Consider the following 288,358-nt stretch of genomic DNA (forward strand, 5'->3'; position numbering starts at 1 on the left):
TAGATCATTTATTTGTTGACTGTTTATTTTTTTGATGAATGTGCTCAGTGCAATAAACTTTCCTCTTAGAACTGCCTTCATGGTGCCCCAGAGATTTTGATATGCTGTATCAGTGTTCTCATTTACTTCTAAGAATTTTTAAAATTTCATCCTTGATTTCTTCTACTATCCACTCATCATTCAATAGTGTGTTATTTAGTGGCATAAGATATGATCTATTTTAGAGAAGGAGCTATGTGCTGCTGAAAGAAAGTATATTTGTACATTGATGAATAAAATATTCTAAATATGTCTGTTAAGTCTAAGTTATTGATTGTATTATTTAGTTCCATAGTTTCTTTATTTAGTTTTTGTTTGGATGATCATCTATCCAGTAGTGAGAGAGGTGTGTTAAAGGAATCCAATATTATTGTGTTGTGGTCTATTTGACTCTTTTTTTTCTTCTCTATTTGATTCTTGAAATTGAGAAGGATTTGTTTGATGCACATACATGCTCCATTGTTTGGGAAATAAATATTTGTAATTGTTATGTCTTGCTTATGTATACTTCCCTTAAGAAGTATGAAATGTCTTTTTTTTGTCTCTCCTGATTAACTTTGGTTTGAAGTCTACTTTATCTGAGATGATAATGGAAACCCTTGCTTGTTTTTGCAATCCGTATGAGTGATAAGTTTTTCCCCATCTATTTACCTTCCGCCTTTTGCCCATGAGATGAGTCTCTTGAAGACCGAATATTGTTGGGTTTTTCTTTTTAATCCAATCTGCCATTCTGTGTCTTTTGATTGATGAGTTTAGGCTGTTAACATTCAAGTTTATTGTTGAAATAAGATTTATATTCCCTGTCATTTTGATTTATTTCTGGCTTTTAATTTTACTTAGTTTCTTCTTTGGTTAAATATTCTTTTAGTGTAGATCCTCCCTTCACTGGTTTTCACTCTTTTTTTTTTCACTTCATCCTCATGGAATATTTTGTTGAGAATGTTCTGTAGTGTAGGCTTTCTAGTTGTGAATTCTTTTAATTTTTGTTTATCATGGAAGGTTTTAATTTCATCTTCAAATCTGAAACTAAATTTTGCTGGATATAAAATTCTTGGTTGGCATCTGTTTTCTTTCAGAACTTGAAATATATTATTCCAGGAACTCCTACTTTTGAGGGTCTGGGTTGAGAAATCAGTTGAGATCCAAATTGCTTTCCCCCTATATGTAACTGGATTTTTTTCTCTCATGGCCTTTAAGATTTTATCTTTATTCTCTGTTAGTCATTATCATTATAATATGTCTTGGTGTGGGTCTGCTGTAATTTTGTATACCTGGGGTCCTGTAAGCCTCTTGTATGTGAGTTTCCATTCCATTCTTTAGGTTTGGGAAATTTTCTGCTATTATATCATTGAAAAGATTGTGCATTCCTTTGGTTTGTATCTCGGTTCCTTCATGTATTCTGATAACTCTTAAATTTGGTCTTTTCAGTTTATACCATAATTCTTGGATGTTCTGTTCATGGTTTCTTACCATATTCTCTGCATGGTCAACTCTACTTTCCAAGATTATATATTTTGTTCTTCATTGCCTGAGGTTCTGTCTTCCAAGTGGTCTAGTTTGTTGGTGATGCTTTCTATTGAATTTATAATTTGTTTTACTGATTCCTTCATTTTGAGGATTTCTGCTTGTTTTATTTCTAATCTCTAACTCTTTATTGAAGTGATCTTTCACTTTCTGTATTTTTTCTTTGATTTCACTTCTTATACTATCCTTTACTTCACAGATCAATTGAACTAAGTACATTCTGAACTCCTTCTTGGACATTTCTTCTACTGTGTTATCAGTGGCTTCTGTCATTGAGGCATCTTGGTTTGTTTGGGACATTTTACTCCCTTTGTTTTTTCATGTTGTTTGTGTGTTTTTCCATGTAGAAGTATGGCTCTAAGGCAACGAAAACTCTACCCTGTAGACTTATAGTGTCCCTGAAGGTTTCTAGCACTTCGCCTTTAATGGTGTGACCAATATCAACAGCACCCAGTATGAACAATATATAGCCTTAAACCTAATAGCTCCCACTAAGGCATCTACTGCTTTCTCACATTAAAACAAAATGATGAGTTCAATATCTAACTACAGTATAAACAGAAAATTTGCTAAAACAATTTACAATTTCAAGTTATGAGTGAGAGAACAGAAGTAGTGTAGTATGTGATGTTCACGGAACAAGAGAAGCTAGAAGCAAAAATTCACAGGAAGAATAGAAGAGGAACCAACAGAGATTGGCTGTTGGTTGGAGAAAATTGAAAAAAAATCCAAGAAAACAGAGAAGTGAAAAGAATAGGAACAAAGAGAAAAAATTAAAGACATAAGAATACAACAAAAATGCAAAACGCCATTCAGATATCATTGTCCTCCACACACTGATGCATAAAAACCACCCTGTTCCAAATATGGTAGATACGTTATTGAATAGAAAAACAAAATAAAATAAAATAAATCTTGATGGAAAGTCGAACTGTCTCCATCAGTGTTCAAAAGTTTCTCAGCCCTGTCTCTGACGTCTCTCAGGATCACCAGCCCCAGATCAGCCCTGGCAGACCCAGTCCCTGTCCCATCCATCCAGACTTCAGATACCTCAGGCTCATCCATGCTGTAGTCCCATGATCTCAATGCTGCTCCTACTTGCAGAAAGACACCACCAGGGATACCCTCTTGCAAAGGAGCAGCCCTGAGATGCAGCAGCAAGACAAAGGCCACCAGCATTCCCAGCAGGAGGATCCCAGGTGCCTCCAAACCTGCAGGCACCCCCATACTGGATCTGCAGGTCCTGGCCGAAGTCCCCAGACAGAGGCTTTTGTGGTGATAAACATGCTAGCATCTGGGCCCCAGGCCGTGGCTGGTGTCCCAAAATGGCTGTGGTCATGTGCAACCAAACGTGGAGTCTCCCCCAAAGCAGACCTCTAGGCAGTGGTAGCAGTGGTAGAGGTGGTGGTTGGTGGCAGCAGGCAGCGGGTCAGCAGCTGTTGTAGTGAAACAATGTCAGCAGTGGCTTCAGTGGTAGCTGGGGCAGTGTCACCAGGGGATCTACAGGGAGCAGCACAGCAACAGTTACATGGGGGAGGGGGCAGGGCAGCCGTGTCTTCAGTGGCAGCAGCAGGTGGCTGCAGCCGCATGGGCAGCAGCATCCAGAAAGAAGACCTCCAGGTGACATGTGGAAGGTAGCAGTGATATCAGAGGCAGCAGCAATGGTGACAGCGGTGTAGGCAGCCACAGATTGGAGAAGAGACCTCCTGGCATCAGTGGCCAGGACCTCAGAGGTAGAGTCGGGAAGAGCAGTGGTTGTGCCCAGAGAAAAGACCTCCGGTGGCGTCTGTAATAATGTTGTCTTCACTTCTTATATATATATTTTTTTGATGCACATTGATGTTTGTTTCTCTAATGTATGCACACAGGACTGAAAATTCTGGATAACTCAATATGCATATATTCAAATTTAGTAGATAATCCCAAATAGTTTTCCGAGGCATTATACTGTACCAATTGCACTTCCAACTCAGCGTATGAGTTTCAGTTGCTCTACATCTCCACTCACACTTAATAATAATATTAACTTGAAACGTTTTTGCTTATTGCTGTAGTGTTATATCATTGTAGCTATAATTTATCATGTCTTTGTAACTAAGGTTTAAAGGACATGTATATTTCTTCTTTTCTATTTCTTTTTTGTACTGGTTCAGTACCAGTATTTTCCCCATTTTCTATTGGAATGTCTGCTTTTTCTTACTTAGTTGAAGAAGATATATATATATATATATATATATATATATATATATATATATATATGATATGAGTTCTTCATCAGTAATATGTGGCATTTTTGATGAACAGAATTTTTTAATTTTAATCTAGTCAAAATTTGTCAGTGCTCTTTTTAGTAGTTCATTTCTCACTGTTTAAGAAAACTCTGAGGTCATAGAGATATTCTCCCATTTTATCTTCTGAAAGCTATACAGCTTTGTCTTTCACATTAAGGTCTTGAATACACCTAGAATCAATTTCTGTTAACCTGTCTGTATAGTTCTTTCCCCATGGCTTTGCAGTGCTGCTTCTATCACATATCAAGTGTTTGTATAATGCAGTTTTCTTTCTGGACTCTATTGTATTGGTTTATTTGTTGATATATGTACAATCAATATAGTTTTAAATATTTAAAATTGTACATATATAACAAGTTTTTGTACATATATAACAAGTTTTCCCATATTTTTATTGGTACACTATAATTATACATAATGGTAAGATCCATTGTTACATATTTGTACATGCACACAACATAATTTGGTCAATATCATTCCCTGCTATTTCTCTTTCCTTTCCCTCCCCCCTCTCCCTGGTCCTTTTCCTCCACTCTATTAATCTCCCTTTGATTTTCATGAGATTCCCCCCCTACCACTTTTTTTTTTTCCTTTTTCTTCTCTAGTTTCCACATAAGAGAAAACATATAACCCCTGATTTTCTGAGTTTGGCTTATTTTGCCCAATATAGCATTCTCAAGTTCCCTTCGTTGTCCTGCAAAAGGTTTACTTTCATTCTTCTTTATGACTGCATAAAACTCCATTGTGTATCTATACCACATTTTCTTTATCAATTCATCCATTGACAGACACCCAGACTGGTTTCATAGTTTGGCTATTGTGAATTGTGCTGTTATAAACATAGCTATGCATGTATCACTGCAGTGTGATGACTTTAATTCTTTTGGGTAAACACTGAGGAGTGTATAGCTGGGTGGTTTGGTGGTACCATTCCTAGTCTTTCAAGGAAACTCAATACTGATTTATATAGTAGTTATACTAATTTACAGTCCCACCAACAGTGTATACATGTTCCTTTTTCTCCACATTCTCTCCCACATTTATTATCATTTGTTTTCTTGAAGGCTGCCATTCCGATTGGAGTGAGATGAAATCTCAATGGGGTTTCTAATTTATATTTCCCTAATTGCTAATGATGTTAAACATTTTTTTTCATATATCTGTTGGCCATTTGTATTTCTCCTTTTCAGAAGTGTCTGTTTAATTTAACATTCTCCCATTTGTTACTTGAGTTTTTTTGAGTTCTTCACTTAGTCTATGACCTTTTTTTTTTTTTTTGAGAGAGAGAGAGAGAGAGAGAGAGAGAGAGAGAATTTTTTATTTTTTTCGGCGGACACAGCATCTTTGTTTGTATGTGGTGCTGAGGATCAAACCCCGGGCCCCACGCGGACACAGCATCTTTGTTTGTATGTGGTGCTGAGGATCAAACCCCGGGCCCCACGCATGCCAGGTGAGTGCGCTACCGCTTGAGCCACATCCCCAGCCCCTTTCATGTAGTCTAGATACTAATCCTCTATCAGAAGAGTAGCTATCAAACATTTTCTCCCATTTTGTAGGTTCTTTATTCACATTCTGGTTTTCTTTGCTGTGCAGAAGCTTTTTAATTTCACGCCATCCCATTCATTAACTCTTGGCCATTATTTCCTGAGCTTCAAGAGTCTTATTGAGAAAGTTATTGCCTGTGCCTATATGCTGGAACGTCAACCCTGTGTTTCCTTCTAGGAGTTGCATAGCTTCTGGTCTAATTCCTAGGTCTTTGATCCATTTTGAGTTGATTTTTGTAAAGAGTAAGAGTTGAGTCTGGTCTCATTCTACATGTGGATAACCTGTTCTCCAAGCACCATTTGTTTCAAAGACTGTCTTTTCTTCAGTGTATGTTTTATGCACCTTTGTGAAAGATCAGATATGACTGTATCTGTGTGAGTGTATCTCTTTGTCTTCATCCTGTTATCTTTGATCTCTGTGTCTGTTTTATGCCAGTAAAAGGCAGTTTTTTGTTACTATAGCTCGGTCGGTACTCTAATTTAGAGTCAGGTATTGTGATGCCTCCAGCATTGCTTTTTTGGATTAAAATTGCCTTGGCTATTCTGGGTCTTTTATTCTTCTGAATAAATTTTAGGACTTTTTTTTTGAAGAATGTCATTGGTCTTTTGATGGGGCTTACATTGAATCTGTAAGTTTCTTTTGGTAACAAGACCATTAAAAAAACAACAACAACAACAACAACAAAACATTGTTTCTGCCTATCCAAGAACATGGGAGGTCTTTCCATCTTCTTGTGTCTTCTTCAACTTCTTTCCTCAGTGTTCTGTAGTTTTCATTATTGAGGTCTTTCAGCTCTTCGGTAAGGTTTATTTCTAGGTATATATTTTTAGGGTATTGTGAATGGGATTGTTTTCCTGAATTCATTTTCAGCAGATTCATTATTGGCATATAGGAAAGCTATTTAATTTTTGTATGTCAATTTTGTAAACTGCTTTTTTGGTATTTGTTAATTAGCTCTAGTCATCCTCTGGTGGAGTTTTTGGATCTTCTACAATCAAGGACCATATTATCAGCAAATAGTGGTAATTTGACTTATTCCTTTTCTATTTTTATCCCTTTTGTTGTGCTCTTGCTTGATTGCTCTGACTAGAATTTCTAGTAATATGCTGAACAGGAATGGTGAGAGTAGATATTTTTGTCTTGTTCTGGGTTTTAAAAGAAATGCTTTCAGTTTTTCCCACTCACTATCATGTTGGGTTTGTCATATATAACCTTAATGATATTGTGGAACGTCCTTTCTATCCCTGGTTTCTTCAGTGTTTTTATCATGAATGGGTGCTGAATTTTGTTAAAGGTTTTCTCTGCATCTATTCAGATGACTATGTGATTTTTTCCCCTTAATTCTATTTGTGTGATCAATTACATTTATTGATTTGTGTATGTTAAACCATCCTTGCATCTCTGGAATAAAACCACATTGGTCATGATGTATAATCTTATTAATATGTTGTTGAATGTGATTTGCTAATGTATTTTTGCATCTGAGTTCATCAGGAATATTTTCTGTAGTGTGTCCTTGTCTGGTTTTGATATCAAGGTGATACTGACTTCACAGAATGAATTTGAAAGTGTTTCATCACTTTACATTTCATAGAATAATTTGACAATCACTGGTGTTAGTTATTCTTTGAAAGGCTGGTGGAATTCAGCTGAAAATCCATCTGGTCTTGGTCTTTCCCTTGTTAAGGGGGTTTTATTACTGCTTTTATCATATTGCCAGTTGTTGATCTGTTTAGGTTTTCTATGTCCTCTTGATTAAATTTTGGCAGGTCATGTTTCCAGAAATGTATCCATTTTTTCTAGGTTTTCCAACTTATTGGAGTATCAGTTTTTAAAATAGTTCCTTGGCCTGGGGATGTGGCTCAAGTGGTAGTGCGCTCGCCTGGCATGAGTCGGGCACTGGGTTCAATCCTTAGCACCACATAAAAATAAAATAAAGATGTTGTGTCCACTGAAAACTAAAAAAAAAAAAATTAAAAAATTCTCTGTCTCTCTCTCTCTGTCTCTCTCTCTCTCTCTCTCTCTCTCTCTATATATATATATATATATATTTATTTATATATAAAATAGTTTCTAATATTTCTCTGGATTTCTGTGATGTCTATAGTGATTTCTTTTTCAATTCTAATTTTATTAATTTGGGTCTTCATAATGTTTCTTTTGGTTAGTTTGGCTAAGGGTTCATTGATCTTGTTTATCTTTACAAAGAACAAACTCTGCATTTCATTGATCCATTACACTTGTCTTTTTAAAAATTCTCTATTTCATTGATTTTTGGCTCTGATCTTAATTATTCCTTTCCTTCTACTGGATTTGTAATTGGTTTGTTCTTTTTTTTTTTCCCCAAGGGTCATGAGATGCATATTTAGATTGCTTATTTGGGTTCTGTTCAGTTTTATTATGTAGGCACTCAGCTCTAAATTTTCCTCTTAGAACCATCTTTTTGGTGTCCTAGAGGTTCTGGTACATTGAATGGTTATTCCTATTTAAATCTAAGAAATAAGAGTTTCAAAATTTCTCCTCTATTTTTTTCTATTATCCATTTATCATTCAAAAATTTATTATTTAACCTCCATGTGTTTAATTTCTGTAGTTTTTTTCATGTGTATTGACTTCTCATTCCATTCCATTATGACTGGAAAAGCTGCAGTGAATCATGTTTTTTTTTTTTTTGTATTTGATAAGAGTTGCTTTGTAGCCTAAAATGTGTTCTATTTTGTAAAAAGTTCATGAGCAGCTGAGAAGAAAGTGAATTTGGCTATTGATGGATGAAATATTTTATAGATGTCTGTTAAGTCCATTTGATTTTTATTTTTTAGGTCTGAAGACTCTTTATGAGTTTATGTCTAGATGACCTATCTTTTGATAAGAGAGGTATGTTGAGATAACCCAGTATTATTGTGATGGGGTCTATCTAAGTCTTTAAGTCAAGTAGTGTCTGTTCATTTAACAGCAATTGGGGGGGTATAAATATTTGCTATCATTATATCTTCTTGTGGAATTGTTCCTCTTACCAGTAAGAAGTGACTTCCCTTGTATATTATGATAAATTTTGATTTTAAGTCTTCTTTGTCAAATATGCTTGTTTGCAGGCTCCATTTGCACGATATACCAATTTCTATCCTTTCACTTTTTCCTGTAGCTATCTTTGCTTGTAAGGTGAGTATCTTACAAACAAATAAACAAACAAACAAAACTATAACAGGTTTTGGGGTCTTATTTTTTAAGCCATTCTGCCATCCTATGTTTTCTTCAGTCAGAGAGTTGAGACCATTTACACTCAACTTCAGTATACAGAGCTGTTTATGTTTACTCAATTTATTTCTAATGTTTAATTTGGTCCTATTTCTCATTTGTTTAGTTACTTTTTAAATTAAATTTGTCCTTTTGAAAGCTCTGTGGTTTGTTTTTGGTTTCTTCTGCGTGTAGCATTAAAATATTTTCTGTAGTGCCTGCTTAGTAGTCATGCATTCTTTAAGTTTCTTGAAAGTTTTTTACTTCGTCTTTGATTCTGAAAGGTAGTTTTGCTGAATATAGAAATCTTGGTTGGCAGTTATTTTCTTTCAGAGCTTGGAATACATCATTCCAAGCCCTCCTGGCTTTTAGAGTGTTTGCTAAGAAATTGAACATGATTCTGATTGGCTTGCCTCTAAATGTGATCAGATGTTTTTCTCTTGAGGTTTTTAAAATTTCTATCCTTTTCCTTTTTCTTTTTTGGTACCAAGGATTGAATCTAGAGGCACTTAACCATTGAGCCACATACTCAGCCCATTTTATGTTTTATTTTGAGACAGGATCTCACTAAGTTGTTTAAGGGCCTCACTAAGATGCTGAGGCTGGCTTTAAACTTGCAATCCTCCTTTCTCAGCCTCCTGAGCTGCTGAGATTACAGGTGTGCAGTGCCATGTCTGGCTCTATCCTTTTTCTGTATGTTAGTCATTAAAACAATTTTTTTGTAGTTTTAGATGGACAGCATGCCTTTATTTTATTTGTTTATTTATTTATTTATTTTTTATGTGGTGCTAAGGATCAAACCCAGTGCCTCACACATGCTAGGCAAGCACTCTGCCACTGAGCTACAGCCCCAGCTCTGTATATTAGGCATTTTAATTATAATGTCATGGAGAGGTTCTCTTTTGAACTTGTCTATTTGAGATTTTGAATGTCTCTTATATTTGGATATCCATCTCATTTTCAAGGTTTGGAAAATTTTCTGTTATCATTCCCCTGAAGAGATTTTTCATGTCATTAGCCTGTATCTCACAACCCTCATTGATACCATTGATTCTTTATTATTAATTAATTAATTATTTTTAACTAGTTATATATGACAGCAGAATGCATTTTGATTAATTGTACACAATTGCAGCACAATTTATCATTTCTCTGGTTGTACACAATGTAGTGTCGCATCATATGTGCAGTCATACATGTACCTAGGGAAATAATGTCCACTTCATTCCACCATCTTTCCTGCCCCCATGACCCTCCCTCTCCTTTGCCCAATCAAATTTCCTCCATTTCCCCCATCCCCCCATTATGGATCAGCATGCACTTATCAAAGAGAACATTCGGCTTTCCTTTTTTGAGATTGGCTTACTTCACTCTGCATGATATTCTCCAACTCCATCATTTACCTGAAAATGTCATAATTTTATTCTTTTTTAATGCTGAGTAATATTCCATTGTGTATATATCACAGTTTCTTTATCCATTCATCTATTGAAGGTCATCTAGGTTGCTTCCACAGTTCAGCTATTGTGAATTGAGCTGCTGTAAACATTGACTTGGCTGTGTCACTATAGTATGCTGATTTTTAAGTCCTCTGGGTATAGACTGAGGAGTGGGATAGCAGGGTAAAATGGTGGTTCCATTCTAAGTTTTCTAAGGAATCTCCATACTGCTTTCCAGAATGGTTATACCAATTTGCAGTCTCACCAGCAATGTATGAGTGTGCCTTTCCCTCCACATCCTTGACAACATTTATTGTTGTCTGTATTTTGATAACTGCCATTATGACTGGCATGAGATGAAATCTTAGAATAGTTTTGATTTGCATTTTTTTAATTACTAGAGATGTTGAACATATTTTCATATATTTGTTGATTGAATGTATATCTTTTTCTGAGAAATGTCTGTTCAGCTGCTTAGCCCATTTATTGATTGATAATGTTTGTTTTTTTGTTGTTAAGTTTTTTGTGTTCTTTATATATCCTGGAGATTAATTCTCTATCTGATGTGGATGTGGCAAAAATTTGTTCCCAAAATGTAGGCTCTCTCTTCACCTCATTGGTTTTTTTCTTTTACTGAGAAGAGGCTTTTTAGTTTGAGTTCATCCCATTTATTAATTCTTGATTTTATTTCTTGAGCCTTAGGAGTATTGTTAAGGAAGTTGGGGCCTAATCTAACATGATTAAGATTTGTGCCTATATTTTCCTTTATTAGGCACAAGGTCTCTGGTCTAATTCTTAGGTCTTTGATCCACTTTGAGTTGAGTTTTGAGCATGGTGAGAGATAGGGATTTATTTTCATTTTGCTGCATATTAATTTCTAGTTCTCCCAGCACCATTTTGTTGAAGAGGCTGTCTTTTCTCCAATGTATGATTTTGGCACCTTTGTCTAGTATGAGATAACTGTATTTATGGTGCTAGGCTACTCCCCAGGGACCAAGTAAATTTAATACCTAGAACTTCCACCAGGTGGTGCTGCAAGACTGCCTAGTGGAGGTTAAGAACCACAGGGAAACAAGGAGTCTATATGGGTGAATTTTCGTTTAAAAGAAGTCTAAGGGAGAGGAAGAAGGAAAAAAAAATGTGGCATTCATTTGCAATTGAGCAGTAGTGTGAAACAGCCTATGATGTTTCATTTAGACATTTAAATGTCTAAAACTGAAACAGTTCCATTAAATAGCAACTCATTCCTCCTTCCCCAGCTCTTGGCAACCACATTCTGTTTTCTCTTCTATGAATTTGTGGCCACCCAAACTGGAAACTCTTAAAGGGGCTAAGATACAACTGTGATTTCATGTTAGTTTTATTTTGCCACAATTAGAAAAAAGAATTTTAGACTGAAGTTACCTGAAAAAATAGTACAATGAGCACTTACACGTTCTGCACTTAGATTCACCAATTATTTTGCTTCATCTGCCCCAAATATTTATTTATGTTTAGAAAATGCTGGAAAGTAAGTTGTAGACACCATGACACTTCCACTTGACAGCTTCCAGCCAGTATCTCCTAAAAATACAAAGGATCTTCTACATGACATTATATTCAAGAAATATACTGGCATATGTATAATAAAATAGTAATATTACCACATCTATAATCTATATTCAGAATTTCCCAATTATTCCAATAATGACCCTTATACTTTGGGGCAGACCAGTTTTATCTAGCTAAGATGGCCATCCCAAGATGGCCGCGTGAGGGGAGGGGGCTAGAGTGGAGGGGCCCTGGCTTGCACTCAGAGTGTAGGGATTGCAGGGAGGACCTCCCGGGGGGGGCTGATGCATGCGTTAACAGGATCACTCTGGGAGCCCATTGAGCACAGGCCTAAGGGTGCAAGGATGAAATCTGGGGAACATTAGGAAACTATGGCAAAAATCCAGGGGATAGATGGTGGTGGCTAGCACAGCAGAGGTGGGGAGGCAGTCAGATACCAGATGGGTTTTAAACTTAGAGCTAATATAGGAGTTGTTGTTGGTTTGATTATGTGTGGGGGGGGGAGGGAAGGAAAGTGATATGGAATATGGAGCCCAGGGTGTCTCCAAGACTTTTGGGCTGAGCAAGTGGAAGCTTGGAGTTGACAGGTCATGAGATAGGCAAGACTGGAAAAAGCAGGTTAGTCTTAACTCATTTAATCCTCACAACAACCTCAGGAGGTAGGCATGATCATTACCCACACTTTACTGATGAGGGAAATGAAGCACAAAGAGATTAAGTAACTCGCTTGAAACCACATGGCTAGTAAGTGGCAGAGTTGGGATTAAACCCAGGTCATCTGGTTCTCTTAACCACTGTGTAGTTTGCCTCTTGGATATTTAGCTCTTTATAAGGAACTATGTAGAAACTATTCTTTTTCTTCTTTTCCTTTCCTCCCTCCCTCCTTTCCCTCTCTCCCTCCCTCCCTCCTTTCTCTCTCCCTCCTTTCCCTCTCTCCCTCCCTCCCTCCTTTCCCTCCCTCCCTCCTTTCCCTCTCTCCCTCCTTTCCCTCTTTCCCTCCCCCTTTTTTCCCTCCCCCTCTCCTTTCCCTCCCTCCCTTTTCCTCCTTCCCTCCTTTCCTTCCCTCCCTTTCCCTCCCCCCTCCTTTCCCTCCCTCCCACCTTTCCCTCCCCACTCCTTTCTTTCCCTCCCTCCTTTTCCTCCCTCCCTCCCTTTTTCCCTCCCCCTTCCTTGCTTCCTTCCTTCTATCCTTTTCCCTCTTTCCATTCTTAACCTTTGCACACAAGGTCCAGTATGAGCCTTATGCCAAGAACACAGTTTTCACAGCCCTCTAAGGAAACCTGCTTTCTCCTGTGGTGGTCATCCTCAGGCTTCATCTTCATTCCTGTCCATTTTTCACTTTGACATTCTCCCTTGGCAATCCTATCCTCACTGGGGGATCACCTATAGCTATCCACCCCTAAATTCCCATTTATATTCCAGAGTCTGACCTCTGGATACCCATCCCCAAAGCTTATTATGCATCTTCACTTGGGTGCGCTGTGAGCATGTCTAAGGTAACAGTCCAGCGGCTGAGTCTAGCAGCTCTTCGCCCTACACCTTCCTGTTCTGAAAATACAGACGTGATTATATTTTCCTACAGCCCACAGTTCTCTAATGGTGCTCTTCTATAAAATTCCTTATTTTGGCTCAGGCCTCTCACTCCTCTTTGCTGGGCATTATCCATACAGAATTCCTTGTAGTTTCTACACTTAGGGTCTTCCACTTCTGGGTCCATTGCATGCTGTTAGCCGTAGCTAAAAGGAGAGATAAGGGCATTAAGGGCATGACTTACTTATGCTTTTCTTCCCACATCCCATAACTAGGTTAGATATCCCCACCATGTGCTCTGTGGTATGGGTGATGGGCAACAGGACAAGAGGCAAGGGGGAGAGATTTGGGAAAGATAGGGCCCTGGTCACAAGGAGAAGCTACTGTGTAGAACCTTGGTGGGAACCCAGGGAATCTGGGTTCTAAGATAACCTAAGACGGGCCCCCAACATCTCATCCACCATTGGCCACCCTTAGCCTAAGAAACAACGTGCAAATTGGGAAGCTGTTTTACTTTTATGTCTTCCATAAATAGGTTAGTTTCTTTTTTAAACAGAGTCTGGGCCAAGAGGATCAATTCCATTGGCCCTTGAAAGTGGCCCACAAAAGCAACGTTAGCTTTCTCCTAGAACCTGCTCCTTTAGAGAAAACAAACTGGAATACAGAAGCCTCCATCCTGACTGGCAGGGATGTTGGGTGAGAGGACAGGAATTGCTTGCTCTGCCATTGACTTATGTGTAGCCCCAATAATTCACTCCTACTCCCCTAGGAGTCCTTCATTCACCTGTAAAATGGGTATAATGATTTTTACCTACCTCAGAGATGTGTTGGGACCTATAATTAATGTTGGTTAAAGTACTTTGAGAGGCACAGATGAAAGGCCTTGTATAAATGCACATCGTTATTAAGATCACTAGTATTTTTCTTTAAACACACCAGGAGACTGCCCTTTTGACTTAAGTCCCCCATCAGACGAGATTTTACAGCCTCCAGGCTGACCACACGAGAAACCTTTAAAGACATGGAAATCTGCTGCTGTCCTAAAAGTGATTTAATCTCTGTTATCCACCTCTTTTGTTCCTCCTTACACCTACCAAATTATCTGACTTGAAAAGTGTCTGTTTTTATATACTATGGATAATCTGTTTAATCCAAATCATGGTGTGAAGGAAAGGGAGAAACTTGCTCTTCATCTTTAATCAACAAACCCTTGCTTTTTCCAGACATGGAGAAATCCAAGACATCAATGTACCACTGAGGAATCAATTTCCTAAGGTGGGATCAGAGGGACTCATTTTGGGGTAGAGCTAAGTCCCTGTTGGACCTGGGGCCTTGGTTCCTGAGAAGAGACCTGCTTTGGGTTCCCACCCAGACCTCTCTGCTTCATCTGCTGAGCATGGTGTTTAGTGCTGGCTGTGAACCGGCTGCCTGGCTTCCTGGTGGGGCCTTTCAGAAGGATAAGTTGGCCTGGGCAGCCCAGCCTGGATGTTTATTCTCACTCGTTTCTTTTTAGCTGCACAGCTTTGGGCAGGTTACACACCACTCTGTGCTCCCCGAGGACTATACATATCCCTTATAAAATTGTGAGAGGAGTTAAAACAGAAAAGTTGCCCAACACACAGTAGGTACATTTTCTTTTCTCTTCCCCTCAGTGGACTGGAAGAAAGCTGAATCTACTTTTGTAAAGCAGCTGGATGAGGGTCCAGAATGTCTGGTCACAAGACAGAATTCCAGGAGGGGCTGCATCCTTATTGCTGTTGCCTCTGTGCAGAAATGTGACTATGGACAGAGAAGTGGGGCAGATCCTACATCCACAACCCAGTAACACAGTGGGGAGAACCTAAAGTGCTCCTGTAGTGGCCTGCAGACCTCCAGTTCCAGAACCTTCCAATTAACTGTGGCAATGTTCATAACAGTAATAGAAATTAAAGTTATAGAGAAGTCTGGGAGGGGTGAGGACCATTAATGTGTTTTGAAATTGTTTGAAGTTATCTTTTGAGCATTTATAAATGCTTTTTTACTATTTAACAGACTCGTAGGTGCCTGGAGTTTATGTGCATGTATTATTAGTCTATGTATAAATAGACTCCATTCTCTGTCTATGAAGACACATCACAGTGGTGTTAGCTAGATTTATATCCTAATACACTATTCAAAGGGACTCACTTTGTTTCTCTTTTCCTTGATCAGAATGTGCCCTGGAGTATGGGGTTCAGTTCTGGTAATCATACTGTGAGGGGATATGGACAAAGTCAGAGTGGAGTTGATGCTTAACTGGTAAAAGGTATCTCAGAGCCGAGGCTTTGAGAAGGAAGACTTGAGGAGGATGCCATCATTGTCCTCATGAATCTGAAGGTAAAGTAAAAGATTAGGCTGATGGGGCTAGGGTTGTAGCTCAGTGGCAGAACGCTCGTCTAGCATATGTGAGGCTCTGCGTTCAATCCTCAGCACCACACACACAAAAAAAAGTAAATAAAATAAAGGCATTGTGTCCACCTACACCTAAAAATATATATATATATATATAAAAGATTAAGCTGAGGAACCAAATCATGAGGCTGTAGAGAGATGTAGAGAGAGAGGTCTTGGTTCATTAGAAGGAAGGGTTGCCTGACACAGAGTGGGGTGGATTTGGGGATGGATTTCTACCACCTAATGTCTGTCCAATCAAATGACAGGGACTGTGATCAGGGGATCTGAGCATTGGGAATGTCTGTTGATTAAATAGTAGGACTCTTTTAACTCTACAAAATCATGATTCATGATTCTGGAATTTGTTTAAATTAACAAGCCATATATAGGACGTATGGCAGCTTCCTACTAATCAGAATATTTGCCTAATGGGACAGTCTTTGGCACTATTTATCATATAAAGCTTACTGTACTTGTTTAAGTTCTGAGAATGTAGGCTTCTGCTGTGTGATAAATACTGCTAAATGTGTAAGCACAGCTTTGGCACTAAGCAAATCTTCCAGGCCCCAAGACAGGGAAATGGGCCATTGGTGCAAACTCTTCTTGGCAATTCTGAAATCCCATTGATCATCTGGGTCAGTATAACTGGGAGTCGCTGAAATATATGGATCAAATTACTTGGTTCAATGATGCTGGCAGCACATCTCTGAGGGGGGTTACAGGCCCTTGGGAAAATGCTCTGAAGCAAGTACACTTAGGAAACCACATTTTCAGTGGAGGCCCATGGGTAGATACAGATACTCACATCCACCTTGGTATAATGTGGGGTCTTATCAGCCGTCAGGGTCAAGATACAAGCAGCTCAGAACCTAAAAGAAAGGTTCCACTCCAGGCAACATGGTAGTTAGGGATGTGACTCTGCAGCCAAATTCCTCAGTATACAACTTGACTTCTTTACATCCCAGTTTCCTGATCTGTGAAATGAATAACATTAGGTACTTAGTCTCTGGGATTGTTTTGAGGGTTAAAAGAATGACTAGAGGTTGTTCCGTTGTCTTAGTACAACCTTAAGCTATTTTGACTTTGGGAGGGTAAATACTTAAAGTTAGAAACAATTGTGATTTAAAATTGATGTGTAATAACTGTGATTTACTCTTTGGAAAACTGGTCTTCTGAGAAACCAGGCCTGAAATCTCAGAGGGAATGTGTTCAGAGATTCGAGAAAGGAGAAAAGAATGTTGGTGGCCCAGGAGTTTCTCTCCTGCAGCATCTGTTGGGCTTCTTCTCTCTTAAGCCAGTGGTCCTCAAGCCTGAGCCCACATTTGAGTCTCCTGGAGGATTTATTAAAACCAGACTGCGGGGCCCCACCAAGGTCATCTGATTCAGTAGGGTTGGGGAGGCCCTGAATTTACTCTTCCAACAAGATTCCAGGCAATGTGGATGTCACTGGTGTGGGGACTACACTTTGAGAAATGGTTTTGGGGGACTGTTGGAAAAGCTGGGCTTCCACTGACCCTGTCTTCCCTGGTGGGGAGAAGATCAGAAGGCCAGGCTGAGGCAGGCTCTTCTGTACACGTGGGCAGGCTGTGGGTGAGTGACACCAAAGAGACTCCTCAGGGCGTGAAACACACACATTGGAGGCTGAGGAGCAGCAAGCAACCCCTGAGACCAGGAGGTGGACCAAGCAGGGAAAATAGTGACCATTTAGGGCAAGTTGAAGAAACACATTCATAGGGCATGTTTAATGATGGCTAATTTTATGAGTCAGCTTGGCTAGGCTATTAACCCAGATGTTTTTTTCAAACATTGTTATAGATGCTTTTGTGAAGGTCTTTTTTTTTTTTTTAAAGATGAGGTTAATAATATTTAAAACAGAAGACTTTCTGTAAGGATGATCATTCTCCATAATGTGAATGAGTCACCTCTAATCAGCCAACTCCCCTGGAAGAAGAGGGAATTCTGCCAGCAGACTACCTCAGACTCCAACTGCAACTCTTCCCAGGACTCAGGCCTGCTGGCCTATCTCATCAAGTTGTGGACACAAGACACCTCCACAGTTGCCCTAGTCAATTCCTTACTGTAAATCTGCTATATATAAACATCCTTTTGATTCTACTTCTCTAATATAACACTCGTCAGGATGTGGCCAATGGCATGTTAGCAATATACATTTATTTTCTTATTATTGTAAAAACTGATAATGGTTTTCTTCTAATAGATAGTCTTTTTATTTTTTTTCTTTGGAATATTTAGTACTTTCAGCTTCAAGGAGACCTGTAAGAAGTCATAAGCATACTCACAACAGTGCTAGAAGGCAATGGGTGGGTGATATTCCCATCTTCAATCTGGTAGGACTGAGGTTGTGACACGTTCCAAGATGTTGATAGAAACCTGACTCGAGACTCCCTGACACTCAAAACTGTGTCTTCTATCAGAATTTCTTCCTGAAGAAATCTACAGTTGGGGAATGAATATTATTTTATTAACATTAACAGCTCCCATATCTCCCCTACCTCCCTATAAAATTATTTTCATGAATAATGAAGTTCTTCCACCAACTCAGGTAGATAGGAGATTATTCCCTCTGTATCATAGGTAAGACCCAGAGAAGCTGATTCTTACTCAAGGTAGCACAACTGGGAAATGAGAGTTGAGATTTGAACTCATTCGCTCCAAATCCCATGCCTGTACCACTGCACCCCTAATGCCTTATATGGGTCTACTGAGGATCTACTGGAGAATAAGAGTTTTGAAGCCAGTGGTTCAGATTTTGAGCACTATTGGATCCTAAGCATCTTATGTAAAAAGACCTGGATTGGCTTGTTTACTTCTCCAGCTTGTGGGTGCTCTGATACCCAAGGGGCACTCAGTAAGTATTTGTTGAATAAATGAATGAAAAGTTTGGGGCCGGGTTGTGGGTAAGTGGTAAGAGTGCTTGCCTAGCATGTGTGGGGCACTGGGTTCAATCCCCAGCATCACATAAAAAAAAATAAAGTTATTGTGTCCATCTACAACTGAAACACACACACACACACACACACACACACACACACAAATGAATGGAATGTAGACTGCTTTGGGAATTTCTGGAGAAATACATAAAAAAATAGTTTCCTTTAGTCGTTTAAAAAGTTGTTAATATCACTTTAGTGCTCCAAGAATGAGGGGAACCCCAGAGGCATCTACTGAGGAAAGGTGCAGTCCACAAGGATGTATGTTAACTGGCTCTAGGAATTTTTATGCAGGCTATTTCGATCCTCCTCTGGCCCATCTACACGCTTTAACCCAAGTAGTCTCAAACTGAATACCAGTTTTTAAAAGGCTGAGGACATTTATTGGGGGTACGAACAAAGGAGAAATTGGCTACTCTATTTGCCCAACCTGGTCTGTGGGTAGAAGACTCTCCTGGGCTTTTTGTGCTTCTCTTTAGATTGGATGTGGTTTATGGGGGACTCAGTTAGTGGCCTTTCCTGGACAGTGTTTCAGTTGGATACACTGCTATGTTTTATCTACCAGGAAAGCTGGAGAAAGAGCTATGAGCTGTCATGCCAACAGGATGGGATGATTTCTACAATAGGGCAGTGTGATCGGCTTACACTATTCATATGCTTCCTCCAGAAGCTTCCTTCAGAGCAGAATCAAATCTGGTCTCATCCACTTCCCACCTTGTTTCCTTAGAATCTAGAGGGTTATCTTATGGCCTTATTCCTTCCTAAGACCCAGGTTGTGCAGGAAAGGAAACCTATCTGATATGGGTTCAAACATATTTTCTCACTAGGCAGAGTGACTTCAATAAAATTAATCAGTGATATATCTTAATTAATGATATATTTTAAATTAACAAATGCTTTTTATTGAGGTAAAGTATACAAAAATGTATTATTTTAATATCCCCCTACTTTTTAAAAAATGGGGATTGAATCCAGGGGTGCTCTTACACTGACCTACATCCCCAGCCCTTTTACTTTTTATTCTGAGACAGGATCTTGCTAAGTTGTCCAGTCTGGCCTTGAACTTTCAATCTTCCTGCCTCAGTTTCCTGAGTCTGATATTGCAGGAATTATAATGTTATTACATTACTGCATCCATCCATTTTAACCAATTCAAGCATATAACTCAGTGGCATTAATTACATTTATGATGCTGTGCAACCATCATCACTGTCCACCTTCAGAACCTTTTAATCACCCCAAACTGAAACTCTGTACCCATTAAAAAAATAACTCCTTATTGCTTCCTCCCCCTAGTCCTTAGTAACCACTATTATATTTTCTGTATATAGAAATGTCTATTCAAATCCTTTGCATATTTTAAAATTGAATTATTTTTCTTTTGGTTGTTGTCTTGTAAGAGTTAAAGAATATTGCATTTGGTTTCTGGATACAAATTCCTTATCAGACATATGGTTTGCAATTTTTTTTTTTGCATCCCATGAATTTCATCACAATGTCCTTTGAAGCACAAAAGTTTTACATTTTGATAAAGTCCAATTTACCTATTTTTTCTTTTTCTTTTTTTTTTTTGTGTGTGTGTATTTGGTGTCTTATCTAAGAAAATTGTTGCCTAACCTTAGGTTACAAAAATTTAATTACATTTTCTTCTAAAAGTTTCTAGCTTTAGCTTTAAATTTAAGTCTGTAATCCATTCAGACTTATTTATTTATTTATTTTTGGTACCAGGAATTGAACTCAAGGGCACTCAATCACTGAGCCACATCCCCAGCCCTATTTTATATTTTATTTAGAGACAGTGTCTCACTGAATTGCTTAGCACCTCACTTTTGCTGAAGCTATCAACTCGTGATCCTCCTGTCTCAGCTTCAAGAGCCGCTGGGATTATAGTTGTGTGTCAGTGCCTGGGCAGGCTTATTTTTATATATGGTGTGAGGTAGGGTTCCAACTTTATTCTTTTGCATGTGGCTATTCAGTTTTCCCAGACCATTTATTGAAAAGAATATTCTTTCCTCATCAAATTATATGGGTATTGTTGAAAATCAATTGACTATAAATGTAAGAGGACTATATATGTAAAATGACTCTATTTGGATTCTCAATTTTATGCCATGTATTTATATTTCTATTCTAATGTCAGCAGCATAGTGTCTTGATTATTACAATTTCATAGTAAGTTTTGAAAGTGTGAATCTTCCATCTTATTTTTCCATTTTGAAATTATTTTGGCAGTTCTGAGTTCCTTGCATTTCCACATGAATTTTAGGACCGGAGAGAGTTTCACTGGATCTGTAAATCAATTTGGGTAGTAGTGCCATATTAACAATATTAAGACTTTCAATCCATGAGTATGGGATGTCATTTTATTTTTTTAGGCTTTTAATTTCTTTTTTTCAATTTCTTTTTTATTGTTTAGTATATTATAGGTATATATAATAGTGGGATTCTTTTTGACATTCATAAATGCATGTAACATAGTTTTCTCTATTTCAATCCCCAGTACTATCCCTTCTCTCCCCTCCTCCCTCTCCCTGATCCCCTTCTTCTAATCTACTGTTTATTTATTTTTAAATTAGTGCCTTATAGTTATATACAAAATTGGATTCCATTATTATGTATTTATACGTACACATAGGATAATTTGGTCAACTTCATTCCTCATGTTCTTCCCCCTTTCCTCCCTTTCTCCTTTCCTCTTGGTACTCCATTTCTACACTGCTGATTTCCCTTCTATTTATGTGAAATCCTCCCCTTTTATTCCCTTTTTTTTTCTTTCTAGATTCTGCATCTGAGAGAAAATATTTGACCCTGGACTTTCTGAATCTGGCTTATTTCACTTAGCATGATTTCTTCATTCCCATTCATTTACCAGCAAATTACATAATTTCATTCTAAGAAGAAATATTGGAGTAGAATTCCATTGTGTATACATACCACATTTTGTTTATCCATTTGTCTATTGTTAGGAACCTAGGTTGGTTCCATAACTTGGCTATTGTGGATTGTGCTGCTACAGATACTGGTATGCACATATCCCTGTAGCATGCTGATTTTAGTTCTTTCGATAAATACCAAGGAGAGGGGTATGTTAATTCCATCCTTTGTTTCTTGAGGGGTTTCCATACTGTTTTCTTAAGTGGTTGTGTCAATTTTCAGTCCCATCAAAAATGTGTAAGTATACCTCATTCCCCACATTTATGCTACCAATTATCATTATGTGTATTCTTTATGATTGCCATTATAACTGGGGTCTGATGAAATCTCAGTGTAGTTTTGATTTACATTTCCCTGATTTCTAGGAATGTTGAGCATTTTTCATATATTTGTTGGCCAATATCTCTTTAGCTCTTTTGTCCATTAATTAAATGGATTATTAGTTTTGGGAGTGTTAAGTTTTTTTTGAGTTCTTTATGTATTCTGGTTCTTAATCCCATGTTAGAGGGTAGCTGGCAAATATTTTCTCCAATTCTGCAGGCTCTATCTTCATGATCTTAATTATTTCCATTGATGTTTAGAGGCTTTTTAATCTGATGCCATCCCACTTATTGATTCTGGATTTTAATTCTTGAGCTTTAGGAATCTTTTTAAGGAACTCAGTGCCTAATTAGAACATATTGGAGTGTTGTTCCCATGTTTTCTTTTAGCAGTTTCACGATTTCTGGTCTAATTTCTAGGACTTTGATCCATTTTGAGTTGATTTTTGTGCAAGGTGAGAGGTAGAGATCTAGTTTCATTCTTCTACATATGTACATCCAGTTTTTCTAGCACCATTTGTTAAAAAGGATGTACTTTTTTCCAACATATACTTTTGGCACCTTTGCCAAGGATCAGATGACTTTATTTGTGTGGATTTATCTCTGAGACTTCTTGTCTATTTCATTCATCTTCACGTTTGTTTTTATGCCAGTACCATTCTGTTTTTTTTTAGTATATCTCTGTAGTATAATTTGAAGTCAGTTATTATAAAGCCTCCAGCATCACTTTTTTTTTTTTAACTTAGAATCGCTTTGGCTCTTCTGGGTCTTTTATTCCTCCATATGAATTTTAGAACTGCTTTTCCCCCCTAGTACTGTAAAGAATATCATTGGCATTTTGATGGGAATTGCATTGAATCTGTGGATTGCTCTTAGTAATATGGCCATTTTGATGATATTAATTCTACTTATTCAGGAACATGGTAGGTCTTTCTATCTAAGGATTTCTTCAATTTCTTTCTTCAGTGTATTAAAATATTTTTGTAGAGGTCTTTCATCTCCTTAGTTGGACTTATTCCTAAGAATTTTTTTTTTTTACTTTTGAGGTTATTATGAATGGAATAGTTTTTTTTTAATTTATTTCTAGGCAGATTCACTATTGGAATGTAAGAAAGCTATTAATATTTTTTGTTCATTGTTGATCTTGAATCCTGATACTTTGCTAAATTTAAACAACTCTAGAAGTCTTCTGGTGAAATTTTTTTGGGTCTTCTAGGTATAGAATCATGTCCTGAGCAGACAGAGTTAGTTTGACTTATTCTTTTCCTATTTGTATCTCCTTAATTTATTTTTCTTGCCTGATTGCTCTGACTAGAGTTTCAAGAACTATATTGAATAAGAATGGTGAAAGTTAGGCTTTTAATTTCTTTTAACAATGTTTAGCAGTTCTCTTATACTTAGTCAAATTTATTCCTAAGTGTTTTATTCTTTTTAATGATATTGTGAATAAAATTGTTTTCTTATTTTTGATTGTTCATGCTAGTGTATAGAAATGTAGCTGACTTTTGCTTATTGATCTTGTATCCTGGGATATCACTGAATTCAATTTCTAGTTCTGATTGTTCATTAGTAGATTCCTTAGAATTCTCAATATACAAAACCATGCCATCTGGAAGTTATTTATTTGCTTTTTTTTTTTTTTTTTTGACTAATTGCCTTGGCTAGAACACCTAGTATTAAGTTGAATAAAAGAGGTGAACATGGCTATTCCTGTTCCTGACCTAAGGAGAAAGCATTCAATCCTTTACTGTTAAATATGTTTTTTTTTTTTTTTTTTTTGTAAATGGTCTTTATCAGGTTGAAGAAATTTTTCCTTTTTATAAATTGGTGCATTATACCTCTTTTTCTGGCTGGAAACATGGAGGGTGCCAAAGGGAAGAAAAAGAAGGTTCCTGCTGTGCCATAAACTCTTAAGAAAAAGCAAAGGAATTATGCAGAGTTGAAGGTAAAGTGCCTGAGGAAGAAGTTTGCCCAAAAGATGCTTTGAAAGGCAAGGAAGAAGTTAATCTATGAAAAAGCCAAGCATTACCACAAGGAATATAGGCAAATGTACAGAACAGAGATTCGATGGCTAGAATGGCAAGAAAACCTGGCAACTTCTATGTACCTGCAGAACCCAAATTGGCAATTGTTATCAGGATCAGAGGTAACAATGGTGTGAGCCCAAAGGTTCGTAAGGTGTTACAACTTCTTCACCTTTGCCAGATCTTCAATAGCACCTTTGTTAAGCTCAACAAGGCTTCAATTAACATGCTGAGGATCGTGGAACCTTACATTGCACAGGGGTACCCAAACCTGAAATCAGGGAATGAACTAATCTACAAGCGTGGATATGGCAAAAGCAACAAGAAACTAATTGCCTTGACAGATAAAGCTTTGATTGCTCGATCTCTTGGTAAATATGGCATCATCTGCATGGAAGATCTGATTCATGAGATCTACACTGTTGGAAAACGCTTCAAAGAAGCAAATAACTTCCTGTGGCCTTTCAAATTATCTTCTACAAGAGGTGGAATGAAGAAAAAGACCACCTATTTTGTAGAAGGTGGAGATGCTGGCAACAGGGAAGACCAGATCAACAGGCTTATTAGAAGGATGAACTAAGGTATCTACTGTGGTATTTTTGTAATCTGGTCAGTTAATAAAACAGTACCTGCTCTCAAAAAAAATTGGTGCATTATAATCATATATAGGAATTTTTTGTTACATATTCATACATGCACACCACTATAATAATATAATTTGGTCAATATCATTCCCCAGTACCTCCCCTTTCCTTCCCTGCCTCCTTCCTCTGGTGCCTTCCTCTACTCTACTAGTATCTCTTCTATTTTCATGAGATCTACTCCCTTCTACTCCCTACTACTCCCCTATTTCTTTCCTCTATAGATTCCATATATGAGATAAAAATATGACCCGTGACTTTCTGAGTTTGACTTATTTTGCTTAACATAATATTCTCAATTTCCATCCATTTTCTTGCAAATGACATAATTTCACTGTTCTTTATGGCTGAATAAAACTACATTGTATATATACATTTTCTTTATTCTTTCATCTATTGATGGATGTCTAGGCTCTTTCCTGAGGAAGATCCTTCTATTCTTAGTTCATGAAATATTTTATCACTGGAATGTGTTGGATTTTGTCAAATACTTTTTATCTATTTGAGATGATCATGATTTTTCCCATTTATTTTATTAATATGGTTTATTGCCATGATTGGTCTTTGGATGTTAAGCCAATCCTGTACTCCTGGGATAAGCCTTATGTGACCTTGGTGTGTAATCCTTTTCATGTGTCTCTAGATTTGATCTGCTATAGTTGCATCTCACAACTGCTGTGGCTGTCATATCTCTGATCTTGAACACTGATGAATGGCAAAGGTTAACCTATATGCTAAATACCACTTAACTGGATTACTCAGGAGATCCTGAGAGCTTGATAAGATCAACCACTAAAAGAGGCACAGGGCCTGTTGTTGCTATTTCTATTCTAGTATGTGGAAGAAGCATGCTGATGAGTTGAATTTGAGTTTAGTGAGCTGATGTACAAGATCTCCTATGACGTCTTATTTTTAAATGTGTTATAGTTTGGCACCAGACTACCTATCCTGACTTTTTGCCTAGAATTTATGGCCTTTATTTGCCATTGTAGCCATGCCATTCAGATCTCAAGCCCAAGCTATGGGAGCATTCTGTAATGTGGACAATTTGGAGAAGGGCCTAGATCAAGGTAGATATTTACCCATTTCAGACTCTGTTTCCCTACTTGGTCCTGGTGCTTGTTGTGTTTGCTTGTTAAACACTACAAATGATCGCTACAAAAGACTCTGAAACCCAAAGGATGAAAGTTATTATAGTCAGATGCTGATGGCATATTAAAGACTCCAATTATAGTCCAGAGACCCAAATATGCCTGCAGTAAAGGAAAATTAGTCAGAAAGTTGTCTTGGAGCAAAATGCCAGATGTAATCACAGGAGAAAGGTAGCTTTAGGTTTGGAACCAAATCAAACTGAGTGAGTCCTCTGAGTTTATGACTTTCTTCACTAAGCAATATCATTATATATTAATGTTATTTGCTAGACAAAGGCAGGATGATAAAAATCCTGAGTTTATGGGTCTAAAGCCTGTCACCCTAGCCTAGACACCTCTTTACTTCTCATGGATTGTCTGCAAGGCTGGTTTTAGGCCGCAGGCTTAATCCATCATCCTTTATACACTTTAAAGATAGTTTCATATTCTGGTGTAAAGTGGTGTTTTGAATATATTTCTCCTCTCAACTATCAGCTGATCCTGCTCTTGTGGTGCCCTTGGGAAATTTACTTTAATTGAATATTGAATCTCTGTTTCCTTCTCTGTAAAATTGAACTTCCCTTCCTGTGTTTTTATGATAATTAAATGAACATCTGCAAGGCATTTAGCAAGGAGTTGGGCATACAGGAGGTGCCTAGTAAAAGTTATTGCTTCCTTTTCTTCCTTCAGGTAAGGCAAGAATATGCTCTGCAGCTACAAACCCAGAAAAGAGTTAACAGTGTGTGGTGGCTTAGAGATCACAGCCATGAAACCAGGTAAAGCTGTGCTGTAGAGTTAAGAGTATGAACTCTGGAACCAGAAAGCCTGGGAGTTAGTCCTGGCTGTGCCATTTTCTGGCCATATGGCTTAACGGATCAGGCCATCCAACCTCTCTGATCCTCATTTTAATGAAAGAAATGATAACAGTGTTTCAGGAAGAGGCACTTTACTTGCTGTTCCTTTAGTTCTTATATAAAAGGTTCCTGATTCCTGCCTGGGCTGTCCTAATCTCCAATCTTTTGCCTTCCCCACTTTTATGTTGCTCTTATGCTCCTTGCACTCCTCTTTGGGGCTAACTGGGCCACAGCCAGGTTGGGATGGTAACTGCAAGCCCCCTCAGATGTGCACAGTTATCCATTCTGTACACAGGGTGTGTACCTGTGTATAATTTGGGTCAGTCACACCTCCAATGAGTCTGGGCTTGGCACACCTTGGTAAATGGCTTTATCTTTGAGTCTTTATTTCCTTGTCTGCAAAAGGGCCTAATGATACCTCACACTTGCTTCATGGAGTTGTGGTGAACTTAAATATCTGTTAATATTTATTAAATACTTAACCTGTGCATTATGTTAAATACTTCACAGGAGTTTCCTCATTGAATTCTTACAACTCTGTGTGATTGATGCTACTATTATTATTTTACAGACGAGGAAACTGAGGTTTCAAGGGTAATTAATCTTGTCCAAGGTCACATAGTTATTATACGACAAAGATAGATCTATGCCCACAATTTTTTTACAAAAAATTGCAGTGCTGGGAATTGAATCCAGAGCCTCAAAACATACTAGGCAAGCATTCTACCACTAATCTACATTCCCAGCACACCAACCACATCTTTCTGACCGCAGCAGTAATTTAGGAAATGCAATGAGATGACGTGGATAAGCACTGATGATGGCAGGCACTCATGATAAGATATCAACCTCAGAGGGTAGTGAGATTGATATTTCAATACTTCTTAAGTTTTGGGACATGACCAAATGTCTTGAGGATGGAAATCAGATACCCTGGCTTTAATCCCTTCCACTCTTTCTTGCTGAGCCAACTCTCCTAGTGATCATCTTTTATCCTTGGAAAATCACCAAGGGAGAAGTCCACTTTGTAGCCTTATAGATGTATACTCATAAAGAACATACCTGGCTATTTCCCTAAGGGTTGAATAAAAGAAGTAAATGAGTAAATAAAATGACTACTTAATCAGACCCTACTGGAAAGAAGTTATGGAGCAAGGTTGGATTGGAAGATAGAGGTAAAGGGTCTGGGGATGTGGCTCAAGCGGTAGCTAGCATGTTCGCCTGGCATGCGCTCGGCACTGGGTTCGATCCTCAGCACCACATACAAATAAAGATGTTGTGTCCGCCGAAAACTAAAAAATAAATATTAAAAAATTCTCTCTCTCTCTAATATATATAATTAGCACCTATTCCAAAAAATATTTTAAAAAAGGAAGATAGAGGTAACGACCATTTTATGGCCAAAGTTGGGATTTCCACTCACTGTCTATGGAATGGGGTTGGGTCTAATGAGTGTTTGTGAAAGATCTTTGAAATCTCTGAGATGAAAGGCTATACTCTGTTTCTCAAGGAGCTTTGCTTGTTCTCATTGATCTGTTTGACTGAAATTGGGGATGGAGGGCCATGAAATAATTCATGCACATTAAAGATAAATTATATCCCTTTGTATCCTCCCCACCTAACTCAGTTTAATGGAGCAATATAAATGTCTGTTTTCATTGACAGAAGTAGGGGTTTGACATGATTTCCCTTCTTGGGTCTGGTTTTCTTCATTCAAACAATCCCGTCTTGTGCCTCTTGTGTTTATTAGATATGCAGTTATGAGGTGCCATGCATATTTATGTGGGGAGTGGTAGAGAGATGGAGGAGTGAAAGAGAGATGAAAGGTACACTCTTTTTTTTCTTCTTTTGCATGCCAATCAAAGTATATACTGGCCAATGCACAAGTGTTCATAGCATTGGGGATATGTGTGTATTTAGGGGGTTAGTATGTAAAATAGTGAGGGGGATACACCACACACATACATACACACACACACACACACACCACAGTCTAATCTGAAAACCAATTATAGCAAAAACAAAATTCCCAACTCTAAGGAAATTAGAATTTTACTGTTACAGTAAAAGTTTTTTTTTACAGTAAAAGTTTTCCATGTAAAATGAATCAAAATGCATTCTGCTGTCATATATACCTAATTAAAATTAATAAATAAAATTTTAAAAAAGCTTTCCTGATGGGTCTGTGAAGCTGAGATTGGTTTTGGGCTAGAGTTGTAGTCTTAGGAAACCAGTTGTGGAAATTGTCACTGTATCTCTGAAGGCATTTGTAGAGTCTTCTGTGCACCTCTCAGAAAGTCATGGCACTTACTCATCCAAGATAAGTTTCCGATTAGACTGTGGTGTGTGTGTGTGTGTGTGTGTGTCTGTGTGTGTGTCCCCTCACTATTTGCATTGGCTGAGAATTATCCTTCTGATAGAAAGGATCTTGTGTGTGTTCCAGGTTATTATTTCTGTAAGTCCTCATATTTTATTGTTAAGAGCCCTGATCATCAGTGAGGCTCTCTACTGTCCTTAGTTTGCCTTTTAGGTTTCAGGCAGCCCCAGCATTCTCTCCATCTTATGTCAGATAAGACGCTATCTGTGTTCAGTCAAGTGAGGTAGCTGAGCTGGTTGAGTGTAATGATGTGGGCTACAGGTGATTTGTTTGCCTGTTGTGGGGAGAGTATAGAATAATTTTTGAGTTTTCCCCAGAAGGACTGCGCCACCAGCCAATATGATAAGCTAATATATGCAGAGGACATTCTGTTGTGGATTTTGAATGGGAAGGTTTGGTGTACGTACTGACTCAGCTGCATATATGACTATTTGTAAACTCACAATCTCTCTGAGCTTTGCTCTTTTTACTTCATTGTTGAGAGCCACAGCCAAAGGGGCCCTAGCAAACTTCCAGCTGCCAGCAAACTTCCAGCTGCCTGCTGATGATTGGCTCACAGCGGCCCCAGCAACATCTAGCTGATTGGCTCCTCTGCGGTGATGTTCATTGGACTGTTTCCCTGCCCTTTCAGACCACGGAGCTGCTCATTGGGGGACTTCTTTGGCTCCGCCCATGCGACCCAGCCAATCAGTCTCAAGAGCAGGAGGATTGTGGGAGGTGGTGAGGCTTGGGGGGGGGGTGAGAGGCTTGTGGGAAGCCCATGGTGGCAGTTGGGCTCTGAGGGTTTTTTCCTGAGGAGCTGTTTTGTTTGGCGTTTGTAGTTCTAAAAATAAAGTTAGTTTCTTTTGACAAGTGGCTCCTGAATTGTGCCCAGCCAGACTGCGGCACTTCATGATATGAGTATATTAATTTCTCCCTAGTTTTTCCACAAGTTGTTCTGACGATTCATGAGAAAGTGCATGTGAATGGTAAGAGGCTATATAGAGTAAGGGATTTATGAATACTGTTGTGAGAGGGCTAGAAGTCAGACCAACATGCCCAACTAATGTCTGCATTTTAGTTAGGTTTGTTTTGGAGAAGAAAGTCTTTCCTTCATTGTCTTATTCAGAGGAATAGGTTACTCTCAACCACATAACTAAGAATCCTAGAATAACAGGTGGCATACAGTAGGCACTCAAATATTAGCTGATTGGATGACAGAATTATTGGGTGTGTGATGGAATGTGATAAGTAGACACCTGCTGTGTATTATGGTGGGGCACAATAGTTACTGGGTTTATAAGCACACCTATAGGTATAGGAATTCTGATGTGGAAAAGAATAAATAAAGGAGTGTTTATGTTGCTCAAAGGAAAATTTTAGAAAATACTGATTATGTGTTACTGACCAAAAACTCAGTATCATCTCTAGTAATTTCAAAGTAACCAACTATGTCAATCACTAAATTATTTTCTTCCAGCTTCAAATCAGTCTTTCTATACTTGGCCCTGGGACTCTACAATGCCATCACCTTACTCCTTTGCCAGCTGCTCCCTGGTAGTCTCTGCCAGAAGGTGGTGCTACAGGAAGGCTGGAAGCTTCCTGGGCCTTCCAGCATTACCTCAGCAATGCGTCTCCACCTTGTCAGGGTAAGCGCATTCTGGTAGTAGCAGGTGATTCCAATGAGCAGTTTTTGCTTTATTTGCAGAATCAGTCAAATGCAACACTTCTCTCTGCCTAACCTGGGCCATCAGCTATAGTGCTCAGTATCTCTTAGAGGTGCTTCTCCTCAGAGGATCCTAGCTACACTGAATTTGTCCTCCAGGCTGGTAGGTTTTAGCAATTTCAACCTCTTTCTTTTATTTTCCAAGTTCTAGGGGTAGGAACTGAGTTTTTCACTTGTTATCTCTTTGATACCTTAGAGTTTTCTTTTTTTTTTCTTTTCAGCTCTTCCAAACCTAGTTAGCCATTCTTTGTATTAAGTTTTCTCTGTTAAAATAACTGGAGACTTCTGTGTTATAGTCTGGCATGTAAAGAGCTTAAAAATTGCCACTCCATCCTAACAAGTGAAAAAACAGAACAAACTGAAAGATCAATATCTATTCTTAGCTTCGTAAGAAAAGTGAGGTCACTAGGAAAACTGTGCCCCACAAAATGGAGAGATGGAAAGGCAAATATAGAGAATCACAATGTACAGAGCAGAAACCTCCAGTGAATCATCACCAAAGAAAGAAAACATGAATTGTAATTGACAAATTGCTGGATTTAAAGTGGACAAGACTGAGAAATTTAACATTCCAGGAAACAGTTTTATGGGGTCCCACACCTTTGAGAATTCCATCTCTTGGCATTCTACTCACAGTGAAAATGAAAGAAAAACCTCCTTGTGTTTCCATCAGGAGGACAAGGAAGGGACCCTTTTGAAATACACAAGAACATTCTGTTCTTCTTACAAGTTCTGCCTGAGGAGAAACTATTTAACTGGGGTTTTGTCAAAGCCTAATTGACCTGAGAGAAGGGAAACACACAACTCTAGTCCACTCTAGAAACCTGTTCCACCTAAGTAGAGGGGGAACTGAGAAGCACACGTGAGGGTCACAATCCAGAGGCACAGGCTCATTTAAGGACTAAGACCCAATCATAGGACTATAGTACACTTCCTCTTCCCCACTTCTCCACACCACATTACTATTAAAGGCTTAGTTACAACACTTCCTTTTACCCAGAACATCATGTCTGGTGATCAAGAGAAAATTACAAGGCAAACTAAAAGGCAAAACACACACTTTGAAGTGAAAGAAGCATCAAAACTAGACTTAGCTATGGCAGGGATGTTGGAATTAGTCAGCCTTCCTTATTTGTAGGTTGCATATCTGTGGATTCAACCAATTGCAGATCAAAACTACTTTAAAAAATTTATATGTGCTGAACATGAACAGACTTTTTTTCTTGGCATTATTCTCTATACAATATATTATAACAACCAATTTACATAGCATTTAAATTGTATCATTATAAGTAAAAAATATCATTATAAGTAATTTAGAGATAATTTGAGGTATATGGGGGAATATATGTAGGTTATGTGCAAATATCAAATGCTAAAAATATCATTTTATGTAAGGAACTGAGAACGAATGGATTTTGGTATCTACATTGTGTATTTCCTCGAACCAATACTCCGTAGATATTGAGAGATGATAGTACATATATACATATATATTCACACATACATAACGTATATTTTTTGTAGGCTTATGTACAAGTAAAATTAGACAGCAATGAAACAAGGGATGGGAGGGAGTAATTAGGTTTATTTTGCTACCATAAGCTATTATACTACCTTGAAACAGTATAGGGTTACTTGAAAACAGATTTGGATTCATTGCAAATATATATTAGAAACTCTAGGGGCACTACTTTAAAAAGTAAAGAAAGAAATATAATTAATATGCCAAGAAAGAACAGAAAGTGGAATTATATGTGCCCTATTAATACTGTAGAAGGCATAAAAAAGGAAGGAAAAAAGGAACAAAGAAGAAGAGCAATAAATAGAAAAGAGTAAGAAATTAGGTAGATATTATAGTTTGGATAAGAGGTGTTCCCCCATAGCTCCCATTAAGGTAGGAATACTCAGAAGACTAGCTCCTTAACAGCCCAGGAGAAAATCTAGATGACATTGGGTATGACAGTGGCTTCTAAATGGAACACAAATAGCATGATCAGTAAAAGAAAGAATTGGTAAGAAGGATTTCATTAAGGTTTAAAACTTCTGTTCAGTGAAAGACAATGTGAGTGAAAATAAAAGCTACAGATCATGAGAAAATATTTGCAAAAGGTTTTGGATAAAGATCTTTTATCTGGAATACAAAGATCTCTTAAAACTCAATAATAAGAAAAATATGAAATAAACTGATTAAAAATGGGCCAAAGACTGTAACTTGCACCTCATTAAAGAAGATATATAGATGTTAATAAACATGTGAAAAGATGTTCCACTCACATCATCAGGAAAATACAAATTAAACCAACAATGAGATGCCACTATCCACATATTTGAGTGACCCAAATCCAGAACACTTATCTTATCAACTGCAGGTGAAGATGTGGAGCAGGAGGAATTCTTGTTCATTACTTGTGGGAGTGCAAAATGGCACAGCCTCTTTGGAAGACAGTTTGGTAGTTTTTTTTAACAAACCTCAGCATACTCTTTCTATATAGTCCAACAGTCACATTCTTTGGCTTGCCCAAAGGAGTTGAAAACTTATGTCCACATAAAAACCCACACATGGATATTTATAGTAGCTCTGTTCTTAATTTCCAAAAACTTAGGAGAACCAAAATAAAGTATGGTACATCTAGACTAAGGAATACTATATATAGCTAAAAAGACATAAACTACTAAACCATGAGAAGACATGCAGAAAACTTAAATTCACATTACTAAGTGAAATAAGCCAATTTGAAAAGGCTATACACAGTATGACATTTCAGAAAAGGCAAAATTGTGGAGATGGTAAAGATCTCAGTGGTTGCCAGGAGTTAAGGGAGAGGAACAAATAGGTGGAACACAGGAGATTTTAAGGACAATGAAATTAATGTAATGGTCATCTAATGTACACATGCCACTATACATTTATCTAAATTCATAAAATGCACAATACTGAGAGTGAAGTATAAAACTCTGTGCTCTGAGTGATACTGATGTGTCAATGTCCATTTGTCAGTTATAACAAATGGAGCACTCTGGTGGGGGTAGCTGTTAAAGGGGTAGGAGGAGATATGGGAAACCTCTGTACCTTCCACTCAATTTTGCTGTGAACTTAAAATTGCTCTAAAAATACTAATTAAAAAAAAACTAGTGTGGTAGCTGGTGAGGTGGACTTCACTCTGGCTAATACTCTGAGTATTATAAAATCCCAAGGGTTCTAATAAGTAGTTGGCAGCTTCTCTCTGGGCAATTGCCTAACTAGAAGAAAGGTAATGTTTGCATAGAACAGTTTGATATTTGAACGAGTGCTGCCTGTTACAGAATATCTGAAGAAGTTTCCTCATGGGTAAGATGCAGATCTTTCGGTGGAGGATGGAATTACAAATATCTACTTCCAAATCTTTAGAATTATTTCTCTATGACTTTAAAAAAATTTAAGTGATGCTGGGAATTGATCCTAGGGCCCAGAACATGCTAAGCAAGGTTTTACCACTGAGTTGTATCTCCAGCCCCTCTCCAGAATTTTTAATATCAAAGGCTAGAAGAGAATTTTAAGTTTCTCTTAGTTCAATATTTTCATTTTGTGGGTAAAGAAACCAAAGACCAGAGAGATTATATCTGCTTTGAGTTCATACAATTAATTAAAGCTATTGTCAAGACTAAAACTCATGTTTCTTGATACTTGTTCCTGAAAGTACTATAATTTAGTTATAAATTCACCATGCCTGTGCACAGGCTGATTTCAAAAGAGATAGGTTTCAAACACAATTTTATCTTCTGGTGGCATGGGCCAAGGGAGGGTGGTTGGACTTTCTTGGATTGGTAGGCATAGAATAAGACTCTTCAGGACTGCATTGTGACATGTACTTTGTATTTTCCTAGAAATTTCATATTCTAGATACTGCTGAGAAATGACATATAACCACATGGAGAATATAAAAGTTGACATTGGCTTTTTACCTTCTAAATGCTGAAGTTGCTTAAACCCCAGACCTTGAACATTTTCTTCCTTTAGCAACACTCTCCAGGTGAGTTCATCTAATCATGACTAAATTCATTCTATAGTCCAGATTTGTATCTTTAATCCTGACATTTATTCTATGTCAGACAGATGTAACCAACTGCCTATGTATCATCTTTCCATGGATACAATAGGAAGCTCAGACTTAATGCATCAAAATCTAACTTTTCATGATTCTCTCAATCTCTAAGCCTGCTTTTCCTTCAGCGTTCACCATCCCTATAAATAGTGCCATGATTTATACAGCTGCTCATGCAAAGATGCCTTGGGACAATCTTTTCTATTTCCTCCATTTCTCACATCTAATTGATTTGCAAATCCATGAAGTATATCCAGGATCTAACTTCTTCTCACTTCCATCACTTCACCTGACTCTTATGTGGACTAGTTAGTAGTCTCCTTGTTTTGGCCTTTTATTTCAACTCTTGCCATTCTTCATTCTATTCTCCATTTAAGAGCTATACTGGACTTTAAAAACTATAACTAGAAGCACACATGAGGAGCCCTAATATTGCCTCAGATTGCTGCCTGAACTATAATGCTGGGAGGGAGCATCCAAACAGTCTTGGTAGCTAAGGAGAGATTGAAGTTTGGGGAGGCCAAGGCATCTGAAATTTGCAAGGCAGAGTAATGGGAGGAAGAAACAAACCACACAGAGAAATAAATCACACAATAGTCCCCTGGATTCTGTTGTTAAATGCTGAACTATGCATGCACAGAGTAAAACTTCAAGAGGCTAAGTGAAGAATAACTGGAAAGTCTTAGAAATGGAAAAATTCTCAGAGCTTACACAGAAAGCTGGAAGATGTTTGTGTTCTCATCAGCCAATAATGGGCAAGTTCTATTGAATTCCTGGGGAATTCAGTAAAGACTTCAAAAGGGTAATGACTTAGTTCTAGGGCCATACTAACCCTAGAGTAAAGACTACTTTAAAATATTACCACTAAAACTTAAAAACTAGACCCCAAAGAAGCAAGCTGAATTTCAAATAACTTTCCTTCCTAATAAGAAAAAATGGAACACCTTTTATAGAATGAAATTCATTATTTAATGTGAAATTGGCAATGTCTAGCTTCCAAACAAAAATTCTAGACATTAAAAGAAATATAAAAATGTGACATATAGCTGTTTAAGAGTCTTTGAATTTTTTTATGGTCTCAGACTAGAACTCTAAACAGATGTCTGCATAACACTTCTATTGATTTTGTATCTATTCAAAACTTACCTTCTTAATTAAAGTCTTAGAAATTAGACCAGAAATCTTGCAACTGCTAGAGGAAAAGATAGGGTCGATACTTCATTATACAGGTGCAGGCACCCACTTCAATAACAAGACCCCTAAAACTTAAGGAATAAAACCAAGAAACAATAAATGGTGCTAGCAAATTAAAAAGTTTCTGAATAACAAAGGAAATGATTAAAAGGGTGAAGAGAGAGATTAATATCAAGAACATATAAAGAACTTAAACTCAATGCCCCCAGCCAAAAACATCCAGTCAATAAACAGACAAAAGAACTAAATAGAAATTTCTCTAAAGAAGAAACACAAATGGCCAACAAATATATGAAACAATGTTCAACATCTCTAACAATCAGAGAAATTCAAATGAAAACTATACTAAGATTCCATCTTACTCTAGTCAGCATTGGCAATTATAAAGAACACAAATAATAATAAATGGTGGTAAAGATGTGGGAAAAAGGTCAACTCATGCATTATTGGTGGGACTGTAAATTAATACAGCCACTCTGGAAAGCAGTGTGTAGAGTCCTCAAAAAACTAGCAATAGAACCACCATTTGAACCAACCATCCCACTCTTTAATATTTATCCGAAAGATCTAAAATAAGCATATTATAGTGATATAGCCACTTTAATGTTTAAGCAGCACAATTCACAAGAGCCAAATCATGGAATTAATCCAGATGCCCATTAATAGATGAATGGATCAAGAAAATGTGGTATATATACACACACAATGAAGTTTTACTCCATCATAAAGAAGAATGAAATAATGGCATTTGTTGGTAAGTGAATAGAAATGGAGAAAATCATGGTAAGTGAAATAAGCCAAGCTCAGGAAATCAACAGTCAATTTTTTTTCTCATGTGGAAGCTAGAGCAAAATAAGGGAATGGTTGGGGGAAGGGTTCAGATATAAAAAATATAGGGTTGGGCTGGGGATGTGGCTCAAGAGGTAGCGCGCTCGCCTGGCATGCGTGCGGCCCGGGTTCGATCCTCAGCACCACATACAAACAAAGATGTTGTGTCCGCCAATAACTAATAAATAAATAAATATTTTAAAAAAATAAATAAAAAATATAGGGAAGATTAGTGGAGTGGAAAAAGGAGAATGAGAGGGAGGGAGGAGGGAAGGGAAAGGAGAGAAAATATGAAATGAGTCTAGCATGTTGTCTATATACAAAAAGGTACCAAAGGGAATTTCACCTTTATGTATATGTAGAAATTAATCATCAAAAATAAATAAATAAAGGACTTAAGGGAAGAGTAGTTGAATAGAGGAGGAATAGAGGAGGAAAAATGAGGGGAGGAAAAGGTGTGTCAATGGAGATTGAAATCAAAATTCCTTGCATGTATGATTTTGTCAAACTCAAATATTAAGTATAGTTATAGGTCTAATTTAAAAAACTTACCTCTTTAGGGAAGGCTTTTTTATATATAAAATTGTCACTATCTGTCAATCTCCATTCCTTCAGGCTGTTATTTTTTATTCATAGCATTTAGTCATTAGATTATATGGCTTTTTGATATATCATTGTCTTGATATGTTATATGCATGATATACACTTAAAAATACTTATTAAATAATTGAATGAGTGAATATAGTAAAATATTTTAGTTCCCTTTGGGTAAAGCTAAACATAGTTAACTAAATATTCAGTAAATGCCATCAGCATGATACATAGAGTCAGGCATCAATAATGCATGTATATTTGATTATGGTCCATAAGATTATAAAGGAGCTGAAAAATTCCTATCACCTGGTAATTTCAGAGCCATAATAACATCACAGCACTGCACATTACTTAAATGTTTGGAGTGATGCTAGTGTAAACACACCTACTATGCTGCCAGTTGTATAAAGTATAGCATATACAATTAAGTATGGTGCATAATACTTGATAATGATAATAAACAACTGTTACTGGTTCATGTATTTGCCATACTTTTATTGTTATTTTAGAGTATACTCCTTCTACTTATTAAAAAAAATTAATTGTACTACAGCCCCACATCCTTCAGGAGGTGTTCCAGAAGAAGGCATTGTTGTAGTAGGTAACAGCCCCATGCATGCCATTGCCTAAACCTTCCAGTGGGACAGAGGTGAAAATGGAACACAATGATATTGATGATCCTGACCCAGTGTAGGCCCAGGTTAGTGTCTGTGCTTGTGCCTTATTATTATTAATATTTTTAACAAAGCAGTTTAAAAATTAATAAAAAGCTACCAGAAGGGTCATTGAAGAAGGATATAAAAATATTTTTGTATAGCTGTACAATGTGTTTGTATTTCAAGCTAAATATTATTTCAAAGAAATTAAAAAGTTAAAAAATTACCTTATAAAGTTTATGTAGTAAGATCAGTTTATTATTGAAGAAAGAATACTTTTAAAAATTTGGAGCAGCCTCAGTGTTCAGTGTTTGTAGTGTAGTAGTGCACAGTCTGTCCCTGGCTTACTCACTACTCACTCAGTGACTCACCTAAAGCAACTTTTAGTCCCGTAGGTTCCATTCATGGTAAGTGAATGGAATTTTTTTAAATGTTATACCTGTATAGGTACTTACTACATTTTTATATTTAAACATGGATAGAAATACAAATATTATCATTATATTATAATTTCTATCAGAAATCAGTGAAGTATTATACAGGTTTGTAGTCTAGGAACAATAGGCCATACTATATATGGATAGTCTCTATCAGAAAAATATGTCCGTGTGGCAAGCCTAAGTCGGGCCTCCTAGAGATTGAGTATCTCCTTCTGAAAATTTGAAATCCCAAATGCTCTAAAATCCAAAACTTTTTGAGCACTGACAAACAGAAGATTCTATATCTGACCTCATGTGATGGGTTTCAGTCAAAATGCAGGCGAGTAAAATATTTGATAAAAGTTTTCTCTATGATATGTGTGCAAGGTGTATATGAAAAACATGAATTTTGTGTTTAGATTTTTGGCTCCATTCTCAAGACATCTCTGTGTGAATATGGATGCAAATACTCCAAAGTCCAAAACATATCTGAAATCTGAAATACTTCTAGTCCCAGGCATTCAGCTCAACCTGATATACCTCACATTTGTGTGAGTAAATGGCTTGTGTAACTGTGGGCTGTAAGATAATGTAACTCAACATCCAGACATTAGGATCTTATATGGGTCTTAGGCTTATCCTAAAATTGTGGGAAATGTAGCAAGCCCTTACTTCTGGGCTTTCTTCCTTTCTTTTTTTTTTCATTTTTTTCTCTCTCTTTTTAAAAAACAATGCATTTTTAAATTTTTTGTTATGTGGTGCTGAGGATCGAACCCAGGTCCTGCCTGTGCTAGATGAGTGCTCTACTGCTGAGCCACAATCCTAGCCCTCATTTTCTCTTTTTAGTATATTTGTTCCTTTTAGGTATACATGAGAGTAGAATGTATTTTTAATCTAGCAAATCCCTTCCTCCTTGCAGTCTACTGATATCCTGAACTTTGGTAAATCTCTGTAGGAATCAGAGAGTGCACTGTCCACTTGCATCATTACATACTCTTGAATGCAGGGTGTGTGTGTGTGTGTGTGTGTGTGTGTGTGTGTGTGTGTACATATGTGTGCCAGTTCTTTGTTAAGATCTCTCAAATCTTCCCATTTCTCTCCAATTTGATGGAGAGAGACTGCCCTAGTCTAGATTATCTTCTCTAGCCTGAGCAACTGCGTACTCCTGTAACTCTGCTTCTATCTTTACTCTTGCTCCTTACAATTAATTCTTGGTTATCCAGCTAGTCTGAGCAAAACCAACCATTTCATTCCTGCCTTACAACCGTTCTGTCCTCAGAATGAAGTCTAAAGTCCTTCACACCACATAGCATGGGATAGCATTGCATTATGTGTATTGTCTGAATTACAAGTTTGCTGAAGTGTTGGAAAACTTGAGGAAAGTCATCCCCTCTGAGTCCAGGTTGTCACTGTCTGTGGTCCATGAACCTGGCCTTGCTCCTGTGGCTAAACTCATCAGTCTAGAAGGAAGTAGCCAGGCCAACAATGACAGCACAAGACACCAAGTGCCATCAGAGAGTCACCCCTGGGCGTGCTGTAGGAAATGAACAGAAGGATGCTTGACTCTGCTTGGAGTGGCAGGGTGAGGCAGGAGGAAGTGATGCTTATGTTGAATCTTCAGGGAGGAGCAGAAGTTTTGCAGGAGTCAGTATGAGAAAGGACACTCTGGATTGAGCAAACGGCATGGAGCTGGCATGGAGATGACACATGATAAGTGGTTTTATGTGTCACACACGTGAATCTGGAAATGTTCTGAGTATAGCAGGAAACCCTTGGAGGATTTTAGAACCAGATTTGTGGGCTGAAAGATCACTTTGGCCACAGTGTGTGGGACAGACAGCTTTAGAGGAGTACTGGAGGCAGGAATCTAGTTAAGGGGCTATGGCAACAGTCCAAGAATGAGGTGACGAGGGACAGAAATAAAACTACTATCTAATATTGAGTCTGAACTTAGTATATTCTAGCCACAGAGTAGTTTCTCACATTTTATTTCGTTTTGTCCTAATAACTTGCTACAAAGTGGAAAAACTGAGACAGTCGGCTGAAGGCCACACAATAGGCAGTGAAGCTGAGACTGAAATCCATGTGGTTGCCCCAGAGCTTGCACTTTTACAGTCGAGATCATATAGTCCTTTAGATTGTGAAGTAATTGTGAGATGAGACCCCCATTACCTTCCCAGAACAGTCTGGCTCAGAGTCTGAAGTTTGGCTTGTGGAAGGGTCATCAGAGGCCAGCTCTGCTTCCCCTGAGCACAGAGGATGTGAGTCAGGCCATCAGAGCTGGGGCTTGACTAGTTTGTGTTTCCTCTGACTTCTGCTTGCTTTGCTTCTTCCTCATCACACAATGCTGTTGGATATAAATTATGAGAGTTTTTGTGGCAGGCTGGTGCCAGCATGATGCCTGACACACACACACTCTTCATATTGGAAGACATTTTCCCTGTGAGCTGAGTTCTGGGAACATGCTATTTATCAGAAAGTCCTGAAAATCCCAGAATTCAGAGATATTACCAGTATTATTAAAGCAAAGTAGATGTCTTTGTTTTCTGTAGAGTTAAATGAGAAGGAAATGAATTCTCATTACTCACCTGCTCCCACAAAATGGTGGGCTTTGAAGGACAAAATGACAAAGGCGCTCATTTTACATTTTCCAGATGATTTCTACCTATAAAAAAAAGCTGTTGAACTTTAAAATCAGACATATTCATTGCGTATTAGGGGTGACTATTTTATTTTATTAGTCAGCTTTCTATTACTGTAACAAAATACCTGAAACAGACAACTTATAAAGGGAAAAGTTTATGTTAGCTCATGGTTTTGAAGGTTTCAGTCCATGATCATCTGGCCTCATTGCTTTTAGAGGCCTGTGGAACAATAGATAGCACATAGCACATCATGGAAGAGAGGGTGTAGTAGAGCAAGGAGAGAGAGAGAGAGAGAGAGAAAGAGAGAGAGAGAGAGAGAGAGAGAGAGAGAGAGAGAGAGAGAGAAAGATCCCACAATTCTTTTTGAGGACACACCTCCAGAGACTTGAAACCTCCCACTAGATCCCACCTCCTAACGGTCCCACCATCTCCCACCTCTCAGGCTGCCAACTACACCTTTAACACAAGGACACATGCGCAATGTGGTTTCAGGGGACATTCTGAAAGATCTAAACTATAGCATTTATTACACACACTAGTCCAAGGTAGACCCATTTCTGCTCCTCTGGTAGCTGGATGAGGCAGAAGGAAAGCAAACAGGTAATCTTGCTCCTTGAGAATTCCTTAAAGTGACTGAAAAAGCTTCTGCAGATCTGGTGTCCATATGACCAGCTCACAGGTCTCTTTGAGGGGACAACATTCACAGGCCCTACCTACTGGAAACTGCTGAACTCTGTGTTTTAGAGCTTAGATGTGGCTGGGGATTGAACCCAGGGCCTCATGCATGCAAGGCAAGCACTCTACCCACTGAGCTATTCCCCCAACCCCCAACCCATAGGTCTTGGAAGACTCTCTTCTGCATGTTTTTAGATCTTTGATCAAAGCTATGTTTTTTTGAGAGGTTTTCCTGACTTCTGAACACAAACACAACATTCCGTGGCACTGCCCTTGCCTGTTCTCTCTCACACATTCTCCCTGATTGGTTTTGTCTGTGACACTTTCTAGTACCTAGTAATACATTATTTATCATCCATGTCTCTGTACTAAAATAAAATGCCTGATTTTGTTTACTGCTTTGTGCCCAGTATCTAGATCTGCTGTTGTCATATAGCAGATGCTCAATAAATATTTATGGAATGATTGAATAAACTCTTAGCCCAATTTTAATCTCCAACAGTCTAATGCTTATTTGAAGTTTATGCTGATTCTCAAAATGCAAACTCAAAATACTCTAATTTCATTCATCCCTTTTGTTCATATCTTGTGGATTGCTACACATTTACAAAGTAAATGGCAGAATTTCTTTGATTTTGAGAATCATTTCTATTGTCCAATGCTTCTGACATTGGAATACAAAATATGTATCCTTTCCTTTCAACTTCCTTTTAAAAATTTCTATTATTGTTTCCACTGTAAGGATGTTTCCTTTTTTTTTTAAAAAAAGTTTTTGTTCTAATTAGTTATATATAACAGTAGTGTAATTTCTCATTCTTCTGATTGTATATGATGTAGAATCATACCAGTCATGTAGTCATTTATATACACAGGGTAATAAAGTCTAATTCATTCTACTATCCTTCCTATCTCCATACCCCCTTCCCTCTCTTCACTCCTCTCTACCTAATCCATAGTAACTCTATTCTTCCCTAGCCCCCATCCTTAATTTGAATTAGCATCCACATATCAGAGATAACATTCAGCTTTTGTTTTTTTGGGATTGCCTTATTTCACTTAGCATGATAGTCTCCAACTCCATCCATTTGCTGACAAATGCCATGATTTCATTCTTCTTTAAGGCTGAGTAATATTCCATTGTGTTTATATACTACATTTTATTTATCCATTCATCTGTTGAAGGGCACTTAGGTTAGTTTCATAGTTTAGCTACAGTGAATTGAGCTGCTATAAACATTGGTGTGGCTGTGTCACTGTAGTATGCTATTTTAAATCCTTTGGGTATAAACCAAGGAGTAGGATAACTGGGTCAAATGGTGGTTCCATTCCAAGTTTTCTGAGAGATCTCCATAGTGCTTTTCATAATGATTGTGCTAATTTGCAGTCTCACCAGCAATGTATGATTTCCCCCTACATCCTTTCCAACATTTATTGTTGCCTGTTTTCTTGATAATTGCCATTCTGATTGGAATAAGATGAAATCTTTGCATAGTTTTGATTTGCATTCTCTAGTTGCTAGAGATGTTGAATATTACATGCACCTCAGGTAGAACACTAATCTTCAAGATATATAAATAACTCAAAAACTTTAACATCAAAACAATAGCTCAAGAAATACAATTTACCAACAAATATATGAAAAAGTGTTCCCTTCTTAATAATCCAAGCAAGTCCTTAGAATTGTCTGATCATAGAAAATGTGCCCTAACAATACAGAAGAGGGCAAAGTGACTGCTAATATCATTGTTCAAGGGCACTTTGGCCTCAGAGTTCAGCTTTGCTGGTGTGATGGTTGATCCATCCCAAGTTCATCAGTGGAAGAGAGGCTCTCCTTACAGGCTTGCCTATCATTACACCACTACCGCAATCACCAGGTCCCTTTACCATGCCCTGACACCTCTTCCTCCCTTTGCTCCTGCTGTTCCCTCTGCATGGGACAGCCTTTTTGTCCAGCTCAATGCCCCCTTCTCTGGAGACCTCCCTGACTGCTCTAGCTCACATGTGGTGTCCTCTTGTTCTTTTCTCTGCACTGATCTTATTGCTTCAATTCAGCTATAAGTAGAGAGATTCTGTGGAAGGAACCCTTTGATTTGGAGTCAAAAGGTTAGCTCTGACCCTCATATCTGCTTCACCTTGGACAGCTATCTCTGACCCTTAGTTTCCTCCTCAGTAAAATGGTAGCAAGCATTGGTATTTGGGTCATGTGACAAGACCAAAGGTCAGATGTAGGAAAAGAACTTTGGAAATGATTCAAAGATACAAACATCCCAGACGATGACATCATCATCATCATCTTCATCATCTTCATCATCATCATCATCATCATGTGTGTTATGTTACCTCTAGGACTTACTAGGAACTTCATATAAATCCCAGCTAATGGCTGGTGGCTAATGACAGTACATTTAATCAAAATAAAATCCTGCTTAGAATTAGCTTTGCTCCCTTTTGGGAACGCCCACATTGGGTCAGGGTGATCCAAAAAAAGGAAGAGAAAGAGGAGACTGACTTTTTAAAAATTATTTATTTATTTTTTAGATTTAGGTGGACACAATATCTTTATTTTTCATTTATGTAGTGCTGAGGATTGAACCCAATGCCTCATGCATGCTGGGCAAGTGCTCTACCACTGAGTCCCAGCCCCAGCCCCGAGGAGACTGACTTTTTAAAGAGCTATGTGTTCAGCTTGGATAATCACATTTCTTGGTCCTCTCTGCAGGCTTGAACATTCACTGATTCATTCTTTCATTTACTCATCCAGTGAACAAACATTTATTGAGAACCTATTTTGCCCTGGGTATTGTAGGTACAGAGATGAATAAGGTAATAGAGCTAGGTTAAAACTGCTGGCGTGTGAACAATGAGACGGGTACAGTGATTAAGATCTATCTGGGGAATGGAGAGGCACATGGCTCAAACCTGGGAGTTACTAATTATTCCCAGAGCATCATTTGGTGGGGCAGGAGGAAGAAGATACAGTGGCATGTGAACGTACATGGCAGGGTAAGGAAGTGTCCACTAGACTATAGCACTGTGTTCTGAACCCATGTCTTCAGGCACTTCAGGGCTGAACTGCGGGACTATCAGGGGTCAGATGCATGGGACATGTCTCCATGATGTCAGGTAATTTTTTTCTAGACCCCTTTCAGTATACACCCTTGAAGGAAGAGGAGAGATCAATGTCCCTTGCATAAAGAGCCCTGTGTTTTTCCGCTGTGTGTTACTACTTCAGCCATCTGTGAGTTAGTCAAGATACAGGAAAGCTGGTTGGGTCTCTCTCCAGAGCTAGGCTCTTTCTCCAATTCTGGATGATTTTAGGTTTCCTAGACTGCTGCTTGGGTAGGTTGGGAAGCTTAAAGTCTGCTAGGGAAACCTGTTCTTTCTTTTCTTTTTAAATCAACTTTAAATTTAGAATTGTGGAAAAGTTTCAAAGATAGGATAGAGAGTTTCCATACACCCCTCACTCAGTTGCCCCATTGTGAACATCTGGCATTACCATGTCCATTTGTCACAGCTAAGAAATCAGTTTTAGTACATTTCTGTTAATTAAATTTTATATTTTATTGGAATTTTACTGATTTTCCTACTAATGTCCTTTTCTAGTTCAGGATCCCATCCAGGGATGGGATTAATTTTCATTCTGCTTAGTCCACCAAGCGGCCTGCACAATTGTTTCATTAATGAGGTTCTTGGCATAAAAGTTAGCTAGAAGAGATCGAAATAAAACACACAGACTCAGTTACCTTATTTCTATTGCCAGGTCCGAGATGGCTCCCCTCTCTGTTTCCCTCCTCTAACCGCCCAGCAGGGCAGCAAGGATTACTCAGGGCTAGCAGGAGAGAGAGAGAGTGAGCACATCAGGGAGTAGCCTTTTATTGGGGAACAAGAGGTTCAGGGGAGAATTCCATCCAATGAAGGTTGAGGGGGGACTTCACTCCAAGGTCAGGGCCAGTGATTGGGCCCCTGGGGTCAGTGGTCAGTCACACCCCCACACGGATGGGTTCTCTCATCAGGAGAGGGCTGGGAAAGCTCCGACACAGCCAGAACACCTCAGACCCTTAACGGGAGCCGCCCAGTCACGTATCAGAATGGCTTCTCACAGCTTAGGTTCCTTTTGACTATGACACTTTCTTGGATTTTCCTTGATTTTAATGACTTTGACAGTTTTGAGGAGCACTGCTCAGATACTTTGTAGAATGTCCCTCAGCTTGGGATTGTCTGATGTTCTTCCCATAGTCACCTGGACTTATGGGGTTGGGGGTGCCAGTCCATTTTTGAAGTACCCCTTGTGTCCCTTTTTTTCAGGGCTGAATGCCATCAACATGATTTACTGCTGATGATGTTCATCTTCATCACCTGACCCAGTGGTGTTTTCTAGTGACCCTCCCCACTTCCCATATTCTACTCTTCAGAAGTAAGTCATTAAACACAGTCCATACTAAAGGTGGAGTGGAGAGATTAAGCTCCATTTCTTAGAGAGGGAGTTATATCTCTAAATTATTTTTACAACCCCCTGCCCAATTTACTTATTTATTCATTAATTCATTTCCTTGTATTAGTATGAACTCATGCATTTTTATCTTATACTTGGGTATAATAAAGTATCACATTATTTATCTTGTTGCTCCATTTGTTGCGACTGGCCGTTGCGAGCTCTTCCAGGTTGGCTCCTGCATTCTTTTAGCTTGTTGTTACTCTTTTGTGTTTTGAGTACTTTTATACTTTCTTGCACAATGAGATGTCCACTCTCATTTTTGCATTTTCCATCCCCATCTACAAAGATCTGTTATTTACTTCGACAATACTCCAAGCACCCAAGGTGTGGAGTTTTCTTTTTTCCTCCCCATTTTGACCAATTTTCTGACAGCACCTGAGCATTTTACCATTCAATTTAATTCTGGTGCTGCATGGGGTTAGAGTATCTTAAGGGTTCAGCCTCTGAAGATAACCCCCACTTCAGATAAGGATCCCAAGTCTAGGCCTCCCATATTTCTAACTATAAATCAAGGGTTTCCACTACCCTGTCCTTAGTGATAAGTTGCTAACGTGGCTCACAGAACTCAAGGAGAACTGTTTACTTACTGTTATCAGTTTATTACAAGAGGTACAACTCAGAAACAGCAAGCCAGATGAGAGGCATAGGGTGAGACACAGAGGTGGGATGTGGAGCATCCATGCTATTTCTAGGATGCCACTCTCTTGCATCTGTCTGTGTTCACCAACTCAGAAACCCTCTGAACCTTGTCCTTTGTGGTTTTTATGGAGGCTCTATTATGTGAACATGATTGAACAGATCATTTGTTACTGGTGATTAACTCAATCAAAAGCCCCTACCCCTACCCTAAATGAAGGGGGGTGAGAACTGAAAATGTCAACCCTTTAATCCCATGGTTGGTCCCTCTGACAACCAGTCCCCATTGTAAAGCTGTCTAGAGGTCCACTGAGAGTCACTTCATTAGCATAAACTCTGAAAGGGGCTTATGATGAATAAGAAGAAATGTTTTTATCACCCTGTCACTCAGGAGATCCCAAGGGTTTTAGAAGCTCTTGTGTCAGGAGTCAGAATCAAACCAAACATTATAACAAAAGGTACTCTTCTTACCCCATCACTCAGGTAACTAAAAAATTTTTAGGAGCTCCGTGCCAAGAACAAGCATGAAGGCCAAATGTGTATTTCTTCTTGTATTACAATGTTGCACCATCTCTAGAATGAGCCATTTGTTCAAGGAACTCTGGTGACTTTTATTAGAGAATGGCATTGGAAACCATGACCTTGGCATGAGGTGTATTCATTACTACTGGGTGTCACCACTTCCAGCTTTCTTAGCACATAGAACTAAAATATATGTATCTAGGTATAATCCATGCATATGTACATACTTCTGTATACATTTACATACTTCTATCCATCTATATATTAAGCTAAATGTGAATTTTAACTAATGTTTCTGACTAATCTATTGCCACATGGACTCATTCTAACCCTCCCTCTTTTTGATCTGCAACTTCACACATGCCTGGCTCCCACCATCCACCATTTGGACCCTGTATATGTGCATAGCAACTCACAATTCTTAAATTTGTACCCCTTGTAAGAAACAACTTTAGAATACAATGTTTATGTGTAATTATTTTTCTCAAGCCTATGATTGCCAACTTTTCTAAATTTTCAAAGTTAAACATCATTTTCCAAACTTTCTAAGCTACTTAGGTTAGCTTTGTTTGTTTTTCCTATTCCCTATACAACATTCACCTCTTTTAAAATTATTTTCTGTCAACTTGACTTGGGAGAAGTACTGTATGTGGGTTTGTCAATGAACCTTTGAACCATGAAGCTTCTCTAAAATTCATCAGGACTGCAGGAGCATTTCCCCAGACATGGCACTCAAATGAGTCTTAGATGGTTTTGGCAAAATGACAAAATCATTTATTTCACATGTATTTATAATTATGAATGTTATCCTTACATATTCTGGAAAACATAGAAATTACTATACTATAGTACAGTGTCAAGAAGAAGATGGAAATTACTATACTATAGTACAGTGTCAAGAAGAAGATGGGAAGAATATATAAACTCACCACGGAGAAACATCAAAAACAATTAAAAATGTCTAGATTATGAGCGGAGAAAAAAATATCCGTCAACTCTGGCTTGGAAAATGTGTGGCTTCTCTTGAGAGGGCGTGGAATTTAGGAAGATGAGGTATGCTTACAGACCCAGAGGTTAAAGTGAAAACCTGCCACCTCCCCATCGCTGTCCCCCCATCCAGATGGGTGCACATTGGGCTTTTCCCTCCTCTCAGCCTTTTCTTTCAGAACTGAGCACCCCCCGACCTTCTCTAGGTGCTTCTGCTATGCACGTGGTAGGAACTCAGGAAGGACTTGTATAGTCGATGAAGCACTCCCCAGTCAGCTTTGAGAGTCAGCCGTTCCTGCTTGTCTTCAGAGACCTCTTTTCTATTTGGCAACACCACTTTTTATTGATTTTATCATGAATTGGTTTCACGTTTAAAACGTTGGTGTGCTCTTGCCGCCCTCCAGAGCCCTTTGTGGAGTGCCATAACAGAACCCTGCCAGCGTTTATGAGCTGGGACCCTGCCCAAGGGCGTCTCCATGTCCCCTCCACACGTTTTATTGGCTTGTGCTTTGCCCTCAACAATGAGTTCCTTTTACTCACCCAAAGAAAAACCACAAGAGAAAACTTGTCCAGAAAGCAGAAAACCTTTCTCCTCCCTTGTTTCAAACCCATCACTTTATAAAGAGGGTTTTAAAAAAATCTTTACTGGTGAATTATAATTATACATAATAGTAGGCTTCATTATGATGTATTCATGCCTGTAGATAGCAATAATTTTGTCTAATTCATTTCCTAGTATCACCCCTTCCTCCCCTCCTCTGTCCCCCTGATCCCTGATCCTATGTTATATTGGTATCCCTTCTATTTTCATGGAATCCCCTCCCTCTTCCCCCCCCCCAAAGATGGTATTTAAATGAGAAAAAGTTCACAGAAATTTATTCTCTGGATTTTTTTTAATGGTAATGGGGATTGAACCCAGGGGTGCTTAATAACTGAGCCACATCCCAAGCCTTTTAAAACAATTTTTTTATTTTGAGACAGGGTCTTGCCAAGTTGCTTAGGGCCTCACTAAGTTGCTGAGGCTGGCTTTGAACTTTCAATCCTCCTGCCTCAGCCTCCATGGCTGCTGGGATTACAGGCATGCGCCACCGTGCCCTACTAGATGTTTTGTGTCTTCCCAGGGAACAGTGTTTGGTTCATACAAAGTCATTCTATTTGGTGGGCTTCCTCTCCTAAGCCAGGTTTTCTCCTTGGAGAGAAAAGCCCCACAATACTGTTAGTGCTGACTGGGACAATCTCAGGTAAGCATAGTAGGGCACATTACAGGATGCTGGGTTCATCTCTTGGCAGTTTCGTGTCTGGCTTCATGTAGGTAGAAGAAGCAGCCTGGTTGGCAGGGCTGTGGGGTACTTGTGGTTCAGTGGGTTACCCTGTTTGGATGAACAGGTTTTTTCTGTGCAAGGCAGAGGTTGCCCAGAGGCTAAGGGTGGAAGTTCTGTGTATTAACTTCCTGTGGCTACTGTAACAACTACCACCAACTAGATGGCTTAAAACAAGAGGTGTCTATTTTCTCCTAGTTCTAGAAGCTGGAAGTCTGATATCAAGACGTTGGCCAGTTCCAGGGCTCAGAGGGGAAATGTGCTCCTGGTCTCTGAAGGTTGCTAACAATCTGGCCTTCATTGGGCTGTGGCAGCATAACTTCAGTCTCTGTCACTGTTTTCACATGACTCTCTTTGTGTGTGTCTCTTCTCCTCTGCTTATAAGCACACTAGTCATATTTGATTTAGGCTTACCCCAATCCAGTATGACCTCATTTTATATGATACCATCTTTTAAGATCCTAATCCAAATAAGATCACATATTGAGGGTCTGGCGGAACTTTAGAGGACAGTATTCAACTTTGTATATGTTGCATCAACCTGAAAGCGAAGGTGACTTTAAAAAATTTGTAAGTGGATCTGTGCACTTGTCAAGTTGTGTCCTTTGCTTCTCTAATTTGAACAAATGGGCTAGCAGGGGCCCAGATAATTGCTACGGAGGCTGTAAGCTATGTGAGCTCCATTAGTTTACAAGTTTCCCTGGCTAATGCCTCTTTGGGAATTGCTGTAACTTCTACCCATCGTTGGAGTTCTTAAAAATGTTTGTTTCAGTAACAGTAAATGATTACTGAATAGGTCCTTTTAATTCCAGCTAGAGAGGTGATTACTCCCTATTTCATCCCATGATTCTCTACTGGTGGTTTAGAAATGTCTGTTGGATTTTCACAGGTTAGATGTGGTATGGTCTACTTCATCTCTGTGAGTCATGCAATATTTGTGCTCCATGGATCATAAGCCCCATTAAAAATTGTTCCAGGGGAGAACAAGGTTTTGTGGTCAACTAACACTTGGGAATTATGTATTTGCTATGCTCTTCCTAAAGATTAGCAATTTACACTGACTTTATAAAAAGTTACAACAAGTTCTGTAGTAAAGAGACCTATTAAACTTTGTTTTAATTCAAGGTATGTCAAATTATTTTGACTACAGATCATCCTCAATTTTTTTTGTAAATGAATAAAATCTATTACAATCCATGAGAATAGTATCTAAGCAAAATCTTCAAGAATTATGCAAGAGTGGTCAAGAATATAAATGTTGTAATCAGGTTCAAGTCCAAAACTTTAATTTTTTTACTTAAAAAAAGAATTTTTTAAAAAAGTTGTTGATTCATTTTTTTATATGCAGTGCTAAGAATCAAACCCAGTTCCTCACATATATGAGGTGCTACACCATGGGTGCTACTCTCTCCAGGGTGTCATTCCTGAAAAGGTAGGTGTAGTTTTCACTGCCAGTGTCACAGAAAGGGCTGCTGAGCAACCTGATGAAGAGATGACCACACAGTACATGGCCCCTATAGTTCCATATAGGGTCAGGATTACAGAGAACAGCATCTGCAATGGAACAGAATCAGAAATTCAGTGCACAATTGTGAGGGAAGTGATGGAAAATCTGCTTTTTAGGATGCATCCATCCTCTGAGATTCCTGGTAAATTTGATGAAGATCCAAATCTTCCCTGTAGATGCTAGACCAGGTCAATGACTGTTGAGAGCCACAGCCAAAGTGGCCCCAGCAAACTTCCAGCTGATTGGCTCACAGTGGCCCCAGCAAACTTCCAGCTGATTGGCTCACAATGGCCCCAGCAAACTTCCAGCTGATTGGCTCCTCTGCGGTGATGCTCATTGGGCTGTTTCCCCACTCTTTCAGACCACGGAGCTGCTCATTGGGGGACTCTTTTGGCTCCACCCACGTGACCCAGCCAATCGGCCTCAAGAGCGGGAGGAGTTGGGGGTTGAGAGGCTCCCCGGAAGCTGGTGGTGGCAGTTGGGCTCTGAGGGAATTCCTGAAGAGCTCCTGGTGCAGCTTGTGTGTTCTAAAAATAAAGTTCGTTTCTGCTTGACAAGTGGCTAGTGAATTATGCCCAGCCAGACTGCTGCAAATGACCCCATTTTTCTTCTCAAGTGCACAAAAAGGGGATACTGGGAATGAGAAGCCCTCTGTTCATTTCTCTGCCTCAGTTTCAATTTTAAAGAATTAAATCATCTGCTGTGCAGCTGTGAGCAGGAATGAGGCTTGTCTACCTTCAGATGAGTGTCTATACTGCTTGGTATGCAGCATTCTGCCAGTGCCCTCATCTGCACTCATGGTGGATGACAGCCATTGATCTCAGCCACCTTCCCCACCAAGCCTGACAGGGCCTCTTGGTCCTCAGAACACAGTGACTGATCAATTGATTTTGGCACTCTTAAGAAGCCTACTTGCCAACCTGGTGGTGGGCAGTTAGTAAATGATTATTGCATAATCAGGTGAGTAAATGAATAATCATTTTCTAATGCCTGAGTCAGTGACCAGCATGGGGCCTTGTGCTGCATACAAGCATCATAAATGCTTGTTGAGTGGATTGGCAAGTGAGTATAAGGCAGGGTCATGGGAGGCTGGGACCCAGCCTGTGGTACATCAGGGAATTGGGCCAAGTGAGGGGCTTGTTTGCTTCGAAGCATGAGCTTTTATTCCTGACACATCCACACTGTCTTTTTTAACCCCAGGGAGGGATGGGGGAGTGGAATGGAACAACTTGGGGAGCTCTTTAAGGACAGTCGGGATACATTGCATGCCAGGTCCCTGGGGAGGCTGTGGCTGGTGACTGCAAGGGTTGGGACAGGGACTTTTGGAGCAGGACAATCTTTGGCTATTTGAATTTTTTTCAGTGCTTAAGCAGAAGAAAGAGGTGTATGAACTAGAAGCATATGAACAGTGGACAGCTAACTGTAGTTAGGGACTCTGGTAAGCAGTTTAGTACATGGGAAAGAGCACAGTCCTGGGTCTCCCGACTAGGCTGCATCCCAGCCCCGCAAGTCATGCATCAGCATGTTTTAGGAGTGGAGTCTGTCAGGCACCATGGAGAGCCCACAAGGCACATGGAGATAAGACGAGAGCCCACAAGGCACATGGAGATAAGACGAGAGACTCACTCTGAAGAACGGAGTTTTGCAACCTGCTGGGGTTGGGTGAATCCCCCTCAATGTGCTTCCTAGCTCTAAAATCACAGCTATGTAAATTTGGGCAGCCACTCAGCAGGATTTTTCCCTTTCTTATTTGTCAAATAAGAATAAGTTTGTAGTTTATGGTGACATTGTCACAAGATTCTTCCAGTAGTGCTGAGTGGGAGAAGATAGTGGTATGTATGACAGGGCTGGGGTGAAAAGAAGAAATGAATGCCTTTCATAATGGATGAACTTATTGAGTGTTAGCCTTTTGTTCTCCAAAGGGGCCACTGTGAGAGGGCTTCTGTGGATCTGCTTTTGATGGTACAAGCTCCAACCTTCCCTCTTATTTGAATACCTTTCTGTGATGTGTCACCCATTGGTATTGGGGAAACATGAAAGCAAAGGGAGGGGAGCCCTACACCTTTCCAGACAGAAACACAAGTGCCACTACCTCAGCAGCCGGCCTACCATATCATGGGTATTGTGACAGCAATGTCTCTGGGCTTTAGAAGGAGAGTATGAGAAGTGCTAGGAAATAGTCCTTCAGAAGGGAGAGCACACAGATGAGAAAATGGACCCTTTTGGAGGTGGGTCAGGTGGGGCCTATAGTCCTGGGGACTCCATGGATCCACCCCACATCTGTGAGTGCAGGGCACCTCTCCTCTTCTCTGCAGCATGAGAGCTGGCACCACAACCTGTACCAAGACAAGGCTCTTGTAATGAAGGCAATATTAGTTTTTGGAAACAAAGTTTTGATTTTGTCTCTTGTCTCTTCCTATTTAAAAGTTTTAAGCCATTCCTCATTGCCTGTAGGACAAAACTCAGGTCCTGGACCTGCTACACATGCCCTTCATGTCCTGGTCTTGCTTGTAGTCAGAGCCTCCCTTCCCCTCCTTAGTCAGGACTGCTCTACTCTCAAGCTTATCATTGCCCAGGACTTTCCTGCCTCTGGACCTTGAATCTGCCCTTCATCTTTTGTCACTAGGCAAAATAACTCAAAGGGTCAGTTCAGATGTTATCCACTGTGCTGGAATGAAAAACTATTCCCCTTCCAAGATATACTTGCCTCCTGAGGTCCAAACCTCTGAATTTACATTTTATGGCAAGAGGGGATTACGTTAAAGATCTTGCTTGGATTGGATTATCTGGTAGGGCCCTAAATGTAATCACTGTCCTTACAAGAAAGATGCTGTGGGAAGGTGAGGGACACACATGAAGACAAGCCCATGCAAAGATGGAGGCAGGCAGTGAAGGAATGCCGATAGTTACTCAGTGCCAGGAGAGGTTAGGAAAAGATACTGGAGCTTGCATAGGAAGTGTGGCCCTTTGGCCACCTTGAATTTGGACTTCTGGTCTCCAGAATTATGAGGCAATAAATTTCCAATGTTTTAAGCCACCAAATTTATGGTAATGTATTACAGTAGTCCTAAGAAACTGATTGATCTCCTCTTTGTAGCTTTCAGTGATCCCCAATGAATTGTTCTCATCCTGCACTTATTTTTCTACCCTGAGCACACAACATTCTCCATTGCTCTTCTGGGCTCCAAGTTCTGGGGCCCAACACAGAAACTTCTAGCAGTGTGGGTCAGAAGGAACAGCTTGATAAAGCTATAAGCCCAAACCAAGAAATTGCTACACAATGATTGAACTTAACTTTATGAAAAAAATCACTCAGAGATGGTTGGTAAGTATATTACACATAGGGGGAATCCCCTTTACTCCCTAAGGTGATCAAGATGCGTCCCAGGGAATGTAGGATTGGTGTGTGATGGATGCTAATGATGGCCATTATCTACTCAGATATGTTCTTCCCCTCAGTAGTCTGAGGCAGGGGTGTAAACTCAGATGACTTTATAGGCTAGGTAGATAAAGGAGGACTATCTGCCCTGGTATAACCTTTAGGGAGTAGTGAAGACTATGGGAACTTGGAGGTACACAACCTACTAATGGCATTCTGTTCACTGTAAAGCAAAACAGACATTGCGCCAAGCAAACTCAACCAACTCTCTGCTGGTTCTCAAACTCTATGGAGTCTTACTGCAGATTGGGTGGGAATTACATGACATCTGGTGAAAGGAGAACCACAGTTCTAGGATTAGGCAATGTGAGTCTTCTGGGCTGGGGGAAGAGTATGCTGGGTTTTCCTTGGCATAGTATTGTCTTTGGTGCAGGTGGGTGCACCTGATCATCACAACTGTATGACTCTAGATATAAATATTGTTCAGCCTGATTCCCTTACAGCTGCCATTGCATGAACACTAACCACACACCAATATGGTACAAGTCATTCTCTATGCGATTTCAGACAATGCTCATCATAACCCAAGGTGCTGACCATTGTCAATATCTCCATTTTACAGAAGGGAAAACTAGGATTTAGAGAGGTGAAGTGCTTTACCTAAGATCTCCCAGTTGGCATGCTGTGGAGTGTAGCTTTCAACCTAGCTCTGTCTGGCTCCCTTTAGCTTGCGTGCCACTTCCTATAAAGACAGAGAAGGGAGGGCTGGGTTTGTTTTGCCCCTCTTTCTGGCAAGAATATTTCTATTTGAGATAAATAAATGTATATTTGGTTTGTCAGTCAAGTTTTGGTGGGCTTAGTGTCATCCAAGGTCCCTGAGAAATTTTACATTATTCCCAGACAAAATTCAGGTCCTGATCTGCGATGCTGCACATTAGATCATGGTCAGAACTAACCCAACCACGGCATGGCCCATCTGAGCTGCCACCATCTGTCTTGGACTTCTATTAGGCTTCAACAGATGAAGAGTACAAGACCTCCTCCGATCCCTTGCTATGTCATAAACTAGCTCTAGGCCATAACCTGACCCTATTGACTTACATCTAACTGAGCCTTTTTTAGGTCTCAGTTTTAAATCTCTCAATAAAGGATTAAAATATATAATATTGCAGATTCTTTCTGGTTCAAGCAGTCTGTTCCAAGAGTCATATACAGCATATATATATATATATATATATATATATATATATATTTTTTTCACTCTGGGTGAGTTTGCTGTGTGGGAGGGCTGAGAAGGTGAGAGAGGAGGGGAAGAGAGTCTTTAGGGACTGAGAATCCACTCTTTCCTTTTCTCTTGCTTGTCTTCTTGTCACATGGCTGAGATCATAAGCCCAGAGAAGAAGATTGGGAGGATGCTGAAAACTGTGTATGATAAGAGTGAAAGTCTGTGGGGGACAAACAAGAGCTGTTGGAACCATTTGGAAGAGATGGATGCTAATGATTTCTCCAAGCCCAGCTTGGGGCTTTGTTTGGTGCTAATAGCATGCTGGGATCCAAGGTGAGATGTCCAGAATGAAGCAATGATCTCAGGACAGGACTGACAAGGCTTCATGCCAACTGGTCACACTGCTCTACTGCTTATGAAGTTCTGGTGACTATTATTTCTGTCTCTGACCTCATTTCCTGTCAATTCTCCCAAACATTTTCCACACAGCCTGGCTACACAGGTTTCTTTACTGTCTTGGAGTCATCAAATATGTTGCCAACTCAGGACCTTAAAAACACACCATTCTCTCTGTTGGAAGTATTCTTCCCTAAATATCAACATGGCTCATTCTTTCACATTATGTAAGTGGCTGTTCAAACACTGCCTTCTCAGATAGCATTTGACTACCTGCCTCTTCCCTTACTCTATTTTTGTTCTTCATAGTACTCACACCTGATGTGACAAGGTACAATGGCTCATCTATGGTCTTGCTCTTTCCCACTAGAATGTATGTCCAGTGAGAGAAGGAATTTTGTCTGTTTTGTTCACTGCTGAGTCCCCTTAGTCAGGAAGAGTACTTGCACATAGTACATGCTCAATACTCGAGGGTTGAACTCCTCAAGGATAAGAACCCGACTCAGCGATGTGGCACACGGCTTTGCTGCAATCTGTGTTTCAGTACCATTCCCTACCTCTTCTTCACATGAGTAGCTCCTGCTCCAGCCATACCCAGCTACAGGTTTTCCCTGAGCACATCTTACTCTGGATGCTCCTGTGCCTTTGCAGAGCTGCTTCCTCTTCCTGAACACCCTCCTTCCTTCTCTGCTCAGTGAACTCCTACCAGTTCTATATGTTCCAGCTCAAATACCTTCTTATCTGGGTTTGCCTCTCTTGGCTTCTGAAGGTAAAGCCAATCCTTTCCTCTTCTGCAGCCCCTGGGCCTCTGCTGCATCAGGAACACTTCCAACTGGGCTAGGATTATTTGTGTGTCTGTCCTTTGGTCTAAAGGAGCATAGATACCTCTGATAAGTTAGGCATACCTCCACCTATTGCAGTCCTTCCATCCCAAATCAGACCCACACTTAAGTTGGGTCTTAAGTTGTCTTCCCTGATGGATTTGCTGAATTTGCAGATAATATTGATGGAAAAGAACCATTGGTTATATATTTAAAAAAAAGTTGTTGCTCTTGTTCTCAGTCTATAGGGTACCCATTTCAATTTATTGCAATTCTGGTTTGGCTTGTGGCTCCAGAAAAATAGCATTGGCATTGGCTAGGCTGAGATATCCACCTTGCTGATGTCACAAGCTGCCATCCAAAAATAATAGAGGGAGGCTACAGGGGACTTCCCTACTGAGATGATGTCCTACTGGACATGTCCCTACACACCATGGTTGTGACTGATGAAGAGCTCACCCCCAGTGACTGTCCACCCAGACGGGAGGAGTTGGGAGTGGTGGCTCAAGTCTCATCTGAAAGCAGAGCAGTGTCTGGAGCTGCCTTCTCATGCACCACTATGCCCTGTCTCTCTGAGTCATGGATATGCAACAGGGCTTCTGCTGACATGTGCTTCTCATGCATCAGATGGTGGAGAAATGGAGAGAGAACAGGGTTTGGAGTCAGAAAGGCAGTGGAGTCCCAGTTCTGCCCTGAAATGCCTATGTGACCATGGTCAAATGACTTAACTTGCCTGGACCTCACTGCTACACTCAAAAGATAGAGGTAATGACACCTACCACACAAATATGGGGAACAAATGAAATAATATGTGTGTGAAGATATAATACATTATAAATATTTGTGCAAATATTCATTATTATTAATACTACTCACAACAACTTTATATCTTACATCTTTTTTTTTTAAATCAGGGATTAAACACAGGGGTGCTTAACCACTGAGCAACATCCCCAATCCTTTTTTTTTTTTAAATTTTGAAACAACATCTTACTAAATTGCTTAGGGCCTTGCTAAGTTGCTGAGGCTGGCTTTGAACTCACGATCCTCTGTGATCCTGAGCCACTGGGATGATAGGTGTGTGCCACTGCACCCAACTTTTATTTCTTATATCCTTAAATAGTGGTAAGCAGGGAACTGATACTAAATATTGGAGCTGATGTATGTTATATTGTTTTTGGAGCATTACCCCTGGCTTTTGAAATCTTGCTCAGGCCTTCCTTAAGTCAACCCACTGCCCTTTCTTCCTTCATTTAGAGTTGGACTCTGTGGGATGGATGTCACACCTTGCCCCCAGCACCATGCCTCCATTCACTCCTCAGTGCAGCCTGGGGCCATTCCCCCAGGACCCATCCAGTTGGGACACTGGGCATCTTGCTGTGCATTGGAAGCTTTTAAAGCCCCAGTTTCTGTCCCTCCCCTCTTACAACCAACATTACAATTCCTCACTCTCTCTTGAAGCCTGCTTTTTCAGGTTTTGTTGCATGGAGCTCTGGGCTCTTTCTTTCTGGCTCTGGCTTATCTCCTGCCTCCCTCAGCCCTTTTTATTTTTTGAAATAGGGCTCACTAAGTTGCTGAGACTGGCCTTGAACTTATGATCCTTCTATCTCAGCCTCCTGAGTGACTGGGATTACAGTGTGCTGCCATGCCCGGCAGAGACTCCCTTACTTTTTGACCATCATCCCCCAACCTCCTCCCAGGGTTCCCTGCTCAGACAACAGTTTCATTTAGTGTGTTCATTGATGAGGCTTGGGACCAGTGGCAGCAAGAAGGAGTGGGCAGTAATGGTGACAAGGAGGAAGTGAACTTTCAGTCTTTGGGTCACTGTGGTTGTGATTGCTAATGTGGAGTACATCTGCATGTTGTATGTGGGCATGGTTTTGCCAACAGAATCTCTGAATTTTTTCTCAGTCTTAACTGGAGATCTTTCCTCGATCAGTGTCCTTTATCAAACTGTCACCATTTGTTCAGTAAATCATAGGCACCTGCTAATGCAAAGCTACTGTGCTAGGTGCTTTCACTGTGTTATTTTACTCCTCCTGATTGCAGTTTGTCTATGTAATAGAAACAACCACACGGCTTACCTACTAGTAACAATTATTTTTTAAGAGGTTATTAGTTATTTGGTCCCCTAAGCCCTTGACAGGTCTAAATAGTCTTTGATGGGGAGGCAAGAGCCCCTCAGCTAGTCTGTGCTCCCCTTCTGCTTGAGGATTCTGCCCTGTCTTCCTGCAGCTTCTCCTTCCCTGGAAGTAATTTTGAAGAAGCACAGAGCCAGCTATCAATATGGGGACTTTTTTCATCCTGGTACATTAGAGTGTGAACACATCAGATTGCCTGCCCTTTGAATAAGGCTTATATTTGGTGGCTTTGAACCTGATGCCCACAACTAAGACCCTGTGATCTGTTCTTTGGTGACTGATGGGCCAAATATCTCTTTGTACTATTTGATGGCTCCCCTCAAGAGCTCACAGTTTATAAGGATCAAAAAGAATGGAAATTTCCTCCAAAGAGTAGCGTTAACACCCTTCCCCAAGAACCTACCAGGAGAGATGGAGAAATCTCACTCTCCATTTGTAAAACATGGACAGAGGTAACAAGACAAAATTTCAAACAGGTCATTTACATAGGTGTTTTATACATAGATACATATACATAAGACGATTTACATTTTTAATCAAATTTTCTGATCTATAGGAAGAGATTTCAAATATGTTTAATATAGAATCCAGTGAGTATATTATTCTTTTACAGAAGAGAAATATGAGCTTATAATGAATAGATGGAATATATGGAGCTTTAACCCAACTGTGTATTTTTTTGCACTAAATTAGGAGTATTACACATGCACATGTTCATCTGCTATCATGTTTATATATGTTGGCATGTGAAACATAAGGCACATCCACAAATTTTCAACTCGTTAGAACATCATGGGGGACAATGTGCTCGTCAGGTTTGCCCCTGCCTGACTTCAGTGATCCAGGTCCTTTGTGTCCAAATACCGATCTCAATATGTGGAGGGACCTTAGAGTGGTAACAGTTAGCTGATAGAATTATTAGCACAAACACCAACATATGCAGAGCTTTACCTGAGTTCTACAGAGGTCTCTCACATTTCCAGTTCCACCTCTCTCAAGAAGTGGAACAAATGCATAGTCAGGGAAATGGTTTCACTGGAGTCCAGTCTATTTTTCTTCTTTCAGGACTTCTTGATACTCTTCTACATTTTCCATGCTGTGCATGTTTTATGTGCCAAATGATATATCTTTGGATAGTACAGCTTTGCTCTGCCAATTACTAGCTGTATGATTTTGGATGTTACTACACTTCTCTGAGCCACAGTTTCCTTATCTCTAAAATGGGAATCATAATAATGTCAGGATTACCTCATAACTCATAGGACGGTGGTGAGGATGAAGGCTTCCCTTCCTGATACACATAAATTGTGTTTATCAACAGAAAGGTGCTAGTCACAAAGCATGGGGTGCAGATAAATGCTCAATAAATGCTACTACCCACTTATATCATGCTTGGTAGTGCTGACGACTAAGTCCTTAATAGTGCTTTCTGAGGAATGGTTTACGATCATCCATAGCATTGACAAGGGTTGACAAGGGGGCTGGCTTTCCCCAGTGTGCCCTGAATACTGCTGGAGCCTGACCATGGCTCTAGGAAGGTAGCTCTTTAATCAGAGTGATTGGCATCATGATAGCATTCACTGCTGTTGTGGAAGGAATGTTAAAGCTTTATGGACAGAGAAGAAACTTCCTGGTTAAGATTCAAACAGAAAATGCCTACTGCACCATCTAGAGCCATGAATACCAGCACAGATCTCAAGAAACATACTAAATACCTGCTTCCTCCTTACTTGAGACAACTTAGGGGGCATTTCTATGCCTCTTGTATAGGGTCAGTTTGGGGTGGTGGAATTTAGGTTGAGCATGAACTCTGAAACTGTGGACGGGTGATTTTGCATCTCGGGTTGGCCACTTAGTTGCTATGTGATCAGGATTAGTTAGCCTATCTGGGTCTCAGTTTTCTCATCTGTAAAATGAGGATGATAATAATATCTACAGGGTTATTGTGAGAATTAAGTGAGATTACATATGTGAAGCAATTAAAACCATGCCTGACACAAACACTATAGGATATTAAGATTAAACATCCATAATAAGTTCTCCGAGGGGTGGTGTTTTATGCTTTTAGAATTCAGTGAGCACTCCCTGTTAGAGCATTGAGAAGGAATAGTGAATATGTGCAAGTGATGTATTCATTGCCTTGAGTTTGTAATTCCTTTTCTGCCTCCCTTGCAGGAAGGCACAGCCATGGGATTAAATTCTGGCCTGGAGGATGCAGGCTGATGTGATGTATGCTCCCTCCAGGCCAGACCCATAGCAGTTCCTTACATGTGATTCTTCACCCTCCTCTTTTTTTCCCCTTGTCTGCCATCTAGGAGAACCACAGAAGTTCTCAGCTCTATCCTTGGTCCTACCTTTCAAACAGAATCACTCTAGTTCATAAGCCTTTCTAAGGTGTGTGGGTGGACTCATGACATTCACATTGGTTCCTCCTCTGCAGGCATTTAGAGTTAAGCTCTTGGAATGAGGATACAGCTCAGTTGATAGAATGCTTGTCTTTCATGCACAAGGCCCAAGGTTTGAATCCCCTGCACCAAAAGAAAAAAAAAAAAGGAGTTTAGTTCTTTCCCTGCTGATTGCCGCCCACATTTCCATTTGCTTTCCATCTTCCCTAAATGTATTTATATCATTATAATCTGTGATCTCATCTCCTCTTCTTTTATCTTTAAAAATTATTTTCTGCATTTTCAGAGGGAGTTTCCAGGAAGCAGCTGAGACAAAAATGTACAGTTCTTCATGTTTAAACAGCAGTCCTCTTGGATCATTTTCAGAACCAGTGCTGGAGATGCAACACTTCAGAAATAGCAACTTTTCTTTTATTAGTTACTCTTGGATTTTTAAAACAATAAAGTGGCAGGTTATTTTATTTTGATAAAACTATTGCTCAGAAAATATTACATTGTGAATGTGACATTATGATTTAATCTTCTTTTTAAAAGAAAGGTTTTCTAAGGAAATGGTTTGGAGCCTACCACATTTATCAGATATTTTTCATTATTGCAATTCTGTATCCAAATTGCATGGCCCATGTTGGCAGAAGAGCAGAGATTATAAAACCAAGACCCACAGCTGCAAGATACAAAATTAGTTTTTCCATCAGTTCCACAGGTTAAACTCCAGTTTGCCTTTTCCCAAACTGGTAGGGAATTTAGAAAAGGAGACAACATTTTCAAACAGGAAAGTAAATCTTATTTCTTTCCCATGATTAGTAATAATTTCCAACACAACCAAGGTTTCTAGAAGAAATTCAACCCAATTCCATTGCTATTTCTTTATTGAATCCTTCAAGTCCAAGTGTCTGAAAGCAGATGTGATGATGAGAGTGACCTGAAAGTTGCTCATCTGCACTGATTCCAGTGAGAATGACCTTTCTCACTGCTCTGATACGATTTCACTTCATCCTGGGTTACTAACCAACCACTTCCTCTAGAAGCAAACCAGACTGCAAGTGATTTATTTGAGTTCTTGAGAAATGTTAATTTCAGCAAAACTTCTAATTTGAGAAGGATTTACAGATTGCAGTTCCTTTAGTCCTGTTCTTCCTGTGACACTATCTGGTACATTATCTTTAGGATTATCAACAGTAGCAGCAGCAAGAATCTTAGAGAATTATTCAGAAGGTATTCCACAGCGATTTTTCTGTTCATTTCTGTTTCTTTCTTTCTTTTATTTTTTTTTATTAAAGCTAATTGGTAAGGCCTTATCTTTACTCATGAACACTACATTAAGACTGTTGATTGTTTCACCTAAAGGAATATGATGATCAGTAAGGATTGCAATCATCATGGAATTGACGCCTCCGGAAAATAGGATTGCAACATTTGTTTTCCAAGTTTTCGAAACTTCACTTGGTGCCAGGTTTTTGTTTCCAGGTAAATACAAGACACATCTCATGACTGCAAGACATCAATGAACTACTGAACTACCTTTTTCATGTAACCATCTCTAAGGAAGACCTGGGGGCTGGGGTTGTGGCTCAGTGGTAGAGCACTCGCCTAGCATGTGCGCACCCTGGGTTTGATCCTCAGCACCACACAAAAAGAAACAAAGGTATTGTGTCCAACTACAACTAAAAAATAAATATTAAAAAAAGAAAGACCTAGAATGTCTCTTTTGAAGGTGGTATGCTGGAAAAGCTTCTGCAGGGTTTCCGATGGAGCTTGTGGCAACATCATATCTAAAGGAACAATAAGTTTCTCCAGATAGAGTTTGACTTCATTGTACTCCTTCTAACACAAATGTTGGTAAGTTGCTAACATTTGAGTCAGACTATTAACACATTATTCAGTAGCATTCTCCTTAGAAACACATTTCCAAAGATGCAGTTATCTTTTTCAAAGATCCAATTATCTCACTCTTCAGTATATATCTGAAGGACTTAAAAGCAGGATACTACAGTGACATAGCCACAGCAATATTTATAGCAGCTCAATTCACAGTAGCTAAGCTATGGAGCCAATCTAGGTACCCTTCAATAGATGAATGGATAAAGAAATGTGATATATATACACAATGGAATTATTACTTAGCCAGTAAGAAGAAGATATTATGACATTTGCTGGTAAGTGGATGGACACTGAGACTCTCATGCTAAGTGAAATAAGCCAATCCCTCCAAAAACAAAGGTTGAATGTTTTCTCTGATATTTGAAAGCTAACACACAATTAGGGGTGGGGGAGAATAGAAGTCCATTAGAGTAGACAAAGGAGAATAAAGGGAAGGGAGTGGAGAGGAAAAGGACAGACAGTGGAATGAATCTTACATAACTTTCCTATGTTCATGTACACCACAGTGAATCTCACCATCATGTGCATCCACAAGAAGCTAATAAACAAAATCAACTATGGGAAACTAGCAGAAAGATAATAGAGGAAAGGGAGCAGAAGGAGGGGGAAGAGAACAGGAAGGAGTGGTATTTGGGTCTGAATTAGAATAAGATTATATTTCATGCTTGTATAATTCTGTCCAAGTGGATTCTATTATTATGCATAACTAAAAGAACTGATAAAAAAGAATGTATGGTAAAAAGAAGAAAGACACTAGAATCAGTAAAATGTGTGCAAATTTGTCATTTAGATGGGCAAACTAACCCACGTACCCTCTCTGACCTCAATTTTATCATCTGTAAAATGGGAGTAATCATGGTTATCTTGATGATTACTGTGACAATAAATGATACAAGGAAAGAAGGTAAAGCAATTATTATGGTGCCTGATGCACAGTCTTTACTCAATAAGCAGTAGTTTCTGTTAAGTAATTATTTTTGCTAATCCCAGTGACTCAGAAGGCTAAGGCAGGAAGATCACAAGTTCAGTGCCAGCCTCAGCAACTTGGTGAGGCTCTGAGAAACTTAGTGAGAACTTGACTCAAAATAAAAAATAAAGAAGGCTAGGAATGTGGCTCAGTGTTTGAGTGCCCCTGGGTTCAATCCTTGGTACCAAATAAATAAACAAATAACAACAACTACAATAATTTACTTTTGCTTCTTTTTAAAGATCAGTAAAGACAAATTTAGAGTGAATTTGACATTTTTAAGTCTAGTACTCCTGAGTAAAAGAAGATACCATGACTGAGAGGCCACATCCCATTCAAGTCCTTGATTTCTGGGTGATTGAGACCATAAGAGGGAGCCTAGGTCTTAGAGAACAAAGAACTCTGGAAAGGTGACGAGAATGTCTGACAAGCTCAGCAGAGCAAATATTTTACTAATTTTACTAATACGGAAATATTATGCCCAAGAGGCCACCACATTTCTATTTCCAGAGGGCTCATGGACAAATCCATTACCTCATAAGGGTTCTTATGAAGCAATTAGTCAAGTTTACTATCATTTGCTTTCGCTGTTATATAAGTATTTATGATGATTTGGTAGTATTAATTATAACTAATAAAATATTTACTATTAATGACTTATTAGTAATCATATCTATCAACCATCTGTTTTTAGGAGAGCAGAGAGACATGTGTAACAAGGCTATGTAGAGTTGATAAGAGGGGACCCTGAGCCATCCTGTTAGATCTGTGGGAGGGTGGTGGCTGGCTCCAGCACTCAGCAGGAACTCTGCATGGATGGGATCTGCTTCATTTGCTTAGTCAGTCTGGTCTTGAGTGAGGAGTTTGGATCTTTACACTTATATGAATGAGTAGAGCAGATTAGTAGAGGGAGGGCACAGAAAATCTGGGGAAGTCTAAAGCTTTCAGGATGGGTGCAGCACACAGAAAACACTGCACTGTGCTCTCACATGTGCCTCCTATTGTTCTTCCAGAAAAAAAGGAACTAGGGGCCCATTTCTTTTGATGTGTGGAGAAGGTAGGTTGTAGTGATGACATGCATTAATCCCTGTGATTTCTTTTGATCTGGCCCAGACTTCTAGTTGGAGGCCAGTCAGGGAGTGTTCCTCCTTGGTTCTCAAGCTGAGTCATAGCACTGGCCGTCTGTCTCCTGCTTTCTCCATGGGCTCCAAGAGGGCTGAGACATAACACTCTCCCTGCCTGGGAAATCCAAGGCCTCATGGATTTTTGCTGTCTGGGGTCAACTTGTTGCTCTACTCCTTCACAGTCAGGTTGGCTGCAATTCCATCTGGATCCGTTCAAGATGTAACTTTATGGTGCTAGAAGCAGTTCATGTGCAAAAATGTAAATATTTTTAGCAAAAAAATTGTAAAAAAATACTGAAAAATATTGAAAGATGGGCAGGAGATTTGGGGAGCAATAGACACACTCTGGGTGCCATTGTTAAAGGTAAGGAATGCAAGAGGAAGAAAGGGAAGTTGGAAAAAGACCCATTCAAGCCCTTGCTCACCGTGCTTTCTCCTAAAATCTCATTTTACTCTCTTCTCTGTGTCTACCTTCCACCGCACATACTGACAAATGACAGTAATTATATTGTTCCTTGTATTCTCCCTGGCATTGAGTATAGAACTGAAAATTGACAGGGGGCTTTATAAAAACTGTCTGATCTATTAATGAATGTGTAAGAATCCGCCCACGTTGACTATGCTTTTTTTCCCTCATGCCCACTATCCTTACCCATTGACTTTCTCCCTTCTCCCATGGCTCTTCCCCTGGCCCTGGATCACTCAGCTAAGACGGGGGAAAAGATGATGCCATTAATTAAGTCCACTCAGAAAGAATCCTCTTTATGACTTACAAAACAAACCAGGTTAAATCTCCTAGAATTTGCTCTTCCTCTCCTGGTCTCAAGTGCTCTGGGAGCAGCAGCTTACTGTGCCTACGTGGCCAAGTTCAAAAACCACACCGTGCACAACCAGTCCTGAAAATGGTTCAGAGATGGCATCAAGAGACCCTGATCACAAAGTAATGAATCTTTTAATAGGGTAGACTGCAAGTTCCTGAGAAATATGCATTTTTCTAAGAGGCACAACAAGAAGGGCCTAAAACAGATGCAGGCAAACAACAAGGCCACGAGTGCACATGCTGAGGCTATCAAGGCCTTCGTACAGCCTCAGGAGGTAAAGCCCAACGTGCCAAAGGGTGCCAGCTGCCGGCTGGATCTCCTTGCCTTCCTTGCTCACCCCAAGCTTGGGAAGTGTGATCATGCCCACATGGCTAAGGGTGGCAGGCTCTGCCATCCAAAGGCCAAAGCCCAAGCCCAATCTCAAGGCAAGACGCAGGCTGCAACTCCAGCTCCAGTATTGGCTCCAGCTCTGGCTCCTGCTCCTGCTCCCAAAGGTGCCCAGGACCTTGTAAAGGCTTCACAGCAAAAGCCTCTGTCTACAAATGTGAGGACAGAGGGACAGGTGTGGCCCCCGGGCTCCTATCTGAACGGCACTGGTGTCCTCCTGTGCTGTTTGAACAAATAAATTTGAGGCAAGAAAAAAAAATCTCCCAGACTCCCTTACAAGGGTCCTGAGGCCCCGTAGTTATCCCCTTAATTTTGAGTGATAGAACCAACCTAGCAGGCTGGTTATGAGAGCCCTTTTCCCTCAGTCTTCCCATATGCATAATGGGGTTAATGGTACCTGTCTCCTGCCTTCCCCATAGGAACACGGTGAAATAATGTTGTAACGTGCTTTGCAGTCTTCAGATGAAAGCTACCATATAAATACCAACTGTTATTAGAGGCCCTTGACCTACAGAAGACCATGGAAACTTCATGCTTGTGGTGTTCACAGCAAGATGGATAAAAAAAACCAACTCAGGTTGTGCCCAAGGACTCCTTGTGGCTGGGGCCTAGCAGCAGCTCATGAAAATTAGGATCTGTACATGAAATAAGAGCCTAAAGGAAATTTGGCAGTGGGCCCAGAGGAATCTTCAGAATCTTTAAAAACAAATTTATAAAATAACTTACCCTGCTAATAAGTCAATGGTACAGAGCTTTCTCAGTGAGGGACTGTGGTTTCTGACGTCATCCTATCCTCATTCCTATCCTTTTCCCCAGGGAAGCTGCTTTTCATATTTTTTATTGTTTCTTTTGATGTTAATTCTCATGTCTCTAAATAAAATGTTTATGCTTTTGGTTTTTGATGGATCCATTTTAGATATTAGCTATTTGATTTCTGCATTGATCGATTTATTTACTACTCTACCTCCTTATTCTCTCTACTTTTCAATTTAATTACATTTCTCTTTCATTTATTAGCTTCCTTTGAAGTGTTGCACCATAAACTTACCACTTTCTTTTTTTCTTTCTTTCTTTTTATTTTGTACTGGGGATTGAGTTCAGGGGCACTCAAACATCCCCAGCCCCCCCCTTTTTTTGGTATTTTATTTAGATACAGGGTCTCATTGAGTTGCTTAGTGCTTTGCTGTTGTTGAGGGCTGACTTTGAACTTGTGATCCTTCTGTCTCAGCCTCCTGAGCCCCTGGGATTACAGGTGTGTGCCACCATGCTTGGCTGCCACTTTATTTCTTCTTAAACAATAGACATTATTTTTTGACTACCCACCTTGCCAGATGGGAACATGTGTATCTCTACGCTCGCTCCCATCTCTCCTTCCCACCTTTCACCTCTTGACTGACGTCATTTGAACTTCTATATTGCCAAGATTGATAATATTTACATTCTGTTCCGAAATCTTAATTCTATTCTTTACTTTGTCTGTGGGGTTAATCTAAGAGCCAAAGATCATTTTAACTTTTTAAGACAGAGCTCAATTTTTCACTATGATTACATTTTCTCTCTTGCAGGGCCTTTTAAAAATTATGTTCTTTTAAAATATACATGGCAATAGAATGTATTTTGATATATCACACATACATGGGGTATAACTTCCCATTCTTGTGGTTGTACATGATGAGGAGTTATGTTTGTTTTTATTACATTCTTAACTCACATTTGAAGACTTGGTCCACAAAGGCATTCTGTTAAATGTCCTTCCCTGACATAGCCATTGTTCTAGAACTTCCTCACTGCTTCAGGATTTTAGGGTTTTGTATCTTCCTTGTTTTGGGGCTTTCTCCTTCATTTTGCTGAACTTCCAAAAAAATGTGAGTTTTTTACACTTGGACATGTTTTTGTTCTGTGTTCAACTTACATGATAGTTTGGGTAGAGAATTCATAATTGAACATATTTCTCCCCTTAGACTGATGATTCTAGTGTCTTTTAGCATTCAGTGTTGCTGGCAGGAAGACTTGTGAGAGTATGATCGGTTCCTTTGTGGGTGATCAGTTTTTTTTTTCTTCTCCTCTTTAAAATACTTTAGGTCTTTTCATTTTCCTTATTTTTTGAAACTTCACAACCATGTATCTAGGAAGACTGTTTTATTGTGCTGCAGGCTTAGTAGGCCCTTTCAGTTTAGAAATGCCTATCTTTGATCTCTAGCAAATTTTTTTTCATTTAAGTTCTTTGATAATTTTCTTTCCTTTGTGTTTCTGAACTCTCCTTTTAACTCTTACTGGTTATTATGGGCTGAATTGTGTCCTTGAAAAATTCATTTGTTGGATCCCAAACTCCTGATACCCCAGAATGGATGGTATTTGGAAGTAGGGCCTTTAATGTGGCAACTAGGTTAAAATCAGGCTGTTAGGGTGGGACTTAATCCAATCTGGGAGGAAATTTATACTCATAGAAATGCCAAGTATATACATATAGAAAAATGACCCTGAGGATGTAGCAAGAAGATAGTCTTTGGTAAGCCAAGGAGGGTGGCCTCAAGAGAAACCAAACCTACTAACAGCTTGACTTTGGAATTCCAGAACTCTAAGAAAATACATTTATACTGCTTAAGCCACCCAGTCTGTAGTTATTTTGTTATGGCAATCTTAAAAAAAATTTGCCACACTGGTCAAGTTCAAGTGTTAAATATACAAATAAATAAACTCAGATTGATTCCTTTTAATAATGAAAACTTATTGGCCCACAGAACTAATAAATCAAGGGTGGAAGGGCCAGCTTTGGCCATTGCTAATTTTAGGGAGCCAAGCAACATCACTGGGTTGATCTTTCTTTTGGTCTTCTGTTTTGTCATTATTCATAGGCTCTAGGATGGGGTCATGTGCTCTGATGTTTAAGTCCAGTGGTAATGAATCCTTACTTCTTTTTCTATAGCTGCATTTTTAAAAAAGTCTTCTTTTTTTTTCATTGTTCCCATTTGAGGCATATGTTCTTAGCCAATGACTGAGATAGAAATGTACTCTGATGATCTTGTTTGATATCATATACTCCCATTTTGAGCTGGGAGTGGAGACAACACCATCCAAACTCCACAGAGTAAGAATGGGCAAGGGATGATTGTTTCACAAGAGAATAAATACCAGAGAGCTAAATAACATCAAAGGTTATCATGCTAGGTTAAAATGTGAGTTTTGATTTTAAATGCATATAGTAATAGGAGCATAGTTTCATTAAATTAAAACAATTCTAGGAGTTTAATAGTGAGAGAATGGTGCTGGATGGAATAAATTTAATTAAATTAGTATTTAGTGATCATCTACTGTTTAGTTTAAAGGTAAGTGAGTATGAGGACAGAGCATATTAAAAAAAAAAAGACTTCAGTGAATATGTGTATGGTCAGTGATTGTTACAGTTTCCATGTGTGACCAACTGGATCATCATATATGGCACTAGCCCATGACCACCACTACCTTTGTAATGGGGTAGGGAGTTAAGGCCCAACTTATTATTATTATTATTATTATTATTATTATTTGGGTTTGAACCAAGGGCCTCATGCTTGTGCTTTACTAGTGAGGCCTCAACTTATTCAGTCTATACCCCAGTGATCCATGAGAGCAATCTGGGAAGATAAATATTATTTTAATAAGCTTATTCTTGCAAGTTGTCATAATGTTAAATTTTTGTTTTATTCTAATCCTTCTGTAACTAGTGGGCATGCCCATGGACCTTTTTTTTTGGTCAATGACCTTCAAACTGATGTCAGGATAGAGAAAGTGGGACACTTTCTTGCTAGGAAGCCTCATAAGACTTAAGATTCTAATAACCTTTGTAACTATCCTCAAGAACTCCATTTCTTGGCTTGGTTCCAGGTTCTGCCACTTACTCACTGGGTGACCTTTGGTCTGCAATCTCATAGCTCGTTGCCTCAGTTTCTCCATTTGAAAACAAGTTTCAACAAGACCTGTTTTTTTCCTCTGTGATGTTGTGATATATAATTAGAGTTTTACTTTTCTTCCTCTCCTAAATTTGCTTCTTCCTACAAGCTATTCTCACTGTTGACTGATCTCAGGTGGAAGGGAGATGGTAATAATAATTAATAATAATAATAATAATAATAATAATCTATCAACAATAATAGTAGCTTATATTTATTGAGTACTTTTTGCATATTAAGAACCCTGCTAATACAACATTTTGTGGCAAGTGGTTTCACTGCATTATCTCCATTTAAAATATTGGGAAATTGAGGCATAGAGAGGCTTATCTGAGTCTGTGCTGCTCTGACCTTAACTATTGTACATTGCCATCTTACTAAATGGCATTAAGTCAAAGGACTCGTGGATCAACACCCTCCTGCTAATCAGCATGTTCAAATTTAGTGGACAGAAAACTAGGACTACTTGGGGAATTTGGAAAGAAACTTTATGGTCATGGGGCCCAACACTCAGTTCACAGTGAGGAAATTGAAGGAAAGAGATTGAGTAACTTACTCAAGCTTATACATATCAGGACTCCCTGTCAACAATTATTTCAAAATGCCTTTTATAGTCAATAGAGCTCATACATTAATTGTTTATTAGCAAAGGGTTTTGCTTCTCTAATATGGGTTTTCAGTCACAAATAGAAATATTGCAAGTACTTCTTTTTGATACGGGTACTTTCCATTTCAAGAGCTGAAGCCTGCTTTTCATATCAGTATCTGTCATCCATCTCTTAATCAAATTTGCTAGTGTGAACATGGGCTTCTCATTGTTCTTCCAGAGTATATGTGGATGATGTCATCTGATACCAACAATGTCATCCGATATAGGAACTTTGTCATGATCTCCTCTGCTTTTTCTTTAAACATCATGTTGTTTTTCTGAACTTTTGGACCAGTTTATAAACTGTTGGAAGTATTTGATTGATTATTTTTGCTATGAGGAATACAAATTTAAATCATGCCTGTATAGATTTTTTTATCTTCTTCAATGATTAATAAATTTCTTTAAAACCAAGGTCACTGCATTTTGAATATGGAACAAGAGCATGGAAAGCCTTTGTATTTGAAAAGTTTCATAACAGACAGTGCACCAGGTACTGGAGTTGGGTGAATTGCCTTGCCAGGAGGTTGACTTCTCAGATAGCAATGATGGGATTTCATATCCATTACTTCTTCTTTCACCTCTTGTGGAAAGTCATCACATTCAGAGACTCACCCATGAACCATAGCCTATATTTATACTAGCATCTTTTCCATCATTTATATTTATGACTGTATTTGAATAATAACTTTTGTTATTATTTTAATCATGACTTTTATAATTCTGTGAGCCACATTTGAGGCTTTTTAAAAAAATATGAACTTTTTTATTGTGGAAACTATAACATAAAATTTACCATCTCCATCACATTTCAGTGTTACAGTTCAGACATGTCAAGTTCATTGACATTGTTCTGAAACTGATCTTAGACCTTTTTCATTTTGCAAATGTAAAATTTTATATCCATTAAATAATGACTTTCCTTTTGTCCTTAGCTCCGTCCCTGGTAGCCACCATTCTACCTTCCATCTCTATGGATTTGATGACACTGGAGACCTCAGATAATCATACAGCATTTGTCTTTTATATTTGAGGTCTTGATCCAATTTTAAAATCATGAATATGATATCATAATTAAAGTAAGCTAATTTGGCAAATATTAACTGTAGCATGCAAATTATGTACAATACTTTATCTGTGATAACTACTTTCTGTTGAACTAATTAAATCCTGGTTAGAACAGGTCAATAGTCCTTGTAGAGGATGAACAATCTTGAAAAATCTTTTATTGGAAATGTTATGAGGTTTCTATGACAATAATAATCAATCCTTCATTCACCAAACTTCAAAATAAAAAAAAACAAATAAATAAAATCCATTGCTTTCCTCTTCAAATGACCAAATCATCTTCAGTCAACTTGACAGAGTGCTGTCTGATACCTGTGTCTGGAGGGACCCACTTTAAGACACTGTGAGTGAGGGGTTTGTTCTGGAAAGTTCTAATTTTCTTCTGGGAATTCAATCATACATTTTTTGCATTTATAATTTTTTATTAGCTCTAATTAGTTCTAGATGACAATAAGATGTATTTGGACACATCATACATAAATGGGATATAACTTCTCATTCTTCTAGTTGTACATGATGTAGGATTACAGTAATGAAATTATGGCATTTTCCAGTAAATGGATGGAGCTGGAAAATATCTTGCCAAGCGAAATAAGCCGATCCCAAAGAACCAAAGGCTGAATGTTTTCTCTGATATGCAGATGCTAATTCACAATGGAGGGTGGAAGTCTAAGGAGGAATAGAAATGCTTTGGATCAACCATGTGTTCATACACCTCAAACATCCTGGGGTTTTTCACAATGTCATTTTAATTTGTCTCAGAGAGAAGTTTTATTCCTGTGTTTTTATTTCCTTTAAATCTGTGACTAATATATAGGTGCAGGTGGGAGATTCAAGTAAAAACTGTAATAATCCCGAAACTGCACATAGTACTAAACCCTGTATACCATGCCTATATTCTTCCTGTGAAAAAACAAAAACCAAATCAAAACAAACATAATCCAAACTAGTTTCACTTAAAAAATTCTGAATATTGATTACTAATTCTGTTAAATCATAACCTTTCACTATTCATCTTCTTCATTTTCTGTGTGATAGAATAGGACATATGCATACAGTATTTCGGCTGCATATCACATTACAATGGTTTACTCAAAGAAAAACACCTGTATTATTATTTGAGGTGCAATTTGAATTAGCTTCTTTATTTTATAGACTAACTTTTTCCCCCCACTGGGGGTTTAATCCAGGGGTGCTTTACTACTGTAGAGTTATATCCCCAGTCCTTTTTATTTTTATGTTTTATTTTGAAACAGAGTGTCACTAGGTTGCTGAGGGCCTTGCTAAATTACTGAGACTGACCTTGAACTTGCAATTCTCCTGTCTCAGCCTCCTGAATAGCCAGGATTACAGGCATGTGTCAGTATGCCTGGATAGGGAATACAATTTTTTTAAAAAAATTTGGTACCAGGGGTTGAATCCAGGGTTGCTTAACCACTGAGCCAATCCCCATCCCTTTTTTGTATTTTATTTTGAAATGGGGTATTGCTAAGTTGCTTAGGGCCTGCTAAATTGCTGAGGCTGGCTTTGAACTTGAGATCCTCCTGCTTCAGCCTCCTGAGACACTGGGATTACAGGCATGGAAGGCCTGGCTTGAAATACCTTTTATACATGAAAGAATTACTGATAGTCAAAGTATAATTATGCTGACTTTGAGACATAGCAGGCATTTTATTTAAAATGATCAAAGTAAGTTTGTTACTTCAAGAAAAACAAGAGTAATTTTTTTCACCGATGGTAAAATTCACTTTGTAATGAAAATTGAAATTTTGGAAAACTGATAGTGATCATCATGAGTTTCACAACTTTATAAAATTTAAAAGACTTTTACAATGAGATTAGTTATATTAGTAAATGTGTATTTTTTAAATTTTTTTAAGAGAGAGAGAGAGAGAGAGAGAAAGAGAGAGAGAGAATTTTTTAATATTTATTTTTCAGTTTTCGGCGGACACAACATCTTTGTTTGTATGTGGTGCTGAGGATCGAACCCGGGCAGCACGCATGCCAGGCGAGCGCGCTACATCCCCAGCCACATCCCCAGCCCCTAAATGTGTATTTTTGATATCACATGGACTATGTCAAAATTTAGAACATCATCATAACTTATTGAACCAATGTTTTCCAAGTGATTAAACATGTATGGGTAAAAGATTCATTCAAAGTTAAGCTAGATTAGTGGATATGAAAAGTTCAATAATACAGTTTCAGATTCTACACTGAAATTAACCTTTAAGAAATTATCCCTTCCCCAGTTTTGATTGTCAAAGAATATCCAAAATTCTCTAGAGATTAGAATAGTGATTACCAATGACTGGGGGAGATAGCCAGGGTTATGCTATTCAATAGGTTTAGTTTCAGTTATGCAAGATGAATAAGTTCTAGAGATCTACTCTCCAAATTATGCCTGTAGTTAGCAATATTGAATTGTGCACCTAAAAATTTAAGAGGGTACATCTCAAGTGTTCTTACTCTAATACAAAAGAAACTTAAGAAAAATAGAAAACACAGGAATTGGTGTGGATTTACTTTATATACAACCAGAGGTATGAAAAATTGTGCCCTATATGTGTAATAAGAATTGTAATACATTCTGCTATCATATATAAATAAAAATAAAAAAGAGATAAACTATTATCCAAGTAAAAAAAAAGAAAATAAAAAATTTTACAAGAGTGGAATTATTTGAGAGGCAATTGAAACACTTCATGACATATTTTCTTCTTTTTTTTCAAATGAAAACATATAGCTGGTGAGGTGGTACACATGTGTAATCCCAGATGCTTAGGTTGAGACAAGTGGATCACAAGCTTGAGGCCAGCCTTGGCAATTTAGTGAGATCCTATCTCAAAAAATATAAATTTAAAAGGACCGGAGGTGTAGGTGATAGAGTGCCCCTGGGTTCACTCTTCAGTACAAGAGGGGTGGGGAAGGCATGTCACAATGAAGTGTTTTTATGTACAGTATTTCTAATATCAAATGTGTATGGGTTGTTTTTTTTTTTGTCACACATTAAAAACCAGTTCTCCAACTTTTGGACCCTAGCTGGGTGTCCTACAATTCAAGTCAGTTCTGACATTAACTGACTAGAGTTAGTGCCAGACTCCTCAAGTTTAATGACTTAATCCCACAAAACAACCCTCACTTTAGATTCTAGTTACAAGTATTGGGTGCCCAAGTTATCAAATTTCAAGTTGGTTATAATTTTGGGGTTCCCATAATCCCCTTCTCAAGTTTGACAAGTGTTTGGCATGACTCACAAAACTCAGGAAAGCATTTTGCTATGGTTACTGGCTTATTATAAAAGATACAACTCATAAATAGCCAGATGGAAGAGGGCAAGGGCTGGGTAAAGTCTGGACACACCACCTCCCAGCACCATGATGTGTTCACCAATTTGAAAGTTCTCCAGCCCTCTTTGAGGGTTTTTAAAGGAGGTTTCACTATGTCCATAATCATTGGCGATTGGTGATCAACTCAATCTCGGTCTCTTTCTGGTGTGGGATTGGAAGCTTCAACCCTCTAACCATGCCTTAGTCTTTCTATGACCAGCTTCCATCCTGAAGCTCCCCAGGGCCCCAGTTACCAGTCATGTCATTGACATATAAAAGACGTTCATTACTCTGAAGATTCCAAGGATCTTAGGAGCTGTGTGTTAGGGACTAGGAACAAAGACCAAATATATATTTTCTATTGTCCTATACGAAAAAATGGAATTCATTCATTATCTATCACATTAGACATTAAAGAGACTTATACAAATACAAAATACTACTCATTAATTTTGTTTAGAAATTATAGTCATTTTCATTAAACATATGCTATTATATTAGCATGTATGAGTTTATGATTTTTATTTTCAATGGATTTTAAATGTCTCAGTTTTAATTTTAATAGAATAATAGTAATAGATTAAAACTGCATAAACAAAAACGCTTTAGGGTCATCAGTACTTTTTAAGAGTGTAAAGGGGTTTTGAGACCAAATTGTTGGACATCCTTGCTTTCAGGGATGGTTCTTATGCCTAGGGAGTGGGCTTCCTACTGTTTCAGGTGGATGCTCAAGGTGTTAACTAGATACTATGGAGGTCACCACTGAGATCACTGGTAGGACACTGAATATTCTACTTACTCCAAATTGCTTGACTTCCGATCTACCTGTTCCTTTCTCAGACTGATCAAACGGCTCTCTGGTAAGCCTTGTGAAGCGTTGCTCTGCACACACCCTCTTCAAAGCATGATAACTCGTGAGTTGGATTCAGAACAGTCCTGTCTTCAGTCAACTTCTATGCACTAGAGTTTGTTTTGTAGTGGGGCTTCACAGTTAGTCCCAGGAGGTGTCCTGGATGTTCAGAAAACTTTCTGGTGCTAAGTTGCCTGATATCAGGAAATAACCCAGGAAAGCAGGCACTTGAGGCTTGGTGTCTTTGTTCATGAGGCCTCCTTACCCCCAAGAATTCTTTATTTTTCTTATTAATATGCTTATCAAACTGTATGTGATAAGGGATGGTTTTTATTCATTTTTAAAATTCTCCACTAGACTATGAGATCCAGGAGGGTGGGGTCATATCAAGTTCCCTCTGTCATTAGCACAGAACCTGCCATATTGTTAGGACTTTTTAGTCTCTTTTTGACTAAATGAAGAAAAAAAAAGAAAAAGTGTGTGTGTGTGTGTGTGTGTGTGTGTGTGTGTGTGTGTATTAGAGGTTGAGAGAAATGTTTTTGGACTGAAATTTATAAGGAAACTTGTTCTAAAACCATATTAGCTCAGCATATCCATTAAAAAGAAGATGAACACAGAAATTCCAGTGGTGAAGACTGATGTTCTGAGAGTGCTAATGGCATCTAGTGAAGGCTTGCTTGGACATGGAGAAATGCTAAGTCATCTTTTAGAAAGAATGCTGACAGCCCTGCCTATATAAATAGCTGCTTTAAAAACAAGAGACCTTTATTGTAAAATGCTTTTAGGTAAATGAATCCTTTGATGAAGGTGTGTCCTTTCCACAAACGACATGGAAGATGGCATGCCAGATGTGGTCTCACACCACATGAAAAACATCGGGAGGGAGAAGTATCAATATATGAACACCCTATTCTCATCTCTACGTCTCTTTCATGAGGGTTTATTATAGTATTGCCTGCTCGTTCACAAGCATTTATGAAGCACAGCAGAGGTGTTGTTGGGAGACATAAAATACTGAGCAGGCTCAGCCCCTCTTCCATGGGAGCTGGTTGGATAGTGGGCACTCAAGTCCTGGGCCCAGACCAGCTTACACAGAATTATGGCTCTACAGTGAGCATCGATGAGGGCAGAATCCCATGGCAGGGACTGAAAGCTCAAGTCATTTGGGTTCTGGGAGGCAGGGCTGATATTACTGTGGAAATATTTCTGGAAGAGCTGGATGTGGCTATGTAACTTGAAGAGGTAGATGCTGTGACTAGAGAAAAGAAATCACAGGACTCAAGGAAAGGAGTGTTGGGGACAGGAATAAAAATATAAAAGCACCCAAGTGGAACTGACCAAACATTTGTGTGATTAGAACATGGGCGGGATGGTAGAAGACAGAAAAGAGAATGGCTGAGGTGTGGGTTGTTGACAGGTAGGGGCTGCATGGGCCAAGATAGGGTTGGGAGTCCTGACTACAGACTGGGAAGGTTAGACTGGATAGGACAGGTGCCTGGAAGGTACTAAGTGGAAAACTGCTATATGAAAAATAGAGTTTAAGAAGGGTCTTGAGAAGGGATAGAGAAAAGCTTGGAGTCTCTGGAGTTAAACAACAACTTGGAAGTTATAGTCACTGTAGGGCAGTACTGCCTTTTAATAGAAATAGAGTGCAAGCCCACATATTTAAAAAGTAAAAAAAAAAATGTAAAATTGATTTAAATAATGTATCATTATATCCCAATTTTATCCCAATTTATACAAGTATGATAAACATTCAACCCACATATAAATTATTAATAAAACACTTAACAGGTTTTTCATACTAAGTTTTTAATTCCAGTGTGTCATTACACTTATGGCACATCTTAATTTGAATGTTAAATTTTCATTAGAAATACTTGATCTATATTTAGATTTTATAAAATTTTCATTTAAAAATATATTCACATACTCAATCCAAACATACTTAAATGTTTTACAATAACTGAATTGAATATTAGTTATTAATATCAGTTGTTAAGTTAAATTAATTAAAATTCAGAAATTAATTTTCTACACTGTACTAGCCATATTTTAAGCGTTCCATAGCTTATGGAGCTAGCAGCTACCACATTGGACAACTCAGGTGTAGAAAGAAGCTTGTCCTGGTGCTGTAGCCGGAAATAAGAGCATGAGTGGAGGAAGTTTTCAATTAGAATTGTATTTATCTCGACACACTGAAGAGCGGAGTTTCTTCGCATGGCCTGGATGGGGAGGGATTAGGTAACCATTGAAGGTATGGGCCAGTTGAAAATAAAAGCTAGAAAGATAATATAAAGAAATAATCAGAAAAGACCAGGAATATATTAAAAGTGAGGGCATGACGGGTGGAAGAAACCTGATGGGTTTGATCCTAACAAAGGGAAAAGCTTGCAAATGCTTTATTTATGGTGGAAAACACCAGAGGGCTTCAGTAAGGAGCTTCTTCAAGAAAACAGGATAAGAGTGGGGAAAATAAGTTGTTTGGGGTTTGGCAGGTTACGCCTATCTCCAGGCTGCTGCATTTCAACCCAAGCCTGTGAGGGAAGGCAGGGCACCAGCGTGATCTGGGAAATTTCACCCAGTAGTTCCCAGAAAAGCAGCTTCCCTGCCTAATGATGGCTCCAACAAAATCCCTAGCTCATACACGGCTCCCAACAGAAGAGGGAGTAAGTTTTTCCTTTGCACAGAGAGAAAGAGAAAGAATAAAGGAGAATAAAGATTTGTCTTTTTATATCTAAAAAGGTTACTTCATAAGTTCCATGAGACAAGGGGAAGGTTCTGCTCCTTTTAATTTTTTTTTTAAATCCTTACCCAGCATGGTGCCTGATAGGTGGTGTTTATAGTTAGGTACTAACTGAGCTGAGGAAATTATGTCGACTCAACTCTTGAATTATTTTTTTCCAATTTTTATTGGTGAATTGTAATTTTACATAGTAGTAGGATTTACTGTATTCAATATAACGATATAATTTGGTTGTTCCCTTTTCCCTCCTTCCTCCCTCTCCCTGGTCTATTTCTTCTATTCTAATGGTCTCTCTTCTATTTTATTATTATTATTTTTATTTGTTCTTATTAGTTATACAAGATAGTAGAATGTTTTTTGTATATATATATATATATATATATATATAGAGAGAGAGAGAGAGAGAGAGAGAGAATAACTTCTCATTCTTCTGGTTGTACATGATGTAGAATTACATTGGTCGTGTAATCATATATGCATGTAGGATAGTAATGTCAGATTCATTCTTTGCTATTCCTACCCCTCCCTTCCCTTCATTCCCCTTTGCTAATCCAAAGTATTTCTCTTCTCTCACCACCCTCCAACCCTTTTGTAAGTTAGCATTTCATATCAGAGAAAACATTTGGCCTTTGGTTTTGGGGGATGGTTTATTTCACTTAGCATGATAGACTCAAGTTCCATCCATTTACCAGCAAATGTCATAATTTCATTCTTCTTTAAAGCTGAGTGATATCACATTGTGTATGTATACCACAGTTTCTTTATTCATTCATCTGTTGAAGTCACCAAGTATTATTGTGTTGTGATCTACTTGATTCTTGAAATCGAGGATTTGTTTGATGAACATAGATGCTCCATTGTTTGGGGCATAAATATTTATGATTATGCCTTGTTGACATATAATTCCCTTAAACAGTATGCAATGTCCCCTTCTGATTAACTTTGGCTTGAAGTTCACTTATCTGATATGAGGATAGAAACCCCTGCTTGTTTACTTGATCCATGTGAGTGGAGATGTTTTTTCCCATCCTTTCACCTTCAGTTTGTGGGTGTCTTTGCCTATGAGGTGAATCTTTTGGAGAAAGCAAAAGATTCCAAGTGGCTTGGTGTGGGTCTGTTGTAATTTTGTATATTTAGGGTCCAGTAAGTCTCCCCTATTTGATTTTCTATTTCATTCTTTAGGTTTGGGAATTTTTCTGATATTATTTAATTGAAAAGATTGTACATTCCTTTGGTTTGTATTTCCATGCCTTCATCTATCCCAATAAATTTTATTTTCAAAATTATATAATTGTCTTCATTGTCTGAAACTCTCTCTTTCAAGTGGTCTAGTCTGTTGGTGATGCTTTCCATTGAATTTTAAATTTGAAGATTTCTAATTGATTTCTTTTCAGAATCTCTATTTCTTTATTGAAGTTATCTTTCCCCTCCTGAATTTTATCTTGGTTTTACTCCTTGCATTTACCTCATGAATTAGTTTAACTGTGTACATTCTAACCTTTTTCTTTTACATTTTTTCCTCTGTGGTGTCAATGGATTTTACTATTGGTTTGTGTGGGGTGATTTGTTCCCTTGTTTTTTCATGTTGTTTGTGTGTCTACCCATCTAGTGGTGTGGATCTGAGACAGTACAGTTTTTACCCTGTAGACTTATAGTGTCCCTGGAGGTTTCCATTACTTCACCATTAAGGAGGAGACAAATAATGACAGTGACCAATGCAGACAGTACACCACCTTAAACCAAATAGCTCCTACTAAGATGTCAACTGTTTTGTCACAATAAACAAAAATAATGTATTCAGTTATTGCTTACAATAAAAATAGTAAGTTTGCAAAAGGGCTTACAATTTCAGATGCTGGACAAAGTGAGAGGAGAAATAGTATATGATGTGATGTTTTTGAGGAAGGAGGAGAGAGAATCAATGTAAAAAATTAAAGGAAGAGTGAAAGACGGAATAATAGAGCTTGGCTGTTATCAGGAGATAAGAGAAACAACCAAGGGAAACAGATAAGTTAGAGAAAATGTATACATAAAGTAAAATTAAAAAAACATTAAAAATAGAAAGAAAAAAGTAAAAATAAAAGAATATAAAACAAAACTGAAATATACTATTAGGATTCTCAGTCCTCAATAAACTTATGCATGAAAAATAATTGGTTTCAAAAAATGATAGAAATGTGAGTTAAGAAAGAAAAAGAAAAGAAAAAAATCTCAGTGAAAAATTGAACAATTGTTACCATTAGAGTTCAAAAATTTCTCAGCTTCCCTTCTCAGCAGTTAGTTGGAAATTGTCTGGTGTATGATCCTAGTTCCAACCTCAGGGTGCATTGCTAGGTTGAGAGGGTTAATCCTGGAGGTAGAACTCCTGGAGGTGGGGCTCAGTTTTAGGTAAGCTCCAGTCTCTTTGCTGAATGCCAATTGGTCTGGAGATTTTAAGTCAGCATATCTCCAGGACCCAGCAATTGTCTGTCCACACTGGAAGACTGCACCCCAGGACTCTCCTTTGGATTCCACTTATGTGGTGTAGGAGACAATTCTTAGCCCACTACATCGCCTGTGGACCCCACCCCTATCTTTGATTCAGTCTCCAAACTCAGTCTGACTTGTCACTGCCCTTTTGTATTCCCAGTCAGGTGCTTCTCTCTCAGCTGGTCCTGAAAGCAGCTGGATTAGAAGGGGAGGAGAAAGCCAGAGGGGTTTCCATGATCAGCATTACCCTGGGTAAAACCTCTGCCCATGCTTGTTTGATTTTCTTCTAGTCACTTAGGCACACTCTCTGTCATGCAGCATGTGTTTCCCTGAACTTGTTTTTTGAGCCAGACTTGGCTCTGTCAGAAATCAACTCTCCACACTTCAGCTGCAAAATGGTTCCTTCCATTGTCCACAACACACAGCAGCAGGAGATGGTGGCTTCTTTCCTATACAAGGATATTGTGCAGTGCAGCTTATTGTTTATCCAGGCAGTGACTCTCATCTCTAAACTCTCCATGCCCTACACACCTCAGTCCTCCTTAGAAGGGGGTTCCTTTAATTCCCTTATTGCTTTACTGCTTTCATGGAGGGACCAATCTGGCTTGTGCCTCCAGCAGCTTCTGTGGCTATGGCGCTAAGGATTTCTTCCTTATTATATTCAATCTCCTAAGTTCCTCATCTGTTTTAATGTTTACAGCATTAAATTCCAGTAAAGTTTCCCCAATTCTTGTTCATTCACCCATCTTGCCAAAAAGCTGCCTGTCTGCTTTTGTTGGTTTCACAACGGAACCTCCATGGAAGGGACCTCTCTGTTCTTCTGTCTTCCTCGCTGGCCCAGTCTCCCTTCTATTTTCATGAGATTCCCACTCTGCACCCCCCCTTTTTCTCTCTAGCTTCCACATATGAGAGAAAACATGTAATGCTTGATGAGTATGGCTTTGTTGCTTAACATAGTGGTCTCGAATTCCATACATTTCCCTGTAAATGACATAATTTTATTCTTTTCTAATGGCTTAACAACTCTCGAGTGCTTCAGGGATTTTTCAGAGCACAGTGATTTGTCTGCACTTACAAAACCACGTCTACCTTATAGTCATCACCAGCCTCTAATCATACTGAGGACATGGAAGTATATCTGAGTTCAGACCTTTCAGGTCTCAGAGAACATGGAGCAGAGGTTCAGAAAAGCAGGCTGAACTGAGGTGGGTATTCCCAGTTTTCTTCTTGTGGCCCTTCGTTCCCTCCTACCCTGTTTCTTCCTTGTGTTATGACTAATCTTTGCAATGAATGTGGAAGATTGCTCCACAACTTTATAAAACTGAGATGTCAGATCTCATCCAATTACTTCTTCAGAAAGCCTTGGCTCCTGCTCTGTGAGAGGACAATGATGGGATCAGGACCCTTCAGAAGGTTCCTCTGTCTTCTCAGTGACTACAGAGTGTGAGAAAGTGTCCTTTACATTAATGCCAGGCTATTACAATCACTGTTGCATCCAATTAAATGACTGTACTACCTGTGGTCTGCTGTTGGAATTCACTGAGTGGTTTTCAAAGAAACCGTCAGGGTAAATATTATACTTTTTTGAGACTTTAAGTACAGTTTCTGATTTACAGAATAAACAGGTAGTTTTAGTACACATCTCTCCCACTCCATCACCCCTAGCACAGTTTCCCGCTCTTAACATCTTGCATTAGTGTGACACATTTGTTAAAAATGATAAGCCAACCTTAGCACATTATTATGAAAGTCCATAGTTTTCATTTGGGTTCACTTTTTGTGTCACATAGTTCTATGAGTTGTGACAAATGCATGATGATATGTTTCCACCTTTATAGTTTCATACGGAATAGTCTCACCACTTTAAAATCCCCTGCACTTAACTTATTCAAGAAATTGAAAGGATGAAAATATTCCATGACATGAAAATTACATGAAATTCAATTTATAGTGTCCACAGATAAAATTTTATTGGGACACAGTCAGCTCCTCTCTTTACACCTTGTCTACGGATGATTTCACTCTACAAAAGAATTGAGTATTGTCACCAGAACCTCTGGCCTGTGAAGTTGCAAATATTTACTCTCCGACCCTTTTCCAAAAAGTTTGCTGATCCCCTAATCTAGTTCTGAAAAGTTCTAGTTGTCTCTTAGCACTTGTTGAGGGCATTTGAACATAGCAGATGTTTACTATAGCTCAATTGACTTAAGATACAAAACGTCCTCTCTAAAATGTTAACCATTAACTGGGGATCCTAGAATTCCTTTTACCATTTTGCTGATGAATTTTTATCACTTATCTCTTGACAAAAAGAAAAGCGAATCTTTGACAAAAGGATGCATTTTATATGTTCATAAATAATAAAATTATAGACTAAGGAATTCCTTCATTTGTTTTTTACGTTGTCCTTCCATCTCTAAGACATTCTTTTTGTTGTGCACAGTGCTGGGTAGCAGAGATGAAAAAAGCAGCCCTAGTTTTTAAGGAGGTCAGAAACAAGGGTGGCAGACAGACAGATAAAACAACTGGAATGAAATATGGTAAGCACTTTAATAAGGCTCTCGCACCAGGTAATAGAATCACAGACCCTCCAATCATCCATTTACAAGTATTTAGTAGGTACCTGTTAACTTCCAGGTATTGTGCTGGGTGTCGGGAATATGATGCTGGACAAGAAAGATCTTAAAGAGCTAAGTATAGCTTGTACTTATCATAAATACAGGAGGGATTTTGGGAGTCATCTGATGCAATTCTCTTATCTGCTGGCAGAATTCTTGCTATAGCACTCTTGAAAAGTGCCATTTACATTAAGGGGATCTCTCTTTGGTGATATGAAACTCATGAATTAATTTATGTCTAATGTTGGATGATCATAATTGTTGGTTGTAACACTTTGAGTGAAACTTAAGTAGAAATTATGCATTTCAGGGCTGAAAATTGCCTGCTAGAAAACCTCAACCATTTTTTTTTCACATATGGAAAAAAACATACTATCACTTACTAAAATACAAGCTCTAGGAGTATAGGGATTTTGTCTTTTGTTTGCTGTTTTACTCACAAAATCTACCTTAGAGTTTGGCACATATATTAGGATTAATTCTTATATTAAGGTTAATTTCTGAAATGAACACAGAAAGTTGTTTCAAAGGTTTAGAAAACTCTAAAAACTTCTGATCTTTTCCTATTATTTCTGTAGAAGGCCATAAATAATAGATTAATTATTTCCATTAATAAATAATAAAGCATGTGTGTGAATGAGTAATAATAACTATCATATACTGAGCACAGAAGATATGTCAGGCTCTTTACATAATCTCTCTCATTTCTCATGATAAGATGAGTGCTTTTGTTAATTTCCACCTAAGTGGTGGGTTGGCTCATGTTTATGTGACTTGCTGAGGCTAATGAACTTGGTACATGGTAAAGCTTAGGCGGAGGCTTTCTTTTTCTTTTCTTTGGTACCAGGAATTAAACCCAAGGGTGTTTAACCACTGAGCTTCATTCCCCAGCCAGCCTTTTTTTTAATATTTTATTTTGAGACAGGGTCTCGATAAGTTGTTCAGGGCCTCACTAAGTTGCTGAGGCTGGCCATGAACTTGTGATTCATCTGCTTCAGCCTCCAGAGACAATGGGATTACAGGCTGCACCACTGCGCCCAGTGGTGGACTTTCTTTGCACTGTGTTGTGGCCAGTTGTCCTTCTTGCCTATACTCTGGAGACTTTAATACCCTGGCATAGGAGGGAACTGGACAAGGGCAGGCAAAGGAACAGTAAGGAAACAGTGAAGCACCCGTTGTACGATCTTTGTGGTACCACTGAGCCTAGATGTGCTCTGTGGAGATCATTTGTAAGCATGCCATATACACTAAGGGCAGTAGTGTACCTGTGGTAAGAGACCACAGAGGCCACTTCTCAGGTTGCTCCCAAATCCATCTTCTACCTTTTGCCTGGCATTTTTCATATGACAGAGAATTACCTGTCACAGTATTCCTTGTCAACTGCTCCTGGGTGGGGAGGCCAATAGGATGCACAGGCAGAGGAGAGCAGAAGTCAAGATATTTCTGCCTTTCTTGATCTCCCTTTGGTACCATTTTTGGCAGTTGCTGTCTTCTCTGAGCCCTGGCATTTGCAAGACTGCCGTTGTGATCCCAGATCACTGGCAACTTTCACTGTGGTTCTTGCTTCAGCCAGACCATTCCAGCATTCAGGTTCTGATGACACCACCCTCTAGTATCCTCTGACAGGCGGAGATACAGCAGTCCCTGCTGTTGATAATCGCAGGGTTGCTTCACTGCCTCCTGTTCAGCTTCTAGTTCTTGTATTAAATTCCCTCTTTTACGAGATTTAAGAGTTATTTCTTTTCCCTGACTGGATCAACTTGACTGACTGATATACAGTTAAGTCCCTAAGTTTCAAGGGCTTAGTGCAACACAGACTTATGTTTTATGGGCTTAAAGTCCAATCAGTGCTCTGCACAATTCAGGGCCCATGACCATTCTTCCCTGTGGCTCTGCCTTTCCCTGGGGCATTGCATCCTTTTCATGGACACTTTAACAATATAGGAGAAAGCGTGAAATCATATGTGGAGGGGTTTTATGGATCAATCCTGGAAATAATGAACACTTCTGAAATTTGAGGGATGTTGGCTGATAAACATTGTCTTGCCATGGGTTCAGGAGGAGGAAACAAGTCGCACGATCAGCTAGTCAGTCTCTACTCTGTTGGGGAAGACTGTCTGGATACCCGTTCAAGTTGGTCTGTATGTGTATAGATTGCTCTCCACTCCTTACCCCTCCCATTTTCCTTTCTTATCTTGCTGTGTTCATACATAGCTCAGTTGGAAGACAAGCTGATATCTAGTACAAGGGGATGCCTACTTTTAAAAGGTCAGGATGAGGTATATATATTAACACTTTCTGAAACAACCTGTCAGACTAAAACATGCCTTATGCTGTCTGAGAAACTGGTACTTGGAAGTAGCCATAGGCAGACTGGCAATATCTAGAAGATCCTTTCATATACTTCACCAAAAAGGGTAAGCATTGCTCCCCTGTGCACTGATATGGTGTGTGCTTTGTTACTCAAAGATGGGATCCCATCAACCATGGACATCAGCAATATCTGGGTGCTTCTGGAAATGCAGAAAATCAAGCTCCAGCTCAGCTTTACTGAGTCAGAACCTTTCATTTAACAAGATCCAGGTGATTTGTATGCACATTAAAGTTTGGAAGCACTAAGATAATTCATAAAGTTAAGAGTTTGCTCAGCTGAAATCACAGACTTTCCAGGTGGAACTTCTGCATGTGGGACATACTGCATTGCTTCTTGGCTTAGGGAAATCTTGTTGAGCTCCCAGGGGGTGAATACATCTTGCTTTACCTCTTTTTTTAAAAAAAAAATTTAAAATATTTATTTCTTAGTTATAGGTGGCCACAATATCTTTATTTTATTTTTATGTGTTGATGAGGATTGAACCCTGTGCCTCACACATGCTAGGTGAGCACTCTATCTCTGAGCCACAACCTCAGCCCTTGCTTTAACTCTTAAACTAAGAAATTGGACTTCTAGAACATGCTTTTGGTATATCTAACAACAGAAAGAAGGAGTAGGATGAGGGGGTAAGGAAGAGGAGATGAAGGAGGAGGAGAAGGAAAAAGGAGAAGAGAAGGAATCAGAATTACACACATATACGCACGAGCACACACACACACACACACACACACACACACACACACACACACAGGAAGGAGGCAGGCAGGCAGGCAAGCCAAATTCATCAAACTAGATTGGACTCCAGGTCTGGCATTTCCAGACTGTCAAGAGTTGGAACTTTCTGAGAGAAACCCTTCCTATGAAGTCATTGGCTTTATGCATAAGGTAATATGCATAACTACCTATCTCTTGCTGTCAGATTTGGGTTGTGAGCAATTGGCTAATTACTAGCAATCTCTGAAACACCTAAACTCTGATTTTTATTTATTTCTGCCTTTTCTGCTTATATGCAGATTCATATTTATTCTTAAGCTCAGCTGAAATGCCAACTCTCCTGTCATTCCCTGAATCCAAAGCTCACCTCAGGTCTCAGTATACTCCAAGGTCTTAAGCTCTTTAGCTCTTCCAATGTCTGCCTTTTCTGCACCCTTTCACAATCTAGGTTGGCCCTCTTTGTAGGAAGGAAAGAGCCACCTAAATCAGATTGACCTTAATTAATGTGGTTGTCCTTTAGCTGTGTGCCTCAAGGGTGAGAAGGATCCCTGAAAACTGTAGCTCTCAACTCAGAGTATGGGGTAGTGAAACAGGTATGTGTTCTTAGTCTTATGGACTCAAGCAAAAGGACTAGTAGGTTTGTGTGTTTTGAGAAAAATTCCTTGGTGTTTCTAATCTACTTACCTGTTGATAATTGCCTTAACATAACACAGGATCAGCTTCTCTCACATTTCATCTACTCTTTCATTCATGCAGCAGATAGCGTGCAGTGTGCTGTACATACAGAGATCACAAAACAGTCCTAACACTGTAAGTACTTACAGTCCTGCTTGTTTTAGCCTCAACCATTTTTGAATTTGTCCAATTCTTGCCTATGCTGCCTCTACCCTACTCTTACACTGGGAGGATTCTGCAAACTCCTCTTCTTTTTTAAATTAATAGACTTCATCTTTTTTTTTTTTTTTTTAAAAAAAAACAGTTTGAGTCACAGAAAAATTGAGCAGAAAAGCACAGAGTTTCCATATATTCCCTCACTCCCCACCTGGTTTCCTCTATTTTTAACATCTTGCATTAGTGTGGTACATTTGTTACAAGTCATGAATCAACACTAATATATTATTATTAATTAAAGTTCATAATTGAAATTAGGGTTCTCTGTATTTTGTATTCTGTGAATTTTCATAAATATATAACATAGCCATCATTAGGGTAGCACACAGAATGTTTCCCTGACTAAAATTCCTCTGCTCATACACTCTCTGGCTTTGCCCTCATGCCTCCTAGGCCCATGCAATAATAAAGGTCACACTCACTTGGGATGAAATCAAGGTGGAACATATATTTAGGTTACCTTGCCCCACCCCAGGATCTTAGCCAATTTAGATACAACTAAATCATTACCAAACTTGACAAGAAATCCACACTGCTTACCCTCTGGAAAGATCCAAAAGATGAGGGGAATGTGTCGTAGGTTCAGAAAGTTACAAAGAATCCAGCCCACCAACAAAGCAAGTTAATTTGCTGCTCAGCTGCCTCGGGGAATTTCCCAAGAAATGCAGGGATTTTAGAAATGACTTTTCTTTAATCTTCATGACTCATTCCTCCTGAAGGAGCCGGGGCCCTTTAATGGAGCATTTTGGGGATATAATTTTAGTGGTGCTGCAGTGTGTCTAATGAAGTGATAATTTATGGATGCGTAGGGTATATGAGGCAACAGTGAGGGCCAGTTTGGTGAGCTCCAAGGCAAAGCCAAAACATCAACCTGATTTAGAAGCTGCCCATTTCTCAGGCCCCACTCTGTTGTATGCTGGTGCTGGGGAATCTATGGCTGGGAAGGAACTTAACAATATATTATATTTCATTTTTGTATCTTTAAAAGAAGGCAGCAGGACCGACATCATCAAAATTTGTAAGATTTTTTTATATGAATTTGCTGACAACAGGTTCTACCCAGGTCCCAGCTGGGCAATCCCTCCTTAGATGGGCACTGGTTTTTGGGAGGCAATGACAAAGTCCCCTGGGTGCTTCTCCTTCATATCTGCCCTGCCATCATAGAGTTCATATACTTGTTTCACTTGTCTTCTCATTTGTCCAAGGGCTCCACTGAGCTTTAAGCTCCTTACTACTGAGGGCTCTCTAGCTCCTACAACACTAGGCACAGGGTACAAGTTAGGTGAATGGTGAATGGATGGGGGTGACTCTTGGTTGCCACCAAGGGCGACTCCATTTTAAAACACAGTCTCACTCCATTTGGTTACTAAGTCCTATTAATTTTAATCCTAAAATATGTCTGGAATCCTCTTTATGTCTTTGTACCTACGTTGAGTTGCTGAATATTTCCTTTCAGAATTGTCAGATAAAATACAAGATGCCCAGTTACATTGAATTTGAGGAAAGCAACAAGTATTGTTGTGTTGTTGTTGTTTTTAATTTAAGTCTGTCCAAATATTTTTCATGGAATATACTTAAGATAAAATTATTTGTTGTTTTCTTGAAGTTCAGATGTAATTGCATGATTCTGCCTTCCCCGCCACCCCCACACCCAACTCTTCTCTTTCTTTCTTCCTTCCAGTACTGGGATGGAACTCAGAGCCTTGCACATACTAGGTAAGTGCTATATCCCTGAGCCACATACATCCCCAGCCACAAATATTTTATTGTGGTAGAATACATAAAACATAAAATTTTCTGTTTAAACCCCTCAAGTGCATAAGTCACTGACATTAAATATGTTGTTGTGCAACCATCACCACTATCCACTTGCAGAATTTTTCAATCATCCCCCAAAGAAATTCTGTATCCATTAAAAAATAACACCTGTCTCCACCTTCCATGCATTTTCCCAGTAACAGCAGGATATATCCTCTCAAGCAGAGGTTCTCAAATTGTGGTCACTGGTTCATTATCACCAGCAGTACCTGGGAGTTTCAATTCCCAGGTCAGAATATGGATAATCTGGCCTCACCTAGATCTACTGTGTCTGAAGCTCTGGGATGGAGCTCAGCAGTCTGTTTGAACAAACTCTCCAAGTTTCATGATGCAGCAGAAATTTGAGAACTACTGCTTCATAGCAATCCTGATGGTCTTCTTTCTTAGACATGTCAGGCATGGCAGTTCAACATAATATTAGAGTATTCATTTAGTTTTCATATAATTTTAATTGTTGGAGAGTTGCTACTTATAATTACTAACCTCTTATCCATGAGGGATAACTTCCAAGTTCCCTAGTAGATGCCTGAAGTGTAGAATAGTACTGTAGATATATATATATATATATATATATATATATATATATATATATATAATATATCGCATATACTTATATATGTGTGTGTGTATATATATATATATATATATATAATATTTCCCTCTATATACTCATGATAAAGTTTCATACATAAATCAGGCCTAGTAAAGAAATAACAAGAATTTAGAAAGAATCATTATTACAGAAACTCTAATAAAAGTTATGTGAAAAAATGGTCTGTCTTTCCATATATTGTACTGTAGTTACATTTCTTAGGATGAAGTGAGATGATATAATGTCTATGTGATGAGATGAAGTTCAGTGAAAGACAGCCATTGTGTGAGGCTACTGTTGACATGCTTACTTGAGCATAAGCACTGTGATATTGCAGTGGTCCACTTGAGAGCCAAGAGGGCTCTTAAGTGACCAGCAGGCAGTAGTTTTTGTAGTGTTAATACACTGGACAAAGGGATGACTAATGTACTGGGCTTTATAGAGTGGGATGGTATGAGATTTTATTGTGTACTTGGAATGAAACACAATTTACAACCTAATGAATTTGTTTATTTCTGAAAATTTTCTTTTTTTTTTTTTTTTAAAGAGAGAGTGAGAGAGGAGAGAGAGAGAGAGAGAGAGAGAGAGAGAGAGAGAGAGAGAGAGAGAGAGAGAGAATTTTTAATATTTATTTTTTAGTTCTCGGCGGACACAACATCTTTGTTGGTATGTGGTGCTGAGGATCGAACCCGGGCCGCACGCATGCCAGGCGAGCGTGCTACCGCTTGAGCCACATCTCCAGCCCTGAAAATTTTCATTTAATATTTTCAAATCATGATTGACCACTGGTAATTAAAACTGTATATAAGGGAAATGAATGTGTGTTAGACCAAAATCTGTAGCCATTCCTCCATTGACCTACGTCTGAATTCTGGGGCTAGACAGAATAGAATTCTACACCAGAATTCTCTATGTATTGATGAGGCTAAGTTTTATTTATGAATACATATATATGTGTATGTGTGCATATATATGTATATATACATTGTACTTTTGAGTATTTAAAAATATGCATAAATGGCATAATCTTGCAATATTCTTTTACCTCTCTTTTGTTTCATTCAACATTATGTTTTCAGACTTTTCCTTATTCATATACATAGTCTGTTAATTTTAACTGCTGTATAATACTAAATTAGATTTTAAATATTTTGTAATTCTCTTTTAACTGACGAATTTTACATTTATTTACTTTTATTATTGATTGTATATGAATTTCTACTATCTTGTTTTGCTCTATTTTCTATGGGAGTTTCCTTTTTTTGCTCCTTTCCTGCCTCTTCTTAGATTAATCAAACTTTATTTATTTCTGTTACCTTTCCTATAGTTCCTCTGATTCTGCTTGTATTATTTTTGCAATTGCCATTAAAATTTCCTATGCATTCAATATCTCTTCTTTTCACTTTAACAGTACAAGGCCACTTTACCTCATTCTTCCTTTCCATTTATACTAATATTTGGAAACATTTTTGTTCCATATTAAAAATATATCCCAAAATAGTCTTATTACTATTATTTCATTCACATAATCCCTGTTCAGTGTTTTCCTTTTATTCATTTTAATTTTGATCATTATGTATCATTCCTTCCATTTGGATTCACTTTCTCTACTACTCAAGTACATACATTCGAAGTTCTTTAAATACTGCTCTCCATTCATCTGAAAATGTCTTAACTTTAATCTTCATATGATAGTTTAGCTGGGGATACTCTAATTTGACAGTTTTTAAAAATATATACTTTGTTTGTTTTGAGATGGGATCTTCCTATGTTGGCCAGGCTGACCTTGAACTAATTCTTTTGCCCCAGTCTCATAAATAGCTGGGTTTACAGGCCTGCACCACTGGGTTCCCTGTGTATTTTGAAGATATTTTTTAGCTTATGTTGTTGCTGTTTGGAAGTGTACTGTCAGACTAATACCATTCCTTTTTAGTGATTTGTTATTTCTGATTTCTTTAAATATTTTCTTTACATCTTTGATGTCTTATGCTCTCAATACAATATTCCAAGATATGAATTTTTAAAAATGTATTTGGATATGTCATATTCTTTGTGGATTTATATCCTTTTTATTTCTGGAAAATTTCAACCTTTATAATGCAAACATTTTTATTTCCTTTTAGCTGGGACTTCTACTAGATATATGTTAGGCCTTGTGTTTCTGTCTTAATCACTCTTTCATGTTGATCATTTTTAAAATCTCTTTTTGCTGCATTTTGTTAGCTGTTTTTATTTCCAATTCTTTTATTTCTTTAACATCTTTTTAAAAAGATTCTCAATAATTTAAGGACCATTAATAAACATACAGTTTCTCATTATTTACATATCACATGAGTATAGGTAGCAATAATATTATAAACATTGCTATTTAATTTTTTAGGATTGGCTTATTTCACTTGGCATGATATTCTCCAACTCCATACATTTACTGGCAAATGCCATAATTTCATTCTTCTTTAAAGCTGAGTAATATTCCACTGTGTGTGTGTATGTATGTATGTGTGTGTGTGTGTGTGTGTGTGTGTGTGTGTATATATAATTTTCTTTATTCATTCATCTATTGAAGGACACCTAGGTTTGTTCCATAGTTTAGCTATTGTGAATTGAGCTTCTATAAACATTGACGTGACTGCATCACTGCAGTATGCTGATTTTAAGTCCTTTGGGTATAAACAGAGGAGTGGGATACCTAGGTTAAATTGTGGTTTCATTTCAAGTTTTCTGAGGAATCTCCATACTGCTCTCCATAGTGGTTGCACAATTTGCAGTCCCACCAGCAATGCATGAGTGTACCTTTTCCCCCACATCCTCCCCAACATTTATTGTTGCTTATATTCTTGATGATTGCCATTCTGACTGGAGTGAGATGATATGTGGATGCTAATTCACAATAAAGGGGAGCACTAGGGAAGAATAGAGTTACTTTAGATTAGGTAGAAGGGAGTGAGGGGAGGGGAGAGGAGGGGATATGGGGATGGGAAGGGTAGTAGAACAAAACAGACACTATTACCTTATGTACATAGATGACTGCATGACTGATGTGATTCTACAACATGTACAATCAGAAAAATGAGAAATTATACCCCATTTGTGTATGATATATCAAAGTGCATAAATGCATTCTACTGTCATGTATACAATTAAAACAAATTAAAAAAATAAAAAATAAACATTGCTATTTAAGAAACAGGATCAAAGCATTATGTCAATAATTGCCTCTTAAACATCAAAGGATAATGGACATGCTCTCATATTCCAATTCCCCGTGTTACTTGTTATGCTAATAAACAATATAGGCATCTGAGGGATTGGAAGACTTTACTAATCACGAATTCCAACACTTTCTATTTTATGTTTGATCTTACTCATTGTTTTCAAATTTTTCCATATTAAAAATTTCTTTGTAACTTCATTCATAGCTAAACAACATTTGTACTGTTGTTATTATAAGCCATCAAACATAAACCATGTGAGGTGCTAACGTCCACAGTCTAAAACACAAACAAAACTGTCAAGACTAATAGTGCAGGATATCTATTTAAATCCACAAAATTTCTCAATGGCTCATGAGTAATCTAAGTTTTATTTAATGAAGATGTAAATTCTTTAATTTTCATGCTCTGGATACTTGTTTTTTGGAAAAGTATATGAAAAAATGACTAACAAAAGTTGGAGTAATTGATAACTATAGATAAAAATTTCAAATTATAATTTTATTTGTATTTGAAAATACATTGGAAATTCTACATATGCTCATGATCGAGCTCATTTTCAACAGACATTACTTCCATTTTGATGCTGTTGTTTGTTTTACATGTACATTTTCAAGTTGACCACCAAAATGGGAAACTCCCATAGATTTCCGATTGGCCTTGACACCAGTGATTCATTACTGCTTCCTTGCTAATAATGAGGGATAGCTTTCCTCAGCCTATTGTCTCCTGTACAGCTTTCTGAGCACAATAGCACCTACAAGATGATGCAGTGTAAACATGTTGGTATCTGAAGATAAACACTACCCACATAATTGAAAATCAGAGCTTCCAAATAAATTGCTACCAAGATGAACTGACTGTTATGTTTACTTTATGGATAAATGTTGGCTTTAATTTAGTGGTGGCAGAACAAGGATTGAAATACTTAGCATGTGTTCTTGGTGTTGGAAGGGTTCATTGTCTGACATAAAAATGGCAGCAATCAGCTTTACCTCTTTTGAAGTTATCATATAATTGAGTGAATGTGGAATAAGATCTGCATAAGTCAAGGTGACATGTGGTACCGATAGGTATTTTATCATCAAGTAGATAAAGAACACTTCTCAAAGCTTATATTTGATTGGCCTGATTCTGAGCAATAAATGTAACCAACAAATCAGCTCACCCAGCTAAAGGAAAACTTACAGTGTAATAGTAAGGTCTCTAATAATTAAATATCCTAAACTGAGGCCAAGAAAATTCTACTCAAAGGCAAGATATTTGGAGCTCTCTATGGGTTTTCATGTAGACTTGGTGGTACTCCCTGGGTCCTTAGCAGGGTAAGGGGACTACCTTCCCTGTGATTGGGTTGTGGTCCCTTCCAATTAAAATTTTAAGGGTTATTTTTTTTTGTACCAAGGATTGAACCCAGTAACCCCATGTATATGTGTGAGTGTGTGTGTGTATGTGTCTTTATATATATGTATAAAGACTTCTCTATGTAAGTATTATTTGTTTAGCCTGAAACATTTTAGCAGCATTGCCTCAGGCTATGAGGTAAATCTTGTCATCTCAGCCGTCTCAAAATAAATATAGACAGAGCTTCACAGCTCTTGGTAATTCCAGTGACCTGTATTTACCTGTAATTTAAAAAGCAGAGCTTTTTATAAATTAGATCTTTATCTGAAGAAGAGTCCTGTCTATCTGAATGGGAAAAGCAGGTATTGGAGTACTAAATACAGGTGTCTTTGTTAATTAAGTCTGACTTACAGCAGAAACCAGTTAAGGGAGAGTATTGGCATGGCTAGCAATTCAACAGACCCCAAACAAACCCTTGATCAATGACAGGGACCTGCCAGGAATGTGGCCAGCATTTGGGGTATGGTAAGCTGGAGTGTGGGCCCTATTAAAGTGGGGCCTAAGGTACAACTTGGACTCTGGGCTCTTGACATGCATGCCACCATTCTATTTTCTCTAACAATAGTTTTGAAAGCACAGATTTGCTATTGGTAATAGAAATCACAGTAGATTTCATTCCATAATTAGGAACCCCTGCCTTGCGCCAGGCTCTGTGCAATGGGGTGGGAATGAAAAGACCAAAATAAGCTCCCCTGCCCGCAGAGAGCCTGAAATAGCAAAGGCTTCCCTCAGGGACAAAGGTTCCAGGTAATCCTTTCAACAATCTGATGAGATACAGTATGAAAGACTGAGTATCTCTTATCCAAAATGCTTGGGGTCAGAATTGTTTCAGATTTTAGAATATCTGCATATATGTAATGAGATATCTTGGGGATACTAAGATATATTAAGGAGAACTAAGTCTAAAAATGAAATTTATGGTTCATATACTCCTTAGACAGTCTGAAGGTAATTCTATACAATATTTTTAGGCACTTACATTTTGAATATGACCTGTCATGTGATGGTCAGATGTGGAATTTTGAGTGTTTTATGTCATCATTCAAGAGAGTACCAGATTTTAGAGCATTTCAGATTTCACATTTTCAGATTAGGGATAATCGACCTATTTCCCAGTTAACAACTAAAGAAAAGCCAAATCAGTTGTGCCATGGGCTGCAAGGTCACATAACTCCTGGTATTAGGCCAGTAAGAAAACTGAGATAAGTAGACCAGATGAAAGACCACAGGAATTGATGAGCTTGTAGAAGGTGTGAGCATGCATGCTTTACCTGAAGACATTCAAGTTCAATGCAGATCAAAATAAAAGTAGCCTTCTAGTATCCAAAAAGCAAGACTGCAGGTCAGATCGGGGGCCAATTTCTAATGTCACAGCCAAATGCTGAAGATGGGAAAGAACATTAAGATACCTGACCACTGTAGCTCTCATTGTTCTCATGAGAAATGGGAATAAACATATCAAAATCATTTTAATTATTATTTTTTTTAAAAGAGAGAGAGAGTGAGGGGGGTGGAGAGAGAGAGAGAATTTTTAATATTTATTTTTTAGTTCTCGGCGGACACAACATCTTTGTTGGTATGTGGTGCTGAGGATCGAACCCGGGCCGCACGCATGCCAGGCGAGCGCGCTACCGCTTGAGCCACATCCCCAGCCCCTCAAAATCATTTTAGATGAGTAATAATATTTTATCATTCTAATAAATTGTAAGATGTTTTTAAAGTAACAAAGGTCGAAACCATATAGCTTGTAAATTAAAAATTCATTGATGCAATAGAACAGAACTTGTAGAATTTCAAAATTCTATTAGAACTCTGTAAAAATGCTAGAAATGGCATTGAAATAGGGAAAGAATCACTATTCAAGCAGCATTTTGAAGAAACTAGGTATCAGTCAGATATTAGGAAGAGAATTAGCTCAGACAATAACTCAGACCTAGGCTCTTAAATAGATTCTTGATGTGTCAAGAAAATGAGCTATTTAAAATAATTGTCAAGAAGGAACTTGAAGAAAATAGATTATCATAATCAAATATGGCTTACGACTGTCATAAGGCAGCTTAAACATTAGAATCTCCAGGGGCATTATTCATACACAGAAATCTGTGGTAGCAGAGAATGCTGTAAAATATGTATTAAAAATAAAATGAATATATTGTGAAATGTGAGTTTTTGTTTGTTTTTGTTACTGGGAATCTAACCTAGGGCTTCACACATGATAGGCAAGCACTCTACCACTGAGCTATATGCCTAACTCTAGATCTTAGAAATTTATATCTGAAAAAATGTTAAGACTTGGTAGAAATGTATAATATTATTATTTGGTTTATACTTTATAGTAAAAAATGAATAGATGTTTTGTTCTTGGTGAAAAAATGATAGTGTATTATCATATGATAAAATGTTGATCTTTGCTAGTAACTAAAGACAGGTGAATGAATAAAAACAATTCAGGGGTAACATATCCCCATTAAACAACAAAACCGATAAAATCTGATTAGGACAAATTTTGTAAGAAATGAATTCATGTGGGCTGGGGCTGTAGCTCAATATTAGAGTGCTTGCCTAGCATGTGTGAGGCACTGGGTTTGATCCTCAGCAGTGCATAAAATAAGTAAAATAAAGGTATTGTGTTCACCAACAACAATAAAAAAGTATTTAGAAAAAAAATGGATTCATGAGAAATTGTGTATCAACCCTGTCTTTTTGGAGAATAGTGAAAGAATCTCTCTCAAGGGTTGTAAAGGTGTGTGTTTTGACCAAAAAATTCCTGCTGCCATAAGGAGACACTTTTTTATTAAATTCAAAATGTTGTCATTGTTTTTTAACGAAATCAATTATAAAAGTATAAAGAGAATTGAATAAACCTGCGTATGGTTGTTAAAAATAGAACTGTGGAGGGCTGGGGATGTGGCTCAAGCGGTAGCGCGCTCGCCTGGCATGCGTGCGGCCCGGGTTCGATCCTCAGCACCACATACCAACAAGAATGTTGTGTCCACCAAGAACTAGAAAATAAATATTGAAAATTCTCTCTCTCTCTCTCTCTCTCTCTCTCTCTCTCTCTCTCTCTCTCCCCTCTCTCTTTAAAAAAAAAATAGAACTGTGGATTATGTAAAATGAAAGATCAGAATGTGCAATGATGTTCCTTGCTGACTACTATGGCAGTAACCTGTGTATGTGCACTGACATATAATAGAATTTTGAGTGATATAAAGGGTTAATTCAATTTTTAGAGCACTTGCTAGTGACCAGGAAGTCTGCCAGGTTCTTGGAGACAGAGAGAAAAAAAAAGATGTAATCAAACATACATAGGTTGGTGCCCAACAATTTCTTGGTTGTAAGTGCTACAAAAATAAATAAATGGCTAAAATGTAGGAAGTGATTAATATGTGACAGGCACTATTTAAGTAATATATCTATATATAGACATAGACTTATCTATATATCTTGAGCAGTTACCCTGATATTCTGTGTGTATGAAACTGTCATCATTCTGCTACAGATGAGGACTCTAAGGTAAGAAAGGTCAGGTCCTGTGCCCAAGGACATATGGCTGTGGTAGAGGTAGGCCTGGGTTCCGTGGGAGCTCCAAGGTGTAGCAGGTAAACCAACCTGGGAGGAATGGAGATGTTTCCAGAGGAGGTCTCACCTAGTCTGTGTCTGGCAGAACAGGAAGCAGGTAGAGGGGCCAGGGACTTCCCAGCAAATGTATGGGGTGAGTAAAAGCAAAGAAATATGAAACAGCATGGTACTGTGAATGCAGGAAACCAGACTGTATTGCTGGAATAAAAAGTCTTAAAGAAAGAGTGGCAAAATTCAGATGAGGGCAGGAATCACATCAGTAGGGACCAACATGCTGTGCTGAAAACAATGGACTTGTTGAAATTGACCTTAATGGTAGAAGGCAGAAGAACTAGCATTTATTGTTCATGCCCACGTGATAAATCCTGTTTGAGGTGCTCAACTTGGATTATTTCAATATATTTTCTTCTTCCTGTGAATTTTTCTTTATTATTAAGAAGTAGGGATCACAGAATATTTACTCAGACAAGGCTCTCTAGACATCCTGTCCTATTTCATGTTGACACTATTAAAGAGATGCTACCAGAATTTATATTACAAAGGAGTACTGTTTCCAATGATAAAGTGATGAGAATAATATCCTTGCATTATTTATATTAGATAGAAGCTTTATTAATATCATGTTGTTAACCTCAAGGTGGCAGAGCCAAATCCTACTCTATGATTCTGTTTTAAAGGAGAAATAAACAGAAGATAAACGGCAGTTATTTTAAAGATATTCTAAGAGAAATATAACTTCAAGATCAAATCCTGAGATTAATGAGCATTCATCCCAGGTCAAGGTCTCTACCCTTCAGAGCAGAGTGAGACCTGGCATCTGGTTGAAGACCACTGGCAGGACTGCGATCCTCAGTGGTGTTCATTATGCTATACTTATAAGGCAGATATATTTAATAGGCAGCATAGAATGATTTTTTTCAAATAAGGGAGTCATTCATTTATTTAACAAACACTTATTGTATGCTGAACTCTGTCCCAGGCCTTTCCAGGAGCTGAGGTTTCCTCCTGAAAAAGGAAGTTCTTCACTGAAACAGTGTGGAGTTGTTAGGTAGCAAGAGGAAGGAATGCATTCTAGGCTGGGAGAACTCCAAACCTCTGCTGCAGAGCCTCTGAGCCCCACTGTGAAGGCTGGGTTTGGAGACATCCAAGGAGCTCTCCAGAGTGGAGGACAAAGTTGGAAAGAGATGTGTGAGTCGGTGAGGCAGGATAGGTGCTCAGGGAATGGAGCTCGAAGGGCCTTTTATGCCAAATAGCAGGTTGAGTGGGATAGATCATGATGAGATTGCGTAATAGAACTATTGCTCTGGGGACAGAGCAGAACCATGATGGAGGGCACAAGAGGGGCTGCGAGATGAGTGAAGAAATGATGATAATCAATGAAGGCCTGTTGCAGAGAAGAGTGGTTAGGTGAACATGCCAGAAAGCAAATGGAGAGGGTGTGAGATGAATTGAGATTCTGTCCTGGGCTCCCCGTGGTGGTACCTATCACTAGGACGGATGCAGGAGGAGCAGGTTTGGGAGTTGAGATATAAATCCAGATAACATCAGTTCCAAAGTCACCTTTGGATAATCACAGAGATGCAGTTCCTGTTCCCAGTGCTTTTTAGTGGGTGATTCAAGTCCACCTGATCCTCCGTGTAATGTAAAGGACTCACAGGACCCTTCACACTCCCTGGCCCACTTTCTGTTCCTCTCCAAGAAGCAAAAATGGAGTCCATTTTTTAATATATATATATATATATATATATATACATATATATATATATAATTATACAACTTATAGAAGACTATACACATGTTGCTCAAGTAATATAATTTATCTTTTCTAGGTTTACTAGATCAGTAGTTCTCAAACTTGTACATTCAAGACCTCTTTATACTCTAAAAAAGAGCTTTAGTTTATGCCAAATTGTACCTATTAATATTTACCACATTAGAAATTAAAACTGAGGAGTTTATAAAACAATTCATTTAAAAATAATACAAACATTAACATTAAACCTATTAAACATTGACCTCAATAGCGTGGTTTTTAAATAAAACATTCCCCACCCCCCACAAATATTTAACTGCATAGATAGACAGCTATATTGATCTGTTCAAGAGAGGATTACTTGTAACTGCTTCTGCTTTCAGTCCCTGTAATCTCACATATCACTTACCTCTGGAAAACCTGAGTGAACCCTGGTGAGAGAATGAGAATGGAAAGCAAATAATAGCTTTTTATCAAATTATAAAAATAAGTTTAATCTCACAGATCTCTGGAAGAATCTTGTGGAGCCAGAGGCCCCCAGGCTGAAGTTTGAGAGCCATTGAACTAGTTCCATTAGGAGAGTGACAGTCACATTGTTACAGAATTTGGATGAGATGCTGGGCAGGCTCAAGTGGGTCCTCCAAGTCTGGCCACCTGCATTCCACTGACTGCAGCTGTGCCTTGGAGCAGCTCTGTGGTGTCACATAAGTCAAGCAGCTCTCTGGGCCACAGTAACACCATCTGTGAAATGAAGTGGCAAGACCAGAACATGCCCAAGCACTCGTCCTCCTCTCATATTGTGTGTTTATGCCTCTGCCTATAGTAGGTGCTCTGTATGTACTTTAAAAATAATGTATGAATAAACATATAAGTAAATAATGCATGATATCATTGAAGGGACTTTTGCATTGACTGGAAAAATGTCCTAGAATTCAGGGGTCACAAATACAAATACCTGCAGGCCAGGTATACTGAACAGGTGAAGCAAAACTGCAGGGAGTGGTAGGGGCCTATGGACTGGATGAATCATATTGAATTCAGATTTTTATTAGACATTATTTTAGACTGAAAGAGCAGGGTGGAGTTATTCTGTGGGCTGTGGATTGGGACTTCTGAACTAGATGGTTGTCTGGGTTCCTTCTGACGTGAAGCAGAATCTTAATTGTTCTGCTTCCTGAAATGCCAGGTGCCTCATGCTTCCTCTGTTCTCCCTCTCAGTCTAAACCTATTCATGGGAAAAGACCTAATAAACTCATCCACTGAAGGCAACTGCAACCAGTGAGACCAATGAGATACTTTAATTTTTACAGGGTAAGTTTTCAGTCAAAGTAGGGATGCTCTGATTGTGGAATTCAGGCATCAGTGATCAGACCAGACAGGCATCCTTGGCTGTGATCCAGAATCCATACCGCATGTGTCTACCTGCCCACACCTGGGAGACAAGAGCTGAAGCCCTATCTACAAAGCCCTCTCTATAGAATGGCTGGGTACTTTGATCATTTGGAGTGCTTCTCTCGGGAATCCATGTGCCTGGGAAGTGTCTGCTAAAACAGCTCCCACCTGGAGCTAGGACCTCCTTTCTAACAGAAATTCACTTCCTATAGCCACCCACACCTGGAAGTTGGCCACAGTTAACCAGCATCTCGGATGCCACCCAATAGGTTTCCCAAAGAGCTCTGCTACTCAGGTGGCATTTTTAAGAAGTGCTGAGATAAGAAACCTGGTATGTTCCCAGAAAACAGATGGGGGAGTCTGTAAGTCCCTTTCTGAGTGTGCTGCCCAGTCCCTCTGAATCCCACAGGCCTACGTCAGGAGGTGTACTAAGAGCAGCTCTATGGATCCATCGCTGGAAGAACATGGCCAGGTAGGAGAAAGGAGAGCTCCTCCTTCTCCTAAGAAGAAGGATCTAAATCTGGGTTGAATTCAATTGATTAAGTCTAGGTAGTGTTGACTTACATTTATAGAGACATTTCTCTGAATTCTGGGACCTCAGACAAAAAAAATAAAGAACTCTTTCTAACTCTTCTCTGGTCACTAATGATAAAGGTTGAGATTTCTGTACTAGTATGAATTAATGAGATTAAAAGCAAGATCATTATAAAACAAGCTCTGAGGACCCAGGAGGATCCATCTATTTAAAACGGGTATTACATTCACACACAAAAGAATTCCAACAAAAAATTCCAAGAGTTCTGTTGCAATGAAATCCAGGTAGTTGTTTCTGAACTGTGAAAAATAGGAAGCCTCAAGAGCTCTTGGTGACAGGGTTTAGAACAAGGTATGACCACATGTGTGCACACAAGTTACAACACAGCTGGTTGTGAGATTTGAGCTGAGAGGCTAGCAAATCATAGTTAATATGTGCAGAAGATAACCCTGTCCCATAGAGGACTGAATGAATGCCTGACCTTTCCATCATGTAAACAGACTCTGGGTCTTTCCAGTTCTTTATTTTATGTTTTCTCTTTGATAAGAAACATATAGTCCTAATGGCTCCAGAAGTATTACCCATGAAATGCCATGGAAAACCTCATGTCTAGACCTTAGGGAGCAGGTAGGGCTTGCCACACCTGTCCTCTCCTCCTCTTAAACAACAACTCCAAGCCCTGGACCAGTGAGGAGAGCTGGATGGCTAGATGCCTGAACCCAGTCTTGCCATTAGGTCAAGACAATGAAGTCTCTGTGGCAAGCTGCAGACCTTGGTGGGTCTCTTTCTCTGAGTGCCTCCCTCAAAGGTGTCCTTTTGGTGGAACTGTCTGGGCCTAGAAGGATCAAGTGGGCAGGTTGCTCTAGCCCAGACAGGATGCTGCATAGGCTTTGGTCTCCATTCTCGTTTTTTTCCTTGGGGGGAACTCTGCTCCTCTAGCTTGTGCACGGGGTTGACCAGGGGCTTTGCAGCTATATTATGGGCTTGTCTCAGGGTCTTCTAGGAGATGCAGCTTCCACATAGGTTGGTTTTGTTAGTGGATTGTTCTGATTAGCAGACATGATGTTCCTTTTATGGGGTTGTGTATGATTGGATTATCAGAGTGGTACTGATACTCAGATTTAAGGCTCCCTCTGGGTATATATGGGCCAGAGGAGGCCTTAATGTACCAGGATCCACATATAAAATATCAGTGGGGGCTGGGTGCAGTCCTGAAATTCCAGATACTTTGGAGGCTGAGGCAGGAGGATTGCAGCTTTGAGGCCAGTCTTGGCAGCTTAGCAAGACCCTGCCTCAAAATAAACACTAAAAGGGCTAGAGATGTAGCTCAGTAGTAGAGCACCCCTGAGTTCAATTTCTGTACCACAAAACAAAAACAAGAACAAAACAAAAGCAACTCCCTCCCTCTGTATGCTGTGTGTGTTTATGTGGAAGGAGGGGAAAATGGGGAATGAAAGGGAACCAGTTCCCTCTGCTTTTCTTTCCACTATATGCATAACTGAAGACTGGCTTTTTAAAAAATTGATTCATTTAACATTAGAATACATTTTGACATAATCACAAAAGCAAAGAATATATTTACTCTAATTCAGACCCTAGCACTTTCTTTCTCCTCCCCTTCTCCCTCTCCTGATGCTTTCCCTTTACTCCACTGATCTTTCTGCAATTTACTAATCTTTTTTTAAAATATAGTGTCTTGTGGATATATTTGATGTTGAGATTCACTATGCTCTATTCATGTATGTACATAGGAAATGTTTGGTCAGATTCATTCCACTATTTTTCCCTTATCCCATTTCTCACTCCTTCCCCGTATTCCCCTTGTCTACTGATATTTCCTCTATTTTGATGGAATTACCTCCCCAGTTTCTTCCCCTCCTTCCTTTATTCAAACCACCACCCCCTGCCCCTATTTTGGATTAGCTTCTATATATCAGAGAAGACATTTGACCTTTGACTTTTGGGGACTGGCTTATGTCAGCACGGTAGTTTCCAGTTCCATCCATTTACCAGCAAATGCCATGATTTCATTCTTTTTATGGCTGGATAATACTTAATTTTCTTTATCCATCCATCTATTGAAGGGCATCTAAGTTGATTCCATAGCTTGGCTATTCTGAATAGTGCTGTTAGAAACAATGATGTGGCTGTATCCCTGTAGTATGCTGATTTTAAATCTTTTAGATATATACCAAGGAATGAGACAGCTGGGTCATATGGTGGTTCCATTCCTAGTTTTTTGAGGAATCTCTATATTGCTTTCCAGAGTAGTTGTGCCAATTTACACTCATACAGTCTATGAGTGCACCTTTTCCCCCACATCCTCACCAACACTTATTATTATTTGTATTCTTGATACTTGATTGCCATTCTAGTTGGAGTGAAATGAAATCTCAGTGTAGTTTTGATTTGCATTTCTTTACTTGCTGGAGATGTTAAACTTTTTTTTCCATGTATTTTATGACCATTATATTTCTTCTTTTGAGAAATTACTTTTTAGTTCTTTTACCCATTTGTTGATTGGGCTATTGGGTTTTTTTGGTGTTAGTTTTTTATTTTTAGTTCTTTGTATATTCTGGATATTAATGCCTGAGGATCAAGTGGCAAAGATCTTTTTCCATTTTGTAGACTCTTCAGGCTCACACTCTTGTTTCCTTTGCTGTGCAGAAACTTTTAAATTTGATGCTATCCCACTTATTGTTTTTTTAAATTTTATTTATTATGCTTTAATAGTCTTCGCAAGGAAGTAGATTTCTGGGCTATATGCTGGAGTGTGGGGCCTACATTTTTTTTCTAGAAATTGCAAAGTTTTGGGCCTAATTCCTTGGTTTTTGATCCACTTTGAGTTAACTTTTGTGCAGGGTGCGAGATAGGAGTCAAATTTTATTCTTCTACATATGGATTTCCAGTTTGCCAAGCAACATTTGTTGAAAAGGCTGTCTTTTCTCCAACATATATTTTTGGTGCCTTAGTCTAATATCAGAAAACTCTGTTTATGTGGTTTTGTCTCTGTGTCTTCTATGCTATTCCACTGGTCTTTGTTTTATTTTGGTGCCAGTACCATGCTCATTGTGTTACTGTAGCTCTGTAGTATAATTTGAGGTCCAGTATTGTGAGGTTCCCCAGCATCATTCTTTTTGTTCAAGATTGCTTTAACTATTTGGGGTCTCTTATTTTTCCAAATGTATTTCAGAACTGCTTTTTATAGTTCTGTGAAGAATGTCATTGGTATTTTGATGGGTATTGCATTGCATACCCATCAAAACAGCACTTTTGGTAGAGTGATCACTTTGGCAATATTAATTCTGCCTTTCCTAAAACATGGGTGGTCTTTCCATTTTCTAAGGCTTTCTTCAATTTCTTCCTTTAGTGTTCTATATTTTACATTGTAGAGGTAGTTCACCTCTTTTGTTAGATTGATTCCCAAGTATTTTTTGAGGTTATTATTGAATGGAGTAGTTTTCCTAATTTCTTTTTCAGTAGATTAATTATTGGAGTATAGGAACTCAGTTGATTTTTGTATGTTGATCTTGTATCCTGCCACTTTGCTGAATTCATTTATCAGCTTTAAAAGTCTACTGTGGAATTTTTTGGGTCTTCTAAATATAGGATCATGTCATTAGCAAACAGATAATTTGAGCTCTTTTCCCCCCTATTTATATACCTTTAATTTCTTTATCTTGCCTGGTTGCTTTGGCTAGAGTTTCAAGGACTATGTTGCATAGGAGGACATAGCATCCTTGTCTTGTTCCTATCTTTAGAGGAAATAATTTCAGTTTTTGTCTATTCAGTATAATGCTGACCTTAGGTTTGTCATATATAACATTTACAATGTTGAGATAAATTTCTCAATCCCTGGTTTTTCAAGTGTTTTAAGCATGAATGGATGCTATACTTTATCAAGTGTTTTTCCCTGCATCTATTGAGATAATCATGTGATTTGTTTGTCTTTAAGTATATTTATGTGGTGAATTACATTTATTGATTTCTTATAACCCTGGGTTGAATCCCACTTGATCATGATGCACTATTTTTAATGTGTTTTTGTATGTGTTTTCCAATATTTTATTAAGAATATTTGCATTTATATTCATTAAGTATATTGGCCTGAAGTTTTTCTTCCTTGATGTGTCTTTGTCCAGTTTTGGTATCAGGGTAATATTGGCTTCATAGAATGAATTTGGGAGAGTTTCCTCTTTTTGTTTTTTAAATAGAATCATTTGAGTAAGACTGGTATTAGCTCTTCTTTTAAGATCTGATAGAACTCAGTTTTCTGTATACTCTTGGTTCAATTTGGGTAGATCATATGTTGATAGAAATTTCTTCAAGATTTTCTAGCTTATTGAAGTGTAAATTTTCAAAATAGTTTTTGATGATCCTTTGGATTTCAGTAGTGTCTGTGATATTTCCCTTTCATCTCTAATTTTGTTAATTTGAGGGTTCTATTTATTTTGGTTAGTTTGACTCAGGGTTCATCAATCTTGTTTATACTTTCAAAAAATCAACTCTTTGTTTTGTTATCTTTTGTATTTTTTTAATTCTCAATTTCATTGATTTTGGCACTGAGCTTAATTATTTACTGTCTTCTACTGAATTTTGTTGTTGGTTTATTCTTCTTTATCTAGGGCCTTGAGGTGTAATGTTAGATTATTTTTTAGTATCTTTTTATTTTTTTGGATGTATGAAATCAATACTCTAATCTTTCCTCCTAGAACTGTCTTAAGGCTGGCTCTCTTGATTCTTGGATACCAGAGTTTGCCTTAGGCATGTGGGATATAGGATATCAACAGGAATTTCCCTAATGAGGATCAAACCATTGCTAAAAATGGACATTCCCACCAGAGAGGGAGTGGCCCATTAACTTTCCTCACAAGGTGTCTCTCAGGGCGCTCTCTCTCTCTCTCTCTCTCTCTCTCTCTCTCTCTCTAGCAGTGGGTGGGGATTTTAGGGCTAAGACTTCTATATGATTTATTCCACTCTATAAAATATAAATGTGCTTTAGAACACTGCTGGGTCACCTCCCCAAGCTCCTTGACACTCCCTGGGCAAGGTCCTGAGGTTCTCCCTAGACCATTCACACTAGGTTTAACCTGAACTTCAACTTCACTGAATGTATTACAACATTTAATTAACATTTAAAATTTGTCTGTTGCTTACTATTTATTTCCTTTAGTAGAAGGAAGGACTCTTTGAGGACAAGGCTGTCTGTCTCATTCCCGGAAGACCAGCCCAGTATTTGGCACAGGATGAGTTCAGCACAGAGCTTTCATTTGGTGGAGTGTCTGATCAGCTGCTTTCTTCAGTCTGTTCCTTTAAGATTCTTAGATTTTGTTTCTGTTTGAGGAAACCTCTTGAATACTACTAACATTTCTTTCCTTGAAAGCATCTCTGGACCTGGCATTGGCTTTCAGTTCTGTCCAATTCTGCTACTGTCTATTGAGTGTGATTATCTGGAGTGTAGGCTTTGGGGTCAGACAGGAGTCTGTGGCTCAGCTATTTTCAGGGCATGTGACCTTGGGTAAGTTATTAACCTCCTGAAAACTGAGTGTATAATATCTCCCTTGCAGGGTATTTTGGTTTCGAGGGTAAAGGAGTTGACATATATAAAATAGTATACTACCTGACACACACTAAATGCCACAGTTGTTAATATTTATTTCCTGTATGCTTGGTTTCATGCTAACCACTGAAGATATGGAGATGAATAAGATGCCTTTTCAATCTCCTGGTCAAGATAAGAAGTATCCCAAGCACCAGCCCTGGGCATGAGGATGAAGTATGGTTGACTCTCAGATATCAGCTTGGAGTTGAGGCTTGCATGAAATATAGCATTGTGGGAGCATGGGTGAGGCTAACTCCCCCAAAAGTGCAACCCCCCCTTTTTGCACTTTTGGGGGGTTAAAAGGGTAAAAAATATTGTTAAGAGCAAGAGTACAGAGCCTGGGGACCCACAGCTGAAAAAAGGAGGCTGAAGCAGTCCCTGAATTTCAGATTCTTTTAATAAAACTATTAGACTGCAGGTGAGGTAGGAAGCAGATATGGCAGGCTGGTGGGTCACGATTTTCAAGGAGTTTACAGTTCATAAGAGAGAGTAACATGGAAGTTGTCAATAACATAAACAGGGATGAACCTGTGCCAAAGAATGATTAACTACTGGGGAGCGGGAGGGAGGGTGTGGTGGGTGTGGCATTAACCAAGGAGAGAAAGAGCATAGGAGGATTTGGGAGGATGAAAAGGAATTGGTGTAGGTGGAAGGTGGGGTGGGAGGAGGGATGGGACATAAAGTGAAGGAATGAAACAGAAAGTATGTTTGGGCGTTTGTAAGATTCTGTGATGATGAGAGTTTATCTGAATGGTTATTGAGGGGGTTGCTGGGCTGAAGGGGCATTTGAGCTCCTCCTTCAATAGATAGTTCTTGAACAGCCTGAGCCCATGTTTCTTTATAGAGGTGCGTCCCAGCAGTGATATGGAGCAGGCAACCATAGTCCCTGGTGCCCAGTCCCCCTCACTGGGTGGCCTGTTGGAATACTGACTTTGGAGATGCACAGAACTTCTTTGTTTATCAGTTTTGGGGCACTAAGCAAAATCACCAACCTTTCCAAACCGGAGCTTCTTCATCCATAAAACAGGAATCATCCGGCTGTTATAGTAAATAAATTAGATAACACCTTTGTGAATGTCATCTGAATCAAAATGGAGTCACTTATGTTAACACCCCTTCCCCCAAATAAATAAAGTCAGGAGGTTCAGAAGGGAAGTCCCTCATGCATTATTTATTTATCTGATAACAAGACCTATCATAAGAGACTCTGCCAGAACCATAACTTAGCACAGAGGCTCTCCTTACACAGAGAATACATCTACATAGACATCTACCTTGGGTTGATGACACCCTTGTGATTAAGTCTTATAGACTTAATTTTGTTTCAAAAAATTTATGTAATCCTCATATTTGTCTTTAAGAGTGTACCCTTAGTAGTAGAACCCATTTTTAGCCTTGGTTTTGTCCCTAGAACATACCCCAGAAAAAAGATAAAAGATGTCCCTTGCCTCAATCTTAAACTCATACAGGATATGCTTATGAACAGTCATAGCATGCATATCCCAGAATTGCAAATCCCTGGCTATTTCTAATTACATTATTTTTTGTTCAGAGATCTGCTCTCTGCATTTGTTATTTAGGTTGACAAATATAGAGGACTTGGTACAGAAACTGCTACCAAACACGTAGTTGGTGCACAGCAGTAAGCACCTAGTGTTCACGTGTTCATCCGTTAACTCACCCAGACATGCATTATTTTACCAGCGCATATTAGTCAAACACTAGGATACTGAGAAGAACAAGACCCAGTCCCTGCCATAGAGGCCTGTGTTGAGTTGTGTGTCATGGGTGTGGGAGGGCAGGCAAATAAACAGGTGGTTAATGTACAGCACTGATGAGAGCACACCCCAGTTGCCATGAGGATGATGATGATGATGATGATGATAGGAAGGTGAACAGTCAAGGAGAAGCCCCCAGACCCCAGGAGCCAGTCAGGATAAGTCTTGAGAGTGAATTAAGGCCATCTGCACTTATTCTGAAGGCTACTTGGAGCCACTGAAAAACCTCAAGCAGAGAGTTCTGGTTCTGTCTGCATTCAGGAAGGTCACTCTGGCCCCAGTGAGAGCAGTGAGAAAGCTGCAGGGCTTCAGGTGAGAGATCATGAAGTACCGTCAACAACTGGGGGGCTTGACGAGGTCCAATGAAGTTTGAAAGCCATGATCTCCTGGAGCAAGGGAGTGAGAGGGTTGGGGCTGATGGAAGTTTATAGCTAGAATTTTGGATGTCAAGAGTCTTTTAAGGATTATTTAATACAGATCTCAAAAAATGCAAAGTCTCAAGATGGGTCAGTCAATTTTGTCACTCATATTTTAAATTGTTCTTTCAAATGACAAAGAGGCTAAGGCTACCTAGAATATTATTTGTCTGATTTGGCTTCTTCTATTGAAAGCTTTATTTAAATGTCCTGCACTACATTTCAGAGAAATATCATTTGATCCAGGTTTATCTTTCTTTTCTATTAATGCATGATATCATATTATCATAGCTCAAACTGGGTGAGTGTATTGAGAAAATCATGGACTGGATACCTGTGTAGGACTGGATACCTCACAGAGTAGATCCTCCCTAGTGGTGCGTTTCTCTGCTTTATTTTGGTCCAAAAGAGACTGAGGAGTCCAATGGAATTGACAGTATTTGTTAACATTATTATTCACAGGTTTCCTAATCAACTTCTAGACATTCCCAATCACATCTTGTGTGGTCAATCACACCACGTTTTCTGATGAGTGCTCTTGAAATGCTGCATTCTCTTAGATCTCTCTTTGCTTTGCTCTTATATAATTTAGGAGGTGATCTTTGAGTAGCACCTCTACTGTCTAGAGTAGGAAAGACTCTAAGAGGGTTTTCCAGCGATCCCATTTCATTGTTTATATTAAACACTTTCCTTGACTTTTGCCTTTCAGTAACGAATTTCTCTGCTGCAAATTCGTTAAATGTATTGATTTCATCTTCTATAGCAACTCTGATTTTTTTTTTCTAATTGTCTATGTTTCTAAAGATCAAGTTTTGAGTCAGGAGTTAGTTGATCCCTCTCCAGTACTGTCATGATAGGCCTTTAGTATCCTGAGCAGGAAAGTTAACTCTTTTTTTTTACTTTTTGATTCTGTATAATTTATGCTTCTCATTTCTCCTATCTAAAAGAATTTGGGTAGAATATATCCTCATAAAGTTTTTGATAAGCCAAAGTAACCTGCTCTCCTGGGTTATAAACCAAAAGTTATTTGGTAGGGGATGTTTCCAGATTCCAAACAGTCTAAGTCTCTACTTCTTTTTGAGGTCATACTCAGAGATCATTATGTGAGTTCTCTACAGTGGCTGTTAATGTGCCAAACTCACATAAAGCTGCCAAGCTCATAGACTGAAAAGCAGATTTGAGTTAAAGGAAAACATGCTAGGGCAATTATTCTACCACTGTCCTTGACAGAAAAACAAATCAATAAAGCAAAGACATTAAGAGCCTGGCAATGAAACAGAGTACTCATGTATATTTTATTTAGAGAGATTACTTCAAAATCTGTGCTATGGAACATCTATAGGTTATCTACAATTTAAAGAAAAAAGAACTCCCTTACCTGAAACTGGTGGAAGGCATGGTGGATGGGACTTTGGGAAAGAGAAGTGAAAAGAAAGAAGAAGGTTGGTGGAAAGGCAAGTCAACAGACACACAGGATCTGTGGTCTTCCTCCTAGAGGGTGTGGGTGGAGATGAGGACTTTAACATCTACTGAGCCCCGCTCTGTGCTTAGAGGCTGTGCTTGGTGCTTCGCAGCAGGCATCATCTTTTAGATCTTAAGAATCCCTCGATTTCAGAGAGATTAAGTGATTTCTCAATGCCATGACATTGGTAAGTGGTGGGACTTAGAATTAAATCTAAGTCTGTCCAACCTTAAAGCCCGTGAGGCTGTTTCCGTCACTCTGTGACTACTGCCTCAAGAGCAATCTGCCTGAGGATCAGACTGGCTCTCTTCCAAGGTTGAACCAGGTCTCTTTCAACACTGAGATTCTAGGTCACGGATCAGAACTCATGGAAGCATGGCACACCCTTCACCTCTTTACCCAAGGACCTGCTGGTGCATCTTGTCCTCATGTGCCCGAGGGGTACTCCTCCTCTGTCATCGTCACTCATCCTGAGAGAGGCAGCTCATTATTTGGGGATGACGGCTTCTAAGATTTTGGCTGAACTGGGTAGTTAAGCCCCTGGGTTTTGTTAGTGGGGTTGGAGAGGATTTGGGGGACATGGTGCATGAGCTAATGTAGCAGTAGTGGGGTTTTACAGTGTTGTTATGAACTTTATGATGTGGCTTGATCGTTTCATGTAGCCTCATAAAACAAGCTGCAGGGTGAATACAATACTCCCTCTGCTTTCCCGGCAGAGATGAGACCTTCTTTAGTGCTCAGAATATTTCCTGATGCTCCCACTCAGGTCAGCCCACTTTTCAGATAGTAATAAGGTTCTGTAATAGTGGGGAAAAATAAAAGAGGTAGGGGGAAACCCATCAGCTCAAGTTGTTACACTACCATTTCTGGCAGAGATGAATGACTCATGTCAGAGCAGAGTACCAAAACTCACAGAAAGAGGCCTGTTTAGGTTGGGAAGTAAATAAATAAGTCAGTTACACATTTCTTGGATGGTTGGCAAAAATATTGTCATCATAGCAACTCTCTCTTCAGGCTCACTCTGCTTCCACAAGTTTATCAGCCTCTGTTCCAACTCTGAACTACCTCAGGAGGAGGAGCTGGGCCTGGTCCATTCCTCATTTATAACTAGGTCTGAGTGAGGGGGAGGGACCAACAGGGTTGTCTCTTGTGCAGGCTGTTGCCTGAGTTACATCCACCAATGCCTCGGGAGCAGCCGGCTGGCTGCATCCTTCTCCTCGCATTCCTGGGTCTGTCTGGGCTGGTTGGTGCAGTTACCAGAACGTACCACATTGGGATTCTGGAAGAATACTGGAACTATGTACCCCAAGGGAAGAACGTTATTACGGGCACAAGTTTTTCAGAAGACAAGTGAGTGAATTTGGGGTCCCCACAACCTAGATTTGGCCTCTTTTTGTCTCTCTGTAGGGAAGTTTGTATTCCTTGGGTGGTTATAATGGAGGTGGGCTGATTGAGACTAATAGGAGGGTTTCATTTTTGCTTGAAGAACCATAGTATGGGTGGACCTTCAATCTGTAAGAGAAATTCTTAGCTCCACCTATTTTTTGAGCCATCTATTAATGTTGTCTGTGAAGAGACAAAATTTACCAGGTGTTTTGAATAATAGCTTATTCTATAAAAGGATAATTTTCACTAACAACTTCTAGGGGGTTCAGGACTCAGTTTGTTTTTTTTTTTTTAAAAAAAAAGGTAAAAATAATGGCAAACTTGGAATGAAAATCTGAGAATTTTCATGAATTATTTAGTGTTAAAACAGGTAGTGCTCTCTTAGTTTTTATTTTTAGAATGAAACATCATAATTGGAAACAACTATGCTGTAAGTCGTTATGTTCAGGTTTTATTTTGCAATATTTAAAATAGGGGGAAGTTACAGTAGCTATGACTGGTATTTTAAGAGTTTCCTAGAATCTACTTAGAAATGGCTCTGGTGAAAGGTTTGGTCCATCTTGGATTCAGTTACAACAGTGGTTCAGAAGATGTTCTGAGAACCACAACATCCTGAGGGCAATTCTGAGGGCAATATCCTATCAGAGCCTATGGCATAGCTGGAGAAGACAGTACTGGAATATCCTATGCCCCCAATTTTTAATTTTTCCATAAAGTTCTCTTCCTTCACCCTCCTTGCAGAGTCTAGCATCTTCAATGTCTTATTTGTTTCATGGATCTCCCTCTGAGGTTACCTCCTGCTTCTAGAAACCAGCATGTACATTTTCAGGTTTGTGGTTCTCAGAACATCTTCTGAACCACTGTTAGGTAATTGAATGCCTGCTTCTTTCTCGATAGGCAGAGCACATTACATCAACATTCGCATTCTGTTTCCTAAAGGTGAGCTTAGTTGATAAGATTCAGAACGACCTGGTTCTGCCAATAAGACTTTAAGAATCATTCCCCCTCCTCTGGAAGAAAGAGCTAAGATCCATTTGGCTTGGATACACAACTTCTGGTTTTTCTAACCACACAATGGGTGGCATAATCATGTTACATTTATAAAAGAACAATGATGCTCCTGTCAACCAGGTTGCCAAGAGCTTTTCCTTGAGCTTCGTACTGGGAAACTTAATGTCTATAGGGTTATTTCTGAAGAAAGCTCTCAAGTTCTTTCAACCTCACATCTGCTGACCTTCGTTGGTGGTAGTCTTTACTGTAACAAGTGGATATGGCACTAAAAAGTTATCCTAACTGCCAGCAGCTGTCTCTAAAAATAGAACTCTGTGGCCTCATAGAGGGGTCACTAGAAAATGCTCAGCATGAGCAGCTATAGGACAGAAGAATGTTTAAAATGTGTACATTGAGTGTAGTGAATTCAGTCTTCAAGCTAAATGTGATGGTGGGCTGTCTCTCCATATAATAAGTAAAAAGCACAGAAATTGTATCTTTCTACAAAAATGTCCATGTCAGTATTGCTGTTGTGGGAATTTATTCTGACCCAAGAATTCCACTAGGGACTTTCAGTCCACTACCACTTGTAGGTGTTATTATTCCCATTTCACAAACCAAGAACAGAGGCTCTCAGATTAAATTCTTGCCAGAATTTACTGAGAAAATGGACACACCAAACTTATATTGCTTTGTTTCCCAAAGCTTATATTTCTTCTTGCCATGCAACCTGTTTCTTGGTAAAGGTGACCTTTTCCCACTGAATTAAACCTAGCTTTGAGGGAAGCCAGAGATCCCAGTAGTAAGAATCTTCTAGAAAGTCCCAATTCTCACCAAAGTCACATTTAGCCTCTCTTCCCTGAGAGTTGTTGAAAATAATCACTAACGATCTTTGACCAAACCAGCTACTTGGTTTATTCAAAATCCCAAAGCACTTAAAATACTCCTATGCTAGAATATTATTTTCACAAAGGTGGGTACAGGAAAAAACTGAGGGGCTCTCTGATGATCATTTCAACCAGAAGGTGGTGCTTTGAAGAAAGTACAATAAAACATATGAAAATTCTTGGGGTGAAAAAGAAAATAGGCATGATGAAAACAATTAGGTATCCTAATAGAATGAGGTGGCTTGGAATGCCTTGGTTCCATATGAATAAATCTCTGTCCTTGGGAGCAGCTGGCATGCTAAGATGTCACACTTATAGTGTTAAAGTTCACAAATGTATCCTTTTGGAGTATAGAGGGACAGTATTTGTGTGGTGCTGACTATTGACTCTTGAAGAGGGAGTCTCAGTGAGCAACAATATATGCTGGATTTTATCAGTGACCACATCAGGGACGTTCTAGTCATTGTGGCAGGTGATTCAGGGAAGGTCCCTAGAAAGTATGGTTGTTATAGGCTGCTGACCTTGCTTGTAGACCACAGGATAAACATGCCAGTTGCACATGAAGATGCCCTGATGGAGGGATTCACATGGAGCTACTCAAGTGTACTATGTACTGTGCCACTTTCCCCAGAGCAGGAAGGAGCCGTCTTGGGTGATTCATCGTCCTTGGCTTCCTGCAGTTTGGGTAGACTGCTTCGTGACAGTCTGCTGTTTTGGATATTGAGACCCAGACAAATGCTATGATACAAAGAGGACAGACAGACAGGTGCCCAGTATTCCTTGGAGAGTGAAAAGACCCTGAAATAGAGATCTGGAGGCCTGCCTTCTAGTCTGACTTTGCCCTAACTTGCTGTGTCTTCTTGAACATGTGACATTATCTACCTGAATATCACTCACCTTAATTTGTGTAACATAGGAACTGAAATATAGCCACTAAAATCACTTGAGAAGTATAATTTCAAATGCAGTTTTGAAACTGAATGAAAAACATCTTATCCAATCAGAAAGATTTTTGCAATGTTGAATAAAAGGAAAATGATTTACAAATGTTCAGTCCTAGGAATGGAAGTTGGAGAAAGCCTGGGATGGTAGTGGTGATATGTGACAATTTTTTAAGTATTCTGTACTTTACATTCTTTTCTTGTTTTTTAAGACCCTCGTCCCCTGTCATTTATGCATAAAACTTTTCTGCAACTCTGGCTTGTTCTAAACTATTTCCTGACATTTTTTTTAAATTATGTACTTGGTCTTTATCATTTTTCTGATCTCTGCGTTACTCTCTAAGTGATTTATATCTCTTGCCTCTCAGCTGGAATAAAAACACTGTGGTGATAGGGAAGAAGATCCAAATATATTGAATAACTTCCTTTCTCTACAGAGAGCTTTGTCACTGAGAGAATCCCATGGAGGACAGAGCAAAAAGCCAGGCATTTGGAATCACTAAAGCAAAGACTAATCATTTTATCACTTTAATTGTTTTGATTGTTTTATCTTTGAATAAGGGGAACAGGGAAAATTTGGGAAAATAAGAGAGTAGGTGCCAGTGTTTCAATTATGTAAAAACATCTGGAAACAGAATTTGGCAGTATCAAGAGCCTAAGAGAATCTGATGCATAAGAGCGAAATGGGAAATAAATCATTCTACCAAGACTCTATAACAAAGAGATGGTGTGATTTCACTTTTTAACTTGGTACCTTTGCTTGATCTCAAGGTTCAAAAATATGATTGAGACATGAGTCACTCATATTTCCCAAAGAGTGCAGGGTTTTGGAGTTCTATGCTATTTAGAAGTATGTTTCTCTACCTAAATATCTTCCTCCTCCTCCTCGCTGGGCTTAATGGGGACACCAGGTTCCTTTGATTTGCCTGGGGATGGTGTCAGCATTTTGATCCACTCATGCCCGTCCTGCTTGGGCTCATAAAGTACTAAATTAGAGTGTGACTATGCTTCAGTGGTAAAACCTGGTCTTTATTGGGACTAGAGTGGGGTCACCTTAGTTAAAGCCACTGTTTTTACCATAGATCTCATTAAGAAACCAACACAAACACAGATAATTTTTCCCTTTAATGAAATGCAGGGTTCCCATGGATGCTAGCTACTGGGCAGGACTGGCCTTGGACATAGTGAGACTGACCCCTGCTCAAACCCATGGTTGCAGGACCTGTTAGAGTTTACCTAGCGAGATCACCACATCAACCCAGTTGGTGGGAAGGGATTTTGAGCACTCCCTAGGAGCAGGCTCTGTAAGGAGTGTGAGGGAGAGACCCACATGTCTCTGAAAAAAGGGCCAATTGAGGGATGCAAATAAGTGAGATAGAGTGGCTTTTGTAAGCTTTAAAGTGAGGAGAGGATATCATCTGACTAGACTTTAGTTTTAGACTTTCTAACCTGAACTTCTATCTGACCAGCATAAAAAATCATGTGTGGATCTAATGCTGTGTGGCTCTCTTGGAGCTGCTCTCATGCCCTATATCAGTAAGCAATTGCTTTTAGCTGACAGGAGAGTATGAAATGTAGCAACTTAAACAAATTAGGATTTTGAATTTGCTTGATTAGAAGCTGAGAAGTGGGTAGCCCACAGCTGGTGGATAGATGATATGATAGGTTACTCGGAACTTTTTATGTCTCTGACTCAGCCATCTTGGCATGTGGGTTCCTTCCTTAAAGATATGCATAATCACAAGATAGCTTTTGGTACTCCAGCCATCATATCGATGTTCCAGAAAAAAAAGAGAAAAAAAAGTAAGAGGGGCATAATTCTTGCTGTTTCATCCCTTTAAAGGGCTTTCATGGAAACCCTGCCCAACCAGTTCAGCTCATACCTCATTGGATGCTCATAGCTGCAAAGGGGGCTGAAAAATCTGCTATGTGTTTGTCTATAAAAAAAAGGGGGGATTCAATTCTGTCACTAAGAATAAATGGGAGTGTGAGTGTTGTAAGGTGGTTCTAGCTCTCTCTCACGTTCTTCTTCTCTCCTGCTTACCATTATTCACAAACATCTTCTTAGTCTCCCTCTTCCTTTTTTCACCTCCACATAGAAGGGCCCCCAGGCCTGGTTGGTGGGGTCTGGTGAGCTCACAGTCACTGTCACAGCATCCTTACTGTGCTCCATACATTGTTCTAAAAGCTTTACATGCCATGCAGAAGGGTGACTGATCTGTCCCTGGTCAAGGGCATGAAGAGGTGGGAACAAGGAGGGCTTCCTCTGCCAAGTGTGGTCTGGCAATGGTCTAGCAGAGACTCCAAGGCAGCCCAGTTTTCTGATGAAGTCTGGAGCTCTGCCATCAATTGAGAAATTCAGAATTCTTGCTCTGCTTTCTAGACAACTGACCAAATCTCTCTTTTCTTCCATTTTCTCCTCAGTAAAATGGAAATAGTGATATATTGGGTTCGTGGGTATATCAGTGTTCTGCTGGCTGCTGTAGAAAATGCCTAAAAACTGTGGCTTAAAATAATAACGATTATAAAATAAAAACAAACAATTTATTCTCTCCTGGTTTGGGATACAGAAGTCTGAAATGAAGGTGTTGGCACAGCACACCCTCTGGAGGCTCTGAGCGAAAAGCTGTCCCTTGCCTCTTGTGGCTGCTGATGGCTTCCAGCATTCCTTGGCCACTCTGATCCCATTTATTTTCACTTATAATTCCCTTTCATCATAAATGGCAGTTCTCCCACCTCAGAGTGTTCTAGAGAGCAGGAGCTTTGTGGAAAGAGATGCCAAGTGGTCACTTTTTTGCTAAGAGAGCTTCATCAGAAACAATCGCGACTGGCATGGACTGAGCACCAGGCTCCCGGAGGCTGAGTGTGGGCTGCACACCTCCTCTCACTTAATCCCCATGACAGCTCTATCCTCTATCCTGGCCACTGGTTTGCAGGGAGGCAACTGGAGTTCGGAGAATGCAGGTCACTTCCCCAGGTGGGAAACTGGCATTCAGGCTCATTTCTCCTTCACAACGTGGATATGTTTTTTGACACAAGTTGCCTGTGTTCAGCTGGGTGGCGGTGGTGGTAATGAAGGGCGAGAGTGAAGGACCCAAGGCTTAGGTGGTGCTGGGCAAATCAGGATGAAAGAGCTGTATTGGAGTACATCACCTGGATGGCTTGGAAAATTATTAATTTAATTAGGGAAGGTGTGGCTACACTGAGTTATAATGTGTAATCTCCATCTCCACCCTTTTTGTCAAATGGCATTTGTCCTGGATCTGGTCTTGTTTCCTCCTCAATGAGCACCATCTCCTCTCAAGCTCAGACAATGCCGCAGCTTGCTCTTGCTGTAACTGTAATGATGCCACACATTTGTTTCAACCACTCCTCCTGCTGACGTTCCTTCTTTCCTGGCTCCTCTTCACTCCATGTCTCCCCATCCCAGACATTCAGGCTCTTTATAGCACAGTTGGCTATTAACATATAAAACTGTATGTTGCTATTTATTCTCCAACATGTATGTTTTGATTTCCCAACCAGATGGGAAAAAGTCTCTTGAGTTCAGGGACTGAAATTAATATATCTTGCTCACTATGGAACAGTTGTTCCATAGTGAGCAATGGGGAACATAATCCTACTGAAAGATCTTGGGGAAAGGATTGCTGGTGAGGTGCACACCTTGTGTATCTAGGAACCCCTCAGGATCTAGTCTGGAATTCCATTTGTAATGTTGGGATGATTCCCATAGGCTGGTTCTTTCAGATACTGGTTCACCTCACCTGCTTTTGGAAGGTATCTGACATCATGGTGTTGTCCCTTGATGATGCCAGTGTGGTAGTAAATCCCCACCTGTCATTAAGGCTGTTGCTAGTGGGAAACTTCCCCTCTTCAATGGATTCCTTCACAGTAGGAAATAGACACCTCCTTAGCTTAAGTCAATGTGAGACTGAAGGTTGGGGATGTTCTATTCAGTGCCTCTTATGGCTACTGGGTAACAAAGTTCACCGGGGCAGGCATTCTAAGAGTGCTCTCTAAGTGAATTGGAGGTTGCTTCTTATGAATAGCTCTTTGGAAGTGACCCCTCACTCTGTTTCTTGGGCAAGGTTTGCATCTTCTAGAAGCTGGGGATTCTCAGCTACTATTTCAAATGTATCATGTGTTCTCAGAGGTAGTTTGCTTGAATAGACACTAAAAACTGCTTTCTCTTTCTTTTGACCTCCCATTTTTAAATTTTGTATTATTTTTATTAGTTCTTTTCAGTTACTTACAGCATTAGCATCAATTTGGACATAATTATAATAGTATGGAATATAATTTGTTCTAATTCAGTCCCCAGTCCTTCCCCTTTTCCTCCACTCCATCTTCCCCTGTTCCTTTTTCTCTATTATCTTCTGTTTTTACTTACAGATTTTTTAAAAAATTAGTGACTTCTGGATGTACATGATGGTGAGATTCACTGTGGTGTATTCATATATGTACATAGGAAAATTAGTTGACATAGCTAACTATGTTCTTTATTTTGTGCTATATATTCTAGAAATGTGATCCCCAAACTTAGGTAAACACCAGAATTGTGTTAATCTGAATAGGCCAAGTTTATGTGGGAGCAACAAACAATCCCCAAATTTCAGGGACTCGACATCAGAAAGGTTTATTTCTTGCCTACTGGAGTTCATAGAGGGAACTAACTGTCTTCCAGGGCACTCAGAAGTCCTGGCAGCTTTGGTCCTGACACTTCACCATCTGAACAGGAGGTTTTCATTGCAGCAGAGGCACAGAAGGTCTTGCAGTGACAGATAAAGGCCCTGACATACTTCCACTCCAGACCTTCAGCAGGGAACCTTGAAGCTCCAACTAACTCAAAGGACAGGTTATTTGCATTCTCTTTAGGCTGGGAAGAAAGAAGGATCAGAACCAACAAGCCCTGGACAGCTCTACTATAAGAATTACTTGTGAGCTTAGAAAAAATACAGATTCTAGGTCTTGCCACCAGGAAGTGTGATTCATTGGCCCTGAAATGGGGCCTAGGAACCTAAACATTTGGCAAATATCCCTAATGATTCTAGTGCAGGTGGGACTTGGGTGGACATTTGAGGAAAATCAGTTTAGAAAACCTAGTCCCCTCTTGGGACAACCATTGACAGTTGGGGCAATAAGATTGACACACCTTCAGGAATGTGCAAAACAAGATGTTTAACTCGGAGATAAAATATGCAACATGTATAATAAGTGCTGTGGGAAGTCAGCGAGCACTTCACCTCCCTCAGATGCTCCATTTCGCCTCTTGTTTGGGTGGCTTTGCCAGACAAGTCATGGTAACACCTAGAGGTGATGGAGAAAGGTCTCAGACAGGGGTGGGGTCAGGACATTTTAGAAGTTTAAAGGCGGCAATAAGTGTGTGTGTTCACATGTGTGTATGTGTGCATGCTTGAGTATGTGTTTTCATGTGTGCTCACGTGTGTGTGTTTGTGCTTATGCATGTGCTGGGAGAACAAGGTAGAAAAGTTCAGAGGGTCTTCCCTGTAAAGGGAAGCTGGGGTGAGGAGGACCTATAAAAATAAATTACAGCTTTTGATCCATCAGGCTGAGCCCAGAGAGCACATCAGGGGTTCTGAGTCTAATACTTGCTCCGTCACTATCTTATTGGGTGGCCCAGTGTCACCCATAAAACTAGACAACTCTGCCTGTGCTGGTGCTAATTAGGTAGCTTGTGGATGATTCATTTCTTCCTCTTGCTTTTTCCTTCTCCTTTTCCTTCTGAACAATCTTTTCAATCAGGAGTTGTACTCATCTGCTAGTTAATTAACAGAAGCCTAAAGACAAGTGGTTTAAATACACTGGAGATCTTCCTTCCTTCCTTCCTTCCTTCCTTGCTTCCTTGATTCCTTCTTTCCTTCCTTCCTTCCCTCCCTCCCTCCCTCCCTCCTCTCTCCCTCTCCCTGTCCCTCTCCCTCTCATTCTTCCTTTCCTTACACAAAAGAGACCCAAATGCTGGCAATCACCTGGTCCCAGATTCCTTCCCACTTGACTGTCTGTAGGGTGTGACCCTCTTCCTCATTATCTTGAAATAGTTCCTGGAACTCTAGTCATCATATCTTCATTTCACATATGAATAAGAGTAAGAGCAAAGGACAAAAGTGTCTCTGCCAGCTACATCTGAAGAAATGCCACCAAATGGTGTCTGCTTATATCTCATTGGTCTTATGTTGCATGACTAACCTAAGCTATAAGTTAGACTGACGGATACAACAGACTCTATTATAAAGCCCCAGGATCAGGCACCCAGACTTTTTTTTTTTAAATCACATTCTCATGCACATGGAAATATAAACCTCTGCATCATAGAGCAGAAGAGGGCCAGCTCCTGTTGCTGGGAAGACCCCATGATCCTATGACCCACAGGCTACACTTTTATGGCTTCTCTGGTCACTTTTCAGTTATTTACTTTTCATATGCTTATACAGATGTTGCCTTAAAACCCACACAAATGGGTCATACTTTGCATGCTATTCTACAATTTGCTTTTTCCAAATCATGCTGTACTGGCGCCTATGTGGTGTGAATATGCCATCATTTATCCACCCAGTCACCAGTTGAAAACCACTTCTATCTTTCCAAACTTTTGCTCTCACAACCATTCTTTTTCCTTTTTCACATGATTCCTGTCTCCAGATGGGAGAACCCAGGAAGTTGGGAGGGAGGAGAGTTTCATAGCCTCTGTGAGGTCTGGCCTTGGATTTCCTGGGTTGCCAACCTTCTCCAGGCACATATACCCTTGGCAACTCCATGAGCAGCCTGAGCCCTTAGCTCCCCACTTCATCCCAGGAACCCCCACCTCCCATACTGATCACATCACAAGGAGGTCATGGTTGATGCATGGTGAGTAGCCTGAACAAGTTAATAAGCTGGTGGTGTTCCAGGACATAAGTGATACAGGGCTCATTCAGCTGATTATGTGAATACTTCTTCAGCTCCTACTTGGCTCAGAACAGTGGAGAGAAGAAGGTGGTGACAGCTTTCAACCTCCCTTTGGATACAGTAGAAAAGAGCCCACCTTACAGTCTCCTGGACCAACCCACCCTCCTTGGGAAAGGTTTTAGTGACCACCTGCTATACTGAAGCACAACCCTGGGTTCTCCACCTGTCTCCTAAACCCCACATCAGGCAGCTAATCCAATCTCACACAACACACACCTTGAAAAAGTTCTAGAAGTTGTAATTTTCTCTGCCTTCAAAGTCATGTCCAGTGAATTTTATTCACGGCCTCTGTGATGCTTCTGGCTTCTCAGTGATGTTTCAGGGCCCTTTAGAAGTGAAATCCAGCTGCTTCACCATCTGGCTCAGTTGGGGACTCCTGAAGGTTCTCCAGCCTCTGAGCCCAAGGCCAGCTTTGTTAAAAAGTATTTAGTTGCTGGTGAGTTTGACTGGCCTGTGATCGTATCAGGTGGTCTGGTGCATGCCAGCTGGCTCAGCTGGTTACAGAGGAAGTGATGATCACTTTTTTTAAGCTTGACCTTGAAACTGTGCTATGCTCTGTTTAAATGCTTTCTTTTTAAATTTTGTGGTTTGGTAAGCTTCCATTTATAAATTTCAAAAAGGCAAGGTGGCTACAGCCCTTCTTGCCAGTGGGTCCCTGGGAAGAAGTGAACAGTCTTTGGAAGACAAGTCCAGTACAGCCAGGCTCAAAAGGGCACATGCTGGAGTTCTGAGACATGATCACCACATTTTTTCCTGATAACTACAAACTATACCCTGGAGTCAGATATCACTGGGTAAATGCCTTGATTAGATTGATTATAAGGGGGGCCTAGTAAATAAACATGGGTGGATTATTCCATGTGAGAAAAAGTGTGTGTTCTGCCAGTGCTAAGGTGTTATGTTACCCCGCTGCGTCAAGGGTCACTTCCTAGAGTGTTGTGCTGCCTGACTGTCTGCATCGAGTGAGAGGGGCAGCTGGGTGTCAGGTGTGCTCAGTGCCACCTGCACAGAAGATGTCCCCATCCACTTGAATTCAACTGCAACTCCTTTTCCAAGTAGCCACTACCAATCCGTCAGATTTGGTGCATAAAATGAAGCCTATTTGCTATCCTAGGCCTAGAGAATACTTAAAGTCAAACATGGGAACAAATGATTTTCTGCAAATACAGTTTGCAAAATGATACCAGCTTTAAGTCGCCAATATGGAGGCAAGTTCAAAGCTTTTTAAATGTGTTTTCTTTAGATTCCAAAGCCATTGAGTTCCAAATCTTTCAGGCAATTGGAGTAGGAAATTAAGCTCTAGGAAATTAGGAAGTTAGGTAAGGCATTAGGAATAAGAAAGACACCTGAAGGAGTTTTGTCTTCAACAAGCTTCCAAACCAGAGAGTTACACATCTCCCCTTAACACATTTTGGCAAGTGCCGTTGCTAGTACACAACAGAGTATCATGTTTATAGAGAAGAAGAGAAGAGGGAGTTTGAACTGACTTTGAAGGATGCTTGGTAGGTGGACAGTGAGAAAGACAGCTGAGGCAAGGGGAAAGAGTGTGTGGAAGTCCTGGAATGCTGACAGGACCTGGGAGTGGGACAAAGAGGAAGGCGATGAGTCTGGAAAGGAAAGCAAGCAAGGTCTGGTTGTTCTGAAGAGGACTTCTCTGCTTTAATTTGAACCTCTGAATCCTTTCCCCCAGCTTAACTCAGGTACCCCTCCGCCTTGGGCCTAAATGGTTCTTCTACCATTGAGAAGGCATCCCATGATCTGTGTTCACTGCAGGATGGATTCTGGGCCATCTGACACATTGGCCATCTTCAAAGTCCACCTAAAAATTGGGAAGAGTGGGCATCATTCATATCTGAGACTGCTGGGGAGCTTCATAGTAGGAACTGCTCAGGTGCCTGAGTCTGAGTTGCTTAGGTGTTTGTGTCTGAGTTGCTTTGGTGCTTGTGTCTGAGTCGCTGATGTACCAACAGGTCTGTATCATGCTTCTTTGAGGAAATGAAGATGAAACCCTGAAAATCTCTCTCTACTTGTTGGATCTATAGTGCTTTTCCCAATCTTAATGGTTTGAGAAATGAAAATCCATTAGTTAACACCAAGACCGTCAGACCTAGTTCGACTCCATCAAGAAAAGAATGTCTCTGCTTGGATAGGACCCAGAAAGAGGGGAGAGGAATTGGGAATAGATGACATTGAAATGAAAGGAGATAGTGAAATTTTCCAAGTTGCCAAAATCAAACCAAACCAAAAAGCAAATCCAAACAAAGAACAAAACAAAACAAAGCAAACCCCAAAACACCCAGGCTAGATGATGCAAGTGGAAATTACATCTGGGCCACTGGGAGTGGGAGATTCAGCTGAATCAGTTGCCAAATAATAGAATTCCCCAAGTCAGGCATGGAGTTAGATGGGGCTTTAGTCAGCTGTACAGTTGTAGTGACTCAGCACGCAGAAGTGGAAGGTTGGGAAAGGGATTGGTCTGATGAGCAGAAAGCAGATGGGAAAAAAAAAAAATCACATGAACAGATATGACAAAAGAGGCCCAGACTGGGATTCTGCCAAAATTTTCTTTTCCAAACACAGATCCAAATTTCCCTACTCATGAATCTTCAGAGACGTTTAATTGCAGGTATAGTTCCCTCCCCCCCAATCCCATAATGCAGCTCTCAGATTTCTCCACAGCTCCAAGTGTTCTGGCCACATAAAGCTGCTTGTGATTCCCTTGCTGGCCTCCAATTCCCTCACCTTGGCACCTTGTTCAAGCTGCTCCTTCCACTTGGAGTGTTCATTGTCTCTTCCTGACTCCAAAATTTCCCAGAGCATGTTATTCTGTTCTTATATTCTTAACAGTCTCTCAGGTGTAAATACTATTGACTCTTTCTCTTGATCATAAACATACTTATTCAGGGCTTGTATCTTGTTCATTTTTGTGTCTGACACACCTAGCCCAGCACCTTGCATGCTATGTATGAATCCTTGGTGTGTATTTGTTGGAAGTCATCAGAATGGTTTTCAAGCTCATCCCAGGATTGAAATAGGGAAATGTGTGTGGAATCTGCTGGGAGAGTTCTCAGAGGACTTCTGTGTGCTGATGGAGGCAGAGCCTAGCACAAGGCAAAGCTTCACTGGTCCCCATCCAGAGTGGTCAGGTATCTTTACATTTGTCCCAGTGTGGTGACTCAGTCACACAGATTATAAACTTTATATATTTTGGTCTAAGAAATACATCTACTTCAGGAGGAGCACTGTCCTTGGTTCTATCTTTGAGCAGAAGGGGAATGTGTCTGGATCTAGCTTCAAGCTCCACCTATTAATGTTTGAGTCTGGGGACTGGGACAGCAAGTGCTTGGATCTGCTTAGGATTCTGACTCAGAGAGAAGAGGGAGGAGTCAAAGGGTATCATCGTGCCCTGTGCTGAGAGAAATGAGGTGGAGGAAGAACTGATGCAGGGCATTCTGGGAGACTTGGGTCATTGCATTAGGCTTCTGGCTGACATTTCATAGGGCAGATCTTTTAGGGTCTTCTAGATGCCACTGGTCTACCACTTCTAGAATCACTGGACACTCATTGCAAACCTGAAGTGATCAGAAGTGCATGAAGTGCTCATCCTTGTCCAGAGTGGACTGCCTAATTGTTCCTTTAAAGACACAGGGGCATATCCTTTAGGAAAGGTTGGAACATATTTCACTGAAAAAAATACTGGGGAAGGAAAAATAAATCATAAAGGATTTGGGGAAGCAGAGAAATACAAAATAAATGTTGGATATCACCTGCTAAGCACTTGTCACATTTTAAAAAAATGAATTAGATGAATGATTAAATTCTTAAAAGTGAGTAAAATAGAATAGGAGATATAAGAAATGGGAAAGGTAAAAATAAAGAAAGTAGTCATGATAATGGAAGCAATTAGAGGATATGAGAAGAGGTAAAGCAAATTTAAGTGATTAAAGAAACACCCACCTCTCAGGTAGACTCCCTTTGGGCCTGGCCAATTGGTGCCCCAAGCTCTAGAGCCACATCCTCGAACATGAAATAAGGAGATCCTTCACAATTTCTAGATCCCCTAGATTGGAACCAGCAGCCACTCTGTGCTGTCCCTGAACTAATCAGTACGGTCCAGGGTGGGCTGGAGAGGGGATGATGGCACTGATTGGCCAGGTCAGGATCACAAGTCCTGCTCCAACAATGATGTATTAGGGGGAACATGGGGTTCATGAGTTAGGCCTGGTCACCTGCTCCATCACAGGAGCTGGAGCTGGAGTTCCATCCAAGCACACAGGATGAGAATGGGGAGGGTGTGCTCTTAGACCACAGAATGGAGTATAGGTGCTGCATTTCCAGAACTCCATAAGGCACACTACTTCAGACTTTTCCATCTTTTCTATATATTTAATCCATCTTTGTTCTTTGAGAGTACATTTAGGCATTGCTTCCTCTAGGAAACCTCCCATGACCTGTCTTTCATTCTAGAGTGGATGCCCAGAACATAATCTGTGCATCTACTCTGGAGTGGACTTATAATTCTCTGTTCCAGAATGGGAGCTCCTTCAAGACAAGGACTTTGCTTCTTTTCTCTGAATCCCTAATACTGAGTACAGGGTTCAACACAATCAATATTTGTTGAATGACTGAGAAGGAATGCATGCATGGATGCTTGCATCCATGTAGCCCACTGTGTGCTGTGGCCTCTCATTCCCAGAGCGTACAGAGCTACACCTGGATAACTGCACTGAGGAGCAATAGAACGCTTGCTCAAGCAGAAGCTGGCACTTCTAGGGTTGCAACTGCAGGCTAAGCATGAAGACTGAGTGGGAAAGGAGGTTCACCACCCTCATGGCATGGTCACTCTGAAGTGTGTCACCAGTGCTGCTTCTGTCTTGGACTGTTAGACCCCAAGCACTTAGTCTCCTCCCACCCTGAGGCCCCAGGAGGGCATCTGGTCACATCAAGTCATAGGATTATGTTTTCATTTTTCCACAGCCATTCCTTTCTTTCTATTGCACCACTCTCTTCTAGACTCCTAATAGTCTCTCTACACCTCATCTTTGCTCTCCCCTTTGCCTGGCATAAGAATGGTCCTTAAATCCCAATTTCATGAGAAACCTCTGTGCTTCCAAGGTCAGTTCTAAGTTCTTGAACTTGAAATTAACATTCATTCTCAGTGCATCTCTAGAATTCACATGCATGCACATGTCCTGCTCTTCCCCTTCTCTGGCCTGTGCTCAGCCTCTAACCCCCTTTCCCCTGCTAAGTGCATGTTTGTCTTCATGCTGCTGGTCCTCTGTGTCTCAGTATCCTCACTTTCTCCTGTTGTCATCCAAGCCTACTCCTTAATACCTACATTTGTTATTGAGTATTTTCTTATCTCTTCTACTCCCACTGATATTTTCCTTCTTTGAACTATTTTATCTCTAGAAAAGTTGAGCCTGTATCTGTTGTATCAATCTATCAATCACTCAATTAGCACTTAATCATACACTGCTTTTTACAGGTATTTAGTCTCTCCATTATTAGATTAAAAACTCTTTTATTTCCCTCCACAGCACTTAGCAAAGTGCTGGGAATGCAGTAAATGCACAATAATTGTTAAATGAAAAATTTAAGGGAAGGCTGTTGAATGAAAAAGGAGCAAATGAATAGAATGACTTTAGAATTCTTTGATTTTAGTTTGGTTGTGAATTCTATTTGTACCTTTTGTCACTTAACTGAACCTCATTTCCACATTGGTAAATTACAGATAATCTTACCAATTCTACACAGGGTAGATTATGTTGAACACTAAATGAGAAGTCATACATGCAATCTCTAAAGATAAGTGCTTAGTCTTTCTCTTTAATAAAATCTTAATTTTAAAATATTTCTCTTCTTACTTTTAGACTTGCAACCTTGTTTCTTGAAAGAGGGCCCAACAGGATAGGCAATATTTACAAAAAGGCTGTTTACAGACACTTTACAGATGGGACCTATTCCACGGAAATCCCCAAGCCCTCCTGGCTTGGGTTCCTGGGCCCCATCTTGAGGGCTGAAGTGGGTGATGTGATTGTCATTCATCTGAAGAACTTTGCTTCTCGACCTTACTCTTTGCATCCACATGGTGTTTTCTACAATAAAGACTCAGAAGGTAAGTACCAGTTCTCTGTTACTGAGGTCCTGTTTCCATTTCAGAGCAAAGGCAACTGTCCATTGCAAGTAAAGGGATTCTAAGAGCACAATGATTACACACATTAATTTGCCTTCTTCTCCCTCCTTCCATCTCTCCCTATCTCCATCCATCTGTTCCCCTTTCTTTCCTTCCTTCCTTCTTTCTTGCTCTTCTTTATGTTGACACAGAGCAGGCAGCCAAGCTTGTCTGGCTGCTGGACTCCCTTGGCATATGCTCACTCCACTATGCCCCCAGAAACACGGCTTTCTTCTTTCTAATGCCCCTCAGCTGCACCTAAATGGCAAACAGGAGAGCAGCCCGCTGCTGTCACTAGTTGCATCCTTGGCAGAGGAGTGGTGTCTCAATATGTTGATCTCCACTGCTCAGCTAGGCAGTTGTCTTGGTGCTTGCTTTGTGAAACAGGCCTGTCTTCTTGAGTTTTGAGGGGGTAGTTTCTGGATTCTTCCCTAATTAAAAAAATTCTTTAATACTCTTAGACTTTTGAGATAGAAGCACTTCTTAGACATCAGAAGTATTTTCTGCCTGTGTTATTTAGTTTTCCATCATTATAACAAATACCTGAGATAAACAAACTTAACAAAGAGAAAAGGTTTATTTTGGCTCACAGTTTTGATGTCCATGATCAATCAAGCCTATTGCTTTTGGGGCCATAGTAAGGCAGCCAGCCCATCATGACAGGATTGTGTGGCTCAGCAAAAGTGATAAGAGAAAAAGAAGGAGATTGGACATCTCTAACTAGTGCTGCCCTGGGGAACAAGTCTTTAACATTTGGGAGACATTTCGGATTTAAATGACAGCAGCACCCCTTGGAGCAGTCTTGCTCATAACCAGGTGGAATGGGTTGAATGATGCTGCACCTGCTGGGTCACTGTATCTGGGAATGTGTCGACACAGTACCATTAACTCTGATTCCACTCACCTTATCATCAAGGAGGAGTTTGGGTGCAGACACATGTCCCAGGGCAGCCAAGCTTGTCTGGCTGCTGTCCCCTCCAGGTCTGGCTGCTTATACCCTACCAGGTATACACAGCTAGAGGAGAGAACTCTGGCAGTGAACATGGCTTTTCCCTTTGTTCTCAGTCCTGTGCTAACAACTGACCTGTAGCAAGGACTTGGTAGTTCTTAGTTGTTAAGGATGAACACATTAATTTTTTTTCTTTTATTTTTTTAAATTTTTATTATTGGTTGTTCAAAACATTACATAGTTCTTGACATATCATATTTCATACATTTGATTCAAGTGGGTTATGCCAGGTAAATTTTAAGAAGTTTTGCAAATATAAGGGATACTTTTATGACTTTTCTTTACTTTTTTAAAAGTATTATTTTTGCTGCATGTTGAAAATAAGATAGCTGTGACTGTTTTTGTTTTTTAATATGGAGTAAATAGGGCATCTTTGAATCTTTGTCTTCATCACTCCATGTTTCTGGAAAGCATACCTTTATAGAGCTGATGGTATTCTAAGATCCACTAGTCCACTGCCACAGATCCTTTAAAAAGTTGTGGTTAAGGTAGACATAAGAAACAACTTACCATTTTAACCATTTTCACAGGTACAGTTTGGTGGCATTAAGTACATTAAATGTTATTCAACATTCAATACTATCCACTTCCAGAACTTTTCACTACCCCCAACAGAAACTCTCTATTCATTATGCAAGACCTCCTTTTTTTCCCTCTCCTTCCTTGGTAATTTCTATAGACATCTGTCCAAGAATTTCTAGGGACCTCCTGTAAGTGAAATTATTCAATATTTGTCCTTTTGTGTCTGGCTTATTTCACTCAGCATACTACTTTCAAGATTCATCTATACTTAAGCATGTCAGAATTTTATTCCTTTTTAAGGCAGAAAGTATTGCATTCTATGTATATACTTCATTTTGTTCATCTTCTCATTTCTTGGTGGATGCCTAGGCCGTTTCCACCTCTTATCTGTTGTGAATAATGCTGCTATGAACACTGATGTGCTACTGATCCTTAAGAACATCTGTGAAAGTCTGGAGCCTTTGCATTGGAAAATATGTATGTGCACAAAATCTGGAACTCAAAGTTTAGGGATTCTTAGAGTCCCTGAAGTCAGCCATGGATCCCTAAATTAAGGACACTTACATTTTGTTTACCCAAAAAAAGCCTTCTCTACACCCTATTTCAAGAAAATTTCTCCCATGTTGAGGAGCCTGTTGGTTTATCCAATAGCACTTATCAAAATGGCATAGCAAAAGGAAACTTTTTTCTTTGCTTCTTTGTTAGTGTCTGTCTCTACATTAGACCATAGATTTCCAGGGAGCAGAGATTATCCTGGGATGTGTTGGACACTGTCCCCAGTGCCTGGCCTAGGTCATGGCATGTACCAAGTGCTCTCTCAACACTGTAGTACCTCCCAGATATGTGATGTTGGAATCATAAAGGTAAGAAGTCAAGAGCCAGAGAGGGAAAGTGCCTCCACAAGTTCTTCCAACTGGTTATGTGCTGAGTTGTGATAGACATAGGCTACTTGTCACCCATTCTCTTTTCCATTCTGGGGCTCTCCCTACCACTCCATACTGATCTTTTGCCCTCCCTTTACTATGTACAAATATCAGTAGGCCACCATGAGACCTTGACCCTTAACCTTACTGGATCTGCCAGAGGGGTGATTGTTAAAATTCAGAGCAATGGCCAGGTCCTTACCTCATGTGACACAGGGGCTCTAGATTCACTTTTACTTGCTACCAATACCAATACACATTGTTAAAAAGGTTTGCATTCAATCATAAGTCTTCCATGAAATACCCAGTAGGTGTTAGAGATTGACATTGGGTCTTGGCAATAAAAGATGAATGAATCTTAGATTACTATAAAAATTAATGATAAGTATAAGGGATTTATTTTAGGGCCTGAGTTCTATCCCACTGATCTATATATTTATCTTTGCACTGATGCCACACTTGGTTTATCCAATAGTACTTGATTAATGTGGATTTATAGAAAGTTTCCAAGTTGAGAATATAAATCCTCCATCATTGTTCTTCTTTTTAGGACTTTTGTCTCTTCTAGCCCCCTGCATTTCCATATACATTATAGATCATCTTATTAATTTTTACCCCCCAAATAATTTTTTAAACATTTATTTTTTTAGAAGTAGCTGGGCACAATACCTTTATTTTATTTATTTATTTTTATGTGGTGCTGAGGATTGAACCCAGGGCCTCACATGTCCCAGGCGAGCGCTCTACCTCTGAGCCACAACACCAGAAACTCGTATCTTGATGAGGATTGCATTGAGTGTATTAATCAATTGTGGAGAAATTTCTGTCTGCATTTTAAAAATGAATTGACATACTAACAATATTGAGTCTTTCAATCCATGAAATGAACATGAAATTTGGATCTTTAATATTTCTCAAAAATGTTTTAGATTTTAGTGTCCATAATTTGCGTTTTTTTGTTAAAATTATTCCAAGGTATCTTATTTTTTTCTGATTCTCTTATGAATGGAATAATCTTCTTAATTTCATTTTTGGAGTGTTTTTACCAATGCATAAAAATACAACTCATTTTTGTGTGTTGATCTTATATCAGCTTGCTAAACTTGTTTATTAATATATGTTAGTAGGTTCCTTGGGATTTTATCTATGTAGGTCATCATGAATAAAGAAAGTTTTGCTTTTTCTTACCAATCCATATACCTTTAATTTTTTTTCTTTACCTAATAGGCTAGTACCTGTGGAGCATTACTTAATAATAGTGACAAGAGCAGACATTCTTGCCTTTTTCTCAATTTTAAGTAGAGAGCACTTCTTAAAAAAAGTTTTTCCCCCTATTGAGCATGATACCAGCTGTGGATTTTTCTTGGTTACCTTTTATCACGTTGAGGAAATTGCCTTTAGTCCTAGTTTGTTGAGAGTTTTTAACTTAAGTTCTAGATTTTGTTGAATGAGTTTCTGCCTCTGTGAACCATGTAATATTTTTCCTTGATTTTCTTTCTATTCATTGATTTGCAACTTTAAAATCTGATTTCGTCATGATATAAATCTTAAAATGTTGCTGGATTTGATTTGCTCATATTTTGTAGAGGATTTTCATGCCTGCCTTCATGTGGAATGCTGGTCTGTAGTCTTCTTGTGATGTCATCATCTGCTTTTGGTATCAAGGGAACACATCATAATAAATCAGGAAGTCTGCCTTCTTCTATTTTCCAAAAGACTTTGTAAAGAATTTGCATTATTTCTTCTTTTTATCTTTTTGTAATCAGGGATTGAACCCAGGAACACTTAACCACTGAGCCACATCCCTAGACCCTTTTTATTTTTTATTTAGAGACAGGGTTTTGCTAGGTTGCTGATGCTGGTTAAGAACTTGTGATTGTTCTGCCTCAGCCTCCTCAGCTGCTGGGATTACAGGAATGCACCACAATCCCTGGCTTCTTTTTTCTAGTTTTCTAAGGTGAAAGCTGAGGTTATTGATTTGAGGCAACTCTTGTAACATAGGTGCTTAAATATCTAAATTTTACTTTTTAAGCTTTTCCTGAATCCCATAAATTTTAATATGCTTTGTTCCCATTTTATTTCAGTTCCATTTTTTTTTTTACCATTTGTTTTCTGATTTTTCTTTGACTCATGGTTATTTAGATATGCATTGTTTTATTTCCAGATATTTGGGTGATTTCCAGGATTTCTCTCTGTAGATGATATCTAATTCAATTCCATTATGATTGAAGAACATTTTTTGTGTGATATCAATGCTTTTAAATTTACTGAGGCATCTTATGCTTGGAATATCATCTTTCTGTGAGAATGTTCTGTGTGCTCTTGTAAAGAGTATATTCTCCAATAGCTGGGTAGAATGTTATGTAGATGTCATTTAGAGTTGTTTTATAGTGTTGTTTGGTCTTCTGTATACTTGCTGACTTTCTACCTAGTTGTTTTATCACTTATTGTGAGTGGAGTATTGAAATCTACAAAAAGTATGTTTGAGTTGTCTATTAATCTTTTCAGTTGTGTCAGTTTTTGCTTCATATATTTGGAGCTGTTTTATTAGGTGTAAATACATTTACAATTGGTATTTTTTTTCTTGATACATCGATCTTAACAAAATAGTTATCATTTTCTTTAATAATATTTCTTGCAATAAAATATATTTTGTTTGTTATCAGAATAGTCCCTTATTGATTCTATTTGAATTACTTTACTTTCAACACATTCATGTCTCTGAGCCTAAGACACAAATATAGACAGCATAAAGTTGGATCTTGCTTTTTCCTTCAGTTTGATAATTTCTGAATTTTAATTGAGCTGTTTAGACCATTAACATTAAATGTGATTGTTGACTGGTTTGATTTATATTTGTCATTTTGCTAATTGTTTTTATATGTTTTTTGTCTTTTTGTTCTTCTGGCTCTTCTTTAATGTCCTCTTTTGTGTTTAATACATTTTAGAATATATTATTTTATTTCTTCTGCTGATTTTTATTTTTTTATTTGTTCTTTTTAATGAAAGTAGAGTATATTATGTATACATGGAATATAATCTTCTGTTGAATTTTAAAAACTGTATATTATTAAGTAATTTTCTTATTGGTTGTTCTGGGAATTGTAATATGCACCTTAACTTATCACAATGTATTTCATATTTTTACCAATTAAATTTTGAAAAAATATATAAGCTTTGCCTCAATAAAGTTCTTTTCCTCTCCTGTGAGATTTATATTTTTAAGATATGTATTTTATATATATATATATATATATCCTATGATATGTATTTATTATGTACATATAATATATTGTACTTCACACTTTGTATTACTTATGACTTTTAAGGAAGTTAAGAAATGGAAAATGTGCTATGTAATTTTTTATATTAACTCACATATTTCCCATTTCTATTGCTTTTTAATTCTTATCTTGAATACAAATTATTTTCTCTAATGACATTTTCTTTTATTCCGAAGTGCTTTTTTAAAAATATTCCTTGGAAGGCAATTTTGGTAGCAACAAACTCAATCTTTGCTTTTTATAATGTCTGTATTTTGCCTCTATTTTTGAGGAATGGATTTCTGGATTATAGCGTTGTCTGCTGATTTCTCTTTCCCAGTACTTGAGCAGTCCCCAGTGTGCAAATGACAAATCAGCCATTAACTGTGTTGATTCTCCTGGTGTGTGATGAGTCTGGTTTCAATATTATTTGTCTTCTTTCTGCAACTTGACAGTGATGTACCTATGTTCGGATCTCTTTGTATTTATCAAATTCCCCACTCTATTAAAAATAAGATAATTTCTATTAATCTGTCATCAAGGTCACTGATTATTTTGTCATTTTGAATTTGTTAGTAAGCTCCTTAATGAGTATTTTATTTCATTTATAGTACTTTTCAATGCCATAAGTCTAATATGCTTATTTTTTAAATAATTTCTGTGTCCTTACTGAGATTCACCATTTACTGAATCATTTTGTCTGACTTTCCTTTAATTCTTTAAATATAATTCCTTTTAGATGTTTGTATGTACTTTTTAATAGCTGCTTTGAAGTCTTTATCTGCTGTATTCTACCTTTGTGGCAGTTAGGAATAGTTTCTGCTCACTCTTTTTTTTCTCCTGACTATGAGTCATACTTTTCTGTTTCTTGAGGTCTCTGCTAAATCCAACCTAGTATTTACTGTGAACCAGACACTGCTGAAAAATTGGGTTGCAAAGATGAGTAAATACACTGTTGCTGCCTCCAAGATATTTGTCCAGGGAGGGGTAGAGAACGAAATTAGAAGTGGATTAATGAGTGGAACTAATGCTGATTGAGCAGCTTCTGTATGTCAGCACTTGCACTACAGTTTTTATATATAGTTTTTCATTTAATGATAGAATGAAATACTATTTTCTTGATCTTCTTGTAAAATTTGTTTAAGTATCAGGACTATTCTACTATTTTAAAACAAATTTTATTGTTTTTTAAAAAATGCATGACACTATAAGGGGGATGTGGAACACAATCTGATTCTTAATTAGTTCAAAATTTAAACAAAATTGAAGAAAAAAATTGCATAAAAAGATAGTTAAAAATTCTTGAGAGTACAGAGAGGTATATATATATTTTTTAAAAGTCATTTCAACCAAAGATTGTGAAGTACAATCTTTGTATTTCAAGTATTTATATTTTCCTTCCCCAAAGGAGAACAAATATCTTCACATACTCAGAGGTCTGGTTCAAATTGGCCTGCAGAAAGTTTCATTTTTTCTTTGTTTTCTATTGTGTATTTGAAGATCATATAGATTTTGCACTCTGTAACATGCTGCTGTAATATGGATTGGTTTGAGTGTGTCACCTATGGTTTCATATGTGGGAGGCTTGGGCCCCAATGAGGTGGTGTTAAGAGGTGGTTGGATCTTTAAGAGGTGGAGCCTAGGAGGAGTTTTCAAGATTATCCCCTTCCCCTCATTTTGTGTTCCTGTCTTAACATGTGATCTCTCCCTCTCTCATATACTCCAGCCATTGTTGTGCCCTCTGTCACAATGTGGCACAGTAAAGGGGTCTTTTGCTAGAGACAGTGCTATGTTGTTTGTTGTTTGTATTGTTAGCCTCCACAAAAAAAGAAAGAAAGAAAGAAAAGCAATCTCCAGTCTTTTCTCTCTTCTCCTACCCCAAAAGCAATCACCTTAACAGGTGCTTATAGTTTTTTATGAAGAAATTTATATACATATTTCTGCATGTGTGTATGCCTATGTGTATGCATGATCATATCTTAATTAAGTTATACATAATGGCTTAATCTATAATACTATGTTCTTTCTGTTTTTCGCTTTTTACTTTCTTAGAGATTTTCTCACATTAGTACATTTAATAGTTGTGCTGTATTTCACTCTATGAATATGTAATTATTTGAGATGTTTCCAGTTTTTATATTTTGAAAACATTTTCAAGTATGTTTTTAGGATAAATTCTTAGGAGTGAAATTTCTGCATATATATATTTTGTTGTTGTTGTTGTTGGGGTGGATAGGAGTTTACAAGTTGTCCTTCAAGAAATCGCATTTTGTACTCTTCCACAATTTATGAACAGCATTTCTTCCCAAACGTCACTAACCCTCAAAATTCCCAGATTTCATGGGTGGAAAATTATAATTTTTAAAAGCCCACATATCCTAGAAGATACTTAACTAAATGTATAGTTTATTTATTCTCTTTTATGGTTAATGTTATCAAACTCTGCTTTTGGGAATGACTTTCAGAACAACTCAATATACTATCCATCCCAAATCACTTTGCTACTTTATATATATACTTTATTTTGGATCCCAAATGATGCTCTTCATCTTGAAAAGTGACATTGAGGATTTGCATGGAACTCTAGCTCCTCATTTCAGTAACAGCCATCAGCAACTCCCAATAATAATAACAGTAATAAGAGTAATAAACAGTATTACTAGTAATTTATTCAGTAAATTATAAATAATTTCTACAAAAATTGATGTTTGTATTGATTTGTATCATACAATCAAAACAAAATGAATGGTCTCAATTGAAGTTTCAAGTCAAGTCGTCTACCCATCCAATTTCCCCCAATTCTCTACCCTGAGCCTCTCCATAATGAAATTCAGATTATTCCAAATCATGCATTTCATTCATAAGACTTTTGAAAAAGAGAGTATAAGATAATTCCACTTATTTATAATTTTATTCAACAGGTATGTATTGAGCACCCTCCATATCAGACACTGGGGAAGATCCTGTGGATACAGGTCATGATAAAAGGAAAGCTGGAACTTGCTTTCATGGAACTTGTTGTTATGGTTTAGATAGATTTTAGGTGTCCTCCAAAAACTTATGTGTGAAACAATGCAAGAAGATTTAGAGGTGAAATAATTGAGTCATGAGAGCCTTAACATAATTAGTGCATTAATCCCCTGATAGGGATTAACTGAGTGGTTACTGTAGGCAGGTAGGAGCTGGGTTGATGATGGTGTGCCTTTGGGGTATATATTTTGTCCTTGTCGAGTGGAGTCTCTCTGCTTCCTTATCATCATGTCCTGAGCCACTTTCCTCCATCACACACCTCTGCCGTGATGTTCTGCCTCATCTCAGGCCCCAAGGAATGGAGTCAGCCATCTATGGACTGAGAGCTCTGAAACTATGAGCTGCCAAATAAATCTTTCCTCCTCTAAAATTGTTCTTGACTGGTCTTTGGTCATAGCAGTGAAAAAGCTGACTAAAACACTTAGAGTTTGACATGAGAATAGAAATTAATCAAGCCATTACACACACATATGTGTATAAGAAGTACATATATAAGTAAACACTTAAGCAAGTACTAGGAATAAATGATGACCAGTGTTTATTGAATGGGTGCTAATTTGTCAGGCACTTTGATAAGTGCTTTGTAGATATTGTATCATGGCCTCAACAACTCTGTGAAGTAGGTGTTAAAATTATCATTGTCTTCTAGATAAGAAGCTAAGATTCATGGAAAAGAAGTGAATTCCCAGATCATATAACTAACAAGTCATGGAGATAGGATTTGCTTCTAGTCAATCCAACTAATTTCAGTGGCTGTGAGGTTAACTACTGGCTATCAGCTAGCTGCCCTCTCTCTGTATGAACGCACTTTAGAAAACTGACCTAGTCCAGAGAATTCAGGATTGCTTGAGTCAGACCATTCTGTAACTTGAAATCCATGGCAAACATATTTGACCTTAATCCCAATACTACGGGGAGCCATAGAATGAATGACTAAGTAGGGAACAACATAATTGGACTTGAGATTTGAAAGATCACTCTTGCTATAGCTTGGAGAATGGATCAAGAAGCAAGAGATGAATGGAAACCAGCAAAGAAGTTCCTTCAGAAGCACAGGTGAGAGATGATGACAGTTTGGGTGAGAGTTGTGATGGTGGAGATGGACAGACATCGATGAATTTGAGAAGCAGCAGGAACAAGGTCTCGTGGTGGTTTGGAAGTCGGAGGGAGGAGGAGAAGGATGACAAGAACGTTCCCTTTGCTTTGGCTTGTGGCATTGAGTACTGATGGTGACTTCCCCTGAGAGAGGAGGCAGTGACTGAGGAACAGGCTTGGCAAAGGAGAAGTAAAACTCTCAGAGAAAAGCTATGTTTGAGATATTTTGAGATTTATAAGTGGAGATGTCAAATAAACAGGTATCAATGCAAAGATGCTCTTAGATAATGTCCAGGCTGGAGATTTAAGTTGAAGCCACTTGCATGTGTGGCTGATTTGGTGGAACTATGTGAATAGGTGCCCCAAGGAGGAAGCACCAGGCAGGGAAGGAAGGAGCCAGCATTGTAGCTTGACATTAGTTTCATTTTGAATAAAAATTGTTTTTTCAATATGTTAATCAGTGTTATACTCTTAGCTCGTATGGAGAGAAAAAATGTAAGAAATTATTAAAATAATTTCTTTTTAAAAAAAGAGTATTTTTGTATCTTTTTGGAAGCCATTCTTGAAAACACTGAAGACCTAATTCATTACATTATTCAATAATGTATATATAAGGTTTTCTTGAAAATATTCTTCCACAAATCAGTACTAGCAAAATGTCCTCTCTCTCTTAAGATATGGTTAAGTTTCCTTTAATGCACAAAGAAATAATGAAACTTAATTATATTAACCTAATATACATTAAACATATATCTAACAATGTAACCTAAATATAACCAGAAATTTAGAGCTATACTTTATACTTTATTTCCTACTTTGTCTATACAGGTTTTTTTTTTCTGAGTTTATCAATATAGGTGTCTCTGACTTAATTTTAAATATAATTTAAAATTAGTAAGTATTAAAAATACTTAATTTGTAAAATGATTCATATTCTTTTTAGAATAAAAGTCATTAAGAGCTAATATGTGAAAGAAAGTGAAGTGAATAAATAAGTTTTAAAAATAAGTCTGTACACTCTATTCTCAATAATTTGGATGGGAAGTCAAACACAAATAGATCTGAATGTGCCTCAGCCACATGTTAGCATTGTTAACTTAATCTATACAGTGGATATGAATACCTACCAAATCGAGTGGCTTTGAAAAGTAAATGTGATAATACAGAGTACCCTGTACAATCAGCACATAGTAGGGGCTTAACAGCTGTTGTTTTCTTGTGGCATCCCTCTCCAAACAGAAAGTTATGTTTCCATGGTGGATTGTGCTGACAGATCACATTAGATTTCTGTTCGTGTCTTTTCTTGGACTTTCCTTGGCTACACTGGAGCTTGCTGTCTTATTCGAATTTTCATTCTTGATGCCTTACATTTATTAGCATGCGGTTTATGCCTAATTCATGGTGTGGAAAGAATAAATTGGAAGAGTGAGTAAGTGGTGAACAGACCAGAAGTGCATCCAGTCCTCTCCGTCCCTCACCCTCAACCTTCTTTTTAATAACAGTCCAATTGCTTCCAGTCCTTTGAGGCCCCTCAAATGCCACCTCCACAGGGAAGCTTGTGATAATTATAATGTGCACAGAGTGCTCACCAGCCTTCTACCCAAGTGGTTTTTGCACTGTTTTTAGCAGTGCAGTTTCCTAATTGAAAAATCATGCCAGGCAAGATGGCTCACACCTATAATCTCAGTGGTTCAGGAGGCTGAGACAGGAGAATGGGAGTTCATATCCAGCCTCAGCAATAGCAAGGCACTAAGCAACTCAGTGAGATCCTGTTTCTAAATAAAAAATACAAAAATAGGGCTGTGGATGTGGCTCAGTGGTTGAGTGCTCCCGAGTTCAATTCCTGGTACCCAAAAGAAAAAGGAAAAAAAAAATCACATGTGATCCTAGTTTATAAGACAGAGCAAGGGACTTCCCCGTCTACCTGTCCTAATCACTCTGTGAAGGCCCTTTACCTTGTTACAGGTCTCCTCCATCTTGCTACAGGTCTTCTCTGAGGTACTCTTTAATTTGACCCAAAATTACATTCCACACATGAGCATGCTTTTTTCGCCAGTGGTCCTGTGAGTTCATAACATACTTTCTGGTCTGCCCCACAGAACTGTAAGATCCCTAGAAGCAGAAAGAGATCATACCTGTGCTTTCTATCTCTTGTGAGACCTACACAGGTGCAGAATGTAAAAAAAGTCTTTAAGAACTGTTCATTATTTCTTCCTGTGGCTACTTCTCCTTCCTTATCCAGTTAATACCAAGTAAGGTAGATGGAAATCTTTCTGTCTGGTGCAGTAGGCCTAGCAGAAAATCTTTATCATGAGCATTTATTAAGTTCCTATTTCTGGGCGAAGCACTGTGTACACATTGCATCATTTAGTTTTCTTCACTGTGGGTAGATACTAATATTTTAGTCTCACTGATGAACAACAGAGGCGTTGAGAACTGAAGTGACTTGCCCCAGGTCCCTTTGAAATACTTTTTAAATTGGTCATGTTTGATTCCAAAGCTCTGGTCCTGTCCACTACAGCAAGGGAGCTCTGTGTTCTAACTATGCTTTCTCTTCCCTTGGAAGGAGCCTTATACCCAGATGGAACATCCGGAAGGAACAAGGATGATGACATGGTTCCTCCCGGCAAAAACTATACCTATGTCTGGCCAGTGAGAGAAGAATATGCACCTACTTCTGCAGATGCCAACTGCCTGACCTGGGTGTACCATTCACACATTGATGCCCCTAAGGACATTTGCTCTGGGCTGATTGGCCCCCTACTGGTGTGTAAGGAAGGTGAGGAGCCCCCAACCCCAGGGGCCTGTGCCTACCTGGTGTGTTCAAAGTGTGAACAAGATTCAGGCCTTGGTTCACTTTCTTTTTTTTTCTTTTATTTTCTTTTTTTTTTTTCCAAAATGCACTATATAGTTTATTTTATGATATCTTGCTATTTCCCATCCACTTTAGGCTATTTATTGTGTTTTATTGTTTTTAAAGTACTTCTCTCGTTTAGTACAGAAAACATATCTATCTATCTATTTATTTTTTTTCTTTTTCTTTTTTTAAAAATTTTTATTATTGGTTGTTCAAAACATTACATAGTTCTTGACATATCATATTTCATACATTTGATTCAAGTGGGTTATGAACTCCCATTTTTACCCCGTATACAGATTGCAGGATCACATCGGTTTCACATCCACTGTTTTACATATTGCCATACTAGTGTCTGATGTGTTCTGCTGCCTTTCCTATCCTCTACTATCCCCCCTCCCCTCCCCTCCCCTCCCATCTTCTCTCTCTACCCCAGCTACTGTAATTCATTTCTCCCCCTTGTTTTTTTCCCTTTCCCCTCACTTCCTCTTATACTAATTTTGTATAACAATGAGGGTCTCCTTCCATTTCCATGCAATTTCCCTTCTCTCTCCCTTTCCCTCCCACCTCTCATCCCTGTTTAATGTTAATCTTCCTCTCATGCTCTTCCTCCCTGCTCCGTTCTTAGTTGTTCTCCTTATATCAAAGAAGACATTTGGCATTTGTTTTTCACTTTCTTTTCTTGTTTTACACAGAATGAGCTTCTTCTTCTGATCTTCCTTTAAGACTTAAACAATTATTCTAACACAGAAAAATCAATCTGACACTGTAGCAAAGGGCAATACTTCAGTTTCTAAGACTCATCACATTCTTCAGCATTCTGAAGCAGATGGTTTTGTTTTTTAAAAAAAAAAAAGATAAGAGAGAAATGAGCTGGGCCTGTTGGCACATGCCTGGAGTCCTAGATACTTAGGAGGCTAAGGCAGGAGGATTGCAAGTTGGAGCTAGCCTGGGTGGTTCAGTGAGACCCTGTCTCAAAAAAAAGAAAATTAAAAGGGCTTGGGATGTAGCCCAATGGTAGAGCATCTCTGAGTTTAATCCCTAGTACCACAAAATAAAGTCTACCTTCTTGAGAGACAACCAGGTTTCTAAGACCATGACTGTGAAGAGTTCTCTTGTATGATTTTTTCTCTTCTATGTTCGTCATTTCCACCAAAGTCTTAGGTCACTTTATATTGTGGTCTATCCTTGGGTATTTAGGTCTTTGGCAAGCTTCAGACCTACCTGATAGGAAGGAAGGATAGCTCACTATGATTTCATTCACCTTGAACTCTTTACTCTCTTGAATATACCCAACAGGTATTCTGAACAGGTACTCAGGGACAAGGACTGATGTGGATCGAGAGTTTGTTATAATGTTTACACTTGTGGATGAGAACCAAAGCTGGTACCTTGATGAAAATATCCAGCATTTCTGCACTAAACCCAGTTCAGTGGACAAAGATGATGCTGTTTTCCAGAGAAGCAACAAAATGCACGGTGAGTATCTTGTGTCCTCAGACACACGCCAAGGACCCTTGTGTTGCAAGGTACTACACAGGAGGCAAGATGCATGGGAATGCCAAACCTGGCTTGGCAAGATGCATAACTTAGTGATGGCAGTGATATGGGACATGATATGCACTGGAGCCTGCACAATCGGAGGGAAGACAGGCAATAGATATGAGCTAATTTGTGTATGAAGAATGGACAAGGCTGTGGGAGAGATAATGGAGAATCTATGTTAAACTCAGGAAAGAATCAGTGCCCGAGGTGAGCCCAGAGGATTGACAGAAAGGAGAATGAAATCTTTACCACATAATAATCCAACCTCTTGCCTTGTCCATCAAGCATTTTATGAGTGGCTGCTAAATTTTAAGATCTTTCCTGTACATGGGGTTTAAGTACACACTTGCGAATTTGTTATGTGTCCCAGGCATTCTTTGAAAGTTCAAGATTTATCAAGCATTCATTGTCTACCAGACTTTTTATTTGTTAAAAATAGTGAATTTCTGTAGTTACGTTGTCAGGTGAAACAGAAAAATTTCCCATGTCTCTTTTGCAGAGCAGTGGGTTAATGAATCATCTTAAGATGTTGAGAATCCAGTTATATTTTTCAGTCTTTTCCTAGAGAGTGCTAGTGAGCATAAGGGAAATCTTCAACAGAAACATTTCACTTCATTTGTTGCTAATGATCTCCATCTTCTGCTTGCCTGTCTCTCAGAATCATCTTAACAGAGGCAGCCTCAATGTAGTCCTAAAATCATAAAAGAAAGGGAAGGAACTGAAGATCATTGGATCCCCCCACAACAGAACATCAATGACTTGTATAAAGTCAAAATGATAATTAGTGATAGATTGTTGCCTGGGAGAACCTGAGAGAATTCTCATAGCAAATAAAGTTTAATTTGGCTATGCTTGAGTCTAAAGCTGGTTGAGACATGATCGTGGGTACTCTATTTCCATTGTACAACATACCCTTTGTGGTGTTTGGAAACCATTTTTGGATGAATGAAAGTGAGGGAGAGGAGAAAGGGGAGGGAAACAGAGAAACATTGAAGATTGAAGTTAACAAAGACCTAAATTCAAATCATTGCATGATCAGCTTTATTCCTGTTCTTTACAAAATGGGAGTGAAGGTTTCAAATGTTGCTGGAAACTACTAGGGTAACATGATGGCTTCAGACTCGGTTACTCACATAATCCTTCCATAGTGTTTATTTTTTGAAGTGAGAATGCACCCCCCTCCCAAAAAAAGAATGAATTACATAACCAGATATAGACCATACTTTAAATAAAAACCAGCCTGTGTGCAAAGAGGTGTTGGAAAACAATCAATCCTTCTTCAAGACTGGCCAAGGAGATTTGACCAAGTATATTTAAGAAACAAAACAAAACAAAAAACCTAATCCATGTAAGATGTTCAATTAATACAAGATTTATCAGTCAATTTATTTAAATTTACTAAAATGACTTAGAATTAAGTGTACAGCCTAAGTCATTATTATCTTAGTAACAATAGCTTTTTATCTCAGTTTGAATTTAAAAAAAGAAGGGATGCAGTGACTTTTCCTAAGATCTGAATTAAGTTCTTTACTGCACTGGTCAAGTCCTGGCTAGCATTTAGATGTTTTAAAAGCATTCAGAGCTGGCCTAATGGCATAAGCTCAACTGATAAGATTCTGCCCCACTATCATCTAATAAAAGCTGCCTTTTCCTCTCTGCTTTTTAAAGTAATAAAATATAAACATCTCATAGTGTCCTCTAACCATTTCCTTTCCTTTTTTTTATCTTAGCATGCTTTTGTCATTTAATTAATTATCATCATAGAAAAGTGGGGGAGCTAAAATGCCAAAACTCGATTCTTGTGTTCTGAAAAGAGAAAATTTAAAGTCAGACACTAAAAGCCATGCAAAAGGAACGCAAAGTAAAAGCAAAGTGAGGCTTAAGCAGAGAGCAATCTCTAGGGAGAATCTCTCAGCAGGGACAAAGGAGACAATGCTGTCTCCAAATCTATTACTGTTTGGTGTTTACCAGAAGAACTGGGGACAACTTTCTGTACTCTTTGCCAATCAGGTGTTTAACTCCTCCTTCGTGTTGGGCAGTGGAGTTTTTGACATTAGTTGGTCCTCTCTGGAACCCTCATGGTGGCCATCCTATTTAGGGGGCTGTTGTCTACAAGTCAATCCCATGTTAATGTGGGCACTGGGCTCAAAAGCTGATCAGAAGTTACTTTAGTACACCTGCATTACTAAAAGGCTCTTCCTTCCCAGTCAGATGGAGACACCCATAGCCATAATTCCTAGCTTCACACCAATCTCAATGGACCCTGTCAAGAATTAATCCCATTAATTCTTTTCTTTGATGTATTTTTCCCATTAGCTCCTTTGATTCTGTTTTCTACAAATAAACAAGCACCCTTTGCTTTCTCAGCCGCTTTGAAAGTAGCTTAGAGAAGATCCTAAAGTGATTTAAAGTACACTTGTGACCTTGCTGTGCATTTCACTGCTCATTGTTAGCTATACCTAACAACACTATGTGCCAGCATTTCCTGCTTGGTTGCATAAGCCATAAGATGAGCAAGACAGGTTTCTTGTTCCAAGGAACATAAGAGTCCAGTGTGGATGTCAGAGTAATGGAGAATCAGGCTAGATGGTGACTGGGCCATCCGGGAAGTGTGAGCAGGGCTGGCTTTATGCTTGACCACATGACTACTCAAACAGAAGCTCCAAGGCTATTTTTAATGTATGCTGATTTTCATCTTATGAGGTACTTTTCTCTCAAAAAAAAAAAAAGACCAATACAAAGATTTTCATTCCTTTCTAAGGCATTTTTTTTAAGATCCAGAATTTCTGCATGAAAACATTAGAAATGATCTGCACTGATTTCCCAGCTGTGCTAGAATACACTTTACCAACATCTCTGGTCCTGCTTGCCTCTGCAGGGGAGTCTCTTCCACTAGTGTGTTTCTGTTTTCAGCCCTCAATGGATACCTCTTTGGAAACTTCCCTGAGCCAGAAATGTGTGTTGGTGAGTCCGTGTCCTGGCACCTATTTGGAATGGGGAATGAAATAGACATCCATTCTATCTACTTTTATGGAAACACCTTCATCAGCAGAGGGCATCGGACTGATACTGTCAACCTGTTCCCAGCCACCTTCCTTACGACAGAAATGATAGTCAAGAACCCTGGGAAATGGATGATAACCTGCCAAGTCAGCGATCACCTACAAGGTAACAGAGATGGAGACCTGTGAGAAGATGCTTAGAATGGTGCGGTGGAACCGCACAGCCGCTGGTACCTGTCTAAAGGCTTGCTGTTGTGTAGGTTCCTATAGGTATCGTGTCTACTTAAACATTAAACATAGGAAAATACAGTGTGGGTTGAGTTGGCATTTATGTCAACAGATATTTATTAATCACCTCCCTAAAAACAGGATGAAGGTGATGATGAAAAAAATGGTCAGAACTTCAAGGAACCTACTAGTAGTTAGACATGGTTGTATATTTATGAAATGAGTAAAATGTGAAGCAGAATGAGAGAACACTCTTTGGGTGCTATAGTCACTATTTTGGATCAATTTCAGGACTTCTGAAGGGCCAAGCCTTGAAATGTGGGTGGGAACTGAGTAGATGAGCAAGAAAAGAAAAATTTTTCCAGGTATAAGAAACATGAACTGAGAAAAGCACATGTTCTCTTTCAGCGACAGTGAATAGAATAATATTTTTTTTTTCCAGCCCTGGAAAGTCCTTTCTAGATAATCAGGACCAATTCCCCATCCAATTCTTGAATTTCCTTTATAACAGTTCTTTTAAGTAATTATATCAGTTCATCTCATCTCCAGGCTACTTTATAAGCACATTCTTCCTAAACAGAGACATTGACACACAGCGTTCTCCAGGGCCCACCATAGGTGGATGAAAAACATTTGTTGATTAAATACCTGTTGAAAGACTTGGTCCTGGTTCATTGGGACAACATAGAAGAGGTCCTTAGTTAGCTGGACCATGAGATCCACACTAGATAGAGAACCATAAGTGAGAAGGCTAGGGAGGCAGGTTGGGCCCTGGTGGGAAGGGCACTGAATGGTCAAGTGAAGGAGGTGGCACTGTGTCTGGAAAGGTAATTGTGATCCTCCAGGATCCTCAGGCATACTAGGCAACATACTGTGATCATTGCAGCAGTTTGGGAAAGTTGATATGATGTATATATGTAGAAAGGATTCTATGTGCAAATTTAGGCCATTAAAAGCTAATTAAGAAGCACCAACAACATTAGAATTATGACACAAAGAGTCTGGCCTAAGATAGTAAAAATAGGAAGAGAAAAACGAGTTAGCTCATAAATAATGTCTGATTAAATTTAGATACTACTGACTACACTCAGTCACTTAGGTACAGAAATCCAACTGTTTAAGGCTGCTTTGATAGCACATTCTTTTTCCTGTTAGCTGTATGCAACTAATCTTAGCATTAGTCAGCTGGGTTATTCCAGTGAAATTCAACTCAAGAGGTGATTCAGTAGGTGTGTACCAGATACTGGTCTGAGTAGACAAGGATGAATAGGACAAGGTTTCTATCCTGAAAGGGTTTCATGCTGCTAAATCTGGGAAGGAACTCTCTGACCTAGGAATTCCAAATCTAGAAATAACATCAAGAAAATAGGGAATGTTTGAGACTAGTGAGATTGCTAAATTTGACCAGTAGTTGTGGACATAAGCTGGTATTTGTGATATAGAATATTTCATAAAATGTCCATTCCTTCAGAAAATAATTGTAAAAAATTAGAAAATAAACCTGGTGCAGTATTGCATACCTATAATCCCAGAGGCTTGAGAGGCTGAGGCAGGAGGATCACAAGTTCAAAGCCAGCCTCAGCAAAAGTGAAACATTAAGCAACTCAGTGAGACCCTGTCTCTAAATAAAATACAAAATAGAGCTGGGGATGTGGCTCAGTGGCTGACTGCCCCTGGGTTCAATACCTAGTACTCTTTCCCCCAAACTGAGAAAATAAATACCACTCAATTTTAAAAATCAGTAATCGTACCCAGCAATATTGATAAACTTGTCCCCTCACTATTTTCTGTACCCTTATATATAAATACACAGGTCATTTAGAAAATAAAATTAGTCTGCTAATTATCTGTTGGTACTGCTTTATAACTTACTTTTCCCACTTACTAATGTATCATAACAATATTTTCATGTCAGTTAATACAGAGCTACTTCATAATTGCTAATACTTCCAGTGTCCATACTGAGATGATTGCAGTATACTTAACCACCACTTTATTGCTCAACACTTGTACTTTTCTTCAACGTTTTTGCTATTATAAACAATTTGCATGTATGTTTGCAATTTTGTCTAAATATTTCTTTAGGAAAACACCCAAATTTGGAATTCCTGCCTCAGAATTTGATTTTTTTTCAAAAAAGCTATATTTCTGAATTCCCTTTTAAAAATTGTTAATGTTACACCCAGAGTGTTAGCAGATCTCGCCTCTACTCATCTGTCAACATTTTGAATTATTAGAATTATTAGTCTTTTTAGGGCTGGGGATGTGGCTCAAGCGGTAGCACGCTCGCCTGGCATGCGTGCGGCCCGGGTTCGATCCTCAGCACCACATACAAACAAAGATGTTGTGTCGGCCGACAACTAAAAAATAAATATTAAAATTCTCTCTCTTAAAAAAAAAAAGAATTATTAGTCTTTTTAATCTTTACCATGAACAATGGTGATGTTTGATTGCTATTAAGGTTATTTCTTAATTAGTTTATTGCTGATATTATTTCTTTAATGAATAATCCATTTAAGCCCTTTGCTTACTTTCTATTGGAGATTTACTTTTTTCTTCTTTATTTTAAAAATGTTTTATATATGAATCTTTTATCATATATATTACAGATATTTTCCCCCTTATCATTTACCCTTTGTTTTAAACTTTGTTTATAGTCCAATTTTCTCTATGAAATTTTTAATGTTCCTGAAGTCAAATCTATCAATCTTTTACTGTATGATTTCACCTGAACCTTAGCTGTGGTTTCCCTCTGTTCTGCAGCTGGTATGCTGGGACAATACAACGTTGGTAACTGCAAAAGTGGTGTTTCTCACCCCAAGATGAAGGGTCAACAGAGGCACTACTTTATAGCAGCAGAAAAAGTTCTTTGGGATTATGGTCCTCTAGGATATGACAAATTCAGTGGTCTCCAGCTAAATGCCTCTGAAAGGTAAGCACTCTTTACTGATGTTTCTAAGCTCCTCTCCCTAGAGGCATGTGCTAGGTTCTCGCTGTGATCTCATTTGTATTCCAAGTGCTGCTCTGATGACAAACAGCAGAGATGGCATAATGTTACTGCTGAGAGTGGGTGGAGGATTTGGTGCTTTATGAAATGCTGGCTAACTTAGAGCATGAGATTCTTTCATCAAACATTTCTTGAGTAGCTCCCATGCACAAATTACAGTGCTACATGCTACAAGAACTACTAAACTGACAGAATGAATAAAGCCTTTCCACAGATGAAACAGACCAGTCTTGAAGAGGGAATGACACAGGACATTTTTCCAATGGAGAAGAGTTCCTCTCTTCCTGCTTTCTTTTTCCTTTTTTTTTTTTTAAGGTGAGCTCTTTGCTTTAGGGTGACCTACCATAAGTTATGCCCCCCCTCTGTAGGCTATAAATGCCCTTTTCTTCCCTGTGCAGTAAAATGCCATTTTTCCTGAAAGCCTGACTCTAATGTTGCCTCTTAAGTGAAGCCTCCCCTGACTTCTAAGTCATAATTAATTGTTCTCTAGGCACTCATAGCACATACTATTTTTCAAATTGGATCTGGAAATTCATTAAGTTGATGGGGACTCTGTGACTTACAGAATCATGTGCAATGATGTCTGTGAAAGCACTAAAAATGTGCAATGTGATATTAAGAATGATTGCTATTACCCTATGATATATTTTCCCATTTGAGGGAATATTTAAGAAATTTGCTTTGTGATCAATGAGAAAACACCATGTGTTTTAAAATTGCGTATTTCATTCATTCAAACATATGTACATACATTCTTCCATCAAACTGAAGCACTTGAACCTTGCCTAAAGAATTTATGGGAACCGGATATGAAAAACTCTTTAATATTAACATTCTCTATTTGCCAGTATTTTTCCAAACAAAATAATGAAAATTAGCATTAAAATTGTGTTTTAGCACCCTTCCAGAATCCTGGCATACTTTCTAAAATATGAAAGATTAGATTATATTCAGTCAATATTTAACATGATAGCTGAAAGCTCAATGTACTAAATGGCATGCAGGATGCAGAGATGTCTAAGACAGTGTTCTCACTTTATGTGGAGGAAGTAGCTGTGTACATAGGGCAAGAGAAGTAACTTTGCAAATTACAAATAAGAGTAAGTGAGTTCTTTGGGTGTTCAGAAAGAATAAAGATAGCCAAAGAACACTTCACAGAGGAAGTGTGATTTAAACAGAATCTTCAAGAGTGACAGAATTGATTTAAGTGAATAATGAAGAGGGGGGAATTTTAGATGTAAGGGTAAGGGCAAAGCACCTACTGTACAGGAGAGAGTAAATACATCGGAATAACCATTGGATAGGGGAATGAGCATTTGCCTAGAGCATTAGGGAGAGAGTTGGAATAAGGTGAATATAAAATGCAGAGGTCCTTTAATAATTTTGAACATTATTTGATTGGCAACTGACAGCAGTTGAAGATTTGGGGGCAGGTATATGACATTGAAAATTACCATTTTGGAAATTAATGTTGCAGGAGTGTGCACACTGAGAAAAAAATGAATGAGCCAGTGTATGATAGAGGATGCAGAGTGTGCAGTTAGGAGGTTCATATCACGTTCCAAACCCAAGATGATGAGGGCATGAACTGGGAAAAAAAGGCAAAAAGGAGGTGCAAAAAGAGTGTTGAAAAGAAAGGCTATAACATTTTTACAAAATAAGAATGCATGAGATAAGGAGATAAGGCATTAAAAAAAAGAGAAAAGAAAAGCAATTTATATGACTGTAAGAATGATACTACCATTGATGGAAATAAGATAGCAGAGATGTAGTATTAGTCAGAGGTTATATTATTATATTTCACAACTTCAAAAAGTGTTATTTTATGTGTATAGTTTCTAAAATAATCCTCCATTAATTAAGTAATTGGACAACTAGACATCCCATTCCTTAATCATGCCAGATATCAAAGAGCTTACAATATGCAGAGACTATTCATATTGACATCAGCAAGAGGTGGAGGAATGCTTACTCTGCAGAGAACCCAGTTAACTCTTTATTACTTTGTAGGAAATCATTTTGGGACTCCAATATTGGTAAGGAGTTTACCTGTGACTTTGTTTATTACTGGACCTCTGGGGAAGAAAGTGTAATGACTAAGAGAAAAATGAGCATGAGCACCATGCACGCTGGTCAGCTCTTCCTAGGAATTTTGTTGTAACTTGTGCCATTTTTTTTTTCTGGGGAGACAGGTGGGTGAGTGAGATGGATAACAATGTGAAGCTCCATAATTAAGGACTTTGGTGGATATGTTAAGAAACTCAGCTAGATTCCTGTGTCTTTCCACAGTAACTCTGCAACGTACTTCACAAGAGGGGAAAACAGAATAGGAGGAAAATATTGGAAGGCTCAGTATATAGAATATGCTGATGCAACTTTTACTGAGAGAAAGAGACCTTCTGGGACAGAAGCCCATCTTGGAATTCTTGGTACAGTAAAACCATCCTTTTGACTGGTTTTGAAGTGGGAGATGTTTCTGCTGGGAGTATACACCCACACAGAATGACCCTCCTGCTCCTATTCACTTCTTTCTATCCCTTCTCCTCCTCTTCTCTTTATTCCTCTTGATATTTCCCAGGTCCAGTCATCAAAGCAGAGGTGGGTGATACCCTGCTCGTGACCTTTGCTAACAAAGCTGACAAAGTCTACAGCATTTTGCCCCATGGGGTGCTCTATGACAAAGCATCTGATGCAGGCCCAAATGTAGATGGTAAGTCTCAGCCTGGACTTAGGAAATAAACAGAATGAGTGAGCAAAGGATCAGGAGCTAGGCAGACCTGGTCCAGATCCTTCTCCCTTCCCTTACCAGTCCTGAGAGTGTGGACAATTATTGAAACTTTCTGAACTGTATTCTTCTCATCTATCAAATGCAGATAATAACACTCACCTCATAGGGCTTTGGAAAGGAATGGAGGGAACAGAGCACAGGGTACAGCCCACCTTAGGTTCTTAGGAAATGTTACATTCTTTTCTTTCCTGTCAATAATGCAATAAATCCAAAGTGAGCTATTTTCACAATCACTTTCCCTACTCTACGATGGAGAGCGTTCCTGCTACCTGTTGCATGGGATTCTGCTGGCAAAAGCTGAGGGGAAAGTCTGATTTCCACTGTTTTGTTAACATCAAAATCTTAGAGCTTTGCTCTACTAGCAAACCTTTATTTCAAATCAGCATAGTATGTTGACCATCCCACATGGCCTCCCTCCCTTGGAGGGCAGGCAACACAGGTTCTCTGCACATACAAGGGGTAGCTTTTTTCCTTTGTCTTCAGGAATTGTTCTTGCACTCATGGTGCTACTTTGGGGAATCTCCTGGTTTCTCCATAGCTGTCTCCATCACTGCACCAGACATCACGGCTGCCCAGGATATTTCCTCATGCCTGAGTGCGAGGCCAGGCCCAGTGGAGAGCAGACTTTGTGGTGATAGAGAAGGGATGGAGAAGGAAGGAATGGAGGGAGAATTCCCTCTTCCAGACCCATCCTCACCCTCTCCTGCCTCAGCAATATCTCCTGCGCCTGTACTCTCTTCCTTGGTCAAAATGTTCAGAATGACTTTTTGTATGTGGATACAGATGGAACAGCAGGGACAATAAAAATGGTTTTACTTTCCATTTTTTAACTCAGCAAATATGCTGGATACATATTTGAACAGCACAAGACAAGATGAAAAATGAGTCTGTGGCTTTGTCTAGCAGAAGAGATTTGCTGTGTTCTTTGGCAATAGAATGTGAGAATCAAATGCACAGGCTTTGGAACCAGACAAACCTTAGTATGAATCCTGGATTTGCCATTTATTAACTTAGACTTGGACATTCACATACTTTCTCTATCTTGTAGTTTTCTGGGTTATTTTCTAGTTCAATCTCCCAGATTTCAAACTCTTTGAATGAAGTTCTCTTTCTTACCTTTCTTTTGGTATCTTCTATCATACCAAGTATATTTTATATAGAAGACACTCAAGATATTTTATGGATTTGCATTTAATTGTTGAATAGCCTATTATCACTCTTTTAATATTTGCTAAACTGATATTTGAGTACAAAATAGAATACAATCTACAAAGATAATTCTTGGATTTAAGCTTCTGTCTTATAAAACAGCAGAGGATGACAGTGGTCTCTCCTGGTAGAGAAAACAACCAACCTACAAAAATATGTCATCACCATTGAGAGATGCTCAAGGATGAAGACCCAGTCTGACAAGTTTAATGTTCTTGGCTGTTGCTTTGAGTAACTGTTTGATTTGTATCCTCAGGATTTCTGAAACCAGGGGCACATGTTAGGCCAGGTGAAACCTTCACATACAGGTGGACGGTGCCAGAAAGCGTAAGCCCAACAGATGATGACCCCCCCTGCCTGACCTATGTATACTTCTCAGCAGTTGACGCAATCAAGGACACCAGTTCTGGCCTTGTAGGGCCTTTGCTAGTCTGTAAAAAGGGTGTTCTCAATGCTGATGGGACACAGGTAGGTCATCAAATGTCCCCAGGTTTTCAGAGTTGCATAAGGGAAGGATCAGTGATATGGCCAGAGATTAGATAAGTGATGCAGGGTCAGTTGCAAAAAACAATTTCTCTTGAAATTCATGTCTACATAATGAGGGTTATTTTATTTTTTTGTAAATTTAATTTCTAAATATCCAAAGTTACCAGTGCCCACCCAGGAAGCTAGCAGTTATTGTATTGGAATTCTGTGGAACTCACACTCTCTGTCTTGCTTCAATTGTGGAATCTTCAGAGATCTACATGTAATGCAGCTGAGATCCTTCTTTGTGGACAAGGTTTCCCACACTGGCCATCTCCTGTGATCTTTTGAGAATTCAGTGTGCAGGCAACACTGAAAACACTGTAATTACCTGCTGGAAACTAGAAGTTACTGTCTGTGGCTGAAGGAACAAAAAAAAAATTGTAGATAACTTGTTGTGAGTCTCAACTTAGAGGCTTGGATGGTCTCACTGAGTAGTGGGGGAAACCATAACACTTCAAGCTACATCTACATGTTATTAAACACCTATGAAAAGAGGAAATTCTAGTCATTTCACTATTTACTTCACCAATTACATCACCATTCACAAACTGCAAGGCATTTTATTTAAATAGTATGTTTTATAATATTGGGCATTGTGTGGAATTCCTTCTGGGATCAAAGGAATTTCTAGGTTTAGGGAACACAAAGTATCTTGCTCTATCTAAGATTTTTATTTCCCTGAATGAAGGAAGGATCCTGGAAATGTCTACTGCACATATAATAAACAGAGTCTTTGTATTGTGCCTCAATTAGAATATGAGGTAAAACCGAATGATTATTCACATTATAAAGCTGAACAACCTGAGGCTCAGAGACATTGAGTAATAGTCCAGGAAATACACCTAGAAAGTAGTGAAAGTTGGCAGAATTCAAGACTTTGAGCATATAATTGTCCTTTTCCCAGGACATCAACTTGCTTCCTACCAGTTAAATACTGGAGTCAATGAGATTAAGTGCCAGAAAATATTTGTAAGATAATTCTGATTTTTCCCCCTGTTGTATACATTCAATGGTAACTTCAAGGTTTGCTAGAAGTATCTTACAGTTTGTGGAAGTTGTTGCCCAAGTCAAATACTACTTCTGATGAGACCACTTGCATAAGATTCATGGGAAAAAAGTAATCTGAAGCACTTCATACCTAGAATTTGGTTGAGAGAGAAATCCATTTGGCCAGATAGAAAGTTATGTTTCAATGCAAGAAATACTTAAGAAACATAGCCAGATGTGGTAAAACAGCTTAAAAACATAACTTCAGCAACTTGGGAGGCTGGAGCAGCAGGACCACAAGTTTTAAGCCAACCTCAGCAATATGAAAAGGCCCTAAGCAACCTAGCAAGACCCTGTCTCAAATAAAAAAATAAAGAGGACTGGGGATGTAGCTCTGAGTTCAATCTCCAGAACCAAAACAAAACAAACAAAAAAAGATGTGTCAGTTTCTGTAGGCAAGTGGAAAGATGAACATGGAAAGAGATGTTTGCAACTCCATGCATCTCTATTCTAAAGATGTCATAGCATAAGGCCAGGTGCTATAAGACCATATTTTAATAATCATAAAAATGACCCTGACAATGGGGGCATAGTGCAGAAAGGTTTCTGAGCAGGGACATAGTTTCTTGCAAGAAGTCACATGGAGAGGGGGAGGATAAAATGAGACAGACGATTTTCTGGGTGTCAAGTGAACTTGTTAGAGTCATGCCCAGGATCCTGTTTTACAAATTGATCTGGTGGATCTATGGTTAATGTTAATTAGCCATACCCCACTTTGTGTGAACTTTAAAAGGGAATCAGTGCTCTGAATTCCTGCAAGCTGTACTTTTTATGAATTCATTTCTTTCTTTTCTATAGAAAGGAATAGACAAGGAATTTTACCTACTACTCACAGTGTTTGATGAGAATCTGAGCAGGTATCTTGATGAAAACATTCAGAAGTTTACCTGGCGTCCCTTCAGTGTTGACAAGGAAGACAAAGAGTTTGTGAAATCCAACCGAATGCATGGTATGATGAATGGTTTTCCCTCCTGTAAATGAAAGGTTTAGTTGCATTTGAAGTGAGTGTATTTGGAATGTTTTAACTATCTGAATTTTGGTCTCTTGAGTATTGCTCTTGGTCATGAAGTAAATTATTCTATGCTTTGCAAGTTATCTTTTGGAGATAATGATCCTTAATTATAACTTTTAAAACACTTTACCAGTCTTAGATCAGGAAATACAGAATTTGAATTAGCAAAGATCACAGTACATCAGAAATGAAGAAAATTGCTGACAAAATTCCTTTGTATTCACAATAACATCCAGTCTGATAACCCAAGATATAATAGGAGGTAATCTTACACAGCAACGTATCCTAATCAAATAATATAAATGACTGCTGAAAGGGTTCATTTGTAAAAGACTAGCAGTTCCTATCCAAGATCTTCATTTGGGAGGAATGACCTAATTCTCTCTCCCTGTCTCTCTTTATGCCAAGTGTTATAATCTCAAACCACCTGGTAATTGGTTATGACCAACAAGATTCTCATTAATCTTGAGCATATTACCTAAGGTGGCAGAGTAATAAGCTAGGGTCCAAACTCAGTGCCTGCAAGAGTGTGCAGCTGACCAAGTGCTAAAGTAAGTGCTGTAAGATAAGAGATGCTGAATTGTTCATTTTAAGACCAAGCATAATATCTAGGCTATAACATGGCCTTTGAAAATATTATGGAAGAATTTAAAAATAGCCCTGAGCCTCCCTCCCAGCTGAGGAATCCCCAAAAGTCAGGTTAACAAGTGATCCACAGCAACCAGGTCCTAGACTCCCAGGGTCCCTGATGTTCAGTTCCAATAGAGTCCCCTCTTGGACCAATGTAAAGCATGGACCAATACATTTTCAAGACCATCTCTGAAAACTTTTGCTACATTTAAATATGAATTCCTTTCTGAACTTCTTAGTAATATAAAAAAAGGAAACTAAACTGAAAATAAGGAAACATAGTAATTCCTAGTGGAGAATTCAAATTATAAAATGAATTTATCATCAGAAGGTGATTATATAGAAAATATAAAACAACTGAATGGACCATGTTGAATTCAGCTCCAATCTGGTTTGATAATACAAAACTCATTTTCAAATATTTTGGAAATGCAGGACATGTTATTCTTAAAGCAAAGTCCAAGAAAATAATATATCTCAATATGATCAACTATAAACAAATGTCTAGTTCCAATCTTGATTGACTGCAGTGGGAGGAATAAAGCAACAAAGTTAACCTGCCCCTCACATGGGACAATGCTTTGAGTTGCATCTATTATGTAGGCTGTATTCAAAATGTGTTTGCTGAACAAGTGAATGTCCTAGAAAGAAAAGCTTTAAACAAGAGTGCTAAGTCAAGAGAAGAGTCTCTACCAAACCAGTCAAGTACTAAACTTTATTAGCATCATGGCTTACACAAATATTCTTTAATATTTGAAAGACAAGATTTAGATTATTTATTTGCAAAAGCAGTATCAAGGGTTCCCCCCGCCCCTGCCCGAGAATATGTGATCTCAGGAGCCCCAGAGCTTCTTGAAATTTCTACTAATAATCCAAGATTTAAAGTATGGTTACCAAGCACCACTGGTTCTGCAGACACAGGAACCAAAAGTAATTTTATTTATTTGACAGCAAGATTATATCAGGAAGCCATTCATGGCCTTGTTGGTCTTTCTAACCCCAGGCATTTAGTAGGGAGTAGGAAGGAAGAGGACAGAATATTCATTTCTCTAGGGGACATCAAGTATGAGACATAAGTATGTGCACTCACCCATCAGACACTGCTATTAGATCATGACATTTATCCTCATAGAGTGAGAATGTCATTTCTAAATTCTTCTCAAGACACTGGTCCAGAGAGCTACTGTCAATGGATTGAGGTTGAATGTAAAAGATAAAATCAGTTTGTTACTCTGGAAGCACAGAAGGTCTTCATTCATATCTAAAAAACTGTTAAATACGCTTCAATTATTTTATTGGGGCAAGGAAGTAAACGTTACTATAAAACAAACTTATTGGGGCTGGGGATGTGGCTCAAGCGGTAGCACGCTCGCCTGGCATGCATGCGGCCCGGGTTCGATCCTCAGCACCACATACAAAGATGTTGTGCCCACCGAAAACTAAAAAATAAATATTAAAATTCTCTCTCTCTCTCTCTCTCTCTCTCTCTCTCTCTCTCTCTCTCTCTCTCTTTAAAAAAAAACAAACTTATTTATTTCAGAGCTAATTTTTATGAATTTAATGTTCCCTTACTCCCCCTCCAAAAACTCCTTCCCACTGATTAGACATGCAAACCATGTCAATTCATTGAAAGTATTTTAATTTATGCAGAATTCATGAAAAAAGTAAAGGGATGTCTGGTAACTTCTAGAACTGAATGCAAAGCCATTGCAAAGAAGGTTTAGCAGAGTTAAAGGAATTAACAACCAAAGGAAGAGATATTTAACAGAGGACATGACAGCATAAGAATTGCAAAAGAAAACTATTTTTATATCAAGAAAATTTGGAGAGAACAGTGAAGTCAAATATTTTTACTAAGAATGATGATCTTTGTGGTTGGTAAAAGTAAAATGTAAAGTGAGGGATATTATATCATGCCATTAAACAATTTTGTCAGAAATATTATGCAAGAAAAAAACCTTATTTATTCCTTATTGATTCTTAGAATTAGTGTCCTTGTATATGTTTGTTAAATTTTTTAATAATTTCAGTGCATTTTTATTACTCATTGTTAAATTTGGTCTCTATTTTAAATTGATTCCACATGTGGCTTCTTCCTTAGTACTATTTATTCTCTGATAATCAGGGTCTTCTGTACTCTTCACTAACTTGAAACATCCTTCCCCAAACATCCTGATAATTGTTCATTAAAGTAGTGTGGTTTCAGTATGTGGACATAATTATTGTGGGCTCTGACTGTCCTCTCCCTTCCATTTAGCTATCAATGGCTATATGTATGGCAACCAGCCAGGCCTAAGTATGTGCAAAAAGGACAGAGTTTCCTGGCATTTGATTGGAATGGGCACTGACACAGACATGCATGGAGTTTATTTTCAAGGCAACACTATCCACCTACGAGGGACTCATCGCGATTCCCTGACCCTGTTTCCCCACGTGTCCACAACGGTATTCATGCAGCCAGACCGTGCAGGTAAATTTGGCAGGTCCATCTCAGGTGACCAGATTCCTACTCAGTCTCAGAGCTTCCTCCCCCAGATGCAATTGTAGATGTTAGGCACTTTGAAAGGTATAGAAATAATTTTTATTCAAGTCAGAGAATACTGGCTATTTTAATCTAAACACATAGTGTAAAGGACAGAGGCATCTACAAAGCAGAAGTGAGTGTCTTCTAAATGACTTTGCCACACAAATCCCTAGTGAATGCTCCTAATTCATATGTGTGAAAATTCAACCCTCAGAAAAGACATATTTTGCTTTCATGAAGCACGAACATCATTCTAGCTGCTGCCCTGAAACACCTCCAGGCTTGGATAGCCCAGTAGATGACTTTAGTTTCTGTAGGTATAAATGTAGTCATAACTTTAGCTTGGTATCCCATTCCTAGGGACTTTTAGTGGCCTTTGTATGAGTTATTTGGGGACCTTTCTATTTTTATTCATTTGGGCACTCTTGGTTTTCCCAGAGGGAAAGCTGCGTTGTGTTTTGTAGTCCAGGGAGGTCCCTGTGAAATGCCAATGTGAAATGAAACTTCTTCCTTTAAAGATTTCAAACTATTTAGATAACTGGAACATTTTTACTAAAAATGTAGAGCAACACATGGGAGCATATGCTAGCTGCCACATTAAAAGTGAGGACAGCAAGAGTACTCTGGGCATTCAATATGTTTTTTCCAATCCAACTTTTTCATCAGTCTTAACAAGAAACAAATATGCTACCCCAAATGAGTAACTGCTGACTCTCATTTATTAATGGACCTCTTACTTCTTTACTGGAACTGCAGTTTAGATGCCTATGTGTCATCAATTAATAACCTGAGGCTTGAGTTTCAAAACCTTTGCCCAAGGACTGTAAACACTAGGAGTGCTACAATCTTTTTTCAGGGAGTAGGGGAATGGAGTGGGTGGGTCCTGGGAATTGAACTCAGGGACACTCAATCACTGAGCCACATCCCCAGCTATATTTTGTATTTTATTTAGAGACAAGGTCTCACTGAGTTGCTTAGCACCTTACTGTTGCTGAAGCTGGCTTTGAACACACAATCCTCCTGCCTCAGCCTCCTGAGCTGCTGGGATTATAGGTGTGCACTATAGTACCTGGCGAGTGCTACAATCTTTGTTTTGTAAACTTGTAAATTTCCTGTAGTGTTCAACCTCTCTACATTACTATAGGTGATCAATTATGAGTCACCCAATCCAAACCAAACCAAAGGATGCCTTGAACAACACAATGTTTTTGTTTGTTTTTGTTTCTTTCTTTCTTTCTTTTTTTTTTTTTTTTTTTTTTTTTGGTACCAGGGATTGAACTCAGGGGTACTTGACCATTGAGCCAATTACTCATATGCCCCACAGGCTTCTAAAAAGCTTCATAACAATGTTTTCTGGTTTAGTTTGGTATTGAACATAAATCTGTAACTGCCTAAAAGCTCAGTCATTTCATTAATTCCTGTTCCTCATCTGTAAATTGGGAAGAGTGTTCAAAGAGTGGGTAGAGCAGACAGTAGCCTGCAACTCAGATGTTTTCTCTTTGCTCTTAGAGAAGATAATCCCTTGACTATGGGCTGCTTAGGAAAAGCACATGCAGAAGGAGGTCTTTCCAAGTTTGCCTTCAGAGGTGTCTTCTCTGTGTTTTTGCAAAGACCCTTCTTTATGAGGATCCTGTGCAATGGGGTGTTTTAATACCCTTTGAAACAACTGTTGTTGCTTATCTAGAAGGGATAATAATATAGCAATATTTATAGTTACATGTATAGCAAGATTGAAGCTCTCTTTGTGTTTTAAAGATGGTTAAGGATAGGAATTCTAATCATCACTAAGAGCAGTCCATTAAAGAAAGGGAAGATCTATTGATCCAATAATTTCTTTGGGAATTAATAATTTCAATAATTTTGTTCCCAATATATTATGGTGAGTTCAGTTAGGATATATCTATCTGATACCAATGCCTAAAAAAACTCAGCTTAAAAACATTACTTACCTTCACTCAGACATAATTGCTGATTTTATTTATTTTTTAAATATATATATATATTAAAAATAAAATTGTGTGTATATATATATATATTTATTTATATATTTAGTTAGCAATGGGGCTTTATTTTTTTTTATTTACATGCAAAGCTGAGAATTGAACCCAGTGCCTTACACATGCTAGGCAAGCACTCTACCACTGAGCTATGACCCCATAATTGTTTATTTTAAATAGAGAAATTTAGTTTATTTAGTTGATTTTTTTCCTTTTCATCCAGAAAAATGTAAATACTACCATTGGACATGAGAACCTCCTTTGCTCAAGATCTTAATGAAGTAATACTTTTGGCTTTAATAATAATAATACCTTACAGTTTTATTGTGCTTTACAATTTATGAAATCCTTGAGGGCAAAATCCATGACTTCAGAAATGTGGCCTAATTTGAGCTTTGTCTGGGATATTCATCTTATGGTAATTAGTTTTTATAAACTGGGCTGGACTAAGATAGTCAGTCATACTTGTCAGTGATTTTCCTGGAATAGCTGATTTCTTGGTAACACTGTAGGTTTTATTTTTACATTAAAATTAATTTCAAATGGTATTTTTCCTCCATAAATAAATATCATCAAAGCATTTTATTACCTTTGAGTCTGGTTTTAAAGTATTTAGAGCTGATACTTTAAAAGTCCACCTTACTTCTGGTGGTGCAAACTAGTAATCCCAGTGGCTTGGGAGGCTGAAGCAGGAAGATTTCAAGTTCAAAGCCAGCCTCAGCAACTTAGCCAGGCCCTAAGCAACTTTACAAGATCCTGTCTAAAATATATATATATATATATATATATATATATATATATATATATATATATATATATATATATATAATGAAAATTTTAAAAAGGGCTAGGGTTGTAGCTCAGTGATTAAGCGCCCCTGGGTTCTACCTTACTTATGACTGATTTTGGAATAAGATATGTAGGTTTGTTGAGAGCAGACCAACAATGACAAAACCCAGCGCTGCGCACAGTGCCAAGCCCTTTCTCTTTCAGGTATTTTCAAGGTGTTTTGCTCCACCTTGCATCACTTCAACAGAGGCATGGGTCAGATATATGAGGTCAACAGCTGTGGCAACAGGGACCCTTCTGAGCAACCGTACGGGATGATAAGAACCTTTTACATCGCTGCTGAAGAGGTAGAATGGGATTATGCCCCTAACAAAAACTGGGAGTTCGAAAAGCAGCACTTGGACGCAGGAGGGGAAAGGTACCGCTGGCGAAGCCGCCAAGTCTCTTCGTGGGAATGCGCATGCTCTGTAGGCGTTTATCACTGGTGGAACCCTGAAAAGGCCCGGGTTTTTTTTTTTTTTTTTTTTTTTTTTTTCCGTCAGACAGAAGCTTTTACTTAGGAGCACAGGTTAGGGAAGCTGCCAGCCTCCACCCCTGGAAGGGAACCCGAGGTCGTCCTGAGGGCACTCCGAGACAGGCTCATACACCTTCCCCAGTGGTGACTGGTCTGCTATGACCCCTGAGTAGATGCGCAAGCAGAGGGGAAAGGCTGGGGGAAGAGGTGGATCCCACAGCGATAAAGTGTCTGGGAAGACCGAAGGGGCCTGAGGAGGCAGAGAAAGTGTATAGATTCCAGGTGAGGGGCCGGGCTGCTGAAGATTGAGAAGCGAAGGGAAGGGTAAGAAAGGATAAGCCATTGTCTGAGCCCATCCAGGTGGGGGAAGCCAAGGAGGGGTGGGAGGCCTGTCTTGGGAGAGGTCTCTGAGTCAGGATGGGAAGAACAGATCTCTCTACTGGGCCCTGTACCCAGAATGTCTCCATGATTGACCCTTCTTGATAAGTGATGTCAGCCATTGCTACAAGACACAGAATCAGCAACGCTCCAGCCACATGCAGGCTTGTGAGTACTGGTCCTCTATTGCCCTCCTAGAGTCCTGTGGCCAAGCTCCCCAGGGTATCCTGGGATGGAGTGAAATAAGGAGGAAGTCTGGCACAGACTGCAGATCTCTTCCCCTGAAGTTAATACCCTCCACTTTGCAACAACCAGCTGCTTGGATATTAATCTCATATGCAGATGAGGAAACTTGGGTGCAGAGTTAAGTTGTCAAGCTGGTCTTTGGCAGAGTTGGAATTGAACATAGATCTTTTAAAAAGCAAATTCATTTTCTGCAACATACTATGTTCTTTTGTGGCCCCATTTTACCACCTACCCCCAACTGCTCCCCACCGTAGTCCCTATGGACACCTCATATAATCCTTCTCTGACTGTGATGCACCCAAACAACTCTACACACTGCTATTCCAAATCTTAACTCACTTGTTTCCTGTCTTGTTAGCCTTTGTTTTGAGGTTTCATATTCCTGGAAAAGAGAGTATAACAGTGCCACCTTATGGATAAGTGAAAACAAAACAAACAAAAAAATTAGAATGACTGTTGAAGATTTGCCTGGGGGATAGAAGGATTTCAAATACCCTCCATTATTTTGATTACTTGTTAGTTAAACCAAATACCCATTCTCCAAGAAACTAGTGGTGCTAGTACATGGAAAAATAGAGGGTGCTGAGGGAAGAAGGGGTGAAAAGAAATAATCGGACCCCTTCTCTGCCACTCTGGTTATTCCTCATAGATGATAAGGCAAAGTGAGATAAGGCACATGTTTCACATATTCAAAGTACAAGTTCTATGGATAAACACTTAGCAAAGAATTGAAATGGTAAGTTCTCCTAGTGGCACATTTGTAGCACCTCTTTAAGTAGGATCCCAGTGACAAATGCCCCTCTGTACTTGATTTCTATGCCTCTGTATTTTGCCCCAAGACCATGGTGGGATCATATTTATTTTCTGAACCACCTCTTGATACAGGTTATTTCTAAAACATTTATTGTCCTAACCAGTACAGACCCTCTTCCCCACCTTAGGACCTGAAAATCTTTTTTTGAGATTTCCTAAAAACACACTGGGAAGGTTTTAGGAACCCAGAAAGGACTAATGGGCCAATCATCACAATTCCAAGAGGGAAGTTTGTGAAGTGGGAAGGAATTTGAAAATGGAAATTAAGTTGCTGGTGCTAATATGTGGACTAATATGTGTCTACTTGAACCATACTGGGATTCACCACAATAATAATCAGCTATTAGTATATGATGAACCCAGCATTTTGTTAAGGTTTTTACAAACCATATATTTTGGGATCTTTACAACACACTTGACCCATTTAATTAGCTTTTGCCCAGCATCTCATTCAACATCCTCATGAAATGATAATGAGATGCTTATATAGCACTTAAGTTGTGCCCAACAAAGTTTTTACAGATACTAACTCACATGATCTGTGCATTAATCCTATGGTAGGTACATCATTACCACCCTACTCTGCAGGGGAGGAAAGCTGGAAACCCATAGAGCATGGCTTCAGGACGTGTTCGGGTCACCATGCAAGCATTACTAGACTCATGGAAAATAAAACTAGAAGAAAGATTCTCTACATTTTGCAAAGTATACAGTCTAGGGTAGAAGATGTATATGTATTTATTGAATACCTACTATGTGCTAGGCATTGTGATTCACTTTTGGAGGTGAAACAATGTGGAGGACAGACAAGTTCCCTTCTTAAATCAAATTCATGGTCCATGAGAAAGATACAGAACAAACATCTAGAGTGAAGCAATTTTAAGAGAAGGGAACTGCAGGGTGCAATGGGAGATCACAACACAGCCTGTTTGGGAAAAGGTGGGGAGAGGGCAGGTGGCCAGGGAGTTTTCTGGAGGAAGTAGTCCTGGAGCTGGGATGTGAAGAGGGTACCAATTGAGGAGGTGGGAAGGATTTCTTGATGAAGGATCAACATGTATGAAAGCCTGGATGGAAGAGAGGACACATCATGTTCAAGAGAGTGAATGTTTAGAATAAGCAGAGCAAGTCGGGGGGTGGGCAGTGATGGGGAATTAGGATCAGGAGGCTGCACAGCAGATAATGAAGGGCTTAAGAGCCAAACCAAGGAGTTTTGCAGTGGGAAGCCATAAAACTATTTTCCATGAGGAGTGACTTGGTCAAATTCATAGCTTAGGGCTACTCTCCCTGCAGTGGAGAGCATAGAGGAAAGGGAGCTGCATGGGAGGCAGGAAGTGATGAAGAATGATTCCAATTAATTCAGGTAAGTGGGGCAGGTGGCTCTGTTTAGAATACAGCCAGTTAATGGGGTTGTGGGGATGAAACTCATCATATGTGGAAACAAAATTGATATATTTTTCTTTTTCTCCCCTCTCTCCTTCCCTTCTTTCCTTCCTTCCTTCCCTCTTTCTTTTTTGAGACAAGGTCTCACTCTGTTGCCCAGGCTGATCTCAAACTTGACACCCTCCTGCCTCAGCCACCTGAGTAACTGGAATTACAGGTGTGAGCCACCACAACCAGCTCTTTTAGATTTTTTTGAATCAATCATTAGTGACAGTCTACCTTGGTGATAGATTAAATACACATGTAAATGTACAGTTGATCCTCATCATGGATTCCATATTTGTAAACTTGCCTATTTGCTAAAATTTATTTTTAACAACCTCAATCAATTCTGGCTTTTGTTCTGGTTATTCAAAGATATTCACAGGGTGGTGAAAAAATGCTGACGCACACATTTCCAGAGGCAATCAACCAGAACATTCCTGCTTTCCTGTTTCAGCTCTCCTACTGTAAAGAAGTGCCTTTTCTTTCTTTCCTTCCTTCCTTTCTTTCTCTTCTTTCCTTCTTTTGCTTCTCCCTCCTCCTCCTCTTCTCCTTTTTCTAATTATTCTCCCCTTCCCCTTCCCCTTCCCCTTCCCCTCTCCCTCTCCTGCTCCCTCTTCACCTCCTGTCTCTTCCCCCTTGCCTCTTCCTTCCCCCTCCCCTCTCCCTTCCTCTTCCTCCTCTTTTAATTTAGTGCCATATCTTCTGCATTTGTGTTCTTCATTTTAGCTATTTAGCTGTTTAAGATGGTCCCCTTAAGAGTAGCACTGAAGCACTGTCCAGAATTTCTAAGATCAAGAAAATTGTGATGTGACTTGTGGAGAAAATACATGTATTAGCAAAGCTTCATTGGGGTATGAGTTATAGTGCAGTTAACTATGAGCTCAATATTAACAAATCACCAACAACTATTAAATAAAGTGTCCTCAAACAGGAACACACTTGAAACAAGATAATTCAGTGTTCACCATGACTATCTAGAACATAAGAGCCATGAATAAGAAGAATCAGCTGTAACTATATTTGCATATAGGTACATACACAAAATATAACCTGCAAAGATCTTTACAAGTAGAAAAGAATGAGGTATGGAATGATATATATGAAACCTGGAGGAATTCAGGACGGTGAAAATGTGTGCACACTCATATATATGTGTGTGAGGTTAGGTAGTGCCACAAAGAGAAGACTATCTCAAGGGGACCTTAAGAATCTCTGAGGTTGACCCCACTCAACACCTGGCAACAGTGGATAGCAATTGTTTCAAGGGTGGACCATGGGCCATACTGGGCTGAACTTATCAGAACCTGAAGACCTTAGAAGTGCCAATTCCTAGCCCTACACCCAGAGGCCAGTTCCCTAGAGAGACCCTGGTTACAGCCAGGTTTGGGGAGCATTGATCCAGAGTACCCCCAAATCACTCTGAAAAACTTAATTTTTGATGCTTCTGATTTGCAGACATGGAGATATATTTATGAACCACACTGAAAACTGGATTGGCTCTCAGTACAAGAAAGTGGTTTACAGGGAATATACCAATGGAGAATTTGTGGAGATCAAAGCTCGACCACCGCGAGAGGAGCACTTAGAACTTCTGGGTATGGTACAGATTTCAGCCATGCACCGTCAGCCCCAGGCGTGTGCACATGCCTGAAGACACACACACACACACACACACACACACACACACCTTTCCTGTAAGACTGAGAAGGGACCCAGTAGCAAGACTGCATTCATGCATGACTGCATTCATTCGGTGCAATATCTTCCTTATCAGGGAGTGTCCTGGGTCCTCAGCTCACACAAAGAATAGCATAATAAGACTACCAGATAACACTCAAACAGGAGTTCATTCCATCAGGGCAGTCTACTCAGTGTCTAATAATACTGAGCTTCTTTCCCATTCCTTTACTGAGCTGGGGAATTTTAATTTAAAACAAGTTGATGTCTCACAATACCAGGCAGTGTGTTTGTATGAGTTCTTCGAAGTCCTAGATTATCCATGCACAGTGCCATACTAACGCACCATAAAAATATTTATGACAAAGGAGGAACCCCCATGGGAGATGGGTGCCAAGGGTGAAAGGTCTAGTTTCAGTTTGGGAGGCCCCAACCCATGCCCTCCGAACATACTGGGTCTGCCTGCAGCCTCTGCACTACCTGATGCCCAGCTGCCTGGCCTGGCCCTCAGATAAGCTCCCCCTGCTTTCTATCCCCACATTCCTGCACCTGGGAGACCTGACCCCATCTTAAAGACAGGATTTTAAAACAGAGGGCTAATCTAGAGGACTTCTTGAAATCCTTTGCTGCTTTAAAATATACAAGTTAACATATAAACAATCTGACTTTCCACAGAACCATGACTCCTAGCTTGATGAATTATTAAATGCTCCACCCCCCTCCCCCTCACCTATTAACATTGGCACGCAAGCTTGTTTGTCATATCGAATGAATGAGTCATTCCCAGTGGAATCATTCATTTAGGTCCCATGTATCCAAAAACCTCTTAAGGAGAGGTGCTGGTCCTCCTGAGGCATTTGGGTTATGCTTGCAAAGAGCCCAGTTTGATTCCACTCAGTAAAATGAAAGAAATGAATGACTTCATCAGAGGCAATACCAGCAGCCTTCAGCTAGGGGTGGGTGAGGCTCATCCACTTATTTTCTTCAGTTCAGGGAGAGTCCTGGGATTCTAAAATACTTAGAGGGCACATAAAATGCACCAAATACCCAAGAAAGAACCATAGGGATCTGATCTGAGGTGCTTCCTTATGGCAGTCTACTTACCTGTAAGCTGTGTAAGATCTCATGAAGACTTTTTTGAGTGCTATACTCTGCCATTGTGGGGTGTCATGTTCTGAGCATCTTGAGGTGACAGGCATCTGGCATGGTGAGGGTCATGGCATCGTAAGGCTAGCACAGGCTCTCTCTAGAGGGTTGTGGGCTCATCTTCTTGGGCATGCAGGCTGGTTGCTTCCAACAGAAAATTGCACAACTTAATGGAATCACTGTGTTGATCATAAATCAATGCATAACTTCTTATTCCACTCATCTTATTCCACTCATTCCAAACATTTTAATATACATTATTTCATGAGATCCTCTTCATTATTATTGTATTCATTAGCCAGAAAATAAGCAGTTTCAGACTCACCAAAGGTCACACACAAGGTGACAACTGAAAGTCACCATATCATATGAATATGCCTTTATTTAGAAATTATTTTTTAGTAGTAATACAAAGTTAAGCATATTGATCCTTACCTGTTCAGTGCAGTGAAACAAGCATTTTACATATGTTATTTTATTTCACCCTTACTATAACCCCATGAGAAAGGTATTATTAAGCCCATTTTATTGATGAAAATTGGAAACTCAGATTACATGACTTGCATAAGGCCCCTCTAGTAAGTGGCAGAATTTGAACCTAGGTTGGTCCCATTACTACACACTTCATGATATTTAATTCTGTACAATATTGTCCTCTAAAGGAAGTGCACTAATGAAGAAGCTAACCCTTGTTTTATTCTCTAATACTACCTACATTTAAATTACTTTGATGTTGGAAAGATCAATGATAATGCACACAGACCTGTGTTTTGCCTTTAGGTCCAATGATTCATGCTGAGGTGGGTGACACCATCCTGATCATATTTAAGAACAAAGCCAGCCGGCCCTACTCCATCTCAGCCCAGGGTATAGAGGATATGGACAGTGGGAAGCGACTCGATGTGCCCATCACAAAGCCAGGTATGAAATGCCAGAGATCTGCTTCATCCTAATGGGGCCACAAGACCTCACTCTTTTGTGATCTATGAAGAGTCTTGAAGAGCTCATCTTAATGTCAGTGTCCTGGCCCCTCCTGGTATGAAATCTTCTTTCATCCATTGACCAAGTATTTAAAAAATGTCTCGGGCCCATTAGTAAGCTTGCAGGCTAGTAAGAAATAATAATGGCTAACACATATTGAGTGTTGACCTTGTGTCAAATGCTATGCTTTATGTTTAAGCCAAAAAAAGCAACAAATGAAAAACCCTTCATTAATCTTTACAACAGCCTGGCAAGGTAGGTGCTAACTTATTTAATCAATTCTGACACCATAATTACCCATCATTATTTTATCTATTATAGAAAACCATGATGCCAATTAAAACTTAACATGCTACAGATTGAACAACACATTTGAACTTCAGATTGAACAACACTTTTGGACTTCAGACAAGTTAAAATGTAAAAAATTTGCATCCTGTAACAGATGAAAAATGGTATTATTATGTCCATTTAAAAAATAACTAAATAACAGGAGGGTCAAGAACTTGGCCAGGTCCCTTTTTTGTAATGGTAGAATCTAAGTGTGCTTGACTCTAGGACCTGAGCTATTAATCACACATTTCTCTAAAGTTGTTAAAATTGAGGTGTTTTTTTTTTTTTTGGAAAAAGACAAGATGAATCATTTCAGTTGTAATGCAGATTATACATGATAAAGTTCTAAGTGGTGAATAATTTCAGGGATATTCCTAAAAATATTTGTAAAAGTTTCAGAGAAGGAAAATTCATGAAGCCTAATTGATTAGTTCATAGAAATTAAGGAAAGAAGTAATTGAGAAAAACTTTTTAAAGGACATAGACCTCTGGTTGGTTGTGTTTTGGTCATCATCATACAAAATTCATGTATGAAGATGTGAATTTGGTGTCAACATACCATATATACAAACAGAGATTTGATACATTGTGGTATAAAGGTGTATTAAGAATTGTAATGCAAAAAAAAATTATGAATGTAATGCACTCCACTATTGTCATGTAGGTAAGAAATAATTTTTTTAAAAAAGAAAAAAAGTGAAATCCTCTTGTTACATAAGGAGGACAGTAGATCATATCTAAGAAACATCTAGAAACTTTAAGCATATTAGTTAGAAATATCAAGGTAGCTACCATAAAAAGTAGCTAAAGGAGCTGGAAATGTTTGCTGCTAAAGATTTATTTTTATATGACTTTAGAATTAGTTTCACTTTTAAACTTATAACTTTATAACTTTGAGGAAAATAAACTTTAAAAAAATTTTAAAAAAGAAATTAATAAACATTATTTTGTAGGGAAGTCTTAGATTCACAGAAAAACTGAGCAGAAGGTACAGAGATTTCCCATATACCCTCCACCCCACACATGCATAGACTCCCTAACAACAATTTCCCCATCAGAGTGCTACCACTGGGGGTAGCTACAATTGATGAGCCTGTACTGACACATCATTGTCATACAAAGTCTGTAATTTACATTAGGGTCCATGCTTGGTATGTGAACCCTATGGGTTAAAAAAAAAAAAAAAGTACAATGGCATGTATTTACCACTGTGGTACCACACAGAAAAATTTTACTGCCCTAAAAATTCTCTGTGTACTGACTGTTTATCTTGCCTTTCCCCTTAACCTCCAGAAACTACAGATATTTGCACCATCACCAAGCTTTGTACTTTCATGAATGTCCTATATGTGACCTGAACATCCAGTATGTGACCTTTTCACTTGGTGATGTGCACTTAAACTTCCTCCATGTCTTTCTCTTTTCATGGTTCAATAGCTTGCTTCCTTTTAGCATTGAATAATATTCCATTCTGTGGTTTGTATAATTTATTCACTCACCCACCAAAGAACATCTTTGTTGCTTTCATGTTTTAGCAATTGTGATTAGAGCTGCTACAAATATCCATGTATATCTTTTTTGCCTGGATGTAAATTTTGAGCTCCTTTGGGTGAATATAAGGACAACATTTACTGAGATCATATAGTAATAGTATGTATAGTTTTTAAAGAAATTGCCAAATTGTCTTCCAAAATGTCTGAAACAATTTGCATTCCCGTAAGCAATGAATGAGAGTTCCCACTGCTCCACACTTTTTCAGTACTGATGTTTTAGATTTTGGCCATTCTAATAGGTGCATAGTATATGTAGTCATTTTAATTTGTAATTCCATAGATGACCTATGATGTTGAACATCTTTTTATATATTTACTTGCCATCAAGTAAGCTGTGGCAAGGTATCTCTTAGGTCTTTGCTTTTTTGTTTTTTAAAGTAACTTTGTTTGCTTTCTTATTGTTGAGTTTTGACAGTTCTTTGTATGTTTTGGATGACAGGTCTTCATCAGATGTGTCTTGCAAATATTTTTTCCTGTCTGTGGCTTGTCTCCTAATTTTATTGACATTGTCTTTCACAGAGCAGAGGTTTCTATTTTTAATGAAGTTCAGCTTATCAATTGTTCCTTTCATGTATTGTGCCTTCGGTGTTGTATCTAAAAATCATGATTATACCAAGGCTGTCTAGGATTTTCCTTATATTATCTTCTAGGAATTTTATGGCTTTGCATTTTCATTTAGGTCTATGACTCATTTTGAGTTAATTTCTCTAAAGGGTGCAAAGTTTTTTATATTATTATTATTATTGGCATGTGGATGTTCCAGTACCATTTATTGAAAAGACTATCTTGTTGCCATTGATTGTCTTTACTACTTTATCAAAGATCAGTTGATTGAATTTATGTGGTTCTATTCTGAGCTTTCTTTTTTTTCCACTGTCTGCATTTTCTTTAACCAATACCACAAATGTCGTGATTACTGTGGCTTTCTAGCTTGTTTTAGTTTTGCTTAACAATAATTTTACTTATGTATAGGGTACAATACAATGTTTCAGTACATGTATATATTGTGTAATGACCAAACCAGGGTAATTATATCTATCACATTGAAAATTTATCATTTCTTTATGGTGTGGACATTCAAAATCCTCTCTTTTGTATTGAAATATATAATGCATTAATGTTAACTATAGTCACTCTACTGTGCAATGGAACACCAGAACTTCTTTCTCTCACCTGGCTGTAACAGTGCACACCTTGACCAGCTCTCCCCCTCCCCCTCCCACCAGTAAGCCCTGAAGTTAAGAAGTGCCCGTCCTCCCACTTCGTTCCTCTTTGGTATTGAGTTGGCTACTATGGTACTTTTTGTCTCTCCCTATAGACTTCAGAATTGGTGGGTTGATATTCACAAAATAACTTGCTCAGAAATTTTTATTAGATTGACTTTAATTTAGGGATCAATTTAAGAAGAACAGAGAGCTTGACAACATTGAACCTTCTTATCCATGGATACAGAACCTCTCTTATTTTCTGGTATCTTTCATCATAGTTTTGTAGTTTGTCTCATAATGGTTCTTATAATTTTGTTTAGATTTTGTATTTACTTAGTTTTTCAGTGCTAATGTAAGTGGCATTGTGTTTTTAATTTAAATTTCTGCTTGTTAATTGTTAGTATGCTGCAAAGTGATTGATTTTTGTATATTAACCTTGCATTTTACCATGTTATATGATGGCTTATTAATTCCAGGAAGATTTTTTTGGCCAATTCTTTCAGATTTTCTACATAGATGATCATGTAATATTAAAACAAAGACTGTTTGATTTCTTCCTTCTCAACTATGTATAGCTTTTATTTCCTCTCCTTGTCTATTACATTAGTTAGGACTAACTTTCAGCAAGATGTTGAAAGTGCTGGGGAGAGATCCTTGCCTTGTTCCTTTCTTGATCTTAGTGGGAAAACTTCAAGTTTCTCATTATTAAGTCATCAAGTAAAGTCACTAATTTTTAATGGTCAAAAGGTAACTACATAGCTGGGCGCAGTGTTGCATGCCTGTAATCCCAGAGGCTCTGGCGGCTGAGGCAAGAGGATCATGAACAAGTTCAAAGCCAGCCTCAGCAAAAGCAAGGTCCTAAGCAACTCAGTGACACCCTGTCTCTAAATAAAATACAACAAAGGGCTGGGGATGTGACTCAGTGGTGAAGTGCCCCTCAGTTAATCCCCAGTACCCACCCCCCAAGAAAAAAGCAACTACAGAGGGAGGAAGAAAGGTGTCCATTGGGCATTGGTGGAGGCTCTGGTAGGGGTGTGGGCAAGCTGTCATGACCACTGACAGCAGGCTAATGATAATGGATGACTGAAGTGATGATGATGGATGACTAACCCAGTTCACAGGTAAGGAAACTAAATGTCAGTGAGGTTAAGTAGCTTATCAAACGTTGGTTAAATAGAAATTCCCATAAGGTTGGGATTTGGAAAGAAGTTTCTCTGATTTTCTCTGGCTCTAAAGGGATCTCTCTACCCACCTGAAAACTTTCAAAACATACTGGTTTTCTAATCCTAGACTCAAAATTTTCTGATTCCATTGGTCTGAGGTGAGGCCCGAGCCAAGAGAACTTACAAAGATAACTGGTGATTCTCAAAAGAGTTGAAGACTGAGACCCTTGATGACTGAGGTGTGCTCAAGGATAGTTTTTGGGACAAGGACACACATTTTGAGGAGGAAAAGCAGTGTCATGTAAAACAAATCATTATTTCCTGAACACATTGTAGTTGACAGTAGAAGAAGGCACACTGGAAGGAAGTCTGCAGTTGCCATTTCATTTTGAAACCATAGAAACCAAGATGTAAGTTGAATAAGGAATGGGCACTACCTCCAGCAATAAATCATCACCCAAACATATAAAGACCCTCTTGCATTTCTGCAGGTTAATCATCTGCAGCAGAAGCAGCTGTAAAAATTTCTTTCAATTTCTTCTCATTCATTTCAGGAGAAGTAAAAACTTATAGATGGAATGTCCCAAAAAGATCAGGGCCAGGGCCCTCTGATCCCAATTGTATTCCATGGGTTTACTATTCAACAGCAAACTTTGTGAAGGTAAGGTGAAGAGAGCAACCAAGATGCTTAATGTAACACAGCTGCCATGTAAACTCTGAGTCATCACAACTCTGGTGGGTATCTGTGGAGTGGGTATGATTTATAGCAGGGAAATCGAATGATGTATGGCCCATTGGTTAAATCCAGCCACCCCTACTCATTGACATTGTCTTATGGAGATGACAAAGACAGTATGGGTCACAAACTAAAAGAAAAATTTACCATCTGATACTTTCCCACAAAAAAGTTTGCTAACCCTTGATTTCAAGTAAGAAGTAAAAACATAGCCCCAATATTTCAATTATCAGATTTAGAATTTACATAGTAACTTGAAACAAAAGAAAATATATCGATAGGTAACAAAAGAGTATCACAATATACTTTATTCATGGTTTTGGCTGTGTAAAAATCTATTAATTTTAAAGGCATTATCTTGTCTTATAGACAAGCCTTTATAGGGCTCTGGGAAAGAAAGCACATCTCAAACATAGTAACTGAAACTATAAAACAATGAATGATAGATAACTGAGAAATAAAAAGCAAAGATTCAATACTGATTTGAGTCAGGTGTATGTAAAATTACTTTGGTCTTTAATTATATGTCATAAACTAAAGTCCAAACTAAAATCATATCTGATATGAAATGTAAGCATCATCATTTATTTTTAAAAAGTGAGGAATTATCTTAACCTTCCTTTTAGAATAAATGACTTGAATTGATGCCCTGGAGATTACAACAATTCAGGAAATAGACACATATAAAACACTTTAAAAAATACATTTACAAATTCTAATTATGGAAAAAATATTTGTTTATTCATGCATCCAAATACATTTATTGAGTAGTTGTAACATGCAATGATGCTACTCAAAACTAAGACAATGCAAGTATCCTTGTCTTAAAGAAACATAACTTGGTGGTAAAAATATTACATGTCCACACCATGACTCTGAATCTGGTAAATTCTTTAGCTATTAAAAGTACTAGAGGAGACCTTGGAAAGAAGGTTTAGGAAGAAAGAACAATATGAACAAAGCTGAACATAGGAAAATGGAAGGTGTGTGGGAAAAGTGTTGAGTCCCGTTTATCTATCATACAGGGTCCAAAAGGAAAGCAACAGGGGAACCTAAGCCAGAAAGTTCACTGGAGGAGCAGATAGGAGCTTAAACACCTATCAGGGATTTGTATTTTATTCTGAAGGCCATGGAAGATCACTGAAGACTTATAAATAAGGAAGTGAGGAGATTAATCAGATGGTAGTCAATAGCATGAGCTGAAGGTGAGGTGAGACAGACCAGTTAGGAACTAGTTTCAGGATCCTACACTAGAATGGTGGCCGATGGAATGAAATGTTATTAAATTATTTAATGGCTTAGCTGATTTGGTTTGCTTTTTCTTTCAGGACACATATAGTGGTCTGATGGGTCCTTTGATTACATGCCGAGAAGGAGTATTGAATGAAAAGGGTAGAAGAAGTGATGTTGATTATGAATTTGCTCTCTTGTTTTTGGTATTTAATGAGAATGAATCTTGGTATCTGGATGATAATATCAAGAAGTATCTCAATAAAGATCCACGGGATGTTAAGCGCACTGATGATTTTGAAGAGAGCAACAAAATGCATGGTATATTGGAATTCAAAGAGAACATTGTTGAGATAGGCTCAGAGACATTCCCCTCACTGTAGGCAGCATCCAACCTCTTTCTCTGTGCCTTTCCCTCTTCCCAGTGGCACCTGAACTGAAGAAGTTCCTCTAAGGGTTTTTTCAGCAAGTTCCAGCCTAGCCAGTGGGGACTGGTAGCAAAGTCTTTGAGGCTTTGGACCAGCTATTTAGGGTCATCTCTCTGAATGCTGAGATCTTTTAAGCTATAAAGAAGTAATTTTAAAAATATGTCACTACTTATTGGTAATTTTTTTGTATGAATCTCCATAACGTTCCATTTGATCAATTTAGGGATTTGTGTAATTTACTGTGGAATAAAACACCATCACCAAGTTTCTGTTTTAATGTTTTATTTAACTCAGTGTAATTTCAGGTAGGGTTTTTGTTTGTTTGTTTGTTTGTTTTTTGTAGGAGTAATGTTTGAAATAGACCCTCTGGCTAAGATCTACTTTTGAAGATGGCCACAAAGTTCATTATTAATATGGATTAGAATATTGTGGCCTGATTCCCAGTTCAGCTGTTCTTTCCCTTACTAACTTTGCTCTTTTTTTTTTTTTCAAAAGCTTCTCAGAGTGCTCTTTCTTTCTTTTTTTTTTTTTTTGAGAGCTCACCCTTCCTTTCTTCTTCCTTCTTTCCTTCCTTCCTGTACCAGGGATTGAACTCAGGAGTGCTCGACCACTGAGCCACATCCCCAGCCCTATTCTGTACTTTATTTAGAAATACAGTCTCACTGAGTTGCTTAGCACCTCACTTTTGCTGAGGCTGGCTTTGAAATCTTGATCCTACTGCCTCAGCCTCCCCAGCTGCTGAGATTGAAGGCCTACACCACCATGCCCAGCTGAGAGCATTTTCTTTTTAATGCACACACTTATTTGGTTATACCACAGTGCATAAAATAAAAAGTTAGTGGAGGACTAAGAGTCACCCTCTCATAAATTCAGTGTGTTTTGGTCATTGTTGGTTTATTGGTTCAGCCCTAGGAAACTGTCCTTTTGGAGAACCAGCCAGGCTTAAACTTGTTCTCAGAAAGTGAAATATTAAGGAAATATCTTCTAATTAATTCAGTGTTTATCTAAGTAAATTTAATTTTTTTGTGTGGCTGAGGCCACTCATTTGCAGAAAGGTATAAATCAGGATTCTTACCAAAGAGCCTGTAATCCAATTCACAAGAAGGATATGCTGAATAAACAGTGCCACTCAAGATGCAGCTTTGAAAAACAAGCTATTTCTCTTTCTTGCCTCTCTTTATATAAAGATTCCTGGTAATCTGAATTTTGAATCTAGAATGGCAGGGTTGTTTTAAGTGTAAGTGAGACTCTTACCTGTTTCACAGGTAGCTAAGAAGGGTGACCTAAAGATTTTGGACCATTTCTAAACTCAAATTAAGTAGTGTCTTCTCACTGACCAAAGACTATTTTCTTTTTTGCCTTCTTAGCCATTAATGGAAAGATTTTTGGAAATCTCCATGGCCTCATAATGAATGAAGACACAATGACAAATTGGTACTTGTTAGGAATAGGAAGTGAAGTGGACATACATACCATCCATTATCATGCGGAGAGCTATATTTTCAAAGTAAGTATAAGGAAAATGTTTGTTTGTGAGTTCAAAAAGATTTTTTGAACTAATGGATTCAATGCATTTCAACTGGGAAATAAGGGAATTCCTTGGCATGTGATGCTTGTGAGGGGTGGTAGTTCATATTACAAGTGGAGCAAAGAAATGCGATTGTACCTTCTCCTTGAAGATATTTCCTAACAGGTATGTGCATATTACTGTGTTTGTAAAAAACTCTCTCAGTCTCAGAGGAACATTTTCTCATCAGTTATATCACCATGGTTATGATCACCCTGGATTATTCTGTTAATATTGCATATGGAAGCACCCAAAGGGTTGGTCTTTTTTCCCTTCCCATCCTTTTTCATCCCATTTGTCTTTCCTTCCCACCCCTCCTTTCTTTTCTTTGTGATTAGTTAACATTTTAGCCCGATCCAATAAAGGAGGCATTTTGAACTCTGGCGTGGGCCCCTCAACTTTACCTTGACTTTTGCCCTGAAGAGCTGGGCTGGACCATGTGTGACCTCCTGCTCTCTGGCATCAAGTTATACCGTATGGGTGGTGCTGTCTGTATAGCAGAATCACCTGGAGAACTGTTTAAAGAATAGACTGCCTCTGTTCTGCCCCACCTCAGACCTGCTGAATCAGGTCTCCAGGGATAAAGTCCAAATAGCCTGTCATCTCAAGTTTTCAGTGCCATCTACCAGGAAGCAGGGTAGAGAATGATAATCATATCTAATCTGTAAGGTAAACTACTAGAATTGTTTCCAGTTTGTTAGAATTATATTCTACTTAAACTGCAATAAGCAGTAATTTAATAAAATGTTTACTATCTTCTCCCCTCTGTGTATTTCAAAGGATACCAAATATTAGCCTACAGTGATTAGCATTTCATGTGTTAAATGGCTATGCTACTTTTCAGATTTTGACTTTATCAATAGACATTTAAAAAATTAAATTAAAAAATTATGAAATTATCAAAAGTTATACATACATATATAAATGTTAAAAATTAAAATGTGATTCACATTGCATACAAGTCACCCTATTTATTGTACAATTTTGTTTTGTAAACACAAATAGTGTTGTAAAGAACAAACAATAAAACACAAGATATAGAATTAAAAAAAAAACAGAATACTTCCATCACCTCTCAAAGTTTCCCAGTTTCACCCTCTGGTATCATTTATTTCCCTCTGCTTAACACTTAGCAACCGATGATCTGTTTTCTGTCTCTGCTATGATTTGAATGTGTTTCCTCAAATTGATGTGTTGGAGACTTAATCCCCTTCCAGCAGTGAGGAGATGAGGCCTAGTGGGGGATATTTAAGTCATCAGGGCCCCTCCTTTATGAATGGATTCATGCAGGCTGCACTCTACAAATTTGATCTCTTGATCTCTGGCATGAGCACTCTTGCTCTTCCACCTTTTTGCCATAGGATCATGCAGCAAGAAGCCCTTGCTTATATTATTTGTATTCTCAATAATTGACATTCTGACTGGAGTGAGATGAAATCTTAGTGTTGTTTTGATTTACATTTCCCTGATTGGTAAAGATTTTTATTATTTTTCATAGATGTGTTGGCCATTTGTATTTCTTTTTTTGAGAAGAGTCTGTTTAGTTCTTTTGTCCATTTATTAATTGGATTGTTTTATGTTAAGTGTTTTGAGTTCTTTATGTATTCTGATATTTTAAAAAGGTGGAATGGGAGATCCCATGAAAATAGAAGAAAAAACAGTGAAGTTGAAGAAGAAGGAGATTGAGAGGGAGGGAGGAGGGATGGAAAAAGTGAATAACAATGGAATGTGACTGACCAAACTTTCTTATCCACATATATGAATATACCAGTAAATTTTACCTTTATGTATATCTATAAAGCACTAATTTAAAAACCTATAAATAAATAGAAGACTGGTAGAATAGATGAAAGGGAACAGGGAGATAGAAGAAGGGAGGAAAAGGGGAGACTGAATTAGAACAAATTATTTTTCATGTTTGTATAATTATGTAAAAATGCACCCCAATATTAAATACAACTATAATACACTAATAAAAATGTTTTAAAATGTTTGGTAGAATTTGCTAATGAAGCCATCTGGATCTGTTGGAAGGTTTAAATAAAATTTTAGTTTATCAGATATAGTCCTATTCAGGTTATCTATTTCTTATATTCTTTCTCTTGGCAGTTTATGTCTTTTTAAGAATTTGTTCCTACCTATAAATTGAAGAATTTATGGGGACAGAGCTATTGTACAATATTCCTTTACTATCCTCTTTAATGTCTATAAGGTCTTAGTGACTTTTTCCTTTCTTTTTCTTTTTCTTGGTCAGATTTGCATTACTGAACTATTGCTGCTTAACAAATTACTATAAAACTCAATGGACTAACACAACAAACACTTATTATCTAATAGTCTCTCTGAGTCAGGAATCTGGGGGTAGCTTGTTAGTTTAGATTTGGCATCTCTCATGAGACTGCAATCAAGATTGTTGGAGTACAGTTATGAAAGGTTTGACTGGAACCAGAGGATTCACTTTCAAGCTCACTCATGTGGCTGTTGACTGAATGCATCTGATCATTATCATACAGATATGGCATGGGAGCTGCTGGCTTCGCCCAGAATGACTGATTCAAGAGGAGAGAGTACAAGAGGGACTAAAGCAGATGTCGTAGTCTTTTATAGCCTACTTTTTACAAGTGGAATGCCATTTCTTCTGCCATATACTATTGGTCGCACAGAACAACCCTCATGTAACATAGGTGGGAATTACGAAGGTTATGAGTATTAGAAAATGGGGATCCTTAGGAACCATCATGGAAATTGGCTGCTACAAGGTTTCTCAACTTTATCCATCTGTTGAAAGAACCAGCTTTCAGTTTCTTTGATTTATCTCTATTGTGTTTCTGTTCTTGATTTTATTTGATTTCTGCTCTTTATTATTTCATTCCTTCTGCTTACTGTGTTTCTTTGCCTGTCTTTTCCTACTTGTTGTGGAGAAAGAAAGCCCCAAGCTGTTTTTTTTTTGTTTTGTTTTGTTTTTAATTTCTGCAGATAGATAGATCTTACCGAGAAGATGTTTATGATCTCTTTCCCGGGACATTCCAAACCATTGAACTCTTTGCGGATCACCCAGGGACATGGCTGCTACACTGTCATGTGTCTGATCACATCCATGCTGGCATGGAGACAACCTACACAGTCCTCCGGAACATAGGTAGTGTTGCCTGTCAATGATGCCAGATGATGGCACCAAGTTTCCTGTAGACCTAGAAAATAGGAGGCCTGAAGAAAACCCAGATAAGCCCCCAAGGAACTTGAAGTCAAATAAGAGAGACAGATATGTAAATCTGTAACCATAATGGAGTACGGTGTGTCATAAATGAGGGCACAGTACAGGCATCAGTGGCAGTAATAGGAGGGCTAACAGTTTAGGGGTGAGACCCAAGGTTTCTGAGACCAGGATGATCAAGATGGATGTCAGTGGGTGAGTGGGAGCTGGGAAGTGGGAGGAGTAGAATACATGTGCACTGGTATGAAGCTGCCCAGTGAGAATCCAAGAAAGATGGCAGGTACTGATGGGATAAAGTTCTTGCTGGCAAAATGATATAGCTTTTATCATGAAAATAATCTCTTTCTCTTGTTCATAAAACAATCATCTTACTTTCCCTGTCCAGACAACAGGATTCCATACTCCACCAAGTCTCCTGGAGGGGCATCCCACCCGGCCACAGTGCCCTCCAATGGTAATGATATTCTCTCCTGCATCCTACATGTGAATGCCTCAGTGTTTCACTCCTCAGAGAGAGGCAGGTGCCTGACACCTCACTTTTCTTTTTTCACAGGTAGGGAGGAGCTGTATTTCTTTGGCAAGAATCTGGGTCCGAGAGGAGCCAAGGCTACTTTGGTCATCCTTTTCATCATGGGACTCCTCTTCCTGGTTACCACCGTGATTCTCTCCATCAGACTGCGCTCTGCAAGGAGGCAGAGGCCTTATCAGGAAGTCCAGTCTTGTGCGCTCCCCACAGATGCTTTGTGAATCATTTGGTTTTCCTCAGCAGGAATAGATGAGGTTCCACAGCTGGCTGGATGGTGGTCAACAGGAAAACTGGACCAAGGCATTGTTCACCAAAGAAGGCTGACAACCAAGTCCTGTGTCAGGCTTCCGATCCTCTGGAACATTATCCAAAGCAATTTGCTTTTATTTATTTATTTCTAAATGGGCTGTGAATAATCCTCAGGTATAAAATGCCAAAAAAGGAGAATATGTGGGACCAAGGAAAGCCAACACTGAGTCTGTTCTCTGAACAAATTTGCTGAAGTGGGAGACTCTGTGAAAGATATTTTCATATTCCATCTTTCATAATTTTTAGATTATACAGTGCTTCCTTGGTTAATTGCCAAAGTTTCTAGACAAATAACTTCTAGAAAAAGCTATAGTGCCTTAGACATTTTTCTAACTGGAATAGCACTGATTTTTCAACGCTGTTACATAAGATGCATCCCTTAGTTGTCACAGGGAAAACAAGTTTCTAAGGAGTTCATGGAAGTGTCTAAGTTAGTATCTGCCGATTGAATTTTTTGGAGTCTTTAATCAACTCTCCTGGCCTTTCTCCCCTTAATATAAATAACCTGTGCGTTGTTTGCTAGACAAGGCAAAGTGATCAGGTTTTTTTTTTTTTAAATTGCTGCTGTTTTATGCAAACCTGTAGAAATACTTGAATGTTTACAATTCACTTCATTTTTTATGTTTTTACAATATGTTTCCCTGGCAATGTCTGCATTTTTAAAAATCAACTAGAGAATTTCTGTTTCTGTTCCAGACTGCAGGAAGGCTGGAATCTGTGAAGGAGCAGGCTGGGTTTTCTCACTGTGAGTCAGAGTTTAGTGTGAGCTCTCAGCAACAGGGAGAACTTCAAGTCTGGGCTTGAATCTTCAGTCTCATCTTTTCATTCAGTTAGGGGGGGCTCTTCCCAGGTCTCCATCTTCTATGAAAGAAGAACATCCTCAGTATTTGAGAAGCACCAGGAGAAATTCATCAATGTAGCTTAGTGGTTGGGAGAAGAGATCTTTCAAAATCCTAGACAGGTTGCCTCTTCAACATATGGTCCTTGAGAGGAGGAGAAAAAAGGAAAAGGAAAGGCGAGAAAAAGAGTCTCAGTGGCAGTTTTTTAAACCATTAAGTTAGCTTTGAAGATAATTTTACAGTTTTCAAGGCTCACATACAAAAATAAAATATTGAGCAACTAAACTCAACCCATTATGAGGCAATCCACCCTTTCTGAAGGCATGCCTGGACGTTAGTAAAAGATTGATAAAAGCAAGTTGTTTATTGCTAGACTGAGAAATTGCCCTTAGCTCAGAGCAAGCTGCCCTGGGATGCCAATGCCAAATGAGTGATACTAGAACATCTGCCTTAGCAGTGGATCCTTGAATATCCAGGTGAACGAGTAGGACTAATAAATACTCTGGTGGTGGGACCTTTCACACTTTCTCAACTTCATCTTGGTGAGGGGAAATGGGTAATTTGATAGAAGCTATAGTCTTACATAAGACAGGATGCAAATGCTAAAAATTCTGTTTGTAGTTTACTTGAATGTCACATCAACACAGTATCCAAAAGATTTTGAATTCCAGCCTACCAATGTGATTTTGTAGTATATGCACTACGGTTTTCATATGTGTGTGGGCTGTATAATTATATAATAATAATTATGATAAATGCCTTATTTATTGCTCACCTTTCATAAAACAACAAATTATTTAGTTTTTTTGTCCTTTTCACTTAGTTGATTTTTTAAATGAGTTTGCACTATTTCTCTTTTTAATAAAGTTTCACATATCATAAAATGGCTAGTTGCATGGGTTTTTTTTCCATTCAAAATTACCTTTTGTTAAACTGGGAGGAGGAGAGGTTAAAAGAAAATTATCCTTTAGATATTTAAGGAGTTTTGACTAATTAATTTTTGGTACTGGGGGTTTAATCCAGGGGCACCTAAACACTGAGTCACATCCCCAACTCTTTTTAATATTTTATTTATATACAACATCTTGCTAAGTTGCATAGGGCCTCACTAGTTTCTGAGGTTGGCTTTGATCCTCCTGCCTCAGCCTCTCAAGTTGCTGGGATTCTAGGTATGCGCCACCGGGCCAGGCTGTGATTATTCTGAAGAAGAAAAAATAGAAAGCAATGAAAGCTTTTATACAATGCTCATCAGTTGTCCAGCACCGTGATGGCATTTTACATGTGTTAACTCACTAGATCCTTGCCATAATCACAAGAGTTATGTATAACCATATTACACATGAGAAAGTGGAGTCACAGGAGGGTCAAGTAACTTCCTCCAAGACCCACAGCTAGTAACCTGTGGTGACAGTATGCCAAAACTATTTAACAAAGGGACCTAACCTAATGCAGTCTACTGAGGAAGGCTTTTCTGGGCACTGAGCTGAGAACAGGAGTTGTGAGAGTGAGACAGGCAAAGTTGCCACTGTGGGTAGTGTTTTGGACTGGGGAAGGCCTGAAGAAGGCCAAGCAAGGGGACTAAATAACTTGAAGAACTGAAAGAGGAGGAGTGAAAATAGTGGATAGGTAGTGAGTGGTCCTGCTACGGAATTTGAAAAGAAGAAAATTTTTTAAAGTACTAAGGATTGAACCCAGAGCCTCCCACATGCTAGGCAAGCTGTCTACCACTGGGCTATATCCCCAATCTTTTATTTTATTTTTATTCACTTATTTTTGAGATTGGGACTTGCTAAATTGCCCAAGCTGGCCTAGAACTTGGGATCCTCCTGTCTCAGTTTCTGGAGTAGCTGGAATTATAGACATGAGTCACCACACCCAGGCAGAATTTTGGATTTTAACCTAAAAGAAAATGTACTTTTAAGTAGAGGAGTAATATGATGAGATTAGAGCTTTAAAAATCTCCCTCTGGCAGCCGTGGGGGAGAATGACTTGGTGGGTTTGGGGAGACATTTTTGTATGTAGTTAGGAGAAAGGATGATGGGCTGAATTGGGATGTTCCATTCAGGTGGAGAGCTGTCAGATTTGCTATATTTAGAGAAGCAAGAGAATTTGGAAATCAGTTGTGGCAGCTGGGAGAGGTAGGTGAGTTAAAGATGGCAATCCAGGTTTCTGCTTGGGCACATCAGGGGATGGTGGTGCATTTAATAAGATGGGGAAGAGTTCAGGTTTAAGGAGACATTATGATTGAAGTCCTGTAAGCAACCCAGCTGAAGGATTGTGTAGGCCCTTGGATGTGTGTTTAGAGGACACCAGGGTGGAGAGGAACATGTGTGAGTTTTGAGGCTTACATTCATGGATGTGCGAGTACACAAAGAACAGAGAAGGCAGATGAGCCTCATCTCAAGGATCCCTCAAGTTTAAAAGCCCTGCCTGGTCCCAGTGTTGGTGGTCAGAGTATTTCCTTTCTTCTTTCTTATCATCCACTCCCTGTTAGGGGTTCAGAAGCAGCTTTATGTAGCCCCCACGCACCGGTAGACACTTCTCTGCTGGCTCCCAGACTGTGGCTATGACTTGGAAGGAAAGGATACAGGCTAACCCTGGTCTAAGACACAGTCACACAGCGCTTACTCCCAATTCAGGTCTCCCTCTCAAGCGGGGCTCCTGGAAGGGTCCAGCGCCGGCTCGTTCGATTTGCCTTATTTGGGCATCGTTGTATGATGAAGTCGTTACAGTCCCCTTTAACCTGATTTCACCATGTAGACATGCTGGGGATGGAGCACAAAAGGGGGCTACCTGTGCACAAAGGAAGGGGCCACTTGCAGAAATGATTTGAAAAATCTCAAATGCCAGGAAGTGGATGGAAGGGAAGGAGATTTTTCCAGAGGGGCCACTACGGGTCATGAACCCTTGGCTTATTCCCCAGGACTCTGGCAGGGGGCGGGATGCAGCCGCGCCCACTCCGCTGCGCGTCAGCGCGTCTTCCGGAAACTCCACGCCCCTGGGTACTCGGTTTCCCTCTAGGTTCCGGAAGAGCGCAGCACCGCGGGCTGAGGGCGCATGGCCTCCGGGAGGCAGCTTTGGCGTCTGGGGCGCGCGGAGGGGCGGGGAAGTGAGGGAAGTGCTTTGTTCCCCAGTTGGTTGTAGTGCCTGCGGGCGGCGTGCGCGAGTGGCGCGGAGCCCGGGTGTCGTCCGCCCCCGGGGAGAAGCGCAGGCTGAGCGCGCGGGGGCGGGACTGTAGCACCTGGGAGAGCTTTGGATCCAGACCCCCTGGCCGCAGAGGTGCCTGGCCAGGCGCTGATCCCAGGCAACTGTGGCTCCAGCCGAGTCGCTGGGAGCCAGACACACCAAGGCGCGAAGGCTGGAAGGATGCGGGAGCCAGCAAAGGGAAAGCGAAAGCCTCCCACCAGGCCGGTGACGGGGTGAAGGCGTCGTGCGGCCCTCCAGACGCCGCCGGTACCCGGACCTGCCCCAGTTAGCCTGTTTGGACAAACCCAGCGCACCGTAGCCATGGCTATTGCCCACCTGGCCACGGAGTACGTGTTCTCAGACTTCTTGCTGAAGGAGCCCACCGAGCCCAAGTTTAAGGGGCTACGGCTGGAGCTGGCGGTGGACAAGATGGTCACATGCATCGCTGTGGGGCTGCCGCTGCTGCTTATCTCTTTGGCCTTCGCGCAGGAGATCTCGATTGGTAAGGCCCCTGACGGGAGAGGCGGCCCCAGGCTGAGCCGACGTTATCTAGGTCTGCCCGGGTCTGGTGAGATGTGATTTGATTTCACAACCGCCTGAATCTCAGCAGGCCTCTGAAACGGCTTCTAGCATCAATGGACGTGAAAGTTGGGAATAAAGGTGGCCCTAGTTTTATGGTCCGAAGCGTTCTTCGCCCGCCTGCATTTTTATCCGCCTTGACCCTGTTTGCATCCCCACTGATCGGACTGTGGCATCCTTTTGACTGAGGCCCTTGCCACCAGATTTGCCCCAGGACAACTGTTTCCCCCTTTTAAACCTCTCCCCTCAGTATTTGTTCAGTCACCTGTAATTTTGTGCCAGAGAGGTTCCTGAGTGGCCAAAAGTAGGATGTGAAGACAAGTGTTTCATGAAAAGCCTGTTCTCCTTTTTATTGTTTTACATTTAATTGATACTTATTTTAGTTCTGTAGAGTTGTGAATGATGGAAAATACTGCACTAGGCAGGTGTTAGATCCTTCACTTGGAGGGCCTTCATATATAGAGAGCGAGATGAACAAATGCCCCTTATGTCAATTCTCATTTTGTCTTAACAGTCCTATGAGATTCAAAAGTCTGGAAGTTTGGACAAGGTCACCTGAGTGACTGGTCTTCCTTGGCAGCTGTCCTAACTTTCAGCACAGAAGAGATTGTCAATGAATCAACTGGGAAGTAGTATAGGAGGGCTAAAGACTGTTCTAGGGGTGGGCTGGAGGACAGTGAGGCTGGACTTTGGGGAAATTTTATGTCAGAGGATGGATGAAATTTGTATAAGCAGAGGTTGAGACTGTTGCAAAGTTTTGAAATGGCAGAGCGTGTTACATGTTCCTGGAAGGGATACAGCAACTGTCCTAGCCAAGGCAGGAGGATTAGTCTGAGTTCCGGGAATCTCAGAGTGAGGATGGGCTTGTGTCAGATTGTAACAGAAGAGCACAGACTGACAGTCTCAGGAGTGGGAAGTATTGAGCAGAGGACAGACTGGTTGAAAATAGCACTTAATAAACAATAGCCTGATGATGGCATGCAGGATCTGGATGTGAAGGAGGAGAGAGGTTGGAGTTAGGAAGGCCAGATGCCTTAGGGTGAAGCTTCAGTTGAGGTTTTGTGCATGGATGGTTTGAAGAGTGAAAGGGAAACGAAGTATTACTTCTGAGAGATCAAGGGACAGTAAGAAGTACTTGGGAACCTGGATTTTTAATAGGCCAGGAAGGGCAGAGACTTGTTCAGCTTGTTGTAGGTCTGGATAAATGGATGTGTTGTTCATAGAAGTAGTGAAGTTGAAGCAGGGGTTTAGAAAAAAAGGTGGTAATGAGTTTAATTTTGTGATCTGCAGCACTAAGTTGTTTAGTTTGGCAGGAAGTTGCCAAATTCCATGTTGAAATTAAGTTTTTAGTTTTACTAGTCTTTGGGCTGGACATAGTTAGTCTTCGGGGTTTCCTTTAGCCTTCTAGATGACAGGGAATTTAGCCTAAAGGAAAACCACTAAGTTGCATGGGTCTTGGAGATAATTTCTCCATTTAGTGAATGCTCCTTGAGTGCCAGCTGTGCGCTGAACCAAATGCCAGAGACCAAGGAACCAGGAATAAATGAGGCAGGGTCCGAGTGCTGAAGAAGTGAGTCTTGGGCCCCTCGTCTGGGCAGAATCAGGAGGGAGATCTTGGTCACTCTGACCAAATCTACCTTCAGCTCTAGTCCCATCTACTAGAGGAACTCTTAAGACATCTGTGCCAGAAGTGCATTAGATACTTCCAAATTCCAAAGAGATGGCTTGTCTGAGAGGCATTTGCAGGGAGGTTGGGAATGGGTTTACCCAGCAAGGGTTTAAGCTCACTGCTGTGCTTTGAGGAGGATATGAAAGGATTTTTGAGACAGGGTCCTTTCCCTGTTTTGTAGATATTTATAAACCCCCTGGGCACTAGAATGAAGCTGCTATTAAGTAACATCATTCAGCACTGTGTGGTTCAGTAACAAGACAAGTATTGAATTCAGTTCCCAAAGAGTGAAGGTTGGCAGGTAGTTTGGTATAGAACTTTCAAGCAAATTCCCATATCTTCTAAATGCTTCAGGAATTGCAAGGGAAGGACAGGCATGTGGGATGCAGCCAACAGGATCAGGGAAGTCGGAAGTCATATCAGATATATCTGAGTGTTCATGTACATAGAATGATCAGGGCTTTAGAGAAGAGAAAAGGTACATAAATTAATATGTGAAATATGTACACTGGGATCATGTCATGCAATATTTAGTTTTGTGCAGTTTAGCTGTACTCAGACAAGAACAAAACAAAGAAACAAAAGAGAACAATCACAACAATACAGAGTGGAGTAATTTAAATGGAGCAAGCACTTTGCCCCACCACATTTGGTCCACGAGCACAGGCCTAGAAGAAGCATGAGATAGCCCCTGCAAACTCCAAACATGGCTTTGCCTTCCCGCTCCTAATAATCATTCCTTCCCTCTTGGGTGTCCAGGACACTCTCATTGATACACTTTACACTTTACATTACACATCACTGTGTGGCTGCCTCCCCTACAAGATACTTAATCTTCTATTGATCCTTAGAACCTGGTGTCCTACATTGCATATGGAAGTCACTTCACAAACACTGGTGAGAGAGTGAAAGGTGAGAGCTTTTAGCATCATTAACTGTTTATTTAGCCAGGTGTGCATGGTGTCGTTCCTTGATATTGGCAGGGTCAGACACATGAGATATAGAATCTGCCTCTTAGAAGCATCATCTGGCAGAGCAGTTGGACATAGAACCCTCCTAATACAAGATTGGTGGGATGTGGGAAATGTCAGGTGTATACTAAAGCCTATGCAGTGGGAGGGCAGAAGGAGGGGTTTCTGATGACTCACAGGAACAGTGAGGTATTCAGGGCAGAGAAGAGCTCTGAGGCTGGATTCCAAATATATGGAGCAGTGTGAGCTAAAGCAAGGAGGTGTAAGGTGGCTTGAGCTTGAGAGAATTAGTCTCACCTTAGGTGGGAGGTGAAACTAGTATATGGCGGCTCTATGTGAAAGGGGGTACAGAAATGTTCCTTGTTTTCTTCTTTGCATTGGGGTGTGTACAAAATTAGAAATGAGATCATCTTTAATGATTCATGTCAGTTTTCCTTTTGTATTGATAAACTACTGCATATAGTAGTAAATTGATTGTGATTAAAAGCACTACTCTCCAGGGCTCTGGCCCTTTTACCTCTATAGCTCACATGGGCCCAGCATAGTGGGTGCTGACATGCGGCTGCCTGAGAGGTGAGGATTACAGCAGGGACAGAGAGCAGAGGGGACTCTGCTTATTCATTCACTAAATCTTGGTCTCCTGTGAGTTGTAGGTCATCACAGAAGTGATGTGGTTCAGAGGGGCAGAGTGGAGTTGGTGCCACCATCAAGGTGGAGGGAACTTCTGGTAGCTTTTGAAGCAGCCTGGGGCCACAGCCACTCATTGGTCTTGCTATGCCCTTTGACGGTAAGAATTGGAAGCAGAAACACTCTGGAGGAAGTGGCTAGGAGACTCTTAACTTCTGAGTTGTGGCTTGTGTTTTGAAGCCTATGGGACAGTGGAATACTAACTGTTGAGTTGCATTTAATAACACAAGTAGGTACTTGCTTTGCAAGGCCTGATATTTCTACTTTGCCTTTCCAAAATTCTATGCAAGATCCAGTTGGGGATGTGTGTGGCAGAGGATGGAGAGGATCTCATCACACATAACTGGCATACCACAGAAGACAATTTAAATTCGATTGCGACTCTGGACTAGGGAGAAATGAGAGTTGGCATTTCCCAACCCTCTCCTTTTCCTCCTCTCACCCTGCAATGCATCTTGCATGCGGCAAGATGAATTCAGTAGAAATTTAGTGGAGATACTAGAGCACGTTAGAGATCCATCCTGGGTCCTTCCTGGAAGAACAGCTGGGCTGAGGGAAAGGAGGGGATGTATATCCTCCTAAAGTCTCATTTGCTTTTAAGTGCTCCCACTTCATGCCCTTTGGTAATACCATTCTGCCCTGTGTCAGGCCAGGCATGCTTCCTCATAGACATTTGCATCTGATAAGGATCATAAAGGATGAATGTCATTATGGGAGGGAGGTAAGTTGTACCATTGGATCTAGAAGCTTAGATTATATGGCCCATCCCCTTTTGTGTTATTTTTGTAACGAGGGAGGGATCTATGTGCAAAATGCTAGAGGATTGCGCTGTGGAAGAAGGAAGGGTGTCATTCTGTGTGGTACAGACACCACACACCTGCCACACATCTGTCGTTGTTGTGGAGACTGCAGGAGGCCAAGTTATACCATTGGCATGCCCCCTCAAATACCTCTAGAAGTGTAGGACATTTTACCCATAGAGAGCGGGAAAAGAGGTCCAGGAAATAGCTGGGTGACCACTTGTTGTAGAATATGAGCATGATTGTATTAAATGGCCTTCGAACTCTGAAATTCTAGAGGAATATATCTAAACTATTAAAGAAATGAACTCTCTTAAGTTTGCTACTATTATGGCCTAAATGTTTGCTAAAGCCCTAATCCCCACTGTGATGATATTTGGAGATGGGGCCCTCAGGAAGTAATTAAATTTAGAAAAGGTCATGAGAATGGATCCCCATGATGGGTTTAGTGCCCTAATAAGAAGAGGACAGATCTGTCCACAAGTGTGACTGATAGGAAAGGCTTATGAGCACACAGCAAGAAGTTAGCCCTCTGCAAACAAGGAAGAGAGCTCTGACCAGACACAGATTCTGCTGGTACCTTGATCTGGTACTCCAGATCTTAGACTCCAGAACTGTGAGAAAATAAATGTGTGTTGTTTGAACTACCCAGTCTGTGATATTTTGTTATTGCAGCTGGAGCAGACTAAGACAAAATTTTCAGACTCTGAATGGGACTTACGTTCTTGGGTCTTCTGACAAACAGAATCTATAGTGCTCTGGTTTAGGGCTATGCAAAGCCCAGTGCCTCAGAGACTGCTTTGATCCTTTAATATCCTAATCTGGCATGTAGCTCCAGGAGAGGAGTGCCCCAGATTCCTGCCAGGATGTTTCTTGACCTGAGCCAGGCTGGCTGGACCACTGTGGAAAAGGGCATCTAATCTGTTAGGGATCCTTCTCTCCTGTTGCCCTTCCACACTGCTCTCCCAGTGGGCAGCCTCATTTCTGGACAGAAAGGGATATGGGTCTTCAAAGTTAGCTAGCTGCTGCTTTTTTTGCTATCATTAAAGGCATTGGGCCAGGCCCAGTTAGCCAAAGGGCAGATAAAATGGCAGCTGCTTCCAGAACCATAGTTCTTGTGTTTCCTGTAACTGAGTCAGCAGCTGGGAAGTCATCCACTGCCTTGTGGCTGAATTTATGCACATCTTTGGGAATATCTTTGGATTGCTTTTCAGCTTGTACCAACTGGTAAAGCTGGTTGCTTCATTTAGTGGTGTCTATAAGAGTGGGCTAGTATTTAAGGTCTCATGGCATAGATCCCGTAGAAAAGCACATGCCTACTCATGTTCAGAACCAAAGAGCCAAGAGAAGGATGCATGCTGTTCAGAGAGGCTGCTGTTGCACAGATATTGCCTTGCTAGTGTTTTGTTGTGTTTTTAGTGTACAAGTAGTACATAAATATGTTCTTATGGTAAAGGATTCTTCAACTTCCTTTACCCTGTGCTAGGGGTAACCATTATGTCTTGAATAGCCTTGTCGTTGCCTTTCTCTACATTCACATAACATGTATTTATCTTATTTTAATTTTTAAATAATTGAGTCACGATGTCATAGTTTATGTTTCCTGCTTAGTATGTTTTGAGGAGCTTTCTGTGTCAGTACACAGGCCTTACAGTTTTATGAAGGGCAGAACAGCATTCCATGGCACATTGTATTCTCATAGCTCATCTAAGCAGGCCCCTGATGATGGGTGGTTACATTCTTTTAAATTACTACTCTCACACATACAGCTTGTTTGTATAAAATCTTTGCAAATGCTTTTTTACTCCTAACTTTGAGAGTAAAAGAGATTAGAACATTATCAGTTTCCAGAAGATGAAATCATTTTCCAGGATGGCTTTGCATTCTTGAGTTCCTCTTTCAAGTAAGTAAAGGAAAACAACAACAACATTGCCTTGTGTTTTTAGAGGGAGTCCCGCTGACTCCGCTCCCTCTAAATGTAACCTTTGGAAGTCTGGAAGGGGCATTGATGTGCTCTTGGTTTTAGGAAAGAAATTAACCATTTTAGGGTAAAATTGCAATTTTAAGTTGACTTCTTAAAAAAAAAACAAAACAACAAAACTTTATTTTCTTTATTTAGTTTTTTATGTGGTTCTGAGAATTGAACCCAGTGCCTCACATGTACTAGGTAAGCGCTCTACCACTGAGCCACAACCCCAGCCCCCTGAGTTGAACTTCTTGATACAGGTTCTCATTGCATTTGCCTTGTAAGTTTCCCTCCTATAATTAATTGTTGAATTCTATCTCCCCACCCTATAATAAACTCACTAAGGGCAAAGGTCACTTGTAGGCATTCAGTAAAGTGTGTGTAAACATCAAAATGAACAGGGATGTCAGTAGGATTTTACCATTTTTAGATACTGAGTGTTAGTATTATGTTGTCTCTAAAAGGAATTTTATGTGTCTTGATAGAATCAGTTTTTAAAAAAATCTCCATTAAAATTACTTGAAAACTCTGTATAGTACCATTGGAGTTGACTAGAATAACAGTAATAGAGCAGGAAGTAGGACAAGACAGACAATAAGCAAACATTTTAGTAATTGTGAGAGCAAATAAAAACAATACTAGAACCACTGAAAAAAGAAAAAAATATCTGCAATACTAGAATTTAATTACTTTCAAATTTTGTTTCTGGTGAGGGTTGTTTTGTTTGTTTGTTTGTTTGGTCTGGTAATTTTGATGAGAAATTTGTGGGGTTTTTGTCAAAACTGTGCATGCATTAATTTTTTTTTTTCAATTTCATCATGGTTAGACACAGCCCATCCTTGGAGCAGATAAATATTCATTTTTTTTCCTGATTATCTTTAATAATTATATTTAAACCGTTACCATTTTAGTCTGTTTCTTCTTTTGATGGGACATCAAAACTGTAGCCAATAATTCCCCCATTGTTATGTATTGGAAAACCCAGTCTTAATTCATTGGTTTTTGATTTCCTCTTAGGAAAATAAGCCCATTTTAGGACTGTTTCTGTTGTTCTGCATGTAAATCTGTTGATTCACATAAAAACATCTGATCATTCTGGTCAGAATAGCTTATACTGGATTGTTTCCAGAAGTGAGGAGGTAAGTTAAATGAACTTTATCATTCAACATCAAATGTCATTCTGTAGAGCAGTGGTTTCAATTTTTTTGGCCCAAGAGACTTTCACACTTAAAATTTCTTAAGGATTCCAAAAATCTTTTGTTTGAGGATTTTATCTTTGGTATTTACCATATTAGAAATTAAAATTGAGGAATTTTTTAAAATATTTTTAAATTTAAAATAGTAAGCTCATTGCATGTTGACATATGTAATATATAGAAATGTATAGTGTGTGTGTGTGTGTGTGTGTATATATATATATATATATATATATATAATTTTTTTTCTATATTGGGGATTGAACCAGAGCATGTTAAGCAAGCTGTCTATCACTGAGCTATACCCCAACCCTATAATAAATTTTTATGAAAGACAGATAACAATGTGATATTATTGTGAATTAATGACTTAGACCTCCTTCTGCAAAGTGTTCTCAGATTCTAAAGTTGCCACACTGCACTTTAAGATCAAAAAGCTCTGGAGTCAAGATCCAAGGTGGAGTTCAAAGTCAGCAGGTCAAATGATGTGTACCATTTAAATTTAAAAAGTACTTTCAGAGGCCCTTCAGAATATAGTTTATACTTCTCTGTCTACAAGGTGGGGAATGCCCCTTTGTCCACTTCTTTACTGACACTTAAAATCTTCAGTTTCTAATTTGCCATTCTTACTTGAACTGGCATCTTGAGGTCTTGGTTTGTAGTTTCTTATTTACACTGGGATTTCACAAGACATATTTTTGGGCTCTCACAGCCACCCTTAGCCAAGTCTGGAAGCTGCTTGTTCTGTTGGGCTATTTATTCTTTCCTGTTGGGTGTGTGGTCCTGGAGAGATTGACACTTCTTACGTGGCTTATAAAATCCTTTTTCTCACCTCTCTGAAATCCATCTTAACTACTTCTCTTTAACTTTCTTTTTAAGCAAAAAGGTCAACAACATTTTATTTCTGAGCCCTGTTTTTTTTTTTCCGGTTTAAATTTAGTCAAAGCATAAAACTTTCAAATATCATTTATTATGAAATGTGAAAATACCTTTAAAACGTTTCTTATAAGTATTAACATATTCTTCACACTTGAAGATGTAGCATGAGAGTTCCTGAAGTTCCCAGAAAGCACAGTACTTTCCCATGGAAAGGCTGCTTTTCAGAAGGAGAAACACTCTCTCAGTTTTTCTTTTGCCTGGGGAAGATTCCTTGTCCTCTCTGACAGCCCCAGGTGTTCATTTGAAAGGCAGGCAGTACCCACTAAATGACATAATACATAGAGGCCTGACACATGGTTGATATTCAGTAAATGTTGGTTGACTTAGTACTGAGGATGAATTAAGCTAATACAGTCTGAAGGTACTTTGCAAAATTATCAGCCTCCAGCAGACCTGAGACAGTCTCAGGCTTGTCTCCAGCTCCTTTTCAGATTCAGGGCCATTCAACAGGCTCTGGAGGCTTAGCTGGAATAAGTCTTGAATGGTGATGACTGTGACTTGCCTCCCTTCCTTTCCCCAGTGTTCTTGGCAGGAGGAGAGCCCAGAGACTGATGGTCATAACATTCTTCTTCTTAAGAAGGCCTTATTTTTTTTTCTAAAAAGCAATCTAAGCCCTGTGTTCTGTTTGTTTTCCTTATTGAGCTATTGAAGTGAATAATGGAACAGAAAGATGATCCCTTTATTAATTGCAAGGAACAGCTGTGTGGCCCATGTGTGGGCAGAAGGCATCTCCTCTGAGATCAGTCTCACCCTGTAACATGAGGGCACCAGATAAAGTTAGATATTACATGCACTCCTGTGGCCGTCCGATTCAGGAACTGTGGTTTGTGCCTGCCTTAAGGTGCTGATTCTTTTTTTTTCTTTCATTCTTTTTCTTCTCTCCATTCATGTACTCCTTTGTGGGACACATATCTGTTGAGCACTGTGGTTCACCCTAGGATCTATCAGTGAGAAAGCAGACATGGTCCCAGGAGCTTGCCACCTCCCTAGTCATTTCAGAATTCTGGCTGATTAGTGCATTGGAACAAGAGAGGTAGTGGAGGACCTCATCTAGTATGGGGCCTCAGGAATGGCTTTACTGAGGAAGAAACACTGCAACCAAGTGACACATCAGCATGGTTGAGACCTCTTAGGAAGAATGGATGTGCTTTTTTTTTGAGAAACTGAAAGAAAATTAGTGTTATGGGTACCTATTGAGGAAGGGGTAAGAGGAAGTGGTGTAAAAAGAATGCACAGGTGAAGAGGAGTCTGGTTATTGAGGGCCTTGTGGGTTTTGGATCTCAGAATTTATTTGGATCTCAGAGGGTTTTTAACTGGGAGCATTTTATTTTTTTTATTGGTTTTATTTTTTAAAAGTATGTTCACACCAATTTATGTCTTCATACATGTACTTTGGATAATGATGTCCATCACATTCCACCATCATTGCTGACCCCCTGCCCCCTCCCTTCCCCTCCTATCCCTCTGCCCTATCTAGAGTTCCTCTATTCCTTCCATGCTCCTCCTCCTTACCCCCACTCTGAGTCAGCCTCCTTATATCAGAGAAAACATTAAGCATTTGGTTTTTGGGGATTGACTAACTTCACTCAGCATTATCTTCTCTAACTCTATCCATTTACCTGCAAATGCCATGATTTTATTCTCTTTTATTGCTGAGTAATATCCACTGTGTAAATATGCCACATTTTTAATCCATTCATCTACTGAAGGGCATCTAGGTTGGTTCCACAGTTTAGCTATTGTGAATTGTGCTGCTATAAACATTGATGTGACTGTGTGTCCCTGTAGTATGCTGTTTTTGAGTCCTTTGAGTATAGACCGAGGAGAGGGATAGCTGGGTCATATGGTGGTTCCGTTCCCAGTTTTCTAAGGAATCTCCATGCTGCTTTTTATAATAGCTGCTCCAATTTATAGTCCCACCAGCAGTTTATGAGTGTGCCTTTTCCCCCACATCCTTGCCAACACTTGTTGTTTGTCTTCATAATAGCTGCCATTCTGACAGTAGTGAGATGAAATCTTAGAGTAGTATTGATTTGCATTTCTTTAATTGCTAGAGATGATGAACATTTTTTCATGTATTTGTTGATTAATTGTATATCCTCTTCTGAGAACAAAGAGCATTTTAAAATCATACCCCAGATACTTTGGGGAGAGACTAATTAGGGGTATTGCAGGAAGTTTCAGCTTACTAACTTGGTGCACTTTAAGTACCAGCAGTATCATATATATCTTGAAATTGCTGTGGTACATTATATGGGGTAAAAATTTATCAGGAACCATTGCTGGAGCTCTGCAGGCATGCCTCTCTGTTGTCCTGGGGATGCTGGAATTGATTCAGGAAGAACTCAAACGGTCACATTCAGTGAGTGTGCTTTGAAACTTTTTGATCACTTATGAAGCTCGGCCAGTACAGTGGACAGTGTGGAATAAGACTGTGGCTGGCAGGGGTGGACCGGGTGTGGTGTGATGGGGTCCCAAATGGCTCTAGCACTTGGTTCTCACTATCTGGCAAAACAGAAAGTCCTGTCTGCTAAGGGCCTAGCTAGGGCCACAATTAAGTGGGGATGTCCCAACGGGACATGTTCCTCATGCCTTCCTCTGTTCTTATTGCTAATATTAACAGCCACTGTGTATGTGCTACATTCATTAGGCCTGATATTTTTCTCAGCAGCAATTCTTCAAAACATTTATATTTTTCCACTTTTGAGAGATTGCATGGAATATGTAGTGGTTTAAGGCTTGAGGTTTGGAGTCAGCATGCATGGGATCTAGTCTAGACACAACACACTTTCAGTGTGAGGCCTTGGACAGGTTATGTAATTTCTCTGTGCCCCAGCTCCCTCCTTAGTGAAAGGAGTCATAGAAGAACCTATCTCATGGGGTGGAGAGAATTAAATTAATTAATACACAGGAAGCACCAGAACATACTGTGGAACATAGGGTGCATTCAGTGCAGGTTAGGTACTGAAATGCCCCTAATCCTGTTATGACCCATTGACAGAAGATGAATGGGCTGACAGGGGTCAGGAACTGAGCCCAGGCACACAGAGCAGGGCTGGAGTGCAGCTGTCATTCCAAGGCCTGGGTTTTGGCCAGTGTTGTGTGCTTTCTACCCTTTTGTTGTACGTATGACAGGGCAGTACACTTAATGGCGGGAGCTTGCTCCCAGCTCAGAAGACTGCTGATTTGCACTAGGTCTCTTACTCTGCTTCTATGGGATCTTCTCTCCTACTTTTTGCATTCCTGCTGGGAAGGGTGCTGATTCTGTTAGAGTCCCAGCCAGTCTTACCCCAACTCAACACTGTAGCCCCAGCTGGTCACCAGAAATACTTGTGCATGTATTACAGCACCTAAAATGTGGAGACAACATGTTCCTCCACGCCACATTGCTGAACCTCCTTGCCACTATTCAGAATCAAGTCTGTGCTTTCCAGCGTGTGGTCCCAGCATGTCCTTGCTCTGATCCCCAGCTGGACTCTGTTCTTCAGACACAGTAGTCTGCTCCCTGTCCTCAACACATTTTCAACTCCACATACTCAAGGTATTTCTTGTGTTTTTCCCCAGTCTGGGTTCTCTCCTCTCCTCGCTTTAAGTGTAAATATCTGGTGAGTATCATGGTTCAGCCCTTATCCTCATGCAATGTTTTTTTGTTTTGTTTTTTAATCTGTTATCATTAGTAGTTTATTCTTGGCCTCTTCCACTGGACTGGAAGCCCTGGAAGGGTGGGGACTGTGCCTACTTTATCTTTGAATCCTCTGCATCACATACAGTACCACATACATAGTAGGTGCCCTGTGAATGCTTTTTGAGTTAAGCTCTGCCTTTGGGAAACATCCTTCCCATCTGTTGCCTCTTGTAGAGATGGGAAGGATGGAGCCCTTGGGAGGCCTGAACCCTTGGCTCTCAGTGGTTTGCTGCAGGCACAAAGGCCATGGGGTAGTAAATACCCCACTCTAATGGACAGCTTGGAAGTCCCTTTTCTATTTGACGTTCCTTGAGAATAGAGCTTTTGCCACTTCAGCATCTGCCTCTGTCACGTGAAACTCATGATGGTCTATTTAGATTGCCCTTGTTTGCGAAGCGGTCTCATGACCAGTTGTCTACATAATAGTAACAGTCATTAAGAGTTCTTCTCATTTTGTGTAGTAACTAATGTTTGATTCAGAACTGAATTTAGATGCCCAAGGCCTTCTACTAAATAAAAAAGTTTCTTTGTTTCAGGAGCTACAAAAGCTAGCTTTTAAAAGTCATCTTTGAGGGAGAGATGATACAAAAAGACTTCATGAAGTTGAATCTAGTTTCAGGCTGTAGACTTTTAAAAATTCAAGGTTAGCTTTTATGGTACATTTTAGAAAATAAAAAAGTAAATAAATGAGAAATTAAAATAATTATAAATGCACAAAAGAAACAATACATGGTATGACAAAGGGACCTTCCATTCATATATCTCCTGGGCTTACCATGGCACCTGACACCTAGAAATAAACATCTTAGCTACCATTTATTGAGCTCTCACTGTGTTCTAGCACTGTGGCAGACATTTCCTTTGATATTTATAGGAATTTTATGAAGTCTTACAAATGAGAAAAATTAGGTTTGGAGAGAGCAAGTAACTTGCTAGGAAGTAAAAGAAAACCCAATGCTTATTGAATATAATGAGATTTTTTGTTTTTCTTTTGGTTCCAAGGATTGAACTCAGAGGCACTTAATCACTGAGCCATATCTCCAGCCCTTTTTTATATTTTATTTTGAGATAGAGTCTCACTGAGTTTCTTAGGGCCTCACTCAGTTGCTGAGGCTGGCTTTGAACTTGTGATCCTCCTGCCTCAGCCTCCCGAGCTGCTGAGATTACAGGCATGTGCTACTGCGCCTGGCTTGGCTCTGTGGTTTTTGATGACACATTTTGGTGAACTTGGGTGTAGAGCTTAGGACCAGGTTGCTGGGAGAGGATGTTGTTGATTCCTATGTATTGGCCAGCCTTGTGTTCTGCAGTGTCCAGTCATCTCCACTCTGCCCAGCTCCAGGTCTGTCTCTACTTTCCTTCCAGGGTATCATGTATGTCCCACACTTGGGGGTGAATCCTAGCTTGGCCAAGTGTTTGTTGAGTCACCTAACCCTCCCAGTCTCTATTTCCTCATCTATAAAATGGGTATAATGATAGTTAGTTGAGAGGTTTCTTTTGTTGAATTGAATGAGAGTGTCAAACTCCTGTCTCAGTTGAATTCAGTAAAAACTTTCTCTCTCAAAGAGGTGATTCTGTGCTGGTAAGGAACTCAGAGGTGATCAGTACTTAAGAGAACATCAGAATGATGTAGAAGTCATGTTAGCTCACATGTGATTTTTTTTCCCATGGAGTGGATGATTTGTGTCATCAAGTAACATTGGATGAAGCATGCTGAAGAGGAAGGAATATGAAGTATACATGATGAAATATTTACATGGTCTCCCAGGGTCTCCTCTTATTCACAGGGAAAAGATGCTTGTGCAGTGGAGAGAGTCCTGGTGGAGGCACATTAGCCAAATGACTATGGTGATAGATGAGATCAGCAGTCATGGGGGAAACTGTTATCCAGTCAGTGACTCACAAGGTGGTGTCCTGAGGAGGACCCACAGCCTGCCCTTGGGATTACTGCCATTCCAGAAAAGGTAACTAAAAAGACATGACAACTAAATGCAGCGTGGATTCTAATTGAATAAAAAATAAGTTTCTATTAAGAATAGTTTGGCAAATCTAAATATAGGTTTAGCATCTTTAATCTGAAATCTGAAACTCTTTGAGTACCAAGATGAAGCTCAAAAGTTTTAGGTTTTAGAGCATTTTAGATTTTGGATTTTTGGATTACGATAATCAACCAATAAAGTCCATGCAAATATTCCAAAATCTAAAACACTTGATCTCTAGTGTTTTGAATAAGTGACATTCCAACTTTGCAGATAGCAAACTATACCACATATGCTATTTTCAGTTCAGTCTTTGCACTGGATTAATAGAATGTCCTTGTTCTTAGAAGACCATTCCTTCAGGATTCACAATTCTGATACTAAAGGGTCATGAGGTCAGCAGCATTTTCAAGTGGTTCAGAAAAATAAAAATAGAATGTATATATCATATATACATAGAGAGGATGTGTGGCAGAATGTTGACGTGGGTTGAAGCTAAACCTTGAATATACATGATGTTGTAATATTCTTGTAACTTTTTTGTAGGTCTGAAAACTTTTGAAAATAAATGTTAATTAAAAAAAAAAAAAAAGATGAGGTAAACTGGGAATGGGAGTGTGCCCCTATAGTCCTAACTATTTGGTGGGGAGTTGGGAAGATTACTCGCACCTAGGAGTTCAAATCCAGCCTGGGTAACATTGTGAGACCCCATCTAAAAGTAAAAAATAAGAAAGATGAGGTAAATGCAGCACTGTGTTAATATCAATATGGCTTTATAAAACTAAAACTTTTTGAGCTTTATGTTAGTATCAAGATGGCAAATTTTTTTTAAATTTTTTTTAATATTTTAGTTTTCGGCAGACACAAGATGGCAAAATTTTTTAAAAATTTAAATACATTTAATCCTCTTTTGCATCTTTAATGTATTGTTGGGTCCTTCTGATGCCTAACTTCACACCGTGGTAGTCATGGAAATATTACTTGTGGAATGGTTGTCAGGTTTTACTAGATCTATTCAAGTTCTTCTTTTGTGTGGTTTAGACCTTCCTAGTATGCTAAGGAACTGAACTTGCCACCACAGGAAGAAGTCCCTCAGACTAGAAGTCCCTTTGTTCCCCAGTCTGTCTGTTCCCTAGATATAAACCAGGTCTCGTGGTGACTTGTGGCTGTCACCACAGTCTAGTTTCCTCTTCTTCTCTGGCACTTAGCAAGCCATGCTCTCCCACCATTGTTCATAGGATTAAGGGGTTCTTGTCAGCTCCCTGCTGAGGCTCACCACCTTGTGTCTTCTTCCCTGGCTGTGGGGCCATGTGGTCACACATCCTGGTCTGTGTAGTTGGTAGGTACAAAGGGAGTTGCTATACTAATAGGGCCTTGTCTAGTCCATGAGGGAAGACCTTCTATTCTAAGACGGGGAACAGCTATTTATTGCTCTGTACAATAGGTGATGGGTAGTGAAGTATCAGGACTCCTTGGAACTCTAGAAAATAGCATCCATGTGCCCATCTTAGCAAAGGCACAGGTGTTAGCTCTGGTGTGTTCTCTTGAAAAGTCAGCTCAGCTATGAAAAAAAGGGACCCACTGAACCAGCTTGGCTTAAAGGGAAAGAAAATTATTTCAATTCCGTTTTTTAGATTGGGCTGTAAAGAGTACTTGTATTTCCTCACTATTTTGAAATACATCTGACCCTTGGAGTCATTTTCTGCAAAGGAGAAGTGGAGGCAGTCATGGATAATTTGGGACTTCAAGGATATATACATTTTTTTTTGTATTTAGAGTTGGAAGATGGGTTTAGGATGAAGTCTGCTGGGAAGGCAAAAAGAGAGGAATGGGGTTCTTTTTTTAGGAAGAAAAGTTATCATGAGATTCTTATAATTTTACTGTATTTTGTGATGGTTGGGATCTATGAGTATTTGGCAGGAAAGAACCTTCAGGGGCAAATGTCATTTGGTCTTCCTGTGTTGGAGTCAAAGGTACTTTAAGCAGACTCAGGCCTGCTTCATTGTCCTAATAAGGCTTGTTGCTGTTCTGTTGATTTTTAAGAGCCAAACATTACTCATCCCTTCTCTTTACAGCACAAATTCATGATCTTTTTTATGTAATTGTTCTCACTGAACTTAGAGTTTATAGTAGAACAATTTTCAAATTTTCCTGGCAGCCTTTAAATAGAGACAACCCTTTCAAGTTCATTGCTTTGTAGGTTGTTTTATGATGTACCTGGATCCCATATGTATGAGGGGTGTGTGTGTGTGTAATTTACATTGATGTGTACAGATTTGTTTTAAAAAATGAGATGTTTTGTAGACCCTTAAAATATCATGTAGATACTAATGACTGTTATTGATATAATCATTATTATATTCTCTGTTTTGCCTCTGTGCCTCCCAGAACAGCCACCCCAGAATTGATTTTTTTTTCCCCTCCAAAAAATTCCCTTGCTTTGTTTCTTCTCATTTCTCCCTGTCTGACCCAATTTTCTTCAATTACTTGTGCCTTTTGGCTCATCTTTCTTGAGTTTGGAAGTAAAGATGGAGACCCAAGTGGATGTCCCAGCTGTCTCTCACCAGCCAGGGGATCTCAGTGCCTCAGTTTCCTGTCTCTCACATGAGGGTGAAAGTACACAGCGTGGGTCCATTCCATTAGCAACCATGTGCTGCTCCCTGCATTCTCATTAGCTTAGAATAGCTTCCATTTGCAAGTTCCTCTGAAGTTTTCCCAGCTAGTTTACTGTAGCTCGCCATTCCTGTTCTTATATTTGTTAGACTTGTGATTTTGTTGGTTTCATTAACTCTGAGGAGGCCTGATTTCTTGCCATCCCACAGCACTGTCATGTGGAAGCAACGCAGAAAACTTGCTCTGGGTCCTGGGAGGCAGGGTGGACATAATTGTCAGAGGGCAGCTGGGGTCTTGCTCAGCCCTCAAGATCTTCAGTGCCTTTCTGACCAGCCCAGGACTACAGCAAAAGTAGGCCAGAATCCCTCCTATTGCAGCTAGATAAGAGTGGAGAGGCCCTGGACTGGTGTTGGTGGCATTGAGAAGCCTCTGTCTGGCTCTCTGCTCTCTCTTCCCTGGGTCTTGCTTCTCCTCAGGCATTGCTGCTGTCTGCTTCTCTACCAGCTGCTGTGGGACAGCCACAGTTACAGGTCTAGGCTACATGAAGGGCCAACTGGGCTGCCACTCAGAAAGGTGTGACCATGCCCTGGGCTCCAGGTGGGGGTACCTAGCGGGTGTTTGGGAAAGACCTGTGGTCCAGGCCACTCAGCAGGTGTTGTGGCTACCTCCACAGGACCCAATAAACACCCATTTCTACTGCATGGTCTTTTGTTATATTTAGCCAGATGAATGAGTGTAAAGCCCACAACTGCCTCAACACTTCAGCCAAGTTGGAGTGTTCTTTGTCCTTTAGGGTGTAAACCTGAAACTCACAACTTCTGTGCATTGTGAAAAGCAGTGCGCATCTCGCTGAAGCTGTTCCTGGAAACCCTGGAGTACTCGTTCAGCTGCTGCATGGCCTCGCAAAGCCCAGGAGTCTGGCTGAAGGCTCTCATAGGGCCGTTTCCCCAAATGCCCAATGGGATGGTGAACACTTGCATGTTAATTGAGACATTACTTATGGTAGTACTTTGAAACTTTTCAAGCACCAGACAGATTTTGTTTGGCACAGGATGGTGTGGAAGTTGAGAGAGATGGGGACGTGTCCTGTCTGTGAAGACTTCTAACACTAGAGGAAGTAAGATACGTGTGGGTGTTTAAAGATGATTTTCCGCACATCTCTTATGGCTTCAAAGTTCTGGGGAAGGTCAGTGGGGAAGAAGCTTGTGGAGCAGGTGATGTCTGAGCTGGGATTGGAAAGTTGGCTCCTTGAGGTAGCCAGTGTGGATGGGGCATTGACAGATGATTTTGAAGGTCTAGCCCTCCAGGCCAAGGCAGTAGTGTGAGAAAAGGCACAGGTTTGGAAACATGTCAGTCAGTATATGCCAACCAGTGAGCTGGATTGGAGCATTGGTTTGGATTTGTACCCTGGGTTGGGAGGACCTGTGGGCAATGTTGAGCCAAGGAAGTGCCAAGGTCAGAATGGAGTTTTAGGGTGAGTCATCTGGCAGCAGTTTAAATGGGTGGAGTTACAAAAGACTGGAAACTCTCTTTAGTGGAAGACAACTAGAAAACTATGTAAACACCAAGTTTGTTTATCTTCCAATTATTATTTTAAGAGTAAATGGGATAGTATGTACTTCTACATAGAAGTACATTTGGAGGCACCAGTCAGGGTGGTACAGGTCCCAGGCTTCCCAGTCCAGTAGCAGCAGCAGCCACTCTGAAACAGTGCCTATTCATTAGGCAGACTGTCATGAGTGAAGGCATAGTGCTGCTCAAGCAGCATGTGCAGGTCCCTTGCACCCTCTAAATGTGTCCTCCCTTTGCTCTTGCTTTTTACTCTTCCCTTGGATTCTGCCCGTGCCTGGACTTGACTTCCTTGACTTAGTTTCCCATTCAGTACTCAGTACTGGGGCTTAATCTGTTTCTTTTCCTAGTTTGTCCTTGACCCTCTCTAGGAAGCTGTCCCCTTCCTGGTGATTTGGAAAAAACACCTTCTGAGACCACCCCATTCCACCAAGACTAAGTCCAGGGACCTCCTCTGTTGTAGCCTTGCGGAAGGGACCAGCCTAGAGACAAGTGTTGAGATGGGTGGAAGATTACTGACTACTCTTGAGATTTGGTTCCCTCCAAGGAAAAAGGGAGACAGGTTTCTCTCTCCCCATTAGTCTGGGAAGCTTTAATGTGGTAATGATGGAAAGGACTGGCTGTATCCAGTGAATATTGGTTGCCTCCAGATTTTTGTTTGTTTGTTTGTTTGTTTTTCCTGATCTATTCCAGATGAAAAACATTTCCTGAGCAGCTCAACATGTCCTCAATCTCTCTTTCTCTCTCTATATATATCTTCTTCCTTCTTTGCAAAAACTTTGGTATAAAATGTTTAGCATTTTTTATTTTCTACTCCAAAAGTTTGTACCATTGTCTTGAGGAAGGCCCCTGAGATCCCATGATAGAACTGGAAGCATCATTACTTACAGAAAGAATTTTACTTAATTCACTATGAGAACTTTACTTTAAGAACATTTTGGTCTGCACAGGCTTTTAGGAAATTCTAACAGCATTGTTCATTTTCATGAATAAGTATTTGGACAGATGTTCCAAAGCTGGCAGCTTATCAACAATTTTACCAGAAGCTATCTATTTGTAACCCGAGAACTTGCCATCCCCTGTTGTGTTACTGTTATACTCCTAAGCTTGGTGGTGAATGATACATAGGAAGCATTGATAGTCACACTGATACAAAAGCAGTGTGAGGTTAGCCTTGTGCCTTCCTGATTGCTAAAAATGCAGGATCTCAAGTTCTTAAAGTCTATGGCATGGAGGTCTCTGCCAAGGAAGAAGAGGTGCTCAGAGCTTTTCCCATGCACCTCCTCCTACTATAAGCATCCACTCTCCTGATGACCTACCCTTCACTTCCCTCTTTTGCCATAAGTGTGTAGGCCACACTTCCCCAGAGGAGGTGACCTATTAAGACCTTTTATGTGCCAAAGTCTGGGGAAGTCTAGTCCCTGCTCCTCCATGGGGTGGGAAGGCAGAATGGCAGGCATGCTCTAGTCTTTAAAGGAATACTAAGAACTACTTATTACTTTACCGTGAAAAGTATGACACCAAGCACCTAGTGGGAATCAGACGCTGTAATAAGTGCTGTCAAAACTGCCCTCCTTTTTTGGTCACCACAGCGAATCTATAATGTAGATGTTAATGTCAATCTCATTTTTTTAGATTCAGGCTTTAGAAGTCTAAGTGACTTAACAGCTATGAGTCACCCAGTTATGAATGGCAGAGTCAGGATTAAATACAACTTATGTCAAAGCCCAGGCATTTAGCACTCTCCATGCTGCATAGGTTGTGGGAGAGACAAGGGACCCAGCAGCTGGTCCCTATGCCTGTGACACACCCACTCCATGCATGCTTGATGTGGACCAGGGAGCATGCTGGACCAGTGGCTGCAAGTGGAGGCTCAGTGCCAGGCCCTGTGCCTGCTATGAGACACAGCTCTGCCCTGGCCCCCAAGGTCCTGTTGGCTAATTTCCTGCCATAGTCTTGCAGGGAGTGGGTAGTGTGGGGGAGGGTCCAGGCTCTTGCATTTTAATTCATTCCAAACAATCTGTTTTGCTTCTCAGGTACCCAAATAAGCTGTTTCTCCCCAAGTTCTTTCTCCTGGCGTCAGGCTGCCTTTGTGGATTCTTATTGCTGGGCTGCTGTTCAACAGAAGAACTCTCTGCAGAGTGAGTCTGGAAACCTTCCACTGTGGCTGCATAAGGTAATAGAGAAACTTTCCAATCTGTCCTACTCGTTTTATAGATGAGCAAGTGGAAGCCTAGAGAGATTGTGCCTGTCCACAGCCTTGTGGATAGGTATGGCCAACAGGACTGTTTCTCAGATTATAAAGCCACAGCACTTTCAATTCAAAAGCTTCCTTGGTCCTGCAGCTTTGCATAGCAGATGGGGACACAGGTGCTTTGGATTTTCAGCTCTATAACAGAAGCACCTTGTTGGTCTCTATTACTTTCCATTAATACCCAACAGAATGTCTGGTTCCTAGGAGGTTCTCAGTACATTCTGAATGTTTGAAAGAGCAGGGCTGAGAGTATCAGAGTCAGGATTTAGCATAACTCCTTCACCAGTGACTTTTCTGTCACATACAATGTATCTTTGAAAAAGTAAGGACCAACGTAGAATTTGGCTTCTTCTAGCATTATTGGGGCATTCAGAAGCCCAAAAGTGTGACTCCTTCTGGGAGTGCTAGGTACAGCTCGGCTTTTGGAGTAGATTCCTTTGCTTTCTGATGGGTCCAGGCCTTGCAAGGAAGGAGAGATACTACACAAGAGACATCAATATTAGGTTCTGTGTCCTATATAGGGCAGGTCAGGAGCTCTGTGGTCAGGGGAGTGCTATGGAGCAGGAGCACATAGAGATTGGAAGCTAAGAACCTGGGCTGGAGTTAGCAAATTTGTGAAGAACATTTTGAGTAATAAAGTAACTACATTAGGTTTTCTCTGTGCATAGGAAAGGAGGACTTTGTTTTCCTTTCCGCCTGTCATTGTTTCGACCCCTGGTTCTTTTGTCATTCATGAAATGAGAAGATGTTTGTATATCTTCTGGTATTCTCATCTACTGAGGAAAGCAAAAACTTCTAGCTCTGAAAACCGAAAGACTGAAGTTCTGTTTGACTCTCTCTTGCTTTAAGCTACTGCTGGATGACCAGTCACTATCCTCCCTTTTGAAAAGAACAATTGCAGTTTGCTGTAACTCAGGCCTGTTTTCCATCATATTTGTTTATTGAATGTAGTTTGGCATTGTGGTGCCCTACAGTGACTCCTGTTTGTATTTGGGTTGGGCTTTTCTCTTTGATGTTCAGCCAAGCCATTGGATGAATCCTTGCCAGCTTTGCCTGGCTTTGTAGCCAAGGCGACATAACATAAGGATCTGTGGCACAAATAGACACAGGTCCTGAAGTTGGACAGCTTTGTAAATCTCAGTCTATGCTGTGGAAATTTACATCCATGTATTAAAAGCAGTTATGGAAATGTAGAGTTGTAACCAGCTACTGTGTTGGGCATTAAGGCAGCCACTGAAGAAGATTGTATAACTGGGATTGTATAGTTTAAGAGCTTGCAGCAATATTTGTGATTTTGAAACTTTTGGAACAAGAAGAAACTCAAAAGGTTTTTGTCCAGATGCATTTCACATGTTAGAGAACCTTGAGAGATCAGGCCCAAGAGTCAGGACTAGTTGCCAGCTGTACAGATAAGAACTCAGGCCTGCAGACTCCCAGCCCATTTTCCTAACATCAAGGAAGCGGGGGTATGGGAACAGTCAGTGGGTAGTCAAGCTTTGGATTACCGTACATCCAGGAGAGACTAAGAAGTTCTTTCTCAGTAGATTAGCTTGTTTGGACAGATGAGCAGAGTTCTTGCCAGATTCACAGGGCTGGGAACAGAAATTGAAGTCAGGATCTGCTGCATTCGGAGGTTGGGACCCTGAAATGCCATTCCTTGGGAATAAGGGGTGATGCAGAATTAAACTAGCCCTCACAGGAACCAGAGTCCTGGTTTGCATTATTCAGTGCCATTGGAATGAAGGAGGTCTGGCATTGCCAGTGTCTTTAGTTTGTCTACCTGCCTGCTAGAAGAAAAAATAAGTTCTCTCTGGAGGAAGGTGTCACTGACTACAGCCTCAGATTTGTGCTTAACTCAGAGATTCAGATGTGCAGGAAAAACAAGGGAAAAAAAATCAGAATGGAAACAGACCTATAGGAAATCCACTTCAGACACCCATTTTAAATCATTACTAATGAGTTCAAAGAGTTATGAAAATGTGGAGAATTTCACAGAACTGGAAACTTCATAAAAGAGTTAAACAAATTCTCAAACAGCAGGTGCAAAAAAATTTTTTTTCAGCTGACGTTCATTGAAGGCCCTCAGTAAGCTAGGACGTGGGCTTGATAGCAGAGAGCTACCAAGGGACATGGTCCCTTCCTCATGGATCTGACTCCTTGGTGGCAAAGCAAACACATAAAATGATACTGAGGATCAAACCCAGGGCGTCACACACTCCAGGCAAGTGCTCTACCACTGGGCCACAACCCCAGTCCTTAGGTTTTATTTTGAGACAGGGTCTCATCAAATTGCTGAGGCTGGCCTTGAACTTGCTGTCCCCCAGCTTCAGCTTCCACAGTCACTGTAATTACAGGCATGCATCTGGCTATACTGAAATTTTTAAACCTGTATCTGGGGGTATTTTTTTTTTTTGGTGGTTTTTGTTGTTTTTATTCTAATTTGTTATATATGACAGCAGAATGCATTACAATTCATATTACATATATAGAGCACAATTTTTCATCTCTGTTTGTATACAAAGTATATTCACACCATTTGTGTCTTCTTCATACATGTACTTAGAGTAGTTATGTCTTTCTCATTCTGCTATCTGTTTTTTTAACCCCCTTGCCCCCTCCCTCCCCTTCCCTCCCCTTTGCCCTATCTGACATGTGTGAGGCCCTGGGTTTGATCCTCAGCACCACATATAAACAAATAAATAAATAAAAATAAAAGATTCAGTGACAACTTTAAAAATAAATAAATAAGACCTAAAATGAGCTGGCAATGTAGCTCAGTGGGAAAGTGCCCCTGAGTTCAATCCCTAGTACAGGAAAGAACAGTTTCTGTTCTCACTTAATCTCACCAGACATATATGATCTGTGCAGCATGGCCCATAGCCATTGAGATAACTGGAGTCACCTGATACAGTCTATTACCCTAGGGTGAACAAAGTCAAATTGTTATTTTATCTTTGAAAGAATAATAAACATTTGGTTGAGTATGGCTTTTTGTTTGTTTGTTTATGTGTTCATCTGATATTTTATCATTTGACTTTGTCCCTCAGCACTGTGTGTCAATTCTAACGGTGTCTGTTTTAGAGCCAATACCTCTTAAGTTAATGAAAAAAAAAAAAAAAAGATGATACTGAGAGGGAGTAATCAGAAAGCTAGATAGGAAAGCAAGAGTGTGGTTATTCTAGAAACCAAGGAAGGTGTTTCCAGATGGAGCAATAATAAGCTCTATTATTCTCTGCCACTATGATTAGGGTGGATCAGAGCTTACTGGATTTAATTAAACCACAGGTGATTGTGGCAGGAGGGATTTTATTGCAGAAGTAGGAGCCAGATGGCCGTGGGTGAAGAGTGAATGGGAGGTGAGGAAAGGAAATGATGCAAGTAGACAATTTCTTCAATTTTTTTTTCCTTTTCGGAAAAATCTCTCTTCCCAATAAGTGGAAGAATGAGTAACAATCTATGTAGTAACTGTAGGGAAGGTTGAGGTCCAGAGGGATTTTGGAATAGGACAGTTTTGGACAAACTTAAATGCTGATGGAGTAAGAAGGTAGAGAGGAGGCTGGGATGTGGAGTCCAGCCAGCTCAAAGCACTGCCTGGGGAAGGTACAGAGGTCTGGGAGAGGCCTGTCCTGTCGGGAAGCAGTGGGGCCTTGACTGACTGGAAGGTGGGCTAGGTTGTAGAGGATCTGTGAGAGCTAATGAGGTGTGCAGGCTAAATGCTGGAACATGGGAGCCATTGCAGGTGCCTGAGCAGGGTGAACCTGGTGGTTCCAAGAGTTCATCCTTAGGGTGGTGTGTTGGCGAGAGTAGAGGCAGGGAGAGAACCATTAGCTGGGCACAGAGAGAGGGTTCTGATCAGGGAACAGAAGGGAAGAGAAGCCGGTATTTCTGAGAAGGCACAGAACAAATAAAAAGCAGCACTTTTTGATTAGAAGATTACCCTAAAGGATGGTGAAAGGTGATATCAAGTGCTTAGGTCAGGGGTCAGCAGACTTCCTGTGGATGGCGGGATAGCAGAGTCTTTCTGTCTTTGTAGGTTACACAGTCCCTATTGTGGCTACTCAGCTCTGCCAAATTAAACAATATGTACAAGATGGGTTGTGAACAGATTTGACTCAGGGGCAGCAGTTTGCCTACCCCTGGGCTAACACAGTAACAGTGGAGGTGTTAAGAAGTGGGTAGGTTCTTAGTGTCTTAGAAGGTAGAACCAACAAAATGTTCTGATTGGATGTGGAAGAATAAGGGAAAGATTAGAATCCAGGACATAAACAAGGTTGGTTGCAAGCGGTGGGTGGAGGTGAGGCCATGCACTGCTTTGATGAAGCCTAATGAAGGAGCAGGTTTTGAATGACAACCAGATAGTCCTGCTTGACCATGTTAAATCAGAGGTGCTCTATGGCTCACAGGATGTGCCAAGTATATAGTGGGTATGGTATCTGGAGATCGCAGGGTGAGTTGGAGCTATAAATATTGTGGTCTTTCAAGAGACAGATGGCGTGGAAAGCTGCAGGACTGGAGGGGTTTCCAAGGGAGTGAGTTTTAGTGGGGCAAAGTCTACAAGGGGACTCAACATGGAGAATAGAAGAGATAGAGAGCTGGGGGTGGAGAGAAGGAGAAGCGTGTGCTACATGAATGAAGGGTAGGGGATCCTGTAAAGCAGTCCTGTGTCAATATAATAACCTGTGTTAAATGTTGCCAAAAGGGCAAGTGAGGTTAGGATTGAGACTTAGATAAACCCTACAGTTGGGGTGTCATAGTGTCCCCTAAAAAGTGCTGAACTCTTTACCCCCTGGACCCTAGAACAAGACCTTATTTGGAGATAGAATTGTTGAAGATGTAATAAGTTAACATGAATTCATTCTGGAGTAGCATGGGCCCCTGATCCAGTACAACTGGTGTCCTCCTACAAAGAAAAAAATGTGAACAGACATGTGCAGAGAGACTACACTCGGGGAGAAGATGGCCACATGGCCACAGAGGCTGAGCTTGGAGCTGTGCTGCCACAGGGGACTCTGTAAGAGACAAGGAAGGGTCTGGGAGGGAGCAGGACTCTGGCAACACCTTGACTTTGAAATTCTAGCCTCCAGAACTGTGAGAGAAAATATTTCTGTTGTTTTAAACTATCTAGTTTGTGGGATTTGGTTGCCACAACTCTAAGAAACTAATACAGGTGTATAGAGATAAATCAAGATTCAACCTAATTAGAAGAATAAACCTCTTCCAGGTGTGAACATTAATGTGGTTTTCTTAGCCAGGCCAGAGTTGGTAATCATAGCTCCTTCATTCCTACATTGATCTTTTTCAGAGTTTCTCTTTTTTTCTTGTAAAATACACACAACATAAAATTCTACCTTTTAAACCATTTTTAGGCATGTAGTTTTCTGTGACATTAGTACATTAAGTTCATGTTGCTCTACAGTCACCACCATTATCCATCTTCTGAACTCTTTCATCTTCCCAAACTGAAACTCCAAACCCTATGCCCATTAAACAACTGCTCTTTCCCCAGCTCCTGGGAGCTGCCATTTCCTGTCTCTAAGAATTTGTCAATTTTTAGCCAGGTGCAGTGGTGTACAACTGTAATCCCAATTACTTGGGAGACTAAAGCAGGAGGATTATAAGTTTAAAGCCAGCCTGCACAACTTAAGTTGTGAGATCCTGTTGCAAAATAAAAAGTACTGGTGGTATAGCTCAATGGTAGAACACCCCTGGATTCAATCCTAGTACAAAAAAAAAAGGCATTTATCTACTCTGGATAGATCACGTAGTTAATCATACATTTGTCTTTTGTGTTTGGCTTATTTCTCTTAACATAATGTTTTTAAGGTCCGTTTATATTGTAGCTTGTTTTAAGATTTCATTCCTTTTTAAGGCTGAGTAGCATTCTCTTGTAAGTTTATGCCATGTTTTATTTATACATTCATCCATCAAGGGACACTTGAGTTGGCCCTTGTGAATATTGCTACTGTGAACATCTGTACAAGTCCCTGCTTTCAGTTCTCCTGGGCATATACCTGGAAGTGGAATTGCTAGATTCTTTTCCAAGTTGAAAAAGGTTTTCCCTTTGGTCTTCTTTTGGCCTCTCTACCTTCAGCAGACTTAAGGCTGTTGAGCTGGTTTGGGGTCATCTCTCTTCAGGCTCTTCATCGCACAGAGGTGAGGCCAAAGCAGTGAATGCCGTATCTGAGGTCCCATAGCCACTTGATGGAGGGCACAGCATCTCCCCTCAGATTTCAGATGTTTTTCACATGTGAAAAGATACAGGTTTAATTTCTGTGGCTTCAGAAACCTGGACCCACCTGTGGGTGAAAGTTGCCAGTTGGTAAGCTTTAGCTGTACCCAGGGAGGGAGCCCAAAGTTGACCAGGAGGCCCTTAGTTCAGGATGATCATGGAGGTTTGTATTTTCTTCCCTTGTCCTTGTTTCTTACCCTGATTGCTCTTCCTTCAATAGAAGCCCAGCTCCTTGGATGTTCTGAAATGCTAACTGCACCTTTCTCAGTCCTCCTCATATTGTCATCCTCCCAATCACCCCTTTATCATTTGTGCAGGATTTTGGTAGTGACGCTTCCTTCCCCACCCTGAGGTGACTTCTGTGTCCTCCCGCATGGCACCCTGACTCCCATTCTCTGCATCATCTCCAAGGACTTGCACCTCCTCTCACTTCATCCATGTACTCCCACTGCCTCCTCCCTCCAAACTGGTTATCTGGAACTAAAGTTGAACAGCCTAGGCCCTGCCTCCGCCATCTACCCTCAGAAGACCTCCCCCACTGCTTTCAGAGAAAATGAAAGCTTGTCATGAGAACATTCTCAGCTTCCTGTCATCAGACCTACCAGATGTCCCAGGGCAGGACCAGCTTTTTCCCCTTTCCCTTTCTACTTTGTGAATTCTTTATTTAGAGGTCTATAAGTCCCATGTAGATAGCCCATGCCCAGATCTTGTTCATCGTATGCCGTGGGATAAAGCATAGCATGCGCATAGTGAGTGCTCAGGATGCTCATGCAGAAAGTAGGAATGGGGTGGCTTGTGTGTCATTGTGCAGAACCAGACTTAGTTCTCCAGGGCAGTCTGACTAAGGACCGGGAATTAAAGGCACAGTTTTTATTTAAACACTCCTCAGTTCAGTTCTGATGTGGAAGTTAAAACCTGGAGACTCAAATTCTACCAAAGACATTATTCATTGTAAAATAGAAGTGACAATCAGTGTAGAGAGCTTATGGCACTGGTATAGTCAGTGGCACAATTTCTCTCCGTTGTTTTTCTTTTCTCCTTTTTCTGCCCCCCACCCTACCCTTCTCCATTCAGTGCTGATGGCCTCCAGTAGAGCGGGAGAGAGGTCTTGGCTGGAGGTGCGGGTGCATTCAGAAACACCAGCAGGTGGTGCTCTGGGACTGCTTTATTACTAGCCTTTTTTTTTTTTTTAATGTTCTTGAAGTTTAGAGTGTCGACAAGCAACTGTTGGCAAGATTTCCGCCTGAAACAGAAAACGAAAAATAAAACCAACAAGAATAAAAAATGTTAAACAAAGTGGGCAAATCTTCCTTTATTTCTCTTAAGTAGTTTCACGGAAACTTAGTTAGAAGAGTCCTTGAAGCTGCCAGACAGGTTTCCTTAGCATTACCTGAGGGGGCTTGTGAAAATACAAGGCCCTGAGTCCCACCGAGACCATTAGATTGGAATCTCTGGAAATTTCATCAGCTTCTCAGGAGATTCTGCTGCTTCCAGCCTGGAATGGAGACCAACATGGGCACCATTCTTGCAGATTGCTGTTTTTCAAATTCTGTGTTCATGCAGATCAGCTGGGCATCTTGTGAAAATGTAGACTCCAATTCAGTAGGCCTGATGGGGGCCTCCAATTCTGCATTTCTAACCGCCTCCCAGGAGATAACTGAAGTTACTGTTTTGTGGACCAAACCAATCTTTGAGAAGAAAGAATCCAGAGCCAGGGTTGGCAAACCATGATACCTATGCTCAGGCCAAACCTATTCTTTTTATGTAATTAAAGCTTTTTTGGACACAGCTTTCCTCATTTATTTATACTTTATCTGTGACTCCTTTTATACCATAATGGCAGAGTTGAATAGTTGTAACAGAAACTGTATGGCTCACAAAGCCTCTAGTATTTACTCTTCAACTCTTTAAAGGAAAACCTTTGCAGACCCCGGATCTAGAATCCTAAAGACACTCACCACCACTAGTTGACAAGACTCCCTGGAGGGAACTCCCTGCCTTAATTTCTGTTTTCATGCAGACCTGAGTGAAGTCTCTTCCTTTGCTGCCCTGTGGGAATCCATCCTCCCCTGCTCAGAAGCCTTTCTCCTCTGAATTCTCAGCCATCTAAGACATCAAAATAAACAAACAAGCTCACAAATGAGAAAGTAGAAAGAACTGAGGCTGGAAGAGTGTTCTGGGTTGAATGGTGTCCCCTAAAAATTCATGTCATTCTGGAACCTCAGAATATGATATTATTTGGAAATGGGGTCATTGTATACGTAATTAATATGACAATCTCATAGCAATTAGAGTGGTTTCTAATCCAATGACTGAGTCTTAACACAGTAAGATTTTGTTTTATTTTACTTTTGTTTTAATTTTTATTACCTACCTATACTTTAAGACATACTTCAGGTATTGGTTACCTCTTTTATGAAGTTTTTGTGGTCTTCTCAGAAATTTTTTCTTCCCTCAGTGTTTAATACCTACATATTCTAGGGCCATTAGCTCTATGCTTTGGCTATTTAATTCTTCATGCTTTGTGATCTTGGGACAGATCTTGTACTTGGTCTGAGAGGGCATGTGTTCTGTCTGCTTCATGGTGCAAAGCAGGTCCCTGGAAATTGTTTCTGAGTAAATTCACCTATCTGTGTTTAAACCCATAAGACAAGACCATATGCATTCTAGAGATGAGTGATTCATCCTACTTGGATGATTCTCTGCCTTAGATAGAGTGGCAGGGATTTACCATGGAGGGAGGGTATACTGGATCACCATTAAGGATTCTTCCACCTGGAGGTTCTCTTATTCTAACTACAGCCCCTTCCAGAAGCAACAGAAATTTTTAAGCAAATAGACTGAAAATTGTTGGAACAACTGCTTAGTGTCTCACTGTCTTAGAAGAGCTCAATACTAACTGATACATCCTACAAAATAGTACAATCACGGTTTTAAGAGATGCTGAGCATCTCAGACCTAACATGGAGTAGACGGAGCCCATGAACAAATCACTCTCAAAGCACTGCATGTCTTCTATGTTCCTTGTTTGGATGAAAGGATTCTAAAGACTATGATTTAATGCTTTCTGGATTTCTATTTCAGTTGAATTGATGTTACTACCTTGTTAAAGACTCACTGAAAGTTGGCCGTCTTATTTTTGACAGGCAGCAAAGCAGTTTAGCTTGGGGAAAATCAGGAAATGGAGTATTCAACTACATTCCTACAGAGGTGATCAGGGTACAAGATGATTTAGGAAAAAGGAAAATACTCAATATGTAATACCTTTAAATATTTGTTTTTCTAATTACAGTTAACTTTTCTGAACTGTTCATTGGTACTAATAATCATTGCATAGCTTGGGCATGTTAGAAAAATTGCCACAGACCATAAACAGTCACTTTTTAATTTAGGAGAACAGTTTGAGGTAAAATGCTGTTGTTCAAATAGCTTTGAAACAAAAGTGACATACAAAACATTTCACAAGCCCAAGTTAGAAATAATTTTCCCTGTGGTTCCCAGAGGAAATGCCAGGCTTTCTTAGTTGTGAAAGCAGCACAGTCATGCAGTTCCCTTTTTATACTAATGGACAACCATCACAGTAGGCGGGGATTGAATGAGCATTGTTTCTCTTTAGAGCCAACTCTGAATTATGCAGCCAAAATTCAACTAATTGTAGCCTGCCACACATGACTTGGTGTACCCTTTGCAAATTGGGTTAATAATTTTGAGAAACCCTATTCCATGCCAGAACCCAAAGTAACACTGCTTTGGTGAGAGGGCTTTATAAAGTTTCAGGGTCGTTTTGTTCATTTCCCCCTTTTTAGGGATTCCTAATGTGGGTCCTAATAGCACTGGGCGTCCATGAACGGGAACAGGAAAATAAATAACAGCTTTATTTTTCATTCACTTCTCACTAAAATTTAACATTAAAAAAATTGTATGTAGGTAACAACATATAGTAGTGTCACCACCAAAATCACAGGTACCCTGGAATATTGTTTATTCTTCACTACTTCAAATGTATGATAGTTATTAGACCATCTAGTGGATCCTTCATGTGTTTTTAAAATGTCTTGATAACTTTACATGAATGTAATCCCATTTTCCCTGTGAATATATGTGTATTGTTTATACACTTAGAACATTTTAATTAACTTTTTAATTGGTGCATTATAATTATACATAATAGTAGAATTCATCCTAACATATTCCTACATATACATAACATAATTTGGTCACTTCCATTCCCCAGCACCTCCCCTATCTCTCCTTGCCTCCCTCCCCCTGGTCTTCCTCCTGTAATCTACTGATCTCCTTTCTGTTTAAAAAAAAAAAAAATTGTTTCCATGAAACAATGACTGAGGAACTTTCACAAAACCAAGGACAGCCAGAAGACAGGACAACTAACTACATTGGGTGCTGGCACTGTGTCTTGGAACAGAAAGAGGACAATGATGGAAAAACTGTGAAATCCAGATGAAAGTGAGGAGCATGGTTCACAGTGGTGTGCAATATCCGTTTCTTACAGGGGGAATGGTGATGAGGTCATGGGAACTATACTGTCTTCTGTGTAGCTGCAGTTAGTGAGAGCTGTGGAGTGGGCTCTGGTGGCCACTCCCACAGATGCTGGGGTCAGGGTTTGCATCATCTCAAGGCCGTTGTGGCCTCTTCCAGGTACCACTCCAAAGAACTGTGGAGTCAGGCCACTCCAAAGGTAAGGAGAGTTTTTCCAGAGAAGTAAATTGAAGTAGAGTATATTGGGATGCAAAAGTCATGGTTCTAGGGTGAGAGGTATTACCAGCTTACCAGCTTTGTGATCTGGGGCCAGTAACTGCTCTGAGCTTCCTCTCTTCCTTTGGGCAATGGAGCAATCCATATAGCTCTGCTAGGGTCATTGTGAGAGCTAAAAATAACCACCCACCTGTCTAGCCCTTCTATTGGTTTTGGCATATTTTAGTGCCTATTACATGCCAGGTACCATGCGAAGCATTTTTCATATGTGATCTGATCTGATCTTCCCCACACCCGTATTCATGTCCATTTCATGCAGAGTGACACTGAGAGTTAGATAGTGACCTCACTGTTCCTGAACACAAAGCTGAGTTTCAATCAAGCTCAATGCTAGCTGTGGTCAGATCTTCCTTAGCCTTCCTACCCTGGCGGGCCAGGCTCCAAGTCGCCTCTGACATTTGTTGACTCCAAATCCCCTCTCCTCTGTTTTATGTGTACCTCATATCCAAGAGCCCTCTTCTCGATTCTGTTGCCTGTGGTGGTTGGCTTCTCTGGACTTCAGGTTTTCAACTGTAAAATGAGGGGGCTGGATTGTTGGATCTTCCTGGTTTGTTCTAGCACTAATGGTTCCTTCCATTTCTGTGAATTTGCACTGCTTTTTCCAGCTGTCTTATTGAGATAATCACTGAAGCCAGAATTTTTCTCATTTGTTTTGGGTGAAGTTACGTGTTTCTTTGACATTTTACCAGATTCCAGAGAGTAAAGAAAATCAGAGTTTTAATCCTTAGTTGCTTCTTAAACCTATAATAAATGATTTTTCAAAAAAAACCCAGTAGTCTGTTATGACATTCACTTGTTTTTTTTAATTGGAATGTTTTTCAGAGATTGATCTTTAGGACATGAGAGTGATTTTATTTATTTTTTTCTTTTTCTTCTATGATTAGAAAGAAAATACTGTGTCACATTGTTGTTGACTATTTCAAATTAATATCTGTCAAATTAAGTTTTGGTTACGTTTTGCCTGGACAGGTGCATTTAGCCATAAGCAATTGTCACTAAGTAATAAGCTCAGTTTCCATAAGTGTAGGGGCATGCACATTTGTCTCAAAATAAGAAGTGAGCCACACATAGCAGATTAGGTGACTGTTACTACCAGGCAGGAGCCTGTTAAGCCCATGTTTTGACCTCTTGTTTTTCAGTTTTTCCCCTACATCCTGTTACTATTTGCCATCCTCCTGTACCTGCCCACGTTGTTCTGGCGTTTCACAGCTGCTCCTCATCTTTGCTCAGACTTGAAGTTTATCATGGAAGAACTTGACAAAGTTTACAACCGAGCAATTAAGGCTGCAAGGAGTGCACGTGATCTGGATCTCAGAGATGGTGCCTGCCTGGTTCCAGGTGTTAATGAGAACATAGGGCAAAGGTAACTTAGCCCCTAGCAGGTAGCTCAACAGGTTGGGTAGTACTCATTCTCTGCCTTTCTCCTGCCAGTCTGCCCTTAGAGTGCCCACTGCTTGTAAATGGAAGGGGAGAGGCGTCATCCACCCAGTGACAGTCTATGGGAGCCAGAAACACCCACTCTCCCCAAAGTGTATCCACCCATATGTTCCCAACATCTATCCTATCAAGACACCATCCTTGTTAAGTAAAATGTCAGCATCTCCTTTTTATATGTAGTTCTCACAGGGGCAGCAGATGAAGGTACTGTATACAGCTTCCTCTTTGGAAAAGCACAGAGGATTTTGAGAATCAAACTTAGAAAAAGAATTATGAAAGAAATGGAAAAAAAAAAGTTGGTAGTGCCTTGTCTTCTTGTATTCTTCCTCTAGTTCTTGTTATTAACAGTAATGATAATAGCTGTACTTTTTTTTTTAATACTTAGTATATTCCAGACACTGTGTTGTGGTCTTTGAGTACATTATTTCATTTAACTCTCAGAACAACATTTTTAACTAAGTGCATTTATTTACCTCCACTTACCTGTTTTTTCCAGATAAAAGCACTGTCCCAATAGCTGTAAGTGAGACAGCTGGGCTGAGAACCACCTCAGTTGGGCCCCATAGGCCTGTGCCCACGAGTGTCTCCATACCTTCTTTGCTTAATGCTTATGTGTTGCAATTGAGCTGAACATTTCTTTAGCTTATTCTGCGGAATAATGTATTCTGTGAAAAAATTGTAGCTAACCAAAGCAGTAGTTCCTACTTAGGAACTGATTATTTAACAGACAATTAAGTTCCAGTATTATTCTAAGAATTTCTGAGTACTAACTCATTTAATTAACTAGACTTTCTTTAAAATATTAAGAGGAAAGGTATTTTGTTATTTCTTTTCTTATTCCCACTTTTTCAACTTGAATGTTATTCCTTTCTACCCTAATATAGTTATAGGTAGAGAAATATGGATGTTTGAAATTTTTAGTGACATTGTTGGATGTTTTTATGTCTTTAATATTTGAGTATCTAAATTATTTTCATTTGTTTCCTTTTCTTTTTAGTTTGTGGGAGATATCTGAAAGCCACTTCAAGTACCCAATTGTGGAACAGTACTTGAAGACAAAGAAAAACTCCAGTAATTTGATTGTCAAGTACATTGGCTGCCGGCTGATAACACTCACTGTCATACTGTTAGCATGCATGTACCTGGGGTATTACTTCAGCCTGTCCTCACTCTCAGATGAGTTTGTGTGCAGCATCAAATCAGGGATCCTGAGAAACGACAGCACTGTCCCCGATCAGTTTCAGTGCAAGCTCATTGCAGTCGGCATCTTCCAGTTGCTCAGCTTCATTAACCTCATGGTGTATGTGCTGCTGGCCCCTGTGGTTATCTATACACTGTTTGTTCCATTGCGACAGAAGACAGATGTTCTCAAAGTGTACGAAATTCTGCCCACGTTTGATGTTCTGCATTTCAAGTCTGAAGGGTACAACGACTTGAGCCTCTACAATCTTTTCTTGGAGGAGAATATAAGTGAACTCAAGTCATACAAGTGTCTTAAGGTACTGGAGAATATTAAAAGCAGTGGTCAGGGGATCGACCCAATGCTACTGCTGACTAACCTTGGCATGATCAAGATGGATATTGTGGATGGCAAATCTCCCATGTCGGCAGAGACCAAGGGAGAAACCCAGATGGCAGAGCTCAAAGGTAGGGTTGGCTCTCAGGGCAGAGGCTGTGGAGCCACAGCGTACTCTGCAGCAGCCCGTTATGAATATTGACCATCTTTATCCCATCTGTCATCTGAACCATCATTGTCCTATTATGGTCCCTGGGGAGTCCAAGACTGGAAGGGAGAAGGAATGAATTGGTGCCACCCCAAATTTCCAAAGATGAGCACTTTGTGCTTTTCCTAGTTTTTCTGTCTTCCTTCTCTGACTCTCTCTCTCTCTCTGTGTGTCTCATATTCTGCCTGCTGCCCCAGCACCCCTCCTTATTGTCTTTCTTGCTTTTATTTGTCTTGTCTTACTGGCTTTTCTCTCTGTACCTCTGACCCATTTATTGTTCTCCAACTTTTTCTTTTAAAAGGAACCAAGAGAGTTATTGATTTAATTGTTGCCTTGACCTAACTCACTGCTTTGAAATTAGGCTAAGGAGTAAAGCAAAGTAGATAAAAATGATCTTTTAGAAGAGAAGTTACTTAGTATTGATACTTCTTGCTACATGCCTTTCATAAATATTTGTTTTCAATTTTGACAGATTTGGACATACACAGTGAAACTAAAACAAGTAATGGAGAGAAGAATGCTCGACAGAGACTTCTAAATTCTTCTTGCTGATGATTTTGTTCTTGAATTACCAATCTGTGACTTCTGTGACATGAATTCATTTTGGCTAAAGCACCCTGGTTGGGTTCACAGCTGATCTGTGGTAAATGAATGGGTCTTGGTAGAGAGATTGAGCTTGTCTTACCAAGGAACATAATGGGCAGCAAGATATTTTGAAGAATGGTTTGTGACTTTCTTATGAGAAGCAACATGAAGATTACAAACTCTAGCAATATACATGTGTTAAGTCTTCATCAGTCAAAAGAGGAAGGATTAGTAAGAGCAGTGAAGAGCCATTCAGAGCTTCGGAAAAACAGCTTTCAGTACCCATGCTACCACAAGGCCAAGAGCTACTAGAAAGCAGGCACTTTGGGAGGTTTGTTTTATGAAATAATAATAAACATGTCAGAATATAAGTTAATATGAATCTTCTTATATGCCCTTACTGACTTGGACAAGAAAAGCCTTCACTGGCTAATTGAGGACCACTAGATTGACCTGAGCCTGGCAGGGTCCTCAGCTGGGTATAGGTCTGGTGTCTTGGCTCTCATCCACTTGATCCGTCTCCACTGTTCCTCGTCAGCCTTGGCCAGTTGTGGCCCTCTCACCACTGTGTGTTTCACTCCGCTGTGAAGGGCAGCGGGCCCAAGTGCTCATCTGGCTGAAAACTTAGTTAATGAGATAGATTATAAAGGGTGCTCAGTTAATACCACAGTGACCTCAGTTCAAGAAAAAAGGCTTTGAAAGAGAGCCCAAAGGACAAATCTGAGATTATAGAAGAAGCAAATTCAGTCACTTTCAAAGAGGTTATCTACAGGGCGTTGTCAAACACATCTAAAACAGAATTCTACTCAAATATTATCAGAACACAGGAATGTTTACAGTCAAGGACACTTGGCCTAATATGATTAGAACACATAAATGACATTTTCCATATGGTGTTCTTGGAGCCAGCTTCTAAAAATGTATTTTCACTCATACTGTGTCAGAATTGAGACTTTTTGAGAAGAACATCCTAGTATTGATGGAAAATTGTAACATAAATGTTACAAATGGTTGAATAAGAATGGACACACTATTTCATAAATATTTAAGGCTAACTCATAATATGTTTTAAAAACTTCACATTTCTGTCATGTAAATATATTGTTCCCATTTTATACACAAAAATCTCTAATCTTTGGTTCTTCCAATTCTTACAAAGTTAATACATTGCTTACACAAGTAATCCTCAGGAAGCTCAGAGTTTACTTTTGGCCCTCGAGGAGAGTTGTTTACCTAATCCGATAGCATTCTGGTGAAGAACAGAAGTTGTATAAGCTGCTATCTGCCTTTCAGAATATACAGAAAAGCAGATTTTATTTGTACTTCTGTGACAGTTTCTGAAGAGGATGGCTAATGACAAAATATCAAGGATGCAATCAGTGCTTTAAATTATTGTCCATTGCATGATATTTATTACTCTTGAATTATAGTGTGACTTAGAAATGGCAGTAACCTAAGTTACTGATTTTGCTACTTTTATATTGTTGTACTGAGATAATCTACCACAATTCTCTGCTTTCTTTATTGAAAATTTGAAAAGATTTTTAAAATATATTTTTCTAAGTTATGATTTTTTTTCAGAAGCTGCATCTTCCCTGTGGACTACCCCTAATTTGTATTTTGAAATGGTAAAAATGGATATTTTGGGAAACTAGGAACTCTCCAAGTCCTACCATGTATAATCCTTTCATCAGAGTTCAAATAATTGGGGGCCTTGACCTCTGCTTCACTTAATTTCCCCAGTCTCAATTTCTGAATTCCAGTAGGACCTGCAGTATCCCAGGAATCAACTAGGCAGATTAGCCATTCAGATACAAATGGGAAGGACCCATGTTGGAAGACTTGAGAATCTCGTAAAAGGCTATAGACGAGGCAGGTACTAAGAAGAGAAATATCACCCACAATAAAAGCCCTGCTAGAAAATTATCAAACACTCCATGTTCTTGGGAGACACCATATTGTCTCTCCCCCAACCTCATCTGCCCCCCACATAGCTGATTTTAAGAATATAGTTATAATTTTTCCTGGAGGCAGATGAGCCTCTTAATAGTCACAAAACCTCTAGGTTGACGTTTGGGCAAAACAATATCATAGATTGTGATTTTGAACAATTACCCTCTCTACCTTCCTTCAGGGGAGCAGGGAGAAAAGCTGTGGAGTAGTTGATGATGAGCAATAGCCATAGCTCTGAAAAGTTGGTGTGGATACCTGGCAACATATCTTGGCCTTGAAAGTTAATTCTTCCAACCACTGAATTGTTGGCTTAGCGGACCGCTTTTGGGAGCCCATCTCTGAGGGTGAGGAGGAATGCTTTCATCAGCACTCGCTGCTTTATGAAGGACACACACACAGACCCTTAATGGCCACTCCGGGACTGCTGACTTGGTTTCTGGCTCATGTCTCCCTCGGGAACTACTGTGAAGCTGCTGAACCGACTCACAACAATAGTGTGGCAGCTGGGAGCAGCACAGATATTCCTAAAACAGTGTTCCAGCACACCTTTAATTTTATCAAGCAACAGGCAGAGGCCTCTAATATAGAGGTTCTTAAACTATGGGGGGCTATAAACCCCTTTGCAAATATTTTTAAAGCTACAGACCCTCTCATACAGACACCAAAAATTCTACATATGCTTCTACATCATTTGAAACATAACTCCAAGAGGATCTTACCTGTGTATCTGAGGAGAAGCAGCTGTGGCCTAATGGAAGAGCCAGCCCCTCATAGAGAATAGGGCTCCTCTGCTCTTGAGGATACTACTTCTGAATCAGGCCTCAGATTTAATTATCTTATTTGTGTATTTTTAAGTAACTGCCTTCATTTACTAGAGTTAGTCCCAAAAAAAGTCAGTAAAAGAGTGAATGGAGCAGCAGCAGGCCTGGAGTGAGCAGGCAGCTCTCTTGACTGCTGTTTTTTCCAAGTCATGAGGCTAATGCCTTGTTGTCTTCTTTAAGTCATTGTCCCATCCAGCTTCACCCAGGTGTGGAGAGGGTGGACATAGCGTGGATAAAATGTGTCGTCCTTCTTCAGAGATGTGCTGTGAGAAAGCTAGAAACTTCCATCTGTGTGGTGTGTCTGGTTTTCACATTTATGCTTTGTGTGTGGAAACTCCGTTTATTACATGCCCTTTCCCATCCAGAGTGAGCTGAGGTGGCCTTTGTTCCTGTGAAAATCTGAGAAACAGATTGTTACACACCTTTCCTTTCTAAAAGCCTTTGGGTTTAGTTTATTTTGCTTATGTCTAGGTTAAATAGGAGATCTATGGGGGTGTGGAGATTATCTACTGCTGTATCACCACAAGTTCCTGAAATAGTGACTCATACATAATAGGTATCCTATAAATACTTGTTGAATAAATGAGCAAACTAACTGTGAGAACCAACCCTAGTTTGTTGATGACTAGTAATGTATTTTTAAAGGCATATGGTCCTCTGCAAGAGACAGGAGGGAGGGGGGCTCATTTAACCTCTTGGTAAAGAGAAGTATTTCTGCAAATGACTAGCTCTCCACTGTAAGAACTGATAGTTCTAGCTTATTATTGTGGAGTGAGTCATGACCACTTTCCAAGTTCAGTACCAGTTTGATATTATCTTGCAGTGATTAGAGAAAATGAAGTTTTAAAAGTCCTGGTCTGAGTCCCTAGAATAAGTCTCTTAAAAGGAGATGTGGATTGAAATTTGCAATTACCAGTAATAGAGGTTTTATCTGAGGGTGAGGTTTTATCTGGGCAATCGCTGGCATTTGACCCTATTTCTCATAGGAACAGTGAACCCTTTTTAAAAGATTGACAAAGATGTTAGTATGTTGTGGAATGTGATAGATGTTAATTCGTGATTGGTTTTCCTACCTGCTTATTAAATGTATTGTGTTTCTGGGTCCCCCTTAGCTGTAAAAATACTTTGTCATTAAAGCATGCAATTTGAGCAGTCATTATTCTTCAGGTTCCATAAAGTTATAGAAGTTTCTCATGTCTTGAAGTGTTTTCCTTTTTCCCCTGCCCATCAGAGGAGAAAAATCCTTGCAGGATTCTACAGTGTTATTAGTGTCCCCTACACAAACTGAAACAATCAGCTCCTCTTTCACAAGTTGACTTCTTTAAATCACCATAATTACAATTTAATGGCTTTTAGTAGAGTGATGCTGATTGTGCAAGTTAAATTCTTTTCAGTGGCTGAATTTCTTCAGATCTTCTGAAGAAAAAAATATGCACTTTTGCTGTGTCATTTGGTAAGAATGCTGCCAACTGATGAAGAACAACTTTAAAAATTAAGATCATGAATTTTATTCCATGAAGATCTGAAGATGAGAACAAATGATGTGTTAGAAAATGATTATTCTTGAAAACACAGGAATTTTGAAAGTGGTGCATTTTGGTGGCTGTCCCTGTTATATTTCATATCTCCATGTAAGTCACTCAGCCAAGCTCTGCATCTGACCAGGCTGACTTTCATGTAAAGAGGGCTGGAAGCTAAGAGCTTAGGCTGGTGTGAGACAAAGGTGAAACAATGTTTTAATTCTGCACTGTGGTGTCCCCCAAAATAAAACTTCTCTAAGTAATAAAAAGTGTCTTAATGTTTCTTGCCTTATTCCCCCCAAAAAATCAAAGGCAGAATATTCTCTCTGATATGTAGATGCTAATACAATAAGGGGGGCAGGGCCGGGGAGAATAGAAATTCATTGGATTAGACAAAGGAGAATGAAGGCAGAGGAGGGGGGATGGTAATAGGAGAGACAGTAGAATGAATTGGACATAACTTTCCTATGTTCATATATGAATACACAACCAGTGTAACTCCACATTACGTACAACCACAAGAATGGGAAGGAAGTTATACTCCATGTGTGTATAACATGTCAAAAAATGCACTCTACTGTCTAAAAAGAACAAATAAAAAAATTTTTAAAAATGAATAAACAAAATTCTTGCCTTCCCTTTACTTCATGGGAGGTATAACAGGACATCAGTTCTGAAATGTCTTGAAGCTCCCTCCCCGCTGGCTGGATGCATAAAATTGAGTAGGCTCCATGGAATTTGTTAAAATCCAGCTGGCAATAACTAAAGGAAGGAAATGCTTGATTAAAAGCCTATAGACTCGGGGATATCTAAAGCAGAAATCACATGCTTTCTGAGAGTTATTTGCCTGAGCTCGGGAAGGAAGGAACAGGGACCATATGCGGATAGACGCGTGATCCTGCCCACCTTTTACTGTAATAAACCAGAACCATGCCATGCACCAGAGCATAGTACAATGCCTCACATATACTAAGCATTCCATAAATACTACTAGCTTCAGTTATCCTCAGTGCTCCCTGCTCCCCAGCTGTTCCTCAGGGGGCCACCCCCAGGAACCTTGGATGTTGTATTCATTTTCTATTGTTTCATAATAAATTGCTGCAAACTAAGTAGCTCAAAGCAACACATGCTTATTATCTTGTGGTATTCTGATGATGCCAACCTGTCCTACCACATCCTCCATCACCACTTTTAAAGCCCTCGGGACTCTGGATTTCAGGATAATGAGCATTTTTTTGTGGTCTAGTCCATATCAGGGGCCATGGGTCACCCCTGCCCACCTCTTCAGGATCACCCCCTACCTCCCTCTTCTCATGCAGTCACACACACTGGTCCTTAAAGGCCTCTGCTTTCTCACTCTTCTTACTGTTCCCACTTCCCCATACCTTCTGTTCAAAAACCAGCACCAGCATCTCCTTCAGGACATTCCCAAGCTCTCCTTCTTCCTCTGGCCTGGTTTTGGATGGTCCTCCTGTGCTCACCATCACTCACTGCCTCAATGCTTAGAACTGCTGCATTTTTATGCCTTCTCCTCTGTCCCTCCCCCAAGATTGGGAGGCCAGGAAGCAGGCTTCCTCCTTCCTGTACGCCCAGCACCCAGACACTAAGGAATTACTTACTTATACCCCCACTCCCTGTGAGTACCTTCTGACAATGCCCCTGTGTTAGGGACAGCATCAGATTAGAAGTGAACTCTACCCTGGGCCAGTCTTCCATCTCCACCACACTCCTTGCATTTGGTCTGGTTTGAGGGGGCCAAGTATATACCTCATCTTCCAGTTCCTTCTCCCACTTTAGGCACTGAGGATTTAACCCAGGGCTTTCTTTCTGGTGCATTTCTAAGTAACTTTCCTTAGCAGTGTTTTCTCCCATGTACATCCACACCAGCTGACCCTGAGTAGTCAGCTCATTTCATTTTCAGTGGTTTCTCACATACACCACCTTGTTTGAGTGCAGCTGGGTGTACTGTTGACTTAAGGTACTGATGGTCATTATAGTCAGAACAGCAATAGAGTTTTTGTTTATAAGAGGTTTATTCTGTGATCCCCCTATCCAGGCAGGGGAAGAGAGAGAGGTTGAGCTGGAGGCTTCAGGCATTTCCAGATGAAACTGGTTATGGTATCCAAACAGAAGAACAATTGAGAACTTGCAGATTCAAATCCTACCTCCTCCCCCCTCCAATAACATCAGTGTGCTAGGATCCCCTCTTTGAAAACAACAGAAAAAGAGAGAATATTGTGGGTTTTTTGTTATAACAGAGCCAGGGCAGATCCCTCAGGGAAAGAAATAAGAGGACCCTCTGAATGAAGAGAACTAAGAATACATTTTCCAAGAAACCTGTATCAATATGTCTTTTCTCAGACACAGGAAATGAAAAACAAAGGAAACTAAAGTGTTATCAAAAATCACTTCCAAATCCCCAGAAATGAAATTTGCATTACCACAGGAAGCAAAGATTGTCTAGTACAACTTGAGCTTCCATGGAAACTTCAGGAAAATAAAAGTAATGTTCTAACAGTAATTTCAGAGGTAAAGAGACTCGAAAGATTTTAACATTCATCTCGTTTGTTCACTTTGAATATCAAGACTGCCTGTTAACAAAGGAAGCATTGTTAAGTACAGAGGCCCTTGAGGCTCCTTACCATCTTGCTAAGTACTTTATAAATAATATCCCCCCCTTGAAGGAAAAGCTTCATTTCAGAAAGAAGAAATTGTACAAAATGATGGCTTCTGCAAAGAGGAGCAAAAGAAAGCCTAATCTGTAGATAGAGTCAGAATGGTCTGGACCATCCGGCCAACAGAATATAATGCAAGACATGTAAGTAATTTTTAAACTTTGTAGCCACATATAAAAAAAGGAACAATTGAAATTAAAATTAATAATTATTTAACTAACCTCTCCAAAATATTATTTCATCATGTTATCAATATAAGAAATATTTCATACCAAATTTTGAAAGTATATAGACTTTTTACTCATAGTACATCTCACTTAAAATACCCAGAAGTCACGTTTGTTTAGTGGCAGCCATATCGACTCATGTCTACTCCCACCTAATGGTATGTACTTTAGTGTCCCTGCATCCTTATCAGTGCCTTTCTTTTAGTATGGGATTTTCTGTCCATAAAGTATAACACCTTTCTGAAAGATTATCTGTCCTTCTACAGATAATCTTTAATTCTACACAGAATTAATTGACTGGGTGCTTATTCTCTGTTGTTTTGAAACTCAACAAATCTGTGAGTGCTTACCATCAGCTCACAGCAAGTTGCACATTAACCCATTAAGTCCCAAGTTTTCAATTCTGTAAATATTTCAATGAAATTGACACCGATGCATTAAAATAGGTTGGAAATAACAATCTAGAGCTTATTGTGTAATTTGTTGCCATTAGTAACATTAAATACATTAATATTATCATGAATCATTCACCTATTGCTTTTATCAAAACCACAGAACTCTAAAAACATAAATATTTCAAAGTTACAATTAGCATTATATTTGTTGCTCTATTTATTTTTTTAAGTGTTCCATAAATGAAACAAAAATGGAATGATGGGCCGGGCGCAGATGGCACATGCCTGTAATCCAAGCAGTTTGGGAGGCTGAGGCAGGAAGACCATGAGTTCAAAGCCAGCCTCAGCAATGGTGAGACGCTAAGCAATAATCAGTGAGACCTGTTTCTAAATAAAATACAAAATAGGGCTGGGAGTGTAGCTCAGAGGTCGAGTGCTTCTGAGTTCAATCCCTGGTACCAAAAAAAAATAAATAAATAAAATAAAAATTGAATGATGGGCTGGAATAGGTTAAATACCTCCTAGCTTTGAAGCAGCTTTGGTCTAGAGTGAGAGCTGGTGGTTGCTTCCCTAGCCCCTACACAGTTTTGTCTTAAGTGTTGTCTTGTTTGCTCATTTGCTACGTATCCTTGTTCTCTTCAAACAGGTTGGTGAACTCTGAAAAATTCGGGCATCTTGTGTTAATGTCTTCTTAGTAGACTTTGTTACAAAATTATTCAATGACAACTGGTAAAGCATGGTAAAACATACTGTTCAAGACCATCTCAATAGGTATAGGAGGCATTTCAATGGGATTATTGCAGTGGAAGACTGGGCTCAACTCCAAGTACAGAGTAACTGGAAATATATAAACAAGAAGAATGGGCATCAGTGGTAGAAAGTAACTAAGGTGAATTATTGGAGGTTAGGGGGATTCTGGGTCCCTGGACCTGACAGGGTTCTAGCTAAAGACAGGCCAGGGTGATTGGACATCACCTGGGGGATAGTGGAGGATGAGGAACCTGATCAGATATGGAGATTAGGTATTGATAGTAGAGGGTTTTTGCTAAACTGATTTAGCAGGGTTCTTACTAACAACTGTATCAGGAAGTTCCCAGATGAATGTAGGAGAAGACTCAGGAGACTGACTACAGTGTGTTGAAGTGAAGAATCTTTGTAAATCATACCACCCCCAACCTCAGTCTACCACTTGCTAAGCACATAGCAAGTTGAAGGGAGATGGGAGAGGACCTAGGGAAAATCAACAAGTGGCCCATGAGTGTGTTTCACTCCTTGAGATCAAACTGCAGATGCTCAGTCATTCTTTATTCTTTAACCAGAGCTTTGATGGATAGGCCTAGGGTTAAATGTGTAATAAAAGGGTATGGTAGAAGAGTCCCTCTGAAATGAACTGGCTGTCATAGACTCCCACTGCCAAGGTGGAAAAAAAAGTCACACCTATGTGCTCTCTTGAAGAAGAGGAGATTTTGAGACGGTATAGGCCAGCTTCTGGCAATTCCTTTTCATACCCAAAGCCCTGGGATGGAGAAAGAAGCTCATGGCTTTTGGGTCAGAGAAATTAAATTAAATCCTTACTCTACTATTTAGAGCTATATGACCCTATAGGCCCTCTGCGATTTTCAGATCTTTTATTTATAGAATGGGATAACAATATCTTAAACACGTTTTTTTGTTTTTTTTTTTACTTTTAATATTGAAGTAATTGTGGACAAATAAAAAGTTGCAAAAATAGCGAAAAAGGAACAGAAGTCCCTCTATCCTAACCCAGCTTTCCTCAATGGTAACACCTTGCATAATGGGAGTACAATTGGTCCAAACTACAAACTTTATTCAGATCTGACTAGTTTTACATGCACTCATGTGTGTGTGCATGCACACATGTGTGTATAGTTCTATGCAATTTCACCACATTTATTGATTTGTATGACAATCACAGCAATCAAGGTAAAGAACATCATCATAGTTTAAAAAAAAAAAACTCCCTCAAGCTGCTCCTTTATAGCCATGCCCCAACCCATAACCTATTCCTCATCCCTGGCAACCACTAATCTCCACTAATCTGTTCTCCATCTCTATAATTTTGTAATTTTGAAAAGCTATAAAATTTAATCATAAAACATAATGTGAGATTTACTTTCTTTCTTTCTTTTTTTTTTTTACTCAGGATAATTCTTCCAAGAATATATAAGTAGCTTGTTCCTTTTTATTGCTGAATAGTGTTCTATAAAACTTGTTTGGGGGGACTCCACAAAAAGTGTATAAAGGTAAGTCACTAACACAATACTTAGTAAATGTCAGGTCTTCTTTCCTGGCCTCTAACTCTGAGCTCTTGCTGAAGATAGAGAACAGTTAGGGCAGTAGTTGTCAGTGGCTATGAACTCACCCTCCTCCTTCCCCCATTGCTCTGTCTTTTCTGTAAAGCCCTGTGGTGTGATCACAGTCCTGTCTCTTCCTTTTAGAGTCAAGGATAGGAAGGTCCAAGGAGGTGTGGCCAGGAGTATCAGACCCTGGGTCCCTGACTCTCAGCCCAGAGCCCTTTTCACTGTACTGTGCCTACTTCCTGCCCACAGTCTATGCCAGCTGGCGAATTCTGCACTTAGCCTGGGATAGTCTTTGGGTAGCATGTCAGCTGGGAAACTGGGCTCCTAACCAAGCTGGTGAATCATCCCTGAGCACTGATCAAGTTGGCACAGGTAGCCAAGGATGCTCGTTTTCTCCCAAGATACAAATCTCCTGTGCAGAAAAACCCTTCAGGTCTTCAACTTCTGCCCAGTTGAGGTGAGATTGGCATGCATCTGTCAAACAGAGGTTCTTCAAACCCCTCCTGGGTCAGGTGGTAGCATATGAAGAGAACATGCAGCAGGCTACTAGGCTTGTGGAGTTTCCTAGGAATGATGGTGGCAAAAAGGAAAGGGAAGGTCAGGGAGAGGAAAGCTTTGTTTCCAACTATAACATCACCACTGACTCATTGGCCCAGTTAGAGTCTTGGCCTAAATAACCTCTAAAGTGTAACAGTCTGTACTTCTCGGGTCTCCTTCTTCTCCCAGAGTGTCCTACACTAGCTCCCCGGAACCCAGACAGAAGGAAAAAAAAGAATTAATAATTCTTGAGCACTTACGTGCTAGTCACTTAAAAATACACCTCGGGAGTCGTTGCCCTGGCCTGAAATGGACGTGTGTTCTGCTTCGCCCATTCTGCAGTCAGATTTCCGCCTTGTTTCTACCCCGCTGCGCGCCGGCAGCATGGCCCCTAAGCAGATCTACTACTCAGACAAGTAGTTCGACAAGCACTATGAGTACCAGCATGTCATGTTACCCAGAGAACCTTCCAATCAAGTACCCAAAACTCATCTAATATCTGAAGAGGAGTGGAGGAGACTTGGTGTCCAACAGAGTCTAGGCTGCGTTCATTACATGATTCACAAGCCAGAACCACATATTCTTCTCTTTAGACAACCTCTTCCAAAAGCGCACCACAAATGAAGTCTATCTGGGATCATCAATTAAATCTTTTGCAAATTTAATGGACATGTGTATATAAGGTAGTATTCAGTGAATACTTAAAAAATGTACAAATTATTCATCCAGACCTGTGCATGAGCTGTAATCTTCACAGCAACAGGGCTCAGTTAAATGCAACTGCAAGTAGGTTATTGTAAGGTGTTTAAGATAAAATTTCTTCTCATCAGTTTTTCTCTTAATATAAGTGCCTGTTTGACATTACCTGTTACTTTTGTTAAATAAAGTTTGTATGTTGCATTTACCATTGCTTGAAGTTAGCAGGGTTTATTTTCTTATATTTAATTCGTGACTATTGAGATCAATTTTCATTTTATAATTTTATCCCTGAGGAAATAAACTTACATGAAAGAAAGAAAAAGAAAAAAGAATACACCTCAGCTCACAAATCTCCAGAATGCAGGAAGGATGCTCCCTTAGTTGTGGGGTGAGGGGCACTTAAGGAATGGCTTCTCAAGACAAGCTGCCTGGATTCTGATGTCAGGCTGCCCCCTGACTGACCTTGACTCCTGACACTGCTAAGTTTTGCTTTCCTGGCCTGTGACAGATGAGTTGTGGGGTTTGGGTAAATATTAAATTTGATTAAAGGCACTAAACACAGTGTCCGGATATGATAAATAGCCTTTTTATTTGTTTTTAAAGTCTAGTTGTATTTTCTTTGCTCACAATGTAAATCATATTTGATAAGTTAAAATCCCAAACTATGGGAGCTTAAGAGAAAGGCAGCGGGGTGCACAGAAAAAAAGGTTCAGTTTGGGTTTTGATGTCAGAAAATCTGGTGTGGAGTCTTAGCTCTGATCCTCACACGGCATGCCCTGGGGGTTACGTATGGTGTTTTTCTCTGTACCAGTGTCTTCCTTTCAGGGTTGTTCCTAGGATTCAATTAGATAATACACCTGACATTCAACGGGATCTCAGAAGATAGTAGCTCTTTTTCTTACCTCAAATAGAAACACTCAACAGCTAAGTGAAAGTGAAGTCATTTAGCCGTGCTTCTTGGAACTCAAAGGTGAGAATTCAGCCGGGAGCATCCTGGAAAGAGCAGTTACTAAAATAGGAAAACCCCATGTTTTTCAAGGGTAACCCTCTGCCCCGCTCTTCAACCCCAGGTTTTGTCCTTGGACCCTGTGGAGTGGCATCAAAGATTGGGCAGAGCTGTGAGGGTGAGGGAGGTATTTTCAAAACTATTCAGAAATGGGAGTAGGAAAGATAGTGGAGTGAGATGCACATCATCACCCTAGGTACTTGTATGATTGCACGAATGGTAATTCTCTACACGGTGTACAACCAGAGAACTGAAATGTTTGCCCTCTATTCGTGGACGAAGAATTGAAATGCATTCTGCTGCCATGTACAATTATGTAGAAAGAAAGCGGGGAGGGGGAACCCTACTCAGGAATATTTTTGACTCAGAGAGCCCCCAGACGATGAGCCAGATGGGCACAGTGGGCGTGAACCTCCCCAGCATATGGAGCAGAGGCTGGAGAAGCTACCCCGGGAACCCCAGCCCACAGGCCACTGCGCAAGATCGCGTGGGCTCTGCAGACGCACCCGGGCTCCCCAGGCGTCAGCGCTCTATTCCTGGGCTGGGGGCACCAGCTCATCCTCCCCGCCTCGCAGCCGCAGGTGCCAAAACTGGCTGTGGCTCTTCTGTTTCTATTCCCCCCCCTTCTCTTTTGTCATTTATTCATGTTATTTTTAATTTTAAGAAATGAAGCAGGCTATTCATGAGAGAGAGAGAGAGAGAGAGAGAGAGAGAGAGAGAGAGAGAAATTTAGAGAGTACAGATATATATGGAATAAAAATCCACCATCCATTGCTGCCTCTACCCGACAGAGTCGCAGTGGTGGCTGAGTGACCAGTCTCTTACTTCTTACTGATCTTGGGTTCCTACTCCCCATGTCAAGCTACATCTCCAGACATCTGCCTTGTTCTCCTGCTTAATGATTAAGGTCTGAATTGTTCCAAAAGGGAAAGAGCACCATAGTTTTCTAACACATATATTTAAGAACATCTGTCTTTCTTTTTTTTCAAGACACTAGTTGTTTGTTCTTTTTAAAAAATTCTTTTTTCTTAATTGATGCATTGGAGTTGTCATAATGCTGGGATTTGTCTTAACATATTTGTACATGGACACAATATAAAAATACGATTTGTCCAATATCACTCCCAGAATTTCCCCTTTCCCTTCGCCTTCCTCCTTCTCATGGTGCCTTTCCCTGAGATCTGCCTATCCCCACCCATCTCTACTTTCTTTTCCTTTTTCTTCTCTAGCTACTACATACAAGAGAAACAGGACCTTTGACCTTCTGAATTCAGCTTATTTCACTTAACATAATGTTCTCAAGTTCTAACAGTTTTCCTGTAAATGACATGATTTCATTTTTATTTGTGGCTGAATAAATAAAATGTATGTATATTTTATGCATATATGCTACATTATGTGTATATACCACATTTTCTATATCAATTCATCCCTCGATGGACACCTAGGCTAAGCCATAGTTGGGCTGTTGTGAATGGTGCTGCTGTAAACATGAACAGCTATGTATCACAGTAGTGTGATGACTTTAATACTTTAGGATAAATACTGAGGAGCGGTATAGCTGGGTCATAAGGTGGTTACATCCCTAGTCTTTCTAGGAACCTCCAGCTGATTTCCATAATTATTATACTAATTTATAAAACCACCAACAATGTGCAAGTGTTCCTTTTCCCCCATATCCTCTCCAACATTTTTATTACTTGTATTCTGGTTGTCTGCCATTCTGGCTAGAGTGAGATGAAATCTCTATAGTTTTGGTTTATATTTGCCTAATTGCTAATAATGTTGAACATTTTTTCATATATTTGTTGATCATTTGCATTTCTTTTTTTGAGAAGTATCTGTTTAGTTCATTTGCCCATTTATTAATTGGATTATTTGGGTTTTTAATGTAAAGGTTTTTGAGTTTATTATATATTCTAGATATTAATCTTCTACTAGAAGAGTAGATATCAGAGATTTTCTCCCATTTTGTGGGTCTTTTCTTTGCCTTAATTGTTTCCTTTGCTGTGCAGAAGCTTTTTAATTTGATGTCATCGCATTCATTAACTCTTGGCATTATTTCCTGAGCTTTAGGGATCCTATCAAGAAAGCCTTTGCCTGTGCCTATGTGACCCTATTTTTTCTTCTAGGAGTTGCAGTTTCTGGTCTAATTCCTAAGTTTTTTTTATTGATTTTTGAGTTAGTTTTTGTGCAGAGTGAGAGATAAGAGTCAGTCTGGTCTCATTCTTCTACAGATAGATAACCTGTTCTCATAGCCCCATTTGTTTAAAAAGTTGTCTTTTTTCCAGTGTATGTTTTTGGCACCTTTATAAAGGATCAGATGAATTGTATCTGTGTGGGTTTGTCTCTGTGTCTTCTATTTTTTTTTTTTACCATTGCTCTATGTATTTGTTTTTAATGCCATTACCATACAGCTCTTGTTACTATAGCTCTGTGGTATAGTTGATTTTAAGTCAAATGCACTGCTTTGAGAGGAATTCTGTGGGTGGAGAGTTAAGAAGCATTTAAGTCAGCAGACCGGCTCCTGTTTGTGGGTTGGCTACATGACTTGACATTGCTCAATCTCCATAGAAATTGACTGAAAATGGGGATAAGGTCACTGACCTCAAAAGACTGTGGTGAAGATGAAAGGAAAGGGCAGATGTGAAGAGTTATAGTGAGTGGCACAGGTGGAGCCTGATGTCAGTTTTTATTTTATCAGAATCTGTTGCGTTTGTCTTGTAATTTTGCTCTTGGACAGTAATCTTTCAGTGCATTTTCATCTTCTTGCTGGTCATTCACAAAAAGAAATCCATCCAACAAGGAGCATGATGCACTTAGGCTTCTGATGGCATATAATTCAAGCCCAAGGAGTCAGTTCTGCAGGGCAGGGATGAACAGCAAGTATATGCATATTTTTCTGGGTTAGACTAGTCTGTAAGTTATTTTCTTGTTTTTGTTTTATTTTGTTTTGTTTTTGTGGCTGTGGCAAATAACTGAGAAAAACAGATTAGAGGAGGAAAGTTTCATTTGACTAACAGTTTCCGTCCATGGTTGGCTGGCTCCAAGGTAGAAACAACATGGCAGAAAAACTTGGAAAGCTGCTCAGCTCATGGCAGCTGGGAAGGAGAGGGATAAAGAGAGAGGGACCAAGCACAAGCTCAAGATACAGTACCCAAGGACAAGCCCCTAGTGACCTACTTCCTCTAACCATGCCCCACCTGCCTACAGTTTCCACCACCTCCCAATAGTCCATTCAGCTATCAATGGATTAATCCACTGAGGAGGTCAGAGCCCTCATGATCCAATCACTTCCCCCCAAACCCACCTCTGAACACTGCTGCATTAGAAACCAAACCTTCAATACAAGAGTCTTTGAGAGACACTTTATATGCAAAAATAACAAGTAGTAATATACGTTAATATGGGAGAATCTAGAATGTACACATCAGAAAAAAGTAATAATAAAATTTCTGTGATGTGTATGGCTTGATTAGGGCTTGGTGAGTGCCATGCTGGGGAGTTGTTGGGTACTCATTGTGTGTCAGACACGATGCTGAATACTTTACAGGCATTGATTCATTTGAAAACCATATAAGATAGATACTTTCACTGAGATGGATCCCTTCAATCCCAATAGTATATATGTACAAAGTGAAGCTTATAGAGATTAACTCACCCCAAATTAAGCAACTTAATAAAATAAGAAAAATCTGGATTCTAAACCCTGTGCAGTTAACCCCTGTGTCAGGCTGATGCTCTTCTTTGAAATGTAAGGACTGAGGCTCTTGCAACAAAATCAACTCAGCGTCATCCATTCACTTATTTATTAAACAAATATGTTATATGCTTCATCTTTGTAGCCAGTGGTGTGACAGACACTGGGGACAAATCAGACCTAATCACTGCCCTCGAGGGCTTACAGTCTAGAAGTAAAGGAACAAAGGGAGAATGAAATCCCAACACAATTTGTTGTCAGAGGGTATGTGTAAAACACCACTGGAATATTGCTTTGGAACAGAGAGAGCAGAAACAAAGAAGAGGTCACTTTGGGGTTGAGCCTAGAAACATTAAGGAGCTGGGACAGTGGTGACAATCTAGGAAGGGAACTACAAAAGCAAGTACGTACCAAAGGTGAGAGATGCAGCCTGTAGTTCAGAGAAAGATTAGAGGCCTTTGGGTGAAAAGAAATGAGGGACAAGGCAGGGCTGGGCTGAGGGCTCTCTTTCTCCTCAATTTAACTCCATTCTAGGATCATTCCATCTCCCTCTTCCTACAGCCCCCATAACAAGCCAGGCCTGCCTTCAGAGAACCCACCCCCATGAATTCATCAGAAGAGACATGTGCTCAGGTGGTGGTGCACAGGCCTGGGAGATAGGAAGGAAGTCTTGCCCAAAGAAAAGAGTTGCCTTCATTAAGCACCTGCTTAGATGCTGAAGTTCTGCATTAGTCTGTTTTCCATTACTATAATAAAATACACGTAGCTGTGAAACTTAGTAGAGAAAAGAGTTTACTTAGCTCACAGGTTATAGGGCATGGTACTGGCATCTACTTAGTTCTGATGAGGACCTCATGGCAAGAACATGAGAGAGATCACATGGCAAGACAGGAAGACAGAGAGCAATCCAGGGGTAAGGCTCAAAAACTTAGTCTTGTGAGAACTAACTCAGGGGTCCCTCAAGAAGTACCTAATTCTTTTAGAGGGCAGCACCCCAATGACCCATGTACCTCCCCCTATACCCCACCTCTTACGAATCCCACCACCTCCCACATCACTTCTCTGGGGACCAGGTTTCTGGCACATGAACTTTTGAAGAACAGACCACGTCCAAACATGGCAAGCACTTTGTCTAGTTTACTCCTCACTACACACTAAATTCCATCACCCTCCCCAGATGAGGCAACAGGCCTGCCTATACCATGCTGTCAAGATCTCATCCTGGGCCAGCTAGACCCCCAAACCCAGGGTATGTCAGTATCAATATAGCCTGAGCACCATCTTCATCAGAACTCACAGACATGCTTGTTAAAAGGCAGATTTCTGGGCCTCTTCACAAATTCACTGATCAGAACCCTCGGGTGGGGCCTGGGGATGTGCATTTGTTGTTCCTTCCTGGTGACTCAAGTGTCCACTGTTTGAGAATCCCTGTGCTGCCCTGCTTCTTCTGTACTCAACCAGGAGGACAAGGGGGAAAGAGCTGGAAGAAGGGGCAACTGTTCCAGCCGAGAGAGCACAGTCTGGTGACACTGGCTGATAAAGAAAACCATGGAGCTTTTAGGAGCTGCAGGAACAATCAAGGTCCCAGGGAACACCTCCACTTCAGGCCTCCATGTTCCCTTATGCAAACATCACTAACTTCCTTCACCAGGCCCAAGGAAAGACAAATCCCCAGTGCTCTCCAGAACCACTTGCATTCAAAGACACAGCAGGGCAGCACCAGTTTTGGTCCACTTCTCATTCTCAGCCGACCACTTTGACCCAAGGGACAAGTATCCCTGATGACCCTCTGTGCCACACCTCTAATCTGAGAGTAGCCTGCTCTGAACTCTGGCAAGTGCTACTACCAATGTGGTTGGCCATCCTTAGTTGGAAGTGGGAGAAAAGGGTCAGAACATCCTTTATGTGTAGGAAGCACTTGACAAAGTTGTCTATGTCACTTTGGGCTGCTAAAGCAAAAACACTGTAGTCTGGGTGGCTTAAACAACAGGAACATTTTCCTCATGGTAGGGAAAATCTTGGTAAGGAAAATCTTGGATTCCGCTGGGGAAATCCAAGGTCAAGGTATTGGCGATTCAGTTCTTGGTGAGGACCCTACCTCCTGGTTTGCAGAGGGACATCTCTTCCTGGTTTGCAGAAGGGAATCTTCTCACACTGGGCTTGCATGACTAAAAGAGAGCTAACTCACTTTCTTACCTCTTCTTTTAAGGGTACTCATCTGATTCATGAGTACCTCATGACCTAAACACCTTCCAAAGGCCCCACTCCTAAATGCCACCATATTGGGGGTTTGGGGTCTCAACATAGAAAACAGAGTAGGGGCATAAAAATTCAATTTATAACTCTGGTATGATATCATTTTTCTCTTAAACAGCAGGAGAAAGAGAGTTGAATATGTCTATTTTACAGAGAGGAAGATGAGGACTGAGACAGGAAGTGTGGAGGTAGAGTGGAAAGGTGTTGGGCAAAGGGAGTCATATCTCTGGACCTGTCTTTTGATAGGGAGGAGGAGAGCTGGTAGCCATCAAATAAGTGGCCACTGTATGAAAAAAAGACCATGGCTCATCTCTAGCAGTTCAGGTCTCAGAAGCACTAGCAGAAGGCCTGGCCAGAGATGGGACTAAACATCATAAATTATCCTCCTGTAATTACTTTCTGATCAACCTTTTTTGGACATTTCTTGAGTACCTCCTCTCTGGGCCATGCACTTCTCATATGTCCTCATGGCCAAGGCACCCCACCTTGGCCTGTGAAAGCTAGAGACCTGGAAAGGGGTCGTACTGCAGCCTCTAGATGTCTTCTGGAATACAGGCCAAGCACAGCTTTAGGGTCAATAAAGTTGAATGCAAGTCTGCTCTGCTACTTGTGAGCTGCAGGGCCACTCAGTAGCCACCTGGCAAGGTACTCTTTTCCCCACTTTAAAATTGACAGGATGGGACTTGAGAGATGAAGCACAGACTTTCCTGACCACTGTGCACCTTAGTGTTTCCCAGGGTGGCTTCCTACAGGCTTCGGACTCTTCTGGAGTGTTTGGAGAAGGCAGATTCCTGGCACAACCTCCAACTCACAGATTGAATCTCTATGGTGAAGCCCTGGAAACTGAGTTCTTCACAAGCTCTGCAGATGATTCTAAGTACATCAAAGATCAAGAATCATCTCTCCCCTGTCTCAGTGCCAGTCTTTAAATAGGCGAGCACACAGCAGCAGGCAGCAGCAGGAGCTCATACTCTGGCAATACAGTTGGCAAAGGCTCAGTCTCCTAAAGCTAATGGGGAGCAAGCTACCTCCATGGCTGGAGGTATGACATCTGTGATCAAACCACCAAGAACAACTGTGCATCAGCAGGAGTGAGATGACTGGCCTTTCCTGCTGAGAGTTTTCCTCTTGGCCTCATCAAAAGGAGCTGGAGAATGGCAGCAGAGCTGCCCTGTAGTTATTTTGGAGTATTTCAATTTAACAATTTATATTTAAGTAATCAGTGCATTAAATTCACCATTTCTTAGAGTGTATTCAATTCTTCTCAGTTTTTGTCCTACTTATAAAATCCCCAGTGAAAAAGCACAGTGATAGATACTTTAAAAGTCTTTGATAAATACTTGTTGTCAAGGGCAGGGTTGGTGGCTTATTCCCCAGTAATTTTCATCAGATCTACCTCCCTGCAGGCCCAAATCATCATGCAACTTAAGTAAAAGTCAGTATGCTTTCTATATAAACGCTGTTTCTCAACAAAACCTTTAGTCCATGCCCAACTAACTCAACAACTACCCCTAATTCCTCTTCTTTGGACATTCAGGAGCAGCCAGGGGTTCTGTTAAAATGCTTAAATACAATGAACGAACCAGCAGTTGCTACAGGGGACAGAGAGGCAAGCAATGGCTGAGAATGATGTCTGTCTGTCTGAATCACAGCCAACTTCAGCCTCTCAGTGCAGATTTGTTGCAGGAAACCAACGCCCCCCCCCCACACACACAGCACCCGACTGTTGCCCTCACCTCTGTTGCTGCTCCCACCCTCTGCCTATTTCCCCACCTCTCAGGTGTAACATCAGGTTGAGTTTATAAGTAAGTTCATGTGGACTGATTGATTGATTGATTCTGTTGCTAAGGGAACCACCAGACTCTGGAGTAACTGTGAGATCCTTTCCTGACCTTATGCTTGACAAAAAAAAATCTGATTCTCTGGGCTTGCTTCACCATCTGAGGCAGGAGGAGCAATTGAAAGTAGAAGTTCCAAAAAAGGTGAGGATAGTGGTAGACTGCAGTGGAAAAAAAGCAAGTCCCCTGAGATATGGAAAATTCCATCAGAAACAGATTATGCAGTGGTTATGGGTATTAAAACTTTAAGTCACAACAGGCCTGGGCACAAATCTCCTTTCCTTTACCAGTTTAAGTTTCCTCCTTTGTAAAATCAGATAACAATACCTTTGCCTTTTGTTTGCCATGAAGAAATAAACGAAAGGATGCAAGTAAGATGGCAAGTAGAGTGCCTAGAACCTGTGGAAGCCCTGCCCAGGTCAGGAGGGACTCAGGGCATCCCACTTTTTAAGGCTCTTAGGTAGAAAATGAAAAACAAACAAAATTACTTAATTTGGGGAAAAGCTTAAATGTGTGCATTAATGAACTGTCACTTTTAGTATTAAAAATACAGTGCAAGGTGATTACAGGAATTCTAGGAAATACTAATTCAGAGTCCTCAAGGACTCTGTCCAGAAGTTAGATGCAAGCATGTGTGATGAATAGCCTCTTTCTCAGGAAATCTCTGTGAATTTCTCTATAATCTTTTTGAACATGACACAGTAGTCTAAATTCATGGTCCTTTGTGAATAAGCTACCCAGGTGAACTGTCTGTCCCCAGGTTTTCCTGGGCACAGAGAAAGTACTCAATAAACATAATCATGATGTCTCTAGTGAAGCTGTAGATTCTAACAAACCCAAACTGCTAACTACTGCAGGTGGAGTTATGCCCAGAGGAATACCTTCAGACAGCACAAAGGTGACTGAGCCACCAGCTGACTGGCCTCCTAGCCTCTGTACTAGTGTTGGACTTCATGACTCAGTTCAAGTGGCAGCTCCTTTGTGAACAGGACTCTAGCTACCTGCTCAGAGCAATGCCCTTGTTGATGCTCCCAGTATAATTCACTCATACCTCTCTGCAATAACCACAATAGTGATCACCAGATGTTTTGTACTCTTCCTCTGTCTGCTTGAAGTTAAATTACTCCCTGTCCCCTTGGAATTAGAGATGTTCATGTTACTTTGATGAATCAAATGTGAGTAAAATGACATTCTCTTAAGGAGCTAATGAATAGTATGCCAGGCTCCCCATCTCTGCCATAGCAACAAGCAATGGCTGCTTAAGTCAGCCTGGGCCTTAATGTCAGAATAACGTGAGTGGAGATTAGGGAGATGAACTTGAGCTTTATCAATTAAAAACACCGAAAGTCGGGGATGTTTGTAACTGTAGCATTAAGTGACTTCTCTTGCTTGATACATTGCATTTTAAAATCCTTATATTGTAATAACTCTGCTTATACATTTGTCTGTCTTCCTAATTAAGAGCATTTTAAGGGAAAAGATTATGTTACTAATTTCTGATTCTGAAGGTCTCACCAAAGTGCTAGAATGCGCGCACACACACACACTCACACACACAAATATAATAGGTCCTGAGGGTGGTCTGTTTAAGGAATTGCTGAATCTATCAATAGATTCATGACATCAATACATCTAAATCTTTACCAGAATAAGGTATTTATAGTGCATTTCTGTGGGACGAGTTATTTTAACTTATTTGAGCATCTTCACTCAGCCTTGATCCAGGGAGATTTAGATTTGGCACAGGCAAACTATCCTGTGGCTCCTCCCATTCAATGGACTGCACAATGCACATGACCTCTGTCTTCGCTCTGCTAGGGAGACCTCTCTTGTAGCTCTGGAGTGGGCACAACCTGTTAAAAACTGGACAGCCCACCTCCTACCTTATTTGACAAAAGAACATTCCATGGAAATCCTTTGATGCTTCTCCCCATATAAATAAAACAAGTGCAGGCTCTTGTTCTCTCTTTCCAGTATGGAAGCTTGATCCCTAAGATTGGAGAGCTGTCCTGCTCCCCCACTTTATAAAATTACTTCCTGTATCCTGTAGTTTCTTCACCGTTTTCTCTTTCTTAGCTTTATTTCACAGCCAGCCCATTACATGCGGAGGAACCCCAAATTTCATCGCCCGCATGGGTCATAGGCAATGCAATTCTTTTTCTTTTCTCATAGTCCTTTGGATCAAGAAGTTATCCATTATCCCATTATAGATTATTCCTAGAATTTTATCAACTCTTCTGACTGTTTCAGACATCCATCCATTCCTTCACTCATTTATACATTGATTTATTTATTAATCAAATATCGTCCAAATGTCTACTGTGTGCCAAGTACTATGTTACAGTGTGGGAAGATGAATATGTATAAGACTCTCTCTATCTTTGTCTCTTTTGTTGTTCTCTGTCTCTGTCTTTCTCTTTTCCCCATGAGAGGACATAGCAAGAAAGTGGTTGTCTATATGCTACGTAGGGGCCTTCATCATACACTGAATACTGCAACTCCTGGTGCCTTAATTTGGGCTTCCTGGCAACTAGAACTGTGAGAAATCATTTTTTTATTCTTTAACCCATCCATCTATGGTGTTTTTGTTATAGCATCCCAAATTGACTAAGATGGAGTGGGGGAAACAAGCAAATAGATGTGAAAGTGCATTAATAAAATGTAGCAAGTGCAGTGGCGCATACCTGTAATCCCAGAGGCTCAGGAGGCTGAGACAGGAGGATCACAAATTCAAAGCCAGGCTTAGCAACTTAGCAAGGCCCTAAGCAACTCGGTGAGAACCCTGCCTCTAAATAAAATACAAAATAGGGCTGGGGATGTAGCTCAGTGGTTGAGTGCCCATGAGTTCAATCCCTGGTATGTATTTATGTATGTTGTATAAATAAATAAATAATAAATAAATAAACAAATGTAATTTCTGGGAGTCCAATGTTTTTTCTTATGAAAAAGTCTCTAAGCTTGAAAAACTACTTCTCTTGTCTAATCCTCTTATTTTTTAGACAAAGAAACAGGACTTACTGGGCCAGGGAAGCAACAACCTTTTGCCTAGCTCCCAGCTCGGTGGCCTACCTGCTTGAAAAACATGAGGGTCTGACCTCATCCAAGAAAGGCCAGCAGTGAGAGCTAGATCTCAGCCTGAGCTTCTCAGTCTGGTTCTCTAGATCCCCATCCCTGAGAGAGGACAGAGGGTTTCTGGGAAATTAAAAGCAAGGGCCAAGTTGCTCACTGAGTAAGTTCACATCTGTTAACTGACCACATAGTGTCTCTAATTAAGCAATTCTGGGGACCTGACATTGTTCTCCCTGTGTATGAATCAGCTGATAGGAACTCTGACTCTCAGAGGGCCATAATGCCTGTGGCTGAGTGCCTTCACCTAGTGTATTGAGGTGGCAGAGGATATTAGAGCTGGACATGCTGTAATCTTCCCTTTGAGGAAGTCAGAGTGGTCTAATGGATAGAGGTTTGGGCTGGGCCTTCACATGAACAGGCTGAGATTCAAATTCAGATTCAGTCACTTAAAAGGTGTGTGCTGAGTTTCCACAGTAAAATGGGAACATACAGTAGTTGAGAGATCCATTGAGTAAATGACATAAAACATGGAGGCTAGCCCATGAAATCCACACGCAAGGCAGATGTTATTGTTCCCAACATCAGATAACATATACAAGGTTCCCAGGCCAGAGTCTGCTCAATAAAAGTTATCTACAGTCATCTATTAGAATTTTATTATCATTTTATACAGAGCATATATTCTTAGAAACCAACTTTGGGATGTCAGAAATTGGCAGAATAGGCTATTTTTTACTGTCATTCCCACCACATATATGCACACACACATACAGAAGCTTCAATTTAACAACTGCTTACAAAAAGAGCACCTTTGTGTGTGTCTGGGAGTCCGGTGGAGAAGCACACCATTGGGGAAAAAATCTGAGAATAGATACATTGCTGCGAGTAAGATGAAAGTTTCATTCGGTCCACATCAGTCTTCCCCCAAGGAGTCACAGCTCAATACTAAGAGGGACTACCCCTCAGCCTGCATTTTCTGAGAGCTCAGTGAGTACCCAGCTACCTCAGTCATGCAGGGTGCTGCCCAAGAGACTTACTTCTTTCTTACCTCAGCTCCAGAATTTGGGGTTTTTTAAAAATTATTTTTATCCCTATCAAACTTCTAATTTTGTTCATGTATTATTTTCCTGATATCATTGTGTTGACTGTGTTCTCTTATAGCTTACAACCTCCCTTAAAACAATAATTTCTGATTTCTTTGTCAGGCAATTTGTAGATATCCATTTCCTTGAAGTCTGTTATGATATATTCTTGGGTTCCTTTGGTGTACCATATTTTCTTAATTTTTTCATGTTCCTCTAAGTGGTGCATTATTGTCTATGCATTTAAAGAAACAGCTACTTCATGCTGTCTTTATTGACCTTCATCAATAGAGAATCACCCATATTAGTCAGCCTAACAAGATATTCTGAGACTCTCTCAAACATTTTGTATGGATGTGCCTAGTCCACATCTCTTGTTCCTCTTGGGAAGGAATTCTTATGTTTGCATTTCTCTCTTGATTCCAAAAAGCCAAACCAAGAGCTAAGACTTTCCCATTTATCTTTCCTAAGGTGGTGCCCTGGAATGTTCAAGTGTATATTTTCTCCTGCAAAATTGAACTGGCTATTGCATAAGATCCATTTACCACTCACAGAGGCACATTTGAGGAGATGCTGCCCTGGGGGAGGGAAGGTGAAATGTACAGAGCATTTTGGTGCCTGTGGGTCATTTCTCTAGGGGAGGCTCCACAGGTGCCTTCTCTTTCTTTCTCCCAGAACTCAGCACAGTTAATTCATAGAAACATGAAGTAAAATGGTTGTAATCATGGGCTGAAATGGAGAGATGGCTGGAGAGATATTAAACAAAAGATACAAAATTTCAGTTAGATAGGAGGAATAAGTTTAACAGATATACTGCACAACATGGTAACTACAATTACTAATAACAACGTGTTATATTCTCGAAAATCATTAGGTGGATTTTAAGTCATCTCATCACAAAAAAAGTAAGTATGTGAAATTAATGTGTATGTTAATTGCCTGATTTAGCCATTCCACAATGTATGCATATTTCAAAACTCATAGATAAAAATACTCAATTTCTATTAAAAATGGTAACTATATGAGGTGATGGTTATCAGTTAGCTTGATTGTAGTATTGTTTATACTGTATATCAGAATATTATTGCTATGTTTTGAGTATGTCCCCCTAAATTCAAAGATTGGAAATTTAATGTCCAGTCATATTAATGACATTTGGAGGTGGTACTTTTAGGAGGTAATTAGGATTAGCTGAGGTCAGGAGGGTGAGGCCCCATGAGGATATTAGTGACTTTATAAGAAGTGGCTGAGAGACTAGGACTAGCATGCCTGTCCTGTCTCACAATGTCATGCCCTCCCATATGTTCTCAAGCAGTAAGAAGACCCTCACTAGATGCTGGTACCATGCTCCTGGGCTTCACAGCCTCCAGAACCATAAACTAAATAAACCTCTAGTATTCATAGTTCCCAGCAACAGAAAATGGACTAAGAGAGCAAATATTTCTCATATATACATAATTAATGTTTATCAATTTTACCTCAAAAAGTTGGGGTGAAAGGAAACCAATTTTGGGTTTGAGTATGCCCAAATTAAGGGCCAAACCAGATTCTTTTGTGGACAGATTTGTGTAAAATTCTTTCTTTGTATATATAATTGAAGCTACTAAGGAGGTAGAGTGGTTTTCTCAAAGCTCATTGCAGATCCAGCACATCTTGTACGGAGGAACAGCTTGCCTTCAGAAAGAGACATGAATTGTAGCCAGGCATCCCCTGGGCAGAGTTAACAGAACCCATTAAGGCAGTGAAATACTAAAATCAAATATAAAAGGTCTGCTCTACTTCACCCAGAGTTTTATGGGGTTCTGAATCCCAAAATGCCTGGAGAAATCACATCTTGCAGCCCAAATGTGACCCATCAAAAGGAAATGATGAAGATAAAGATTTGGCAGTTCTGAACCAGAACCAGGTGGCAGAAGTCCTCTCTCAGCTTTTAAGACATAAGCAGCATAAAACAGATATAACATCTAGAAACAATGTAGCCAGAACTTGGAAATTATCTTCAGGGGAAAAGATCATCTTCTTGATTCTTTGAACTGGTAGATGCCAGTTTCCATAGTATCAGGAGCAGGAGAGTTAGAAACTATTGGTGAAGGGAGAACTCAGTGAGTGTTCTGGTGATAGCCTAGATCCAGGGGTGCTCCGGATTAGAAAGTTGAGAATCAGGATGAGGAATGAAGAAAACAATCAGGAGAACCCCACTCTCCGAAGGCAGTCAGAACCAAGACCCAACCAAGATGACAAGGGCAACTTCTCACCTAGGCAGTTTCCTAGAACCATTAATTTCCTCTCAATCTTTCTCCACGTTTCATGTTTCTCAGAGAAACATGTGACCGCTCTTGCAAACATCCTGCTATGAGTTGAGAATAGCTCCCATTTGTAGTTCTAAAGGGTCTCGTGGCATTATTAATTCTCATGATCTGAAAGCCATTGAACTCATAGCATGAAAAAGGCTCTGGATTTGCCCCATTCTAAGTCCTTTCAACAACTTCTAATTTGATGCTGTTTAATTATACATTTAAGTGTCATTCACTTGTCATCAAATATGCATTGCCACTAAAATGCTTTCCTTCTTGAAATGTCACAAACACATCTTCCATCCCATATGTGATGCATTCTTCTGCTATTCCTGAAGTTCCTCCTCCTTTCCTACCCAGTAGTTTCCTTAAGTCCAGCATTATAGTCTAATTTGTGAAATGTCTATTGATCTGTGTGGTGGGTTATGTAATTTTATTTATGTCAATATGTCCTTTCATGGGATATGATTAATGAATATTACATGGAGGGAAAAAAAAGACTTGAACATGAAGTATTGGTAATTCTGCACGCTACATACAATTAACCTAGTCTCAGAGCCTAGATATTGGATTCTGTAAGCCAATAAATCATGCCTCTCTCTCATCCACTTCCTCCACTCCAGTCTTCCTCACTGACTCCCCAGTGGGTATCATCTTTTCTGCTATTAAATTCAATCCCTTGTCCACCTGGAGTTCTTGGCCTTAAACATAAACACTTAACATTTTTCTGCTGTCTCTCTAGGGGAAAGAGGGATAGGACTACCTCTAGAATAATCTTTTAATGATTTAATTTAGATCATGTGACTTACCCTCTTAAGATCTTTCAGTGGCTTCTCATTGCTTTAGGAATAAATAGATTTCTTTGCTTGACATACCAGGGAAGGTGGACCCTCCCTTTCTCTCCAGCATCCCTCTACTGACTGACACAAACTCTGTGTCTTTTCCCTCCTATTTTTCTCTTTCTGAAAGCAGAGAGTGGAAAAATGTGCATAGTTGAACCGATGTTTGTCAAAGTGTAGTCTGTGCACCAATAGCACGGGATCAGCATTACCCGAGAACTTCTTAAAAGTGTAAAGCCATGGTCTCCCTTACTGAGTCAGAAATCTGGAGGATGAGGCCAGCTATCTGAACCATCTTTTTCTTTCTTTTCAGTGCTAAGGATTGAACCCAGAGCTTTGCAATGGTAGACAAGTGCTCTACCTCTGAGATATATTCCTAGTCCCTTGAATTAACTACTTTAACAACCATCTAGGTGATTCTGAAGCTCAAGAACAACAACTATTCTGTGGTTGACATTACTACACAGAACAGTAGACACCAACTTTTGGTAATAAAATAAACACACATATCAAATGTCTGTTTAGCCTAGTCTAGATTGGTAAAGATCAGAAAAGCATAATTGCCCCAAGATCTCCCCCAGCAGTTATTGCTACCTTTTTCTTACATGTCATTTTCAGAGGCTCCCAAAAGGGAGAAGTCCTTCACAGGAGAGAACAACAGTCCTATCGTCCATGTTCCCTCCCTTCCCATTTCCCAATGTCCTTAGAGACACCAACAACCTGTGCACTCTGCTTCTCTCCCCACCCCCATGTGTTCCTATATCTGTGGGGAAAGGAAAATAAGTTGCTTTCTGCAAAAAGATATTGATTTTCTTTACATTAAAAGTAAAGTCTGGTGTAGTCAGCTTTCCACTGCCATGACCAAAAAAATCCAACAAGAACAACTTAGAGGAGAAAAAGTTCAGTTCTGAGCTCAAAGTTTCAGAGGTCTCAGTTCATGATAACCACAACTCCATAGTTCTGGGTTCAAGGTGAACATCTTGGTGGAAGGGCATGGCAGAGGAAAACTGCTCAGATCATGGCAGCTGGGAAGGAGAGGGAGAGTGTGAGGATCCAGGGACAGAATGTATAATCCCCAAGGTATGTCCCTAGTGACCAGCTTCTTCAGCCATGCTCCCACCTGCCTACAGTTGCCAACCAGTAATCTATGCAAATTAATCCATCAAATAAATAATCCATTGATTAGGTTCGACCTCTCATAGTGTCATCATTTTACTTCCTACATTAACACATGAGCTTTTCAGGTGACAATTCATATCCAAACCATAACATCTGCTTTTGAGAGATTGCATTATAAGTTAACTGAGGGGAAGGGAAAGGAAAGAGGCATCATCATTCATGAATGTAAATCAGGTAAAAAGTTTAATATATGCCCACCTGTGTCTGCAGGGTCCACTGCCTCTTGGAAGGAGATTTCAAAGATCAGTCAAGGTTCCCCTACATGGCTCCGCTTGTCTAACTTTCTCCTGCTTGTGATTTCAGAAGCATAACAGGGTCAGAAGTAAGGGCTATGAGGTGTTTCTGATGGACAGTGACCACTGGAGAGTTAACCAAAATGGCGACCCTGGAAGTGATGCAGATCTTACCTCCTCTGCTGTAACGGAAACCATTTCCAAAGAAATGCCAAAGACGACACAGGGGTTGTTTACCTCTCCCGTTCTTCCATTTAAATATTATAAAAATAGCACAGTGATTTTTTAAATGTCAAAAGAGAAATAAAGTTATAATTCCAAAAGTCTAACTTATTGGTTACTGATGGCTTTTGCAGGAGCTTTTCAGGTTTGGCTGATGTGCACTCTGTACTGATTTGTGTATTGGGCTTTACAGTTGGCCAATTCTCAGAACCTTATCATTTGTACAGTTTCCCTAGGTTGTTGCCAGAAAAATCCTGCAGTATAACCATAAGTCTGCCCTAGAGTGATAAAACATCAAATCTATGAAGAATTTTGGAGACCATCTTCTAAAGGAATCCTTAGGAGCTCTTCAGAGATGGGCTTTATACAGTTCATGTCACCCCTGAAGTTATTAGCAAAACTTTACTATGAGCATATACAACATCTAGACATAGAGATATCCTGGTATTTCATTAAATATTCAGAGCAGTTCACACCCTCAAAAGGTTACCCATTCTTTTTTATAGGATCACCTCACATAGTCATTTAAATAGTGCTTACTGAACTTGGTGGATTGGGGAGTGGGTTCATTGGGACGGGGGTAACACATAGACTACAGCATCCTCCAGACTTATGTAGTGCACAACCCATACAGCCATGCATGGTGGGTCTGCATCCTAATGTATACTTGCTTTGATACCACAGATCTGTCCTTTCCCTGCTTCTGTGGCTCTCTGCAGACACTTACATTATGCTGAAATGATTTGAAGGACTATATCTAATTCTAGGATTCAGTATTAACAAATTCACTGTTGTGCACACTAATGCCATGTTTCCCTATATGTCAGCTTAATTATCAACAAAATGGTATTTTATTCTCCCTCTGCTTGACTCATTTTAATTTTTCAGTTGGTCCCAAACTCAGGTAGAGTAGAGGGATGCTATTTATTGTCCTTTAATCTTAAACATGTACTTGAAAGACAATCAACAATTCACAGATGGGTGAACAATAATAGGGATACAAGGCACTGAAGATGAAGGAGAAAATGAAGCTTAATCCCTTCTCTAATCATGGCAGCTAGAAATATTTCCCCTGAGGGTATTTTTGTACTTTTTTGTTTCTCTGTTTAGAAGCCTCAGCACCCTCTTTAACTAAATTTTGTGAAGATTTCTAATAATTCTAGCAATTAATAACTAATACTTACAGTTCTCAAAACACTTGCAAGCAGCCAGGTGCAGTGGCATATGCCTGTAATCCCAGTGGCTCCAGTGGCTGAGGCAGGAGGATCATGAGTACACAGCCAGCCTCAGCAAAAGTGAGGCACTAAGCAACTCAGTGAGACCCTGTCTCTAAATAAAATACAAAAAAAGGGCTGGGGATATGGCTCAGTGGTCGAGTGCCCCTGAGTGCAATCCCTGGTACAAAAATAAAAAACAACAACAATAACAACAACAAAATTTTGCAAGTATATTAGTTGTCTTGAGTCTCAACAGTAAGAACGGATATCATCTCCATTACACAAGGAAAGTAAACTCAGGGAGATTGAATGTCTTATCCTTAAGAATGGCAGGACTAGGACTCAGGGTGTGTTTGACCTAAATTCATTGCATCAAGTTGCTATGTCAGGCAGTGTTCTAGATGACACAAAAGATATCAATATCTGATTCTCCTCTACTTTCAGGTAAATGCAATGTCCTTTCCAGGACTCTTGAAAGTGGACATGGTGTGTGACCAGATGTGGCCAATAAAATGAGAACAAAAGGGATGTGTGCCACCAAACCACTTAATTCTTGGTGGCAACTCACCAGTTCACTCTCTTCCAATACATAGAAGCACTTTTGGAGACTGAGGTTATATAAGGAAAAAGTAGCCTGGAATTGTGAGCCAACACATGAAGGATGTTTACTCTGGGGACTCATCTGGTCCTGCAGCAGACTTTGCTTGGGAAAGAATGGCCAGCCAAGAAGATTGTGCTGGTTACCAAGCTTAACCAAACCTATCCTAATTAATACTGACAGATTCCATACATGCCTGGGCTTCTCTCCCTTAGAGCTCAAACTGAACTCTTTCGGTAATCAAAGCAAGTTTCATCATGCCCAGCTGATCTTCCCTCCCCTGATACAGCAACTCTTTTGGCTCTTTGTCCCTTAAACCTTTAGTTACCACATTTTTAGCCATTAATCTGTAGGAGATAGAGTCCAGAGGAGGAGAATTGGGGAGGAGCACATTCCTATATGGCTGAGGCAGACACCCTCATAAGTGATGAATGTTGCCAGCCCAGTGAATGTTCTGGACTAGGTCACATATGAATTTGCCATGATTGATTGCAGTGGGCTGATAAGATGAGGTTAATTTTATCATTCTAAGACCAGTTTGAAAAAGAAAAGAAAAGAAAAGAAAGAAAGAAAGAAAGAAAGAAAGAAAGAAAGAAAGAAAGAAAGAAAGAAAGAAAGAAAGAAAGAAAGATCAAAATAACAGGTTGGGATCAAGTAAGAGAAGATGGGCTCAGCCTGGCTGGGAGATGATTCAGCACCATAGGTAGATCCCATCCCCCAATTTCCCCCTCCTCACACCTCCCCTAGCACACACTGATTTTTTTTCTTGGGCATCTCAGTTTTCTCAGGTTAGCTCTGTACTAGAAGTATCCTTGCAGGCCTTCAATTGCTCAATGTCTTATAAATCAATCCTCATAATAACTTAGGCCAGGGACCATCTCTTTGTTCATCCAGTACTTCCCAACTTCTTATTCTCCACAGTATGTCATGCATGAGGATATTTACCTGGCACCCAGGGATAATGCTTGATACTGCTTCTGGCTGCAGGTAACAAACCTGTGATTTCCAGCTATCCTGGGCTCTGCTAAAGATCTTATGGGATCAATCTCACACACTTATAACCTGCTCTTTAAGTGATCTTTTCATTACCCCTTCCTTGTCAGATCATAGGTGGTCAGACCATAAGACATATTGGGTGACCTGGAAACCAAACTGCATCTGAGTCTTCCAGAAATTTATTATGGCTCTTTTGGATGTTCTTCCCAACATTTCTTATGTAGGTAATGTAATGGTTAATTTGAATTATCAACCTGATTGGATTAAGATGAGTCAGGGATTAAGATGGTGATGGTTGTGTCATTGAAGTGTGTCTATGAATGATTGGCATGTGGGATAGCCAACGGAAATGGAGACCCTCTCTAAGCATAGGCAGCACCAACCAATAGGATGATGGGTTATTTGGAATAAAATTTGGAAGAACAAAGCCACAGCAGCAGATGCAAGCTCTTCTTGAACAGGTTCTTGACTGCTGCTGTGATCATCTTAGGATATCAGATTCTTACTTCTTCATTCCTCCAAAGCAGACTCTGACAGTGATCTCAGAAGGTGTAGGTCTCAGAGTAGGGTAGCACCATTGATTCCTCCTTGTTCTGGGGCTTCAGCCTCTTGAATTGTGTAGCTACTGGTTCTCCCAGCTCTCTATCCTTCAGTCAGCCATTGTGAACTATCCAGCTTCAGGTTGCTTAAGCCAACCTAATAAACTTAAGCCAACCTAATAAGTCCCCTTCTTATAATACTTCCAGTTGATTCTGTTCCTCTAGATAACCCTGACTAATACAGATAGGCCAACAATCTAGAGGACCTAGGAGTGCTGACTCTCCCATACTCTTTCCTCTGACAAATAGTGAGCACCTATTCTGTGTTTAGCCTATATACATCCACAAACATATTGCGGAGCAAGACAAATATGGTACCTGCTCTCATGGAGCTGACTTTTAATCAGGAAAGCTCAGTGTCATTTAACCAGCAACTACAAGGAAGTATGATTAGTATTATGCCAGGGTATTATAGGATGCTATGGGGATACCTAGTTGAAAAAACTAATTTATTCAGGAGCTTGGGGATGAGTTCAGGGAAGACTTTTCATAGCTTTTAGCCCCTTCTGAATGTTTCTTTTGTGTATGTCTAACTATGTGTTTGAAGAGTTGGGAATAGTACACAGTAAATTTTCTGATTTTAGAATCAGGTGTTATATTATTTTTTTGTCCCTGCATTACCTCCAATAGCCCTTGCAATGATCCTAGGAGGCCCCCCAGCTGGTGTGCAATGGACTCAAGTACTGTCTTCTTTCCCATGCTGCACTGAACTGGGGGTACCCCCACTCTGTCTTTGTCTTGCTTCTGGATACATACCCTTCCAAATTATGGGAGCTCAGGGCTTGATGCCCTTGAAGTCCTCTACTTAGGTACTTCTGTGTATTCAAGACAATTGAAATTTAGTCAAGATGATTGGTGCTTTAGGAAAGTGTTCATTGCACATTTTGGCAGCAGTGGGACTTTCTTCACTGTCTCCCTGTGCCAGAAGTAGCAAGTATCACTCCACTTAACCTCTAAAGACTTTCTTTCTGCCAGTGATGTGTTCCATGGAAAAAGCCTAGTGATATTCCAATCCTCAGACCATTCTAATCATAGGGCCAGACAATGCCTAAGAAAAAGGGAAGCTCTCAGGGGCACACCTCTACCCTGTCCTGCTGTAGAGAAGATTTGGCTCTACCTTATCCTGAACAGGAGAGAATGGTGTGATTTTGCTTCAGATTGATGAGTCTGGCTGAGTTGCCCGCTTTTTCTCTGATTTTTTTTTCTCCTTTTCCCCATAGCTTTATTAAGGTAAAATTGAAGTACAATAAAAATGCACATATTTGAAGTATGCAACTTAATCAGTTTTGATGTGTATGTAACCAGTACAATCAATACAAAAAGCACTTCTCTTACTTTTTAAAAATTGGAATCATGCAGACTGTGTTTCCTGCATGATTTGTTACATTAGAAATTAATCACCTTAAGATATATAGAACCATACCCCCACATGCCATGATTTCAAAATTAGATAGCATACTTATAAATATCTCAGAGGTCAAGGAAGAGAGCACAAGAATGGTTAAAAAAAACCTGCTTTGAACCAAGTGCAAAAGCTTAAAATATCAGGATCTCACTATGAACATCATAGTACTCAGATGAACATTTATAACTTAAAGCACTTGTATCAGAAAGAAGCGAGAATAACACTTAAATTATTTTCAAATTATGCAGTAGGAAGGGAAAAAAGAGTAGGAGCAGAAATATATAAAATACAGAAGCAATAATACATCTAAAATTTGATTAAAATCAAACAAGTCTCATCAAGAAAAAATCAAGAACAAAAAAATTAATATCAGTGAAAAGGAAGCTATCAAATAGCCCTTCAGATGCTAAAAATACATTAAAGTAATATTAAATTTGTATACCTGCCACCACCAACCTGTGCAGGCAGCTGAACTTAAGGTCACCTGTGTGAACTTGTAGGGACACCAAATAAAACACAGACACACTTTACCTTTAAACAAGCTTCAGGACAGCTTCTCCGCTCTCAACCTCAGGCTCCCCAAAAGGAAGAGCAAGAGAAAGTCACGAGAGGCTGGTGAGAGAGATCCAGTATGTTCAAAAGTGGGCTTTTATTGGGAGAACTCTTGTTCTTAGAAACTTCTATCCCAAAAAGGACAGAAGGGACAGGGTTACAAGAGAATAACTCAACGCTGGCGGGTAACGCCTACAACTGAAGACACGCCTTTGCTATCCCAGCTGGGATAATGCCCAAGTCACCCAAATGTAGTGAGTGGTCAGAGCCTCTTGCTTCAGGACTGGAAGGCCTGGGTCATTCAGAGTGACTCCCCACAGTATGCCAACATATGTTATAGCTTACATAACATGGTCTATATTAGAGAAGAATCCCTATGCTGCAGAGAAGAAAGTGTAGTCAGTCATCATGGATGAAATAGTCTATATGTGACTATTAAGTCTAAATTATCAGTTGTATTTTTTACTTCTATAGCTTCTTTATTTATGTTTTTGTTTGGAGGATCTATCCAGTGGTGACAGAGGCATGCTAGAGTCACCAATATTCTGTGTTGGATTCTATTTGATTCTTGAAATTGAGAAGGGTTTGTTTGATGTAAATAGATGCTCCCTTGTTCGGGGCATAAACATTTATAATTTTTATGTCTCATAGATGCATAATTCCCTTAAGCAATATGAAATGTCTTTCTTTGTCCCTTCTGATTAACCTTGTCTTGCAGTCCACTTTATCTGATATAAAGATAGAAACCCCTGCTTGTTTATGTAATCCATGTAAGTGATATGTTTTTTTTTTTCATCCTTTCACTTTAAGTCTTCAGATGTCTTTGCCTATGAGGTGAGTCTTTTGGAGACAGCATATTGTTGAGTTTTGTCTTTTAATCCAGTCTATCTTCTTTTGATTGATGAGTTTAGGCCATTAATGTTCAAGGTTATTACTGAGACATGATTTGTATTCCTGGTGATTTGAGTTTATTTTACTTTTTAATTTGAATTAGTTTCTCCTTTGATTGACTATTCCTTTAGTGTAGTCCCTCTTTTTGCTGGTTTTCTTTTTCTTTCATTTCATCTTCATGGAAAGTTTTGTTGAGAAGGTTCTGTAGTGTAGGCTTTCTAGTTGCAAATTCTTTTAACTTTTGTTTATCATGGAAGGTTTTTATTTCATGTTCAAATCTGAAGCTTAATTTTGCTGGATTCTTAGTTGGCATTCATTTTTTTTCAAGCTTGGCATATGTTATTCCAGGACCCCCTAGCTTTGAGGGTCTGGGTTGAGAAATCAGCTGAGATCCAAAGTGGTTTCCCTATATGTAATCTGATATTCTTCTCTCACAGCCTTTAAAATTCTATCCTTATTCTATATGTTAGGCATTTTCATTATAACGTGCCTTGGTGTTGGTCTGTTGTAATTTTGTACATTTGGGTTCTATAAGCCTCTTGTATTTGATTTTCCATTCTTTAGCTTTGGGAAATTTTCTGATATTATTTCATTGAAAAGATTGTTCATTCCTTTTGTTTATATCTCCATGCCTTCATCTATTCCAATAAATGTTAAATTTGGTCTTTTTATGTTACCCCATAGTTCTTGGAAGTTCTGTTCATTATTTCTTAACATCTCTCTGTGGTCAACTCTATTTTAAAAATAACATATTTTGTCTTCATTGCCTGAGGTTCTGTCTTCCAAGTAGTCTAAGTCTGTTGGTGATGCTTTCTATTGGATTTTTAATTTGGTTTATTGTTTTCTTCATTTCCAGGGTTTCTGCTTGTTTTTTCCCCCCAGAATTTCTGCTTATTTATTGAAGTGATTCTTCACTTCCTGTATTTTCTCTCTGATTTCATTTCTTATACTGTGCTTTAGTTCATAGATCAGTTTAACTATGCACATTCTAAACTCCTTCTCTGACATTTCTTCCACTATGGTGTCAATTGATTCTGTTATTGTATCTTGGTTTGTTTGGGGCAATTTGTTCCCTTGCTTTTCCATGTTGTTTGTGTGTCTACCCATCTGATAATATGGATCTGAGGCAATAGAGTTTCTACCCTGTGGACTTCTAGTGTCCCTGAAGGTTTTCAATACCTTACTGTCTAGGGGGAGACACATAATAACAACAATGCAATGCAAACAATATGCAGCACTAAACCAAATAGTATCTACTATGACATCTACAATGTTAATTATGACAATAAACAAATTATATCACAATAAAATGATACAATCAGTTATTGTCTACAATAAAAACAGCAAGTTTGAAAAAGAGTTTATAATTTCAAATGGTGGATAGGGAGAGAACAATGTGATACAGGATGTGATGATTATGAGGTAGGAGGAGAGAAGAAGTAAAAAATTAAAGGAAGAATGAAAGGGAGAACAATAGAGATTGGCTATTAGCAGAAGAAAAGAGAGAGTCAAAGGAAACAGGTAGGAGAAAAAATATATACATAAAGTAAAAATTTAAAAAGAATTTAAAAATAGAGTAATACAAAACTAAAATATACTGATCAAACATCCTAGCTCACAAAAAAACTAATCCATGAAAACTAATTGGCTTCAAAAATGCTAGAAATGAGAAAAAAATGTGGATATATATGTAAATGTCCACATACCACTAAGGTCACAATTAAACAGAGAAAAAAAATTCTGAAAAAAAATCTTAATAAAGAGTTTAAGAATTCTTTCCATTGGAGTTCAAAAGATTCTCAGTTTCTCTTCTGAGATGTTTTAGATGGGGTCATCTGGAGTGTGAAGCACCACCCTCTGGATTGCTGGAGTGAGAGAGGTAATCCCGCAGGTGGAATTCCTGGAGGCAGGATCTGGGCTTAGGTGGGCTCCAGGGTTTTTGCTGAATGCCAGTTGGTCTGGAGATTTTAATTCAGCTCACCCCAGTACTTGCGGGTTCAAGCTGGAAGACTGTACCCCAGGGATCTCCCTTGGGTTCCACTCATGTGGTGGGGGGGTAGCCAATTCTAAGTCCCCTATGTCACCTTCAGACCCCATGTTTCCTGGTCTTGGGTTCAGTCTCCAAGCAATCTCTCCCACTGCCGCCCTCTCAGTTCTGGGCCAGATGCATCTCTCTCCCAGCCCGTCCTGCAAGCAGTCAGATTGGAGGGGGAGGGATAGAGCTGTGTGGGTTTCCACAACGACTTGTCTCCTCTGTAAACCTCTCTCTATGTTTGATTTTCTCCTGGTCACTTAAGCACACTCTATGTCTTGCAGTATGTGTTTACTGGACCTGTATTTCAGGCCAAACTTGGGTTTGCCAGGAATGGATCCCCTCAGCTGCCAGCCCCCATTTAGCTGCTGTAAAATGGTTCCTTCCTTTGTTCTCCCCATGCCACCTGGAGAGATGGTGGCTTCTTTCCCCTCACACAGATCTTATGCAAGTGTCTTTCAGATTTTCCAGGTAATGTTCCTGACCTTTAAACACTCCATACCCAGACATGCCTTGGGTCAGATTCCTTTTATTTCCTTATTTCTCTACGAGACTCACAAAGGAACCTCTCTGGCTGGTGCTTCCAGCCTGGCCACAGCAGTGACTGTGCCACTGGGGCTTTCTTTCTTACTTTATTATATCCAACCTCCTAAATCCTGATTTGATTTGATTGACTAGTTTTAAATTGCAGTAAAGTGCTCCTGCTTTTTTTTTTTTTGTTGTTGTTGTTGTTGTTGTTCACCCACCTTGCTGAGAAGCTGCCTGTCTACTTTCTTGATTTTACTTCATGTAGCAGCCAGGAAAGTGACCTCCTCTATTCTGCCATCTTGAGAACCCCTCGTTCTTCTGTGTTTAAAAGCTGAGGTGGGACTGTGGCTGTGGCTCAGTGGTAGAGCATTTGCCTTGCATGTGTGAGGTACTGGAGTTGATCCTCAGCACCACATAATAATAAATAAAGACATTGTGTTCATCTACAACAACAACAAAGAGCTGAGGTGCCTCTTTTCTTTGGGTTAGTGAGAGGTAGTGGTTCTCAAGATAAAGTCAGGAACATGGGATCCAGAGGAGCTTCTATGTGTGGGCCTCCACCGCTTTTATTGCTTATATAGTAGTTCTCCTTATCCAAGGGATATAACCCTCAGTGGATACTGGAAAATGTGGGTAATATCAAATCCTATATATACTCTGCTTTCTTGTATACACATATACCTACAATAAATTTATAATTTATGATTTAGGCACACTAAGAGGTTAACAGCAATAGCTAGGAGTAGAACAACTATAACAACATGATGTAATGAAAGTTATGTGAATGTTTGCTCTCTCCCAAAATATCTTATGCCTTGGGGCTGGGGTAGTGGCTCAGTGGTAGAACGCTTACCTATCATGTGTGAGGCACTGGGTTGGATTCTCCGCACCACATACACGTAAATAAAAGTCCATAACAACTAAGAAATATTTTTTTAAAATATCTTATGCTTTCACATTTTCACTTAAAGAAAACCTTTGCAGCTTCTCTTTGGCATATCCTAGTTGGTAGCATTACTGCTTTAGTGTTTAGCCATCATTAAGTAAAATAACTCTTACTTAAACTAGCAGTAATGAATGACTACTAGTTGACTAATACAGGGAAGGGGTAGTGCATACACTGTAGATACCGGATAAAGGGATGATTTATGTCCCAGGTGGGAGAGAGGGAGACAGAACCAGATTTCATCATGCTGCTCAGAATTTTCCATTTAACCTTTTAGACCACAGTTGACTTCATGGAACTGAAACTATTGAAAGCACAACTCCAGATAAGGGGGAATTACCATATTATGAAAAGCTCTGTGCTTTCTGGAAGACAGATCTTCACTCAATCTTCTTTCTCTTCTCACCTCAAGTCGTTCTGCTTCAGGAATTTGCTCTCATCTCCTTTCTCAGGGATGCCTTTCTGCTTGCTGACCACCTGACCAATATCAGCACATTTTCCAAATCTCATTTTCACTTCCCTCACGAGGCCCTTCCTGACCATGTTCCTCTGTGAGGCAGAATTGGCCTTCTGGCTTTATACCTCTATCGCACACTATATACACATGTATGACAACATGTATCACACTCCACATCGTATCTCTCATGCCCCACAGGTGCAGGATGGAAAGTCAGGAAATACTGTCCTGTGAGACCATTCATTTGGTGTTATGGAAAGAGCCCTGTGCTGGGGGCCAGGTAGCTTGTGTTTGGGTCCCTTCCTTGTCATTTATAAATATGTGAGCCTACATCATCTACACACGGAGCCCATTTTTCCCCTCCTCTAAAATGTGGAAGCTAGAGTTGATAAGGCATGAGATAACTGTTCTAAATGTATATGTATGTGTGTGTGTGTGTGTGTGTGTGTGTGTGTGTGTGTGGTGCTGGGATTGAACCCAGGGCCTTGTGCAGGGGAGGCAAGCACTCTACCAACTGAGCCCTATCCCCAGTCTGTCTAAATGTATTATGTAGAATGCAAATTGGAAAGAACTTTGTGATGGACTTTTGGTGTGTCAACTTGTATATAGTCCCATATATTTAATTAAACACTAATATAGATGTTGCTATGAAGCTACTTTGTGGATGTGATTAAATATGTAATCAGTTGATTATTTTAGAAATCTGGGCAGGCCAGGTTCTCCTGAAACGTTTTAAGAGCACAGCTGAGGCTTCCCTGTGGAAGAAATTCTGCCTGTAACAGCAATATCAGTCCATGCCAAAGAGTGTCCCCTCCCTCCTAGTAGCCTGTTCTACACATTTCCAACTTGCCAGCCAGTCCCCACAATTTCATGAGCCAATTCCTTGCAATAAGTCTCTTAATACACGTCTCTCATTGATTTTGTTTCCTTGGTCAAACTCTGATACAAGTTCATGGACACCTTGGTTTAAAACGTAGTTCTATGACTCAATAAGATATAAGATCTTAGGAAAGCTACTCACTGGCTCCAATCCACTGATTTCTTATTTATTAGAGGAGAGTAAAAACTTCTCCAGAGTTAATTATAAAAACTATTTTTATTGTATCTGTTTTAGAGTACTTTTTGGGGGGGTATTTTCTATGTATCATTTTTGGTGCTAAGTTAGCACTTCACCTTCGCATGTGTTCTCTCATTTATTCCTTTTTTTTCACTATGGTATTAAATGACATAATGCATATAATAAAAATAAATACCATCATGCCTGGAATGCTAAAGATATCTAATAAGAGTTAATTATGATGTTTTCTTTTGAAAAAAATATTTATTTTTTAGTTGTAGTTGAACACAAAGGTATTGTACCTTTATTTATTTATTTATTTATTTATTTATTTATTTATTTTTATGTGATGCTGAGGATCGAACCCAGGGCCTTACACATGCTAGGCTAGCACTCTACCGCTGAGCCACAACCCCAGCCCCTAATTCTGACTTTTTCTTTTTTTTTTTGTCTTGATATTTCTAAATGACAAGCTATTTTAAGGCAAATTTATCCCAGGCAATGGTTTAAACTATGTATGTAAATTAAGGGAACCATTTATGGATTAGAAGATAACTAATTTGGTTTGCCTACATTTGTCTCCAGGTTGTTTCACAGGACACCCCTCCGAACACATTGCTCTAGAATCCCACAGTACCTTCTGTAGGAGGATTTATGGAAATAGTCTATATGAATTGTGGAGAAACAAATAGACGGAAAAAGTGAGACACTTGACAGAAAGGGAGGTAACTACAAATTTATGAAGTCAAATTAGAAAATATTAGTGCTGTAAAGAAACCATAGATTCATTTTGGAGTCAAATTTTTTAAAGTTATAGATCAAATATAAACTGAAATGAATAGATAAGTGTATGGAGGTAGGTTAGGACTCATACGGGAATATAGAAACAAAGTCCCTACTTTCCCATAAGGGAAATACTGAGTTTTGGGAACTGAATACCATCTAAATACAATCTACCACACTTCCTTATCCTTGAGCAGGCTTCCCCATCACCTCATGACTTTGTACTCACAGAGAAGAGAAGGAAACAGAGCAAGTGGTAAATGAGGGACTGATGAGAGGCAGGAGACAGCCATTGTACATATAGCTTGAGGCGGCTGGTTGTGGATTAGTAAGTAGGTACACAGGAAGAAATGTGAACCAGAGAGGAGGCAAGGGACCCTAATCCTACATTGGCATAGCTTCTTCCCCAGCTCATACCCTGAATAGCTGGCCTCACCAACACCACCCTCCACAGCCTCTCAGGCCCTTTTATCCTATGCCAGTTCTAACAGAGGCAGGAATATACTCTTTAATTCTTTATTATAAAATTTTTAAAATGTTCAAAAGTAGAGAGAGTATACCTATACCCCAGTTTTAATAATTTTTGTGTCCAGCCGTCTTTCAATTATGCTTTCAAGTACCTCTCTCTGTTACAGTTTGGGTCTGCAATGTCCCACAGAAGCTCATATATTGAAGGCTTGGTCCCAAGTGCCCAGAGGTGGTGCCTTTGGGGAGTGGTTCGATCATGAGGGTGTTAACCTCACAGACAGATTGATCCATCCACGGGTTCATAGCTTAATGGGCAATTGGGAGACGGTTGTAACTTTAGGAGATGAGCCTTAATTGGAGGAAGTATGTCACTGGGTGTGTGCCTTTGAAGGATTTATTTTGTCCCCAACATCTTCCTTCCCTCTTTTTGCTTCCCGACTGCCATAAGGTGGGCAGCTTTCCTCCTCCACGTGTTTCCATCATGACGGACTACCTCACTACAGCCCCAAAGAGACCAGAGTCAAGTGACCATGGACTGAAGTCTCTAAAGCTATGAATCAAAAAAAAAAAAAAACTTTCTTCCTTTTAAGTTGTTATCTCAAGTACTTTGTCACAATGGTGAAAACTGATTAACTCTTGTGTTACCTTTTTGTCGCTGTGACCAAAATACCCTACAAGAACGACTTAAGGAGGAATTTCTTTTTTATTTTGGCTCATGGTTTCAGAGGTTTAGTCCATGGTGGGTTGACTCCATTGCTCTGGGCCCAAGGTGAAGCAGACCATCATGTGGAAGGGCATGGCGGGGGAAGGGGAAGGGCCTCAGGAAAGATGAACCTGCCAGAGCACACACCCAGTAACTCACCCCCTCCAGCCATGCCCCACTTGCCTGCAGTTACCACCCAGTTAGTCCATTCATACCGGGTTAGACTGATTAGGTTGTAGCTCTCATAATCCAGAAATTTCACCTCTGAATATTCCACAGGAGCTTTGGGGAGAACACCACACATCCAAAGCATAACAACCCCCTTCAACAGATTATTTTTTAAGGAATTCTCAGATACATAATTTCATCCATCATTATTCCAAAATGTCTCTCTAAAAGAAAGAACTCTAAAACTGATTGTAGTACATTCATTATACCAAATAATCATAATTTATTGACCATAAATATATTGCCTAGGAATAGTCTCTTTTATAGAGATTGTTGAATCAGGTTGAATTATAATCCATTCATTGTTTTATGCTTATGTCTTTTTTGATCTAGTAATACTCCCTACATCTGTTTTTCTCCCCTTAAAATTATTTGTTGAGAAGACAAGCTGTTATTTCGTTAGGGTTTCCCACAGTCTTGATTTTGCTGATTCCATCTTTATGATGTCATTTAACATTTCTCTCTGTTCTCTTTATGTCCTGCCAATATGTAGGTGTATCCAGAGACTTAGATTCATATTTGTGTGTGTGTGTGGGGGGTCTATTTCACAGGTGGTGATGAGCACCTCCTTCAACAAAAGCACAAAGGTCCTGGCCTTCTCTCCTTTTGTGATGCCAGTAGTTGCTACTGACCATTATCTATATTTATGGATTCCTCCTCAGGGGTTACAAATGGTGATACTTTAAATTTCTCATTCTTTATTTGCTTATAGAAGGAGAAACTTCCCCTTATTGACTATTTGCTACCCAAAAGAAAGAAAGGAAAAATGCTTGGTGGTTTCCTTTTACGCCAGTTATCAAATATTGAGTTGGGTTTAGAGAATCTGAAGGTGATCAACAGTCAATTTTGTATTGTATATAGTAAATTATGGATTAAAGCATATTTTAGTTCCAGGGATGGTGGTGTACACCTGTAATCCCAGCAACTCAGGAGGCTGAAGCATGAGGATCCCAAGTTCGAGGCCAGTGGGGGCCTCCTCAGCTTCATGCCTGAGTTCTTTTGAAAAGCCCCTAGTTTCTTTTCATAGCTTCTTTGCTGGTGTGGCCAAGTGATACAGACTGTATTAATTTAAAAGGACTGTCAAAACATAGTACCACAGACTGGGTGACTAAAACAACAGAAATTTATTGTTGAAAGACTAAAAGGTCTGGAAACCAGAGTCCAAAATCACGTTGCCACACTTCCTCCGAAGGCTCTCAGGAGAATCTTGCTCTGCCCTTCTTAGTTTCTGCTGGTTGCTGGTGATCCTTGGCTTCCCTTGGCCTGAAGCTGCATCTTGCCTCTGTTGTCACATGGCTCTCTTTCCCGTGGCCATCTCCCATTTTTTTCTTCTTGTAAAGATACCAGTCATGGAATTTGAAGCCACTCTAATCCAGTATCATACTTTAGTTTAGCTCATTCTATCTGCAAAGACCCCATTTCCCAATGAGTTCACCTTCGGAGGTTCTAAATGGACATGGCCTTTGGGGTGGCCAAAGGAGAGTTTTACATTTTAGATCTTAAATGTCCCTCAAAAGGCACACACGTTAAAGAATTGCTCCCACTTGATGGCACTATTGGGAGGTGGTGGAAAGTTTAGGAAGTGGGAAGTGGAGTCCTGTAAAAGGAAATGAGGTCATCTTGGGTGTGGTGTTGAAGGGATACTGGGAAGCCAGTCCATCTCTCTCTCTCCCTCTCTCCCTCTCTCTCCTCCCTCTCCCTCTCTCTCTCTCCCTCCCTCTCCCTCTTTCTCTCACGTCCTGGTTGCTATGAGATCAGCAGCTTTGCTCCACCCCCTGCTCACTGTCATGAGTCTTTCTCCACAAGTCCAAAGCCATGGCACAAAGGGACCACAGACTGAAATTTCTGAAACTGTGAGTCAAAATAAATCTTTCCTAGATATTTTGTGGCAGTGACAGAAAACTGACCAACAGAAGGAATACCCAGAAGTACACACTGTAAAATTCTACAGCTGAGTTCTGTAGAGCCCAAATATAGATAGAAAAAGGTCCGGCAAGAGCAGGAGCAGCAGGAGCAAAGCTGGGTCTGGCGTTGAGGTCTGAGAAGCATCTCAATGAGTGACCACAAAAGGGACATCACAGGGGTTGGGGTTGTGGCTCAGTGGTAGAGCACTTGCCCAGCATGTGTGAGGCACTGGGTTTGATTCTCAGCACCACATATAAATAAATAAAGGGCCACCAACAACTAATAATATATATATATTTTAAAAGGGACATCACACACAGGGGAGCAGGCTCCATTGTCCATGGATGGTCCATCACTTCTTGTTATCTCCTTTGTTGCAAAGTCTGTCACAACTGAGATCTTTCTCTTCCTTGTGATAGCACTGGTTGGCCAGCAGAGTGTGATAAGCCCAACCTGATCTTTTCTTAAAATTGGGAGCCATCTCACCACAAAGCCCTGAAAAGATAATTTTGGCTTTATTATAAATTACTGCAAATTCTGAACCTGCTTGGAATGCCTGCCCGTGCCTTGAACTCACCCATGCCTGGCTCTCTGACCAGATAGCAGCCCTCTCTGAAACTTTAGTGACACCTCACAAATCTTGGCCTTCCCTGGCCAGATAACAACCTTCTCTGAGGCTCTAAGGACCTTCATAAATTCTGATGTCGGGGCCAGCAAAAATGTAAACTACCATTAGTGTTATGCTTGTCAGAGTTCTGTTATCTGTAACCCCCCTTTGTGTAACTTTCTGGGCTATAAACCTGGGCTGCAGGAAAGATGCGGGGGCTGTCTTGTTCCCACGGTTTTGGGTGGGAGAGGCAGCCTGGCCGGTCGAAATAATAAGCTTGTTTTAATTTGATTTTAATTGGAGTCAGTGGTCTTTTCTTGCATCCTGGTCTAGCAAGTGTGGGTTATTCTCCTTTTTTTGCAAATGAGAAAACAGAGGAGAAAGAAAAGAATAAACTGGCCACAAATGTAGTTTAGCTTGTGAGAAGGAGAAGAGGAAGACAGAGATAGAAAAATGGAAAAACACTAAGGAGGCGACACTTTTGGGGCAGGGAGATTAAGGAGTGAATCCTTCAGATTGGAACTGGAAGAGCATAGAAGTTGTCAGAATGGTCTTCTACTACTTAAATATTCTGCAGTTTTGGATAAGTTCCTTAATCTCTTTGAGCTTCTGTTTAACTGAAAAGCAATAATAATAATATCAACTTTGTATATCCATGCCTATATTTACTCCAGATGCAATTAGCATCTTCTATATGCTAAAGCACTATGCTAGGTGCCAGTCACATGGCAGTGCAAAAAATTAGACAAAAATCTCTGCTCATGGAACTCCATTTTAGTTCAGGTAATTGTGAGGTATAAGTCAAATATCACATTAAAGCACTTGGCAACTACTAAGTATTCCCAAATCGTTAACTTCTTTTCTCCTAAGCTCTGAACCAGAACCAGCCCACCCAGAGAGCCAGCATGCACTCAAAGAGTAGGGCCAGGAAAGGGCTGCTTGGAATCAACCCAGGTGCTAGTTGTCTGAGAGGAGATGGGAAGTCTGTTTTAATCTTAGGAAATTACTGTTTGTTTCACTGTCCTCGTGTTATTTCTGAGAAGGAGGGATCTAGGAAGTTTTCCTGGTGAGATACTATCACATTAATCTCTCTGAAAAATATATTAATCACTTCTAACTTGGCTATTGATATCCACTGATGTGCTGCTGAAGTGGCACCCCCTTTCTCCACAGAAAAGCCCTCTTCACCATGGCTGATTTAAGACTGTCAGCAAAAGAGTCTCTGCGAAAGAGTCCACTGTAGATAAACTTCCTATTTTCATGTCACCCTGTTTACTTGGCCACTGGCCGAGAAGATACCAGCACTCCAGGTGCTGGACAACTCCTTATTAGTTTTTCACAAATGTATCCAGTATAGTACTTTGAAGAAATGTGCAAACAAGGCCTCTGGCCTTGAGCTGGGCTTCACAGAGATGTCTACATTTTTAAGATAAGATACAAATGGGCTCCATGGTAACAGCTGGCAGGGGGAGGAAAGAAAGGGGAGAAGCTCTCCCCTTCTTCAGGTGTTGTCCTTGAAGAGTTAACTTGCCCAGAATAGTGAAAGAAAAAGCTGCTTTTATGTGAACTTCTGTAAAGTGAACTTCTGAGCCCCTCCCCTTACACACTGGGTATAAAACTCTGAAACTCCCTGAACTCGGGGTTCAGGGAATTAATTGATTACAGCAAAAGCTGTGTTCTCTGAACCTGGCTGCAGCCAAATAAAACTGTTTCCTGCTATCTTTGGTGCCTTGTCTCATTTGTCCCTACAACACTGCCTCAGTTTCCCCCTCCTAAAACTACTGAAACTCCTAGGCTTCTCACTGGTGAGCATGGATTAGGAATTAGAGGATGGATTTTGCATTAAGTACCCACATGGCAGATAGTTGAGTTATTGCTGGGGCTGAAGGGACATCCCCTCTCTATGACCTTGATGTATAAAAGGGTTTCTAGAAACGTTGGGTGGAGGCTCCAGGATTCCTCAGCAGGCATTATGGCCACAAAATATCAATTACAAAAAAGGAGTCTTGGTGGTACGACCAGTAGACATAGACAAGGGCAGTCCTCATTACTGCGGATGACATCTTTTGGAACAGGCGAGACTATGGACTTCTCTCCAAGGCAGTGCTGTGGGAAGCCCCTGAGCCCATGTGGACCTGTGACACCTCACACTGGTTTAGTGGTGGTCTCCCAAAGACTGAACCCTTTGGATGCAGGCTGAGAGAAAACAATAGGCCTCAGCTTCTTGCTTCCAGTTTGAAAGTCACATTTCAGGGGTCACACAGACTAGACGAAGGTCATGATGGGGATTTTGCTACCCTGGAAGAATAAGTGATGACAGAGAATTGATTACATGTGCAGAAAAGGTGACAACTTGTAACACCAGGGCTTCATAAACTTGAAATTTATAATAAAGAGGATTGATGAGGTAGCAGAAAGCACTTTGGTTGACACAGGGGATAGCCTTTGACTCTGAGGTCAAACTCCTAAAGTAGCAGTTATAGTGGACAGCTGCTCTCTGTGTCTGTTTGAGCATTTTTTTAAAAAAAAATTTTATAAAATTGTAGTATAAAATTTGTGTCTAAAATCAAGAAAGTGAAGTAAGAAGCCCACTTATGAAACCACTGAGGAACCTAAGAGTTTAATGAAGATGCTGCTTCTCTGATAATTTTAAGAAATCTGATGGGAGGAAAAATTTCTAGTTTGTTATCTCAGCCCACTTCTGGGAAAACCAATAATCAGAAAAACTCAATTACCAGGATGCACACTTCAGATATATAGATATGTATTGTGCTTTCAGTCTTGTCTTATCCTCTTGTTTCTACCTTAAGGGAAACAAAAAGCAAAGAAATTGGTAGGGCAACCAAGGCCTTCTTTCTCTTGAAAACATTTAAGCTGGCAACTAAGACTCTTTTTTTTTTTTTAACCAGAGTAAGAAACAAAATCACAGAGTAACAGGATACAGACTGGAGACAGCTAAAACTGTGCCCCCAAATCCTCTTTAAAAAATTATTATTCTAATGAAAAGGTTCAGGAGGAGTTATAAGAACATGTTCTGCTTGGCTTTGGAAAAAAAAAAGCAGTTGATTACATTAAATTAATGGGCATTGTATCAGTTGACAACCCATCATTTATATTTAATTCTTGCTCTAAATTTTGTACCACTTACCCATAAAGTAATTGTTCATGGTAGGTATTTAGGAGATTTTCTCAACAGATGTATATTTTTTTATTATGTATCTGCTATGTGCCACTCTGCTATGTACTGGAACAACTATCAGGGCCCTTCCTTCAGGGACCTTATAGGCAAGAAACCTGTAATAATCTGATATTGTGCTTGTTATGGAGGTCCCTGGGGAAGCTATATTATAGCAGCGAGCTAAAACATGAGTGGGGGTTCACAGGGCTGAGAAGGAAAAGGGTCCCAGCAGAGGAAACAGTATCTGCAATGTCCTAGGCAGGGAACCAACCTAGAGAGATGGAAAAGAGATTGTTGTAATAGGAAACAGAAAGCAAAGAGCTCAGTTGAATGGTAGCAAGACAGGGAGGAATAGAGGAGATAATGCAAAGCATTTAATCTCTCTGCCTCATTATCTTCATCTGTAAAATGGGAGTCAACAGTGGAGTCTAAATTTAGGATTGTTATGAGGATAAAATAGTAATGTCCATAGAGCATTTAGGACAGAGCTGTGTATCCTGCTCCAGCTGCTGTTATCCCTTCTCACCTTCTATTTGTTGAATTCTGCCTTGTGTTATGATTGCTACAGATCCTAATTTATCCCTCACTCTATTATCAATTTCCTGAGGCTAGGGACTCTGCCCTGCTCATCTTTGGATTGCTGGGATCTTGAACACAACAATGGCCAAATAAATCTTTTTTTGAATTATCTTTTATGGAACTATGCTGGGCATAGTGTGACCTCAAGGTCCTTTGGGCTTTTGTGGTTTGATGATCCTCATTTCAAAAAAAAAAAAAAAATATATATATATATATATATATATAGATAGATAGATAGATAGATAAACAGTTCTTGTCAAAACACAATATACACCGAAAAAAGAGCACAGCCATAATTTTGACTTAATAAGGGTTCACAAACACATCCCTGTAACCAGCTGTCTGATACAGAAACAGCATTGTCTGCACTCAGGAAACCTTTTGTCCCTGTTTCAGTTACTCTCTGTCTCTCATGGTAATCACTGTCCTGACTCTAATGCAAATGTTTTTGTCCTTTCTCAGACAATATGTACTCTTTGGTGTCTAACTCCTTGTATTGACATTTGGTTCTGAGACCCTTTGTGGTATTGTGTGTAGCCATAGTCTGTTCATTTTCTCTGCTGTAATCTATACCATAATTTACTTGTCTATTCTACTCCTCATGGGCATTTTAGTAGTGTCCAGTTTTGGACTACTATCAATAGTAGTGCTTACAACTTTCTAGAACATGTCATGTGGTGAATAGACCTGTGCATTTCTACTAGATGTACACCCAGGAATGACAGTGCTGGGTCACAGGCTCTGCATATTTTCAGCCATAGTAGATATGACTGAGCTGTTTTCCAAAAAGATTATGCCAGTTTGTACAGCCACCAGCAGTCTGTGGGAGTTTAGTTCTTTCACAGCTTCCTCAACACTTAGAATTTTCTCTTTTTCACCTTAATTATGTTTAAAATGCATATTTGATCAGGTTGGGATGCAGGGATCAGTGGTACCACCCTAAGACCATGAGGTCACAGCTGTGTTGTTCATCCAAATGGTTCCCTGTCAGAGATCATCTTGCATTCAACAAGCAGTGACTAAAAGCCTACTCAGCTCTAGCTCCTGGGGGCACCAGGTGAAAAAGAGCAGGGACCCACCTGAAGAGCCTTCAAGGCTCATGTCGAGAAATAAGAGTGAGAAGTTAAATTCTCAGATATGCAGACAAGTGAGATGTGCTGACTGCCTGGGCACCCCAAAGAAAGCCCACTGAGGAGAGGGCATTTGAGCCCTGAAGCAGGAGTGTACCACAGGCTTGAGTGGAGGAGGGTCCTGAACTCCACAGGAAGAAACATGTGCCCAGCCTCCGAGGCATGAAAGGAAGGTCACATAGAGCTCTATGTTTGGACATCTGGGGGATCCATCTTCCTAACAGAAGCACAAATCCTCTCTACATCTCTACTGTAGCTGCTTGGTTTCTTCTTGGTAACCTCCAAGATAGCCTGCTTCCCACTCCAAGATTACCTTCCTATTTTCATGGAGCATCTTCAATAAAAACTAATAACAGTAAACCAGGCATGGTGGTTACATGCCTGTAATCCCAGTGACTCAGGAGGCTGAGGCAGGAGGATCACTGGTTTGAGGTCAGTCTCAACAACTCAGACCATGTATCACTATCAGGATAAAAAAGAGACCCAAAAAAAAAAAAAGAGTTGGGGATGTAGCTCAGTGGTAGAGCACCCCTGTGTTCAATTCCCAATACAAAAAATTTACTAATAACAATCACTACTACCAAAAACTCATCATATGCTAGATAGCATTAAATATTTTGTTGAAATTACCATATTTGCTCTTCCAAAAAGTCCCATGAATTAGGAACCATTGTTATCCCCATTTTATAGCTGAGGAAATTGAGGAAAAGAAACATGCCAAATCACATTGTAGAGATTGGTAGAGACATGGATTGAACCTGGATTCTTCTGAGTTTTGAATTCATGCTCTTCCCCTGCCCCATTGCCTATTTTTCACTGTCTATAATCTCCTTTTTCCCACATCCTCACAGCTAAAAAATAATAATGATTTTCAGAAAAAAATGTAAACCTATGACTGTCATACACATATAAAAATGAGCAGATGTGAAAGATTTGATTCTATTCATGTTCTAAGTACTCCAAATGAGAATATGAAGAACAGGCACACTTATGAATCAGGAAAATTCAAATTAATGCACAAATGGAGGCAAACTGGTACAAGGAAGTGGGAAGTCCACCAAATCTTCAATTCAGGGCAGGAATTTCAATTCAGTGAAAGGAATTTGCATGTCTCTAAGAATTATTTTGCATAGCTATTAGTTATCTATAACATACAGAGTTGTAAAACAGCTAAAAGATGCTTATAGACTAGAATCAGATAACCTTGAAGAGGTTTCTTTTAAACAATGCTTAGCTTCCAGTGATGTTTGTTGTTGTTGTTTTTCAATTACAAATCTTCACACATTTCAAGATAGTGGTCAGCACACAGTTGCAGTTCCTCTGATAGTCCTCTCTGACCTATTGGCAAGTGTCCTGTCCATCCTAGTTTCTCATAATCTTAGTTTATTCCGGCTTCTAAAAAAACAGCATAAACTGGGTAATGTATAAACAACACAAATGTATTGGTCGTGACACCAGAAGATTCAGTGTCTGGTGAGAACTCACTTCTTGGCTCATAGATGGTACTTTTTTTACTGTATCTGCACATGTAGAAGGGATAAAGGAGCCCAGGGATTTTACTCCAAAATATGGGACCTGATATGCTGATTATTTTAAATTAAATGCCCTTGGAGATCAGTGTATGTTAGAAAGGGCTTTTCTCTGATAATCATTTACCATAAAGACCTGACCCACCTGGAGAAGCCAATTGCTTTTGGTCAACTCCCTGAAGTCTCATTAACTAAACCCATGTCACAGAAAGGGAGATTGAGGAATGTCACCACTTATAAACAGACATTTTTAGAAGTTAATTTTTCTCCCTGGTCCATTCATTCATTTAAATATTATAATTCACAGACTCTTGTTTCCCCTAAAAATTACTTCCTACCCCTCAACATTGCCTACACCCCTGCCGCTTCCCTCTTTCCTATGAAGAAGGGCATACAACTATCCAGACCTCACTGGGTTAGCAGATATCACTCCCCTGTGTTTTCCTTTGTGCACATTAATACGTTGATATGCCTTTTCTCCTGGTGAATCCGGCTATTATCAGTTCATTCCAACAACATTCAGAGAGTGAAAGGAAAATTTTCCTGTTGTGCCTAAACCAGTAGCTGATTCTCTGCAGCCTCTTTTATAAGGACACTAATCCTAGTCATGAGGGTGCGTCTCTCCCAAAGGCCACATCTACTAATGACACATCTGTAATTAAGTTTCATCATATGGATTAGGGACGAACACATTCAGACCATGCCACTCATTTTTTGAGTGCACTCCAATGTCTCAATGTCTCCATTAAAGTGTGACAACTCGAACTGAACAAAGTACTTAGGAGTGTCTTAACTAGCTTGAAGTGAATGGAGACATCAGCATTAAAATTCTAATCCCTTCATTTATATCGACGTGTCTTTATCTCAGTTTGCTTTATCTATTTGGCTTGCTGTTTGTCATATCAAGCCCATTCCCCTCTCCTCCTGGGCACACAGCTGGACCATGGTCCCCATGTTCTTGCAGTCAGGGGTGGCCATGCGACTGAGACAGTGACTAGCCACAAATGTGATGTGTGTCTTTTCTGGGCAGAAACAGGTGGATGCACCTTTTTTGCATTGTCTGTGTGTCATCTACCAGTTGAACGGAGAAAATTGACCATTATGAGGCATGTGGAGCCACAGTTGAAATGAGCCTGGGTCCCTGAATGCTAACGTGGAAGGCTGCTGGGCCATGTTACCCAGACTTTTTCAAAGGGAGAGATAAACCTGGGCTGTGTTAAGACCCTGAGAGTGTAAGGGTCAGTGTGTAGTCACCAGCATCCCCTTCACTAAAATAGATAGGATCACAGTGGCCTCCTTTGCCTTGAACTTCTCTTGCACCCACTTTCCCTGAGGAAAACACTATCAAGGTATTCACAATTTCATCTGCACACTTTCCCAGCACAATGAGAAACATTCTATCGGGAGAGTTCAAGGGTAAATTGTGAGCTCTCTTATAAACTCTGTTTCCCATGGATCTCTGGATAAAATGACCCCATACTTTCTATCCTGACAACTATTTGTTCTTCTTAAGAGACAGAGTGAATTGAGGCAGGATTTGGGAAGTTCTGCATTCTCTCTGGATTAATAACACTGCAGCATCTGAGAGTTGTTGGTTTCCTTTGAGGGCAAAACACAAAGCATGTGTCCTTCTTCCCACTGAGTTAACAGAACAAGTTGCCCACCCCACATACTATCCAAAGCAGCAGGCCCTCACAGTCTGCTCAGAAGAGCCAGCAACATGAAGAGAAGAGGAGGGTCAGCTCCGGCCAGTTGTGTCTTTCCTAGAGCGAGTTTGGAGCATTGGCCTGGATGAAGTCCATGAGCCTGCTGACATGTCTGACAGAGTCCTTGAATTACGTCATTAGTGTTCTGAATGACTCAGATATCATTGTTTTCTGGTAGGTCATATTGACATAAAATTCTCATGATGACTGGCCTTATGAAACACACTGGCCAAAACATTCATTTCCTAAGCAAAGGTTGCAATTAGTAGCCAATCAATGAAGATAATCACTCAGCACTCACACATAACCATTTTGAGAGTTCAGAGTCTCTTGGTCACTTTGGTCACTTGATAGAAGCAGGGCTGGTCTAGTAGTCAAAAGGCCTGGATTTCAACTGATCTAACAATACCTACCGTTTGAGGGGTACTTGCTATTTGCCAGGTCATTCTAGGCACTTAATTTATATCCTTCAAAATAGAATGTAAATTTGCAAGACTATTAGTTCTACAGATGCCTCTATTTTACAAGTAATTTTACAGAGGCACCCATTTTAGAGATAAAGACTCGTGTTCTATCTGCTTTATAATCAACAGTGTGCAGGTCCTTCCTGGAAAAGGATTATGACTCTGTTGTGTTTGGATCTGGAATGTCTTCCAGAAGCTCCTGTGTTGAAGGTTTAGTTCCCAGCATAGCAATGTTCAGAGGTGGGGCTTTGGGGAAGTGATTGGGTCATGAGGGCTCTGACCTCATCAGTCAATTAATCCAGTGATAGCAAAATAGACTGTGGGGAGGTAGTGCAAACTGTAGGCCTTTGGGGCACGTTTAGAAGAAGATGGTCACTGGGGTGTACACTAGAAGGGTTTATCTTCTCCCTGCCCCTTCCTTTCTTCTCCTTCTCCTTCTCCTTCTCCTTCTCCTTCTCCTTCTCCTTCTCCTTCTCCTTCTCCTTCTCCTTCTCCTTCTCCTTCTCCTTCTCCTTCTCCTTCTCCTTCTCCTCCTCCTCCTCCTCCTCCTCCTCCTCCTCCTCCTCCCTCTCCTTCTTCCAGTTGAAATATTTTTATTAGAAGAATTTCATACACAAAACTTCTTTTAATTGAATAGAAGACATATTAGGAAAAAGAATTAGCGTGCACTCAGCATCTTCTGTAGTCTCTCACTCAATCCATCAAACATTACTGATTTAGGGAATAAAGGTGCAAATGTTAACACACAATGGTCTTATATCTCTAGAAAGTACCAGATTAGTGGGACATTAGGTACATTATTTTAATGTACAACCACTTCTGTCATCATGTTCTATATATGTTCCTGAAAAATCTTATATGTCACAAAATTACACCTTACAAAACCAGGGCTTAATGGAAACATGGGATTTCATAGACCATTCACAGCCTACGTAACTTTAAAGCCAGAGCACTAACAAAAGCAATAACAGTCTTAATAAAAACAGGAGCAAAGCTATAACTTCACTGTCTAATTCATGCACTCCACATTTGCACCAATAATAAAGTCAGTTAATCCTTTGCTGACTTAATCCCTAAACTTACCATTCCCTCTAATAGCTCACATTCACTTATTATACAGAAAAAGTACATTACAGTTTAAATTTCCTATCCAGTGTATTTAACTCAAGAGATACAGCTTCACAGCTACTTCATCTGCACTTTCAAATTCTCTGGATGTTTAATATTGTGGAAAGTATAATAGCTCTTGAAGCACCTAATCCTATAACTAATGTAAGATACTTCTTACATTTTCAGTTTTTTTTTTCCGTCTAAAAGTTTTTTCCCTTTTTCCTTCTAATATTACTTACAGATTTCCTGGTACTGAGAAAGTTTGCTCTTAATCTTTTTTTTAATTTGTTATTTATGACAGCAGAATGCATTACAATTCATAATACACATATAGAGCACAATTTTTCATATCTCTGATTTTATATAAATTATATTCACACCATTCTTGTCTTCACATATGTATTTAGGGTAATGATGTCCATCTCATTCAACCACCTTTTTTACCCCCATACCACACCTTCCCATCTGACCCCTTTGCCCTATCTAGAGTTTGTCTAATTCTCCCATGCTCCCCATCCCAACCCAATATGAATCAACCTCCTATATTAGAGAAAACATTTGACGTTTGGTTTTTTGGGATTGGCTTACTTCTCTTAGCATTATCTTCTCCAACTCCATCCATTCACCTTCAAATGCCATGATTTTATTCTCTTTTAATGCTGAATAGTATTCCTTTGTGTATACACCACATTTTCTCTATTCATTTATCTACTGAAGGGCATCTAGGTTGGTTCCACAGTTTAGCTATTGTGAATTGTGCTGCTATAAACATTGATGTGGCTGTGTCCCTGTAGTATGCTGTTTTTAAGTCCTTTGCGTATTGACCAAAGAGTAGGATAGCTGGATCCAAGGATTCTCCACACTGCTTTTGGCTACACCAATTTGCAGTCCCACCAGCAATGTATGAGTGTGCCTTTTCCCCACATTCTCACTAACACTTATTGTTGTTTGTATTCTTGATAGCTGCCATTCTGACTGGAGTGAGACGAAATCTTAGAGTAGTTTTGATTTGCATTTCTCTAATTGCTACAGATGTTGAACATTTTTTCATGTATTTGTTGATTGATTGGTTATCTTCTTCTGAGAAGTGTCTGTTCAGTTCCTAGGCCCATTTATTGATCGAGTTACTTATTTTTCTGGTGTTAAGATTTTTGAGTTCTTTATATACCCTAGAAATTAGTGCTCTATCTGATGTGTATGTGATAAAAATTATAGGCTTTCTATTCACCTCACTGATTTGTTTGTTTGTTTTTTTGTTTTTTGCTGAGAACAAGCTTTTTAATTTGAATGCATTCCATTTATTGATTCTTGATTTTAATTCTTGCATTATAGGAGTCTTAATTAAGAAAATTGGGGCCTAATCTGACATGATGGAGATTAGGGCCTACTTTTTCTTCTAATGGGCGCAGTTCCTCTAGTTCAATTCCTAGGTCCTTGATCCCCTTTGAGTTGAGTTTTGTGCATGATGAGAGATATGATTTAATTTCATTTGGTTGCATATGGATTTCCAGTTTTCCCAGAACCATTTGTTGAAGAGTCTATCTTTTCTCCAATGTACATTTTTGGTGCTTTGTATATTATAACTGCCATTATGTGGGTTAGTCTCTGTGTCCTCTATTCTGTACCATGAGTCTACAAGTCTATTTTGATGCCAGTACCATGCTGTTTTTGTTACTATGCTCTGTAGTATAGTTTCAGTTCTGATATACTGATGCCATCTGCTTCACTCTTCTTGCTTAAGGATTGATTTAGCTATTCTGGGTCTCTTGTTATTCCAGGTGAATTTCATGACTGCTTTTTCTATTTCGGCAAAGAATGTCAATTGAGAGTTTGATTGAAATTACATTAAATATGTATAGTGCTTTTGGTAGTATAGTCATTTTGACAATATTAATTCTGTCTAACCAAGAACAAGTCCATGTGAGTGGTATGCTTTCCATCTTCTAAGATCTTCTTTGATCTCTTTCTTTAGCATTCTGTAGTTTTCATTGTGGAGGTCTTTCACCTCTTTTGTTAGGTTGATTCCCAAGTTTTTTTTTTTTTTTTGAGGCTATTGTAAATGGGTTAGTTTTCCTCATTTCCCTTTCAGAGGATTTGTCACTGATATACAGAAATGCCTTTGATTTATGGTGTTGATTTTATATCCTGCTACTTTGCTGAATTCATTTACTAGTTCTAGAAGTTTTCTGGTGGAATTTTTTGGGTCTTCTAGGTATAGAATCATATCATCAGCAAATAGTGCTAATATGAGTCCTTCTTTTCCTATCCATATCCCTTTAATTTCTTTTGTCTAATTGCTCTGGCCAGTGTTTCAAGAACTATGCTAAATAGAAGTGGTGAGGTAGAGCATTCCTGTCTTGTTCCAGTTTTTAGAAGGAATGCCTTCAGTTTTTCTCCATTTAGAATGATGTTGGCCTGGGGCTTAGCACAGGTAGCTTTTACAGTGTTAAGATATATTCCTGTTATCCCTAGTTTTTCTGATCTTTTCAACATGAAGTAGTGCTATATTTTGTCAAATGCCTTTTCTGTGTCTATTGAGATGATCATATGGTTCTTATCTTTAAGTCTATTGATATGATGAGTTACATTATTGATTTCCTTATGTTGAACCAACCTTGCATCCTTGGGATGGTGTACTATCTTTTTTATATGTTTTTGTATTCAATTTGCGAGAATTTTATTGTGAATTTTTGCATCTATGTTCATTAGAGATATTGGTCTGAAGTTTTCTTTCTTTGATGTGTCTTTGCCTTGTTTTTGAATCAGGGTGATTTTGACCTCATAGAATGAGTTTGGAAGTTCTCCCTCTTTTTTGATTTCCTGAAATAAATTGAAAAGTATTGGTATTAGTTCTTCTTTAAGGGTCTTGTAGAACTCAGTTTTGTATCCATCCAGTCCTGGGCTTTTCTTGGTTGATAGAATTCTGATGGTGTCATCTATTTTATCGCTTGAAATTGATCTGTTTAAATTGTGTATATCATCCTGATTCAATTTGGGCAATTCATATGACTATAGAAATTTGTCGATCCCTTCGATATTTTCTATTTTATTGGAGTACAAGTTTTCAAAATAGTTTATAATTATCTTCTGTATTGCTGTAGTGTCTGTTGTGATATTTCCTTTTCTCATCACATATGTTAGTGATTTGAGTTTTCTCTCTCCTTCTTTTGATTAGCATGACTAAGGGTTTGTCAATTTTATTTATTTTTTTAAAAAACAACTTTTTGTTTTATCAATTTTTTGGATTGTTTCTTTTGTTTCAATTTCATTTATTTCAGCTCTGATTTCAATTATTCCCTGACTTCTACTGCTTTTGATGTTGATTTGTTCTTCTTTTTCAAGAGCTTTGAGATGTAATGTTATTTATTTTTTTACTTTTTCTTCTTTTAAGGAATGAACTCTATGCATTGAACTTTCCTCTTAGTACTGTCTTCATAGTGTCCTAGAGATTTTGATACATTGTGTCTGTGTTCTCATTCACCTCTAAGAATTTTTGATATCTTCCTTGATGTCTTTTGCAACCTATTGTTCATTCAGTAGCATATTACTCAGTCTCCAGGTATTGGAGTAGCTTTTATTTTTTATTTTATTATTGGTTTCTAATTTCATTAAATTCATTCTAATAAATTCATTCTAATTTCATCTGATAGAATGTAGGGTAGTATCTCTACTTTTTTTATATTTGCTAGGAGTTGCTTTGTAGCATAATATATGGTCTATTTTAGAGAAGCATCCATGTGCTTCTGAGAAGAAATTGAATTTGCTTGTTGAAGGATGAAATATTCTATATATGTCAGTTAAGTCTAAGTTATTAATTGCATTATTGAGTTCTATAGTTTCTTTGTTCAGCTTTTGTTTGGAAGATCTATCCAGTGGTGAAAGAGGTTGTTAAAGTCACCCAGAATTATTAGGTTGTAGTCTATTTGACTCTTGAACTTAAGAGTTCGCTTGATGAATGTAGATATTGTTTGAGGCATATATATTTATCATTGTTATGTTTTGTTGATGAATGGTCCCCTACTTGCTTTTGCAGTCCAAGTGAGTGGTATGCTTTTCTCCAACCTTTTACCTTCAGTCTGTGGATGTCTTTACTCATGAGATGAGTCTCTTGGAGGAAGCATATTGTTGGATCTTTTCTAAATCCAACCTGCCAGTCTATATCTTTTGATTGGTGAGTTTAGGCCATTAACATTAACATTCAAGGTTATTATTGAGACATAACTTGTATTCCCAGCCTTTTTTGTTTATTTTTGGTATTTAACTTGACTTGGTTTCTACTTTGATTAGTTTTTCCTTTAGTGTAATACCTCTCTTTGCTGATTTTCATTTTTTTTTAATTCCTCTTCATGAATATTTTGCCAAGGATGTTCTGTAGTGCAGGCTTTCAAGTTGTAAATTCTTTTAGCTTTTGTTTATCATGGAAAGTTTTTATTTCATCATCAAATCTAAAGCTTAATTTTGCTAGATATAAGATTCTTGGTTGGCATCCATTTTATTTCAGAGCTTGGTATATGTTGTTCCAGGATCTCCTGGCTTTGAGGATCTGGGTTGAAAAATCTGCTGAGATACAATTTGGTCTCCCCCTATATGTGATCTGATTCCTCTCTATTGTGGCTTTTAAGATTCTATCCTTATTCTGTATGCTAGGCATTTTCATTATAATAAGCCTTGGTGTAGATCTGTTGCAATTTTGTACACTTGGTGTCCTGTAAGCCTCATGTGTTTGGGTTTCCAATTGATTCTTCATGTTTGGGAAATTTTCTGACATTATTTCATTGAAGAGATTGTGCATTCCTTTGGTTTGAAACTCTGTGACTTCCTCTATTTGGTCTTTTCATGCTATTCCATAATTTTTGGATGTTCTGCTCATAGTTTCTTACCATCTTCACTGTGTAGTCAACATTATTTTTTTCCAGAATATATACTTTGTCTTGATTATTTGATGTCTTCCAAGTGATCTAGTCTATTGGTGATGATTTATATTGATTTTTTTTGGTTTATTGTTTCCTTTATTTCAAGAATTTTTGATTTTTTCTTAGAATCTCTCTTTCTGAAGTAATCTTTTGCTACCTGTATTTGTTCCCTTATCTGTTTATTGGTGTCACCAATGGTTACCTATATTCGCTCTTTTATCTCTTTGTTGGAGTAATCAATTTGCCTGTATTTGCTCATTTAAGTCATTCTTTAATTCACAGATCATTTTAATTATGAACCTTCTGAACTCCTTCTCTGTCATTTCACCAACTGCGCTGTCTATGGGTTCTGTTCTTATAGTATCCTGGTTTGTTTGGGGCACTTCCCTGACTTGTTTTTCACGTTGTCTATGTGATTTCCTTTCTTGAAGTGTGGATCTGAGCTATTACAGTTTCTCCCCTATAATCTTGTAGTATCTGTGCAGATTGTCTGTACCTCACCTTGGTGTTGGGCTTCCAGACCCTGCTGTGTCCCAGGATGGATGCTACTGCAACAATAGGTGGTGGTGACAATAGCAGGAGATAACTTGAGTTAGCTGTGGAGGTACCCTAAAATGGATGCAATGTCTTTCAGAGATGGGGCTGCAAGTGTGGTTCTTACACTGGTTTTGGGATGCCTGCTCCAAGATGCAGCTGCTCCTAGGCCCTATCTGTTGTCCCCCAAAAGAGGCTACTGTATGGGGAAGGATATAGGGATGGTTGCAGTATCTCAAGATGGAAGTGGGTTAGATCTGGGCTCCCAGGTTGTGGGAGGGGACAGCCTCAGGCATACACTGGACCTGTGCTTCCAAGCAGGTCATCAGAGAGGCTTGTGCTCTGGGGGGGTCTGCAGGTGGTGGGTGGACCCAGACCTACCCTGGGCCCTGCAGGTTGGTGAGGCGAATCTGGGCTGAGCCTGAGCTCCAGCAGGGGTCTTCCAGTGGTGGGACGGACCCAGGCCTACCCTGGGCCCTGGCTCCTGTGTAGGTGGGTGAGGAGGGTTCCCTGCCCCTTCCTTTCTATCCCTGCTTCCAGCTACCATGAGCTGGGCAGCTTTCCTCTGCCTCGCTTTTCTGCTACAATGTTCTGCCTCACATCAGTCCCAGAGCAGTGGAGTCAGCAACCATGGACTGAAACCTTTGAAATCATGAGCCAAAGTAAAACTTTTCCCCCTTTCAGTTGTTTGGGTCAAGTTTTTGGTCATAGTGATGAAAAGCTAAAATAGACCCTGACTTTGGTAAGTTTAAAATCTCCTTGAGGAAGGGAGGAGTTCCTGAAATAACTGAGAACTAAGTTCATATAAAGCTAGGTGTGTCTTTTTACTGTTTAAAGCCAAAGGGAGACTAAAGGTCCTGGCTAAATTAATGGGGATGAGAGTCATCTCCAGCCTAAGAAGCCAGGCTGGGATGGCAGAGTAAAACCAACCCAGTTACTACATAGACAAGTGGACCAATATCAGGGACGGAGTGGGAATATGGCCCGCATGGAGGTAGGCATGGGGAGACGTGGACAAAGCCAGCCTGGAGTCAGGAGATGGGGTGTTTGTGATGATGCTCAGGATAGCTTCATTTTACTCTGTTGAGGGCTGGACCAGGACTGTCCTTTGAGCAATTCTGAACCTTGGCTACACACAAAAGATGCCAAGGGGAACTTTCAAAAAATACTGAAGCCAGAGCATTATCCACGAAGATCGATTTAGTGAGTCTGGGGTTGGGTGTGGGCCTCGGGACTTTTCAGGGCTGCCCAGGTGAATCTAATACGAAGTCAAGTTGAGAACCCCTGCCCAAAGGCATCACCACACACCTGCCCATCATCCCTGTGCTATCTTTTATGACACCCCCCCCCCCGCACTTACTCCTTGCTGATTCTATCCTTTTAAGAGTGCTTTACTGAGAATTTTAAAGAATCTGGCTTTAGGGAGAACAGGTTTTCTGGAGAGATATGACTCTAGTAAGGCCTTGAAGGACTGAAGTTTCGCTCAGGGCTCAAGAGTTGTGGAGTAGTAGAGCAAAGAGCTGGGATGCCCAAAGGCTCTCTTCTAGGTGAAACCTTGCTTCCCTCTAAAGGAGAGAAACTAAAAAAAGTGTTACACCTCAACTGAGCTTTGTTTTGGAAAAATGTAGGCCTCCTTCAGGGACTAACCTTTATATTTGCAGATCGAACAAACATTTATGGAACCCTTTATGTGTTCCAGGCACTGTGCTAGGTGCTTTGTCATGTTGTCCCACATACTGTATGAAGTTTCTTTTAAAATCCCTTACCTTTCCTCCTTAAGTTCAATTTAACACCTAAATCAGCTGAGTTATAGAAGAGGGATTAGACTTAACCTTTGGAGCTTCAAAAGATAACTAGAGTAATAATTGTTGTTATAATTAATTGAGCATTTACTATATCCCAGGCATTAGGCTAAGTACTTCAGATTTATGCCAACCCAATTAATTCTCACTAAGTCTGGGCATCTATTATTCCTCTTTTATATATTAAAAATAAATATGCTTCTTATTTGAAGTAGTTTTAGATTTTCAGAGAGTTACAAAGATAGTAAAAAGCATCACCATGCACCCTCACTTGGTTTCCCCCATTTTTCACCCCTTACATTACCATGGTACACTTGCCAGTGCTAAGAAATGGACCCTGGAACATTACTACTGTCAACTAAACTCCAGATTTTATGTGGATTTCACCAGTTTTTCCAGTAGTGTCTTTTTCTGTTCCAACATCCAATCCAGGGTACAACATCACATTTACTCTTCACATTTCCCCAGGCACCTCTGGCCTGCAACAGTTTCCTGTTGCTGGTGGGCAATCATCTTGACAGTTAAGGAATAACAACTGGGCAGCCTATATTCCCCCAGAAGGATTCATATAATGATTTTCTCACGATTAGACTGGGCACTAGTTTTGGAAAGAATGCCAAAGAGGTGAGGTGTCAGTGGGGTGCATGACCACCATATGACATCACTAATGATGTCAACCTCCCTCACTCGATGAAGGTCATACTTGCCAGATTTCTATTTTTCTCTTTCCCTACTCTATTCTTTGAAAGTGAGTCACCAAACTTACTGTGGTTCTTTTTCAAAATACGCATTCTGGGATGTATCTCACACCTGCTTTATTGAAACAATTTTGGTGGCTTACTGGATTGAGAATGACACATGTATGATGAGACCCGATGGGTGTCCTAGGTGATACCACTGAGGATTCAAGGTTAAAACCTCCTAATGTTTAATGCAGTAGACCACAGAGAAGACACTGCAGACATAAAGGACTCAACTTCTCAGGAGGCAGGCCTTCCAGACTCATTAAGCTGTGCTAAGATTACAAAATGGGCCACCATGGAGAAATCTGGGCATGCATGTGGCCAAGACGATGTAGGTCCATGCACTGGAGAGAATGAGTAATAAGGTTCCTTTCACCCCTCAGGGAATGAGATGCTATCCTATTCTAGTTAGTTATTGTCTCTTTTCACAAATATGGGAGAGGGAGAGGAGCAAGGGAAAGAACTAACTTTTATTCTTGCCACAAAAATACACAGAATTCTCACCATGTGTCATGTGGGGATTAGAAAAATAATGGGAAGCAGAGACAGCAAAAAACTAATTGCAAGTTTTATTATCTAATTATAGTTGGGTAAGAATTATAAAGGACAAACATGATGTATTGTAAGGGAGTTTATCAAAGAAACGGTACAAAAGAGACACATATGTGACTAGTCAGATGATTTTGGGTGTTTGAATAGAGATATGAAAACCTGCTAGAAAGAAATAATTTAATTCCATTGGGCTTTTGGCTATAGATGGTTGGCTTCACACATTGTTGATAAGTCCTAAAGGAATGAATAGTGTTTCAGCAACAAAGCAAGAAGCAGGAAATGTGTCTTGGCATCAAGAATGTAAAAAATGAAGGCAGAGCTGCCTGGTGATGTGCTGACCTCCCAGGCACAAGTGAGTTCCAAGGTGAGTCTTAAGTAAGAGGTCATGGTAGAAAGTAGTGGAAAGCTAGGTAAGGGTAAGGAAGAGGGTCATAAAATATTTTTGAGTGATATAATCAGATATGGACATTAGAATGAACATGTCAGGCTACAGACAGGGTAGATGTATTGTAAGGGAGATGAATTGATCTCTCGAGCATTTCTCATCCTGGTAGCTAATGCTGACCTACCATATTCCATCAGCCTTTGGGCCTGTTGATCTTACCTTTTAAGGTACCTCGTGGGACCTTCTCACCATCCCCACTGTCACTGCCATTTAACCCTTCGTCTCCTGTCTGGAGCTTACCATTGGCCTCCTCCATGCTCCCCTGACCATGGCCTCCCCTTTTTTTTTTCAATTCAGTGCCTCTGCTGTTGAAAGAGTGATGTTTCTGGCAGTCAAAGTTGCTTTATGCCACCCCCCCCTACTAAAAATCCTTCACTAGCTCTCATTATTCACACAATAAAAACTGAAATTCCATCCCATAGTTTATAGGAACTTTCACTTTAGGACTGAGCCCTACATCCTACCTCCTGGCACCCACTGTAGTCCTCCATACTTGAGCCACATGGAGTTGGGGGTGCCTCATAGCAAATGCCAAGTTCTCTCAGTCCCTGTGCCTTTTCACAGGCCATTACCTTGTCCTTGGACACCATCTTTTCCTGCCCCTCGTATCCACTTAGAACTCCTTGTCGTGAGTGAAGTCACAGCCTAGAAGCCACCTCCTCTGTGAAGCCTTCCCTGGTCCCTTCAGGCAGTCTGGGCTAAGCCGGCTTTGGGGACATGTGCTGCATCGAGTTCATTCCTTTGTTGACAAAATAATTTTCTCGTTTGTTTCTTTTCTCGCATGTTGGTGTTTTCCCTGTTTCCATACCTATCATGGTGCCAGTATACCTTTGATGCTCAAGAAAGATTGATGAGGAAAAAGAGGGAAGGGTGGAAAGAATGGAGAGGGAAAAATATAGAGAAGGGTAGCAGGAGGGAAGGAGGAAAGGAAGCAAGAATGGAAAAAGGAAGTAAAGGAGAGAGGGAGGAAGGGAGGGAAGGAGGGGAGGGAAGAAAGGAGGGAAACAGAGAAGGGACGGAGGGTAGAGAGAGGGAGTTAAAACTGTAGGTGGTAAGAGGCATGAGGCTGGTGTGACCTGGAGCTCCATTTTCTCAGAGCAGCAGGGCCGATCTCCACCCAATCCCAGAGATTGAGTTTCAGAACGAAAAGCAATAATAGACCTGGAATTTGAAGTGTAGTTTTGAAAAACAAACAAGAAGACAAAGCACACTGATACATAAAAAGAGTCTCCCATTTTGGGGGTTTTAGATCATGACACAAATATCACTGAAGTGGACCATCGATATAGAAAAAAAATAAAAAGAAACTGCTTTGTGAAAAAAAAAATTTTGGTTTCTAAAGCAACCTATTTCTTAACAGAACAGTAGTATCTCTATGTTTTGGGCCATGTTCTTTCTTGGAAGACCAATGAAAGAAACTAAAAATATAATTGAAATTCCAAGTAGGCTTTGGAAAAGAAAAAAAAAGAAAAGGAAAAACAAAAAGCCACAGAACAACACTAAAGGTAGGCCCGAATGAAGTGTCAGCAGACAGAAAAGCAGAGATCTCGATGGAATAGTCTAGAAAGATGGAGGTTCCTTCTGGGCCAACCCAGAAAATACCAAAAAGCTGAGTGTCCTCCTGTAATCTCTGTCAGAACTTCCAGGTTTCTGTGGTATTTATATCCACATAACAGAATGGGGACTAGTCCCCAGGGGTCCTTCTCCCCACTGTGCCATACTGGCTGGAGTCTTAAAAAGGCACACCTCTTGAACTGCCACCTCCACTTGGGATCTCTTCAGGGCAGCCCATTCTCCCCAGGTCTCCATTTCTTCAACTTCCCTGAAAACAAGTAGTTTGGGGCCCCTGCTCCTGCCTCCTTTGCCAAGTCATCCCTAGAAGTTTGTCCTCAGTGATCACATGGCCATTCCACTTATGGACCATGGGACACCCAGTGGGCAATAGAGCTCCTAGCTCTCCTGTGATTCTCAGGCCAGTGAGCACCTCCTTCCTAATATCTCCAGATCAAGGCCCAACCACACCCCAACTCACCCAGGATGTCCTGCTAAACAAAGAAGAAGGCAATTTCTAGCTGGCCCTAAAGTTTCACTTTTTTTTTTTTATTCTCTGAGGTCCTCAAAATGGGAAGTTTTGCATTCCAGGGTTTTTGATTCCAGGCTCTAGAAGTTTCCCCCTCATCCGTGGCCACATTCTCTCTGTCCTTTTGGGTTCTCTGCAGCATGGTTGATAGTGGTTAAAGTTGGTTTTTACTTAAATGACACCTTTTCTTCCTTCTGTTCCTTCCTCACTACTGGTTTGTAAGTAGGACAGAGTCAACCAGGATCTCTCTTGCCTACATCTTTGAAATCAATGAGAAGGTGAATGTACAAATGGACAATAGACAGACCGTATGTTGAAGTAAAACCCTGTAGCAACAACCTGTAGCAACCAGTCCTGGAAACCAAATCATAATCTTTCTAGCAATTGGTCCCTAAAGGTCAGGGTTTGATCAATAATTGACAACTTCCCTAATTTTTCCCTTACTTCTAACATAGGGCCAACTGGATAAAGCAGGATATTGTTCCCCTAACCCACCTCCCATTTCCTCTGCCAGAAACCTGACTATAGTAGACCTTGAGCCCTCTCTCTTTCCACTCTAAAGCTTTCCCACTGTTCTGCTTATCTTTGAGTTTTTATCAAAGTCAATTGACGGTGGCTGACACCCTTGGTGTAGCAAGTTGTGAATAAATACCCTTTGCTTGTTCTCATTTGGGTGCTTTTCATTTATTTCAAAAAAGCCAATTCCAGTGGAAAGAACAATAATTAAAAATCAACCTTAAGGATTCCATTGATAGAAGTCCACAAAGAGGCAAAAATAATCTATGGTGGTAGAAATAAGAAAGTGTCTTGCCGTGGGGAGGGCTGAGGAGAGAGGGGGCAGTGAGGTTGAAAGTGGAATTAATTAACTGGAGAGTTCATCAGGAAACTTTTTAGAGAAATGGAACTGATCTAAATTTTATTGTGAGTGATGATTACATGGTTTAGAGTTGTCAAAATTCATTGACCTAAATACCTTAGATGTGTGCATTTCATGATTTGTGAATTATACCTTATGATAGGCAGCTTCTAAGATGATCCTCAATTCCTGGGGCTACCATGTTTGCATAATGCCATGCCCTAGAGCGTGGGCTAGACCTGGTGATTTAACTCTAACAGTTAAATACAGAAAAAATGATGAATTGTCACTTCTAAGCAGAGATTGCACAGACTGTGAATTTCAGGCCACTCTCCTGCTCTCCTGGTGTCTTACTAGCTCATTCCGGGAGGTCAGCTGATGTATTATGAACTTCCTATGGAGAGGCCCTCACGGCAAAGAACTAATGCCTCTGGACAACTTCCAGCAAGAAACCTGAGGCCTGTCAACAGCCACTCACACGAGCTTAAAAGCAGATCTCCCCCCCACCTGAACCTTGAGATGAGACCACAGTATCTTCTGGTGTCTTGATTGCAGCCTTGTGAGAAACCCTGAGCCAAAAAAACCCAGTTGGGCTGTGTCTAGATTCCCAACCCACAGAAACTGTGACAGAATAAATATTT

At 39.7% G+C, this 288,358-nt stretch overlaps 2 protein-coding genes and 5 pseudogenes across 4 annotated transcripts; 5 read left to right on the top strand and 2 right to left on the bottom strand.

Moving 5' to 3' along the window:
* Positions 1 to 23,628: 23,628 nt before the first annotated feature.
* LOC113187981 (large ribosomal subunit protein uL30 pseudogene) lies at positions 23,629 to 24,374 on the top strand (annotated as a pseudogene).
* Positions 24,375 to 61,938: 37,564 nt separating this feature from the next.
* LOC113187989 (asparagine synthetase domain-containing protein 1 pseudogene) lies at positions 61,939 to 62,919 on the bottom strand (annotated as a pseudogene).
* A 1,671-nt stretch (positions 62,920 to 64,590) lies between these two features.
* On the top strand, positions 64,591 to 67,040 carry LOC113187990 (large ribosomal subunit protein eL29-like; annotated as a pseudogene).
* Positions 67,041 to 94,626: 27,586 nt separating this feature from the next.
* LOC113187991 (cardiolipin synthase (CMP-forming) pseudogene) lies at positions 94,627 to 111,723 on the bottom strand (annotated as a pseudogene).
* Positions 111,724 to 112,967: 1,244 nt separating this feature from the next.
* Positions 112,968 to 181,493, top strand: Hephl1 (hephaestin like 1). Of its 2 annotated transcripts, none has more exons than XM_026396116.2 (20): positions 112,968 to 113,137; positions 128,828 to 129,072; positions 141,538 to 141,750; positions 143,128 to 143,307; positions 146,287 to 146,541; positions 149,367 to 149,535; positions 151,900 to 152,039; positions 152,189 to 152,320; positions 153,864 to 154,075; positions 155,981 to 156,131; positions 159,082 to 159,294; positions 162,339 to 162,552; positions 166,966 to 167,105; positions 169,114 to 169,254; positions 174,126 to 174,232; positions 175,636 to 175,858; positions 177,333 to 177,472; positions 180,509 to 180,671; positions 181,132 to 181,200; positions 181,258 to 181,493. In XM_026396116.2, exons 1-20 carry the CDS (start codon positions 112,968 to 112,970, stop codon positions 181,491 to 181,493), a joined length of 3,513 nt encoding a protein of 1,170 aa, XP_026251901.2. The 2 variants fall into 2 exon arrangements, with proteins under 2 accessions (XP_026251901.2, XP_026251902.2); XM_026396117.2 differs by having other exon boundaries at positions 181,300 to 181,493.
* Positions 181,494 to 185,452: 3,959 nt separating this feature from the next.
* On the top strand, positions 185,453 to 225,444 carry Panx1 (pannexin 1). 2 transcript variants are annotated; one of them, XM_026396087.2, is made up of 5 exons: positions 185,453 to 186,108; positions 206,293 to 206,432; positions 218,652 to 218,875; positions 219,947 to 220,596; positions 221,146 to 225,444. In XM_026396087.2, exons 1-5 carry the CDS (start codon positions 185,928 to 185,930, stop codon positions 221,223 to 221,225), a joined length of 1,275 nt encoding a protein of 424 aa, XP_026251872.1. In that variant the 5' UTR covers positions 185,453 to 185,927; the 3' UTR covers positions 221,226 to 225,444. The 2 variants fall into 2 exon arrangements, with proteins under 2 accessions (XP_026251872.1, XP_026251874.1); XM_026396089.2 differs by having other exon boundaries at positions 219,947 to 220,448.
* A 6,647-nt stretch (positions 225,445 to 232,091) lies between these two features.
* Positions 232,092 to 232,331, top strand: LOC113187959 (cyclin-dependent kinases regulatory subunit 2 pseudogene; annotated as a pseudogene).
* Positions 232,332 to 288,358: the final 56,027 nt, after the last annotated feature.

The sequence above is a fragment of the Urocitellus parryii genome, chromosome 4, assembly GCF_045843805.1.
Source record: "Urocitellus parryii isolate mUroPar1 chromosome 4, mUroPar1.hap1, whole genome shotgun sequence".
In the NCBI taxonomy this organism is placed as follows: Eukaryota; Metazoa; Chordata; class Mammalia; order Rodentia; family Sciuridae; genus Urocitellus; species Urocitellus parryii.

What these genes read in the sequence shown, in the direction of transcription:
- Hephl1 (XM_026396116.2), top strand. Translation starts at nt 112,968, where the DNA reads ATGCCTCGGGAGCAGCCGGCTGGCTGCATCCTTCTCCTCGCATTCCTG. An exon ending in TGTGCCCATCACAAAGCCAG is followed by an intron (nt 169,255 to 174,125) that starts GTATGAAATGCC and finishes CATTCATTTCAG; the next exon opens with GAGAAGTAAAAACTTATAGA. An exon ending in AGAGAGCAACAAAATGCATG is followed by an intron (nt 175,859 to 177,332) that starts GTATATTGGAAT and finishes TTGCCTTCTTAG; the next exon opens with CCATTAATGGAAAGATTTTT.
- Panx1 (XM_026396087.2), top strand. Translation starts at nt 185,928, where the DNA reads ATGGCTATTGCCCACCTGGCCACGGAGTACGTGTTCTCAGACTTCTTG. An exon ending in CGCGCAGGAGATCTCGATTG is followed by an intron (nt 186,109 to 206,292) that starts GTAAGGCCCCTG and finishes TTTGCTTCTCAG; the next exon opens with GTACCCAAATAAGCTGTTTC. An exon ending in AATGAGAACATAGGGCAAAG is followed by an intron (nt 218,876 to 219,946) that starts GTAACTTAGCCC and finishes TTTTCTTTTTAG; the next exon opens with TTTGTGGGAGATATCTGAAA.